We start from the raw sequence: 218,212 nt of genomic DNA, 5'->3' as shown, positions 1-218,212 counted from the left end.
AGACATTGTTACTATGAATTATACAACCTAATACAGTAAGTGTAGACTGTTTGGGCCTTTGGATTATTCTGTTTATGCATTAGCTAATCCCTTTGCTTATCTTTTCTTGTGTTTCTCTTCAACTCCTTAGACTTTGGTTATACCAGAGTCAGCATAAAAAGGAGCTGAAGCACAAGTCTTTGGGTAGATACTTAGAAATTTTGGTAAAGATTTGGTGGTGAGGAGGATAATTTATATTAGATAATTATTCAGTATGATCCCTCTCCCCAGTTATTTTAAAAATTTCTGTACTCTGTATTAAGTTTTGCTGTAATTGACAGTCGATACCCTGAAGGATCAGAAGATCTATTTTTTTTTTCCTAATGAGTGAAATGACCTCAGAAAACAATACTCAGAATGTTCCCAATTATGGGAAAATTATATTCCTAATGTGGATCCTTTTTTCTCTTCCAAAAGTGAGCATTTCCGAAGCTTTAAGGGGTATATATTGCCCTTAATATATATGTATATATTATACATTTTTAAAAAATTTTACTACCTCTTTCTTTCAGGATTTCGATGACAACTAAAGAGATGACATGAGACCACAGTAGCTCATAACATTATCTTTGAACCAGAAAACCCCTGTTTCCTTCACGCTTTTCAATGAATCTGATACCACATAAATTGGGAGCATGTTAAGTCCTGAACCAGGCTGTAGTATTGGTTCCCTGGTCAGATTAAAGAAAAAAACTGTACTTCGTGTTCTTTAATCAACAAGTCACCATGAAGAGACAGCTTCCTTTCTTGTAGTTCTGCTTTTCTACCAGAAAAATCCTCCTTCAAAAACTTATTTTTGGAAAAGAGCATTTTCATCTAAGATATTTGATGTGCATTTCCCCCCCCCCCAGACTGAGTACTTTTATTTCCTAACTCTTATGGTCTCATTGGGCACAATACCTGATGGTGATTCTATTTGACTAAATGTCGCCTACTACACATAAAATGAGCATTCTGCTCACTTTTTCTAGCATCTAATGAAGGCTTAGTTCCCTACATTCTTTTAAAATCATGTTGTTCCAGTTTCACCTATTAGCCTTGATTTCCAACTCGTATCATTTTCATATGAATAAATGATTATTGTGTTAAAAGCACTAAATAATAAATCTTTAAAAATGAAAGAAAAAGAAAATACTTAGTCATTTAAGTAGCTGTGATAGGCAAGATGTTGTTTTGTTTTGTTTTTCTTTTTTCAAGTCTTTTTTGTTTTGTTTTTAGTTTCTTTAACATTTTCTCATTTTTGAGAGAGAAAGCTAGAGTGTGAGTGGGGGAGGGGCAGAGAGAGAGGGAGACACAGAATCCGAAGGAGGCTCCAGGCTCTGAGCTGTCAGCACAGAGCCCAATATGGGGCTCGAACCCATGAGTGGTGAGATCATGCCTGAGCCAAAGTCGGACAGTTAACCAACTGAGCCACCCAGGCGCCCCTTTTTTCAAGTCTTTAAATGAGAAACCCTAGTCCTATGCATTGATTCATCTTGAGCTCTTCAAATTTGGACATGCCTAAAGCAGAAAGTACTTTCCCATTTGGAACTTCGTAGGACTTCTGTATCTAGTAGCTATATGCTAGCAACAACATAACTCGATAGGAAAATATGTTGTAGACATATAGTATTAGATTAATCATGTATATATCTGAAACAGAGATTTTTAAAGAAGCATATAAATTACAAAACAAACCACCTAGCTGGTGGTCATATATATTTTTTTCTTCTACAGTGAATATTTGGCCATTCTGACATGATTCAATTCCATTTCTGGTGGGCCAGAAGAAAAGGAATATGTGCCCAATCAACAATTAAGCCTTCAGGACACATTCTTTTTTTCTTTTTTTTTAATATTTCAGTTAGATAACAATCAGTGTTATGTTGGTTTCAAGTGTACAATACAGTGATTCAACACCTCCATACATCACCCTGTGCTCATCACAAAGGCACTCCGGTAAACCCTGACACCTATTTAACCTTCCACCCACCTCCCTTCTGGTAACCATCAGTTTGTTCTCTGTAATTAAGAGTCTGTTTCTTGATTTGTCTCTCTTTCCTTTTCCCCCCTTTGCTCGTTTGTTTTGTTTCTTAAATTCCACAGATGAATGAAATCATATGGTATTTGTCTTTGTCTGACTGACTAATTTTGGTTAGCATTATACTCTCTAGGTCCATCTATGTTGTTGCAAATGGCAAGATTTCATTTGTTTTTATGGCTGAATAATATTCCTGTGTGTTTGTGTGTGTGTGTGTGTATCTCATATCTTCTTTATCTATTCATTAGTTGATGGACATTTGGTCCACTGCCATAATTTGGCTATTATAAATAATGCCACAATAAACATAGGGGTGCATGCATCCCTTTGAATTAGTGTTTTTGTACTCTTTGGGTAAGTACCCGGTAGTTTGATTGCTGGATCACAGGGTAGTTCTATTTTTAAGTTTTTCAGGAAACTCCATACTATTTCCCAAACTGGCTACACCAGTTCACATTCCCACTAACAGTGCCTGAGGGTTTCTTTTTCTCCACATCCTCACCAATACCTATTGTTTCTTGTGTTGTTGATTTTAGCCATTCTGACAGGTGTGTGGCAATATCTCAGTGTAGTTTGATTTACATTTCCCTAATGATAAGTGATGATGAACATCTTTTCATGGATCTGTTGGCCATCTGTATGTATTCTTTGGAGAAATGTCCGTTCATGTCTTCTACCCTTTATTTATTTATTTATTATTTACTTATTTATTTAAGGTTTATTTATTTTTGAGAGAGAGAGACAGAGTTCTAGTGGGGGAGGGGCAGAGAGAGAGGGAGGTACAGAATCTGAAGCAGGATTTAAGCTCTGAGCTGTCAGCACAGAGCCTGACGTGGGGCTCGAACTCAAGAAACACAAGATCATGACCTGAGCAGAAGTTGGATGCTTAACCGACTGAGCCATCGAGGTGCCCCTCTATGATATTTTTTAAAATAAATATTTGTTTTCTGGGTGTTGAGTTTTATAAGTTCTTTACGTGTTTTGGATATTAACCCTTATTGTATATGTCATTTGCAATTATCTTCTCCCATTCCGGAGTTGCCTTTTAGTTTTGTTGATTGTTTCCTTTGCTGTGCAGAAGAAACTTTTTATTTTTATGTTTTAAAAGTTTTATTTATTTATTTTGAGAGAGAGAGTGTGCATGTGAGCAGGGAATGGGTAGAGAGAAAAGGGGGGAGAGAGAGAGAATTCCAAGCAGGCTATGCACCATAGTGCAGAGCCTGATGGTGAGCTTAAACTCACAAACCATAAGATCATAACGTGAGCCAAAACCATGAGTCAGACTCTTAACACCGCTCAGGTGCCCAGAGCTTTTTATTTTTGATATAGTCCCAATAGTTTATTTATTTTTTATTTCTCTTGCCTCAGGAGACATATCGAGAAAGAAGCTGCTACAACTGATCCCAGAAAAATTACTACCTGTGCCCTCTACTAGGATTTTTATAGTTATGGGTTTCACATTTAGGTCTTTAATGCATTTTGAATTTATCTTTGAGTATGGTGTTAGAAAGTGGTCCACTTTGATCCTTTTGCGTGTTGCTGTCCAGTTTTCCCAGCAGCATTTGTTGAAGAGACTCTGTTTTTGTTATTGGATATACTTTCCTGCTTTGTTGAAGATTAATTGACGATATAGTTGTGGGTTTATTTCTGGGCTGTTCTGTTGATCTATGTGTCTGTTTTTGTGCCAGTACCATACTGTTTTGATTACTATAGGTTTGTAATATAAATTGAATTCTGGAATTGTGATGTCTCTCGTTTTGCTTTTCATTGTCTAGATTGCTTTGGCTATATGCGGTCTTTTGTGATTCCATACAAATTTTAGGATTATCTGTTCTAGCTCTGTGAAAAATGCTGTTGGCATTTTGTTAGGGGTTGCAGTAAATGTGTAGATTGCTTTGGGTATTATAGACATCTTAACAATATTCATTCTCCCCATCCATAAAGATGGAATGTCTTTCACTTCTTTGGGTTACTTATGAGTTCTTTCATTGGTGTTTTATAGTTTTCAGAGTATAGGTCTTCCACCTCTTTGGTGGAAGGTTTATTCCTAACTATCTTATTATTTTTGGTGAGATTGTAAATGGGATTGTTTTCTTAATTTCTCTTTCTGCTACTTCATTATTAGTGTATAAAAATGCAACAGATTTTTGAACATTGATTTTGTATCCTGCAACTTTATTGCATTCAGTTATCTGTTCTAGCAGGTTTTTGGTGGACAGTCTTTCAGGTTTTCTCTGTATAGTAACATGTCATCTGCAAAAAGTGAAAGTTTTACTTCTTCCTTATTGATTTGGATGCCTTTTATTTCTTTTTGTTGTCTTATTACTGTGGTTAGGACTTCCAGTACTATGTTGAATAAAAGTGGTGAGAGTGGACATCCCTGTCTTGTTCCTGACCACAGAGAAAAAGCTTTCAGTTTCTCCCCATTTAGGATAGTATTAGCTGCAGGATTTTCATAGATGGGCTTTTATTTTGTTGATGCATGTTTCTTTTTAAAAAAAATTTTTTAACATTTATTTACTTTTGAGAGACAGAGAGAAACAGAGCATGAGCAGGAAAGGGCAGAGAGAGAGAGGGAGACACAGAATCAGAAGTAGGGTCCAGGCTCCGAGCTGTCAGCACAGAGCCCAACATGGGGCTTGAACTGTGAGATCATGACCCGAGCTGAAGTAAGGTGCCTAACTGACTGAGCCACCCAGATGCCCCAGATACATGTTTCCTCTAAACCTGCTTGTTGAGGATTTTTATCATGAATGGATGTTGTACTTTGTCAAATACTTTTTTTGCATCCATTGAAATGATCGTATGGTTCTTATCCTTTCTCTTATTGACATGATGTGTTGTATTGATTGGTTTGTGAATATTGAGCCACCCTTGCAAACAAGAAATAAATCCCACTTGATTGTGGTGAATGATTTTTTAGATGTATTCTTGGATTCAGTTTGCTAGTATTTTGTTGAGAATTTTTGCATCTATGTTCATCAGGAATATTGACCTGTAGTTCTCTTTTTTAGTGGTTTCTTCATCTGGTTTTGGCATCAGGGTAATGCTGGCCTCTTAGAATAATTTGGAAGTTTTTCTTCCTTTCCTATTTTTTGGCATAGTTTGAGAAGAATAGGTATTAACTCTTCTTTAAATGTTTGGTAGAATTTGCCTGTGAAGCCATCTGGTTCTGGACTTTTGTTTGTTGGGAGTTTTTTGACTACTGCTTCAGTTTCATTGCTGGTAATTGATCTGTTTAAATTTTCTATTTCTTGTTTCTGTCTTGTAATATAAAATTTATATGTTTCTAGGGATTTATCCATTTCTTGTAGGTTTCCAATTTGTTGGCACTTAGTTTTTCATAATAATCTCTTATAATTGTATTTTTGTGGTGTTGGATGTTACTTCTCCTTTCTCATTGTGATTTTATTTATTTGAGCCCTTTCTCTTTTTTCATGATAAGTCTGGCCAGAAGTTTATCAATTTTATTGATGTTTTCAAAGAACCAATTCCTGGTTTCATTGATCTGTTCTATTTTTTTTTTAGTTTATCATTTATTTTGTATTTATTATTTCTTTCCCTCTCTTTGTTTTATGTTTTGTTTATTGTTCTCTTCCTAGCTTCTTTAGATATAAGGCTAGGCTTCTTGCATTTTGAAGTAGGCTTGTGTTGGTATAGATTTCCCTCTTAGAGCTGCTTTGGCTGCATCCCACAGGTTTTGGGCCACTGTATTTTCATTTTCATTTGTTTCCACGTACCTTTTTATTTCTTCTTTTATTTCCTGGTTGACCCATTCATTATTTAGCATGCTATTGAACTTCCATGTATTTGTGGTCTTTCCAGATTTTTCTTGTGGTTGACTTCTAGTTTCATAGTGTTATGGCTGGAAAATATGCATGGTATGACTTTGATCTTCTGAATTAGTTAAGGCTTGTTTTGTGGGCTAATGTGTGATCTATTCTGGAGAATGTTCCATGTGCACTTGAAAAGAATGTGTATTTGCTTCTTTAGGATGGAATGTTCTATATATATCTGTTAAATCCATCTGTTACAGTGAATCATTCAAAGCCATTGTTTCCTTGTTGATTTTCTGTTTAGATAATCTGTCCATTGATGTAACTGTTTAATATACTTGGGAACTTCTGTGTTAGGTGTATAAATATTTACAATTGTTGGGGCACCTGGATGGCTCAGTTGGTTGAGCATCAGACTTCGTCTCAGGTCATGATCTCATGGTTTGTGGGTTCGAGCTCCAAGCTGGGCTCTTTGCTGACAGCCTGGAGCCTGCTTCAGATTCTATCTCTCTCTCTTTCTCTGCCCCTCCTCTGCTCATGGTCTGTCTCTCAAAAATAAACATTAAAAAAATTTTTTTGATTTAAAAAAAGGAAAGAAATATTTACAATTGTTATATCTTCTTATTGGATTGTCCCCTTTATTTTTATATAGTGCCCTTCTTTGTCTCTTGTTTTAGTCTTTGTTTTAAAGTTTACTTTGTGCAATATAAGTATTGCTACTCTGGCTTTCTTTAGATATTTATTTGCATGATAGATGTTTCTCCATTTTTCTGCTTCTTCTAGCCTGCTGTTCATTCTATTGGTCATGTTTCTCATTTTGTTTATTGTGCCCTTTATCTCTGCTATGGCATTCCTTATCTCTGTGTTAATGGTCTCACTCATGTTCTCCACTCTTCTCTTAAGTCCAGTAAGTATCCTTATGATCATTACTTTAAATTCTCTATCAGGCATGCCACTTACATATGTGTCACTTAGATCTCTGGCCATGGCTTTGTCTTATTCTTTCATTTGGGATAAATTTCTCTGTCTTTTCATTTTGTCTAAGTCTCTGCGCCTGTTGCTATGTGTTAGGAAAATCAGCTGTCTCTCCTGTTCTTGAGGGCAATCGCCTTATGCAGATGAAACCCTGTAGTGTCCTGCAATATAGTTCCCCCTGCTTCCCAGGACCTGGTGTTTCCTGGAGTATCTCCAGTGGGTGCTGTGTGTGCTCTGCTATTTTGTCCTGGCTGCTTTATCCTTTAGGCCAGTTGTCTGCAGAGCCCCTCTTTGCCTGTTATGAGCAGTGTTTGGTCCCTGGCCTGAATGTGACACATTTTAACTAAGTGTGGTCTGATCTGTTTGTGAAATGAGACCTGTTGCCACCACCACCAGAACTGAGGCTCTGCAAAATCCCCAGGTCAGGAGGCAGTTTGAACAGGGGCTTGGGGTGGTCTTCTAGGGGAGGGGATCCACTGTCCTGGGACTGTGGCAAGCACAACTGGGAATGGCAATTCTACTGGAGTTGGGGCTTGTCAGTAAGCAAGTTAGGTAGTGACTGTCATTGCTGTGCTGGTTCCCACAAGTAGCTCTGTAGTTATGCTGAGGGGTGGAGGAGACACATAGTAACCTGCCAGTTTCTTTGTTCCTTAGAGGTCTCTCCATGAGTGCTGTCTCTCTGGGATGTGCTTTGAGATGAGTGAATGATATCCCCACTGTGTGCCCCAGGTCCTCTTCAGATCACTGTTTCCATGCTGTATATTGCTGGGAGGTTTGCCTGCCTTTTCTGCAACAGCAGCCTCAGTGCCCTCCAAGCTCTCCCAGAGCTAAGCATGGTGACCTTTAAAACTCTAGGTTTTCAGGTTGCAAGAACCAGCACAAATTCAGCCCCTCTTGCTTTCCAAGCCAGTTGATATGGGGATTCCTTTTCCCTATGTGCTCCCTTGTGTGCTAGTCTGGCTTTCATCCTCCTCCATGACTATGCTCCCCACCTCCTACAGCAGCCGTTATTTGTTTCTCTTCCAAGCCCATCTTTGCACTTCCTACCTTCTTTGCTGTGGCTTCTTCTCTACCTTCAGTTGTGAAGTTTGTTCTACCTGTCTTCAGGCCCACTTCCAGTGTATTTAGGATTATTTCATAGTTATCTAGTTGTATTCGGGGGTGAGTACAGGGTCCTCCTACTCCACCACCGTCTTCCAACCAGTTACTAGCATGCATTCTAAACTAAGAGTTGTAAATCCTAGATTAATGCCTGAGTTATTTGGGTTCTTATTTTTCATTTATATCATTAGTCTTCCAGAATAATGAAAGTATGGTAAAACTGTTACCATTCAGAACATTTAGGGAATAATTTTGCACAATGAGTCAAGTGTTTGCACCTTGGTTTCTCTAGCTCTAAAATGAAGCATCCTTTGTGTGAAAACAACTTAAAGTCACAGCAAATACCAGGAGAAACTAAGATGTTATTATTACCTCTGAGGTATTGAGATGCTCAAAGCCTTCCTGATTTAAACACCAAATGTTCTTTTATTTTATTAGCCCAGAATAACTTTCTCTATCATTGTATAAAACATGTTGAACATAAGTATTTCTATCATTGTATAAAACACATTAAGCAAAAGTATACGTTTTCTTGACAACATAAGAGCTTCATTACACATCAGCCATAATAAAATGCTACGATTTTGTGATGAACAGAGCTTCTTTACTGTATATTAAAGGTTCTCGAGTCCAAACACTTTAACCTATTATTTACATTATTTTTCTGTAGACTTTCAAGCTGTCAACTCTCATGTCTCCCTTGCAAACTCCTCATCACCTTCCTTGTTGCTTCTGTTTTATAAACTTGTGTTCAGATAACCAAGCAAGTTAGCATTGTAACCAAAAGTAAGAATAAATATATATTGAAGGCAAGTTTAGTAATATTTCCTGAGTAAAGTATATAAATTTAGCCCTTAGACTTTTGGCATGTTGCATCCTTTTATTTTTAGCTTACTGTTCTAGGCTATATTCTCAGAATGCAGGTACATCAATTCCACATAGATGAGGTGGTGTCAGTATGTATATAATGATAATACGTAGTGTAGTGGTTAAGATGTCTCTGAAGTCCACAGGACTGGATTTAAATCCCATTGTATCGCTTACTAGCTTTGTTACCTTGTTCAAACCACTTAATCTCTCTAAGCTTCGATTTCCCCATCTCTACAATGGGGAGAATAACATTACTGTTGCCATAGATTGTTGTGCTTTGAGGTGAAATGATGTATGCACATGCTTACCATAAAATTAAGTCATATTGTTATTGTTATTATTTTGCCCCTTTTTGAGACCACTGTTTCAATAGTATTAGCTTACACTATGATAAACTTGTTTGTACTGCTTCTAATCCAGGCAAATTGCACAGGAAGATGGGGCAAAGAGCAGAGCCCTAAACCCCTGGATTAGAATTTCAAGGGGCATTGTACACAAATATCGAGACAGGTTAAACATTCAATTTCACTTTTACATTAAAATGACTACCTTAGACATATATGCTTGGGGTATGCTGGTCATTTATTCATCAAGTTTTATTGCATTGGATAAAGAAAATGAATGAGACCATTAATTAATGACTGTATTAGTATGAAACAACACTGTACAGTTTATCTCTGCCCATGTAGAGTTGGGAAAATTTTTTTTTGTTTTTATCTATTTTTAAAGGCATAATGCTTATAAGCAGAAGATCCTTTTGAGAAACCTCATAAGGCTTCTGAAAATCTTAGTTGACTTTCATAATTCAAATAGTAATTAATACACCATGTGTTATGAGAATAACCCCTTTGTATATTCTAGTGAGATATGCCTCTAATATTTGTTGCCAGCAGTTAAGCCAAATGTGGACATTAGTTTTAAATACATATTAATTTGTTAGAACTGGAGATAGCAGCACAAAAGACACAGGTGGTGGCTTCTAATGATAGGTAAGAGAATATATAATTAGAGTTCTAGAACCACTTTATCTCTGTCAATAGCAACTTTCCAAAATTTTTCACTATCATCACCTGCTTTTATTAGTATTACCACCTGCTGCCTCAATGGTAAGCAAATACCACCTAAAAGAAGTATGGTAATGACTGGGCTGTGATGGGGCTTTTAAACCATTGATATCCAAATCCCATATAAGCCTACTTAGTCTTATATAGATGTGGGTATGTATGATAGTTTGCACTATCAAAAAGTCTTTGAATCTGTGGAATTAAAATATTTTTCTCCAGAATTATATCTTATATTTGCATTATGACTTCTAAAATTTTTATATTCTTTATCTTATTTGACCTCATTCATTCTCACATCCAATCTAAAAAAGTTAGTAGGGAAGGTATTATATTCATTTTACTTGTTCTTAAAGATTATATCCAAAGTTGAAGGGAAGTTGAGGATGAATAATAAAATGCATTATTAGAGATAAGAAATTACTTCATGATGATAAAATGTTGATTTTTCCAGAAATGTATTATAATTCTAAAATCGTATACACATAAAACCTATCCTCAAATATATAAAGCGAAAAACTTTCTAACAACTCATCAGAAGTATTGAAGAAAATAGAATCACAGTAGAGTTTACCATACTACTCTTGGTAATTAATAAATTTGGGAGACAAAAATATTAGTAAGGATACAGAAGACTTTAAAGTATGGTAATTATAATTGGATATATAGTGCACATATAACTTTATGAATTATGTGTTAATTCATAATGTAGTTTCAATAAGTTTCTGGGTACCACACAAATATGGTGATACAAGCCATATTCTCTGACCATAATGAAATTAAGTTACAGTTAATAATAAAGTGATAATTAAAATGTTTGTAAATTACATAAACATTTCTAAATAACTTATGAGCCAAAGGAGAAATCATAATGGAAATTAGAAAATACATAGAACTGAACAATTGTGAAAATTCTACATACTACAATAAATGGTATATAACTAAACTGGCACTGAGTGGAAATTTTATAGCTTTAAATCCTTATAAAGGAAAAAATAGAAAATTAAATGAGCTAAGAAGCACCCAAATGAAGAAGCTAAAAAAAGTGGAATAATTCCAAATACAGTATAAGCAAAGATTTCATAAAGACAAGAAGAGAAGTTAATGAAATAGGAAAAAAATATGAGAGGATTAAAAAGCCAAAAGTTAGTCATTTAAAAAAGTTTAGCAAGTATACAATAATGTTAATCAGAAAAAAGAGAGAGTAAACAACTAATGTTATGAATGAAAAGGGTATAAAACTACAGACACGATAGCAATTTTAAAAATAAGAGAATAGTATGAATAACTTTGTGGCAATAAAATCTCAAATTTAATCCAATGGACAATTGCTTTGAAAAAAAAATCAGCTTACCAAAACTGACTCTCAGAGAAAGAAACAGAAAACCTGAATAGTCCTAAAGTCATTAAAGAAAGTAAAAAAAATTTTTTAATCTTTCCATGAGGAAAATATCAAGCTTTACATATGTGGTAGCCTTTCATTGTGTCAACTTGGTAAACCGGAACTATTTCCCACAATTTTATTCCTACGCGTTTTTGTGATATAGTTGGTCATCATGGTTAGATACAGTGAAAGACAGATGCACAGGTGCTACCTAGTTCTCACTCTTCCCCATGGTGATTGCTGTCAGGTTGCAGATTGTTCTCCCTCTCCATTACTTGCTGCTCATCTCTTTGTCCTGATTATTGGACATAACGCACATCAGTAATCCCAAGCCACCACTTAACACAGATGCAAAACCCTTCCGTTAACCTTCCCACTAGCTCTGCTTTATGCTCCCACTTGAGAAGGTAGGAGCACCTGGCTTTGCAGATTTTTCTACAAACTTTATCTTCTCTGTGCCTCTCATTGCATTAGGGATGCTGATCAGTGACTTTCCTCTGATTCTCCAAATCTCCAGTCTGGACCTTCCTTTCCCTGCACCTCTTAAAATTATGTAAGATATAATCTCTGTAATAAATTCTTTATTTTATAATATCCAGTGATGTGTTTCCTTGATTGAATCCTAACTGATCTAAAACGCAAATTCAACCAAATATTTAAGGTATACCTAATTCTCATATTATACATATTTTTGCATAGAATAAAAAATAAGCTAAACAGATGTCAGATAATAGCATGTGAAAATATGTTCCACACCATCTTTACTTTGCATGTTAAAAATATATGTATTTATTTATTTTTGAGAGAGAAAGTGCAAGTAGGGGAGGGGGAGAGAGGCTCCAAGCTGTCAGTACAGAGCCCGAAGCAGGGCTCAAAACCACAAACCATGAGATCATGACCTGAGCCAAAGTCGGATGCCTAACTGACTGAGTCACGCAGGCGCCCCTAATTTGAATGTTAAAACAACAGTGAAAACCACTACACATCTATAGAATGGCCAAAATCTGGAACACTGACAACATCAAATGCTGGCAAAGATGTGGAGCAATAGGAACTCATTTGTCGCTAGTGGAAATGGAAAATGGTACATCCCGTTTGTAAGACAGTCTGGCATTTCTTATAAAACTTAACATACTCTGACCATATGATCCAGCAATCAACTCCTTGGTATTTACCCAAAGGACTTGAATACGTCCACACAAAAACCTGTACATAAATGTTTATAGCAGCTTTATTCATAACTGTCAGAATTTGGAAGCAATGTCCTTCAGTAGGTGAATGGATAAACTGTGATGCATCCAGACAATGGGATGTTATTCAGTGCTAAAAAGAAAAAAGCTATCAAGCCATGAAAACAGATGGGGGAACCCTAAATACATATCCCTAAGTGAAAGAAGCCATTCTGTAAAAGCTACATACTGTATGATTCCAACTATGTGACATTCTTGAAATGGCAAAATTATGGAGACAATAAAAAATTAGTGGCTTTCAGGAATTAAGAGAGAAGGATAAGTGGGTGGAGCACAGATGTTTCGGGCAGTGAAAATACTCTGTATAATACAGATGATGGATTTATGTCATACCTTTGTCCAAACCCATAGAATGCACAACACCAAGAATTAACTCTCAGGTAAACTATGGACTTGGGGTGATGTGTCACTGTAGGTTCATCAACTGTAACAAATGCACCATTCTGGTGGAGGATGTCAATAATGGGGAAGGCAGTGTGGACCCAAGAGGCTTATAGGAAATCTGTAACTTGCTTTCAATTTTGCTATGAACCTAAAACTGCTCTAGAAAAAGTCTTAAAAATTGTTTTCTAATTTTAAAAGTTTTATGGGATTAATAGAACACTTATTTCTAACGTAGACAAGGATAGCACAAGAGAAGAAAGAAAGATTGCAGGCCAAACTCAATTATGAATATAGATGAAAAAGGCTGAACAAAATTTTAACAAATTAATGTAGCAATATATTAAAAAGGTAACATGACCAAGTGACGATTATATGGTAAGTGAAAAACTGACTGAATATTTAAAGCCAATAAGTATAAAAGTAACAAGAGAGAAAATTAATAGATGCAGGAAAATTTTTCAATATAATTGAACATACACTATGACAAAATCTTAGCAAAATAAGAAAAGAGAAATTCTTTAACTTGATGAAGAAAAATCTATCAGAATTCCACAGCAAACATTATGTTTAAAGTTAAAGGTTGAAGATCAGGATCAAGATAAGGATGGCCCAATATCATCACTTTCTTCTTTTTTAATTTGCATTTTTTATTACTGAGGAGGGTGATTATTTTCTCCATTTTCATTACTTGTGTTTTCCTATGAATTTTTTTTAAAAAAATATTTTTAAAATGTTTATTTTTGAGAGAGTGAGACAGAGCACGAGAAGGGGAGGGGCAGAAAGAGAGGGAGACACAGAATCCGAAGCAAGCAGAATCCGAAGCAGGCTCCAGGCTCCGAGTTGTCAGCACACAGTTCAATGCCGGGCTAGAACCTGAGCTGAAGCTGGACACTCAACCCACCGAGCCACCCAGGTGTTTCCGCTAGTATTATCACTTTCATTCAACATTATGCCAGATGTTGTATGCAGCACAGTAATATTCCCCAAACAATAAGATTAAAGTTTTAAAAATTAAATTTTCAAGTATTGAAAACAAGGAAATTAAACGTTCATTATGTTTAGAAGATATAGCTGTTCATAGAAAACAAAAAAAATCTACAGTTAAATTATAAGAAGTAACACAAAATTATTATATCTTAAAAATTTTTTTTTAATGTTTGTTTATTTTTGAGAGACAGAGACAGAGCACAAGTAGGGGAGGGGCAGAGAGAGAGGGAGACACAGAATCTGAAGCAGGCTCTAGGCTCTGAGCTGTCACACAGAGCCAGACACGTGGCTTGAACTCATGGACTGCAAGATCATGACCTGAGCCAAAGTTGGATGCTTAACTGACTGAGCCACCCAGGCACCCCCAAACTTATTATATAACACTAACCAGAAAATATGGTAGAAAAAAATATATATGCTACAATAGTAATATAAACATGAAGTAACCATCAACATATCTAAGCAGGTCCAGATCCATTATGGAGAAAATAAAAACTTAATTAAAAGACATGAAAGATGACCTAAAAGAAATATATCATGTTCATTTTTAGGAAGTTTTAATATACTAAAGATGTCAGTTCTCACCAAAATAATGTTTCAATTTAATAAAATTTCAATACAAATCTCACACTTAAAAAATAAAACTTGACAAACTAATTCTAAAATTTAAACAGAAAGGTCTGGCTATGAATGTCTAGGATATCAAAAACTTTCTGTGAAGAATTAGATAAAATAAAAACAACAACCCATTTGAAGGCATCAGAGAGCTACTAAGGCAGTGAGGATACGAAGGGTTAAAATCTTATATAGAAGGAATGAGAAATGCAAAGAGATAAACCTGATATTCAGTGTCCCTTGTCTTCTTGAGGCATTCACCAATTTGTAAGCAGCACAATGAAAGGGTAAAAGAGAATCACAATAAAATGAAGAGAAGGTGAGCAGACAGTTTTTATGAGGCTAGGAGACAAAAATCAGAGGTTAGGGCCTGGAGTGGTCCAGACAACCAATCCAACCTTTTACAGCCAATGCAAAAAAAATGATCTAGAAGCAGTCCAGGTCTCACAAAGAAACAGATTCAAATTAGCTCATTCCCAAATAGGATTCAGATGATCTGACCTCATTTTAATTTTGCTACAAACAAAAGTGAATCCTCTCTAGAAGAACATAACTTCATTCAAAACTTCTGAAAATTTTTCCAATTTTTTAATATGTGGTGTTTGGTATTCAGTAAAAAATTAGCAAGTAAACCAGAAATATAAGACAATTGACCAAAAACCAAAAGAAAAGACTAAAACAGGCAAAATAAATAGACCTATAGGAGGTTCACTTATTGAAGTTATCAGACATGGATTTTGAAATAACAGGTTCATGTACTGAAGAATATATCCTGAGAAAAAGAATTTTAGGAAGAATTTGAATCTATTTTAAAAAATCAACTGAAAATGACAATAAAATAAAGAACTCAGTAAATGGGTTTAAAGATTAGACACACCTGAAAAGATAATTAGTAAGCTGGAAAATAAGTCAACGGAAAATAAACATATATTTAATTGTAGAAGGCTAGAAAAGAGAGAGTGGTAAAAGCAAAATCTGAAGAGATAATGTCTGAGAACATTTTAAAATAGATGAAAAGTGGTAAACCTGATGGAAGAAATGCCACAAAACCAAACAGAGAAATATAAAGAAAACCTTGACTACAAAGAAAATGAGAAAATATGAAAAGCATTAAAAAATAAGAGCATACTTTCAAATGAACAAAAATAAGACAAGAGAGATGCTGAAAGCCAGAAGAAAATAGAATAATATATTTAAAGTGTGGAAAGAGAAATGCATTTAAAGTGTAGATTTTGACATCTGGCGAAATATTGTTTAAAAATCGAAGGCAAAATGAAAACTTTAGATAACACAAACCTAGAAAATTGGTCACCGAGAGACATGCACCAATAGAAATACTGAAGGAAATTTTTCAGACAGAAGAAAAATGATCCCAGATGAAACCATGAGGATACAAGAAATGAAGAATAATTGAAAGAGTGAATATGTGGGTAAATTTAAATGAATGTAGACTATGTATGAAAAATCAAATGCTACCAATTAAGAAGAATTGAATAGGAGGACTTGATCTATCAGATATCAGAAATTATTATAAAGTAATAGCAACTAAGAAGTATAGTGTTGTTACAGGAATATACAAACAGGCAAATGGAATATAAAATGACCCACACATGAAAGATGATAGAGTAGACAACACATATTGATGGGATAAGAATAGACTATCAGTGACCATAACTGAGAAAACCGGTTTTTCTACAGAAAATAATGAAACAGATCTCTGCTTTACACATTTACATAAAAATCAATACAAGGTAGAATATGCATTTAACTGTAGAAGGTAAGGGGCGCCTGGGTGGCTCAGTCAGTTAAGACTTCAGCTCAGGTCATGATCTCATGTCTTCTGAGTTTGAGCCCTGCATTGGGCTCTGTGCTGACAGCTCAGAGCCTGGAGCCTGCTTCAGATTCTGTGTCTCCCTCTCTCTCTGTTCCTCCCCTGCTTGTGCTCTGTCTCTGTCTCTCTCTCTTTCAAAAATAAATGAACACAAAAATTTTTTTAATGTAGAAGGCAAAACTACAATCCTTTTATAAGCATTTATAGAAGCACATTTTAATAACCTTGGTTTAAAGAAGAATTTCTCAATCAAGACCCCCAAAATGAAAATATCAATAAATTATCATTAAAATTAAGAACTTCCGTTTTTCAAAATACACCATGAGGAGCCTCAAAAAACAAGCTGTACCTTTAAGAAGAAGTTTGCAACAGATATAACTGACAAAGGATGATATAAATCTAGAATATATAAATATTTCCCAAAGGGAATAAGAAAGAGAAAAAACGCAATAGAAAATAAGCAGAAGAGGAAACACAAATGTGACCCAAAAACCACATGAAACATAGTTACATTAGTATTCAGGGAAATCAAATCACAGTGGGATGTCATTTCACACTCAGCCTCTGACAAACATTTCACTCAGACAAGTCCAAATTTGAGTAAGAGTGTGGAACAACCAGTACTCACACAGCTGGTGGGGCTGTTAATTGGTATAATCATGTTGGCACTACCAAGTTGAACAAGTTTATTTCTACAACCTATCCATTTTAATCTGAGGCACATATCGTAGAGAACCCCTTACACCTGTCTATCTCAAGGCACATAAAAAGGAGTCCATAATAATGATAACCTGAAGACCACATAAATACCCACTAACAGTCACATGAAAAAGAAATTATTGTATAGCTACTGTATAGTAGCTAAAAAATAAATGATTATAGTTACACACATGAAAAGAGGTTAATCTGAAGAAGTGTTTAATCTGAGTTAATCTGGAAAACAGGAAAGAAGAAAATTTCTCAAAGGGAATAATTCCATTATATAAAGTTTCTAAGCAGGTAAAATTAACAATATGTTGTTTGGGAATGCAGGGTTAAGTGATACAATTATGAAGAAAAGTATTCTCACACAGCTGGTGGGGCTGTTAAAAAATTCTGACCCTGACAACAAATTCTGAAGGCTAGTTGTCTTTGGCACCAGGAGAGGATGCCTTCACTGATGGGTATCCAAGACTTCTGAGATATCTCTGTAATGTTCTATCTCTAAGCCTCAGTGATGGGCACTAGGTGTTTTTACTATTATTACATGTCTGTAAACTTCCCACATGTAATACCAAAAAAAAAAAGTGGGAAAAATGTGTATTTCACAGCTCCAAAGCAAAATGGTGAAAACACAAAAGAAAATGTCCCTAAATTCTACTAAGCACTTCATGGATTCCAAAGCAGAATTATTCGCATTCCTTGCATTTATCCAGGCTAGGCTTTCTGAAGTCTGGATCTCTGAAGCCATGGAGCATGCATGCCTCATTAACATGTTCTGAGCTGGGAGTTTTCCTCCACATTTGCAAGAGCCTGAAGAAGGGCAGAAAATACTATTTACTAGATGCTTTGAATACATTTGGTACATAGAAGGATATAAAAGAGGAATGAGATATTGGAGTTTATGAGGAAAGGTGGTGTACAACAAAGGAAGAAATACATAGAAAAAATAAAAACTAGCATTTGAGATTACCTGGTTGGGTATGGTAAAAATGATGTTTGTGATTATGACAAGAAGGGGCATTGGAATTTTGGTGATTTGATTTGCTTCGATCTTCTATTAAGCAAATCTGATCTTTAGCAATCCATTGTTCAGATTTCCTCCTTTGTGTTAAATTCTGCTTTTCAAATCCTTGTGCAGCCTTCCGTATTTGCTAAATTATTCAACAGATTCATATAGCAATGCATATGTTTGCCCCAAGCTGGAAATTATAATGTGACTGTCTGTACTTCTTTCTTTCATGAGATAATGGATAGGGATAACTATAAATAAAGCAGAAAGGAAATCAAGATCACAAATGGAAGAAAGTAGAAGCGAAGGTCCTCTGCCTGTACTGGCTTTTTTAACCCTCCGCCATATTCCAACTCTTGGGACCAGGTTTGTTCCTTTCTCATTCCAAACTCATAGCTTTTTTAGTTTCTTGGACTCCAAAGGACTTTGTATCCTCCCCCATCACAATTGTTACCGTCTTATTAAAAAACTGTCTTGAAACTCAGCTGAGTTCTCAGAGAATAAGGCAAATAAGAAAAATGTGGACTTCAGTGATCACTCAGTACCCTAAAGCAATCACTCTATTTACTCATGGTTGGAAGAGAGAAAAGAGCCTTTTTGTAATCCTGGCCCTGTAACCATATATATCCTAAAGATTGTCTAGCTCCATGTTCAAAGTAGGGTTTTCTCTCCCAAGTATCCAAAGAGGGTCCTTTGGCTTTACTTTGGACTTAACACCTGTAGTCATGGGCAGCTTGGCACTTCAAAGGACAGCTGTTAATTCATTGGAATTGTAAGAACGTTCTTCCTGTAACAGCCATCCACTGGGCTGTCTCTGATAGCTAGAAGACCAATTCTTCATTTAATCCTTTAAATATTAGAAGATACTATCTCCTTTTTCAAGATGTGTCTCCTGAGAATCTTTTCACCCCAGGAGCCAAATATCCCTGCCTTTGTTGCATTTCTCTATAGATTACACTTTTAGACCTTTCAGAATATGTTGATGCTTCTCTTTGGAGGGCGGACTCCAAAATGTCGGTGTCCTTTTAGAAGTGAGATGTCCAAACTGAGCACCATACTACAGATGTGGACTCCAAATTCTGTGGAGTACGAAGTGATTTATTTCTCCTTTTACATTAAACTTCCCAAATTTTGTTAGTTTTCATAGAAACTACATCACACAGGGAACTCCTAGAGAAACAATCAGGGATTAGCATGGGACCCCCACTAGCGCTACGGTGCACTGTAGAATTGTTCAATGTAAAGTTGCCACAGGTCACAGGGCATCCATCCAGGAGGTAAAATGAAATGTCTCCAGGTCCTGGAACTGGGCAAGACCATATTGAGTTGGGGTGACTCAGTCCCTCACCCCCAAGGCCTCACATCTTTGCTTCTCTCTGCAGGTCTGCTCTGCTTTGCTTCATCTCTTGACAACAAAAGGCATTTCAAGCCTTTTATGTCCCTTTGTGACTTTGGCTTGCCTGTGTTCCAGTGTGCCATGAGCAATCTAGCCCAATTTCTAGCCCACCTTTCATTTCAAGTGCTCCCTGCCCAGCATCCAGCTCAGGGCCCATCAAAGTTGAATGTCCACAAAATCACACAGAGATCTTATCGAAAATGCAAATGATGGTTGAGTAGGTCTAGGGAAAGGAGTGTACCTTTCTAACAAGTTCCCAGCTGACATGGATGCTGCCGGCCCACAGATACCACTTTGAGTAGCAAACAAATCAAGATGCAACCGATCCAGTTTCCCATTTCCAAATTCCTGGAAGAAGGAATCTGATTATCTTGATCCAATTTTTGGCTTTGCTTACCCTGGATCACACTGCTCTCACTACTTATTTGCAGGAGAACAGATGGACATAAGACAGACATGCACTTTGGATTTTGGTCAGTCTTTACAGCAGGAGCCATGGGTAGACTGGCTAGCTCAAAATGTTAAAGATCATGTTTCTATCAATGGCTCCTTAAACCAAATTTTGCATAACTTGTACCTGTACACTTTTTTTTTTCTGATGGGAGAGACTGCCATTTTCCAACATCATTGGTACAGTTCAGATTTCCTTTAAACCCTGTTCATACAGTTAAGTTAAACTTGTTTCTGATGTCTGTCGAAGGATTATATCTGTCAAATTAAAATAGTCTAGAGAAGAAAAATGATGAATTATCCTCTTAGACTAGGTTTTCATATCTTAGATTTTATTCTTCAGTCATTTCAGTGAGATTTTGGAAGAAATTACTTGCTTGTTCAGTGAGCCATCCTAAAGCAGCCCCTTTATACTGTATTCTTTATCTTTGTGCCACCCCCGAACTCAGTGCAAATTCGCAGTTATAATGGTCAAATGTCCCTTTGCAATAGCTTCTCCAGGAAGGCCTGTATGGCCTTTCCAGGGTCTCCAAGAGTGATTTCTAAACTGCAAATGATGTCTAGAGGGAAACACTATAGTTCAGAACTAAAACTTACACCCTATACTCCCCCACCTACCCACTATGCAGGATGCTGCCTCTTCCTCTCTGTTAAGGACATTGGAAATGATGTCAGCAGTTTACTTTTACTCCCTAATCTAGATGCTTACTCCTTAGTAGAGATGCTACAGTGCTCTCCCATTCCAATCGGCTCCAATGTTTTTTGTTTTGGTTTGGTTTTGGTTTTGGTTTTGGTTTTTTTAGTTTCAAGTGAAAGGTAGTTCTAAATGATTGAAGTACTTGAAGGAGTGTGCAGTGGAGAAAGGATGATGGGGATGGATGAGACAGGATAATGAGAAGGTTTGCTGGCATGAGACTGGGGAGGGTAAATCATTCCAGCTTGGGGAGCTTCGAAAGAAATCCTGTAGCAATTCATTTCAGTCCTGGATTGTCAGAGTTGGTCTGATTGTTTATTCACCTTTTAAAAACTAGTCCTAGAAAAAAACCCCATATGATCCATTTGGGGTTTGCAAGAGGTCTTCCATAATTCAGAGAACTGGCACATTAATTTAATCAGAAACTTGGCTTCTTTTCCATCTTTTCATTTTGTCAATTAAGAGCCATAGTCACAATGGATAGATTTATTTGGGATGCAAAGAGAATCAAAGTACTCTCAGAGATTTGTTGAGCCAAGGAGACATTCACCTGGGACCACTTTAGAGATCAATTTTCAAGCCCATAAAAAATAAATGGAAGTGTCCTTGTGTGAGTCTGTTAGCATCTGTACCACTGCATTATGCATGATCCTGGCCATGTTCATGGTGTGTCTATTCATCACACTGTTTCAACAAAAGTTTTCCTTTTTTGCCAAATGGTAGATATCAAGACCAAATCCATACTTTCCTCTCTCTGCTTTCTTGGTAGGAGTCTCTTTTGTCCTTTCCAGCTATGTGTGAGTTCCCCTTGGTATATCCACAAAAGTTTGGCCTCTTCCCTTAGGGGGCAGTTTCAAAGGCTTATAGACATTTCCCTAATCTTAATATTTGCTCAATAATTTTTTTTTTGCATCCTGTCATTGCCTAAAAATTTCGGATAAACTCATCATCATTTGTCTAAAGTAGGATACATATCATTTTCACGTGAATGTTATAAAAGAAAACAACAGAGATCTGATTCCTACCCTCTGCTAGTTTACCCACATACTCATAGATACAAAGCAAACTGCATTGTGGGTTTTTAAATTTTTCACTAACAGCAAGTAATTGATTCATTTTAATGCTGGAGTATGTAAAATGGAAGTTTGCATTTGAATTACAGTTTCAATAAACAGCATCATTATAATTGCCTATTAGGATGATTTCTGTGTTTTATAGGCATTGAAGTTTTGGACACCACAGCAAGTAGAAAGCCCATGTGCCATTTTTCTTTTCTTCCACAGATTTAATCTATGCGAATAGCTATTCAAACTCTCCCCATTTCTAACTCTATTCAGACTGCTGAATATTTGTCTTTAGTGCTTTTTCTCCCTTGACCAAGATAGTAATTGGCTTTGTAAAAAAATAAAATCATTTTGTTTATTCTGCCTATACTCCAAATCCCCTGATGTAATTTGTTAGGCATAGCTTGCTCTGCTGTTCTAGCTTTCTCAATTTCTTCTGTTTAAGGCCTATTGTTTAAATCTTATGAATGATTGTCATTCGTTTGTCAGAAAAAATATTTTAGTCCAAATCATTATTGATGTGAGTTGTCATTAGATTTATATACTTGATGACTGCACACCACAATTGAGTTTTTCCTGCTAACCTTCAACAGCGTCTCAGACAATGGTTTTAAGTGGCGGCTCTTAAGAAACTTACCAGGTTCTATAATTGTCAACTTTGATTTTTTTGCCATCACGTCCTTAAATTAGAGACATATTTGTGCAGTGACCAAGACTTTCAGAAGCCAAATCCCTCTTTTTTCCTCAAGAATGACTTTCCTGAAGGAGAATAGAGCTCATTTACAAATTTTAGTCAGTTGTTCCTTTGTTTCAGAAAAGCTTGGAATTGAGACAAATTGGAGGAAATGTGCAATTTTTGACATGAAAAGCAGTGAGATGGATATGAATCTAAGCCATAAATTTTCCTCACTCAGCTGTACAGGCTTAAACGGAGCTGGAATAATGTTCTTTTGCAATTCTAGACATCAAGAAAAGGAAGTTTCTGCTACAGCCGCGTTTACAGGCTATGAACATGTACCACTGGAGGGAGGTGATGTGCTTTCAAGTGGTATCTATGTGATGGTTTATTACAGTGGTTAGGTGTTTACTTTTCATCCAACATTGTATCATGGAAAATTTCAAAATACAGCCAAGTGGAAAGAATTTTATGGTGAACACCCATAAACCTATCACCTTGATTCTGCAATTAACATTTTACTGTACTTGTTTTTCACATACATAACCTTCTAGCCATCCCTTGACCTAGTCATCAATTCCTCTTATTTTTCATGCATTTTACGCATCCTATTTCTAATGCATTGCAGACATCAGTAAGTTTCTTCTAAAACCCTTTAGCATGCAGATGGTTAATGAAAGTTCAGTATTTGTTTTTAGTTTGTTTTTCTGCGTGAGTAAAATTTACTGACTTTAACAAAATGAATACATACACCTGTGTAACCCAAACTCCTATAAAAATATAGAATATTACTATCATTCCAGAAGTCTCCCTGATGACTGTTATTCCTTAATCCCTGTCTCTACTTCTTATCCCTAGACAACCACTGTTTATATATATATATATATATAACCATAGGTACATGTACCTATTTTGGAACTTCAAATAAGTGGAACCAATGGTATGTATACTTTTGCTTAAGGCGTCTTTCACGCAGCCTAATTTTTTATTCATCCCTGTTGTTTTACATATCAGTAGTTCACTCTTTTGTATTACTGAATAACATTCTATTCTTTTTGTATAAAGACATTTTCACATTCCTTGTGTGGAATTGTAGTTGTCAAGTTATAGGATAGGGACATTTTTTTTTCTTTTATAGGAAATGTAGGGAATTTTCTATCTAAATGTTTGTGCCACTTTATCTAACCACCAGTGATGCATGAGTGGTTTGGATGTCTTATCATCAGTCTTTTTATTTTTTTAATTCTTAATTTTTTTAGTGTTTATTTTTGAGAGAGAGAGACAGACTGCGAGGGTGGGGGGAGGGGCAGAGAAAGAGGGAGACACAGAATTCAAAGCAGGCTCCAGGCTCTGAGCTGTCAGCACAGAGCCTGATTCTAGGCTTGAACTTGTGAACTGCGAGACCATGACCTGTGCTGAAGTCGGACACTCAACTGACTGAGCCACCCAGGTGCCTTATCATCAGTCTTTTTAATTTTACCCCTTCTGGTAATACGGGTGGTACTTGTTGTAATTGTAATTTGATATCCCAGGTGTTTATATTTAATATGTTTTAGGAAAAAGACAATTAGAAATGAAGTCTATGATTTCAAGGACATCAGGCTGGAGCCAGGGCCAAATAAAAGATGTGTCAATTTGGGATGAAGTTAAATTAAAATTCCAGGTGAATAATAGTTGAGGTGGCATATGGATATAGCAAAATTTATGAAGTGGTTTCTGAATAAAAGTTTGGAAAATGCCGTTATAGAAAAGGTTATTTTTCAGATTTCTTCTATGTCCATGGCTGTTTTGGATTGAGTCAAAATAGTAAATGTAAAAATCTTTAAATTTAAAAGTGTAAAAATTCAGACATCTTTTTCAAAGAAGATGTACAGACGGCCAACAAGTACACAAAAAGTTGTTCAGCCTCACTAACAATCAGGGAAATGAATATCAAAGCCACAGTGAGACATCACCTTACATCTTTTAGCATAGCTATTATCAAAAAGATAAGAAAAAAGAGAGGCAAACCAAAAAACAGACTCTTAAATACGGAGGGGAGGTTGCCAACCTGTGGTTGTTGGAGGGGAGGTGGATGGAGGGATGGGTGAAACAGACAAAGGAGATTAAAAGTGCACTTGGTAATGTATAGAATTGTTGAATCATTACATAGTACACCTGAAACTAATATAACAATGTGTTAATTACACTTGAATAAAAAATACAGGAAATAATGAGTATTGGTGAGGATACAGAAAAAAGAGAATTCTCAGGCACCATTGGTGAAAATGTAAGCTGGTGCAGCCACTAGGGCAGACAGTATAGAGGTTCCTCAAAAAATTAAAAAAAATAGGGGCGCCTGGGTGGCTTAGTCGGTTAAGCGTCCGACTTTCGCTTAGGTCATGATCTCGCGGTTCGTGGGTTCGAGCCCCGCGTCAGGCTCTGTGCTGACAGCCAGCTCAGAGCCTGGAGCCTGTTTCAGTCTGTGACTCCCTCTCTCTCTGACCCTCCCCTGCTCACGCTGTCTCTCTCTCTCTCCTAGAAATAAATAAAACCATTAAAAAAAATTTTTTTTTTAAAATAAAAAAAAATAGAAATACCTTATGATTCAGCATCTCTGCCTCTGGTATCTATCCAAAGAAAATGACAACACTAACTAAAAAAGATAGCTGCACCCCCAAGTTCACGGCGGCATTATTTACAATAGCCAAGCTGTGGAAACTACCTAAGTGCCCGTCAGCGGATGAACACATAAAGAAGACACGGTATACACAATGGAATATTATTCAGCCACACAAAGAAGGCAATCTAGCCATTTGTGACCACGTGAATGGACCCTGAGGGCATTGTGCTAAGTGAAGTAAGTCAGACAGAGAATGACAAATACTGCATAATTTCACATATATGTGGGATTTAAACAAACAAACAAAAAAACTCATGGATACAGAGAGTGGATGGATCATTGCCAGAGGTGGGGGCTGAGGAGTGGGCAAAATGCATGAAAGGTGTCAAAAGGTAGAAACTTCCAGTCACAGAATAAATAACTTATGGGATTGTAATGTACAACATGGTGACAGTATACATACAACATGATTCATAATCCCATGTTGCATATTTGAAAGTTGCTAAGACAGTAAATCTTAAAAGTTCTCATCACACACAAACACACACACACACACACACACGAGATTTGTAACTGTATGGTGACAGATGTTTACTAGACTTATTGTAGTGATCAGTTCACAATATATAAATACTGAATCATTATGTTGTACACCTGAAACTAATGTTCTATGTCAATAATATTTTAATTTAAAAAAATAGGAAATTCCAATTACCATTATCCACTATAGAGCTGTGGAGCTCTGAAATTAGAATTCTATGTAAGCCTAGGGGGGAAAAGATTTCAGGTGTCATCCCTGCTTTTGAGACCAGGCTTTGAACAAAGGAAAACTGTTACAAAGGCAAAACAGCAAGGTGGTATCAGGACCCATTGGAGTCATCAGGCTGGGTTTGCTTCTTGGTTCCACCACTTAGTTGCTGTGAGACCTTGGCAAATTATCTTCTCTGTGCTTCCGTTTCCTCATTTACAAATGTGGGGAATAATAGTAACAAATTCATATGGAGTTGTGAGGAATATATGAGGAAAAACATGTAAATAGCCCAAAGTAAGTACCATGTAAGGGATGAGCTACTATTACTCTTACAGTTGTAGGAGCATCGATCAGCCCCATGAGGGGAAAGATTCTGCAGGCCAACATCTCTAACTGAGGAACGAGGCAGAAAGTAAGTTCCTCTAGCAAGCAAGAAAGACATGTATCTCATTGTCAGCCTGGTGTTTGTCTTTCCTTCTTCTGGCACAGCAACTTGCTCTTCCTTTGGGCAAGAGCCTTCCCCAGTTCTCAGTGTAGGTGAGGCTGACCTTATTTCTCAACATTCTTATCTCTCAGTTTGCACAGATTGGTCAAGACATGGACACCTGATGTCAGTCAAGATATACTACTTGATTGTGGGGTTTCCACTGGTGCTACTGAGAAAGAGTAACTCCCTTTCTCTCCTGCTGAGCTGCTAAGCTGCTAAGACATAACGATGGTACTGTTGGCTGTCATTTTGCCACCGTCTGGGGAAAGCCTTCGAGAGACTGAGTCCCAAAGAGAGAAATGCAGAGCCGGAGAGTGAAAACGAGACAGACAGAAAGAGGTAGAGACTGAGAGAAAGAGACAGAGACAAAGTGAGAGAGAGTCAGAGACAGAGAAAAACAGAGATAGAGACAGAGAGGGACAGCATTAGAAAGACAGAGAGACAGAGACAGAATGAGTCACAGAGACAGAGAGACACAGAAGAAACAGAGCAACAGAGAGACCAAGAGAGACAGAAACAGAAAGGGACAAAGGGAGACAGGCTGGCAGAGTGACAGAGACACAAAGAGACTCACAGGGAGACACAGAATGAAAGAGAGAGAAAGACAGAAACAGATTGAGAGACAGAGACTCTGAATTGCTGACATCATTTGAACAACTGGCAGCAGCTGTACTGAAACTTCTGTGGGTGGTTTGCATAGATGATGTGGAGACACCGGCAGAGCCAGCTTTATGAAATTCCCCAACAGCCAAGAGACAGGTTTGGAGATAAGTGATGCCAATCAGTTTACTGTGTGGCTGCCATGGTAACAAGGGAGAGACTGGTTAGTTGGCCTGGCCATCTGGGTTCCAGGTGTGTGGGTGGTGGAGTGGAGAGGGCTGGGGGCCTGGGGCCAGGGAGGTGAGATTCTCGGGCAAATCTGTGCTCCCTACGTATCTCCCTAGCACTGCAAATGGAATGGGATATTCTGCTCTACTTCCCTTCTCCTTTCCAGTCTGCCTCTCTCAGTTGTCGCTGCTAAGACTACCAGAACTTCTGCCACCAGGTCTCAATGCTATTTGATAACATCTCTGATAGTAATCTTACCTTATATCTTCAGATGAAGACTCATGTAGTGTGATGTAATCACCCGATTTCAACTGGCTCAGCCATGTGGACAAGGTGACTTTCTATGATTTGGTGGCACTGGAAATAATCTTGAGATTGTATTTACATCTAGTGACTGCCTAATCGCGGTATCAATAAATATGGCTTCTTGTTGCAAAGCTGAATAACTGCCCTTGTCGTTGTTAACATCTCCTGTGCCTCAAAGAGCAATTACAGATAATGAGAAAGTAGGTTCAAAGGACTGTGCATATTATTAAATGGTGACTGGAGGGTGTTTGGATGGTGCCATAGGGGTTAATCATCAAGGCCACACTGCCTGCTGACGCACAGCTGAAGGCCAAGAGGCAGGTGCTTTTCCATGGTGCACACCCATGGTCAATTCCACACGGCCCTCAGTTATGGAACCCTAACTGCTCAGGACAGTGAAGAGGAGGTGGTGCTAAGGAATACGTGGGTTCAAGATGGCAGGGGGGGGGGGGGGGGGGGGGGGGGGTGGAGAGAAGCCCATAAAAGTAACCTGTGATGATTAGCAAGGGTTTTCTGGTGATGGTCCTTTCTCTCGTCACTTCCCTTATTCATTTATTTTTATGTTCCATTCACTCCTTCAAACCATACTGAAACTCTACTAAGGTGACGGGCACATACCAAGTGCTGGGTACAAAATGAGGCTGCCTCACAGAGCGTGTAGTGCAGCTGGGGAGACAGATTTTGAAGGAGGATGGTGATGATTACTGCGGAGCACAGACACAGTGTGACATGGTGGAATCTAACCTACTTTAATATTTATTTCTATTTGAGAGAGATAGAGTGCGATGCAGGGAAGGGGCAGAGAGAGAGGGAGACACAGAATCCCAAGCAGGCTTCAGGCCCTGAGCTGTCAAGCACAGAGCCCGACGTGGGGCTCAAACTCATCAACTGGAAGATCATGACCTGAGCCAAAGTCAGATACCGACTGAGCCACCCAGGTGCCCTGACGCTTAACTGCTCTTAGATATGCATGAGATTCTTTTTATTTTGTAGTTTTAGTTTTAGTCATTTATTCGGTCACTAAATAAAAGTAAGGTGCAGGAATTTATGAGAGGCAAAGAATAATAAGTAGGTCAACAGAACAGAGAAAAGAAAGGATTTGGGGATTTTCTTTGTTCCATTAAACCCTTTTCAAAGCTTTTCCCCCCTCTTCTATTTGAAATCTCTTTTCCCACTAAAATAGATCATGAAAAAAAATCCATGTTTATGGAATGGTAATATATACCATTTTATAAATATATATGTAATGAATAACAGAAAACTAAGTTCGCACACAGAGACCATGAATAATAAAAAAGTTTTAGAAGGCGATCTGAAGAAACAGAAGTTTGGATAATAGTGAACAGGGAGCACCTGCCTGGCTGGCTCAGTCAGTAGAGCATGTGACCTTGATCTCAGGGTTGTGAGTTCAAGCCCCACATTGGGTATGGAGCCTACTTAAAACAAGAATGAATAAGTATGAGATTACTTGAAATTAAACTATGATAGAATCTAAATACGAAAAGACTAACAGCTAACTTTAAATGTATACATAAAAAACAGAGATGTTAAAAGAAAGGCCAAGATGTCATTTCAGAGGGTCCAGAAAGCAATAAAAAGAATTTTAATTGATGCTTGAAAGCAAAGCCACCCGAATGGGTGGCTCAGTCGGTTGAGAGTCCCAACTTTGGCTCAGGTCTGATCTCGCCACTCGTGGATTCAAGGTCCGCGTTGGGCTCTGTGTTGCCAGCTCAGAGCCTGGAGCCTGCTTTGGATTCTGTGTTTCCCTCTATCTGCGCCTCCCAGCCTCATGCTCTGTCTCTCTCTCTCTCAAAAATAAACAAACATTAAGAAAATTTTAAAAAATAAAAAGAAAGCAAAGGGCAGAGAGAAGAGCTGAACAGCGAACAAATACCTTCAAGAGCCATGGAAGTAACGTGAACAATATAAAGCCACTTCATGTCAAGGAGTGGGGAGTCCTGGGGTCTGCATAAAAGCATTCAAATTTAAAACTCTCTGTATAAGAAAAAGCATGCTGACCAAATAATTTGTAACCTTCAGAATAAAATAAGTTCTCCAAATTAACAGAAAGTAGAAATGGAAGCCCTGAACAAATCCTTTCTATGCTGTAAGTCATGTTCTGCACCATTTCCCTCTTTCCTGATCTGCTCTCAGCTATCTGCCCAGGCTCCGGGTGACCCATGGTAGGTTGGCTGTTTGGGAAGATAATCTCCCTCTATCCTTAGCATACCCAGCAGTTACTCAGTTGGGTTTTGCTGGGATTTGACCCTAATTATTATGGGTGTGAGGCTCAGAGGGGATGCAGGGGTCAGATCATGAGAATGGCAAGCATTGCCTTGTCAGGTATTTGAATGAGGTGAACCCTCCTTGGGTGGATGTATGTGGGGGAGCAGAGAGCCCTACTTTCAACAATGGGGAGGGAGCTGCTGTGGCACATCTCAGGAATTCAAGAGAATCTGGGGTACAGGAGTGCCAAGGTTGTCAAATGCATCTACTCCAATATCCCCATCTTCATTTTCAGGGTCCCACTTCTTTCCCATCATGGTGTTGACATTGGCTTTTTTTTTTTTTTTTTAATTTATTTTGAGAGGGAGTGAGCAAGCAAGCACAAATGGGGGAAGGGCAGAGAGGAGAGACAGAGTCCTAAGCAGGCTCTGTGCTAATGGATGCAGGGCTTGACACGAACTGTGAGATCATGGCCTGAGCTGAGATCAAGAGTCAGAGCTTAACTGACCTAGCTACCCAGAGGCTCTAAGGCCCTGATTTTGGCTTTCGATGGGAATCCGATCTATCTCAACTTCTGCTAGTCTTACAATTAAGTCTTCCAGCTGTAGGAGATGAGGGTCACTGTAAAACTGCTAGTTTTCTTTTCTTTTCTTTTTTTTAATTCTTGTGCTTCATTTTAACTTCTTGATTAATTGAACTGCCAGTCATTTTCTCTCTTTATTAACCCTCACAGTCCCCACAGTTACTTTCCCCCACATACCTTCCAGATGCCCATCTCTTGCACCAGTTAGTGCACCTCTTTCCATCGTATTTTATTCCAGTTCTCCTGGTAAAGGTCTCAGCAATCACCAGGGAAGGAATAATACACACCGCCTCCCACCAGTGATGTGGTTGGTCTCCTTTCCAATGAGCAGGTTAGTGATACAGAGTCCTGTCCTCAGTTTTGCTTCCTAGGACCATATGCAATACCAATGCCCTTAGGATGAAGGTTTCTCATTCAGGTTATTTATTGAAAAAGTCCTCTCTGGAGAGGCAGAGTGAGAGAAGTAGTGACAAGAGGGCAAGGAGCAAAAACTAAACTAAACTAGGGATGTGCACTACAGATCAGCTTTCCCTCATGGAAGATCTGGAGCAGGAATTGTGCTGCAGAACTGGCCCCATCTGTTGATACAAAAGACGGGCCTCCCGACCCCAGGTGGGACCAATTCTGCAGGGCCGGTCCCGCCCCAGATCCCAGACTGCACTGTCTGCCCCCGAACCCCAACACACACACATAATAAAGAGTGGGCAGTTCTCCACTGAGTTGTTACCAGCTGTTGAAATAAATGTCTAGGCCCAAGGTGGAGCTTTTCCTGCCCAGGTCTGGTGCCAGGAAACTTGGCCCTGTGAATGCTCCAGTTGACCAGAAGCACAGAATTCTTAGCAAACACCCGAGTGCTAAACCATCTCTGCGCTCTACACTTATTTCATTGTTCTTTCTCATCCAAAAAATGTTGACTATGCAGTCCCAGCCAATCAGATATTTTCTATTTTCTCTTCCTATTCCTTATTCTTTATCCTGTGGGAGTGTTAACTTTAAAAATAAACTGGGAGCTGGAAGTACAGTGGCTTTTCATTGGTTGCGTTGTTACTGTCTCTCATTGGCTAGGCTGTTGCCAGGGAGGAAGAAGTCCTCCTCCATCCAGCTGGCATAGTCCCAGCAGGTCCCCCTCTTCCTATTGGGTCTAACTGATGACAATTAGGACATGAGAGCTCCCTGTGTCATGCCAAAACCTCCTGACTGACTCCACTGCAGTGAGGTTTCCCTACATTAATTTTCACATTTCCCTCTTTGATCCAGATCTTTCTTTGAAAGCACTGCTGATCAATAGTCAGGTTCTTTATTTTTAGTGGTTTTGTCCCTCAGTGCCACAAAGGACCCTTTCTGGTTGTCATGTTCTACGTAGGAGGGAAAATGCACAGCAGTTGGAAATCAGGTAAGACCACATTTGTGTAACAAGAAAGGTTAGGAGGGAGAAACGCAGGTACTTCCCATCCAAAGTCTATATTTTCCAAAGATCCATGTTTGAGTTCCATTAAGGATGACGTGTCAGAAGACAAAACACCTACAACCATATACAGACTCTTTGAAGACAGCGATGAGTGAGATGTCACTGAATCTTTTATGTGTTTATTAAATTCTGTGGAATAAAAGTGTTTCTGTTAGAGGTAAAGATAACTATTTAAAAAACAGAGACAAACTAATCTGTATTAATCCAGAGAAAGTTAGTTGTCTGCAACCAAATGACATGGTGTGAACAGGTCTTCCTATTTGGTGGAATAAGAGGCTTTGCCCATATGTGGATACCCCAGCCACCCTTGAGATGTGTCACTGCTGTCACCTTGACAGACCTTGATGAATTTTATTGCAGGGTTGATCAGAGGTGACCCTTGGGAGACAAAATGTTTAAGTATAGGGAGCTGTGACCTTTGTCTATATGATGCTGTTAGTGCTGCTGCTTAAAAAGTAAAATTATAGTTAATTAATTAAGAAAAGATGAAATCTATATCTTCTCAGGGGAACTTGGATGGCTCAGGTGGTTGAATGTCCAACTCTTGATATCAGGTCAGGTCAAGATATCAAGGGTTGTGGGATCAAGCCACACATCTGGCTCTGCACTGAGCATGGAGTATGCCTGAGATTCTCTCTCTCTCCCTTTCACTCTCTCTCTGCCCCTCCCCTGCTCACATGCTGTCTCTCTCTCTCTCAAAAAATAAAATTAAAAAGGTATTCTTTTATTTTTCTTTTAAGGAGCCATGGCTTTCAAATTTAATTTTGAGTAAAACAAGTTCGTGGAGATCAAACATCCTCCATAATGGCCACTGAAACTCTAAATTACTTTTGGTTAACTCAGTCCACTTAATTTTAAACATGCATGTGAAGGGGCCATAGTTTTTGAACATAAAACTGGTCAGAGACCCAGTACAGGGGGCACCCTCAAAAATTTGAATGACTGGGATCCGATTTCTTAGACGTTCTTCAGGAATGGTCCAGTTCTAGAAGGAATCAGACCAAAGGCCAGCACAGTTGCAGGAGGAACAGTCCTAGCAGGACTTGGACCAAAGACTGACGCAGTACGACTAGGCACAGGTCTTACTGTAAGTCTGATTCCCAAAAGGAGTCAGACCGAAGGCCTCCACATTTGCCACTGGCACAGTTCTGACAGAAACAGCCCAGTCCCCAAAGGGAGTCAGCCCCAAAGCCAGCACGGCTCAGACTGGCACAGTTCAAACAAAACCAGTCTGGGCCCAAAGGGGTCAGACCCACGGCTAGCACAGTTTCAGTAGGAAGGGCCTCGTTCCGAACAGGACTCAAAGTGAAGGTCAAATGGGTCCTCTCAGAGATAACAACAAAAATCAACGCCTTAAAACAGATCCTGACTGCAGCCCAGAGAGCTCAGACACAGAGCACAGAGCTTGAAATTCGGGAGAAAACTTACCATCAAACGCCAGGGTTGTTGAGAAAGCAGGGAACCCAATAAGCTCTGTAGGCCCTGGCACCTATTTGCTCACCAGCCTGAGAGTCAAGTGGGGGGCTGTCCTCTCTGGGTCCTTGTACAGGCCACCAAGTAATGTGAACCTTAAAAATAAAGCTGCTGGTTATTTTCCCAGCAAAAGATGGGTTTATTCGGGAATGGCAGAGAAGCAAGCGAGACAAGCAAGTGACAGCAAAACCGCAGGCAACTCGGGAGAACAAAGGAGAGAAACACTTCTTTTTATAAAGGAAAGTGGGAAGTTGGGAAGGCTGTTATAAACAAAAAGCCCATTGGAGTAAACTGAGAGCTGAAAGTACAGTGGCTTTTCATTGGCTGAGTTGTAATCATGTCATTGGCTGGGCTGTTGCTGGGGCGCGGTTGGGTAGGAGGAGGAAGCCTTCCTTCCTTCCGGGGGTTTAGTGAAATCGTATCTATGTGCAAAGTCCCTCTCTTCCTCTTGGGTCTGCAATTGATGACGCGTCGGAAGGCCCAAGAGCTTTCCCTACCCAACCTCCTGACTCTACTGTAGTGAAGCTTCCGTTGATTAATTTTCACAAAAGCTTCCTGCCTTCCGGGCCATTTTGCAGTTTTCCGAATGGAGACTATCCACTTTATGAAGTGTTTGTAACATTTACGTTGTCTCCTTTGATGATTTTATAACACAGCCAACACACACAGCAGCTGCCGGGGAGGGGTGCGTGCTCCAGGTGGTAAAGAGAGTGGGGCACCAGTAACCTCCCCTGCAGCCAGCATTGTCATTATCATGGTGGATAATATTATGGAGGAGCAGTTGGTGGTTTTCTAACTAGAAAAGATTCCCTTTAATGATTATGAAAGGATGCCATCTTTGTTCCTTCCACAAAGGTCATGGTTTTCCGTAATGTTAAACTGTACCTAAGTGAAAGGCTTTTTAATTTGAAGAGGAAACGCAAGTGAATTTTTTAAATAGATTGTTAATAAAAAGGATCATTGTAGTGATGTCCCACAGGCCTCCTTACACCTCCCGTCCCCCCCACTCTTTTCCTAAGAATATTTGACTGTTGGTTTCTGAGGTAAAAATGCCCCCACATTTTTTTTTAATCAGCTGTAATCCCACAAAGATTTCCAAGTTGGTGAATTAATCCACTGTCTCCTTCTTACAACTAGCTAAAAGAGAATACAGTATCACATTATATGGTCACAAAAATACATGCTGTAATAAGTGAACAAGAATTAATGAATATTTTGTGTAAAAAAACCCATTTTACCTCAATTATTTCATGTAAGCACCTGAGAAATTATTTTTCTGAAAGCTGCTGGGAAGCTTCCAGGGTGATCTATTGAACTATAAATGTGAATCTATTCATAATCTACAAGCAAATAATCCTGAGGCATATTCTTATAGTTTCAAACTACCGGCCAGTCCTCACAGCAGAAAAGAAAAAAAAATTACTTTTCTGACAGTAACTCTAATTTTCTTCCCACATTCCGCATACGTGAAGGAATCTGGGGGAAATTTGCATTTCATGAAACCTCCTTATAAATTTTTTTTCTTATGAAAATATGACCATTGTAGTAATCATAGGGAGAGGAAGTGCTAGATCGATCTTGGTGCAAGTTATTGGCCATGAGTATTGGAAGTGGAAGTTGCTGAGGTCTGTGGTGTAGGAGTGGTGGGCTGAAGTATCTTGTTAAAAGGGAAAAACTTACACATTTCAGTATTCGCAGACATTTCTAAGACTATAAGTAGATATGACCTTTCAGGAAAAAAATGCCTAAGAGGTGGATTGCTTTCTTTGCCAGGAGACAGAATTTGTGAGTAGATCTCAGGAGAGCAATAATGGCCCAGCATGGGTTTGATGGATTTGCAACTGGATAGGTATTAAAGAAAGCGTTCTAGAAATATTTGGAAGTTATGGTTTCCCTGTTGAACTGCCTTGAAAATTTAACTGTCCCTCCAGGTGTTGTATGATCTGTAAAACAATGTAGTGACTTGTGAGCTTTCGGAGGCAGGTGATGAAGGATGATGATGGTATGTTGAAAGAAATCAAAATTCTCTTTTTTGGTCAAGAATGGTAGCTTGGTTTACTGCATACTACCTAACAATTTTTGAGGACTCAGGATGTACCAGACACTATCTAAGAATTTTAATGTACATATTTATGAGGGAGATACTATTACTACCCACCTTTCACAGATAAGGAAATTCAGGCAAAGAGAGGTTAAGTAACTTGCCCAGGGTTACACACCAGTTATTGACAGAGTAAAATTTAAACCTAGATAGTTTGACTCTGGAGTGCATGCTCTTTACTATTTTGCTATACCATCTCCAAGGGTTTAGGTACAACTTAAAGAAGGAACCTATAGACTTACAACATTCAAGTTACTTTGAAGCAATGCTGCATCCCTGCAATAAACTGAGGTAAGGAATTAGATTATTTTCTGATGAATTTAGTCAATTCTATTTGGCAGCCTAGTTTTTGAAAATGTCAAGTTCTTTTTATTTTTTATTTTTTAAAATTTTTTAAAGAGAAGAGCACAAGTGGGGTGGGGAGAGCAGAGAGAGAGAGAGAGAGAGAGAGAGTATCTTAAGCAGGCTACACACTCAGCATGGAGACCAACATGGAGCTCGATCCCATGACCCTGGGATCATGACCAGAGCTGAAATCAAGAGTTGGGTGCTCAACTGACTGAGCTATCCAGGCACCTCAAAATAGTTGTTCTTTCTTTTTTTTAAGTTTATTTATTTATTTTGAGAGAGAGAGAGAGAATGAGAATGAGCAAGGGAAGCACAGAGAGAGAGGGCGAGACAGAGAATTCCAAGCAGGAATTCCAAGCCCAGACTCAGGGCTCCAAGTCACAAACCAGGAGATCATGACCTGAGCTGAAACCAAAAGTCAGATACTTAACTGCCTGAGCCACCCAGGCACCCCTTGCCCCAAAAGTCAAGTTCTTGATGATGGCTTCTAAGTTTTCAAATACTGTTTAGTCAGTTTTCTTAAATTCTTCACTTAATTTTATTGACTGAGTTTGTACCAGCTGAAAAAAACCAAAGCACTGGGCTGTAAACGAAGAAAGTAGCCTGCATCTGACCTTGAGCTTGTTTCCCTTGGCTGATTTGGATTTCTAGGAAGATTTTGGAGACACATACATAATTTTAGTTGGGGAAAAAAGTTGGAGTCATCATGACCCTCACAGATCATCTGGCTGTGAGGAAACTGAGGATCACAGAAGGTCAGTAGCTTGTACAAAATCACACATAATAGTTCAGAGAGGGGCTTATAGGCAGCCTAGAATGTTCACTTCCCAGAACATAGCTCTTTCCACAACGGTGCCCTGTAAACTGAAGCGAACCATCAGACAACACTTGAAAAATAACAGTGAAAAGTAACAGCCCTGGTGACAAGGTGTTTGCTGACAAAGAGGCAAAATCTAATGGAAAATCCCCCTGTTGGGAAATCTCCAGGGCCATTCAGCCATGGAGAGTCCTCTGAGGAAGAATACATTTGGCTCAAGCTTACCCTTTGATACAATGGATGCCTGACAATGAGGTGGCTGGGGCTGGTTGCGTTGGTGATAATGACAAGTTGGCAACCAAAATGAGAATAAGGCAGATTTATGGTTTGAAATTCTAACCCAACCAGTCAAAAACAAAGGACTGTCAGTTGCCAACTGCTGGGGACCTCAGAGGACTTGATATCTTGGGGAATTAGGCCAATTTCTTCCTCATATGCCTAAGTCTTTAAAATATATCACGATACTCTAATCCCACCTTTGGTGGTTACGGGCTACTTTGATCATGATTGGTTTGAAGTCGCAGAAAACTTCTCCTATCTCCAGAAATTAATTTAAAATGTCACAACTACAAGAACTAAATGTTAGTGTTTCATATGTCTAGGCACAGAAATATTTACTGACTAAATAAATAAATGAATATTTGTTCTAGTGAGCACATTACCTCCCTGGTAAATCTTTACCTATTTTTATGTGGAATACGTATTAAAGTTTATGGTCAAAAGACTTCTTTTAAATGACTTCACTAGGGGCGCCTGGGTGGCTTAGTCGGTTAAGCGTCCAACTTTCGCTTAGGTCACGATCTCGCGGTTCGTGGGTTCGAGCCCCGCGTCGGGCTCTGTGCTGACTGCCAGCTCAGAGCCTGGAGCCTATTTCAGTCTGTGACTCCTTCTCTCTCTGACCCTCCCCTGCTCATGCTGTATCTCTCTCTCTCTCCTAGAAATAAATTTAAAAAAAAATTAAAAAAAAATAAATGACTTCACTAGAATTTAATTAAATAACTGCCAGTCTCATTTGCATAGTATTTTTTGGACTCCTTTGTATGTTTCTTTAAAGCCTTGACTAGCTTTCTGTTAATAGTGAGAGAAAGACTGATGCCGTAAGGTTTACATGCATCTCATATTCTGTACAATTAAGTTTCTACTTTTCTATTCAACTCACCTTGTTAGATAGGGATAAAACTGTCTTGTTCCAACTTAATAGGAATATTGCAGAACCAGTGAGGAAATGCCCAAAGTGCTTTGTTAATCTTACTTGTAGGTGCCTGATGATTTTATTAATTAAAATGTCTTTTGTGAGCAGTACATGAGTGGGTTTTTAGTCTCTGAAATAAGTTGATTTTCAACCCAACGATGTAGCTGAATTCAGAGTCGCTGTGAAATATATATATTTTAGAGTAGAAAAATTTGGTAATTTTCCCCACTAAAAGGAATATCCCGTTGTGCTGAAAGAAAAGAAGCTATCAGACTTCTAAGGTCATGACAAAAAGATAAAGCAGCCATTCTAAAGAGCTCCCACTGACCAAAAAAGGGATAGCTTGCACAGCCAGAAAAGAATAATGAGTACAGTTGGTTGAAACATGTTGGATATATAAAACTCTATGAGTTCATCAAGATAATGAGAAAAAAAGGGAATGAAAGATTAAAAAAAAAAAAGTTCAAAACTCATTTGTCACTATTGGAGGTGGCTCATGCACCAAAATGATACTCTGAAAATTGCCATGTAAGGAAAGAATTAAGGACTTATCCTGCCTATCTTTATAGTTCTCTACATAAATGTTATTTTAGGATGCCCAAATGGCCCGAGTTGATGAAGAACGCTTTTTAAATAAGCAAAAGGGTTTTAGTGAATGTAGAAAAGAAATAAAATGATAAAATCTTGATTTTTCATCCCCAATAAAATAAATGATTCAGGCAAGTATTATCAGAATGGATGGCAAAAGGATTAGATGAAAAACGTATAGGGAACTGGACATTTGAAAGATGTCAAAGTATGAGCCTACAGTATACTGCAGGGCAGAGGGTGGGGGTTGACATTACAAAGTGGGGGCAGATTGCCATTTGAGCTGCCTGGATAGTCTGAGACTCTCTAGAAGTGGGGCATCTAGGCATTGTGCACCTCCTTCGAAATACACAGTACCTCCAGAAACGTTCTTGCCAGAAGTCTTGGGCTTGACTATAATGAAGCTTTAAGATCTGATTTCTCAGGGCCCCTGGGTGACTCAGTCGGTTAAGCAACTAACTCCTGGTTTCAGCTCTGATCACGATTTCATGGGTTTGTGAGTTTGAGCCCCACGTCAGGCTTTGCCCTGACAGTGTGGAGCCTCCTTGGGATTCTAACTTTCGTCCTCTCTCTCTGCCCCTCCCCTGCTTTCACTCTCTCTCTCTCTCAAAATAAATAAATAAACGTCAAAAAACAGATATGGATTCTCACTTATAGGCAATACTAGGGACAGAGAAATAAGTTAAATGATACCACAAGCTAACCATCAGAGAATCCAGAATGTGGGACATTTCCAAAAGACCATTGACCCTATTTCTCGAATAAATCGTTTGGCATGGAAAAAAAAAGAGGAGTAGCTCTCTGTAGAAAGTCATTTTGGAGATAAGTAGGGAAATTTGAAAAATGCTAGGGAGAACAGGCAAACTTGATTCCTGTCCTACAGAGCTTGTAATTTATTGAAGAAGACAGACTTTAAACAGTCCACAAAGAACTAATCATTTAACCACGGTGGAGATGAACCTCACGAAGTAGAAAAGTGGAGTGCTGTGAGAAGAGAATACGAGTTCCCTAACCAGTCCCTGTAGTTGGAGGCAGAGGAAATGGCACGGGAAGGCCATGAGTCGGGAAAAAACTGAGCAAGCCTAAGAAATTATCATGACTTTCTGCAGTTTGCCCCTTTAACTGAAAAGCCGATTTTTACTGGAAAAGATTTGTTTTCAATACATTTGCATTTCATTATTTATTTGTGGGGGTGCCAGGGTGAGTTGAATTTAAGTGAGTCACAGAGATGTCCGGACCTATGGTGGCAGCAAGTGATGAGGAGTGTGCAGGAGAGAGGGGCTGGGGTGGGGGCTTCTGGGAAAGGAACTCTACCTGTGTCCTCTGCCAAGGGTAGACACACTTGTTTGGGTAAGTCTGGGGAGCAGGTGCCGTGGTCACAGGGTCTGGTTACAGTGGGGCTATGAGCTCTTCAGGAAGGATGCTTATCCAAGTAGAGAAAGAAATTAGGTCCGTTGAGCTCAACCCAGGAGAAAGCTTTGCTCATGCAGAGGAGGACAGAGACATTCTGACGGCTGTTCCCCCAATTTGTCGCCTGGTCCCCCAGAGGCATGTCTGGCCCCTGAGTAGCGAACCATGCCTGCTTTCTCACACAGCACACGTGAGCAAGGGGAAAGAGGCGTCCTGCCCCACTGGAGAGCAGAGGGCAGTGGTCGCCTGCTGACAACTGCTGACCCTGGTTGTGCAGAACGCCAGGCCTCAGGGCCCAGCAGCGGGATGCAGAAGCAGCTGGGCCTGGTGGAAACAGGAGGGAGGGAAGGAGGGGAGGTGGGGGCGATGGCATAACAGAAATGCCTGGCAGAGGCTGTGAGGAGCCCCCCTCGGCGATTTCCAGAATTAGATACAAGGGACTGGGCAGGAAGGCAGAGGTCCTGCATCTGTGGCAGCTACAAACCCGTAAACAAGTGGTCTCTACAGACTGGGTCCAAGGGACATTCAAGTTGCAGGTAAATGAACAAATGAGTTGGCGTGGCTGCCTGTCTATTTGGAAGCTCAGTATGTCGTATAGATTTGATTATTCTAAGACCAAGTTGAAGTCAGAACTGCTTGGACTTCGGAGACAAAGTGCCCGTTTTGCAAAAATGCTCTGGAATTTTATAGGAATCACATAGACTATGAGCCGTAGTGGATGCAGGAAGAGCGAACACTGCCTTCTCTTTGTAGAGAGATATTGGCTGCCTTAAGAAACACCCATCAGAGTTTTCATAAATAAAACATAGCAGAGCAATGCCCAAGGTGGGGGAGCAGTTTTCCCGCTAGTATGAAAGGAATTAGTGTAGTCGATAGAAAAACGAGGCTGTGTATGAAAGCCCAGAGTGTAGCACAGGGGTTTCACCCTGGAGGCCTGAAAATACCAAAGATAGCAGAATCCAGGAGTGAGGTTGCAGCGGGTGGTGGGGGTGGGGTGTCGGGAGGGGGCTGGCACACGTGTTTAACCCTTAGGCTGCAATGTTGTTTTCGTAGTGTGTATGCGTATGATCTTTTCCACACAAATACACACTCTATAATGCATATATAAATAAAGTGAAATACCAAAGGTTACTTCCTTCTGTTGTTACATAGATGAAGAACAATGAAAAGCAGAAGAAAATGTAAAAGGTGACAGCGTAAAATGGGATAGTGATCTGGACAAATCTCTTTTACCTCAGTAGGATCTGATCTTTTCCTGACCTAGAGCTTCTCACCTTGCCTGGAGTCTTTTATTAGTGACACGATGTTTCAGGACAGCATGGAAGGAGGCAGAGAACACATGCAGAAGCATGTGTGTGACTATCTGGCTGTGTGGGGGCTGGAGGGGGCACTCAGTGTAGCCCATCCCGTCCCCCCACTGTGGACATCCTGCCATCACCATTGCTTCTCAGCAGGGCCCCCTGTGGACTAAGAGGTGTTTGGCACAATTGAGACCCTGTCCCAGATCTACCAGGACTGGAGATTAATCAGCTATAGACTGATTGGCAGGGAGCTCTTTTAATTATTTTAACTGTCTTGACCATTGATTTAAGGTGCTCACGGACTCCAATTAATTTCATTCACTTCGAAACAGCAAAAAACCAACGAAGAGTGCTTACGTTGCTGAAATATTGGTATTCTGATTCAATTCTTATATTTCTGTTTCTAGGAAGTCTGCCGGAATAAATTTCTTGGCTTTGAAATAATGTAAGTGCAGCCCTTTTGTTAGCTAGACAGTGATACCAAATGCTTGTATGTCTTAATGCTCGCCTTATTCATTCCTGGAGCTTGTGTTGCACAACTGATTTTATCAGAAGCTACATGATGGTGCAGTAATTTGTACTGGGTTTGAGACTAGTGTCAAAACCAGAAACACCTCCTATGTTTGCTTCTGCTTTTCTCTTTCTTTCTTTTTTTTTAAGTGAAGTTAGTAAAATAATTTGTGAGTAACATGAAGTTCTCCGCCCCCCTGCCCCATTTTATCCTGAGTTAAGAACATACATTAAAAGGTTATAAAAGAATAGAAAGTTCCCTCTTTCTTGGGGTGCCTGAGTGGCTCAGTCTGTTGAGCATCTGACTTTTGATTTCGGCTCAGGTCATGATCCCAGGGTCTTAGGATTGAGTCCCGTGTCGGACTCCCCACCAAGCATGGAACCTGCTTAAGATTCTCTCTCTCTCCTTCTGCCTCTCTGCCCTGCTTGTGCTTTCTCTCTCTCTAAAAAAAAAGTTCCATCTTTATTCTGGGATGATGTGAAAAGACATGTTCATAGTAATTTGGCTGTGGAAAACATCCCCAAATGACAGGTTCGTGGTTTTAAATATAATTGCTGTTGGGTCATTGCTGTTGTACATTGTATAGATGCCCCCAAATCCACAAAGAACACCATAAGACATTTAACCTAAAAAGTATACACTGGAACATACAAGAACACCAGAAACTGATGGTCAAGTTTTAGGATCAGGGAGATGTGCTACCCTCGCTAATAGCCCACAGGAGTGCAGGTAAAGAGTGTGCTGTGCCTTCCTAGGGAAGAGGTGCTGTGCTCTCAAAACATTTTCCCCCTATACATGCATTTTGCCCTGAAACCCTGTGTCCAATGACATGGCAAATTACTTCCTAGTTCAGTGCCAAGTATTGGAATTTTATTAATTTATACTCTACTTCTTCCAAAGGATTTGAATGGCAACAATGAAACTGAAGTTAAGAAGATGATGTTAAAGTTCCATTCCTTCTACTTCTGTGACATTTGATCGGACAAGAAAATTTTCCTTGTCCGTAAAATGGGTTCTCCAACTGTGACTGTCTGCCCCCTGGGGACTGCTCTCGTGAGTCAATAGTTCTGGAAAGCACGTAAATTGTGAAGGGTTATATCTGTGAAACAACACCGAAGGGCTCTAGACACCTTGTGGGATTTCGATCTGTAGTTATTTGGGGACTACATCATTGTTGAGCTCTACTTGAGACCCAAGTGATTCGCCTACGTTCCATGAGAACATTGGTGTTGAGTGTGGAACGACCTTCCTGAGATTTCTGAGTGGCTTGTAGTGTCCAGGGCGCCCCCTTTGAACTGCCCAGAGCAAAAGATCAAGGAAACCAGGAACACAGTCTGATTTTAAATCAAAAGTTATGACTTTATTTTTAATTTTAGTATACCAAGAAAAAATATTTCTTTGAACGTTGTGAAATAAGCACTTGAAAATAACAACTCCAACATTGCTGTGATTGGCTCTGTGAAGCTACTATGGGTGAGCTTCTATCTGAACATAGGCTCTGGGGCCCTGAAGAGGCTGAATCTCTCAGTGGTTTTCAAGTTAGCAGCAAGCAACCTCCTCCTGAACATGCCCAGACAGTCAGACCTGTCTGAAACCGACATGCCTGGGGAGCACGATTAGGCTACTTCTGAAGAGTTCTTGATTTCTACCCACTGAGAGCGGTCTCACGAGCCAAGTGTTGAGAAATTAACAGTGTTTAAATACTGACGTGAGTCACGACCCCTCAATCCTGGCCTAAGTGGGTTGCAATTATGGCTTGACCCTGATTTACAGGACCAGTTTCTTGAATCTAACGAGTTGCTTCAGAAGTTTACTACAATGTAGTGTTGGGTTTAGATTTCCACTGAAGTGGATCTGACTGCAAGACTTCTGTCTGCCTGACGTAAAATTAAAATGCCCTTATTAAGACCTTCCCAAAACCACAGATGGGTGTGCACTTGTGGCTTCTCTTTTATTTTAGTGTCAGAACAACTTCTGTTTCACTTTTTTCTAAGTGCCATTCAGGAGGAAGGGCAGCCTGGGGGTTACTCTCCCTCCTTGTGTGAGCCCTGAATTTTTAACTTATTTAAGGATGAGGAAAGTTAATGGGATGATTCAACAGGCTTGTGAATATTCTTCGATACTCTGTGCAGGTGTTCTTAGCTATGGGCTCTGCCACGTGGCTGGTGGTTAATAATTGGAGTCTGTCACAACTGGCATTCAAAAAAATGCTGTAATAGCACTGACACTTGTTTTGCTTAAGTATTGGGTACCAGCAGACCAAGGCTGTCCGTTCATTGGAAAACTGCTTCCTAACACTTCATACTGATTGTTGGCACAAAGAGACTATCGTTGCTTTATTAGCTCTCACTTCAGTGTGTATATACTACAGGCCAGACCTTGTAGTGCATTCTCAGCAAAATCTCTTCTTGATGGTAATGGGTCTGAGGCACGAAGAATCAGGTCTCGTGTGTAAGTATGAGACAGAGAACAACTTAAGAAAGCTATAGGAGACAGTGACTCACAGCATGAACTCTCATCTTGAATCAATAGCAAAATATTATTGGAAACAAAAAAAACTAGACTACTGGAAAGTTCTAGACTTTCATTATGGAATTTTCACAAAATTACACTCTTGGAGATAGAAACTTTTTCAGGGAAATAAGTGTCTAGAAGACAGGCATACAACTCAGAGCACTCAACCCTCAACTCTGGGAGGCAAAGTCTACTGAATCTTCTCCACTCCACTACCAGCTCTCTGGAATCAGCACGTGGCCAATCCAACAGCTCTGAGAGACAGAAAAAAAAAAGCACTCAGAATATGCTGGCGCTGGCAGTTGTGTGACACCTGGTCTCTGAGGGGAGGATGCTTTATCAGTATAAAGATGAGAGAGTAGCCTGAGGATGTTGTCTCTCCCAGGAAATGTTGCAGTCTGGGAATGAGGCCAGACTTCTGGAGCATTCTACTCAGTGTAGTTTACTCCAGGCACATTTGTTTCTTTGATGTGCCAAGTTTTATCATAAAGACACCACATCTGATTTTTCTTAAGAAATGTTTTCTGGAAAAAAAAAAGGGGGGGGGTGCGCCTGGGTGGCTCAGCCGGTTAAGCATCCAACTTCGGCTCAGGTCATGATCTTGCCGTTCGTGGGTTCGAGCCCTGTGTGGAGCTCTGTGCTGACAGCTTGGAGCCTGGAACCTGCTTCAGATTCTGTATCTCCCTCTCTCTGCGCCCCTCCCCCGCTCATGCTCTGTGTGTGTGTCTCTCTCTCTCTCAAAAATAAACATTAAAAAAAATAAAATAAATTTCTATAGGTCTCTTTCCCAGAAGTGCTCTACCATTGTGCTCTGCAAAACCCCTACCCAAATGAAGTTTCTGACTCAGCCCAGAAACACATTAGTAGAGAAGCAGGGAAGTGAGAGTGGTATAATCAGTCCATTCTTTCCCCTTAAGCAATATGTATATAATATATATGTATTCTCCCTTCCCTGTAATTTTTATACTGGAGTGTGAATAGGATGGTGAGAGTAAATTATCTGGAATAATAACCTCAATAGAGGATTTTAGTTTGGTACTTTGGCCTGGCAGGAATTTAAATAATATAGTATTTACTCTTTTCTCCATAGCAAAACTAGAAGGCCCAGATAAAACCTCCTGTTCTATGAATAGAGCGTTTTTCACTAGAATATTTTTCTACCGCAAACTCACAGACTTGGGCCGATACTCCGACCTGGGGCATCAAATTGCATGCACTTACATATGACATGAAGGATGTTGGTTTGTTTTTCAATCCAGAAATGTTTTCACCATAGTGAGATTGGAATGCAGTGGAAAATCTCCAATAGAAAGATAATCTACCTGAGCATAGCGGGGCAGTTCTAAAAACTTGCCTGCCCAAGTTTTTCTGGAATGTTAACTGACAGTAGGATTATCTATACGGCAGTCAATTCTCTGGTAGTATTCAGATTTGCCAGGGGCTAGTGGTCCAGCCTCTTATCTTGATGTAATTAATTAATTAATAAAGCCAAGACGTTAAAAATATTGTTTTCGAACTGTAATACCAGAACTTTTTCTTAAAGGTTTTTTTTTTCCTCCCACGATAAATGTCGGAAAAGACTTTAGATATATTTAGCCAATTTAAAAACTATTTATTAGACATTCAACCTGTAAACAAAAATTCTAAATTATCTCACAAGTGAACACAAGTATGAACCTGTATCAAGATCAAAGTGCTTTGGAAGCATCATTTAGAGTCTATTTAAGGTCTATGCTCATTTCCTTATTCTAACCTGCATTCAAGAATCAATGATAAATCAATGGATTCAATAATTAAATCAACCAGATAAGCTCTAACTGGTCCTTCAGTTAAACTCAAGTCAGCTGTTATTTGGCCTTTTCTTCATTTTAATTATTCTGCTCTTTTCCTCTTATAAGAAAAAAAAGCTTATTGCACAGTATCATGGATTTTCAAAGCTCAAAATAACATTATTTGCATCCAAAGAACCTAGTAGCTGTTATAGCAGGTCCCATCTTTTTAGCTCACGCCAGGTTTTGACTTAACAATCACAACACACCCCTCCATCAACTGTCTCTCATCTCTGAACAATGTCAAGACATCATAGACTATTCACAATAGTTTAACACAGATGTAACAGTTTTCCTCCCCTGCAAAGCCCCACCCCCACCCTGGGTCTATCAGTCATGACTTGGTTTGCATGGATTCTTTGTTCATTGTTCAAGCCATTCACACAGAATGGGATAAAACTTTATTCTTTTAAATTCCACACATAAACAAGATGCCAAGAAAGCCCTTGTCATCTCTGACAGAGAAGCAGAGCAGCTCTGTTTCATGAATGACAGCACAATTAAAGCTAAAATAATATAAAAATAATCTGAAAAATCCCTTTTACTGTACACTCTCAAATAAAGCAAGAAAGATAAACAACAGTTTTCTTTTCTGCTAGCCAGAAAACGTGTCTCTATTCATTTGGGCTTTGAAGTTGAGTGTACCCCACATTTGTGTGCATGTGTGTGTGGTTATGCGTGTATAGTCTATGCAGTGTAGCCGCTAATCATTTCATCTAGTTTGTCTAATCGTGAAGCTACTTACCCAATTAGAATACTAGTATATCACATTGAACAATTTTACATAATTGCGTCTCTGAAATACTAGGAATGTTTATACATTTATTTGGCTTGTAAAGGACTGAAATATTACAGATAATATTATATTATCTAGCTTTTTTTTTTTTTTTTTTAGAGAATATGGCTCTTATTAAATTGATTTTCTGAGTTCCAGAGCAAAAGTCCCTTTTAAAAAAATTTCTGAAGCGGACTTGAAGCAGGAGGAATGTCTTCTGACTTGGCCAAAAATATGACGAGTATTTTATATCATTTAAAATTTGAAGGATAGGTCTCTAAGGGGCCCTTTGTTGTCAACTGTTGCAGCCAAACTTGCCATGACGTGTCTGTTGAAGTATCTACACTTGACCAGCAGAGGGCACTTTACACACCTCTGCATTGCTTAGGGAGCAAATGCAGAGGATGCGGAAACACAGTGTTCACCCAATAATCAGGAAGAGCCCTGCAGATTTTTTTTTTTTTTGAAATTCACAAAAATATAGAAAATATGGACTGTACAACAGGGTTTCATTTGGAAAGTTATGAGTGTGTGTGAAGTCAGATAGAGAGGGGTGTTCGTAGTCTGTTGTATTCATCTTGGCCCTCTACCTTCCCCGCTGTCCTTTTCCCCTTTTCCCAGCTCAAGAGTGATACTGGGCTGGATCTTTTTTAACAGGTAGTACAGAATCCATTTTTAAGTCATTTGGTTGAGTTTTCGCTTTTCTATTTTGTATTTACTCTTCTGTTCCAAAGCCCGGGGCAACTGAACCAAGGATGATCCTTTCTAGTTCATTTCAGAGTAGAAATTACGGTTAGACCATCAGAAATGCTCTGAAACAGAGCTGCCCCTTTAGGAACTGGCTGCCATCCTCCCAGGAAGAACCTTGGAGAAATATCATGCCCCTTCTGGTTCTAGCAAACTCACTAGCCTGAGCCTATGCTATGAAGGGAAAGACACCAGCCTTTCTCTGAGCTGAAATACAATTGTTTGCATCCGTTTTCACGAGAGGTGATTAAGACATCTTTTCTTTTGGGGGCTACAGCTACTAACCTTTCTTAAAAAGGCTTTAATTTTTGCAAAAGCATTATTGTTCTAGATATACACCCTGTGTCTCTTCGATTTTGCCTATTCTATTGGCTCCAGTTTAGTGTCAAAAAAGATTAGAAAGGATTGTGTGTGTATGTGCTCGCACAGTTTTTTAAGTAAACTTCTTTCATTCTTAGAGAAATATAACACTTAGTAAATACTTTCTTTTCCATATAATGTTAATAGCCTTTACCTTCTATTTCTCTCTCCCAGTGCCTCTGGCTCACTTTTGTTCTCATTTGTCCTAGAACTGACAGTGAAAGAGGGAATGGATTTTTCCAGCAGCAGTCCTTTGAGATGGAGGTGCACTCAGTGAGTCCTCACCCAAAAAGGATCATAAACTTACTGGGTTAAGTCAACCTAATTATCCCTAAGCTGCCTTGGGTTTTGTGTTTGCTCATGTGTTTTGTTTTGTTTTGTTTTAGCTGCACCATATGTGATTCCTTGTGCCATTTTCTTTTGTCTATTGTTTTTCTTGATGACCCTGAGCTATGGCTTTCTCCTCTGTTCCAACACTATTCAGCCTTCGTTGCTTTCCTCATCTTGCCGATATAGGCCTCAAAGAAGAAGTGGCAGAAGAGCACAAGGTAGCTGAGGTACATGAGTGAGGACCAGAAGATGTTCTGAAAGTGAGAGGGACACTGGTCCTGCTGCATCCAGGAGAAGACCAGGTAGTTAATGACACAGCCCATCAGCATCTGAGTGATCTGGGACAAGGTGATGAACATGGCAAACTTCCGGGAAACTCGGAAACCTGCAGCTCGCAAGGCATAGTAAGAGTACATCACGGCGTGCACGCTATAGTTCATGGTCATGAACCAACCACCCCCGGCTACCATGTCCTTGTAGGAGTACCAGGAGTACAGGAGCACAGTGATGTGGTGGTACCAGTGCAGGAAGATCAGCTTTTGCTTCCTCAGAATAATGAATATTGTATCTCCTGAAAGACAGAGAAGGGGAAAAAATGTGCGTACATGAGCCTCTTGACCATGACATAATGGTAATTCACATGTTTACAAGAAGGTAGATTATCTTGAACTGGTACTTGGGAGGGGGATGGACTGGGTTAGAATCCCGGACTGATACTAGCTCTGTGAGCCTGGGCAAGTTACTTATTCTGTTTTCCAGTTTCTGTAAAATGGAGATGGTGACGGGGATATCAAGAGTAGCTTGGCAATGTCTGAGGACTAAATAAGATATCCAACATATCCTCTTGGCGCATGGAAAACACTCAATAAATGTTACTTTTGGAAACCTGTTTTACACAAAATCTTAATAAGTTTTCACGTAGAAGGGACATCAGCAATCATGCGACCCAATTTCTAACTCATCCATACATTTTAGGAAATATTATCTGGAAGAGTCAAGTGACTTCTCTCAGATCATTTATGAATAGAAACCAACAGATTAGAATTCTAGCAACATGTGCTCAGGCCTCTCTAGAGTAGGAAAACCATTTTTCTTTGGTATATGTCAGAAGCTACTCCTAAAAAACATATCTCTGTAAACTCCCTGGAAAATATGAAGCCTTGGCCATACGGCAGTTGGAAAGGTAAAATTTAAGCAAAGGGCAAAAACAGAAAGAGGAAAGAAAAGTCACCTTCTACCCTATTTGCTGAAGATGGTAATCTGAAAATTTTATATCAACGAATTGAGTGATTAAAAATGACACATTTTTATGGAGGTAACTCTGAGAAAGCTTTCCAGGATCTATTAACAATATCCTTCGGAAGAAAAAGACCGCTGTTTCCAAGGTAGGAAATTTATGTCATAGAAGCTAGAATTCTGCTCAAGTAGGTATATACTATTTATATGTAAGGATTCTCTGAAAAGCCTTAAGGATTCCAAAAAATATACTGAAGAATACTTATGTGAAAATGGATGAAGAGCAAGCATAGTCACAGACATACACAATTCCATTAACAAGTATGAAAGAAGTGGAAAGACCCTGGCATATGGGACAAAAACGGGATTTACGCTCCTTTATCTTTCCTATCTCTCTGGTTCTTTTCAGGTCTAGGAAAACCCAACATCCTTTACGACCTTTGGTGAACTCAAACTTGATTTGCTTTTGCACCACAAGGAGAACTAGGAGGTCCCTCATTTTATTCTGAAATCCAGTTTAGCACAACGGGAATTAGTACTTACCCTTGTCATCCTTCATGGATGCCCTAAAGCATTTGGCACTAGCAAAGGTCAAAGAACATGAGGCCTTGGTTAGATTTTTAAGGTTCTGATGGCCGTGGTTGGAATAGTATAGGTGGTGCCCCATTCCCTTCAGCAGGATGTGGATAATGTGAAACATTATCAATTCATATTGATTTAGAACAGAAAAGGACAGCTACCAGTTGCTGCATTTCTGAACATATCATCAAATTTTCTTTGAAGTCCTTCTTTCTCTTATGAGATGTCTGACCTACCATGCCTTTAAATGTCAGACAGACTGACAATGATTGATGGTGACAGTATCTCTGACTTGTATACTTAAGGGACAAAACTGGTTTCAGGAGACCCAGGGTTTACGTCTTAATGTTAAGCGGTGCTATTTTTGTGTGCCTGTCCAAGATCCACTATTTCTATGTAATTACTACTCTGCCTCCCCTGGCTCGGTAGACTGTAATGCAGACACAATAATTCCAGCTTACTTTTGTTCACAGTGGAAAGAAGGTAGAAGTCCAAGGAATTATATGTTGAAAACAAATTCAGTCATTCATAATTGAGAAGATGTTTTCTATGAGTCTCGAAGCATGAACAGAAATGTATAATCCACAAGGACATCCAAACACATTGTAATAAAAGTTACTTGCTATAAAAAAATAAATAAATACATAAAAGTAAAAAAAGTTATTTGCTATAAAGTAATAAGCATCTCCTCCTGTTTAATTCTTTTGACTTTTAACTCTAGCGTCACTTTTGTGTTAAAACCGTATTGTCTAAATAACAGTTTCAGTGTGAGGAGAGTAATAGGGGACAAAAGACAGACCATATTCGAATGGGCTAACTGGGAACAAAGTGGGACCTACGATTCTGGAATTGAAACTTGATTTGTGTTTTTCTTGTCTGAGTAGGAGTCTCGGATCTCGTGAGTAAGGAGTATGATCTGAGACACATTAGGGATTTCCATTTAAATGGGAGAGCTGGAGGTGAAGGACATGTCATGAGATTTATAAAACCAAATTAATTTGAATTCATTTATGATTTTCTTTTTTTTGGAACAGACAGACAGGATTGCATGTGGAGTAATGAAGATGGGATTTCCCAATAAAGGTCCTGGTCAGCCTCCAATGCCCCATTAGTATCCCCCAAGGAGGCTGCTGACCTGGTAGCCCTGGGGCAAGGGAAAGAGGAATCTGGCGGGGTTCCAGAATGGTTTCCCTAAAACCACCCACTTTTTTTTTTTTTTGGATATTGCAGCTGAGATGCCACGGTTGCACCACCCTAGACGTTATGAATTATTTTTCTTCTGGGGAAACCACATGATGTCACAGTTGACTTGTCATGAGCCGGTCATGCCATGATATGGCATTTACAGGCCTGCCCAAAGCTACAGAGTGACCTAGAAATGCAAACCAAAGATAGGGACAGTATATTTATTTGATGTAGGCTAATCAATCTTTCCTGGTCAAAGGTCTGGTTGGCACCATGGAAAGAACGTTGGCCAACAATCGCCAGTGGGACTTTCAACTTTTAGATGGTTCAGCTACGTCATGAATTTTAGCTACCGGTTGTTCATGTTCTTCCTAGCACCGTGTCTCTAACTACTTTCGATTCAGCTATTTTCAGCCAAGAGCCAGTCTGCAGGCAGGGTGTGCTCTTTTCACGAACTTAACTGTCCCTCCTGAACGTACCTTCAGTCTGTGTGCCTGTTAAGTACAGGTGTCTGTGCAGCCTTGGAGAAGCCCCCCAGCATTTGGAAACCCCCAGGATGCTCACAGTCACCAGGAGACGGAGAGCCCACTGTGCGTGGTTTGTCACAGATGGCTGTACCCCCTCTTCACAGAGTTAACTAGAGCTCTGCTGAGTCAGAGTTTCAAAAACAATGATGAGCTCAACTGAGCAAGGGCCTAGACTCAGAGCAGATATTTCCAAGTTTTCACAAAAGCAAATCTCAGCAGCTTTTTATATAATTCACACAGTAGGCATGCGAAGATTTTGGCACACAAAGCAGATTGGCAGTTCTCTTCTCATTTGTCGTAATGGATCATAACTCTGTAATTCACTGAAATGAGCTCACTCATTTCTGCTGGAACAGAAAGCCCTTCTTGCTATGAAGAGCTGAGTGAAGGAGTAATGGTGATAGGGTTTGATGGGTGGTGGTGGTTGGGGAAGATGATAAAGTGCTAGAGGCAGATGATGGTGATGTTGTGCATAATGCAAGTGTTCTTGATGCCACAGCCCTGTACACTGAGAATGGTGAATTTTACATTATGGGAATTTTGCCCTCTCTAACCCCCACCTCCTCCCGAGTCCCCGAAGAAAAGTATAATGAAAACTGCAGGCATGTAGGTTTTGGTGGGAAACTAGTGTTTCACTATTAAACACAGAAGAACTGTTCCTTCTCACAGGAACCTTTTCTTTCTGCTGCACATAAGGGAGTCCAGAATATTAGGGTATTGAAAAGCAGAGCTTAGGACCTAAAAATAAGAAAAGTTTTAAGTAATCCAAGAGGATAAATCTTCTTTTCTTTCCTTCTTTTTTAAGTTTATTTATTTATTTTGGAGAGAAAGTGAGTGGGGGAGGGGCAGAAAGACAGGGAGAGAGAGCATCCCAAGCAGCCTCCACACTGTCAGCCCAGAGCCTGTGGTGTGCTCAAACCCACGTGATATCAGACCATGACCTGAGCGAAACCAAGAGCTGGACACTTAACCAACTGAGCTACCCAGGTGCTCCGCGGATAAATCTTTCTTAATTAAATGGTAGAAACAATGTTTTCTAAGAATGAAAAAGTTGAAAAGGAGCTTAACTTCCAAAATGAACAAGAAGGCATTCAAAAAACACGTTCACCAAATTAGGGCTAGGGGCTGGTGATCTCTGAGGCCCTCAACCAGCACTGATTTTTGGATCTATTTTGATTCAACAGTTTAATTTGGGAGGGCCATTGCCAATGAGCTCCAGAATATTTGAAAGAAGATAAAGCATATTTTAAAATAGAAAAACAAAGCATTCTGACCATGGAAATATCTACATAATGAACCTGAAATTACATGAAGAATGTTAGTGGCCTCATTAAAAAACCAGATCAAGTTTAGGATTTTTCCCCCCAACTCTTTAGCCCATTGTCAACCCTTCAATTCTATATTTTAACAATGAAGAAATGGAGTGTTTGATATCCAAGCTACAAACCACTAAGGTGAATGAGACTTCTTAGGAAAAGGGATTATCAAAACAATGGCACAGGAGACTACAGTACAGCTCCTTCTGGGTTCAAGAAGGAATAGAATCGTGTTCAATTATAACGTCTACACTGGGGCATTAGGGAGTGGAGTGTCTGGGTCTAGATTAAATAAGACGGCTGATTAATTAGCATCACCTGGACTAACACTCTAACAAGACAGACGGTAAGCACAAATACCTCTAAATGCTTCACTAATAGTTCTGGTCTGGAAATTCTAACTCTGTCTGCCGTCTTAAAACTTTGACGTCAATCTGGAACAGAAGATGGGAGGACAGAGAGTATAGGTTTACTCATGTCTTTGAAGAAAAACGACCACTATAGGTAGGTTGAGGTGGCTCTTCAATAAATTATTCGAAAGGTAGAAGGGACTATTTTGAGTTTCAAGTCCCTCAAATGCAATGGGATAAAATTCAGGACACAGACAAGCAGCGCTTGCAAGGGAAAGCATTTTCTGGAAGCAAAGACTGAGGTTGCTTCTTTGCAACTTAAGGCTTAAGGGCCAGAAGCATAGAGGCACCATTGTTGTTTTAAAAAACAAAAACAAAAACAAAAAACGTTGAGGGCAGTAAGGTAGAAATTGTGAAGAGGGTTTGGTGGTAACATGATGGGGGAGTCACATGCTTCATGCATTTTCTGTACTCATATATTTGTAGTCAGTTCTGTATCAAAAAAGATGGGGGTGTTTCAGAAGGATACTTATTATGCAGCATAAATTAAGCCAAAAGGATATGATATGATATGATATGATATTTCTCAAAGTGAATAGTTCTCAAACATTAATAATGTATGGAAATGTCACAAAACCCCCACATGCTCACATTCTCAGACCAACACCAGTTTGAGAAAAAGTAATCTGACTCAGAAATTCTATGCATCTGAAGAATCACTATGAAAGAAGTGTATCTGGCAAGACAGTATTTCATCTATAGATGCAAACACAAAATTAAAATGTTCCCATAGATTTTTGAAATTCCTAAAAACACATGTGTTTTAAGCACTGTCTGTGGCTCCAAGTTTGGAAAACATTTTTCTAGTCTAAGATTTGAGTTTGTGGTCTCAATTCGAACATGAAAAAAATAGCCTCCTGTGGTCTGGTTCATAAAACTCATATTCTAAATTTCTTTTTAGATGATTAGACATTCTAGTCCAGCCCCCTATTAAACACTCGTTGTAGGTGCTTAACATAAATATGTTAAGTGAATGAATGAACACGTCCATACTAACACATTTTACCCTAAGTCTGCTTTCATAGACTCTGCCCCCACAACGGTGATCTACTTATTTTGCAGAGGACCCGTCTCCATACCCCTGCTCTTCTTAGGAAAGGTTTTCAGAAGAAATTTTCCTCTGCTGCTCTTCCCTTGTTTTGGACTTAGGAAAACAATAGTCAAACCAACAGTTCCAATCAATTGCCAGCTCTCTGTAGGCAGGAGGTGTGTAGCCACCAATTAGAAAGTGGATAGGTTGTTAACATACACATCAGAGAGACCTCATATCCTTTGGGAACAGACACAGGGTATGAACTAGGGACATCTTAAAGAAAGACTCTGGGTAGTTTGTATTGTAACATGGTTTATAATCAAGTGTACAACCTCTAACCCACTTTTTAGGAGAAATAGGAGAGGGAATACAATCCACAAATAAATATTTTTGAACTAAATAATACAACTCTTAATTCCATATAAAAAAGTTTAAAACCCAGAGAATGAATAGGTGTTACCTGAGGATATAAACCAGTTTTTGAGATGATGACCAGTACTGCTCATGGATGAACCCAGAGTTTATGATCACCAGCAGATCACTTTCTCTGGCAGTAAAGATATTTTCCTGGTGAACTACATCCAAGTCAAATCCTTAGCCACAATTTTTTCAGTTTCTGCTAACCTATGCCTCACTTATATCCAAGACCATTAAAGAGTTGAAAAAAACCCCTACATACACTGGGAGTTATTTTGGATTAATTTCTAGAAGTGAACCACTTTCCTCTTCTCCAAGGCCCATTTCTTAGATGATTAAAATCAAACAACACCAGAAACCAATGCTTAGCATTTGGTAATTAGAACATGAGGATACCCAAACGAAAAGCCTAGTTTCCAGGTTTGAATCCTAACAGCAGGATGAAAGTATGCTTCTGTGTGGGACTGGGAAATAGATGCATTGCGAATTTTCCTCCGTAGTTGCATCTTAGCACAGCTAATGTGTTGGACAGAAGGGGCCGTGTAGATTTTAGATGCTCCTGGAAGTGTATTTTCAGTATGTTTGGAAGTCTGCATGTTTACATAAACTATTTTGCTCTCTGTATACACAATGTACAATTATTGAAATGGAAGGAAGGAGGGGAGAGAAAAAGATAGTGGAAGTTAGTTAAGAACTCTCAAATTCGTTAATTATAACTTTCCTGCAACCAACAAAACAGGACTTTCCAATCGTTTCTTTGTTTTGAAATAAATACTGTGGGTGTGTAGCTACCAAGGGGGGAGTGGGTAGGGGTGGAAACGGAAGGAGAGAAGACACTCACCTAGTTCGGGTGCTTTGCTTAGCACAAATGCATAAGCCCAGAATTTGCTGACAGGTCCATTGTAAAAACCCTGGTCACAAACTGACTGCTTCAGGCCTTTGGTCATCAAAATGTACACCATATAAGCACCAGTTCGAAGAGCACCGAATATACTTCATGATGAAAAGAGAAAAGAAACAACATTCAGGAAAATAATTTCATTTCTGACATTACCTATGCTTAGAAGACTGTCTGCCACTGATGGGAAGAAGGTGTAAACGACTCATAATCATCATTTGCATTAACCTGGAAGTATCTTAATATGTTTTGTAAACAAGAGCAACAAAATTTCTCAGTGCTTTATTCTGAAGAGCATACACAGTGCCGCTTATTCTTCATCAACATACCAAAAAGGGTCCATGGAAAAGGGGAATGGATCCAGGGCAGGCTCTCACGAGGAATCCTGGTGACTTTTGTGTTTCAGCTTGAGAACTATCCTTTGGGAATGAGATAGGGTTGGCTGAAAACTCTTGAAATTATCTCAGGTCTGTCCTATTGATGAGGTTTTGGGGTAATGGTGGGGAGGTCTGGTGCTGACGACCAAGAAAGAGTTCTTGAAGCCATCTTTAGTGCAAAAAGGTGATTTTATTAATGTACGAGGACTGGACCCATGGCAGAAAGAGCTGCCTCGGGACCTTGAGGAGAGTCTGGTTATACACTCTGGGGTTGGGGGAGGTAAAGTCCAGGGGAAGTTTCCAATGAGATTTTCATATGCTAAGGAAGACTCACAGGATACTGGAGGCCTAGCTATTGTCAAGCTAAGGTTGTTTTTCCCTCTAGCAAAGCATTAGCATTAAGAGAGTAGGGAGTTCCTGGAGAAACCTTTTATTCTTCCTGCCTCAAGCATTTGTCAATGTGTTGCAGGTTATAAGGACATTTAATTTAATCTGCCATTTCCTTCTGCCTTTGTTTCCCATATCACTATGTCCAATCATTTTCGAAGTCCCCCCCCCCCCATTGCCTGAGTATCTGTTTATTTCTCAGCCAACCCTTTCTTTACACTTGGGCTGGCCTTATCGATGTAGACCTCCTTGGCATCTTTTTGGACCCCAGCAGCAGCTTCTAAACCACCACTATAGGGGCGCTTGGGTGGCTTAGTCGGTTAAGCGTCCGACTTTCGCTTAGGTCATGATCTCGCGGTTCGTGGGTTCGAGCCCCACGTCGGACTCTGTGCTGACTGCCAGCTCAGAGCCTGGAGCCTGTTTCAGAGTCTGTGACTCCCTCTCTCTCTGACCCTCCCCTGCTCATGCTGTCTCTCTCTCTCTCTCCCTCCTAGAAATAAATAAAACATTAAAAAAATTAAGAAAAAAACCACCACCACTATATTTGCTTACCCCCCTTCCACTCTCTAATCTCTCTCCCAGAAGCCGGAAGGAGAAGGCTCAGCTCTATTGTCACCTCATCCAGGAAACCACTCAGGTTCACTCCTCTGAGCTCTCGATAACCACATACTAACACTGTTAGAACCCCGTAATGTGTTTGTCTCCACACAGGCAAAGGTACTCAAAGGCTGTTGAAAAACAAACTGACTCATGACATTTTTATTAAGGAGCCTTTAAGGAAACAGGAGAGCTCTGGAATGTGTTGAACTCAGTGAAGCAACCCGAGGTGTGAAAGATCTTTGCAGCTGGAACAGGCAGCCTCCCTTATGGACTGACCCCCCCGCCCCCCAGATGTACGTACCAGAGCATGCAGACCACATGCACGGCAAAGTAAAGCTGGCGGACCATGTGGGGAGATGTACTTGGCCATCATTTTTCTGGCACTATCCCCTTCTAAGGGTCTAAGTCAGTTAGGAGATTAACCAGTGAACAACTGTTGAAGTGAGTAGCAGCCTCACCAGACTGGGAAATAGGAGCTTTCATTTCTCTTCAGAGGCACTATTGTTTATTCAACAAGACTTAAGAGTTTGCTTCTGAATAAGTCATGACCTGAGCGGAAGACGCTTAACCAACTGAGCCACCTAGGTGCCCCCTGGCGACTGTTTATTGGGACTCAGTAAGTAGCCTCTCTAAGGATATACAGCCTACATTAAATGGAGTTACTCTTTCCAACATATAAAATGATTCTGCCTAGGATCTATCTAATCCTTTAGTGGCTTCCTTCTGCACACAGAATAAAATCCACAAGCTCCTTAACACAATCTACAAGGCTGTGAATGGTCTTTTTGTCCCCCACCTCCACCCTTCCCACCTGCCATTCTCTTCCAGCTGACTGTGATCCAATCATTCCAGCACTTTCTTAGCCTTTCAGTTTTCTGCCTTAGGAACTTCGCGTAAGAAATGTCCTCTTAGGGAGGAGTTTCTTTCTCGGTTCATTCAAGGGTGTTCCTTCTCAAAGGTGTCTCAAGGGTGTTTCTTATCTCAAAGAAAGGTCCCCTCCTAGTGGGATGACCTACGTCTTTATAGTCAATAAACTGTCCTAATTTGGGAGTGGAGATTTGGATTTCATTGTAAACTCAGGTAATGAAACTTTTTCTGTCTTCTTTGAATTGATTTTTTAGGTGTTGTCTTTACCTCAACAGATGAGGGTTAAATTATGAGAAGTTGCCACTATCACCAAGTTAAGGTAATTAGCACATAGGGCCCTTGGGTTTTGCTGCTACGAAGGGAATATGGAAATATGGATGCAACATCTCCACTGAGCATATGCAGCAGACACTGTTGGTTGCCTATTCAGAAGCCAAGCTCCTTCCTCTTTCTCCATATTGAAAGAATCCTGATTTTGTCATTTCTCCCAAGAAAGTGACATTATCTTCAATTTAGGGATAAATCCTAATTACTTAAGCAAGTTTTAGTAATTCCCTTTCCCTTCCCAGTGATTTATTAGGGTGGGCACTGTCCCACTTCCCACGTCAAGCCAGCAGATGTGAAGACAGAGCTGTGTATGGGTGGGGACGGCGGGGGGGGGGGGGGGGGGGGGGAGGTGGGTGGGAAAGGTTTACTTGCTCTTTACTGCGTATTGCCTGCAGTCACAGCAGCTGATTTCCAAACAGGAGGGAGCTGCCGTGGACACAAAGCTGCCTCTGAGAGGATGGCAAAGTATTCCTTCAAGATGTAACGGAGCTGTGGGATTAACCAATCTTTCAATGTCTCTAGTGCAAGGCTTCTGGTTTTTGATAAAGCTTTCTTTCTTAGTGTATAAGTCCTTTGGAGTTTTGTTTTCTATTACGTGCATCCCAGCAGACACAACACACAAGATCTGATTTTTGGTAGACCTTTGAACACCAGTTAACGTTTTCGTGGCTGTTATGATACATCTAAGTCAAGACACTACTTGCTACATCAGTCATCCCCTTTCCATAAACCAGTGGGAGACAAGCCGATGACTTCTGCACAAGCCCAAAGCAGAGAAACACACAAGTGACACACCTTCAACATGTATCAGGTCTCTGCTCTTTGTCCCTGGTCTAAGGCTTTTCCAAACCATCAGCATATTGTCCAGAGCACGTGGCTCCTTGCCAACTCCGGACCACTGAACACAGCAAGCAGAGCTACTCCTCTACTAGGTTCTGCTGCTAGACTCTGTATTTCACACATGATCAGATCAGGTCCAAGGACAAACTTCCGGAATAGTCACTATCTTTTCATTTTCTTAAGTCTCAAAATTCAAGGTAATTTATATCCAATTTCTTAAGTATGGGCACAGTTTGATTTATCCCTTCAACTGTACTGGCAATGCCCTAAGATGCCGAGGTGACATGAATCCATAACTCTGGTTAGTGATGGTGGTGGTCCTGGAAGACTTCAGAGGAAGCAGTATTTGCCTTAGGGATAAATAGGTATTCGAACTTTAAGGGTAAGCGTACAAGGAGGACATCTCAGAGCACTGCAGAATTAAAAGTTTAGGTATCATGATGTTGCCACAGTATTGCTGGCAACAAAGGTACAGCACATATTATTGTCCCATATCTGGACATAAGCCTCCCTCCCTAAGCTCTGAACAATAAGGCTGACTCAGAACAGAGGACAGTGCATTTTTCAGGGAAACGGTCAGTGCCAGCCATCGGGACTATGTGTCTGAGGGCAAAGGCGCTTTGTTGTGATGTGACAATGCTCCTGGTGGGGAGCCCGGGGAGCTGCTTAGCCAATGGGATGATTGTTATTTGTGGGAAGCCTGTAGCTCTGTCCCTGGCACATCTCAGCCACTGTATACTTTGAAACCATGTGGCTTTTTTATTTTAAGTGGGCACTGGACCCTTAGGCTAGGATAGTTTATATCAAAATATACTTTGGAGCAGGAGACATTTTTCCTCCCTAAGTTACATCATCTTGAGAAACATTGTGATATAAAAGATAAATACACCATTCATGTTCTGCTATCCCCGGTCCTTGCTTCTACCAACAGCAGACATTTCTAGTCGATCTTGACACTCTTTCTGCCTAGATATGGCATCAACACTCTCAACCACTCCAACCCATTCCAACAGATGAGAGCTGCAAATTCTAGTCACAGTGCTCTCACTTGCTCGTTTCATGGCTGGGCAAAATAACTTCTCTAAGTTTTTATTATCTGAAATGTTAATAATCTCAAGTGCATACTAGTTCTATGAAGTTTATAGAATGATATAAGTAAGGTATTTAGTTAGCATAGAGCCTCTGATAAAATGGAATAAAACAGTTTTTATTATATTATTGCTACTTTATTACTATTTATTATTGTTCTTAATGCTGCTTTACTTGGTCTGTCCTTTAGTTTGGGAAAGCACTTTTTAACTTCCAACCTCACTGTGTCAGGTAAGAGAGGTTAAAGCTAACTAGCCCTAATTGAAAGTCAAGAAAATACATATACAGAGAATTTGATTTGCACTGATGATTGATCATGTTATTAAGTGTTTTTATACAAAGTGTTTATTGTTAAGTGTTTCATTAGCCAACTTTTCATAAAAGAAGTCACAGGCAGCGAGTTCAAAATCGGATGTGAAATCAGCATTTCGCATAGAACATCTTGACGGAGAGACTGTTGGAACAGAAAAGCATCTGCTTCATGTAAAATGTATCTTTCAATCAGATGATAAAGATTATTCTAAATCTAGGGCCTCAAAGAAGCTGAGAGTCTGGGCCATTGTGTTTAATGAGGGCAGATTAGTGCTCTAGCACATGTCTTTTCCCAGCTGTAAGGTCACGCTGGCATTTTTAAAAGAAATATATAATTCTTTGTGTCAAAGTTCAGTTTTGATCATAACAGTTGAGGGACGAGGAGAGAGCTTAGTGAAAGGGGCAGTGGGCGTGTCTGCTTTCTTTCCATTACTGTTGGGCACAATGCCTTAAGGAGATCTGGGTGAAACCACAGCCCTGATTAGCTTTAGATGATTCTCACACAAATGTTCTAGATTATTCGTACAGAAGAAATCTGTTTCTTTATTGTTAGCCATTTGCCATGGCACGAGGAGGTACCAAGAATGCTTACTGGACTATTAATTATGATACTGTGGGGGTAGAAAAGGGAACCTTCTCTTTTACACTATGTATAATACATTCCTGCATTGTTTTGCTTGCTTGCTTTCTTTCTTTCCATTGACTATTTTAAAGCAAGCATGTATTAGATTGATAATACAAAATTTTTAAAATATAGGTGTTTAGCTATAATTGATATAATGAATAAACAATCACAATTGGACTAGCGTGCAAGGCTTTACATAAACTTTTTAGTGTGAAGTTGAGATATAACATTAATCCCTGATCAGCCAGCCCATGGATGACACACATTGAGCCTGGTGGAAAAAAATGGGAGAGCACATCCATGTATTTGGTTGGGATTCTTCTTTGGATATGTAATATGCTACATTAAATAGATATTGAAACATTTAGAGTAAAAGTTTGGAAAACAAGTTCTCATTTTCAGGTTGATTTAGCTGTTTTCTTTTACAAGTATAAGTATTAGAGTCCTTTTTAAAGAAATGTCAGAGACATGGCAAATTTTCCTTCAAACCCAGGCTCTTACCATGAGGCCTAATCATTTATCAACCTTGAGAAAAGTATGAATAACTCTGAACTCTGGCTTTCCAATTTTCCTGCCATCTGGGAGTCAAAGAGGAATAATCTCAGGAATAACTACAGAATTCCAGAATTCTGCCTCTTGGTAGAATGAGTCTTAGGTATAAATCATCAATAATCCTTTCAATTATTTCACTGTGAACATCAGTGGTAGATAAAAACAAGGTTTCTGAAAGATTTTTATTCTGAAGTGCCAACCACCCAAGCCTGTCTCCCTGCTAGCTCAATAACCAAAGGTGTAATTACTGTTAGGATTGAGCACTGATAGTTGATATACTAGTATCCTATAATAGAGAGATATACTTGTATCCTATAATAAGAAAATGAAAAAAAAAGTGTTAGATTTAGTCAGTTGTCAAAACATGGCAACAGCTGATCCAACAGTAGTAACTATAAACATAGACAAGGTCACTGATTTTCCTGATAATAAAAGTTGGAACTACCATGTGTCATAGACTGATATTTTCGGAGTAGGAAGACTATCCAATGACCCCAGAATGGGTTAAAGTAAATTAACAACAACCAAAAAAATCTATTCTAATGTCTTTAGATTCAGGAGATGGTACACAATTATGGTGCTTGCGGTATGGAAGAATGGCATCTCAATGTTAGTATCATGTTTCTATTGACCAAGTGTAATCCAGCTTCTAAAACCTTTCTACACCAGATGAAAGGAAGGCTACTTAAATAGAGAATGTCTATTTTAGTTTAGTCTAGTATTTAGCCAGGGTTAACAAAGCCTTTTTCAATCATGTAACAGATCATCAAAATGTACATTCCCCCCCCCCAATAAACGGGCAGTTAAATGGGAATATACATTGTAGTTTTTGATAATTTACTTCCCCTACTGCTCCACTAACAAGTCAGAGTACACAATTTCTCATCTTTTACTGAGTGATCATTTCTAGGTTTGATCCATTTATCTTGATTGGAATTTTTAACCAGACATTTCCATTAGAAAGTCTTCCAAACAACTTGTAGACTAAAATACGCAAGGCTAAGACTGCATATTATATATGTCAAAACTGAAAATGCACACATCTTATGTAATACTTCCATTGTTGGAAACAGAACATACCCTTTAGGTATACTTGCAAAATCTAAAAGTCCATTGATATGATGAAAGTTAAATAAAGTACAGTGGATATAATGTAACTATAAAGTATGCCAAGTACATCTGCCTTATTAGGTGTTGACATGGAAAAGCTCCAATATACAGGATGATTAAGTGAAGAATATAAAGAACAGAACATTGCATATGGTATGATCCAACTGCTGTATATTTTTTAAAAAGTTATAAGGTTACATGTACGTGTACTGATAGCTATAATATTTATGGAAAATACTCTTCAGCTGTTAGCAATGACTCCTATTAGAATTCTGTTTTGCAATAGCCATGTATTGCTCTTTGAAAGAGGCTATTAGAAACCTGATTTTTAATGTCCATTTCTAACATTTATCATCTGATGCTAAACACTCCTTGGGGTTATTTTCTTAATAAAAAAAGATACATTAAAAGTCTAAATATTACTTAGATAATGACTATTTTACTTTTCAGATATCAGATGTTAATTTTTAAAGAAGTTTTTATTTATTTATTGAGAGAAAGAGAATGCAAGCAGGGGACGGACAGAAAGAGAGAGAGAGAGGGAGGGAGAGACAGGGAGGGAGGAGAGAGAATTCTAAGCAGGCTCCACTCTGCCAACATGAAGCCTGATGCAGGGCTCAAACCTAGTAATCGTGAGATCATGATCTCAGCTGAGATCAAGAGTCAGCCACTTAGCCAACTGAACCACCCAGGCATCTTGAGATCAGACATGTTAGATGGAGTTTTTAGTCTAGAAGGTAATCACATAGCCAACCATTATCATGAAAAAGACCAGAAGCAAATTATTTCAAATTTAGGAACATGGGAAGACAAAAAGGTACCGAGTAGAAAAGCTGAGCCTAGTTTATTAGAATAGGAAGGGGAGGATAGAAAAGGCCACTTTGGAAAACTATCTTTTAAGCCCTGAACATGGAATAGCTTCTACTGCATTTCTTGTAATGGTGCTAACTGTTCAGCAGTATCACAGATAATGATATTCACGGACTCCTAATTAAACGTTACATATTGCAGTATGGAATCTACTGGAGTTGAAGGCATCATGGAAGAAGCTGTAGATGAGGAAAGCCTTGCAGTACAGGGAAGGTATCTTAGTGGGTAATATGGTTCCCTGACAGACAGAGGGTGAGCATATACTCTGTGATACTCTCTCCAATCACCACAAATCCCCCTGATAAGTAAGAAAACTTCAGTCTCAAACATACGTTCTTATTCAATGTTTGGTAGGGTGGGCTGAGGTCAAGTCACTTTCTGATGTATCAGTTAATTTTTTTAACTTGTAAATCTAAGCCTTAAAAAAGGAAAAAGTCTTATGAGGTCTGAATATTGCTTAGAAAGTAGTGTGGGGTACAGTCCCTGCATCTGGAATATGCAACGCGTATATAATATAACACACTTGCTCCAGAGATCTGACAAGGCAAAGGAATGCTGGCTCAAGTTTTAAAAAATAACCTTAAAATAGCCTGGCAGAGTGGGAGCAAGGATGGGTGGGTAGGTTAAAAGAAATACTAATAATAAAGACAATTGGTACCCTGCTAGATCTCAAGTAGAATTTCCCCAAAGAAATGCAAAACCTAGCCATAGAACTCATAATATTTCACCTTTAATTTGAAAAGTTAAGATTGCACAGTGTTTCCTAAAACGGGCAGGATTGTTTTTCACTTTTATTTGAGCTACTGTTATGCTGTAATCTGAGATAAAGGAATTTCATCTGCTTGGAACAACTAGCAGCCTTAGCCCCATCAGGGCGGGAGTGGAAGGCAGCCACTGCGTACATCACCCCGATTCTCAGACCACAGCTCAATTCTGGCTAAAGTACTTGACTCTGTGCAAGCATTGTGCTAGAGGCTGGCATGATTCTACACATTTGAAGAACTTTATTGAGCTCCTCCATTATGAAATTTGATTTTTACAACTTCTTGAAGCACCATTATCCTGGTTATGGAGACAAAGAGATACGCATGGGGAGGACAGGGAACTGGCCCAAGGTCACCCAGTTACTAAGTACCAGAATCTTCTGACTATATCTCTAGTGCTTTTACCTTTTACCCGGTGCTGATCCCAAACTCTCTACCAGGCTTTCTTAGCATAATGGTTGTTAGCCTGATTGGACATTACAATTACCAAGAAGCGCTAAACAATTCTGATGTCTAGAACTCATCTCCTAAGAACTGATGCAGAATCTTAAATGTGGAAGCATGAAGAACTCTGAGTCAGGGGCATCTGAGACTTCACCCTCCAAGATGCCTTCCTGCCTGTGCCCCTCCCTTCACCGAATTCCTACCTCATGAACCTTTGGATGAAGCAAGTTACCTTTCTATGCATCAATGTTGTGCTAGATGAGAGTCCTTCTCCCTGAATTTTAAGCCTTAGAACGTTGCTAAATTCTACAAAATTAATGTCTTTGATGGGTACACTTTCTGCTTTTGCCTTATCTTCTTTATTCAGCCACTGATGGGATCTTATCTAATGTACTCCAGAGCAAGTGGAGACTGGCCCACAACTTTCAACTATGTTTGGAAAGAACAATGTGCTGGCTTCTGGACTTTTACAATGGGAACAAAGAGATAAAATACCGTCATTAGTGGCCCCAATTAAACACAGCAGGAAATGAAAATAGGGGAGTTGTATGAACTAAAAAGAGCTTAAAAATAACTGTGGGGAGTAGTAAAGATTAATGTTGAAGCCAGAACACTCAGCAGCATCACAGAAATGGTTACTCATCTTGGTTTCTACAAAAATATGTTCCTTTGAGAAAACTCTTAATGAAATTACTAGGACAGTGATGATTCACGTGCTAAGACTAATAGCATTGGCCCACTCACGCCACTGCACAGTCTTCACTAGGTTTCATAGCCACACAAGGAAACCAAACTTCTTTTTTTCTGAGGGCTGATTAAAGAAAATTTCATTGGGAGAGTACTTGAGTCATGATATATAACATTATCTGTTGTGAAAATAATGGAAATCTCTTTAAAAACAAGAGTCCAGAAGCCCTGAAGGGAGAGCTCTCACACACTACACCCTGTGGTAAGAAGCATCCCTTGATATTCCCAACAAGAAGCAGCTTAATTTACATACCCCAGCAGGAATAAGAAGAATTTGTCCCGGTCTAGCAGCAGCCCAGCAGGGAGAAACCACCACCCGCAGTCAATGAGAAGCCATAACAGCCCCTCCCAGCTTCCTCTTTTCTCCTATAAAAGTAAGCCCCTCCCCTCTGCTTTCTGGACTTATCTATAGTTTGCCAGAGTTCACGCATCCTGAATTGCAATTCTATGCTATTCCTAAATAAGCTAATTTTTCTGGTAAAATAGTTGGCTCTTTTATTTAAGGTCAACATTGTAAAAAGTCTCCCCCACTCCAACCCAAACCCCAAACTAAAACAAAATAAAAGGAAGGAAGGGAAGGAGAGAAGAAAGAAAGGAATGAAAGAGAGAGAGACAGAAAGAGAAAGTTATTATGACTCTCCAGTTTTCCACATCCTTAAATTTGGGGATTGGGAATGTCCTTTAGGATTCCAGCCCTAAACTTTTGTGAGCTCAGAAAGGGAGGAAACATATATCGGAAGTTGCTGCTCTTTATATGCCCAATTTATTCCTTTGGGCTTATGGCTCTAAAACCCATTAGATGAATTTAAAAAAATCTTTTTTTAAATGCTTATTTATTATTGAGAAACAGAGAGAGACTGAGCATGAGCATGAGAGGGGCAGAGAAAGGAGGAAACACAGAATCTGAAGCAGGCTCCAGGCTCTGAGCTGTCAGCACAAAGGCCATTGTAAGGGTTGAACTCCTGGAGATCATGACCTGAGCCATTAAGTTGGATGCCTAACAAAATGAAGCACCGAGGCACCCCCATTAGACCAATTTTTATAACCTTCTTAAGCAGCACACAGCTAGTTATTTTTTCTAGAATTTTCATCGTTGTTCACAGTAATGGAATAATCCTAATCACAATACCAAAGAAAGTAAATTTAAGTAATATTCATTTCACAAATATTTATTAAGTATAATTACCTACTTACGTGATAGGCGCCTGAGCCAAGTCTCACTCCTATCAAAAAGAGCTTAGATTTTAAAGAGATCACTCAAATACCACCACTGGAAAGAGATGGTAGAAGAAAAGATATTCCTTTCTAAATCCGCTTTTGTTAATATTTTTTTAAAAGATAGGGTTATACAGACCTCAAGGAAAATTTCTGAGGAATTTTCCAAAGAATTACAGGGCCTGAGACATCTGGTGAGCTCTTTGTCGGGTGAACTTTATGTGATCAGGGCTCTAAGAGTCAGCCTCCCCATCACCCCAGTCCTTTGCATCAGAAATATGGTAGTTCTCAAATGAGATCAATTCACCACCAGCATCAAGAAATTAGAGGGATTGGGGGCACCTGGGTGGCTCAGTTGGTTAAGCGTCCAGCTTTGGCTCAGGTCATGATCTCATGGTTTGAGAGTTCGAGCCCTGTGATGGGCTCTGGGCTCTGTGCTGACAGCTGGGAGCCTGGAGCCTGCTTCCGATTCTGTGTCTCCCTCTCTCTGCCCCTTCCTTGCTCCTGCTCTGACTCTTTCTCTCAAAAATAAGTAAACATAAAAAAAAAAAGAAGTTAGAGGAATTGGACAGATAGGGACTGAAGCTCTTCAACGATAGCTATTGACTTGTGAGAGTGCCTAGTTCTTAGCAGCTGACCAGTGATCTCAGAACATTAACTCTGCTGGCTAAAAAAATGGCAGCTGTAAAAATCTTTTGTACTGTAATTCTTAGGAATCATTGGGAATTTATCATCCGGGTGCAACTCAATTTTAAACTCTTCAACTGCAAGTTGGTGCCCAGATGGGTCACTCTTTAGATGTGTCATCTTGGCAGAGGTTGGCAGTGACTATGTTGCAGAGTTCATGTGCTCCCCTAAAAGAAACCCCAGCAAGAAGCCTTCAGCAGCACTTACCAGTCCCTGAAACTGTGGTCAATTCAGAACCTCCCATCCTAAAATTACCAAGATGCTGGCATGGCTACCCTGACATTTGTGAACATCCAAATGGTCTGTTCTGAGCTCCTCTCACCTCCACCTCACGAACTTAACTTTTGCTCAAAGAAGCCAGATAATTTCCTCTCTCCTGAATCTCAACACCCAAACCAGCCTCCACAGTCCTGCATGAGCAGGCAACAGCAACTCACTGGCCCAATTTAATTGCAAAATGATTTTAAAAACAAAAATCATAGCATAGAGAAGCACATTTTTATATATTTGTGTATGCTAGGTCTAATTAAAGAAGAAAAATTCACTTTGTTCCTTAATTTTTCTACAGATCTTGGTCTGTTTTTCCTATTAATCCAACATTTCCAGTAGAGGACTCAAATGGGACATGTTTGTTATTTACTAGCAGCAAAAAGTGAAAATGACCAAAGTGGCTATTTATTTAATATGCCTATGAAAAGTCTTATACATAAAATTTCACCAACTAAACAAGACCTGAACATCCCTCAGTAAGACTATTTACTTAGTAAGGACCTAATAAAATGTTAATCATTAATAAAATATGAGCTACTGAGATTAATCCACGTGAAAATATTTCTAATAATTATGGCATTGTCTAGAAGTTTAAGGTATTATCAGAAAGACAGCCTGGTGTTTGGGCAAAGAAAATCTGACACCACGTTCCTAATCTCATCTTTTTTCACCTATTGAGTGCTTTAGGGGATGTCTCATAAACCTTCTCCCTTCCCTTATAAAATGGAGGTGACATTCTAATATTCTGTCTATATCACAAATTGTCACGAGGATCACATAGGCTGATGGATGTTAAAATCACTGACAGTAAAACATTATTATTGATACCGCTACTACCTCTCTTTCATCAATGAATCGTTTCCTGACTACGTCATTCTCATTTATAGTCTCTCTAATTTCTGTCTAAGCACATAGACTCATAGTAACTGGGTTCTGTGAACTTTTAAGGGCTAGGAACATGCTTAAACTGCCCTTTCCTATCCTGTTCATTTTTGTGCTTTTCTTTCCTCTTCTCACACAACGACATTTTTTAAGGTCAATCTGTTAGATTTTAATGACAATATTTTGGTAACATTCAAGAAAATACATCCATGTACACATTTGTCTCTTAGTAAGAAATTGTGTCTGACTGCTAACAGATTAACAGTTGAAAACAACAGTGCTACCGAAATCAATACAGAGAGCATTAAAGCTCAGCTCTCTTGCTTTAACACTGGAAAAAATTTCAAGCCCATTCAATTTCTTGGTTGGGACTACAAGGTTATGGAAATATTCCCATCTCTTATGTTTCTATAACACACGTGCCACTGAGCTCATAGGAGCTGACAGTACATTCTGCACGTGGGTTGGCTTGGCATTCAATCACTCCTCTCCTAGGAGTAATCTTCTTTCTTTCCACAGAGGAATTTTATCTTTTAACCCCAAGGCAGAAAAAGCTTAAATGGCATTAAGCATGCTTTCACAAATTATCTTAAAGGTCTCTGGGACCTCAGACAATTGTTACCTGTGAATTACCAATGGCCCTTAAGCACCTATAAACAATAGGAACTCAATGGATGTTTCTGTGTTATGAATTTATGATTGTGAGTAGGACTGGGTAATACAAACACTGGCTTTAAAAAGTTGAGACATCTTGCTTGTTTTCTTTTGTTTCAATAGATCCTTAGGCTACTGAAGTTTCCAAATGGCCTTATCCTGCATATCTGAACTCCTACGACCTTGTAAATCTTCTCAGGGAGAAGATTTCACTTCACTATTACATGTGAGTGTGGAGAAACAAGGGGGAATTCCTTCCAAATCTGTCCCTTGACCTCCCAGCCATCCCAGCAAATAAGATGGGGTCCTTGAGATTTTAGAGGTTTTTCTTTTTTCCGGAGGAAAAGCCTGTTTCCATCTGATACTTCAGAAGGGAAATAAAAGATACAGCCTTCAGCACAAGTGGAAGGTTGTTGGGTTGTGTTGGGCATCTCTGGTCTCACTTGTTGGCATCCTTTCCCAAAGCTGTGGCCCTTCAAAACTTTGAGTTTCAAACTATAGATTCTTTTGATTCTCCTTTTCTATAGGAAATTCACATAATTTCTCAACTAGATGTTAGAAGACAATGTGATTGGAGGAAAGAATGAATGAAACTCCCTTCCTCTTTCTGGGGAGTTAGAGAGATTTTCAATGGATAGAACTGCAGATAGTCCCAGTCTCTGAAGAATTCCAGACAGGGAAGGTGCAGGGACTTTTAATCATTCATTCATTCATTCATTCAACCAATTCTTTCTTGAGTGTTTCGTATGTGCCAGGCACTATTTTGGGTGAGGGAGAGGCCTAAAAGTTTAAGGCCTGGGTAATTTTAAAAAGAATATGGATTAAATCATTAGCTTCTGGGATACAAGAGTAAACTCAACAGATTGATCTTACCTTTCATGGCACTTACATTTTAAAGCAGGGACAGAGACAGTGTGTCAGGAAATAGAGAATATGCCAGGTGACAGGGGGCGCCTGGGTGGCTCAATTGCTTAAGCATCTGACTTTTGATCTCGGCTCAGGTCATGCTCTCAGAGCTCGAGTTGAGCCCAGCATGGGGCTTTGTGGTAATGGAGCAGAACCTGCTTGAGATTCTCCTCTCTCCCCCTCTCTCTACCCCCACCTCCACTTGGGTTTTTTTTTTTTTCCTTCTCTCTCTCAAAACAAATAAACAGACTTAAAAAAAATAATACACCAGGTGATGGTAAAGATTACAGAGGGCTGGGTGGGAATTGGGCTTGATGTTTTATTATTTCAACATATTCCATATTATTTCCATATATATAGATGGTCCCCTCAGTAATATGGTGACATCTAAACAAAGGCCTGAAGGAAGTAATGGAGTGAACCCCATAGTTGTCCTCTACTCCAGGACACTGACCTTAGCCTTCCATTGGATCCCTAGGTCAAGATGTGCCCTATACCTTTGTCTCCTGGAGCTGGATCTGGGACCAGCCCATACATCATCCAAAGCTTTATGCTTATGAGTTCTGTCTTCAGTGGACTAGGGGGGAACCACAGAAGTGAGCTCAAGACAAAACCTCATACTGTCCTATTTTTATGACTCTGGGAGCATATTTACCTAATTCAAGAGTACTGGAAGAGGACTTATATATCTCCTAGTCCAAACTCTTATACTTTGAGCAATCACTTTAACACCAATTAGCTGTATTTTCCAGTTAATGTCTTTTAAAATATTGGAACCAAAGACAAACCAATAAGTCCAAACGGAAGCAATATATGCCTTTGATAAAAACACAAAAATTACTTCCTGAAATAAATTGGTTTCCAACAACAAAGATGAGAGAATCAGCTCTAACCTGATCAAAGTTATTGCAGGTGTAATGGTGTTGCATAGAAGTATTATGACATAGAGATGGTAATAAAGTACAAGCAGATAGGAAACTGAGCAAGAGATAGCAGTCACAACAAGTATCAATATAAACAGAGCTGAAGAAATCGCTTGATAATGACTCAGAACTTAAAGGTACACATTGAATTTGTTTATAAGTAAAAATGAAGAAATAGTGATGAGGACTTAAGAAATGACAGACACATTAGTGCAATATCTTGGGACAAAGATGCAACGAAGTGTGAGGAGATATGGATGAAATCAGAACCATTCTCTGTAATTTATTATATATAACTATATATGATAAACTGTCAAATGTGTTGATTATAGAATCCTAATGGGCTCATTATGGCCATCATCCACAAACCTAATCTTTAGCAGCTCCTTAGAAATATTAAATTCAGAAACCCTTCAGGTATTATTTACATGTAAATATCAGAACCAGTAAACTTTACTTGACCAATGAGACAAGAATCTGGTGCCTAACATGAGCAAAATCAGAGAGACAGATACCTTTTTAGAAAACTGATCTCATCAGATTGTTTCTATCTGGGTTTATTCACTTAAAAAACTTATCTTAGCTCCGGATGCTACTTTATTATTCTTCACAGTGGATCTGTGACAAATGCACAGCAGGAGGAAAAAGTGATGATTTCAGAGACTTAACTCATCCAGACAGCTGGTTTATTGTAAAAGAAGAAACTACGAAGCCACCCACCAGAATTGCTAAAATTAAGAAAAACTGACAATACCAAGTGTTGGTGAGGATAGGGAGGAACTGGAATTTTCATATGCTGGTGGTGTAAATGTATACTGGTACAAATTTACTAAAATAAGCACTATGACCGAGCACACTAAAGACAAGCATAAAAATGTTCATAGTTGAATTACTCATAATATCGCCAAAGTAGAAACAACCCAAATGTGTATCTACAATGGTGAAATAAAATGAACAAATGAAGTACAGTAGTGAGGACAAAGGAACCATTGCTATATGCAAAAACATAAGTAATTCTCACAAATACAGTGCTAAATTAAAGAATCCAGACACAGAAGAGTATATATTATATATTGTTCAAGTGAAGTTCAAGTATAAGTAAAACTAATCTGATAGAAGTCAGATTAGCAATTACTTTTGAGGAGACAAAATTGGGAAGGAACACAGACAGGAGCTTCTGAGGTGCTGATAATGTTCTGTAGCTTTTTTTTTTTTTTTAATGTTTTATTTATTTCTAGGAGAGAGCGAGAGAGAAAGTGTGAGCAGGGGAGGGTCAGAGAGAGAGGGAGATACAGACTCTGAAATAGGCTCCAGGCTCTGAGCTGGCAGTCAGCACAGAGCCCGACGTGGGGCCCGAACCCAGGAACCGCGAGATCATGACCTAAGCGAAAGTCGGACGCTTAACCGACTAAGCCACCCAGGCGCCCGATAATGTTCTATATCTTGAACTGGGTGGAGATTACACAAGTGAGTTAACTTTGTTTAAAAAACGATCATTGTTTTGAATTATTTCCTTGGGATAGATTCTCAGCAGTGGAATGACTGAGTTAAAGGGTTGGTGAGGAACATTTCTATAAAACTCTGTGTCAGATCATGTTGAGTGTGAGGCATGATGGGACATCCAAAGAAGAAAATGCAGACTGCTACGAAACAGGGACTTGAGAAATTTGGCAAATCTTATGTGTATATGAGTGAAGGGATGTGGGATGTGAGAAATTAGAGTCCTAGACATTTCGCTCATAGGAAGTCATAGCACAACTATGGGATCCTATTTTGGGGCCTTCTTTGCTTCTCACAGCTCTGTGGATATGGCATTAGGCTGACCAGGAAGTCGATTGACTAGGAAGCTGATTGACATATGACACCCTCATGGGAAGTTACCAGAACACTGATGTTATTTCAGGTGCAAGCGCCCAGTTAATAGTGCATGGAGCTGGATAAAATGGCTATAGAAAGGTCAGAGACACAATAAGAAATGCATGAGTAAGCATCAGGTATGCCATCATTGGCCACAGTTACCGCTTAATGCTTATCCAGAGGTCATCATGCACTGGACTTCTTAGCTACTAAATACCTACCCCAAAGCTCTATTGTCTAATAGGGATTTTCAGTGTAGGGGATCCCTGGATTTGGAGTGGGGGAGAGCACAATGTCTCAGGGGCATATAAGACCCTTGAAGTCATAAGGAAATTTTAATGACAGTCAACCATGAAGGTTCATAAAAATGCAGATTGCCAGGCTCTAATTTAATAGTTTTGGTGGAAGACCCAGAAATAGAAATTTGTAAAGATATTCCAAGTGTTTTGATGTGAATAGTCCACAGATTACATACAGTTTGAGAAGTTCAGCTAAGTTTTTCCTCCTTCCCTGGCTTATAAAATCGTATTTCCCTTTTATGGAAGTCACTCACAAAGACTGTCTGGAGGTAGCACCTTTAGTTTTGATTTTCCCAGTTAAGTAAGCAGCATGCATTGAGCAAAGAACATAGGGTAATAGGCCAGACCAACTAATTCTGACTCTGCTATCTATAAACTGTGTGTCTATGGATAAAGTTCTTAATCACGAAGCATTAGTTCCTTCATCAGCCAATAGAGACATAGGGGACACAGTTGCATTTTACACGGATTTGGATCACAACATTTTGAAATATTGGTATATACAATATTAATAAAGACACATGTGATATGTAAAATCTAAAGAAATATGAATCTCCTATATCAAAAATGTACTCAAGAATGACATAATTTCAAAGTGGATGGCCAAACTTACATAAACTGTGACATTGCCACACAAGAGTACCACATTAGTGGAAAACAGAAATACAGTCTTCAGTCAGCATCATCTGAACTAGTCTGTTGTTTAGGTTCCTCAGAAGTCCTGAGTGTGAGTTTTGGTGACTATTGAGCTATTATTGATAAATTATAACAATGCACCCAAGTATTTATTAAGTGTGTATGGGAGAGTACTAGTGGTAGAACAGAGAAACATGTGTCAGAAACCAAGAACTTTGGAATGAAGAAACAAAAGTTAGACACAACTGTTGGGTCGGCTGAGAGGTGGGGCAGAGACACCACAGAATGGCAGACCTTCTTAGGATGGCTGACCTTCCCACCACTACATCAGTGACCGTTACTACATCGGCGGGAAACAGAAATTTAAACCTTCCAACCCTGGACTTTCCAGTCAAGAGACTGCCCCTGTTATCTGAACCCCCACTAACAGGCTATAAAACCCCACCACCACCCAACCAGGCCACCACCACCCAACCAGGCCGCAACTTCCCCGACTCCCTTTTCTTGAGTCATGGAATCTTGCCCGAGGCAAGGCATATAATAAAACTCTTTCTGTGGAACATTTTGCCTTGGAGTCTTTTTATTTACCTAAAAAACCTTGCAACAATGAAAAGTTATGATTAGGTATGTATTTATTATTGTGTTTAAAATTATTCTTATGGGAGCACCTGGCTGGCTCAGTGTAGAGCATGTGATTTTTGATGTTGGGGTTGTGAGTTCAGGCCCCACGTTGGGCATAGAGCTTACTTAAAAATATTTTTACAAATTTAAAACTACTTACCAATTTTAAAAAAGAGTAAAAAAATAAAATTATTCCTATGGGAAAAGATTTTGAATTACGAAATTTCTGAACTATTTGGACATTTTGTAATTTTTCAGGAACTCCTCTATCTCAAAAAATATGGCACCTTTCTAATTGTATTTTCTGCATAGATCTGTTGTGAGGATGATTAAGATAGTGTAGATAAAGCACTTAGCACATATCATCTAACCTGGTTATTAGGTCTGGAAATTTAGAGCCAAACCTATCATTTCTTCTCTATTTTCGACTGAGGGGACGTGTTCACTTTAAATCAAGGTAATCCTAAAATTGTTTAGAAAATTTTCAGAATAAAAATTTTCCGTTTAATATTGAGAGCTACTTCCTGTCCCTCTCCTCCCACAAAGGTTTTCAGCAATTACATACAAATCCCAAAGAAGCCTAGTTGAAATCCTCAGCTCTTATATGACTACAAAGCTGAGTGGATAAGAAGTCTCATTTTCTCTTTCCTTTATTTTTTGTGGTTCTGATAAGACGGTTCTTTACTTTGTATTCTGTTAGTTAAAGCAAACAGACCACTTCTGCTCCCTTAGAAATATTTTTTATAAAATTCAGTGGCTATTCTTGCACCCTGGTTCACATTTCTTTCCTACAAGACCAGGGTTATTTGAACAGCCTGAAAACTTGGCAGTTGGAAAGACTAATTATTCTCACTTTTGGACTTGGTCCAGTTCAGGAAACAATAAAAGACTTCCGGTGATTTGCAAGCCCAGCTGTCTCCGACACTCCTCTTCATTCTATAAAAATTCTTGAATGAGTTTCTTAGTGAGCACCTGTCGTTAATGCCACATCAGGGAAACCCACCCTTTCCTTTGTTTGTATAGTTATTTAAACTGCATGAAGAAATAATCATGTAAAATGTATATTGGAATGAAGGAGGAGTCAAGTTTTAGAAAACAGCTCCATATTCTGGATGGTTTTCAATACAAAATATTTCTAATCAAAGTGATTTCTGGTAGCTTTCTTTAGTCAAAAAAATGGTGCATACTGCCTTAACAATGAGTCATTTCTGATCTCTCTTTTCTTTTTCACATTTTTGCCTCTTTGAATAAAGATTACAAATAATAGTTTTATTAATTGTTGGAAGAGTGTTTGAAATTATAAATCTACTTAGGATGTGTAAAGCATCACAGACTGCCTAGAAGTGTTGAAGGCAACAAGAAATAATGGCTTGCCAGGCCAACATGACTCTAGCCCTAGGTTCAGAAGCTTCTAGTTAGTTCAGTCACTCCTACTCAAAGCTTTCAGCGCAACTGTGTGTGGAGTTTATTTTCACCAAAATCAACATTATGGTGGTGTGGCTTGAATATTTTATAGAATTCAAGATGAGAATGCATATTACGGTTTTTTTTTTTTTTTTTTAGGCTTATTTATTTATTTTGAGAGACAGCGAGCACATGATCAAGAGAAGGTCAGAGAGAGAGACGGGGGGGGGGGGGGGGGGGNAGAAAGAGAGTCCCAAGCAGGCTCCATGCTGTCAGCACAGAGCTCACTGCAGGGCTTGATCCAACAAACCTGTCGTTATAAGACCAGGACCTAAGCCAAAACCAAGAGTTAGACATTTAACTGACTGAGCCACCCAGGCACCCTGAGAATGCATATTACTTTCTATCAAAAGTCTGGGTACAGGAATACAAGTAGAAATAGGGTGCCCTTTATTCATAATTCTATCAACCATAACTCTTAAAAAGATTCAATTTGTGCCCACCACCAATAGAATTCTGCACACATGGATACCATATATTGCTTGAAAGATATGTTATCCATCTAGTCATTTATTTGAGACATAATTGTGAATCATACTTTGTGTTCAAGGTGGAGACTCAGAACAGTGACCCAGTTGCTCCCTCACAAGCCACAATCAGTAGTTCTTGAAATAACAAAAAAATTAGACTTTTGTTCATTAGAACTACTTCACATACCATTTTGTTTGTAATCTTAGCTTGTGTTTGTGAATGTGAAGGAAGAATTGTAGAACATATTATAAGAGGATAATAGAAAGAGGAACAATAAAATATTCACAGGTTGCTTCTGCATCTTGGGATTGTAAATAACATGGTAATAAACATAAGTGTGCACTTATCTTTTTGAATTGTTTTCATTTTCTTTGGATAAATATTTTAATAAAAGGAATTGCTAGATCATATGGTAGTTCTATTTTTAATATTTTGAGGAACCTCCACATTGTTTCCCTAGTGGCTGCACCAAATTTACATTGTCATCAACAATGCAAGAGGGGTCCTTTTCTCCACATGCTGACCAACACTTTTCTTTTGGTAATACCTACTCTAACAAGTGTGAGTTGCTGTCTCATTGTGGTTTTGATTTGTATTTCCCAAGGATTGGTGACGTTGAGCATCTTTCCATGTACCTGTTGGCCATCTGCATATCTTTTTCGGAAAAATGTCTATTCTTCCATTCAGTAGTTTGTTGTTTTCATTTTGTTTATGGCTCGTTTGCTATGCAGAAGTTTTTTACTTTTTAGTGTGATGTAGTCCCACTTGTTTAGTTTTTGTCTCTGTTGCCTTTGCTTTTAGTTTCAGATCCAAACAAATCATTGCCAAGACCAATGTCAAAGAGCTTATTGCGTATGTTTTCATCCAGGGGGTTTATGATTTCAGATCTTACATTTAAGTCTTTAATACATTTTGAGTTAATTTTTGTGTATGATGTAAGACAGCAGTCCAGTTTCATTCTTTTGCTTATGGTTGTCCAGTTTTCCCAGGACCATTTATTGAAGAGACTGTCCTTTCCCGATTCCACATTCTTAGCTCCTTTGTGATACATTAATTGGCCAAATATATGAGGGTTTATTTCTGGGCTCTCTATTCTGTTCTACTGATCTGTGTCTGTTTTAATGCTAATATCATATTTAAAATTTTTTTAAATGTTTTATTTATTTCTGAGAGAGAGAGAAGGAGAGAGAAAGAGAGAGACAGAGAGACAGAGAGAGAGAGGTAGCATGAGCAGAGAGAAAGGGAGACACAGAATCTGATGCAGGCTCCAGGCTCTGAGCTAGCTGTCAGCACAGAGCCCAATGTGGGGCTCGAACCCACGAACTGTGAGATCATGACCTGAGTCGAAGTCCGACGCCTAGCTGACTGAGCCACCCAGGCACCCTGAGTACTATAGCTTTCTAATCTAGCTTAAAACCAGGGAGCTTGATACTTCAAATTCAGTCCTCTTTCTCAAGATTCCTTTTGTTACTTGGGGACTTATGAGGTTCCATACAAATTTTAGGATGTTTATTCTATTTCTGTGAAAAATGCCATTAGAACTTTGATAGGGATTGCATTCAATCTGTAGACTGCTTTGGGTATTATGGATACTTCAACAATACTAACAATTTCAGACCATGAGCACAGATTATCTTTCCATTTATTTGCATTTTCTTCAACTTTTTAAAATCACTGTTTTATGGTTTTCAGCATGTAAGTCTTTCTCTTCTTTGGTTAAATATATTCCTAAATATTTTATTCATTTTGATGCAATTGTAAATGGGATTTTTTTTTTAGTTTCTCTTTCTGATAGTTCATTATGTATGTATAAAAATAATAGATTTTTGCATATCAATTTTGTGACTTTTACTGTATTCATTTATTATTGCTAATAGGTTTGTGGTGGGTTCTTTAGGGTTTTCCATATATAATATGCCATCTGCAGAGAGTGACAGTTTTACTTAATCCTTTCTAATCTGGATGTCTTTTATTTCTTTTTCTTGCCTAATTGGTTTGTCTAATACTTCCAATACTATAATGAATAAAAGTGGCAAGAATGGGCATCCTTGTCTTGTTTCTGATATTAGAGGAAACACTTTCAGCTTTTCATCACTGGTAATAATGTTAGCTCTGGGCTTGCCATATATAGTCATAATATTATGTTGAGGTATGTTCCCTTTATACCCACTTTGTTAAGAGTTTTTCATCGTAAATCGATATTGAATTTTGTCAAGTATATTTTCTGCATCTTGAAATAATTAAACGATTTCTATCCTTCATTTGGTTAATGTGATGTATCACATTCATTTGAGGATGTCAAAACGTCTTTGCATCCCTAAAATACATCCCCCTTGATCATGGCTTATGACTTTTTAATGAATTGTGCAATTCAGTTTGCTGAACAGTTTGTTGAGAATTTCAGCATCTATGTTCATCAGGGATATTGGCCTATAATTTTCTTTAATTGTGGCATCCTTGTTTGGTTTTGGTATCGAGGTAATACTGACTTTGTAAAATGAATTTGGAAGCAATCCCTTCTCTTCTATATTTTGTATGAGTTTGAGAGAGATTGGTATTAATTCTTCTGAATGTTTGGTAGAATTCACCAGTGAAGATGCTTCTTGTTTGTTGGGAGTTTTTGATTTAGTGTCCTTACTAGTAATGAATTTGTTCTGATTTTTTATTTCTATAATTTACTTATTTCTTCTAGGGTATCCAAATCTGTGGGCATATAGTTACTCACAGTAGTCTCTTGCAATGGTTTACATTTCTGTGGTATCAGTTGTAAGATCTCCTCTTTCATTTGTGAATTTATTTGAATCCTCTCTCTTTTTTACTAGGTTAGTTTAGATAAAGAATTGTCAATTGTTTCATCTTTTTAAGAACCAGCTGTTAGTTTCATTGGCCTTTTAGAAATTTCTCTTCAGTCTCTATTTCATTTGTTTACGCTCTGATCTTTGTTATATACTTCCTAACTTTGGGCTTTGTTTTTCTCTTCCTAGTTTCATGAAGTATGAAGTTAGGTTGAGATTTTCTTCTTTCTTGAGGTAGGCACTTATTGTTATAAACTTCCCTCTTACTGCCTTTGCTGCATCCTATATGTTTTACTATGTTGTATTTCCATTTTCATTAGTCTCAAGATTTTTTTTTTTAATTTCTTCTTTGACCCATGGCTTATTCAGTAGCATGTTGTTTAATTTCCACAGATTTTACAAATTTCCCAGTTTTCTTTTTGTAATTCATTTCTAGTCATACTACTGGTCTTGATGCTTGATATTATATCAAATCATGTAAGTTTATTAAGACTTGTGTTGTGGCCTATTATATTCTCTCTCCTGGAGAATGCTTTCCCATGTATGCTTGAGAAGAATGTTATTCTATTGCTTTTCGATAGAATGTTCTTTATCTATCTGGTAAGTCCATTTAGCCTAACATATTGTTTAAGGATGATATTTTTTAATTGATTTTCTGTCTGGATGATCTATCCATTGATTTAAGTGGGGTGTCACAGTCCTCTACTATTATTGTTTTGCTGTTCATTTCTTTCTTTAGGTGTCTAGGTGAACTTATGTTAGGTACATAAAAATGTACAAATGCTATATGCTTTTTTCAGAACTCACTCTCATATGTAATGTTCTTCTTTGTCTCTTATCACAGTCTTTTTTTGAAAAAAGACTATTCTTTGTGATATAAATATAGCCATCCCAGCTTTCTTTAGGCTTGCATTTTCATGGAATATCTTTTTCCATTCCTCCCTGTGTGTGTCTTTACATCTGAAGCGACTATCCTGTAGCAGCATATAGAAAGGTCTTGATTTTTGATCCATTCAGCCACTCTATGTCCACTCTATGTCTTTTATTGAAGAACTTAGTTAATTTATATGTAAAGTATTAATAGGTATTGATTTTATCACCATTTTGTTAATTCCTTTGTAGTTTCTCTGTTCCTTTATTCTCTTGATCTCTTCCTTTGAGGCTAAGTGACATTCTTTAGAGGTATGCTTAGATCTCTTTCCCTTTGTCTTTTGGGTATCTGCTAGGTCTTTGCTTCTAGTTAGCATGAGGCTTATATACGCCAACTTCCATTTATAACAGTTTAAGTTGGTAGCAACTTAAGTTTCAATGCATTGTAAAACTCTATGTTTTGGGGCACTAGGGTGACTCAGTCTCAGGCTGAGTTGATTTTCGCTCAGGTCATGATCTCAGAGTCATGGGATTGAGCCCTGCATTGTGCTCCATGCTGGGCATGGAGCCTGCTTAAGATTCTCTCTCTCCTCTGTCTCTGCTCTTCCCTCTGTCTCTCTCTCAAAAACAAACCAAACCGAACAAAAACTCTACATTTTATTTAATTCCCCTCTCCCCATTTTGTTTTGATGTCACATTTTACATCTTTTTATCTTGTGTGTCCCTTATAATTGTGGTTATAATTATTTTTACTATCTTCTTACTACTGTCTTTTAATCTTCATATTAGTTTTATAAATTTTTTAAAAATCTGTTAAAGTTTATATTTAGTTTTGAGACAGAGAGAGACAGAGCATGAGCAGGGGAGGGGCAGAGAGAGAGTGGGAGACACAGAATATGAAGTAGGCTCCAGGCTCTGAGCTGTCAGCACAGAACTGGACATGGGGCTCGACCTGGTCAACCGTGAGATCATCCTGAGCTGAAGCTGGATACTCAACCGACTGAGCCACCCAGGCTCGATTCATATTAGTTTTGTAAGTGATTGAATTTTACTATATATTTACCTTTACCGGTGAGACCTACACTTTCAATGTTTTCTTATTAATATTTAGTGTCCTTTCTTTTCAGCCTAAAGAAATCCCTTTAATGTTTCTTGTAAGGTTGGTTTAGCATTGATGAATTCCTATATTTTTTTATTAAAAAAATATTTTTAAATGTTTTAAATTTAAAAAAAAATTTTTAAATGCAGAGTAGGGGGAGAAAGAGAGTGAGATACAGAATCTGGAACAGGCTCCAGGCTCTGAGCTAGCTGTCAGCAAAGAGCCCGACACGGGGCTTGAACCCATGAACCATGAGATCATGACCTGAGCCGAAGTCAGACGCTTAACTGGCTGAGCCACCCAGGTGCCCTTGATGAACTCCTTTAGATTTTGCTTGTCGGGAAAATTCTTTGTCTCTCCTCAAATTCTGAATGACAACTTTGCCAGGTAAGTATCCTTGTTTGGAAGTTTTTTCTTTCAGCATTTTGACTATGTCATTGCATTCTCTTCTAGCCTGCAAAATTTCTGCTGAAAAATCTGCCAATAGCTTCATGAGGGGTTCCTTTCTACATAAGTAGTTTTTATCTTATTGCTGTCAAAATTCTCTCTTCGTCCTTAACTTTTAGCAGTTTATTCATAATGTGTCTTTGTGTGGGTCTGTTTGTTCACCTTTAGAACTCTCTGGGCTTTCTGGACCTGGATGTCTGCTTCCTTTCCCATGTTAGGGAAGTTTTCAACCATTATTTCTTCAAATAAGTATTCTGCCCCTTTCCCTCTCTCTTCTCATTCTGAGACCCCTAAATGCAAGTGTTGGTCTGCTTCATGTGACTCCATTAACTCTGTAAGGTATCTTCACTTTTTTCAATTCTTTTTTCCTGTTCTGATTGGGTAAGGTCCAATGTCCTGTCATTGAGTTCACTTATCTGTTTTTCTGTTTCATGTAGTGGCTTTAAAACCCCTCTACTGTATTTTTCAGTTCAGTTATTGTATCCTTCAGCTCTGTGACTTGTATTTGGTATTTTCTTATATTTTCTGTTTATTTTTAAAGCTTTTACTGTGTTCATCCATTCTTCTCCAGAGTTTGGTGAGCATCTTTATGACTATTATTTTGAACTCTATCAAGTAAATCACTTACTTCCATTTCATTAGTGATTTTTTTCTGAGATTTTATCTTATTCTTTCACTTGAAACATATTCCTGTTCTTCCTTGACTCTGTGTGTTGGTTTCTATGATTAAATAAAACAGCTACCTCTCCCAGTCTTGAAGGAATGGCCTTGTGTAGGAGATGAAACTTACTGTTCAACCTTGACCTAGTTCTTGATGGTTTCTCAACCTTTGTGATTATCCAAGCAGTCTAATTTATTTTTAATGTCTCCCAGTAGTTGAGGATGTGCCAAGATCTGTCAAGGTCCACACAAGAGGATCTCTCTCAGCAGTTAGATTCAGGTTGATTAGATGATAGGACCTTAGGCAACAGCTTGTAACATATGCAAATATATATACACAGTTCTGTGGGACAGCAACCAAGCCCCACTGGCTACCACAGCAAGGTGATCTGGAGGGGTCTCCTGGCAGCAGCCACAAAACTCACAGCAGCATACAAGGCTATACACTCCTTGCTGGGAGATACCTGCTAGCTGTAGCGAGGCAGAGAGAAGCACAAAGATGGTGCCCACAAGCCTCCGTCCCTGGAGAATACTGCAGCAAGCCCCTACATATGTGTTAAATTAGATGCTTGCCTCCTGGTCTGATGCTTTAAAATAAGCAAATGAGCCTCTTGATTGGCTGCTTCTGCAATGGGCCCTGGAATGGGTGAGTCCACGGACACAAGCCTTTTAAGAGGCACTTCTCACGTTGATAAAGTCGTGTGGGTTTGGTATGCTCAAACCCCACTGATTTCCAAAGTTGGATACTTTGAGGTTTAAGCTCCCAGGCGCATGTCTTTAAAGTTGGGATGTCTTCTGATGTGGGGTTCAAACCCTTCATCCCTCAGGTAAAAGCTCCAGGTTTTCAGTTGACCTCTTGACTGTGGGTCACTGTGTCTAGGGTGGGTTTTATGGTGAGACTGTGTCTCAGTCACTCCTCCTCACTTAAGTGTGGGCTTTTTTCTTATTTGCCTGATGTGTAGGAATCTCTCAACTGTGTGTGTGTGTGTGTGTGTGTGTGTGTGTGTTTGAGAGAGAGAGAGAATGAGAGAATACCAAGCAGGTTCCACGTCCAGTGCAGAGCTCAATGTGGGGCTCAATCTCACAACTGTGAGATCATGGTCTGAGCTGAAATGAAAAGTCAGATGCTCACCTGACGACTGAGCCACCCAGCTGCCCCTCAACTGGTTTTTAGAATTATTTTCAGAGGAAATTGTTCCATATGTAGTTATAGATTTGGCATGTCCATGGAAAGAGGTGAGTTCAGGATCTTCCTATGTTGTTATCTTGATCTGGAATTAACCTTTTCTTTTAATGACTTCAAACTTGAATCTAGTTCTACTCTGTGAATTTAAGGATCAAAGCCTTTAGGAGCACAGAAAATGGCATCCTAAAGATGTCAGTCAGCAGATTAGAGAACACTCTAGTGCAATTCCTTCACGCCTGGGTATGACTAAAAATGGGTTTGGTTTCAGCAAAAATGTATGAGGTGGCAAGAAGCAGTACAAGAAATTAAGATAAACTCTCCTGAGCCTGGCTGTCTGTTCAAGATTGCAAAAGTTCTAGAGTTTGAAATATGTTCTTTTTAAAGGCAAGAATTAGGTTTCTTCTCAGCTTTTCTCTAAGTTCTGCAGTCTTTACCTGGCCCCTTTAATTTTTTTTTTTTTTTTTGGTACCATCCTAGTGTGAACTCCAGCTTAAAGCCAGGCTCTTTTTTTTTTTTTTTAAACTATTCTTTTTTTTTTTTTTTAATGTTTTATTTATTTCTAGGAGAGAGAGAGAGAGACAGTGTGAGCAGGGGAAGGTCAGAGAGAGAGGGAGTCACAGACTGAAACAGGCTCCAGGCTCTGAGCTGGCTGTCAGCACAGAGCCCGACGCGGGGCTCAAACCCACGAACCATGAGATCATGACCTAAGTGAAAGTCGGACGCTTAACCGACTAAGCCACCCAGGCGCCCCTAAAGCCAGACTCTTATAAAGAACCCAAATTACTAACTCCCACATAAGAAAACTCTGAATAGTGAATGATTTATGATTTCAATTTGTAGACAACTATATAAAGCTGTATTGAAGATTTCGGCTCCAGTTCTGGGTGAAAACAAATACTCAGAATCAGTGAGCCATCTCTCTTGGCTACTTTAACTACCCTGCATGTTCTTTCTCAGTCTCTGATGCTTATCCACTGTTCAGAACAAAATAATTTTAAAAAGCCGTCTCTCTGTCCACCCTTTTACCACTAGTAAACCATTACTTTATTCCCTGTTAGGGAAGTGCAGTGTGTGAACAATGAAGTATTTAATGATACAGATTGGATTCTAAATCTTAAGGCTCTGAAAACTCTAAGAACTATCACAGATGAAAATGAACACAGGAGGGAGGGCTTCTTGGGTACCACAGGCTCCTGCAAGTATGACAGTTTATTCCTAAGTGATGATAAGAAGGGAACAAACAACCCCCACTAATTTTCACCTGCAATTATTTTGAAACCAATAGTAGAGAAAGAGTTACAAGGAGACCTCACTACCAGTTTAAACTGCTGGAAGCACTGGCTAAAAGAATTGCTGGTTGCAAGGGAGAGCCTAAGAACTCTTTCCAATGCGAAATCAAGTGAGAGCTAGGCAACCTGTCAGGTCCACAGCATCATCAAAAATACATGAGCAGGTACTATCTCAAGCTCTTGGTTGAAATGTAGCGAAGAAAATCTGATAGCTTTCATGAAAGAACTCTCAATGCTTTTAAGACTGAGCAGAAGAGGCTCAGAATAGTTGTTTTACACGGGAAAGGGATACTTAGGAGGATGACTTGCACTTATCTCTCAGCACTGGCTAATCCGAGTCTAAGTGACCAATGTTTCCGTGTTTGAATTTTTATTTCGAGAGATACACAGAGACAGAGACAGAGTGCAAGCAGGGGAGGGGCAGAGAGAGGGAGACACAGAATCTGAAGCAGGCTCCAGGCTCTGAGGTGTCAGCAGGACTTGAACTCACATACAGCAAGATCATGAACTGAGTCGAAGTCAGACACTTAAACCGACTGAACCACCCAGGTGCCCCATGTAACTAAGGTTTCTGTATTGAACAATCCTGATCTCATGTCTTTTCTACGGTACTCTACTGTCCTTGAGGACATGTGGGCCATGAAGAGAAGGAAAATTCATCTCAATGTTTTCAGTTAATTCTCTGCTCATTAATGGGCCTCTCTAGAAAAAAACTTCTAGTATTTTTGCATGTCATTCATTTTTAGGATTCTTCCTGCCATTCTACCACTGTGGCTAACTTAACTTAATAATGGGGGTGTGTGTGAATAGGTGAAGGGGATTAAGAGGTACAAACCTCCAGTTATAAAATAAATCATTGGGATGTAAAGTACGGCATTGAGAATATAGTCAATGGTATTGTAATTTTGTATGGTGACAGATGGTAACTAGACTTATCAGGGTGAGCAACTGCATTAATGTATAGAATTGTTGAATCACCATGATGTACACCTAAAACTAATATAGCATTGTATGTCAACTATCCTTCAATATTTTAAAATTTAAAAAAAATGGTCAATGTCACCATCATCTGATGCATTCCAGATTAAGCAATTAGGCAATTTCATAAAAACTTAGGTCCAAAGATTTTTTTAAGGATTCACTTCTTCATTCAAAATCTTACAGTTTTTTTTTTTTTTTAGCCTGCTGACAAAAAGGATTATTAAAAAAATTTGTGAGGTACCACTGGAAGTTTAAACGCTGTAATCCTTAATTCAGTCTTAAAAATAATCTTTAACAAATGCTTTAGGGGATATCACACTTACACCCTAAATTACCATGCACTCTCTTCGGGAATGCTCTTATTATTTCTCACACAAGTGTCAGAAAAGTTATCACAGGCCAGTTATTTAAATACTAATTCATTTTTGTGAAATGATGTAAAACGTCTTACACGTCAGCTATTTCAAGTTGTTGTAGCACTGGTAAAAACACACATATTATTGAGGTCATACTTTTGTCCAAACTCAAATATATTAATTGGACTAGAGAATTAAAATTATGTGAAAGAATCTCAAGCTTAACATTAAATTATGGAAAAGGTATGTGCCAAAATACTAACAACAAATATCTGTGTGTAGTAAGATTGAAGGCTTTCTGTGTGTGTTTCCTTCTTTCTAACTAGAAAAAGAAATTATTTAATAAAAAAACCTACTATTGAATAGGTTTCTAATTATAAGTAGGCAAAAGTTGTCAAGTGGACTGCCTTTTTGGCGGAAGGAGAGGCCATTCTCTGCCTGTGCTTACATTAACCTGCAGCCCTTTTCATGCATTACGTTGGTGACAGTCTGACTTTTCTATCAACTTTTTATGTTTATAAGAAGCTGCCATAAATCATAGGCTTTTGTCCTATCTGGACCTAATCATTACATGATGAGTGGATTATTATTTTTTTTTAGCTTGGAAGGAAATAGATAAATCAGACAAGTCTAGCGGCCACGTGCAAAGCAGGATGGCCTGTGTCTTCCTGGCTTCTCTTCAGTAAGCCCTTTTTATAGCAGTTTGGAATTCTCCCTCAGAATGCACGTTTTTATTATTTAAAAAACCAAGCAAAATATCATACATTTACTTAATTTCTATTTTCTTGGAAGTACTACGTGGTAGTTCCTGAATGGAAGGGAAAAGTAGAAAATTTTTCTTATTTCCCCCCTTTGGAAAGAAAGAGTTTCCAAAAACGCAAAGGAGAGTTACTAACAACGGTCTATTTCATTTCCCACTTCTATTTCACTGTCTGTTAATTTCCCTTTTTAGTTACACACACACACACACACACACACACATACACACACACATTTATTTAAGTGCCTATTTGGACAGAGAGCTGTGGCATAAGATCAGACAAAAATTCTTGCCCTTGCGGAGTTTAATCCAGTAGGAGGAGAATGAACGAGATGAGCAAAACAGCTAATGGGCTAGAAGGTAGTAAGTGCCAAGGAGAAAAATATTATCTGGCAAGGGCAGTAAGGAGTGTGTGGTGGAGAACATTGTGACTTTAGAGAGGGAGACTGAGAAAGGCCTCACCCACAAGGTAAAGTTTGAGTGAAGACTTGAAGGAGACGAGGGACAAGTGGTTGGAGTATCTGGGCAAGGAGCTTCCGGGCAGAGGAGGGCAAGCGTGAGGTCCCTGAGGGAGTGGCCTTACCAGCATGTTTAAGGATCAGCAAGAGGCAGGAGAGAAGGAAAGGGGGACATGGGAGGGGGGAGGGGGAGTGGAGGAGGGGAAAGGGAGGTGGGGGAAAGGTCACAGAGTAACAAAGACCAGAGTGTGTAGGGCTTTGCAGGCCTTTGGAAGAGCCCTGCAATTACATGACATTAATCTCAGGTTTCTTTTTTCTTTCTTTTTTTTTTTTACAATTGAGGTGTAATTGATATACAGCATTATATTAGTTTCAGGTGTACAACCTAATAATTCACTATCTGTATATATTACAAAATCATCACCACAATAATTCTAGTTAATATATCCATCAACAGTTATGATTTTTGCTCTTGTGCTGAGAGCTTTTAAAATTTACTCTCTTAGCAACTGTCCAATGCACAATACAGTATTACTGTATTGTCACCATGCTGTACATTACATCCACACGACGTACTCATTTTAGAACTGGCACTTTGTACGGTTTTGGTCCTATTGCCACCTTCTATCCCCTGCCTCTGGCAACCTGTTCTCTATGAGTTTGCAGTTTTCTTGTTTGTTTTAAGATTCCACATATATGTGAGATTATACAGTATTTGTCTTTCTCTGTCTGGCTCATTTTCACTTGGTATAATGCTCTCAAGGCCCATCCACAGTGTCACGAATGACAAGATTTTACTCCTTTTGTAGGAGAGAGAGAGAGAGAGTGATGGAGGGAGGGAGAGAGAATGAGTGGGGGAGGGGCAGAGAGAGAGGAAGAGAGACACAAAATCCAAAGCAGGCTCCAGGCTCTGAGCTGTTAGCACAGAGTCTGACATGGGGCTTGAACCCATGAACTGTGAGATAATGATCTGAGGTGAAGTCAGACGCTTAACCAACTGAGCCACCCTGGCACCACCCCAGTTTTATTCCTTTTTTATAGGCTAATAATATTCCACTATATATATGGTTTTTTTCTTTACTTATTCATCCATCAATGAGCAGTTAAGTTGCTTCCGTGTCTTGTCTATTACAACGCTAAATAACGCTGCAATGAACACAGCGGTGCATGTGGTCTGGTTAAGTGATACATAGTAACAAGTAGAAACTGAGACACCTGCTCAAATGATGTATGCTAAGCCTTTATAGAGATGGCTTTCTAAGCTAAGTCAAAGCGATGGCTGGGGGCACCTGGGTGGCTCAGACTGTTAAGTGTCTGACTTCGGCTCAGGTCATGATGTCATGGTTGTGGGTTCAAGCCCCACGTCGGGGTCGGGCTCTGTGCTGACAGCTAGCTCAGAGCCTGGAGCCTGCTTCAGATTCTGTGTCTCCCTCTCTCTCTCTGACCCTCGCCTGCTCACACTGTCTCTCTCTCAGAAATAAATAAAACATTAAAAAAAAAATTTTAAAAACACGATGGCTAAGGCAAAAAATGGAGGGAGAATGGAGAAAGAGACGAAGAGGTGGTGTATTCAAGGATGTGAAATTAGGATGGGGAAAGTGTTTTGCAGGCAATAAACAAACCTCTGTTGGCTTGGGTGGAAAATTTGTATAGGGAAGTGGTGAAAGGTGGGTCCAGGTAAGATTATAATTGTTTTATGGACAGATTGAAGTGTTAACCTATAGGCAAAGGGGTTTCAGTTAAGGTTTCTACAGGAAAATGGGATTGTAATTAGAGTGGCTTGGATAGAGAAAACCTGTGGGAGGTAGCAATTAATGGTGGCAAATATTTAAGCGAAGGGATAAAGGTCGTGACTGGAGTGTCCAGCATGGGAATGGAGAGGTGTAGACAGCTACTCTAGACATTTAAGAGTAACTGTACAACCTAGTGACTGGTTGAAAGAGATTTGTGTATTTTGAATGACTTAAAGATGTTCGCTAAGAAAACAGTGACAAATTTTGAGATATTTTATGGGGTCAACAAAAGGGATTTGGCTTGAATATTTTATTTTATTTTTTTTAATGTTTTTATTTATTTCTAGGAGGGGGAGAGAGAGAGAGAGAGAGACAGCATGAGCAGGGGAGGGTCAGAGAGAGAGGGAGTCACAGACTCTGAAACAGGCTCCAGGCTCTGAGCTGGCAGTCAGCACAGAGCCCGACGTGGGGCTCGAGCCCACGAACCGCGAGATCATGACCTAAGCGAAAGTCGGACGCTTAACCGACTAAGCCACCCAGACGCCCCTTGGCTTGAATATTTTAAATTGGAGGGATGATATGTCAAACATTTGGACATGTTGCAGACAGGAGAGTTTCAGGTGAGAGGCAATGCTAAAAATAAAAACCTGTTAGGGCTAGGTTGGCAAACGATTATTAGTATTTTTCCTTTTTCTGTTTCACTGAGCCAACACAATTCCTCAGTGGGTTTAAATAGAATAGCCATTTCATTTACCACTCAAATTGGGACATTTTGAGAATGAGAGGGGAGCTATTAATAATTACACTGGGACAATGGGCATAGAGCTACGAATATCCAGAGTGAGCAAGGGTGTATAGCTCTCAGCTCATAAGCTCTATCTTACTGTTCAAGGATGGAGAGTAGCCTTTTCCTTATCTTTATTCTTGCTCTTGGTTTTTTACAAGGAGTCAAGTGATTCAATTACTGTCACTTTATTGTAATTTGAGGCTACAGTCTATTCTGGCGAAGGTTCCAGTTTTAAACATCTAAAGAAAAAACACAATGCTAATGAAATAGCCTATGTCCTGTAACTCCTGTCTGTTTCCCACTATTGATGCTTCTGGCAGAACTAATGAAATGCGGAGGGGAGAATCACAGATAACTCTTTGTCCGCACTGGAACTTGATGGAAGGTCTCAGCTGAAGTAGCATTTTATTTGGGTTGTATCTGAAAAGGGGGGACGGCATAACATTCCCAAGAAGCTGAGAGTGTGCCGAAAAGTGTGTGTGTGTGTGTGTGTGTGTGTGTGTGTGTGTGTGTGTGGTGCACACACATGCTGGAGAGGAGCAGGCAGGAAAAGAGTTCATTTTATCCTGCAATGGTGATTTGCTTGCTAGTTCCGTCGTGACACAAATTGTTTAACAGAGTAACAAAATGGATATTCACACGGAGTGGTACCATGGCCTATTCACAAAGAATAGTACCACGGCAGCTCTTAGGTGGAAAGGGACTCAACATCTCACAATGCTTTAAAGAAAGCCATTATCTTTCAGACCAGACATCGGCACCTTCAGCTACAAAAACGTGGTGCCCTTCATCAGGCAAGGAAGCCAGCTCTGGAAGTAGTGAGTAAATGTAGGGATTCTTTTTCTTACGGCACTGAACTGTTTTGCCTTCATTGTTTTTTAGGCTTCTCATCTTAATAACTTATTGGATTTTTTATTCAGTGTAGATGCTTCACATTTCTCTCGATGCGAAGGGAAACAAAATGTGTTTTGCTGTCATTCTTTGCCCTGACCTTTGAAACAACCATGTCATCTGGTTATTGTGTTACTTCTAGTCTCTGTTGTTTTACGTCTCAATAAACAATTTATTTTTGAGAAAAATCCATTTGATTCTGCAAAGAAAACCTTTATACACCCTGCCTTCAGGAAGTAAGATTTTTTCTATACATCTATTAGAGATAGTTTAAAAAATGAGACAGAAGCTGTAATTTATAAGTACAGCATCAGAAGGCAGAATATTTCTGTGGTGTGATTCTTTGATAAAGTGCCACAAAATCTGGAGACGGAAAAATGCACAAACTATTTACACATACATACATATATATACACATACATATATATGGTTATATTTTATAGTTTCAGATAGACTATATGTAGAAACAAAAATCTTGACAAAATGAAGTGATGAACAAATGTTTAAATGACCAATATCTGACGTCCATCTGTCTACATGTTGTCGATCGGACCATACATGTTTATATAAGATAGAAACGCTAGTCTTCAGGAGTCCAACAACAAATGTTCAGAAAAGAGAGGTCCTAAATTAATTCAGGATTGCTATCAGAGAAGAGAAAGCACACAATATTCTTAATTCTAACTATACACTTGTCATTATGAAGGAGGGGAAGTAGGAGGATCAACAGGCAAAATTTGTATTTTGCTATAACCTTGATTGATCGATTTAATTTTAGAGAGAGAGGGAGAGAGAGAGAGTGCATGAGTGAAAGAGGGGCAGAGGGAAGGAGAATCTTAAGTAGGCCCTGTGCTCAGCAAGGAGCCAGATGTGGGGCTTGATTCCACACCCCTGGGATCATGACCTGAGCGGAAATCCAGTCGAATGCTCAGCCAAAGGAGACACCCAAGCATCCCAACCTTGTTTTATTTAACACACACGAGCATTCATCAGAAACTTCAATGTACAATTGCTAGCTCTTCTATTAAAAAGAACATTTTTTTCCATTATTTGCTTTCTTAAAAAAATTTCCATCCATACTTTGTGTCAAACACAATTATCTTTCTCTTGTTTGACTGATTTGTAATGACATAAAAATCTTACAAAGAAAGAGTTGAATACTCCTTTGGACCCTCTCTAATCTGGTCATTCTCTCTGCTTCCCCCAAAATAGAGATAGCCTGAACCTTCAAATGTTACTTTCATGCTTTCACTGCACATGTGTTAATAAATAAAATGTAGTGTTCATTTATGGGTTATGAAACTTGTCATAAATGATATCACATTCCCATGATTATTCAGCAGCCTGCCTTTCTTCTTTTTTTATGTTTATTTATTTTTGAGAGAGAAAGAAAAGAGTCACAGAATTCGAAGCAGGCTCCAGGCCCTGAGCTGTCAGCACAGAGTACTACGTGGGGATCGAACTCACGAACTGTGAGATCATGACCTGAGCTGAAGTAGGACGCTTAACTGACTGAGCCACCCGGGCGCCCCGGTCTTTTTTTTAATTACTCAGCATATGCTTTTTAGAGGTATCATTTCCTTTGTTACTTTTGCCCCCTCATTTAAAAATGTGAAATTTATAACCTGTTATCAGTGCAAAAGGGATTTCCTCCTATAGCATTTATAGTTCATGTATCAATTTCATTTATGTAATTACTATCAATATAATCATCTCTGTAATGTTCTCCTTGTACATCAAGGGGAACTGCTTTTGGAAACCACAGAACAAAATACTAGACAAGAGGTGTTTGAGACTAAATTGATTAAGTTGCTCTGAAATTTGTCATTTTCATGGTTTCCTCATTTTACAGGTTGATTTTCCCCTTCAACACGTTTTTTATATATTTTTTCTTATTTGTTTTTGAGAGAGAGAGAATGTGTACACACGTGAGTATAAGGCAGGGACAGAGAGAATCTTAAGCAGGCTGCCCACCCAGCTCAGAGCTTGACGTGGTGTTCAATCCCCTGACCCTGAGATCATGACCTGAGCCAAAACCAAGAGTAGGATGCTTAACCGACTGAGCCATCCAGGCGCCCCAACAAGTTTTTATATGCCATATTTTTCTCATCTGAATAGTTTCTGCTGGTTTTATTATATATTTTTTGCCTTAATAATTGCTAATAATTCTCCAGATATTAAATACTGATGCATGTGTGTATGAAAACACAAGTAGATTTAATTAAATATCATTCATCTGCTGCTCTGCTCTGTTCAACATACTTTTCTGAATGTTTCCTGAACTATATTTAAACACTTTGTTCTTGGAAATCTCACTAAAGAAAAGAATAATTTTCTATTAAACTTGAATATATTTTACACTTAAGTCAATGCTGAAATTTAATAAAAATTAAAATAAGGCCAGGAAATAAAAATGAGTTTCAATATAACTTCCAGTTAATAACAAGGCGAGAAGTCAACCTGCATAGTATAGAACATCTGCTTTTGTCAGGAAGCATAAAACAATTGAGGCCAGAGTGAATCACCGGGAAACATGAGTAAGCAAATCTGAAGCAAGTGTGATACTGGCATCTATAAATATGCAGCAGATCTTATTCTGATGTACACTGACTAAACACCTTGCTTTGACCTGTTCTGGGTCAGAGACTTGGAAGGCTCCTTGGAACAAGGCTCCTTGCAACTCCTTATGCCACCAACGAGAAGAAAACACTGCCCGGTAGAGCCTGGTAAAAGCTGCTTGAATCAGAAGCACACACGTCTCCACCCAATCTAGAAAGACTTGAAGTCATTAAACAAATACATAGGAAATCCTTTAGAAATCAACTGTACTAAGGCAGCTGAGATATCATAGCATCGTAATTTAATGACTCAGCAGTGTCAGAGAAGAATGGATCATAAGCACCTTGAAGTGGACTTTTGCCATGAGAAACAATCTCATCCAAAGGATTTACTAATTCAGTGTACCAGAATTTTTCTCAGTATTTACCCTAAGGATATGTTCAAATACCTAGAGCCGAATCCCACATGGAATTTTCTCATTAAAAGAAGGAAGTGCTTGTCCTTTCGCTGGGTGGAATGTAGGCTGGAGTACGGTGTCCTCATCCCAGGCATATTCTGATTGGTACCGGCTCAGGGTTTGAATCTGAACAGGGTAGGCAAGGTGTAGGTAATGGGGAGAAACTGGCCAAGAAAACCTCAGGGACATCATTATCAAATAAAATGAATATATTGCAGGCCTGGTGAAAACTCAGTTGTGATCATATTCTGTCGACTTGATCAAAATGTATGACAGCTTTCAATAAATTAAATACGGGTGTCTGGGTGGCTCAGTTAGTTAAGTGTCAGGCTCTTGATTCCAGCTCAGGCCATGATTTCATGTTCCTGAGACACAGCCCCACATCGGGCTCTGCGCTGACAACATGGAGCCTGCTCTCTCTCTCACAATAAGTAAATATTAAAAAATAAATTATATGGTACATGGCCTGTAAGAAGGCTACTACCGTATATTCAGTCAATATCCCAAAGAAAAGACATAGAGGAAAAATATTCTATAGGTTGGGGCGCCTGGGTGGCTCAGTCAGTTGAGCATCCAACTCTCAATTTTGGCTCAATCATGATCCTAGGGTGGTGGGATTGAGCCCTGCATCAGGCTCCATGATGAGAATGGAGCCTGCTTGAGATTCTCTCTTTCTCCCTCGCTCTGCCCCTCTCCCTGGCTTGCCCTCTCTCTCTCTCATTCTCTCTAAGAAAAACAAAACAGAACAAAAACAAACAACAAAAAACAAATAAAAACAAAACAGAAAGAAAAATATCCTATAGGTAATTCTTGCCAACCTATGGAAAACCCCACACCACTTTCTGAAATAAACTGGTATGAGGACAGGGTTTTTTGCTTGTTCGTTTGTTGCTTTGTTTGTTTCTGCTTAAGTACTCTGCATGTCCAAATTAATTCTCATCTCAATTGTCTCAGTTCATGAGTAAACACAGTGTGTGGCATCTGGAAATTAGTCATAGTTGAATCTCCGGCTACTTTAAAAAGCTAAGGGGCGGGGCGCCTGGGTGGCTTAGTCGGTTAAGCGTCCGACTTTCGCTTAGGTCATGATCTCGCGTTCGTGGGTTCGAGCCCCGCGTCGGGCTCTGTGTTGACTGCCAGCTCAGAGCCTGGAGCCTGTTTCAGTCTGTGACTCCCTCTCTCTCTGACCCTCCTCTGCTCACGCTGTCTCTCTCTCCTAGAAATAAATAAAAATATTTTTAAAAATTAATAAAAAAATAAAAAGCTAAGGGGCAAGCTTGAGAAGTTGGGAAAAAGAAATTATTCTTAAACAGAAAAATACACGAAACAATCACATTTTTAATGATTTTTTTTTTTTTTTAAACTTAGGGCACCTGGGTGGCTCAGTCAGTTAAGCGGCCGACTTGGGCCCAGGTCATGATCTCACGGTTTATGAGTTCTAGCCCCACGTTGGGCAGCTCAGAGGCTGGAGCCTGCTTCGGATTCTGTGTCTCCCTCTCTCTCTGCCCCTCCCCTGCTCACAGTCTGTCTGTCTCTCTCTCTCTCTCTCTCTCTCTCTCAAAAATAAGTAAACATTAAAAAAAATTAATAATTAATTAAAGTCTTACTGTTTCTCCCCTCCCCCCATTTATAATTTCTCTAATTGAAAATTTTGGTTCTCTTTCTTTTTTCCAAATAAATAATATCCTGCAAAGATAGAATGTCTCCTGAGCAAGGAATTTCTAAACTTCTCTATTAGGCTGTATTGACACATAGACTTAAAAATTTGTGAATTATATAGTAAGGTAAAATCCATTCAAAAATGTTCTCTAAAAACATATGCTTATAAAAATAAGGAAGTTATCCTATATGGCCAAAATATAGAAATTCTTATCAACTTTCACCAAAACATCTCTGAGCCAAAACACCCAAAAGCATCTTTTGAAGGTTTATTATCAACTTCATCCCAAATAAAAACCGCAACTATTCTTGAGATTCTTTAGAATTCTGTATGAGATCACGTGCATATATTGAATGTTTTAAATAATGTTTTAAATGCAAAAATGTGAAATGAATAATAAAAATCTGATATCCAGGACTGAGATTTATTAACATTGTTGTATTTGCTTCATTTGTTCTAAACAAGGTAACATATCACAGGAAAAAAACCTTACCTCCTTTATTATTATTATTAGTATTATTTTTTTAATGCTGATTTGTTTTGAGAGAGAAAGGCTGAGTGAGTAGAGGCAGAGAGACAGAGAATCATAAACAGGCTCTGCGTGGTCAGCGCAGGGCCTGACATAGGGCTTGATCTCGCGGATCTTCACGAACCGCGAGATCGTGACCTGAGACAAAATCAAGAGTCAGAAGCTTAACTGACTGAGCCACTATTTCTAAATTGCTGTTCCCCTAGAACTACACTTTACCAGCAAAGAAATCTTTTTGTTTTATTTTCTAGAAATACTAAGCCTTTAATAAAAGCACATCTCCTCTGTTTTTTCACAAATATAAAAATTGACTACATTTTTCTACTACCTCTTTAGATGCTTTTAGAAATACTCAAATGTATTAATAAATGATATATAGGTATTTTGTGTTATATCATTCTGTATTGAATATATTTTCCAATATGTCACTGACCAGAATTCTTTAGGCACAGAGGAACCTCAATATACTCTTTCTAACATGGAACCAGGTTTGGTTAATAGAACAATAAAATTCTATCCTATCAGTGTTTTCCAAATTCATATTAGAATATTATGAACAAATTTTACAAGACCCTCAACTGTCCATGCTTGAGCTCTATGTAGGCTTGCTTTTTAAAATTTTTTTACAAAATATGGCTCCAAAGGAAATAACTAAAATAACTAAGGAAATAAGGTATTGTTAATAGCTATTCCACATGCATTGTAGGATAAAAATAAATAAATAAATACTTGGGAACTTGGATTTTGTCATGAGAGGAAGCAGATAGAAAAATGACTAATTCCATTTCTGGGTAAGAAATATACAATATGCCTGGCCTTGAACATCTTGTCATTCTCCCCCCCCCCTCCCCCGCCAAACAAATCAGCACTACTAAGTGCAAGTGAAAGGATTCAGGGGCCAACTTGACTCACCAACTTGATAATTTAGCATCAAAAAGAATAACAGCAATGAACTAAAATAAAATATACCAAAATCAAATTCATCTAAAAATCCTTGGCACAGAAAGTATAAACCCATGAGTTCATAATTATACTTAAGAAAAAAAATTATTATTTACATGCTAGGGAATCAAATTATTTTTTCAAGTTCATTTATTTATTTTGAGAGAGAGAGAGAGAGAGCGCGCGCGCGTGCATGTGTGAGCTCATGAGCATGGGAGGGGCAGAGAGAGGGAGAGAGAAAATCCCAAGCAGGCTCCATGCTTCAGCGGAACTGTGAGACCATGACCAGAGCTGAATCAAGAGTTGGATATTTAACCAACTGGGCCAACCAGGTGCCTCAAATTATTTTCTTTTGTGAAGCTGCTAAATATGGCCAAAGAATCAAGTCTTACCCTGCGTATGCTGTAATAACTATATATACTTTAGGGTACTGCATAGTTGATAAAGGCAAATTTCTTCTTATAGAAAGTCTTGTCAAATGTTAAGCCTGAATACAATCAAAGTTCTAGATCTAACTACCAACTAATGAGGAATACAGGACACAGAACACCATCAGGAAAATCAGCGAGTCTGGGGGAAACTGAAGGGGCGAATCATGTGCTTTCTTCAAAGGATGGATTGGGAGTTGGGAGTTTGGGGAGGGCTGATGAGAGAGGAAAGTAGAAACCTATAAGTTGAAAGAAAACATCCAAGGGAAATGGATCTTATTTTGATCCAGATTCTTAAAAATAAATTGAAAACAAAAACTTTTTTCAACTGGGGAAATCTGAACCCTGAAGGATAAAGAATTATTAATAATTTAGATGAGATCATGATTCTCTGGTTGGTTACTTAATTTACGAGTACTTAACTTTTAGAAGTGGTACCATTTCATTCAGAAATATTTTAGTTTGTATTATTTCCAGATAATTTTGGGGACAGAGGAAAGTTGGTAGAAATACAGATGAACGAAGACTAACCCATAGGTGATAAACGTTAAAACAAGGTAACTGGTGAGTGTGGTTTCCTTGTACTCTGCTCATATGTGTTCAGATTTTTAAAAAACAAAAGATGAAGGCTTCTGTTGAAAACTCTGTAAAAAAAAAGCTGAAAGTCATCAGTAGGTTAAAGATAGTTTTTGTCTCTGGGCACCTGTATGGCTCAGTTTGTTGAGCGTCTGATTTTGGCTCAGGTCATGGTCTCAGGGCTCGTGAGTTCAAGTCCTACATCAGGCTTGCTGCTGTCAGTGCAGAGTCTGCTTGGGATTCTTGGTCCCCCTCTCTCTGCCCCTCCCCTTTGTGCGCTCTTTTAAGAATAAATAAACATTTGGGGCGTCTGGGTGGCTCAGTTGGTTAAGCATCCGACTTTGGCTCAGGTCATGATCTCGTGGTTTGTGGGTTCAAGTCCTGCACCAGGTTCTGTGCAGACAGCTAAGAGCCTGGAGCCTGTTTCAGATTCTGTGTCTCCTCTCTCTCTGCCCCTCCCCCACTCGTGCTTTGTCTCTCTCTGTCTCAAAAATAAAACTATATATAAAAAATTTTTTAAAAAGAATAAATAAACATTGAAAACAGATAACTTTTTCCTCAAATTATCAACATACTTTAGTAGAGGTATGCTCTGTGAACCTTAGATGTGTAAAAATGAAAATGCTACTTGTATTACAGAGCATCATGTCCTAATACAGATTGAAATGGAAGAATATTTTAGTGACAGATCCTATCATGAGTACTTCAAATCCAGAACATACAAAATACACCAAATTATAGTATAGTCAGTAGTAGCAAGTGAATTAGCGTTTGGCTGCAGAGTTCTGACATAATGGAAATGTACAGATCATCAGAGTTTATGAAAACCCTCTTCCTGTCTGATCATTTTTAATAAGCCTTAAGTGGTTAATGAGGCTTTTAATGATACCATCTATTTCTGTTTAGTGGTAGAACAGCTAATAGGTAGTATGGAAAAGTAAAACTGATCATTCATAAATATTAAAATAGTTTTCTTTTGTAATATATCTACATCGACTCTCTGCACTCCCCCTCCCCCCAAGCCTAGTTATAGACTATAGACCCCCCCCCACACAAAATGGGTGCCTTTGTTAGCACTGTAGGTATTTTCTAGCACTTGTTTGGACACCAGCTGTGTGCTGATTGCTTTTGTGAATGCTTACATCATCAAATATTACAAAACTAGAAAGGCTCCTTCAAGTTTCCAGGAGTGTGTCTGAATGTTGTCTGGCAGGTGCACCTGGAGAGAGAGACTTGGTCCTGACAGCCTCTAGGAGGAGTTCTAGCCAATTCAGAGTGACAACTCGTTAGATAAACATAAGCCAGCTAGTCAGCTCAGGCAATGGGGGGTGAACAGTGTTTTTGGGGGATGCAGGGCAAAAGCAGTCTCTGGTCTAGTAATACTGACATAGACAGGTATCAGGTATCTAGTCATGTGTCTGAGTGCCATTTTTTGATTACATATTAGTTGGGTTTGGGGGGGTGGGGGGCATGACAGCAAAGTCTGTAGGTGGTGTCTGGTGGGCCTCCATCACCGTCTAGAAGCGTCGGGGTTTGCACCCTGCCCCTTCAGGGTCAGCCGCAGTCACGTCCAGGTGGCGGCTGTGTAGCCCCAGTTGCCCACCTTGCCCACTCCTACCCTGTCCAGGTACCTAGAGCATCCCGACCCGGAAGTTTAAAGACCTTTTGTGGTGGGGGGTCGCCCATCAGCCTCAGGTAGGGGCAATCGGCCCGATGGGGGGTCCTGGCATACTCAGCACATCTAAACCCTACTCTGCCGCAGAGCAACAATTTACCGGTGTGGCTTGCACGTAGCCCTTCATCTTTATTTAAGCAACACAAGTGATGGAATTGACACACTGCTTCTAGGCCTAAGAGAGAAACTGGATCAGTGTGTGAGAAGTCTGGACAAGAAAGGAGACGGCCTGAAAAGAAGAGACTGAGTATATTATGGCAAGTGGGTTGCAATGGAGGCCTATTCTGGACACAGCTGTATTTTATCTTCAATGTACTGAACAATCAAAACTATGTGATATAAAATAAAATGCTGAGTCATTGCTTCCTTAGCCAAGTCTGATGAAATGGATGGACTGCACTGGGAAAATGGAAAAAAAAAAAGCAAAAAACCTACCTGAAGACTGCAAGGGTCAGAGACCAGAGCACTAATGGCTTCCTCAGTTCAAACTTCGCCCGTTTGTTCATTACGTGCCGACCACCAAAGATGAAGGCAGCATACAGAGCGGAAAACAGGAAAGATTTCTTCCTACAACAAACAAAACCCCAACATCTTATGAAATGAAACTCTTTAAGCAATTTATTTTTACTTGTCAGAAATTTATATTTAAATTATCTGTTGTTTTTTATACTAGTACCTCTTTGTAAGCACTGAGAGCATATTGTTGGGAATGTGCCCCTTTGCTGAAGAGAGAATGTTTAGTCCTTCTGGCACCATAGCCTTCTGTGGAAAACTCCTTTGACAATTAGGTCATCCAGATTAACCAACATATGTCAGGATAGATCTGTCTGCTTTTCTGGCTCTGTGACTTTAAAAATTTCAACAACATACCATTAAGGTGCAAAAAGAAATTTTTTCACTGAGAGAATTAAAACACTAAACTCAAGCTACATAACTTAGGGCACCCCCAAAATGGATCTCTGAAATCTTCTCCACCAAAGGAGTAGGTGTTAAGCTTCAATAGTATCATTAATAATAAGGATAACTGGCAGACATCATACAATGTATTAGGAAGAACATAGAGGTACCTATAGTATACTTGCCCGAAAGTTTGAAATTGAATCCTATCAAAATCTGATTTTACTACCCAAGCATAAGAAATATAAAGGATAAATACAACGATGGGTCCTTCTCTAGGACAAATGAACTATTTCCTAAATCAGAGGAGTATGGAATCCAAATGTGGGACTCTTCTAGATTAAAAAGTGACTTGAGAGACTACAATCAAAGATACTAGGTAGTTGGAAACCAACTTGACAATAAACTATGAAAGGAAAAAAAAAAAAAACCAAAGGTACTAGGTAGAATTTTGGGGGCCTTTATTTGAGCAAACCAATTGCAAAAAGATGTTTGTAATAAATTCAAAATATAAATTAGAAAGTTATTAGTCATAGTTTTAAAAGTAGTTAATATTTATGGGTGAGATTACATGTTTTGTATTTGCTTCAAAATATCCCAGGAAATAAAGAAAACCAAAACAATCTTGAAGATAAAAAATGGAAACCCTAGATTTTTAAAAAAAATAAGTAGGCTCCACAACTAATGTGGGCTTGAACTCAAGACCCTGAGATCAAGAGGTACATGCTCTACCAATGAGCCAGCCCTGAGATGTAATCACATTAACAAAAAGGATGATGAGATACAGGAGCTCATTATTCTCTCTCTCTTCCGTAGTCAGGCTTGCATGGAACTCTTGGTCAGAAATGTATAAGCGATATGAAATAGAATCTCTAGGTCCTGCCAGTTTATTACTATACAAAGGAGAAGTAAACAGTAATGTTGATAATGCCAATAAGAACAGAAACAAAAAAAAAACAAAACCCAAGACTCTATAGAACTGTGATTCAGCAGAAAGTAACGGAGGCCTTGTAAATAATTTAAACATCTAAACGAACTTCCTAAAAAAGCAGTTATTTTCTTAAAATGGATATTCCCCACTCAATTATATTAAGAGGGAAATCATTGAAAAGTAAGTTACAAGCATAATACAAAAAGCAAAATGAATTAAACTAAGGAGCATTATTTGCAAAATGCCTCATATTCTTCTTCCTAATGGCTGACACCTCTGGTTATGTATTGCTGACTAATGAGGGATCTTACTAATGACACAAAAAACACACCTCCTTCAATGAATGCATGTGACTTACTTGGTGAATACCACACAATAAAGTGCTAATTCCAGAAATCAACCCATAAAGATGGGATAAACCATTTCCAACTGAAGTTTGCAAATACTCTTGGAAACACAGACCTGGCACATAGTAACTACTTGATAAAATGTTCATGAATATATATGAATCTTACAAGAGTACGTCGTTGGATTACTTTGAGTCCTAATCACCATCTATATTTACATGGAGACACTCACTAAAAAACAACTACAGGGGCGCCTGGGTGGCTTAGTCAGTTAAGCGTCCGACTTTCGCTTAGGTCATGATCTCGCGGTTCGTGGGTTCGAGCCCCGCATCGGGCTCTGNTGAACATCTCTATTGCTGTTTATTTTAAAGTTTTTATTGGATAAGTTCTGTTCATTTTCTCTTAAGTAAAATTTTTCAGTTCTCATTGCAAAATTTTATTGCTCTTAACTCATGATTAAAATGACATGGGGAGGGGCGCCTGGGTGGCTTAGTCGGTTAAGCATCCGACTTTCGCTTAGGTCATGATCTTGTGGTTCGTGGGTTCGGGCCCCACGTCGGGCTCTGTGCTGACTGCCAGCTCACAGCCTGGAGCCTGTTTCAGTCTGTGACTCCCTCTCTCTCTGACCCTCCCCTGCTCACGCTGTCTCTCTCTCTCTCTCTCTCCTAGAAATAAATAAAAACATTAAAAAATAATAATAATAAATAAATAAATAAAAAACAACTACAAAATTTTGTCAAGTTAATGTAAGCAATAGTCATATGAAATCGTATATATTCTTTTCTAAATTAAAAAATTCTTATTATTCTCTAAATTGTAAAGGTAATGATGAGTGACAGTTCATAGTATGATTTAGGGAGTGATTCCTGGGGATGGGCATACCTACTGTCAAAAAACTTTCTCTAATCTTCCTAATCGCTCCTAATGTAGGTAAATCATTATCTTCATTTTATGGACAAGGAAACAGGCTCAGAAGTTAAGTAACCTCAGATCTCCCTGTTTTCCTGTGGTAAACTTTCGGGAAGGAAAAGAGTGTACCTGATGTGTTATAGACATAAGCAGTCCTCAAACTCTCTTACTAAATTGCATGCTCATTGTGTAACTGTGTAGTACGTTGTTTAACTATGAACAGACCAAGAGGAATCTCAGTTCCTTCATGTTTCAATGGTCATATTTTGGGGGCTTAGAACATTTTGATCTAAACCCTGTTTACCTTCCAGAGAATACAAATTAAATATATATATATACATACTCCTGAAAACTTTTCCTTATCTATCATTCTTTCTTTTGCTCATTCAACCTAATTCAGATTTTGGTTGTGGTTAGAGTAATTGTATTACTTGCAATTATGAACCAAATTAAATGGATGTCTTTATATGATCCTATCATTCTAGCCATTAAAGGGAACATAAGGTGCCTTGAAGAATCAAGAAAAATATAAAGATCTTCTCTCAGTATTTTCTCCTTTGTGTTTCTGCAGCTATGAAATGAGAATTAGTCCTAACACACTACTAGCTTCCTGGCACAAACCATTCTTTTTTCTACATATTTTCTAACGATATCTCAACAAACCTTTAATTTTATAGCTATGGCAACCAAGTCAATCACTATACACTCAGAGAATTTGAGAGTTGCAAGAGACCTTAGCGATGGGGCCGAATATCCGTATTCTCCAGAAGAGGGAATGGGGGATGGGGTGGGGTGCTGGTGACCTTAGTTTCTCATGGTCACATAGCTACATTCTGTACATTGGCCAAAACTACCAAATATTTGCTCAACCAGGTAGGTAAATATAAATTGTCCAGGCTGTATCTGAGTCACATGGTATAATAAAAATAAGTTGCTTATTGTATACTATATAAATCTTTTACTGTGGTGAAAGCCAAATATGTAATGCTTTAGGTTAAGTCAAAATTAAGCTCAGGCTTCTTCTGTAAGAGGGAGTCATCTAATAAAGCATTAACTCTTACCTCTTCAACTGAGAAATCAAAATGTATCATGTCTAGTTGAATGTATTGTGAATTTTTCCATTTAGTTTAGAATACGGTAACATTTTTCTTTAGCAAACTGGGTAGTTTAAATGGATTCAAACTGCCTCTCAGTTCTGGCATTTCTTTTGTAAAGGTTCCATTATAATCAAGATGAATAATGACTTCCTGCTAGCCCACTTACTATTTAATGGGCACAGATGACTTCCCTAATGCTTCAATGATAATCTAATAATACTTCATATTCTGGCAGGCCTCCATAGCTGGGTATAATGGTAACACTACATTGTTTTGTTACCAGATAATTAGCAATTTCCAGATGATAGGGACTCTTCCTGTTTAACCAATCTTAAATGTATATCATTGAGCACCACCCCTGGCTACAGGTGCTTAATACTTTCCAGAATGGTGCTTCTGTAGCTTTAATTACAAGGTAACCAACTAAGTAAAGATCACCCAGATGAAATGCTGAAGTGCTTTGAGCTTGAGCTTGTGCTTGTATTTACTCTTTCTCCGCCTTCCATTTCTGTCATAGATGTGCATAGAAATTAGCCAGTAACTAATTAAAACAAATAATGGCTTTATCCTTTATCCTTAGAAAGTTGCGGGGCACCTGGGTGGCTTAGTCGGTTGAGCGTCCGACTTTCGCTTAGGTCATGATCTCGCGGTTCGTGGGTTCGAGCCCCGCGTCGGGCTCTGTGCTGACTGCCAGCTCAGAGCCTGGAGCCTGTTTCGGTCTGTGACTTCCTCTCTCTCTGACCCTCCCCTGCTCACGCTGTCTCTCTCTCTCTCCTAGAAATAAATAAAACATTAAAAAATTTCCTTTTATCCTTAGAAAGTTGGATTTCTCTATCATGCTACCCTGGTCCTAAACATTTCTAGATGTTTTTTTCTGTTCTTACCAGAGTAGCTGCTAATGATTTGTGTTTATTGTTCTATCCAGTAACACTTGTCAGAGTCCTTAGACGTTCAAATGCTTTATTTTCCCCAACTCGTGATATTCCACTGAAACCAGGACCTAGCTTGAGTCTCTTTAAGACTCACATCAGGATCTCTGTTGACTTACTTGTGTTCCTCTAAGAGTCAAAGGAGCTCTTTTGAGAATAGTGAAACTTACATGTGGGTAGTGTTTCAACACAGGATCATTGCTAATGAATAACTTGGGGAGATGGCCTGAACTCCTTTGTGCCTTAGAGACCTTGTTTTGGGGGCTACCATGCACGTGTAAGGTACAAGAAGTTGTAAAAATTCAAACAAAGCTTTGAGGGATAAAAGAAAAGAACACTTGAACACATCATCTGCTTTTGGCTGATAGCTACCAAGCACAGAGCTCTGAAACTCAGAAACAAATGCTAATTGGTGAGGCTACATCTCTTTTTAAGACTCCTCCTTTAGTTCAGCTGCTGATTCAAATCAGAAAACAGTCAAGGTTCTGAAAGTAATTTTAAAGTCACAAATTGGAGACCTGGAGACAGAAGGAAATAACACTAAGCTTTTTACCAACAAGGCATTCACTGGATGTCAATGGTGGTCATAATTTGGTAAGAGTATAGAGGAAGGTTGTTTTTTTTGGGTTTTTTTTTTTTTTAATTTTTTTTAATGTTTAGTTTTGAGAGAGAGAGAGAGACAGCGCGAGGAAGGGGCAGAGAGAAAGGGAGACACAGAATCTGAAGCAGGCTCCAGGCTCTGAGCTGTCAGCGCAGAGCCCAACATGGGGCTTGAACTCACCAACCTTATGATCATGATCTGAGCTGAAGTTGAACACTTAACTGACTGAGCCACCTTGGTGCCCCAGGAAAGTTTTCTTGAGAGGGATCCTGAAGTTGTGCTCTTGGGAGTTCTAGCCAGAGCTGGATTCTGTCATATTCTTGAGAACATGACACTTCATACAGGCATTTTTCCACATTAAAAATAATGGGGATTTCCAGCAATTTTTATTCACAAGTAAATTATAACTGGGAATTAATCTGTCCAGAAATTCTGACAAAGAATGGTTTGGAAAATAATAATGGAAATATGTCCATAGTAAATACAGACAAATAGTGGCTTTATAATTGCAAGACAAAGCCATGACTGACTAAAGGAAAGGGTGTTATTTTTTTTTATTATTTAAATGTTATTTGAAAGAGGGAGAGCGCGCGCGCACACATGTGCACGTACTCATGTGCATGCACAAGCATAAGCAGGACAGAGAAGGAGGGAGAGAGAGAATCTCAAGATCATGATCTGAACCTATATTAAGAGTTGGATGCTCAACCGCCTGAGTGCCACCAAGGTGCCCCAGAAAGGGTGTTATCCTTATCAGTTACGTTGGACCCAGGAAACCAAATAATGCATGATTTCTGAGCTTTGAGTTGCAAACACTTCTTTGTTAATCTGCTTTCCTCTCAGATGTGAATTGAAAGATCACAAGTTCTCCTTATTACTAAAGAAAAAAAAGGTGAGAAGGCCACTTTTTGTGATTCTGTTTTTCAGTTGTTGAAGTTGGCCATGATCAAAGTAGAGCTCTATTTAGTATGATGGATTCAATAACTGGATTCAATAAAGTGGCTACATATCTCTCTCTAGGAAGTACACTTCTCTTAAAATAGACCTGTTACAGAAAGTTGCTTGTACACATACGTCAAACATATCAAACTTATCAGTTTTTCCCTTGTCACCTTTTTTTAAAAATTAAAAAAATTTTTTTATTTATTTTTGAGAGTGAGCAGTGGGGGGCAGGGGGGAGCAAAGAGAAAGGGAGGCAGAAGATCCAAAGTAGGTTCTGTGCTGAGACCAGAAAGCCTGATGTGGGACTCAATCTCACAAGCTGTGGGATCATGGTCTGAGTTGAAGTCGGATACCCAACCGACTGAGCCACCCAGGTGCCCCGCCCTTTTCACCTTTTAAAAAATCTTAATGTTCTATTTTCTTGTTGGCTTTCTTTTTACAACTGAAAACAGATTCTTTCTACTTTCAAAATGTTAAAATCACATACACACATTAGAGAGTCGTCTCTCTAATACTTAAACTGGCAAGATACTGATTAATGACCTGTTTTTTAAAGATATTTTAAGTTGCTGATTTAAAAAATGCTGACATCCATCCATCCCCTCACAATTTAAATGAACTGCCATCATTTTCATTTGCAGTGTGATTGGTATGCCACTGAATGAAAATATAATAATAAACCACTCTCTGTGTAAGAATAAATTCTGCTTCCACTAATCTAGTTAGAAAGGGAACCACATTTAATAGATGATAATGTCTGACAAGAATTCTGAGTAAGGAGATAGTGCTGTGTTGAGAAAATGTCTATGGAAGTTTCGACTTTGAGGTGGACCCTGGAAGGTTTTGGATGGTGGACAGAAATAAGTGGGAATCTGGGGTGGGAAGAAAGTGCCTTAGGCACGAGCTAGGCTGGGAATTTAGGAGACCTGATGTTTCTGTGGGGGGTCGGCGGGGGGGGGGGAGGAGGCACATGGAAGAAAGTCAGTTCGGAAGTACAGATTAAAGTCAGGTTGCTAGAGCTCTGGCAATCGCACAGCAGAGTTAAGACAGTAGCTTCACCTCAAGGTGAAGTAAGTGACAGTAAACTGTGGACTGTGTGGTCAGTAATTTGATATTACTGATAGTTAAAATGCAATCCCAGACTGTGGCTTAACTTTCCTTTCCTTTTCTTTTCTTTTTTTTAAATAAATAAGAAGAGGGGCGCCTGGGTGGCTCAGTTGGTTGAGTGTCCAACTCTTGATTTCAGCTCAGATCACAATCCCAGGATCGTGGGATTGAGCCCTGTGTCTGGCTCCATGCAGAGAGCGTGGAGCCTGCTTAAGTTTTTCTCCTTCTCCCTCTGCCCCTGCCCACCCTCAAAAAAAAAAAAATATATATATATATATATAAACAAATAAATAAGTAAGTAAATAAATAAATAAAAATAGATTCACTCATGTGTATACCATTACATACCTGGGGTGAGAGAAGAAGGGGGAAGTGTTAGCATTTGTGGTCCCTGGAAAGATCGATGAAGAAATGCTGGTTCAGGCCATGGAGAGCACTCAAAGTCTCTGAGCTGGTTGAGGGTGGGCAGATGTGGCTTAAGTAGGACTCTACATAGTTAAGTCATTGCCCTCTGGCATGTTCCCTACAGCCCACATTGCTGATGTCTATAGCTGCAGAAGGTCCTGAGGAAGTAGCGTGAACTGAAGGAACTTCTTTAATGAACTGCTATTCTTCACAGGAATTATTGGATGGGACCACCTTTAAGTTTTATCCACTTAAGAAGGAATATTCTCCTAACCTGTGCAAACAATAGCAAATTGCTACGCCAAAAATGGCATTGTTTCAATAAAGCCGATATTTGGTTCAGTGTCCTCAACTGTCCTATAGAGCAAATGTCAATTTCAGTCCTAAAATACGGCATCTGAGACAGATGGAAAAATATTTTTTCTGAGGACAGGTCTCATACAACTGATCAGATTCAGTATCACAGTTAGGAATGAAAGATTTTAGAGGATAAAAACACAAAGGAAGAATTAAGCTCTTTCTTTGACAGAGGTTAAAGTTTCTCATTTCCTCAGAAAGAGTAAAGCTTGCTACCACCTATGAATAGAAATTTTGCCAATGCTCTTGGTAGACAAATCTCCCTTTTCAAAGCAAACTAATAATGAGTTCTGCATTGACAAAGTCATTTATAGTTTCTGTTTTGGTTGAGAGTATGACTCAACTTGATTATCTGGTACTGATTGTCACTTTGAGTTAAAATTGCCAAGTAACCATCTTGTATAGTCTATCAGCCACTGATACTAGTCATGGCAAAACATTAAACGCTGGCCATTAAGAAAACAAAACAAAACAGAACAAAACACTAAGATCTAAATAGGAGGCAGCATGCAGAAATAGAATGCAGAAAAGTGGTCCCATCAGCAATTTGCTTTCATAGTGTTAATTCCCTTAAAGAAATGCCCTTTGTTCTAAGAAAAAAGAAAGCTTTCATCTGAGTTTCCAAAGAAGAAATGCTCACCCATTTAAGATGATAATAACAAATAAAATATAATCATGAATATAGAAAGCATACAAAAATTCTGAAATGACTCCTATTAAGTAAGAGCAGTGAGTGACTCCCTGTTAACCAGATTAAATTCTACATTTTACAGTCTTAAAAGCTATTGGGAAAGAGAAGTGAGGCATTAGGAATTTTTTTTTTTCCTGAAAATACACTTTTCTTGGACCAGCAGTCATACAATGCCTAATTATGAGCTTGTGTCAAGCCTGCAGGGCTTTTGTTTGCTTGTTTAAAATTTTTTTTTAAATATTTATTTGTTTTTGAGATAGAGAGAAAGAGAGAGAGGAGAAACAGAGCACAAGCAGTGAGGGGCAGACAGAGAGGGAGACAAAGTATCTGTAACAGGCTCCAGGCTCTGAGCTGTCAACACTGAGCCCAACATGGAGCTCGAACCCACAAACCGCGAGGTCATGACTTGAGCCAAAGTCGGATGCTTAACCAACTGAGCCACCCAGGTGCCCCTGTTTGCTTGTTTATAAATCTTGTTACTTGTTCTAATGGCCTGCTAGTCATAGAAATTTTAAACTAGAAATTCCATACAATATTAAAAATGTACTTTAAAAAATTAAAGTCAAGTACAGAAATGTGTTTCGTCCTGCTGTCTTCGTCCTAAGGAAGCCCTGAATGTTCTGTAGAAAATAGATTTATCTGAGAGCTGGAGACTAAAACCAGAAGTGCAAACAACACTATAAAAAGCATATACGGTTATTCACAATAGAGTGGAAACCGGATTTCAGGCTTACAAGATTCAGTCCAAGTCAGACACACCATTTTCCCAGACTTAAAATCAAAATGACAGCTGCACAGACGACTCATAACAAGCAGAAACATGTCCAAATTTATGAGTGCTTTATACTCAAGGGCTAATCGTTTCAACTGAAAGATCGTCCATTTCCGCTGCAGTCTATGTGACCACCTTCTATTTATCGAGTTTCAGCGTATACTCATTGCTTCACACAGCTATAAAGAAGCCAAAAAATACTATCGAGGGAAAAAAATCCCAACCCACGTGTTTTCACATTAACTACTGGGTGATTAAATATACTGTTGCATTGACTTTCCCCTGGGTATAAATTCTGAAAGAGGGTTGGGGAAGCAATGAGGAATCACGTCCCAAATGCTATTTCTAGATCAGGGAGAAAATAGCTCAGAAGTGATAAAGAAGATTTCGTGGTATAGCTCACAGATATTTTCTGTCACCAAAATAAGGTTTACATAAGAAATTAAGCCTGAGCAAAAACTGGCAATGACAAGACAAAATATATTATTAGCGAGGTAGTGAAAATGACAGACTTTTTCATCCATGAGATATCTATCACTCAATTACCAAAGAAAGAACTCTCTTTTGCTCTTGAAAATAGTAAGATGGAAAGATCTTTTAAAGATTATTTATCTTGAGGGAGAGCGAGCTCATGTTTGCATGCACAAGCAGAAGAGGGGCAGAGAAAGAGAGAGAGAGAGAGAGAAAGAGAGAGAATCCCAAGCAGGTTCCACACGGTCAGCCACATTGCCAGTGCAGAGTTCTGCTGAAGAAGGGAGGGGGAACTTTCAAACAACCACTCACAGATGTGAGATCTTGACCTAAGCTGAGATCAAGTCAGTTAACTGACTGAGCCACCCAGAAGCCCCTGGCAAGATTTTGTGTAGGGTTTTCTCACTGCTCCTTCAAAATCTGAATGGCCCTTCAATGACATTAAAATAAGGCCTGCAGACAGTAGCTCTGAGAACCCTGGTAATGAGGAATGTTTGCCTTACTAATTGGATTGGATTGCTTTCCTATTGCTGCTGCAATAAATTCCCACAAATTTAATGGCTTCAAACGACATGATTACCTTATAGTTTCAAAGAGGTCAGGAGTCTGGATTGATAATTATGGGGCTAAACTCAAGGTGTACCCAGGTTGTATTCCTTCTGGAGGTTCTAGGGGGCAATCTGTTTCTTGCCTTTTCCAACAACAAGAGGTCACCTGGCTTTCTCCGTACTCAAAATGCATTGCTCCAACCTCTGTTTTCCATGGTCACACCACCTTCTCTGACTCTGCCTTTATCACCCTATCACCTTTTCTGATTCTGATCTTTAAGTCTTAAGGATTCCTGTGATTACTTTGGGTCCAAGGGATAATCCAGGCCCACATCCTGGAAAGAAAGGTTCTCTGGTTTTAAGGACTTCATGTGATTGTATTGGGCCAACCCACATATTCCAGAATAATCTCCTCTCCAATTCCTTAACCTAATCCCATCTGCAGGGTCTCTTTTGCTGAATAAGATAAACATATTCACAAATTCCAGGGATTAAATTAAAACATGGACATCTTCGGGGGACTATTATTCATTTTGCCACAGGGATTAACCTAAATAAATAAGGTCTAAAACCACTTTTCTGCTGTAACTCACAAGGAAAAGCCCTACTAGATAGAGGGCACACCTTTATTCTCTATTCTTGGTTTGTTAGATCCAAAGCCAGCCTCTTCCCTCTACATCAGGAAAGCACTTTAGAACACAAGAGGCTGAGAGTCACACCGTTTTAGATTGACCTGAAGCCACTCCTATGTATATAAACTCACAAATATCAGTCCTTGAACTCTTAGTAGTAACATATGGTTTATTATATACCTTACAATGGAGTAGGCACCAAAGCTTGGAATTTCTAGTAAAATACACAGTTTGTTAGAAATGACTAATTTATTCAATTTATCACTGCTGTGACAAGTTCTAAATTGCCATTTTACACTCTTTTGCGACAACAAAGATTATTCGGCTTGTGACTATCACCTGCATTTTAATCTGAAAATACGTGCTACAGGTTACACCTAGTACATTTTCCTACTTGTGGCAATCCCGTGTTCTATGCTCTGTCACTCTTACTGTTAAGTCTTCATCTCAGGCGGCTAATGAGCAGCAGCATGTGATGCAAACGGTAGCTCCTCTTCTGTAACACTTCCTCCACTTGGTTTTTTCTGGGACACCGTCTTCCCTTATTTCTTCCCCAGCGTCGCTATCTGCTCCTTTTTCATTCTCTTTTGCTAGTTCTCTCTCTACCTCCCCAGTCTTTAAACTTTGAAGGGCTCCCACGGCTCAGTCTATGGACTTCCTTTTTTTTAAATCTATACCAGCGGTTCACAATGGGGACGATGATGTTGCCCCTCAGACGACATTTGGCAATGATGGGAATCATTTGTGGTTTTCACAAGTGGATGGAGTCTGGTAGATGGAGGCCCTGGGTGTGTGAGCAGTTTAGCTCTCCACAACACAGGCTTAGCCAGCACTAAATGTCAATAGCGCAAGGTTGAGGAACTCTCGACAAGAGAAATATAAAGATATTAAGAAAAGAGAAATCGGAAAACTCGAGATGCGATACAGCTTCAAACACCGCATTTACTGGTTGGGATGATGTCACTTATGCTTCAGATACACTCAGGCTGAATTGCTTCAGACTGATTCCAAGCACAGAGTAAACTTCTCATTTCAAGTCAGCAGCTCAACTTAAAATTGAAGACAAGACAAAACAACTAACTTGGGTCAATTTTTCCCTCCCGATTCTGGAATTAGGTTCACTTCTATCTACAGTAGAAACACCAGCCTGGTGAAGGCTTGAATGATCAATTCTTATAAACTCTACATCCGTTGCAATGCTTTCCTTGTCATGAAGGACATCCAGAAGTGTACTTTATAGTATCTCTCTATGTGAAAGGAATAATCTGAAACGAAGGCTGGTCATTGATAAGACAACCTCCTACTCCACACACAGAGTTCAAATTCTTCTTGAATTCCAGTTATTTCCAGTTATTACTCACCAGTCCTACACTATAATTCCGTGATAGCCAATCTTAACCTAGCTCTAGGTGGGACACTGCCATAAAAATACATTAGACTATCAGAACTTACAACTGTTACGTAGATCTCATACATTCTTACCCACTCTCTGCTAAACCATTAAAGTATGACCAGGTGATAACAATAAAGGTTTCTATGACACAAACTTTTTAAAATTAAGAGTGGGAAATAGCTCTATTTTCTCTCAGGATTATATATGGAAAATCGGTACCCTTATATGATAAAGTATGCCAAATGTGATAAACAAAGTCAGTTGCACCATATTCTAAATCTTAGAACAAATTATTAATTATTTTTGTTAGCTACTCTCGGGCCTTTGCTCCCCTACATTTCTGCCACGTTGAGAGACACTGATTCTCCTCTGATGATTATGTACAAAGCTGAACAAGTGAAACAGGAAGCTGATCTCTATAATGTTCATGTTATCTGTTTCCACAGAGGGGACCAGAGTGAAAACTGCCAGATAGTGACCAAAGCTGGTTTAGGAGACTTTTATATTTCCATCTGCTTGCATCATTTCTCACAAAGAATTTCACTTTGCTTCTTCCCCGTGCCCCTCCTTTATTCAGAGATTCAAAGCTGGAAAAATTATAACAAGATTTGGGGGGAAAATGTGTAATACTATGAGAAACTTCAAAAATTAAGAGCATAGCTTCCATTTCTTTAGAGACTGAAAGAGGGATTAGTTTTATTTTTTTCAAGTTTCTTTTTACCACTAGGTTGTGAGACACAAATGATTTCTCTTTTACTTGTTTGTCAGAGGAGTCCTGGGACACAACTAAGGTACAGCTGGGATTTATCAAACATGGCTTCTGACGAAAGAGATTCTAGAGATAACAATGCCCATGGCATCCTTTTCTTCAATCCACTTCAGAAGAAAGGGAAAACGCTTAGGGAGAAAAGAAAGTGCATCTGACTCACAGATTTTTTGAAAGCCTGAAGGTTAATGGGCTTCCCATATTCCCAAGAGCATTCCCTTTTGGATGTGCCATCAGAAGGGAATGTGTCCTTCAGACTCCTCATGGTGGCACGCGTATGCGATGTCAACAGAGAGCAGTCACTCTAAATAGTAAGCCCCAGCCTTCGCTTTTACTACTCTCTTTTCCACTTTTCTTATTTGTCAAGACAGATTTCCTAAGCAACACATTTGAGAATACTTAAAGAATGGTTTTTACTTAGCCATGCTTACCTAGAAAGGTTTCCCACCAAAAGAAAGAAATTAGTTTTAAAAAAAAGATTGACCTGTGTTTACTCAAGATACGTCCTTTAATCAAAAGCATTTTTGAACCAAGTTGAGAAATACTAGGTGCCTCGGGGCTACAGTGACATTTAAAAGTATTTACTGAAACACCCACTGGTCACAGCTATCTATACAAATCTCTGCACAGGAACTTACTGGTCCATAATAGACCCAAAGTTGAAGGCTGCCTTGGAATGCACAACTGTGCACTGCTCCAGACCAGTAAAACAGAATATGTTCCAATTTGGTCACATAACATTTTAAACTGAACACTCACTATATTCCAGGCACTGTTCTTAGTGTTCCGTGCACTTAATATATATGTCTCACATATCATTTAAAAAAGATTTTGAAAGTTTATTTTCAGAGAGAGCGAGAGCGCATGGGTGTGTGCGCACAAGAACACACGTGTAGGGGAAGGGCAGAGAGAGGGAAAGAGGGAGAGAGAGAGAGAGAGAGAGAGAGAGAGAATCCCAAGCAGGCTCCATGCTGTCAGTGCAAAGCCCAATGTGGGCTTGAACTCAGGAACGGTGAAATCATGACCTGAGCCAAGATCAAGAATTGTACGCTTAACTGACTGAGCCCAGGTGCCCCCCTTTTTCCTTTAAAAGCTGAAAGAATCCTACAAATTAATCTGAATTCAATTCTACTGGCTTAAAACAATTTGGAAACATCATTGGGTTTCTATTGAGGCATGCTGCTCTTGGAGAAGTATACTGTAACCGGCACTACTCAGAAATGCTGGGACAGCACACTATCCAATTTCTTTAGTTCTTGCTGGCCAGAGACTGATGTATTGCTTTTTCAATAGAACTGTTTGCATAAAATAAGTAAAAGACAGAATAGACAGGTATGAAAATGAGACTGGCACCAGAATAGCATCACCTTCCACCTGATAACTGTACGCTCGTCTGCCAACAGTATAGTCTGCATTCACTGACACATTTCAGGACAGATTCTGTCTTGAAGGGCCAAGCTTAATCTGAAATCAAAACAATGACCACAAAATATCTATAATTTTACAATTCTAAATAAAACACGTTTGTTTTGGGGTGCCTTGGTGGCTCAGTCAGTTAAACGTCCAACTGGATGTTGGCTCAGGTCATGATCTCACGATCCATGGGTACTTCAAAAAGAAATAAACAAACAGAATTGCACAATCCAAGTTTGTAGGCAAATACGAGCTTTTATGATAACAAGTCATTTTGATATCTCAGCTTGGATATGGAGAGTGGTTAACACTACAAAATGATCATTTAAACACTTTTTTTCTCATAAAAACCTGTAGACAGGATGCAAGACATTAAGTTTCTTAGACGGCCCATGCAGGTAGGTAACTTGAACTGAGCTGAAAATTCCTGGCCTAGCACCTAACAGCAGTCTATTTAGGAACAGTAACCACTAAAAAAGTGGCTATAAATTAGTCTTCTAAATTAGATATTTCTTCAATAAAATGAAAATAAAACAGTTACGGGGTAGATGCCCTTTTTGTCCTCACCTATTTAAGGAAGAAGAAAAAATGGTCCCTTTTATAGTCATTTAATTACTAGGATGGCAGCAAAGAAAGGAATCAAATTTAACCATGTGGCTGATGCATGTGGCACCTAAAAGGTCCAAGGAATGTTATGACATTAATGTTGTACATTGGTCATTCTTTTCACAACTTTCGGTATTTCTACAATAAAAATGTTGATGGCAGCAAGTCTGAGTGAGTTGAGGTTGGCCATGCAACTAGGTGAGTGGAGATGATAGTACTGTGTTGTGAAATCGTTGCGCTGCCTTGGAGGGGAGAGGAGAAAAGCAAACATGGCCACAAGGTGAAGGTTTGATCTAATCCAGATTTGTGAAACTAACATTTTCTGATGTCAGCAGACATTCAAAGGATGCAGACATGGATACGGGATACAGATATGGTGCTTTCTGATTATTGCTGACCAGACACTGGCCAAGAATCTGCCTTCAATTACACACATCTTGCATTGGTGAACCTGACTGATCACGAGCTACTTGACCTGAAGTGCAACTTTCCCTTTGGCTGCCTTAAATAAGCGAACGATCTTGGGTCAATTTCTCATCCTGCTTTTTGCCCAGGATTTTCCTTAGACCTTTACAAGAAAAGTGATTTGCCAAGGGAATTTAAGTAAGTCAAAAAAGGGCTGAGATTATGAAAGTGCTTTGGGAAGTTCCTCTTCTCAATATTGGCAATTGGCTCCTATGGGCTGTTGGGGCCAGTGAGTGGGCAGCAAGAGCTAAACCCAGCTTTTCAGCAGCACTGAACTTCACGCACCTACACAGCCACAGGGAAGAGAGTTCTGTGTGGCGGTTCTCAGTACAAAGTAGCTCCAAAAGGAGAAGTTTTAATCACAAGAGTAGCATGTGATACTAAAAATCTAACCTCTATTTTTAGAGTTAAATCTTTCTCCCAGTTACAAATTCTTTGGCTATGTCCTTTGGAAGTGTTTCAGTGTATAAAACTGTTGTTAAAGATATGGCATAGGGGAAACTATACATAGATGAAGGCAGCCTTATCTGACATGGGCAGCATGTCAAGAATTTTTAGCCATAACTGTATATGATAAAAACAAAAGTATTACCTAAATGACACCAAAATGATGATTCTTTTCTCCTGTTAAATTGATGAATTCTGGGAGTGCCTGGGTGGCTTAGTCAGTTAAGCGTTCGACTTCAGCTCAAGTCATGATCTGGCGGTTCGTGGGTTTGAGCCCCACATCAGGCTCTGTGCTGACAGCTAGCTCAGAGCCTGGAGCCTGTTTCTGATTCTGTGTCTCCCTCTCTCTCTGACCCTTCCATCCTCACACTGTTTGTCTATCTCTCTCTCAAAAAAAATAAATAAATAAAACATTAAAAATTTTAAAAAATGAATTGATGAATTCTGGGGGGTGGGGTGGTAAATTGACTGAATCCAACAATTTATGTCATATAGTCACTGAAATTTATATGGCCTGCGTTCACTGAAAACTCATGTCTCCCTAGTTGCCCCAAATAAGAATACTTGTCTGTTTCGACAACACAAATATCCACATAAAAAAATTAATTTTCAGGGCTCCCGGGTGGCTCAGTTGGTTGAATGTCTGAGTCTTGATTTTGGCCCAGGTCATGATCCCAGGTTGTGGGATTGAGCTCTGTGTTTGGCTCTGTGTTGAGTGTAGAAACTGTTTGGGATTCTCTTGCTCTCCCTCTGGCCCTCTCCCCACTCTTGCACTCTCTCTTTCTGTAAATTAAAAAAACAATGATTAAACAAAAGAAGACAAATTAATTTTCTATATTCTTTCTCAATTCCAGCTGGAACTCCTAATTATTCATTAGGAGGTATTAACTGAGCACCTAATGTATACTAAGTGCAATTGTAGGCTCTGAGAATACATCATTGAGCAAAACAGACATCAAGACCTACTCTCATGGAGCTTACAAGTGTGGAGACAGGCAATAAATGATATGGTGTGTTACAAGATTATAAGCGCTACAGAAAGAGGAAATAGTAAAGCATTGTGAAAGGAAAATGAGGTGGGGAGTAAGGAATCGATCAGAATTCAAAATAGGAGAGTCTGTGTAGGCACACTGAGGTAAACTTGGGCAACAGGCAAGGGAACGAGAGTGAGTGAAACACTCTGGGAAAAGTGAGTGTAAGGCAGAGAGAAGAGGCCAGGACAAGAATTGCCTCCAATGCTTAAATTTACCAGATGGTGCCAATTTTGCTTTTTTCGAAAATTCAGTATCCTAAGATATCCTTTCAGAATGTATCCATAAGTGTGCATCCGAACAATAATCCTGCTGCGTTCAGTGAACTTTCTGTCAGGACAACCGTTCACATATTCATAAATGCCACTCAAGAACAATGAGCATGAAAGTACCTAGACTATGGTTTAAAAAAGTGTAATTTGTAGAAGTACTCTTATTTAAGGGGTAATTATAAGCCTGAGTTACTAAGAAGTTCCAGAACCTCTGAATCTCTGAGAGTACTTCTTGTGAAAGAAGTTAAGACAGTCCATAGATGGAAGATTATAAGGTACCATACCATGGTAGGACCTTGAATTAAGGCAGATCTACAAGTAGCTTGACCCTTGAGGGGTGGCTCAGTTGGTGAAGTGTCCAAATTTGGCTCAAGTCATGATCTCATGATTCGTGAGTTCGAGTCCCACGCTGGGCTCTGTGCTGACAGCTAGCTCAGAGCCTGGAACCTACTTCAGATTCTGTGTCTCCCCCTCTCTCAGCTCCTCCCCTCCTCATGCTCTGTTTCTCTTTCTCTCAAATATAAATAAACATTTAAAAAAATAACGAAAAGTAAAAGTAGCTTGATGGGTATGGGTAAAATAGGTGAAGGGAATCAAGAGTACATTTATCTTGATTAGCACTGAGTAATAGACAGAATTGTACACCTGAAACTAATTTAATACTGTATGTTAACTATACCAAAATTGCATAAAAATATACTTAAAAAAAACCTGGACTTATTTTTTCAAAAAGAATCTCTTTCTACATTTTCTTTGCTTATCTTTTCTGATATCACAAAAAATATCTTCATAACCATATGGATCTCAGAGATCTCTCCATCTATAGAAAAAAGGCCAAAACTTCCTTAATATAAAGGAAGGAATGGATAAAAACTAATTTTCTAAATTAAAAAGATACAGCGAGATGATTAGTTTGTGACAATTTTTATTTTCTACTTGTGTTTATGTGACACATATTTATAAAGAGAATATAGTTATTATTGTTATAATAAAAAGTAAAGACAATGCAAGTTTTAATTTGAGTGAGGAGGCTAGAGAGAGAGAGAGATTGGGAGTAAGAATTAGACTGAGAAAAACTGACCGCAGTGACCAGTCTTAAACAAAAGATGTCAGATCCTAGCTGGAGTTGTGGAGAGGGGGGTTGACATCAAAATGGGAGCAAAGCTTAGAATTCATTAATTGAAAATTAGTAACTCAATTTTGGTGACTTTCTGGAGGCCTGCTAAAGACGTGGTGTGGGTGGTAGTGAAGATTAGATGCCCATTTTCTCCAACCTTCTAACTGCTCCCTCCTGTTATGGAAACAGTTCAAGAGGCTTTGCGGGTACTGGCCCTCTAATATCCATCTGCCAGTTCACATTTCCTTTTTTCTTTTAAGTTATTTTTAATGTTTATTTATTTTTGAAGGAGAGAGAGAGCAAGAGCGGGTGCAGAGGAGGGGCAGAGAACGCAGGAAACAGAATCGTAAGCAGGCTCTGTCGGCACAGGCACAGAGCACCTCTCGAGGCTCGAACTCACGAACCATGAGATTATGGCCTGAGACAAGATCAAGAATCTGACACTTAACCCACTGCGCCACCCAGGCGTCCCCACCAGTTCACATTTTCTAACTGAGCACTTTCACCTGCTAATCCTAAGTGTTTCTCAGTATGATCCATTGAACACCTGCCTTAGAACTGCCTTGGGTGCTTAAGACTACCCTATTGCCTTCTCAGACCTTCTGAATACACCAGAGTGCTATGGCCTGACTGCATCTCCCCCAGAAATCATGTAGAAACCTAACCTCCATACAGTGTTAGGAGTTGGGCCTTTGGGAGGTGAATGGGTCATGAGGACACAGCTCCTTGTACTGGAGTTAGTGTCCTTATAAAAGAGGCTCAAGAAGGCTCCAGGTGAGGTCACAGAGAGAAGGCAGCTGTGTGTTCTATTTTTTTTTAATGTTTGTTTATTTTTGAGAGAGAGAGAGAGAGACAGACAGACAGAGCGTGAGGGAGGGAGGGGCAGAGTGAGAGGGAGACACAGAATCCGAAGCAGGCTCCAGGCTCTGAGCTGTCAGCACAGAGCCTGATGGCGGGGTTCGAACTCAGGAATCACGAGATCATGACCTGAGCCGAAGTCAATGCTCAACAGACTGAGCCACCCAGGCACCCTATGTGTGTTCTTATCAGACAGTGAATCTGCCAGCACCGTGATCTGGAACTTCTCAACCTCCAGAATTGCAGGAAAATTTTTAGTTACTTAAGCAATTCTGTCTCTGGCATTCTGTTAGAACAGCCTGAACAAAGAGTAACTCTGAAAGTCTACTTAAATATGACTCTTTGGAGATTTTTAGACTGAGATTGAACTTCAATATCATGACTATTTAGTTTCATACTGTTAGCCCCCACCAACTCTAATCCCTCTGGATTCCTTGATTTCCTATCTCAGAGGTTACACAGCGTTAGTGCATATCAAAATCAGTTATATCCTACAACCAAATAAAAGCTTCTGGCTAATATCCTATTTACCAAAAAAAGGGGGGGAAAAAAAACCAATCAGTGCATTATAACTAGAGAAGGCTTTGATAAGAGAGGAAAACTAAGAGAATGGAAAAGTGGTAGACAATCTCTAGTACTCAGCATTAACACAAACAGAACATTGAAGTTTAGTTGCCCTAGTACCTTGACGATGAGAAGGTAAGCCTCTGCCTCACGAGGTTGCTGAAGTTTCTCACTTATGTGAGAATTTAACAGAAACATTGAATTTGTCTAAAATTCCTTGGCCTTTTAAACAAAACTGAAACCTAGCAATAACATATTTACTTTTCTCCATAAGTAATGAGCTACTTTGGGTAAAAGATGTAATTTCCCAGGAATTGCTTTAAGGATGATAGCTTAATAACAGAGATCAAAGATATTTACTTACCTCCTAGTTAACAAAAATTTGCAAAGCCTTTTGGCTTTGGGTACAAAATTTTGCTGAATCAGTATTACTGAGAGTTTATCTGGGCTGACAGTAAGGAGAATTCTGATTCTTTCATACCACTATTCAACAAATATTTTCAGCAAATAGTTAAGTGCTAATTATGTGCAAAGTATTGAGAAGAGTTAGAAAAAAAGAAATACTCCAATTCACCCTGGAGACTTTAATGTCTTTTGCAGATAAGAGACAAGTACACGGAAAAGTGGAGAATAGATAATAAGGAAATATTCTAATAATAATAATAAGGATGCACTCTAACTCTGATTAGACAGGATGAGTAAGTAAGTTAAACAGCATGAACAAAGAGCCAGAGGCAAGGATTAAAAAAAAACAAACACAAACACATTCAGAGGTGACTGGATGTCTCAATCTGTTAAGCTTCTGACTTGAACTCAGGTCATGATGACATGGTTCCTGGGTTCAAGCCCCACGTCAGACTCTGTGCTGACAGCTCAGAGCCTGGAGCCTGCTTGGGATTTGTCTCCTTCTCTCTCTGCCCCTCCCTCACGCTCTGTCTGTCTGTCTCTTTCTCTCTCTCAAAACTGAATAAACACATAAAATTATTTTTAAAAAAGCACATTCAAACAATTATATGAAATGTAGTGTGCTTGACCTTAATATCCCGAGTAGGTAGGAGAGTATTAAGCTGAAGATCCAAGAAACAAGGGGAAATAAGATCATGAGGGCTCTTATAGACCATGTTAAAAGGTTTCTTTTTAATCCTAAAAGCAATGGGGAGCCATTGGAGAGTTTAAATGAATGAAGCCAACATGCTTTTATTTTTGATAAAGATTGCTCACTGATTAAAAAAAAAGTCAAGAACTTGAGTAAGTCTTGAGTAAGTGAATAACATAGGATTCAGATAAGGGCAGGCAGGCCCTGGAACTCAGGAAAAGGCAGGCATGAGCAATGCAGTAACAGAAGTTCCCAAATCTACACATTCCCCGGTGGGGAGTCATCTCACTGTAGCCTATCATAGGTCAAATGTTCGGTGCCTGGGTGGATGAAGTTAGTCAGGTGCCTTCTGCAAAAGATTTCATTCAAATGTTTATCTGCTGAGCAGAGGGCTCATAGCAAAGTGTAATATTTCCTCATTGGTTTGGTGTTTATCATCGTTTTAGTTATAAAATTATGCTCCCTCCGATCATGTGTCAGCCATCGGTGTGAAATGTTAGTTTCAGGACTAAGAAAACATTCATCCACGTTCCTAATCAACAAGACAGAACTTGTAAACGAAAGGTCTTAGCTTACCTGGAACACATTTTTGAAGATCTAAGAAAGGTTGCACTGATGAGGCTAAATAAAGCATGTGACTGAGTTACCAAGATTTTATATACATGCTTTAAAGGTAAAAGAAATCTTTTTTTTTTTTTTTAATTTTTTTTAATTTATTTCTAGGAGAGAGAGAGAGACAGCGTGAGCAGGGGAGGGTCAGAGAAAGAGAGGGAGACACGGACTCCAAAATAGGCTCCAGGCTCCGAGGTGGCAGTCAGCACAGAGCCCGACGCGTGGCTCGAACCCACAAACCGTGAGATCATGACCTAAGCGAAAGTCGGATGCTTAACCAACTAAGCCACCCAGGCGCCCCAAAAGAAATCTCTTTAAAGTACAGGTTTATCTTGCTTTATGCAACAGATCGATTCCAGGAAAATTATATATACGCTTTTTAATGAGACTGATGCGCTGCTGGCTGCGCTGAGAGGGCAGCTTATATATACATTTTTTTAAATGAAAGTGTATTTTGAAAGCATTTAGGAAATTTCCCTACTAAAGATATGTTTAATTATTTATAAGATCAAATCTTGTTACTGTGTTCCATATTTTCTCAAGTGAGGCACATCTATACTAGAGTGCTTTTTCTCCTTACCAGCTGACAGGATAGGGTGTCCCCAGAGTCATCTCCTGGGAAGTCCTTGAGTCTCTCAAGAGACGTCACAACACGAGGGCAGACCTTATAGTAAGTGATGTGCTCCACAGATGTCTTTTGGCTGGGACTCTACATTCAGTAGATTAATCATTAGTGGGTCTGTCTGATATGGCGGTTTGATAACTGAACTGCCATCCACAATTCTCTCCCTTGCTCCCTCCCAGCGAATGGCCTACAGATAGCCAGGTGATGGAGTTCCGGCATTGACACGTAAGTGAAAGTAGCCAGCTGGAACCTCTGGGAAAGCCTGACTAACCTGGCTGTCTTGTCCCTTCGGAGTTTTACTCCTTTGTGCTTCTCTTTCCTACCTGGTCACAGAACCGGCTCCTGGTTGCAGCCATCTCTCAGCCGTGAGAAAGAAAGACAGTGGTATAGAAAGTTGAAATCAGCTTGGTTTCCTGATGGCATCACTAAGCCTGCCTCATCGACTCTAGACTGTGTGCTCTGGACTCTTGTTGAATGAAGCAAGAAGACCCCCATACTTGATTAAGGTTCTATTTGTTGATTTTCTGTTCTTTCCAGCCACTGTTAGCATCCTTGACTTCTGTTGAAACATCTCTGAATACAACGTACAAAGTTCTGTTGCTACTGACTATATGTGGAATTCTGTGGTGACTTAATAACGTGGATGAGAACCAGCAAGTCATTACCTCCAAAACCTGTTTTCGTAGTGACATTTGTATTGCCTCCTATGAAGACACCAAGCCACCTGATCTATGGGAGCTGTGTTATTACCAAAAAAATAGCAGAAAACTCTCTACACACTTCCTGGGCCTGTTAGCCACAATTATTCTCATTTACTTAAGCTTGATCGATCAAGTATTAAAAATGACTGAGCCCTGGAAGCGAATGTAGAAACAACACAGTGGTCCAAGGGAAAGTGAATTCCCAGAAAAACAGAAGGAAAACTATTTTGTGGACAATGAAAGTTGCACAATAAGAAGTGCTGCACACACCAGGCAACTATCAGTGTCAGCTATCAGTGTCAGTTCACATTAAGCACACACGCCATGTGGGCTGAAGGTTGCAACAGCTATATTTATTCAGAGGTACAACCAGTTTGACTGGGTCCAGATTTTCAGAGTACTTTATGTGCACATGACTATAAATCATTTTAGGATATTTGTGCATTTTCTATTTGTGCATGAGTATACATTTATGTTGGCATTTAAATGTATATAAACATAAATAAGCACATATTTATTTTTTTAACGTTTATTCTTTTTTTTTGAGAGACAGAGAGAGAGCAAGCAGGGGAAGGGCAGAGAGAGAGGGAGACACAGAATCCAAAGTAGGCTCCAGGATCTGAGCTGTCAGCACAGAGCCCTACGGGGGCTTCGAACCCATGAACTATCAGATCATGACCTGAGCCGAAGTCAGATGCTTAACCAACTGAGCCACCCAGGCGCCCTGAAAGGCACATATTTCTGTTCAAGGAAATGGTATGTGAATTTAACACCATCTAAAGATCATTAGAGACTTTTCACTCCTACTCACCGGTAGGAGCTCTGGTGGTATATTCTTTAGTTTTCTTTTGTATGTAACAGAATCCTATAGTTAAGAAAGCCTCCTAAATAATTCTTATGTGTAGGGTCACATAATTCTAAATACATAGAATTCGTAAGTGTAGGGTCTATACCTTGGACATTAAATTGAAACTAATGAAATACGTAAAAAATATCTGCCATAGTAATTTTCAACTCCCTGCAAAGGACCTGCTGCTATGCATTTATTGATTCAAATTTGCATGGAGACAAATTGAGTTCCAGAGGAGACCACATACATGTTCACCACAAGAACTAGGAGAGTTTAGGCTGCGAATCTAGAGTGGTGTGGATTGTTCTTTTAATCAGAATAATTCAAATTATATTGATTGAAACTGACTACAGAATTTCTAAATCTTTAATTCATTTTAAGCCATATGGGCAATCTTTTCTCTAGAGAATTAAGTTACCTTTTTTAAACATGATGAATATAGAATTATCAGCTACAAATTTGAGTTACTACAGTGTATGTGAATAAAAAAATAAGATCGGGGTACCTGGGTGGCTCAGTCGGTTAAGCGTCTGACTTCAGCTCTGGTCATGATCTCACGGTTCTTGGGTTCGAGCCCTGCATTGGGCTGTGTGCTGACAGCCAGCTCAGAGCTTGGAGCCTGTTTCAGATTCTGTGTCTCCCTCGGTCTCTGACCCTCCCCTGCTCACGCTCTCTCTCTCTCTCTCTCTCGCTCTCTAGCTCTCTCTCAGAAATAAAGAAAACATTTAAAAATTAAAAAAATAAGATCAAATCTTCAGCTGATTTGTTTATTCATTCGTGTAATGCATATTCAATTCATAAAAATTTCCTGAGGAGTCTGTTTAAAAGTCACAAGTTCTAATTCTCTGGGTCCTATGGGGGTGAGGAGAACCCCAAACACTGAATGTTAGCAAGTGCTAAGTGACTCTGATATAGGAGGTTTCTGTGAACACCACTTTGAGGAACACTGGTCTTTACTATTCTGGATGCCAGGGTACAAATTGCAAACAGCTTAGTCTAGTGAGATAGGGAAGTAAACAATTGTACGATGCATCTTAAACATCTGGAGAGGTATGGAGAAGATGGGAGAAGGCATCAAAGGAGGGCAGAGTGAAAATCTCCTTTAGAAATAACTGGTTTTCGAGGGTTAGGAGGACAACTAGAGAATGGGAGGAAGCACGGTGAGGACAAGCCTGAGTAGGGGGAACAAGCATTGGGAGGTTGGAATAATCACAGGATACAGGGGTAGGAAATGAGGTTGTTGGATTAAGATGAGGTAGTATCTTGAATGACCTTTATGCCTGCATGGGGCTAATTTTAACTTTTTGTCCTGAGGTATGGGAGGCCATCGAAGGTTGACACAGGAGAGGCAGAGTTAGATTTAATTTTTAAAAAGGCTGCGAGGCAGCAGGAACATGGAGTGCATGTGGGAAGAATGTAACCTGATGGGGATGAGGCCAGGTAGCTGCCATTCTCCTCAAGAGAAGATGCCTGCACTGGTGAAGATGAACAGGTGAATGCCATCTGGAAGACGGTGACCCGTCTGAGTAATCATTCCCCATATTTACTGGAAAGAATTCAACAAGGAGTGAGAACAGAGGTCTTAACAACTTAACGTGGGAAGAGGCAAAAGGGAGGAACAGATGATGGACCTCGGTTTCTGGTTTGTCTGACTTGGTAGCTTGTGTTACTTTGATGGGTAAGGAGTAAAGAAGTGGCATTTCAGTATTTACTAATAAAAATAGTTACTAGCACTGTAGGACTTACTAGCAGAGATTGAAAGAGGTCTATAGGATGTGGGACATAGAAATGTCTAGGCTAGGGGCACCTGGGTGGCTCAGTCAGTTGAGCATCAGACTTCAGCTCACGTCACGATCTCGGGGTTTGGTAACTGAGACCCAGATCAGGTTCTGTGCTGAGGGGGTGGAGTCCGCATAAGATCCTCTCTCTCTTTGTCTCTTTCTGTCCCTCCCCCACTCTCTGTCCAAATAAATAAAAACAAAGAAAAAAAAAAAGAAATGTCTGGGTTAATTGAAGATATGTTTGGAAGTCATCCGTGTCTGGATTGTGGTTGAAGTCACGCACACGAATGAGGTCACCCAAGGGGAATACTCTGAAGGTCAAGGTGGGGTCTAACTGGGAGGAGGGGCATCGCCATTTAGGGAGGAGGAGGAAAAGAAACAAGCAGGAAAGAATGAGACAAAGGTGAAAAGAAAACCAAGGAGTGTTATGGAAAAAAGGTTAAAGAAGAGGGAGGGTCAAGTGTCACAGAGCAATCAAGTAGGTAAGTACTGATAAGAAGAGGGTTCCATTGTGACCCACAGTGCCTATCAGTGAATGGTTCATTCATTTCTTCAACAAGTATTTACTGAAGTCCCCTGAGTGCCAGGTGCTGTGCAGATAAATCTCAAACCTCAAGGACAGTCTTATCCTACTTTGAAGGCATAGCGAAAGCTTTTCCATTTCCTTACAAATGCTACACTATGTTCAGACGTGAACAGAAATGGATGCAAAGAAGATCCCAGAAGCCTGTGAAGAAAGTGAGGAAGGAAAGCAGAGTCGAGGCAGCTTCACCGAGGCAGCTTCACCGACTCACCTGAGCCCTTGCTTCTGCTTAACCCTTTACTTAACTCCCACATCTGTCTAGGAAGCAAAGTCCAAGGCCAAAAAGAAATAATGATTTCCCAATATGTTCCTTTGGTATTGAAAGAAGAAAATTAGGACAGGAATGGATGTTCAAGTTGCCAAATGAAACTAAAATATCTCTGGGCTCTGACTACATTTTATAGAAATCTTCTCTCATAATTACTTAGCACTAATTAAATGTCCATTTTTTTCTTCCTTTTTTTAAAAGTGAATAAGCCTTTTGATTCTTTTTATTTATTACTCGACAAAGTTTCCGTTTCTTTATTTAGCTTTCTGACTCTGCTGTGCCTTCAACAGTCACAATTTTCGGCTCCCCGATAAGGAAAGCACGTTTGTATCAGTCACAGACATGTTTGGCACACATGGATCTACCATAGCCCTACTGGCATGGTTTTTTTTGTTGAGTCCTTACCGCCATGGACTCAAAGGTGGCCTGGGCACATGCCATAGGGTTCTGCTGCCTTCCAAAACACCCTGGTATAAAGGTAAACAATTAGCAAGGGTTCTATCACGAGGGATTTGAGACAGCCTGGTTTGGGGAGGCTGTATTGTAGGTCAGCCCACAAGGGTGCATGTCAAATGCTGCACCATGACATGAAGGCCCCTAGACACTGTCCCCAGAAGAGCATCCATTCTTAAAATGACTCTAAAACCTTAACCTCTAAAACTCTCACATCACAGCTATTAGAAAGCCTGTTTATACACCTTTAGAAAACTAGATAGAACTGATAATATCCCTAACACTTGAACAGAGTAAATCCTGTGATTATCCATTCAGGTGTTCAGAAAAGTCTTCATGAGTTCTTGCTAAAGATTTTAAGTGTTAAAAAGATGAAGTCTTTGAGGTCATGAAGCAAACATTCCAGTGGGAGACAGAAACTAACAAGTGACCTGAGGCCCCACGACAATGTACTTAAAATATGGCTGACATATAAAAACAAAACCCAAGAGTGACAGGGCTTCCTTGGTATGGTGATCGGGGAAGGCTGCTCCTACTCTGAATAAAAATACATGAAAATCAATGTTTGAAATAACTAGGGAGAATATCTTTGACTTCATGACTGATATCCCGTTCTGATTCGTGCCATATCTTCTCTCTAGCAGTGCTCCATCTACCGGTTGCCAAGCATCATTTTAAGCACAGCGAGGGATAAAAGCATTCCATTTCGTAGTCTACTAACTAGGAGTAACTATAACACGTGGAAGAACATGGTCAGTCTTTTTTTTTTAATGTTTTATTTATTTCTAGGAGAGAGAGAGACAGCATGAGGAGGGGAGGGTCAGAGAGAGAGGGAGTCACAGACTGAAACAGGCTCCAGGCTCTGAGCTGGCTGTCAGCACAGAGCCTGACGCGGGGCTCGAACCCACGAACCGTGAGATCATGACCCAAGCGAAAGTCGGACGCTTAACCGACTAAGCCACCCAGGCGCCCCAGAACATGGTTAGTCTTAATGAGCTGATGCAGAGATCATTTCAGACTGTAAGAGAACAAGACCTTTGGTAGAACTTGCACAATGGCAGGATAGGTAATGGTGGAGATCAGGAATATGACATTCCAGAATAAAAGAATGGTGGGAAGCAAGCTCTAGAGAGTGTTTGTCTAGAGACAGAAAGAAGATTATTTCAGACTGGTTAATGTGTTTCATATTTGAACGTGATGATGTGGGAGGTAAGGCAGCAGTTTGGGGAAGAACAGTGCAGGGTCCTGAATTCCAGGCTAAAAATGTGAGGCCTTTTATTTTATTTATATTCACTAACCTGGAAAATAAAACCCAGGACGCTGCTTTATCATTTGTGGATTTAAGACTGGGTGAAGATGAGAGAATCACTTGAAGACTATCGGCTAAGTCACTGAAAATAATCTGAGGATGCCTAACAAATCAGGTGTTTTTAACTTGCACCAGACTCCAGTGTTGCTTGGGATTTTCTGTGAACCTGATGAGAACTCCTCCTTTACTGTTCACACCAGCTCAGCTAGGTGTGTTTACCAGCCCTGTTTACAGAGGAGGAAGCTTAGTGATGTTACACAACTTGCCCAAGTTTGCACAGCTAGTAAGCAGTGGTATTGCGGGTTCAAACCAGCCTCACTCCAAAGCCAAGGTCAGCACCACAGAGGATGAAAATTGGAATTGACTTAGCAAATTTGAGTAGTCAGAAACACATGTAATGAAGGTCAATAAAGACAGTTTAGAGTAACAGGGTAGTGGTCCAGGGAAGTGAAGCACTATGGATTTAAAAATGGATTAAGCACAGAGGCAGGTAAAGGCCCTAGTAGAAAGAGCCTTCGACCTGAGGGACTGCTCCACAATACTCTCTTTTCCCCCCTGCCTCCTTCCTTCCCTCTCTGGCCTCTTGTAATCACAACCTCAATCAGGGCCTCCTGGAAGAACCCGGAAGTAAATCCCATTATTAGTGGGGTACGTCCACACCGGGCACCAGAGAGAACTTGGTGTTCAGAAAAGATCCTCAAAGATAAACGAAAAGTCAAAATATTAGATCTATCAAGAAATATCAAAGGAAACCAGGAAGAGGAAAGGCTGACCATAATTTAGTAGGAGGTTTTCAAAGAATTGGCCTCTATATACATTAACATCACATGACTTCATTTAGATGTTAAAACTGTGAGAACCAGTTGAAAAATGAATCTTGCTTCTAAACGTGGATGTATAATTAGGATGTTAATTTAACCTGTAGACTGTAAATGATTAAGTCTGGGCTAAAATGAAAGGTATCTGTAGTAGGCTTCTTCAAAGCACGGGTCTTGGAGACTGTACAGTCACAGACGGAGATGGATTTATTCAGAAAATTTACCCTAATACATTCTTGTTTTTTCTATTAATGTTGTTTCATAAGATTCTAGATATTTGGCAGGGGAGGGGAAGAGGATTCTAGATATTTGCAATTCTAAGTGTTATTTTGGTCTCAATTTTCTAAGGAAGTATCTCAAATTTTTCTTTTACTTTTCGATAGATCGTGGATGCCCTCAGATGTTTCCTCTAGGGCTGGGAGACCTGCATTAGGGAAGAGGAACATAAATATAATACTTAAAATTTTCATATTTAAGTTCAATCAACCGTAAAGTTAAAGGCTGTGCTGATAATTCTTCTGAGTAGAATTCCCACAACTATAGGTTTGTCTTTAATAAAATATGCACTATATGTAGAATGCCTTATTGAAGACATTAGAAATGTAAAGTTGTCATAAAGTTTGCCCTGCTATCAAGAAAGCTAAGACTGATCATGTATTCTGTTGACTGACAGATAGTTACCTAAATTAGGAGCAATCAGCACTTCCTCATTAACTAAAGTCAAGTCTAGAGATGTAATCTTTGAATCAGTTTATGAATATTTTCTTATTTACCCAGAATAACTAATTCTTGTAAGATCTGCCGGCAACCTCAAATTATACCAGCTGTACCCAATATTCACATTGAATATTATTTTACCCTCTGAAAGCTGGTTCAAGGTCAGCTGTGTTTTTCTAAATTTCATATCACCTTTGTGTTTCAGGGTAAATTTATTCATAAAGCTGCTGTTTGAGGCTGAATTAACAAAATTAGCAGTTATATGACAGCCACAGTATGTCTAGTATGACCTAATACAGAGCTTAGAATGAAGTTGGGAAAAAAGGTGGAAATGAAGAAATAGAAGCCTGAAAATAAAGTCTTTCACAGAAATATCCAGGCATCTTCAGAACTGTCAGTTAAAGAGCTGTGGAGCTCACATAAATGCAGAACTACTCCCATCCGTCTTGGTTGGAAGGCCAAGGGGGCACCATGGTAGTTAAGTATGCACATCGAAGCTTGTCAGGGAAAGTGACACCTTAGAAAATGTTATAGTTTGGCATTATGTATATTACTTTGGTTTCCTTGTAAGACTGGAAATCAAGAGAACTTTAGGCTAGACATTTGGATTAATAAGGGTAAATTATAGTTCCCTCCAGCACTAGAATTCAGTGCTTCTTTGACTTTGAACCTGGATTACCAGCTAGTTGCCTTTAGTGATTTTCCATTGTATGGCTGCTTCCTCTTAAGAAGTTCAAGACTGTAACTAACTTTCTTTGGGGCAACGTAGAAAAGCAGAGGTCAAAGTCAATCAGAAATGGAGCAAACTCACTTTCCACTCCCTGGTGAGGAGGACATTTTCATCATGTGCATGGTCCAAGGTTCTATGATCCATTTTGACTTTACTGTAGATGCTATTATGTCCATGCCGGTTAAGATTTGTTTCTATTACGTCTATCCAATTTTAAAAGGTCAAGGTGCCTGGCTGGCTCAGTTGGAAGAGTATTCAACTCCATCTCTCAGTCATGAGTTCAAGCCCCACATTGGGTGTAGAGATTACTTAAAAATAAAATCTTTAGAAATAATAATAAATAAATAAATAATTTTAAAAGGTAAAAGCTAAAAGTCACTACAATTTCTTATTTATTAGTAGAATCTTATTGTTTTCAACTAAGAATAGTAATAAGACTATACGGCCCTTTGCAACTCACCCTTTCACTACTATTACAGAAATTTCTCAATGATCCACTTTGAAACAGGAACAAATCTGTAGCAATAACACAACTGGCAATGGGCTCACAGATGCCCCAAATTCCCAAGCAGCTAGCTGCATGGGCTCCCCCTTTCATTAATTTCAAAATAGTAAGACTGTGCATATTCACTTATATATAATTATGTCAGGCTTAACTGTGTCTCATGTATCATATACGTTACTTCCAGGAGACAAAATTATTATCTTTTTTTAATTAAAAGTTTTTATTTATTTATTTTTGCAAGAGACAGAAAGATAGCATGCACACAATCAGGAGAAGGGCAGATAGAGAATCCCAAGCATGGCTCCACACTGTTGGCACACAGCCCTGCATGGGGCTCGATCCCAAGAACCTTGAAGTCATAATCTGAGCTGAAATCAAGAGCCAGATGCTCAACTGACTAAGCCACCCAGGTGCCCTTACCTTTTATAGACAAGAACAATGAGGCTTTTAAGAAAAAAACTTACTAATAAACAGCAGATTTAAGAGAAAGAGAATCTAATTCTTTCTCCCACCCCACAACTTCTGCTCAAATCATTATGGAAATGCATAAAGCAATTTTCCCTATCCCCTATTGCTTAGATTTCTCAAAAACAGTAACCCATTTCAGCCTTACAACATACTCTTGTAATTTACTACAGACAGAACTTCTCCACTATAGATTTCATAGTGCCTTTTAATTTGGTAATGCATGACTACTAAAAACCAATCAAATAGCAGCCTACTCTTTCTTCATGGCCCTCCCAGTATAAATCAAGCTAATATAATGTTTGTGTACTTGCCCTAATGAGCAATAGACAGATGAAATAAATAGATATCACATTAATCCTACAGATTACTTACTGGGAACCTACTATATGCCAGACGTTATGCTTGGTGCTAGACAGTACTGAAAATGAGAGGCACCACTGTAAGCCTCACAGAGCTTATTCTATTGAGTAGGGGAGAGACAACCACTAACAAATAAGAATAACCTATGTTAAAAAGAAAAACCACAAGGCTGCCTGGGTGGCTCAGTCGGTTGAGTTTCTGACCTCAGCTCAGGTCCTGATCTCATGGTTCTTGAGTATGAGCCCTGCATCAGGCTCTCTGTTGTTAGCAGAGGCCGTTTCAGATCCCTTTCCCTTCTCTCTGCCTCTCCCTCGTGCCTGCACACATGGGCACTTTCTCGCTCTCAAAAATAAATAAACATTAAAAAAAAAAAAAGAAAGAAAGAAAGAAAAGATAAACCACAGGTCCTAAATGGTGTTACCAGGGCTAGGCCAAGTCACCAAACCGGTGCTTAATACCTAACGTAATTGCAGTTTCAACCACCACTGGAAACCTGAGTATTAACTTGTTAATCAGGAATTTTCTGATAAGCACCAAGAAGGTGATCTGTCACATGGGCCTCATCCATCCCCCAAAGGAAGATGAGGTAATCTGTATAATGAGACTCCTGCCTTCCTCCTTAAGGGAAGATGATCTTGCCTGGAACATCTTTTCTTTTGTTTATAGCTTTTTGGCCACACCCTCCTTCTTATACAAACCTTCCATTTTGTACAGTTCAGAGCACCCCTCTGTTTACCAAGATGGTGAACTGCCTGGTAGATGAATCACTTATTAAAGCCAACTGGATCTGCAAATCTACTCAGTTGAATTTTGTTTTTTATCACCCACTATGGTGTCATTCTGACAGAAAACTAAGAAGAGTCCTTGGGGAGACAACGTTGGTGGGCAGGGAGGTCTTTTAGTTGGAGGATGACAGCGGATCCCTAAAGGGCTGGCCTTGAGTAGAACAAAAGAACATTCAGGAAAAAGGAACCACCTCCTGGAAAGCCTCAAAACTAGCTTGGTTTGTGTAAGGATGGGAAATGGTCATTGTGTGGGTAAGATGGTTTATGTGGGTGGAGGATGGTTTGAGATGAGAATGAAGATCTAAACCCTCTAAAGTGTGCCCCAGACGCCTGCTTCCCATCTATGTGACTTCCCATCTATGCGACTTGAAAAGGTGTGTTGTAACCCAGAAATTATTACAGGTTAAGCATATAAAACTAAAACATAATATCAATAGATGACCTAAGCCAAGGACACGGTGTTCCATCTTTTTAATGAAGGTTTGTATTAAGTGAAGTCACTGTAATTATAGATACTGATATAGACACATTGATAGATAGACAGGAATATGCATCTCTAATGTTCTAGAAAAACAAGAATCTCTCAAGGCAGGAAGGTAATGAAACTTTTGCTTCTTATACATTTTACAGAAAGCGCTATTACAGGAACTAATTTTTTTGTATATTAAGAAAATAAACCAACTGAAAAAAACCTTTTTGTATTTATGAAAGCCTGATTTTAAGAAAAATTTCAGCTGGTTAAATTTAGGGAGCTAAAAAATAATCAAATCCAAGAATATTCTCTGGAATTGAGTCCAATATATTTTTATTTGACTGAGAATTTGATATACATTTTTATCCCCATGGGGCTCTGGGCTGCAAATATTCTGCTTCTCAGAGACAGGCAGACACGTGTAGAAAGTCACAGTGACCTCAGTAACATGCGTTTTCTTATTCAACTCTATTTTCTTTCTAGTTATTTTTGCAAAGACGATTTTTTGGGGGGCTTACAGATACACTTTTAGAGAATAACTATGCATATAAAAAAATTTCCCCTTGCTGTGCTGGACCCGGACTTTTTCTCTTAACATGTCTACTCTATGTCTCTTTTTAGAAATGATTTGGAAGCAAAAAAGGGGAGGACTATGTAGTCAACCCAACTCTTCCTACAGAGTGTTTTATACTTTTTAAACGGAAATAAGCTTTGTTACAAATGTCTAAGAATAATTTCGGGTTCTTCAACTAACTGTTCCCCCTTCCCAGGTCAACTGTGGCCAGTCCTGTCATTCAGCAGGTAGAGTCTCCAACATAACTGTGACAAACTCTACTGTCGCTAAATTTTCATGGTCAAGACACACAAATTGGATATAAGCGTTTTCTAAAAGTTAAGTTTTGGTTGTGGCTTTGTCCTCCTGTCCCTTCCCCTTCTTGGCAGAACACTTAGTTAACCTGCCTCTTAATTAGTCATTAGGCACCATTGGGGACATTTGTGTCACCCTGTTTGCTTGGTAATTACTCTGCTAACAACAGGTGGTGATGATCTATGAGCTCCCTAGTCCCTGGCTGCCATGGATGGAGCTGGCTCACGTGCTCATTCACTCAACTGAGTACTGGCCAGGCTGTCTCATGTGTGCTTTATGCCCCTGCCCCTAAGAAGATGGACAGGGCTAGCACCTTTCTATAAGCCCCAAACTTGACTTTGTGTTTCACAGGAAGGTAGGACAGTTGGGTGTTTTTCTTTCATTTCCTTTTTTCTCCCACAATATGAAGCCAGAGGAAGCTCGTACTCAGCCCTTAGTTCTGCAACTGTGGCAATGATCAGGTGTTTCCTGCTCCTCACTTCTAATCTTTTGTGCAGTTAAGTTTCAAATTCCAACCCATCTCTATTACTTATCCTGCTAAAAAAGAATGAATATGGTCTGAGGCTCTAGTTCCTTTTCATTTTTTGAGGATGGTTTTCTGCCTTCAATTCTGAGCACTTCTTAATTGCAACCAAGAGATATTTTTAAAATAAGTTCTTAAGGTTATCAACTGACACTCAAAAATCTTAACAATGTCAGATTGAAACTGTGCACGTCCTTATTGCTCAAGTGCCTTCAATGATTACTTGTTAATTGCAACCCAGGGTAATACTTTTTAATGAATAGTAAAGTCTTCAAGATGTACCTAAAATTTAACAAAATATGAATAATACTGTGCATATTCTTTTATTACCCATTAAAGTCACCTCTTGGGCACCATAAAAATACCATAGTAGACTCTTCTGGAATGACTAGTTTTTCTAAATTTTTTAGATAACCTCTTTTATTATGACCCTAGTAGATAACATGTAACTCTGAACTATGAGTACAGTGCCTCAGGCTCTCTTTCTGCAAGCGATTTGCAACCTGTCGAAAAGCTTAGAATTTAGTCTGAACAAAATACTGACCTAACTAAGTTCTGTTATCCCAATTTACAAACTGTTAAAATACAATTTTTAATGGCCCACCACCAGAATTAAAATTGCTCATTCACTCATTCTCATTACTCTTGGTTTCGGAGAAACCCAGTCCACAGGCATGGATTCACCCTGAGGGATCAATGACTGGCAGCTGTCCTTTTTGATCTTTAAAGCTGTATGGTTCTGAGCCCTAGGAACACATTGGAATCACCTGGAAAGTTTTTAAAACTAGATTGAGAGCTGACTTTTAGAGAATCTGATTTGTCTGGAGGAAGGACTGGGATGTTGGTATATTTTTCAAATTGAGGTATAAGTTTCATTAGCTGCAAGTGTACAACATAGTGGGCCGTTAATATTTTTAAAAAGCTGCCCAGGTTGACTTTAAAGTTTAGCCCTGGAACATCTGAAAGATACTCTTAATGCACCTGAAGAATACGGTACAGTGGGTCACTGGGGCCACATACTCAGAAAAGGGTGTATTAGAAACACTGGGGGCTGGGAGAGTGGAAGATCTGAAGAACTACAGATGACTGATAAGTCCCCCTGTCCCCAGGAGGGGGGATGGTCCTCATCTTGAGAATCACTGTAATCCTTACAGAAGTACTTGAACTTTAATAGTATAGTATTAGTGTTTCATTAGCACCTTCTGGTGCTTTGGAATTTTAGGTAATTAAAATTTTTTTTATTTAATTTTATTTTTATTTTAGAGAGAGTGAGAGAACACAAGAGGGGGGAAAGGGCAAAGGGAGAGAGAGAATCTTAAGCAGGCATGGAAACTGATGTGGGGCTTGTGCCATAACCTTGGGATCATGACCTGTGCCAAAATCAAGATGCTCAACAGACTGAGCCACCCAGGCACCTCTTTTTTTAATGTGTATTTATTTTTGAGAGAGACAGAGACAGAGACAGAGAGACAGAGCATGAGTGGGGGAGGAGCAGACAGAGAGGGAGACACAGAACCCAAAGCAGGTACCAGGTTCTGAACTGTCAGGACAGAGCCCAACGTGGGCCTTGAAGCCACGAACGGTGAGATCATGACCTGTGCCGAAGTCAGATGCTTAACCAACTGAGCGACCCAAGAGCCCCAGATAAATTTTTAAATACAAGAAATTCATCTGGTGTAGGAGAATGTACTTCCATATAGATAGTTTAATCCTGCTTTAACAAGGCTTCACTTCACAACTTTTCCATAAATTGATCCTACTTCTTTGATCACCTTCCCTTTGCCCACTTTTGAACCAGCCAATTACCCCCAAAATGCCCACATTTTTCTCAGTGGCTCAAATATCAGCAGTAGCAGCGGTGGCGGCAGGGCTCTGGGAAAATGCTCTATAAGCCATGACTGTCACCCATCCTTGCCTGTCTACTTAGTACTAGTGGCGCTATGGCCTCTCTTCAATTCTTATCAAATATGACCAATGCCCTTTGTACTCCAAAGCCCAGTGGAGTTGGCAGGCTGACAATCAAAAAGGAAACCTGATATGGATTAAAGAAATACTTGGCTTCTTACCCAATTTCTTCCTCATTGGTGGAAATGCCTCCTTTTTCATTCAGATATCATAAAATACCTGATTCTGAAATGAGGAGTTATTCTCTAATAGAAATAGCTAGAATATTTCCTTTTCAAAGGGATATTTCCTGATTAAATCGCCTAAATGGATATTATCATTCCAGTACTAACAGGTCCCCCCCTTCACAAAATAAGTTCTCACATTCCCAGAGTCACCATGTCCACTAAGGCAAGCGGGGGAAGCATTTATCAGTGGGTTCTGACATGGTGCGACAGAGCTGCTTACACACACTACCTGGAGAGCAGCTTACTCATTCTTGAGACTTCCATCCCCAGAAAACAGGTTATTGTGCGCAGTTTAAACTGTGAACATTAGATTGGCAAATTTCTTGTATGTGTATTTTTAAAAACTTGGCACTATTCAAGGTGAACTTGGCACTTACCGTATGGTGCTGTAAAAACACAACAGCCCAGATGTTATGTACCAGTTTCACAGATGAGGAAACAGGCTTGAAGTGTATGCGACTTGCATGGTATATAAATTGCAGGGGATGGTGCTAGGCCTTGTGGTGTGTTTCACTACCGTTATGCTCTTTTACCATTTCCCAGGCCTGTTTTTAATTGCTTGGGACTAGACTTAGAATTCAAAATCAAAAAGGTCTTGGAAAAATAAAAGGTTTTGTTTCCCAGGTATATGTGTTGTTGATTTTTAAAAAACTTTTTTTTCTTTCTTTAAAAAATTTTTTTTCAATGTTTGTTAATTTTTTGAGAGAGAAATAGAGCACAAGTGGGGCAGGGGCAGAGGAGACACAGAATCCAAAGCAAGCTCTGGGCTCTGAGCTGTCAGTACAGAGCTTAACATGGGGCTCAAACTCACTCACACTAAGTGTGAGATCATGACCTGAGCCAAAGTTGGATTCTTAACTGACTGAGCCACCCAGGTGCCCTTTTAATTTTTTTTAATGTTTATGTATTTATTTTTGAGAGAGAGAGAGAGCACAAGCAGGGGAGGGGCAGAGAGAGAGGGAGACACAGAATCCGAAGCAGGCTCCAGGCTCTGAGCTAGCTGTCAGCACAGAGCACTATGTGGGGCTCGAACCCACGAAGTGTATGATCATGACCTGAGCCGTTGGACACTCAATCAACTGAGCCACCCAGGCACCCCTCCAATCCTCAGGTATATGTATTAAGAGTATTTACTGCATTCTGTGATTTTTACCCCAGGCAAAAAATATATATATTTTGGTTTTTGTTTATCATTATTTTTTATAAAGCCCTCTGTCACGCAGATTACTTAGTAAATTCCAGTGGTGACTCTCCCTGTGAGAATCTGCTAATTTAGCAGCACATGATTGACATTCCATTCCCCTCAGGAACTTGAAAGCTTATGGAGACATAGGGTGAAGGGTCTCATGCCTGCCTGCTAGCCGTCTTCCAGCTGCAGCTGGACCAAATGTCATTTAAATGTCATTCATTTCTGGGATCTCAGCAGTCCAAGGAACTTCATCCTGAACATTCTGCTCTTGGCTACCTTTCAATAATGTCCTGAGTTATAGGAATTTGCCTGACCTGTTTGACAGGATTTAAAAGGGTTAATCTTGTTCCCATTCTGACTGGTGATTTACGAACATTGCTTACATTCCCACCTATAGCAGTCTAAACTGTGAATCACTCCCATTTGATGCAATCTGTCAACTCATTCAGTCTTTCTAAAGAATTTTTGGACAACTAGTTAAATGAATTAATGTAATAACCAGGAAGTTCAAATCTTCAACAGTAAAAATGAACTTTTGCTCTCTCACTCTTTCTCCTTCAGGTAGATCATGGCATTTCCTCATTCATTCTGAGTAAGTAAACAACATAATTACTGAGTTTAGTTAATTCTTTCTCATGTCACTTGGCTGGGAGTTTTGTTGGCTGTGTTGCCAGTTTTTCCAGTTACCAATCCTACAACATACCTAATTCTTTAATATAATTCATCTTTAAATTGTAGTTTTTCCTTTTGAAAAAGTTATTAATTATTCCAATGTTAAATATTCTAAAACATATTGTAATGGCTTGCCCATTATCCATCACTCACCCCTCCACCTGAGCATGCTCAAAATGGGTTATCCCTTTGTCAAATTCCATAGACCCTTAAATCTACCAATTAAAAGCAAATAACTTCTCTAGATGTAACTGTCAAGTCAGTAGCTATAGTAGAATGGACCATAATATTATATATTATGTACACTTCTGTATCCAGGATTTGGCGAGGACACATCATTAAAAGGCAATAACAAACAACCTCATGGGACATTGCTAGATGTGGCGTATCTCATCAGTGTCAGCTGAAATAAACAGCAGTGACATTTGCATACAAACTAGACTCCAGTGCTGGTTTTCATTTGTCTTTACAATAAATATTTTTCTATAGACAATCTATAAATATACATAATTTTTCTGCAGATACATATATTATATATACTAAACAATATGTAATACAAGACTTCCAATTACTCCATTAGTTTACTTATTCTTTTTTTTAATTTTTAACTTTTTAATGTTTATTTATTTTTGAGAAAGACAGAGCACGAGCAGGGGAGGGGCAGAGAGAGAGGGAGATACAGAATCTGAAGCAGGCTCCAGGCTCTGAGCTGGCAGCACAGAGCCTAACTGGGGCTCGAACTCACCAACCATGAGATCATGACCTGAGCCAAAGTTGGACCCTTAACCAGCTGAGCCACCCAGGCACCCCTAGTTCATTTACTCTTTAATGGCACTCTTGAATCTGTGGGTAAGGTTAAAAAAAAATTCATGCTCTGAATTCATGGGCTCTGATTCCATGTTTTGCATTTATACAGTAAATGTCTACCAAGTCCAGAAAAAAAGACCTAGATTGTATAGCAATTACCCATTCCAAGAAATGTCAGCCATTTCTTAGGATGCCTAGAACTTTGCTCCTCAAAGGGTGGTAGCAATCAGCATCACTAGCATCATCTAAGAATCTATATTTCTACATAATGATTTTCTGCAAAAGAGTCCACATTTATCAAGATTCCCCAGAGGATCTGGATACATATTAATATTTGAGTAACACTACATTAGAAAGTTTGGCTTTCCATCAGGAAAACAATTAACCATAGGAACAAAAATAAGTCATTTTCATAACAGAGGAAGAGTAGGTCTTGAGAAAATATAAGTCAAGGAACTGGCATAGCGATTTCAAAGCAAAAATACTGACATATGGACCCACTAGGTATTTATAATACACAGTCTGTCAGTTCTTTTACAGATGAAAATTAGGTCGTTTCCTGCATTTTGATTCTACTTCCATCCATAATCCTATGTAGGTACTTTTATAAGAAATGAAGAGACATAGGGAAGAGTTATAAATATTTTAGATACTGGAAAAGCTATCTTTCAATGTAAATCAATAACCTTAGAGTATATTCATACAATGTTATACTATGCCAGCACTCATTCATATTTGTTTATACCTACTTCCAATTTTTTGATGAAGAGCACTACCATTTTATTTAAATACCCCCTTTTCCCTAACAGAACTGGAATAACCAGCCATCAGTGAAGTGATGAGACCCTCAGCATACAGGAGACTCGTGACATCTTCCTCAGCCAATGGTGGTACTCATCTTTCCAACCTTACATTGCTACCTAATCTGCAGAAAGGATCCTAATTCTAATAAGCCGGGATAAATGCAGTTAGTGTCTCCCTGCTTGGGTGTTGAGCAGGAGTGGTGACCATTGCCAATAAAAATATAATTTGTAGCTAACTCTTTAAACAGAGCCTCTTTGCTCTGAACATTGAACTAATTCCAAATGGCACTATAATCACTATGAAGAGAATGTCTGCCAAGAAATACATTATTAAAGATGGAAATTCCAGCACTTCAAAAGATCTAATTTTAGATGCCACGACTGTTGAAATCTTTCTCTCTAGTCTTGTCATCAGGCAGCCACCTCTCTCCTTTTGGTCTGACTTGTACTCTCATTTTCTACATGAGTTCCCGGAAACGTGTTAAAATCCTCATCCAAGAAGGCTGGCATCCAGCATGCTGCAACGCAAGAAGGTCCATGGCAGCTAGAGTTGGAATTCAGGGTGGTTCAAGGTGGCGAGGAATGGCCTAGCTGGCTGGGCAGCAGACCAGGCAGACAGTACAGTTCAACACTGTGGCGGTTAGGGATGCCAGCCCTCTGTTGCAGTTGAAACTTTGTATTAACTTTTGACTTCCCCCAAATTTCACTACTAATAGCCTATTGTGGACTGGAAGCCCTACTGAAAACATAAACAGTCAATTAATACATATTTTGTATGTTATAGGTAATTATATACTCTGTATTCTTACAATAATTTAAGCTAGAGAAAAGAAAATGTTTATTAAGAAAATCATAAGGAACAGAAAATGCATGAAAGTACTGTACTTTTATTTATAAAAAAAAAAATCTGTGTGTAAGTATACCCATGCAGTGCAAACCTGTGTTGTTCAAAGGTCAAGTGCATAGAGAAGAGATAAGAGAGAGGTGATTAGGATGAAAACAGAACCTAGTACCTAGCTCACAAAATTGGCAGAAATAAAGAGAAAAAATAAAACCCCAGCCAGCCTCCTGGGCCCAAGGAAGGATTGATTGTTTTCCAGCCGCACATTCCCAATCCTCATTCTACAGGTGAGAAACCCAAATATAATGGATAAAAAGCAGAAGGAATCCTAGCCAGCAGACCCCTACTCAAGGATGCTGATGGGAAGAATATCACCAAGATCCTTCTCAAACTGAGCAGTTTACCCTAGTATGCGCTTCTGATTTGGTTCTTTTTTTTTTAATGTTTTATTTATTTCTAGGAGAGAGAGAGAGAGAGAGAGAGAGAGACAGCGTGAGCAGGGAAGGATCAGAGAAAGAGGGAGTCACAGACTCTGAAACAGGCTCCAGGCTCTGAGCTGGCAGTCAGCACAGAGCCTGACGCGGGGCTCGAACCCATGAACCGCGAGATCATGACCTAAGCGAAAGTTGGACGCTTAACCGACTAAGCCACCCAGGCTCCCCTGATTTGGTTCTAGAAAAGAGATGAATCAGTCTATCCATTTCTAGATGATCATGAATTGGGACAACAATGAGAAAGAAATAGACAGATATTAGAGACAGGAAAGATTTTGGAATAAAACAAATATGAGTATGAGTACTGTCTGGACCACTTTCTGCTATTTTCTTGTTAAGGAGTCTTCCTAACACTGCCTACGTAGAAAAATTTCCACTTAGAAAAGACTTACATAGAGTATGTTTTAAGCACCTTCAAACGGATAAATGAGTTTATTATTTTTTGAAGGCTAAATCTTATGGATATTCAAGAACTTAATACTTTCCTAATCAAATTCTGAGTTGAGTTTTTATTTTTTCTTTAAAACAAGCACACCATGAAGCCAACGTGAGCAATTATGGTGTTAACGAAAAGTAGAGATTTAAGTGAAAACTCGTCTTTCTTTTCTGCGTTATTCTCTAAAATAACCCTGAAAATTCAGGCACACAAGTTCATACAACAGTCTCATTGCCTGAAATGCCAAATTTGAACATACAGGCAGCAAAAGTTAAACTCATAAATTTCTGACTCTTTGCTTATAGACTGATCTAGATTTGTTTTCTAATAATTTGTTATAGATGGTCATATGTACTGGTCATTTCCATACTATTGCATATTACCACAATTTTGCCTGGCAAAAGGGACTCTCAAACTCATATCGCCTGTCAATAGCCAATTTCAATAACTCAGCCAATTGCTGAGTTGATTTCTCAGCAATTAAGGAAAGATAAGTAAACATTTTCAAAAATCTTCCAGTTTGCATTTTAAAGAGCTAAAAATGTTCAAAACCTTTTTAAGAACAGTATTCTTAAAACATTATTCTTGACTTAAACAGTTTTAGATACTCATCCATTGTATGATCCTTTTATTTCTACACTACTTATTATTTGGTAATAATATATATTGATATCTTTAAAATTAAAATATAACTTAAACTTAAAAATTTTAACTGACTTTCTATACCTCTGAGTTGCAGAAGTTCTACAAAATAAAAGAAATTTTGAGACTTTCTAATAGATTATTATATTCATGAATTACCAATAATATCAGCATTTGGGTGTGACCAAAACGACAGGTGTTTGATGTGTCGGAAGATTTATACCTAATTATTTACAAAAGGTTTCCTACTAATTAGGAAAATTATAAGATTTGATATGCCTATCCGTTCATAAGAAACAGCATTTCTGAGCCACAGGAAGTCTAGCAGGCAATCTAGAGTCACAGTTAAGAGGAAGACTTTGGAATGAGAGATGCTGGATTTATACCTGCTCCTGCCACTTACTAGCCCTATCATTTTTGGCAGCTACTTATCTTTTCCGTTTTCAGTTTCCTCATCAGTAAAAAGGAGATAGTAAGAGTTGTTGCCTAGGACTATTGTAAAGATTAACTTAGTGGATTGTGCAGAATCCGCTTAGTAATCAGCTAATGAATAGAAGTCTTATTAGAGAAGTTGTAGTAGTCAACAAGAAGTCATTACCTGAAAATATGAACATCTTTAAATTCTAAACTGTATAGAAATCCTACTGGTATAAGAGAGACTTCTCCCGGGGCACCTTACTGGCTCAGTTGGTAGAGCATACAGCATATGCAATTCAGTCTTAGGGTATTGTGAATTCGAGCCCCACATCGGGTGTAGAGATGACTTAAAAATAAGATCTTAAAAAAATAATAAAGCAGGGGGCCCTGGGTAGCTCAGCTGGTTGAGTGTGTTCGACTCTTGATTTCAGCTCAGGTCCTGAGTTCGAGCCCCTTGTTGGGCTTTGCACTGACAATGTGGAACCTGCTTGGGATTCTTTCTCTTTCACTCTCTCTCTACCCCTCTCCCACTCTCTCTCTAACGTTTAAAAAAAAAAAAGGAGATTTATCTAATATAGTATAACAGTAAAATGAGTTTTCATAGAAGTATTTGATTCAAAATAGTTGACTCCTCCTGATTTGGCTTTTCACACTCTCACAATCCCCCAAAATGTTTTTAAAGTTTACTGCTGGTTAGATTACATTACAATAAGAAACAGTTTACTTTAGGGACTACTGATAGTTCACACCTTACCTCATCCCAATCCCTATTATGGATACTTCACAGATCATTCACTGTGAAGACACCATCAAAGGATACATTGTTGAGAAAAAACTCATCTGTTGTAATGGAGTCTCATCAGTTATTTCCCTGGCATTATTTTACACATGTTATCATCACATTATTAGGGTTACAACACCTTTAGCTGCCCAGACCTCACCTCTCTATTACCCAGGATCAGGATCTCTCTTGTTTAGAAAGAGTAATGGATTGTCCCAAGCAGAGAAAGTGAATTCTTTCAGTGAAAATACAGACAGTGCCGTGTTTGGCCTTTCTGCCCGGCAGTGAGTGATTCTTGATATCACCTTGTCAAACTCTGAATGTGTCTGAACATAAAAAACACCTGAAGATCTTGTTAAAATGCAGCTTTTGATTCAGTAGGCCCAGGGTGGGGCCTGAGATTCCATGTCTAACAAACTCCCCAGGGCTATTGCACACACAGATCACACTTGTAAATAGTGTGGACTAATTAGGTCATGGGTGTGTGTGTGTGTGTGTGTGTGTGTGTGTGTGTGTGTGTGTTTTAGACAGCTAAAAATATTTCAGAAAATTTTTGATGAAGGAGGAATCAACTTCCTACACTGTCCTAGAAACCTTATTTCAAAATGAACATTTGGTTCTTTCAAAATTTGCTTTTTCAAATTGGCAAAGACAATTTTTTTTGTCTCTCAAAATGCAGATGTTAAATCTGTGTGACCCTTCCATGAATACACATACTGGTCTCACAGAGAGCAAGGACACAGTAGATGACGAAGTACTTTTCTGATATGCTCCTGGTCACTTTTTAATGTCACGGTCAGCCCATGTTAGCTTGTAGGTAGGCAGCCAGAACACTGACCAGTATGAAGAAACGGTCATAAACAGGATATATATTAAAATTTTTTAAATCTTTATTTATTTTGAGAGAGAGAGAGAGAGCGTGAGTGAGGGAGGGTCAGAGAGAGAAGGAGACACAGAATCTGAAGCAGGCTCCAGGCTCTGAGCCAGCAGCACAGAGTCCGCTGCGGGGTTCGAACCCACAAGCGAGATCACGACGTGAGCCGAAGTTGGACGCTCAACTGACTGAGCCACCCAGGCACCTCTAAATAGAATGTATATCAAAGAAAATTTTCTGGTGTCATGGATAAGATTTTTCAAATTTAATAATAATAATAGTAATGGTAATAAGTAACTATAGTTACAGTAGAATTATAGAAATACACCATTCTGTAGAAAGTAGGTGGTAAGTGTCACTGCTGGGGCTTTAGATATTACTTAATTTCCTACACAAAATATTTATCTTTGAACTAGAACGACAGCATTTAATCACCTACAGATCTCTCGTAAATGCTTTAGCTTTGATAGTAGGCTATTAAATAGAAAGTTATTAGATAGCAGGTTTAAACTTAACTGATAGTGGAACAGGATGAGAAACATTATCCTTAAGTGTGACAATTCTTAACAAATTCATTCCTTGATATAAAATCCACAAGGGGGGGGGGGGGCAGAGACAGGTGAAAAGTGCCAGAAAAGAAAGTAAAATGTAATAAATGCTCCTTTAAGATTCATAAACTTGGGGAACCTGGGTTGCTTAGTCGATTTAGTGTCTAAGTTTGGCTCAGGTCATGATCTAGCAGTTTGTGGGTTCATGCCTCACCTTAGGCTCTGTGCGGACAGTTCAGAGCCTGGAGCCTGCTTTGGATTGTGTCTCCCTCTCTCTCTCTGCCCCTCTCTCTTGCTTTCGCTGTCTCTTTCTCTCAAAAATAAACAAACATTAAAACATTTTTTTTTTAAATTCATCAACGTTTGATACATCTTTTTCTCCATGTAAATCTTAATCCTTAAAAAAATAGGCAGTTTTCTTTTTGGTGTTTTTTAAAATTCAAACTTTAAGCCTTTTATGCTCCCACATAAATAAGAAAGTGAAAAGTCCTATAATCGTAACATTTTTTTAAGGGTGGTTTTACAGCTTTAAACAAAGCTAACAAATCTTTGTTTAAGACGGGATGCACTGAACTTTCCAATGCCATTCCTGAAATAACTCTAGAGCTGGAATAATGGGCTGTTTCTTACTTTGTAGTTTCTTAATGCAAAGTAAGCAGCTTTACAGGGCTTAGCGGTCTCCACTGACCAACCCAACAGCATTCTTTACCTCATTTGCAATGAAACACAAATAGTTTTTTTCTCCAACCACAATTCTATTCGGAGGCACAGACTTGTCTACTAAAACGGATTCCTCTTTGACTTAGGAAAGTTAGAAATATAAAAGTGCTAGGCATTCTGTCATCAATATTAATTTTTTCAGTTTAACATCTGATTTGCCTCCCTCCAGTTATTTTTTATCTTCAAACACTAACTCTGTCTGAATTTATTTTTTAATAGTTATTTTACTTATTTTTAAGGAGGCTCCACAGCCAACATGGGGCTTGAAGTCACAATCCTGAGAATCAAGAGTCCTATGCTCCACTGACTGAGCCAGCCAGGTGCCTCTCTGTGTAAATTCCTTAGCAGCTGCCCACTTCTGTCTTCTACTGTCACCACTGGGTAGTTAAGACGGCTCGGTGCTGCACGAAAGAGGAGCAGCAACATAATGAGCAAGATGGAGAACCATGTGTGCCATGCCAGGGTCTAACCATAAAACTCCATCTCTTCTTTGTCATTAACTTGGAGGAGAAAGGTTATTTTGGCTGCTGAAGGGCCAAACATGTGGCAGAAGTAGAAAAGATGTGGGCTTTCCAGAGAGATCTAAGTTGAAATCTAAGTTGAAAGCATCCTTTTGATGCTTACTGATTCTGAGATGGAGCCTCAGCTACCTCATTGGTAAAATGGAGATTGGTAACTGATTTTTAGAATTCACGAAAATATACTTTTGAAGTACATATTGACCATATGTATATAGATGAGAAAACTTTTTTAGAAAATTTTCCTAATATTTATTTTTGAGAAAGACAGAGTGTGAGTGAGGGAGGGGCAGAGAGAGGGAGACAGATTTGGAAGCAGGCTCCAGGCTCCCAGCTGTCAGCACAGGGCCTGATGCAGGGCTCGAACTCATGAACCGTGAGATCATGACCAGAGGTGGAAGTCGGACACTTAACCAACTGAGCCACCCGGGCACCCCTCACAAAATCAAAGTTTAAAAATGTTTACCACAAATGTCAAGATTTAACTATGTTATAGGCATTTGTTAGAATATTTATTTGTTTCTAACACAATTTCATTCTTTCCAAAGAGTAAGAGAGACCCAAGTTGTCGCAGTTCATGTATTGGTACCTGAACCCAGAGATAGCTCAATGTGCCATGACAGAATAGGTACATATTCCAGGTATGGGTTTTTTGGGTTGTTTTTTTTTTTTTTTAAGTTTGCTTATTTATTTTGAGGGGGAAAGGAAGGGCAGAGAGAAAGGAAGCAAATCCCAAGCAGGCTCCGTGTTCCTGGCACAGAGCCTGACACAGCGCTGGAACCCACGAACCGTGATATCATGACATGAGCTGAAATCAAGGGTTGGGCACTTAACCGCCTGAGCCACCCAAGCACTGCTACAGGTATATTTAAGATAACCAGAATCACTTGAGCAGATAAATAGACACCCCCCCCCCAACCCCCCACGCTGTTTCTAATATCTTCCTAAGCTACAGGTTCCCATTACCTCATCTCTTAGGGAAGTTTTTAAACCTCCTGATCCCCAACTCCAGAGATGCTAAGGTGATTATAAAAGCTTCCCAGGTGATTTCTACATGGGAAGTGCAAGTCATGTTAACAACCCCTATCCTCAAATAAAGAGAATTGCTACAATGCAGTATGGGAATAATAAAGCCCACAAGCACTGAAAAAAGACATTGAACAAACATTCTCTCAGGAATAGTGCCTTCCTGGCCATAACTCCAAATACCCAGTTTTCCTTTCAATACCTAACTGAAGAGACAAAGAAAAGGAGAGAAAAAGAAGAGAAAGACAAAAAGAAAACCAGAACGTGCTGAAAAAGTGAGATTCCATATGGGCTACCCTGAAAATTCTTGAGACTGGTAGTTGTTATGGAGCACAACATGGTTGGTAAAATCTAAAGAATCAAGGAGTTAAAATGCTTTCTGAGTGGGAGGCATGTCAGGAAAGAGAATTAGGTAACAAATGACCTTGCCTTAGGATGTGAGTCTCCCTGAAAGACTGTTGCTCAGGAGATAATGAAAGGTGAGGGTTTGTCTAAGCCTTCCATATGTGGCCATGCTCCCTCTACAATTTTACTGATTTACATGAACAGAAAGAAAAGGGTTCCATGTGTGATGAGACACATGCTTCTTTTTCATGAAAGAAGGCACAGGACTGAGTTAGTCTCTTTGAGTAGCTTTGTACTGCCTTGGTTAACTAAATAAACATTTGATTAATAAATGTCTGCCTCGGAACAAAATATATCATGGAACTAAAAACAGCATCCACGTGAAAAGCACAAAATTGTTCCTAAAAATCTTTCGTGGCTGGATATCTGTGACTCAAGGAAGCCATGGCAACACTGGTAAAGGATACCTTTTCCTCACTTACTTAACTGATCTGTAACAACCCGTGCAAACTGGCTAATCCTTATTAGAACCTGGGTTTTGGCAGATGTGGAGAAGAGGGTGATCCAAGAAGAAAGAACAGCACCCCTTCCTCGCCCCGCTCCCTTGGTCTCCTTGTAGCAAAGCCAAAGCCTAGAACTCAGAAGGGAGTAAGAGAAAGGCTCAAACATCTTATTCATCCCTAGTGTCAAATAACCGCCAACATCACCTCTTTCCTCCCCAGGTTATTGCTAACTGAAGCATAAGAGGAAAATAATTTGGCATCTGCAATGTGAAGCCAAAATATCTGGTTCTTCTACTTTGAGCAGATCAGATAGCAAAAATAGTATTACACAGTACTGTATTTGGGGAGGCAGTTCAGGGAAAATGAATGAATAATCTGTAAAGTATTCCTTAAAGATATTTTATCTTGCTTTAAGAAGAAGATCAACAGTAATTCAATAAACATTTACTGAGTGCCAAATACTTCAAGGAGTTATACATCTGCTATGGAGGATAGAAAAGCATCCTTGGAGAGTTAGACATATTGAATTAGCCTGACATTTTGTCTCATTCTGTTGTTTTTTATTTTTAAGGAAGTAGGGGGTGCTCCTGGGTGGCTCAATCCAACACTTAATTTCAGCTCAGGTCCTGATCCCAGGGTCGTGAGATAAAGCCTTGTGTGGAACTCCACACTGAGTGTGGATCCTGCATGGGATTCTCTCTCTCTCTCTGCCCATCTCTCCTGCTCTCATTCTCTCTCTCTCTCTCTCAGTTAAAAAAAAAAAAAAAATTAGTGAATATATATACTCATGAATGTACGAAGTGTACTAGAAGTCAGTGGTTAGTATTTTGACATCTAACCACAAGCCCTTTTTTAGGAACAGGAAGGATTAAACAGATACATTTAAATAGTAATTAAATACTCAATATCTTTATATAGAAACACAAAGTTAAACCAAAGTTCATGGATGTAGTTCACTGAAAACTAAGTTTGCCAAGTCAGTTAATTATGCTTTAATGCATAGTTTAAGAAACTCTTTACACCATTTTCTTCTACTTATTTCCAATTTGGCAAATGTATTAACACATATGTTACTTACAAAAATCCAATCATAGTATACATTCCTATTTTACTTTATATCAGATGAGGGTGCATCTTTCCATGTCAGTACAAGTTCAGCCATGGGAATAAATGGAAGGCTGCATAATGGACCCTTGTATGAATGGACCATAATTTAACCCCATTTTGAATATCACAAAAACACAAGGTAACTTATTTTGTGCCATCTGTGGGATCGACCTCCACATTTCCTCTCATTGTAGTCTCTTTTACTGAGATGGGAACACGGCTTTGATGAAGAAAAACTCCACATTCATTAACGTTTTTCTGTTTCCCAAGAGCACTGTCAAGAACTATCAAGAACGAGGACAAAATTTAACAAATATTCTCAAATTACTGACCCAGGAGTTGAATAATACATTAAGTTAAACAAATAGGACTCATATTTGACTGATTTTTATGACTCACAAAATCTTAGCCTTTGATTCTAATGCGAAACTCACTTTGCACAGGTGTTTAATCGACTCTAATCCCTTTCAGACTTACATTGTGGTTTATAGATTTTTCTTTCCTTTACCCGTAAAACTGAGAGAGTAATGTACCTGACAGAATGATGGTGGTACTGGACACTTCGTTAACATTTTTTTTCCTTTATTGAAATTTTTTCCTTTATTCAGTCAACAAACTTTTATTAAGTGCCTACTATATGCCAAGACACCAGAGCACACCCAAGGGAACAATGCAGATGAAACCTTTTACTATCAAGGAATGTTTAATAGAGGGGACCACCAGCCCATAATATATGTGAGTACAATAAAAATGATTTGATAAAATCATTTGGCTTAACTGTAGGGGGAAAATAAATGTTTTCTCATTTACATTGATGAGATCTAATTTTTACTATAAAAATACATGCACATTGAAAAAAAAAAAAAAGGTCAAGGGGCACCTGGATGGCTTAGTCGGTTAAGCGTCCGACTTTCGCTTAGGTCATGATCTCGCGGTTCGTGGGTTCGAGCCCCTCGTCGGGCTCTGTGCTGACTGCCAGCTCAGAGCCTGGAGCCTATTTCAGAGTCTGTGTCTCCCTCTCTCTCTGACCCTCCCCTGCTCACGCTGTCTCTCTCTCTCTCTCTCCTAAATAAATATTTAAATAAAAATATTTTTTAAAAAAAGGTCAAATGTCAAATAATACAAGAAGAGTACAAAATGAAAGTCACATCTCCTTCCCGTTCCCACAAGCTCCCAATTCCAGATTTTTATGCATATTGGTGTGTATTAGTATACGCGTATATGCTTTTTACAAAAGTCATTATTTATTTATTTTTTAAAGTTCATTTATTTAAGCAATCTTTACACCCAACGTAGGGCTCAAATTCACCACCCAAGATCAAGAGCTGCTTGCTCCACCGACTGAGTCAGACAGGCACTCCTACAAGTCATAATTTAAATACTATTGTGCATCTTGATGTTTTTCACTTACAACAATGTATCTTCGAGATATTTTCACATCAGCACCAGATTGTGCCTTAGTCTTTTTAACAGTTAGTTAATAAAGCATGCAAAATTACCTTCTAAAATGGCTACAAAAGGTACAGGAATTTACACTTCCACCAACATTTTCCCACACTCTAACATTCGGATTGCTCAAAGAATTTAATCTCTCATAATCAAAAAGATAAAAGTGGTACCCCACTGCTGTTTTATTTCTTAATTATGAATTCATGTAAGCATTTTATTCCATTTTTCCTGAAAGACCTTGCTAAAAAAACATTTCCTTAGTTATAAACTTACTATTTATGCTCTTTATCCACCATGTTATTGAGTTATTTCTCTTTGTCTTGTTGATTTGTAAGACCTCTTTTAGGAATGGAGAAATTGGAACCTAAAGAAGACACTTAAAATAAAATTTAATGTCTTTTTTTTTAAAACAACACATGAGGCTTTGTTAACCATTTATAAAATACACGTACAGATGCAATTGAATTGCCTTGATTTTTTCACAATATGTCTTGTGGATCTTTCTATGATAGCACTTAGGGCTTGACCTTATTCTTCTTACAGTTTCATAGCACGCCATGGCTTTAATATGCCATACTTTTATTAAGCCACTTCTGTATTCGAAGGTATTTAGATTGCCCTTAATTATTTGCTCTTACAACCAGTATTGCAAAAGAATATTCTTGCACCTGCACCTTTTGGTGCACATATACAAAGGGAGATCTCAGTCATGGAGAAAACCTATGCACATTTAAAAACCTTGACAAATATTGCCAAAAGTTCACCAAGATTATGGCCACTGATTGTCCTACCAGTAATGCAGAATACTGCCCCTTCTCCCACACTCTCAACCCACCAATACTGACCGAGCTTTTAAATCTAGACCTTCCAACTCTATCTAGAATATTCTCTTATAATAAGTCAGTGCCCTAACTCATCTGTTCTTGCCAAACTGGCCCCTTGTCAGATATGCTCTTGCCAGAGGCGCCTGTGCGGTTCAGTCGGTCAAGCATCTGACTCCTGATTTTGGCTCAGGTCATGATCTCTCGGTTTGTGAGTTTAAGCTCCGTGTTGGCCTCTGCACTAACAGTGCAGAGCCTGCTTGGGATTCTCATTCTCTCTCTCTCTCTCTCTCTTTCTCTGCCCTCCCATCTCAAAATAAATAAGTAAATTAAATATATATATATATATATATATATGTATGTATATATATGATCTTGCCAGATAGGGCTTCTACACAGACCTTTTCCTCAACCTGGCATTTTCAAAGACTACAAAGCTCATCCTCACTATCTTATAGTCTTTGCTTAAATGTTATCTTTCCTAACATCCTTGCAAAACTGAACCTCCCAAATGCTCCCCGATCCACCATCCACACTGGCCTTCCTACTTTGCTTTTCTCCAAGGTACATATCACCATTAGACTTACTATATAAACTATAAATATCTACTCTGTGGTTTACTTGTATGTTTACGGTCTATCTCTTGCTACTAAAATATAAACCTCATGAAGGCAGGGATTGAAAAACAGTATCTTGTTAAATAATCTGTTCAGTGCCATTTTACAAGCTTGAATCCACCCCACTTCATGGTAGTAAAGTTTCAGATACGTTTTATTTACTCAAATTATCCTCTCTAGCCTTGTAACAATAAAATACTGAGAACATGCATGTTTCCCATGTGTTCCTACAATGTGTACTGACATTTAAAACAAATTCTTTTCTTTTAAAAAAAACTTTTCTTTAGCGTTTATTTATTTTTGAGAGACACAGAGAGAGACATAGCATGAGTGGAGGAGGGGCAGAGAGAGAGGGAGACACAGAATCTGAAGGGAACTCCAGGCTCTGAGCTGTCAGTACAGAGACTTATGCGTGGCTGGAAACCACAGACCCTGAGATCATGAGCTGAGCCAAAGTCGGCAGCTTAATCGACTGAGCCATGCAGGTGCCCTGAAGCACATTATTTTCTATAGAAATTTAACTAGAGTGGGAAATGACAAATTGCTCCATGTGAGACACTGAGCATGGTCATATATCAAGTTTACGAAGTCATGTATACGAAGTTTAGGAAATAGGTATACAGAGAGGGAAGGAACAGAGTTATCTCACACATACTCTCTTGAAGTTTTAACCAGTGCTTTTCTCTTTAGTAGATTCCTGTGCCTTCCTGGAAAGTTGAGAAAATGTTTCTTCTAACATAGCAGAGTAGTATTTAGATAGAATTCAAGCCATTAGCCAGTAACACCAGCAAAGGGTGCTGCTTTTGTGAAAGAATCCCATCCTGTCAGGAATGTACAAGGAATATATCGTGGAAACATGCAGTTTGATCCATTTGTGTCCTGCAGATACACATATATACAGCATCTCCAATAATAAATGGTTGGAAACAATACAAATGTCCACATAAAGGAATAATAAGCAGCTTCAGCGACAATATATAATACATAAGGCTCTTCTTACTGAAGTGAAATAGATATGTATGGGTGTATAATATATGTTTAAGATGTAGCGTTCAATGAAGAAATCAGGATACATAATATTATTTATTGATAATACCATTTGTGTCTTTAAAATTAGAAAAAAGTAATAGTCGACCCTCATTTTGCACAGATTCTGTATTTACAAATGGTCCTACTCACTAAAACTTATTTCTAATCCCAAAATCAATACTCACAGTACTTTCATGGTCATTTGTGGAAATGCACAGAGCAGCAAAAAAAATGTGAATTACCTGACACACTCACATGCCCAGCTAAGGTCAAACATGTTAATGTTCTCTCTGCCTCTTGTTTCCACTCTCGTGTTATATAAGTGTGCTTTCTTGTATTACACACTAAACAAGTGTGCTTTCAAGGTCTTACTGCCATGTCTTTTACATTTGGGGACTTTTTCTTAGCGATTTTGCTGTTTAAAATGACCTCTACTTAAACAAAAAGGGGAGGAGGTGCCTGCCTGGCTCAGTTGGTAGAGCATGTGACTCTTAATCTCGGGGTTGTAAGTTCGAGCCCTACATTGCATGTAAACATTACATAAGAATAGAATCTTTAAAAAAAAATAATGTGAAGTAAAATAAAATAAAATAAAATAAAATAACTTCCAATGCTGAAATGCTGTCTAGTGTTTCTAAGCAAAGGCTATTATATGTGTCATGGAGAAACTTCATGTGTTAGATAAGCTTTATTCAGGCATGAGTCTCAGTGCCGTGGGCTGTGGATTCGGTGTTAATGAATAAGCAATATATATTAAATAAGATGTCTTTAAACAGATATACACATAAAACAAGGTTTTAATCAGTTGTCAAAAATGCGGTGACCAGAAGCTCTTGGGAACCTAATCCTGCATGCATAATGGTTCTGCATTTGCTAATTCGGTGTTTGTGGTGACTACAGAACATAACTACCACGAATAATGAAAAGTATCTATATTTGCAATTGCTCTATACACACACAGAACATCTCTGTAAGGGTGTACTGACTTTCCACAGGGAGGGGCGCTGTAGTTTACAAAGGAATATATTCCTTTATACTGAATACCTTTTTCACATCCCTGAAAAGCCTTGCTGTGATACACAATCAAGTCAAGGAACATGAGGGACCCCTGGGTGGCTCAGTTAGTTGAGCACTCAACTCTTGATTTTCGTTTGGGTCATGATCCCAGGGTCATGGGATCAAGGCCTGCATTGGACCCTGTGCTGAGTGTGGAACCTGATTGAGATACTCTCTTTCTCCCTCAGCCTCTATTTCCAGCTCATGCTCTCTCTCTCTTTCTCTATTAAAAAAAAAAAAAAAAAAAAAAAAGACCAGGAACATAGGTCTTCAGTGGGTGAGTAATTTACTTAAGGTCACCCAGGTAGTAAGTGGCAGAGCTAGGATTTAAACTAAATGTTCTGAATGGAATACTACTTGGCAATGAGAAAAAAATGAAATCATGCTGTTTGGAGCAACATTGATGGAACTGGAAGGTATTATGCTGAGTGAAATAAGTCAGTCAGAGAAGGAAAGATACCATGTTTTCACTCATATGTGGATCTTGAGAAACAACAGAAGATCATGGAGGAGGGGAAGGGGGAAAAATAGTTACAGAGAGGGGCGGACGCAAACCGTAAGAGACTCTTAAATACTGAGAACAAACTGAGGGTGGATGAGAATGGATGATGGGCATTGAGGAGGGCACTTGTTGGGATGAGCACTGGGTGTTGTATGTAAGCCAATTTGACAAGCAATTATATTTTTTAAAAAAGGAGAAACTAAAAAAAATTTAAAAAATAAACTAAATGTTCTGTATCCAAGGCTGTGCAACGAAAAACTGGCTTCCTGTGAACAAATATGAACTAAATCATATACAGAAAAATAGTATAGAACCACACTGAGAATATAATGAACTCCAAACTCTCAAATATGACTCAAATGTGCAATCAATATCCGAATGTTGTTCAGAAACAAAACAGAAAGCAGAAGCCTATTCTGGTACAAGCCAAAGTTCTCTGACAAAGGCTTTTTGTACTTATTGTGTCCTGTCTGGGACCCTCCTTTCTCCGACATGTTTCCAGGGCTAGCATGATCTTCTCATTTGCTAACATCTCAGGTGATAACTTTAGAGAAGCCTTCATGACCCCCCCACCCCCAAGCTAAAATGTGGGCTCCTTTGGTCCCATGTCTCCTCCTATCACATTGTTATTTTATTTTCATTGTAGCACTTATCAACAGCTAACATTATTTTGTTTATGTATTTGTTCACATGCTTAATGCCTCTCTGTCCCAGGGGGCACTTATCATCCATGAGAGCAAAGGCCTTGCCCTGAAACAGTAGCGTTTGGTGAGAAAATAAAATTCTGCAAGTAGTTACTGAACTTACTCTATATTTAGCAGGTTTGATTACAAGTTAAGTTTTATCATCAATGAGTATAAAATGCGATAAAGGTAATAATACAAATCACAACTAACTTTATTACAAGAAAATTGGCCAGAGTTTAACCCTAAATAAGAGTTAGGGGCTGCAAATATCAAAATGATTTAGGAAAACTTTACAAGTTTTTTGAAGGTGGTGGTGTCAAGCTGGGCTTTCTGGTAAGTTTTAAAAGTAAGGAAAAGTGGACAGATATTCCAGGTGAGAGAAACAAAGGAAAAGGATGGAATGGAAACACAAGAGAAGTAGGAAGTGGTTCAATCTACCAGGGTTATAGGCCGTTCGTAGGAAAAAGGGAAAAGTAACCATAAGACCAGAAGGGTGAGTCAAGGTCATACTGCAAAGAATCTTGTTTATCAGGGGCACCTGGGTGGCTTAGTTGGTTAAGAGTCTGACTTAGGCTCAGGTCATGATCTCAAGGTTCATGGGTTCGAGCCCCACGTCGGGCTCTGTGCTGACAGCTAGCTCAGAGCCTGGAAACTGTTCAGACTCTGTGACTCCCCCTATCTCTGACCCTCCCCTGCTCACGCTGTCTCTATCTCTCTCTCTCTCTCAGAAATAAATAAAACATTAAAAATTTTTTAAAAAAACAACCTTGTGTATCACAGTGGGAACTGGAGTCCATGTGATAGGCAACTTGGGAGCAATGAAAAGTTTTCTAGGCCGAATTGTAACATGATGTTTCTGAATACTTGGTGAGAGGTTAAAAAAAAATCTTGTTTGGTTAGGAACTCTGTTACGTTGAAGGCAATGCAAAACTCACATAGATGCGCTGGTAGTCAGGCATCAAGAGCTATCTTCTAAGAGGGGCTGATAAGGTGCTGGACATTTTGTAAGCAATTTACACACTGTCTCTAGTTCAATTCTTACCATAGCCCAGTTTGATGATCCCAATTACACACTGAGAAATAGAGGCCCAGGGATGTCAGTGAGTGTGCTCAAGTTCACCAAACCATGAAGTGGCAAGGGTATGTCTGGAACTTGGTGCATCTGAATCTACAGGTATCAGGCTTTCCATACACTGCTTCTCTAATGACAAGTTCAGGGTAAGGGAAGCTGAAGCCATAGCTCAGAAAAGGAAAAAGGGAAATTGCATTTGTTAGCATGAGTATTATGACCCCAGCACTAGGTACACATAAGACAACTATCATAACAAGTCTGTAATCAAGATGCCATGAATATTTGTCAAAAGAAAGAAAACAAGATGGAAGGCAGGAGAGTAGGCTGCTTGTTTCTGATGAAAGGAAGGAGTCCTGAAAAGTAATGTAGCAGGTGGTCTTTCTGTGTGCTCAATCTTTATAATGTCCATCCAAATTGCGGCCAACAAATGAGCTCATGCAGCAGGTTTGATCTTTATTCTGAAAAAGAGAGACCTGGCTTCTAACTAGTCGGACAAGAAATATAGATTGTTTGCTCAAACTCAAAATGGCAACCCTCTCCAGTATTCTCTCAGGTGAAAATATGTGTGAAATAAGAACAAGATGAAAACAATACCGGGGGGGGCACCTGGGTGGCTCAGTCGGTTAAGCGTCCGACTTTGTCTCAGGTCATGAATGGCTTGGTGAGTTCAAGCCCCATGTCGGGACTCTGTGCGGACAGCTCAGAGCCTGGACCCTGCTTCAGATTCAGCGTCTCCCTCTCTTTCTGTCTCCCCCAGCTTGTGCACACACACTCTCTCAAAGATAAAAAAAAAAAAAAAAAAAAAAAAAAAATACCAGGGAAAACTGTTTCAGTTGAACCATATGATATTGCCATTTCATAAGTCAAAATATTTAAGTATTGGCAATTTCATATAGTTCATCCTCAATATTATTTGGCTTTGTGAAAGAAGAGGGCAGTACCATTATGTTTGTCCTGGATTTTCGTGGTTCCTTCCTGCCTTCCAGAGCTACTCCAATTCCTCTGTCTGGCTTCCAAGCTGCCGATCTACCCTCATCTATCCAGCCTCATTCCCCCGCAACAATTCCATGTAAACCTCAGTCAGGCTGGGCTGTATCTCCTCTCAGCTACTAAAGCTAATCAAATCCTGTGTTTTACTAGCACTGCAACAAACAGAGTGGGTACAACTGAGCTCAATTTGCCGTGCTCACAGACGCAGCAGGACTGTGTGTTAACTTGTGGCTCAGTGGTGAGCAAGACAAGCATTGCTTCTGGAGTTGGGCATCCTCGAATTCTAATCCTGAATTAGTCACATACTCACTATTGGGTAGAGATGACTCAGCTTCTTCAACTATAAAATAACAGTTATAATGATTCCTGTCAGGATTATCAAAGAGTTATCAAATAAGGTATGTGGAGGTTGCCAAGAACACCTCTTTTGAAAAACCAAAACACTTACCCATGCATTGCAGAGAATCCAAGAAGAATTCCCAGGGACAATCCTACATCTTCTGCCTCTACCCTTTGGCTCACCAGAAGGGTGGGACAGAAGGGTGGTCTTCTCAAGCAAGAACATTTAGGTTTCTCCATATTCCCAACAAATTATCAGCTGGTGATCCTAGTTTCAATACACGTGGCCACCTCCTCTGTGACGGACACAGAGTCTGGCACCACTGGGACAGCTTATCAGCATAAACCCAGCTCAGAGCTGATCTTCAGAGAAGATAATGACAGCATTATTGATTCCCTGGGTACTGTGACTTCCAACCTGCTATCAGGTAAGATCACTGGAAAGTGACTTTGGCCATGCTCATTTGGCCTCTAGGCTGCAGTGTTTGTTCTCTGACATTACATCGCTGACTTTATCGCAAACGTTGCTGTGAGTCTTTGGTGTAGAAACTTGCTTTGTCCTTTACTGCCAGAAGAAAATCAACCAGCATTCTTGAGCAACGGACACCTGCCTTTCTTTTCAGATAACAACTCCCTTAAGTTCTTGTGTTTCTACTTTTGCCCTGGCTGACAGAAAGCAGCTGACAGCACTGTCTCAACTTCAGCCCCTGTTATCTATTGTGGTCGGCATATTGGACAACACACAGGATTCTACTGTGACCACCTAAAACATCAACTCCCACTACTCCTTCTTGTCAATCCAATTATAAGCTATCAAGGCTCCTCCCTCTTAATGAAATCTTCCTAAACATCTCACTACCTAGTGACTTTCCTTTCTGAGTTACTGTAACTCACTCTGATATTACAGCATTGGGTATTTTCTCGCTGTATGGCAACCTACTTGTATTTTGCAGTAGATTTCCCTTCCTGAGTGGATCACAATTCAAACAGACTTGAGATATTTTCAGAGGGTCTTTACTAATCAGGACATTGCCTTCTTGTCCTCTCGTCTGTCTCCTGCATGTCAGGCACACTCTGATCTTTTAGTAATCACCAGCTGGCTTGACCCAAGAACAGAATGAACAGCCTAGATGCACACAGATGACCAAGGCATCTGAAAGTCTCTCCACTGGCAAAAACAGATTACACGTATTGAGATTCTATCTTCAAAAGGATCACGATTAGAATTTTGATATACACACAGTTAAAACTGTGTACATGTGTACCCCAATCTTCATAGCAGCACTCTCCACAATAGCTAAAACATGGAAAGAGCCTAAGTGTCCATCAACAGTTGAATGGATCAAGAAGATGTGGTTTATCTATACCATGGAATACTACGTGGCAATGAGAAACAATGGAATCTGGCCATGTGTAGCAACATGGATGGACCTTGAGGGTGTTATGCTGAGCGAAATAAGTCAGGCAGAGAAGGACAAATATCCTATGTTTGCACGTATAGGAGGATTAGGAGGAACTTGACGGAGGAACAAGGGGGAGAAGAAGGGCGGAAATGGTGGGGGAAAGGGAGAGAGGCAAACCATGAGAGACTCTTGAATGCTGACAAAAATTGAGGACTGATGGATTTAGGGGGGAGGGGGGTTGGGCATGGAGGAGGACACTTGTGGGAATGAGCACTGAGTGTTGTGTGGAAACTAATTGGACAATAAACTATTTGTAAAAAAACAAACAAACAAAAAAAAAACTGTGTACATGCTTGTATTTGTATATGTATAATGTACAAATTGGTCATGTTGTTTTGTAGGTAGGCATTTTTTTCCTTAGCAAGATATGATGTGCAATTTCTGTCAAGACATATTCTTCAATAATATAATTTTAATGGGTACACAGGGGTCTACTAAAGATTTTTGGAGGGTAAAGGTGTTTTTTTTGCAGGAGACAGAGGGCTTTTCCATAAGAATATTCTTGACTACAATTGATCTCGGTCAAGAATATACAATTAGCTCACATACATCATCTTTTGAAAACTATCTAGAGTTCTTATTTTTTTCAGAGGCATCAGAACAGAATGCCTATGTCAAAATTCAAGGCTGTTCCCATTGTCTGGATATAAAACTCTTTGAGAACTTTAGGTGCTGACACGTGTCAGGGCAATTAAAGAAATCCTTTCTTGTATTTATTTTTTTAATGTTTATTTATTTTTGAGAGAGAGACACACAACCTGAAGTAGGTTCCAGGCTCAGGCTCTGAGCTGTCGGCACAGGTCCCAACACAGGGCTCAAACTCATGAGTTGTGAGATCATGACCTGAGCCAAAGTTGGACGCTCAACCAACTGAGCCACCTGGGTGCCCTCCTTTCTTGTATTTTTGGTACAAATTTTAGATTTAGTGCTTGATTCCAATTGGAAGATCTGATAGGGAGTGTTTTACTAATTAAGACTAATGTTTTTGTAGAAATTTGCCTTTGTATCACTCTGCCAGAATGTAAGTAAACATAAAAGAGATTACTCAAAGAAAAAAAAAGTAAGTTTCCAAGAATGAATCAACATTTTCTGGTTGCATTTTTAACTTGTTATATGAGCACTGTATTGCTATAAATTATTAGACTGAAAGTCCAATTCGGGGTGCCTGGGTGGCTCAACTGGTGGGGTTTCAGCTCAGGTCATGATTACACTGTTTTTGAGTTCAAGCCCCACATCAGGCTCTGCAGTCTCAGCATAGAGCCTGCTTGGAATTCTCTCTCTGCCCCCTCACCCCAAAGTAAATTAACAAATAACCTTAAAAAAAAAAAAAAAAAGAAAGAAAGCAAATCTTTTTTTTTTATGAGTCCAATTTAAAAGATACAATCAGAACTTCTTCAAAAACTACTTCATGTGATATATTTCCATTGATCTGGGCTTCCTTAATAAACAAAACCCACTCTCCCTCCCTTCAAAGACAAATACTGTCTTTGAAAATGGCTTTTACAACCTTTCCAATCAGTGCTGAGATCATTAGCTACAGTGGGAGAGAGGGAGTATACAAAGCTGAGTGGGAAGACCCAGTCTGCCTGGCTTTGAAGCCCACCTCTTCTGATTACTAGCTCTATGTCCTTTAGCAAGTTACTTATCTTCTCTGTGCCTATGGTTCCTCAGTTGCAAAACATGCCCAGTCACAAAGCTTACTCTGTCAAATGGAGGGTCAGTGAGTCAATGTTCAGAAAGTCTTTCATAGGCTCAGGGGAGGCTCTCAATCACTGTTAGCTAATAAATATCCTTATACCACACCTCCAAGGGATCTTTAAATAAACATTACAACTTTCTGCAAACACGTCAGTCACCTTCTGTATCCATAAGCACAATGGCAAAGGCTTCCCTGTGTATAGGTGTGTTTGCAATTTTCCACTCTTTTCCAAAAGTCTCCTGATTCTCCCTTCAGAAACCACAACGATTTTTTTTTTGACCTAATTCTTATCTTCTTTAATAACATGTTAAATCTCCAGTTTTAAAGGCATACTTTGTGATGACAGCTAAAATGCTGGCCTGTGTTCCTAAGGGCAAAAGGCTGTGATGTGCCTTAGGGAGAAAGACGTGTGTTAGATAAGCTTCATGGAGGCATGAGTTACCGGGCTGTTGGATGGAAGTCTCGTGTTAAAAAAATCAACAGTACATATTAAATAAAGTATCTTTAAATTTTTCTTAATGTTTTACTTATTTCTGAGAGAAAGAGAAAGAGAGAGACAGGATGAGCAGGGGAGGGTCAGAGAGAGAGGGAGACACAGAATCTAAAACAGACTCCAGCCTCTGAGCTGGTTGTCAGCACAGAGCCCAACGCGGGGCTCGAACCCACGAACCGTGAGATCATGATCTGAGCCGAAGTCAGACGCTTAACCGACTGAACCACCCAGGCACCCCTAAATAAAGTATCTTTAAACGGAAGCACACATAAAACAACATTATGTACTGGACAGTTGACAAAATTGTTACAACCAAAGGCTTGCTAGCAATGTTTCAGAATTTGCTAATTCAGTGCTCCCAGGGACTTTACAGAGCATTACTACTGTAAGGAATGAGAATCAACTGTACCTCTGACAAGGAACATGAATTAGAGACAGACAGTACTAATTCATCTAGGCAATAAATTAGACCCTGGGAAGGAAGAGATTTCTAGAATATAATACATACTTGATACTAGTTGCTTAGGTGCTTGATTATGTTCTTAAGAAATGTGATCAGACTTTGCTTAGTTTAAAATAAACGCTTGCAAAAATAAACATTTGTTTTATCCCAATGTATTTAAAATTCTCACTGATTTGTTTTTAATACGTGGATTTCTGCCAAGGGGTTTGAGTCCAAATACAGTGAAACAGTGGACATAAGCCCCCTGGACTTATGGGGGTCTTTGTATCGGAGCCTTATGCTCTACAGTGCAATGAGAACCATGAAAACCAACAATACTCCCAGATCTCCCAAACCTGCTTTTCTTCAGGTTCTAAGTACAGAAGAGAAGCAAAATCTGCTGTCACACTGACTTTACACAATGCATATGTTCAACTTTCCAATCAGCCCTGTGCTGAGTAAACCTACAGGTCTGCTTAAAAGATACAAAAAGCACACAATGCATCACCATAACTGCATACCATTTCATCCACTGACTTTATCAGCTTATCTGTGTATTCAAATAGCACCTCTGACCTGCTTCTCCGCCTAGACAACATAAATTGCTGGGTGTGGCTTAGTCAAGGGTGGGAATGAACACAAACAGAGAAATGTAACTCGGGCTGTCAAGGCCCAGGAGCAGGCAGCAATAGAAGCAGGCAGAATGTGGTCCCAGCAGACCAATTTGCTCTCTGAGCATCAGTCCCAGGATGGCAATAACTGCTCCAGGTTATGTTAAAGCCCCTAATGATGTCCCCAACCCCTCTTATTTTCTCATCCTAGAATATCCGTGTCTAAAATGTTTCAAGAGACTCCTGACCATCATTTGAAACTTTATTAGACCTGATGAGAATGAATTCTTTACCTGATTTCTAGATCTGCAGGAAGCCATCCTAATATAATTTGCCCTGTTATTTACTAAGTAGTCCATGTCACTCCACCTATGGGTGCATTCTGCCAAAACAACTGCCCGAACTATAAAAAGAGTAAAGTAAAATGACATTGCCTTCATTGCACAGTAAAACAAACAAACAAACAAAACTCCTCAAATATTGGGATGTAAAGGCATTCAGCCATTTAAAAAATTTTTTAACATTTATTTACTTTTGAGAGACAGAGTGCAAGCAGGGGAGGGACAGAGAGAGAGAGAGACAGAGACAGAATCCGAAGCAGGCTGCTGGCTCCGAGCTGTCAGCACAGAGCCCCACATGGGGCTCACAAAGTGTGAGATCCTGACGGGAGCCTAAGTCAGACACTTAACCAACTGAGCCAGCCAGGGCGCCCCTAAAGCAGCCATTTTAAATACGTATCTTCATAATGAAGAATGCTGTCCCTCTTGAACATGAATCAAAAGAAAAAATTAAGAGTTCAGATGGTATCTCTTTTTGCCTGTGGCCCTACTCAATCAGATCAGACTTAACCAAGAGTTAGGTTTATTCACTGCATTAAATTTTGGGGATTGGGGCGCCTGGGTGGCTTTTCTATCCTTCCTGCACGGAGTTGGTTGTTTCTAGTGTCAACATATGTTCACCAGACTGGGTCTGCTTCCCCTATAATAACCTGTCACAGGTGCAAAACCTACAGGCACAGAATAGATTTAAAGCACCAGATGGGACGCCTGGGCAGCTCATTTGGTTAAGCATCTGACTCTTGGTTTTGGCTCATGATCTCACAGTTCATTAGTTCAATCATCAGGCTCTGAGCTGGCAGCATGCATCCTGCTTGCGATTCTCTCTCTCTCTCCCTCTTTCTCTCTGTCTCTCTCCCTGCCCCTCCCCCACTCAGGCTATCTCTCTCAAAATAAATAAATAAACTAAAAAATTAAAGCACAGGAAATTATCACATAATATATACTATGACCTTTACTTATATTTTTACTCTCACCCTAGAACTGGCATATCTGTGCATTTATGTCAATCCCAAAAATTTAATTTTTTTTTTTTTTTTTTCTAGGAGAGAGAGAGAGAGAGAGAAATAGCGTGAGCAGGGTAGGGTCAGAGAGAGAGGGAGTCACAGACTGAAGCAGGCTCCAGGCTCTGAGCTGGCAATCAGCACAGAGCCTGACGCGGGGCTCGAACCCAAGAACCGCGAGATCATGACCTAAACGAAAGTCGGACACTTAACCGACTAAGCCACCCAGGCGCCCCAATCCCAAAAATTTAATGCAGTGAATAAACATAACTATTTCTACTAAGTGCAATTAACTGCTAGGATACTTGTCATCTATTAGCCTGTCATTCCTTTCTTGTCTCCATACTTTCTAACGGGATCTTATGGACCATACAATCTAAGAATGTGTAAATTCCATTTATTTTTTAATTTCTGCATACACTCTAAGTAAAATTTATAATTAACAAACTAGAAAGAAATAATCATTGTTGGGCTCATACATGATTGGGACACAAAAGTATAATGTTCTCGCATGGGGATAAAGAGGGGGATGAAAATTTCTAGCTCTCGGGGTTGCATTGAGGGGACCATGAGATAATGTGAATGTACTGTGTAAACTGTTAAATACCAACACATTTAACTTTCAATAATAACAGCATAACTAAAACTTATATGCTGTTAGTGAATGCTTTATATACATTAATTCATTTAATCACTGCAACAACTCTATTGGATCAGTATTATTATTTTCCACATTTTAGGTTTCTTTTTAATTTTGACAGAGAGAGAGTGATGGAGAAAATGAATGGGAAGGGGCAACAAGAGAGGGAGAGACAGTCCTAAGCAGACTCCATTGCTGTCAGTACAGAAACTGACATGGGACTTGATCTTAAGAAAAAAATGAGATCATGACCTGAACCTAAATCAAGATTTGGACACTTAACTGCTGAGCCCCACTTTAAAAATAAGGAAACTAAGGTTTAGAGAAGATATACAACCTCTCAACACTACAGAGTGAGAACGTGGCTGAACAAGGAAGGACTCAAACCCAGGCAGTCTGGTACTACAGTCAGTATATCATCACTGTACACAATATTACTATTTCTAGCATATGCTATTTGATCCAACAGAGACAGTTACAATTACTTATTCCCAAGCAGTGCTTTGTTTTGGATGGCTAGGTAAGATATGCATTGAGTTTACGTACTGAGTATCTGAAGACAACTGACACTGATATCCATGATCCCAGTATTTTGTCAATGTTGGGTCAAGTTTTAGGGCTCTCACATGTCAGGTATCATGTAGAACTATTTTTTCATAATCATTTGTTGGTACTTTGGAAATTATTCTTATACTTCCATTAGAAGATTAGAATTTCAATCTCTATCTTTAGGAATCAAGGAGTAATTCACATGATCAATTCACATTTAACATCGCCATGCATAAGTCAGTGTGTCCACTTTTTAATTAAACCATTCTGATTTGTGAGGAGTCATGTAAAAAGTACCAAAATGAGTTTCATCGAAGCCTTAAATCTTTTCTGTCTTCTTAGACTATATGTTCTTGTACTAGCACAGTGGAGGATAATGGAACAGCCAACCCAGCTTCCCCATTTGCTAACAGAAAACTTAAATACATATTGTTTGGAATGCAATGTGCCCAGCCCAGAGGCAAAGCAAAGCTGGTATGAGCATCTTAAGGCAATTAGTTTCTTTGTCAGAAGTCTAAGTGTGGGCAAAACAATGACAGTCCTCTTTGCCAGTGAGCGGTCCAAGTCTGAGGCATGTGACCCAGGCCAGGCTAATGCGATGTTGTCATAGCAAATTCTTATATAAACTTATTGGGAATAAGTTGTCTGGGAGGGAGGCTTCTCCTTAACAAAGAAGAAAACTAAGAGAAGGCACTTTGCTGCCATTTCTTCCCTTCTGCTTGGAAAGTTACAGTAAGGACAGATGCCTTGGGACATGGCAGCCATCTTGTGACCACAAAGAAAACATGGCTGATACATGAAGGATGGCAAGACCAAGCCTCCCACAGGACCCGGAACACTGATGGCACTATTAAACCACTAAGCAACTACAGAAGCTCCCAGTCATACTTATTCTTATATGAAAATATTAAATGTTTTATGTTTGAAGCCACAGTTAATTATGTTCTTATTTGCACTGGAAAGCGTCTCAACATAGTTCCTTGATTGGCAGGTATATACTGCATAGCAAACTGAGGGTTATTACCCAAAGAGGACATAATCCATGGAAGGGAATAATCTGAAATATATTGTATTTTTATTCCACTGATCAAATGTAAAACCATTTTAGTAATATTATTCAGTGTATTCTTTTTACACTTTTAAAGCTACTAGTTTTCTTTTTCCTTCTAAAAATAACAAAAGCTAATACGCTGACTGAAAAGAGTGACATGTGTTCTCTAGCTTTTCACATGGTAAGAGCATCATAATGAAGAAACGTAATTCTCATATCTACAGTTTGGTGAGGGAAATATTTAACAACATGGAAAACTGTCCATTCTATATTAAGAAAAAGTGTCAGGTTACAGAAAAATATGGTATAAATTCTATGATAATGTTTTTTGTTAAGAAGAGACATAGAAAGGGGAGCTGGACAGAAAGTTTTAAAAATATTAGCATCAAAATGTCAGTATTTATCTCAGGATAACCTTTACTTTCTTATATTTGCTTATTTGTGGTTTCCTATATTTTCTATAATGTTACTTAAGCTTACTCCAGGCCTATCCACTGAAAGGAGAAACCACAACTGAATGAAGTTTATTGCTTTTAAAGATATTTCATGTGACAGAATTACCAACATGAATCCTAATATTCTCTACATAAGTAAAATCTTCAGGAAAAAAAAAAAACATTATATGCATGTCTCCATAATTCTTGGCCTCTAGGTGCATATAATTTAATTGACAAAGCAAAACAATATATACATAAATTTTAGAAACTAAGGTAGAAATACTATACCTTTATTTTATTTATTTATTTTTTTGGAAATGCTAAACCTTTAAACTCGGCTGAACTCCTGAGAAAACATGAGTATTAGTTTTCATTTCCACATGAGAAACAAATGAAGCTAACTAGTAAAGACAACTGGCAAGCTATTGATGGTCTGGCCCCAGATCAATGAAAACAAAGTTTATAGGATACTTGGGGAAACTTCTATACTCCAAATGTCCTCGACTCTGCATATGAAAAAGACATTTGGAGCTGTTATGTTGTAGCTACCTAATGAAAACAGCTTAAATCTATTACAGCGCATCTAGATATGACAAACTATAACCAGAGAAAAAGAGCCTGTGCATTCTTTCTGCTAAGTAAAATCTCAATCTGGAAGGGTCGTCCTGCTACACCGTGTTTTGTTATTTTCTGTACTTCACTGTGAGTATAAGTTTCAGAGTCCCTATACCTTCTCCCTCCAGCATTACTGAAAAAAGAAGGAACTTCTGGACACCAAATGCTTTGTGGGGAAGAAGTACTCTCCACAGAAACTTTAGTCTGATGAGGAACTCTCAGATTTCTGAGGCCAAACATGGCTATTCTTCAGCCATGATAGGATTCTCAAAAACATGGTCATCGTTTTCATTGTGGCTCCATGTAGTTTTCCATTGTGAGTATTATTTCATCTATGGAATGTCAGTCCAAAGAGACAACTGTCTGGTGTGCCTGAATTATTCACATGAAATAACGTCTACAATCTGAGGCCAGCCATCAGTTACAGTGCACTGACCACTTCCTGTCATAGCAGAGCTAAAGAAGAGATTAGCGTTAAAAAGGAAAAAAAAAGAGATTAGCATCAACATTTGCTTGATTTAAAAAAAAAAAGCCCAACCTTTACTAGTAGTAAAGGTTTTTTTGGTTTTTTTTAAATGTCAAGAGGACCACCACGGCTTGTTCTTTTTTTTTTTTTTTTTAAGTTTATTTATTTATTTTTGAGAGAGGCAGAGACAGCGTGAGTGAGGGAGGAGCAGAGAGCGAGGGAGACAGAGGATTCCAAGCAGGTAGCTCGCTGTCAGCACTGAACATGATATGGGGCTCGAACCCATGAATAGTGAGATCCTGACCTGGGCCGAAATCAGACACTCAACCGACTGAGCCACCCAGGCGCCCCTATTTTTTAAATCACCATAATATTCATATTATATAGTATTATAATTGAAGCATATTTTCAAAATAAATGTAAATATTTATCAAGGTTTTATAGTATGTGGAAATTTGTCTAAACGTTTTATCAGATGTTTATAATGTGAGAATTTTTGTCTTAATGCTTTAAAAGTCTTTTTGGGGGGGTATTTATTTTTGAGACAGAGAGAGACAGAGCACGAGCGGGGGAGGGGCAGAGAGGGAGACAAAGAATCTGAAGCAGGCTCCAGGCTCGGAGCTGCCAGCACAAACCCCATGCGGGGCTCGTACCCACAGACCGCAAGATCATGACCTGAGCCAAAGTTGGACACTCAGCCAAATGAGCCACCCAGGTGCCCCTGTATTAATGTTTTAAAAACTCAAATACAATCATATAGCCCTTACTCTCTCCTGGCAGAAACTGCATCTACATATCCACCGAGATCATGTAAGTGACAACATTTTAAGCTCAGTATATTGTAATTTTGACATTAAACTGATATAAACATGTTGTTCTAGACTATGAAACTATGTATGTTTTCTTTTGGGGGTGGTTTTCAAAATTAAGAAAAATTAAATTCCTATCATAGGAGAAAGCTTCCTTTAAAAAAAAAGTAATTGAGGGGCACCTGGTGGCTCAGTGAGTGGAGTGTCCGACTTTGGCTCAGGTCATGATCTGAGTTTGTGGGTTTGAGCCCCACGTGAGGCTCTGTGCTGACAGCTCAGAGTGTGGAGACTTTGCATTCTGTGTGTCTCTCTCTGCCCCTCCCCCCACTCACAAAAATAAATACATAAACATTTAAAAAAATTTTTTTAGTTGCCTGAAGAGACAAATATACCTTTTCTTCTCAAGTTACAGAAGAAAGTCACAAATGTTCAGCAGATTAAATTTTTAAATTTACTTCAAGGAGAGATATCTTTTGAGGAAATAACACTCTTAAAAATAATCAACTCTAATATACCTAACACATAGTAAGGATGCAATATTTTCCTTAGTATTTAATATTGCTTTTTGCTCCTGTAGGATATTTCTATCTATCGTTTGTTTTCTTGCATCCGGAAGGAATATTTAAGTTCTCTGTAGTTTGTGAGCATAAGTTTTTCTAAATTTATGGAAATGATCAAATCATTTACGGAGACTTAAAAAACTATAGCCCAGATGATTTGCAACGATCCTCCTCCTACCCCCCTTTCCCCTCTCCTGTGGGCTTTTGTTTGCTAGTTGAGACAATGGAAAGGAAAAGTCTAGAGTGGACCAGCAGATCTTCCTAAATCCATAGGATAACATGGTAACATAAAAACAAAACAAAAGACTACTTTTCCTGTATTCAAATGGCAAGCCCCCCATCTTTTTATAAGAGGAAGTCTAAAAGAAGCAAGAATTCAGAGCCTTGCCCAGGACTGATAAGATCTCCTCTACAAGGTCTTCTCTACAAAGCAGTCCTTTGAAAAAGCTCTGTCACACTCTTCCTAACCTCATCCCTAGAACTCACCAGATAAGACACACCAGGTTCTCTGGACCCACAGAGCCTGGCCTCTGGACTATACTAGCCCTTACAACCTTCATTTCAGAGAGTAACAAAATCCTTCTAGCTCCTCCTCGAAATGAAATGCGATCTTCCAGGCATTCTGCAATTCCGGATATATTTGCTAATGATGTATTCCAGGTACGTGTGCTGCATCTGTTTCCAGGTGCCACAAGGTCCCTAAGCCAATTATCCTATTCATTTTTTTCTCTCTGGGGACAGGTTTATGTTTAATCTTTTATCTCTATTAGATTAGATGACTATTGTCCCTGGGGAACCTTTGCCCTATTAGATACATTCCCGAAACCCATCCATAAAAGTTGTAATCTTAAAGTCAACCTAATGTCTTTTATCACTCCTTCCCCTTACCCCCCACTGCTTAAAGATATATAACTCCCCCTACTAAAAAATAATCAAACAATAATTTACAATTGGAGAAAGAGAATGAAATTTATTTTGACATCAATAGGATGGCTCCTCTCTAGCTTAATCTGAGCAAGTGTATTTATTTGAAGTAAGATCGTGAAGTTCAACGTCCTCACAAATTGTATTTATGTTCAACTATGTTGCTTTTTTGAAATCTTGTTTCAAATGCATTTGTTTTTAAAGAAGTGTTTGTTACCTGATACTAAATACATCACTGTAAAATAAAACTCTTACTATAAAACAGTAAATACACTACAGTTAACACAAAAAGATGGAAAAGTAAGACCATATGCATAATCACACTACCCAGAGGGGCACTGGGGTGGCTCAGTCTGTTAAGGGTCCGACTCTTGGTTAGAGCTCAGGTCATGATCTCACGGTTCATGAATTTGAGCCCTGCTTCTGGCTCTGTGCTGACCGTGTGGAAACTGCTTGGGATTCTTCTCCCCCCAGCCCCCCTTCTCTGCCCTTCCCTGCTTGTACACTGGTGCATGCTCACGCTCTCTCTCTCTGTCCCAAAATAAATAAATAAACTTTAAAAAATTCATACCAGCCTTATGTATTCAGAATATTAAAAAGATTATAGAACACTGGAAGAGCAAAAGGAGAAATAACCATCATTTTACCATCTTTATACAATTAACTTTTACCATTTTGTATTATTTTCTTCCTGATCTTTGTTCCTTGTGCAAACAGTGCCACCACCCCTCATTGTAGGTAAATCTCTGGACTTCTTTCTGATTAGAGTAGATGGTTTGAGTGCCTACTCAAGAACGAATAATCGCCAACAATTAGCACGGTTTCACTAAGAATGGTAGTGTTAAATGAATACATTTTTTTCTTAAAAATAAAACGAGATGAAGAGAGTAAGTATTCTTATTATTGTTTCAATGAGGCACTGGACAGTGTCCCAGAATTCACTTAAGGACAATATTAAGCATCCTGGATAATAATAAATAATAAATCAGATACATTTCAATGTGAATGAACAGGCTTGAATGTCCATACATATATGCATTCATCTATTCAACACACATAGTGCTAATTATATGCCAAATGCTGTGATAGGCACAGATTTCAAAGCTGGAAGAAAAGATACTAATCTATTTATGAGTGAAATGACAGCAAACCACAAAGTAAGACCCAATGGATTCTGATGGGTGGGGAGGACCAATGATTTTTCATTTGCATTTGAATAGACAGGTGTGGGATGAGGGAAGGTGATTTGGACGCAGATTTTAAGTGGTCTTTCAAATCAATCAAAACAACTTGGAGTTGTCATATAGACCATGGGAAACCACTGAAGACTGGAACTGCAGGATTGACAGGATGGGATCTGCACCTTAGTGTTCAAAGATTAGGCAGAGAACAGAGTGAGGGAACCAAAAGGAAGGTGGGCGCCTGAAGAACAGGGACCCTGGCAGTGAACCAAGAGAAACGGAACTGAGAGCCAGATCACACAGGGCACACAGGGCTTGTCTGGAGGGAAACAATGGTGTTGGACAGTGATATCCTATCCCGAGGGAGGTAACAAAGGAAGTAGAGCAGGTTGGAAGAAGTTCAGTTTGTGAAATCAACGATCTGAGAAGACAAAACCAAAGAATGTTGGATGGAATCAGCATCATCCAGCACAGTACTTGCTAAGGCAATTGTAAGAATTACCTGGGGAGGGGCGCCTGGGTGGCTCAGTCGGTTAAGCGTCCTACTTCAGCTCAGGTCATGATCTCATGGTTCAGGGGTTCGAGCCCCGCAACTGTGCTGACAGCTCAGAGCCTGGAGCCTGCTTCAGATTCTGTGTCTCCCTCTCTCTCTGGCCCTCCCCGGCTCACGCTCTGTCTCTATCCTCTCTCTCAGAAATAAATAAAACATTAAAAAAAATTTTTTTTAATTACCTGGGGAGTCTTTTCACAGTACCTGGGCCCCTCCACAGAAGTACTTATTCTGAATCCCTGACATGAAGCCTGCACATGTGTATTCTGAAGAGAAACAACCTCTTCCAAATGAGTCTGGCCCAAATACCTGGTTAAGGATCAAGGACACTGCATGGTTCTCAAGTGTTTTTTACCCCACAATACCCTCTTCAGTAGAAAAAGAACTCAATGACAAAGTATTAGAGAAGAACCAAGTACCAACCAAAATGATGCTATCACGAACAGTAACAGCATTCACAACATACAGGTTCAAATAAGTATTCCTGCAAATGTGAATGTATGGAAAGTAATCAAAAACCATTACAACCCAAGATACCCCGGTGGTTCTGACAAGAGTCCTTAAAATCTCCAGAACACCCTATAGAAAAGAGGAGTCTTGTAATGTTCCAAAAGGCCACACAACAGTCCTTCTACGGGATTAAAATTATAATTTCCTCCTCCCCCAGCATTATTCTCTAATACAGACTTGTTCATTTTAATGTATATGTACCAAGCTTTAATAAATTTATTAGCAGTTTCCTGGTCAGCCACATTTAATTATCCAAACCAAAAGTGTGCAAGTCCTAATTTTTGATTTCTCAGAAGTGTCCGTGTGGATTAGAGTGGACTGCAAATGATGTGAGAATTGGCTTAGAAAAGAAAGCCTAGAGAGGACATAATAGCAATCTTCAAATGCATTCACCATGGTCGTGTGTGGATGTGGTTACTAAATACAGGTAAAGTCAGCACCAGGGCTAATAGGGGCATAATGGAAGGACACAACGTTCAGGTCAATATGTAGAATAGCCTTCAACAATTAGAGCCACTCCAAGTGGAACGGACTGAAGCAGGCTTCTTAACAAAGTCCTCAGGTTCTGACAATAGATGACCAAGTTAAGACATTGCTTTCCCCAGTTAGGAAGCAAGTTTTATTGACTATAACACACGTGGAAATGCTATCCATAACCATCTCTGGAGTCAAAAAAACAGTTTAAAAGATACTTGATAGCCTACCTAGATCTTTCCTTCCAGCTCCCCCCAAAAAGAAAAAATGGACAATGATATGAGGCAGGAAGATAATATCCATTTTTCCCCTTCTGTTTAGAACCTTTACATAACGAACACTGAAATGTTCTGAATTCAGAACAACCAGAAACAATAGCAGTTAGTGCTACTGATTCTTTTTATGTGGAATATGACATGTTTTTGAGCCATCAATTAAATAAAACCATTGAGAAAAAAAGTGTTTATGTGATTTCAGATTCACTGTATGTTATATTCAAAAAAGTAGGTAAACCTCTCAGCACATCAGAAAATACTTATTCTAACTAGCTAATCTTCATCTTATTTATTCTATCTCTATTAAGAACTTAATTCAACTTACAATGAAAATTTTTAAATGTGTCAGGCAGCACATAACTTTTGAAACTTTGTTTGGAAGGATGTGTGCAAAAAGTTTGAAGAATACTCCTTTAACCTAGAAAAGTTCCACACAGCGATCTATCTCTTTTTTTCTGATTAAGCATCATGGTGTTCCTCGACCTCTTACTCTTCTCTTACTTTCATGTCAGTACCAAGTGTTATACTCCTTTGTGGGGTCACTTTTCATGACCACGTAGAGTCTGCTCTTCATGAGAATTCCTACCTACAGGACAGTAAGAGAGCACAGCATAGCCGCTCTGACAAACAAATGCTTCTCAAATTTGAGCTCAGAAAAGTTTTAAAAAATGGTTTCATTTCCTGGCCCTTTGGGTCATTCTCCATGTAAAACTGCTACTGTGAAAACCACACATTCCAAGGATCTACAACACTAGATCTGAAAGAAGAATTTCTCCCAGTTGACAGGGGTCAGGGGGTCAGTCTACTTATAACTTAAGTATTATTAGCTTAGAGGTTAGTTATAAAAGCCCTCTAATAGCACAGGACACTTTACCTGTGCTGCTATCACAAAGAGGGGTGTGTGTGTAAGCTGCCTACTACAATGGGAACTCCAGGACTGGACAGGGGACTGTTGGTTTGTAACCTCAGGAGTTCTCCAGGTGAAATTCAAAATGGGTCCTCTATGCATGGACAATGACAGAGAGAGGCGGATCACTCCAGACTGGTAGGTGGCAGTTTTAAGAAACAAGGGGGTTTGTATATGAGTCTTGTCTTCAGATGCTGCAAAATGAGTAGATCTCTACACCCGCCTGTTAGAAATCTTAAGAGTTTGTATAAAGGCCTTCACAGGGTTCAGTCACAAATATAGTCCAGATGGTCTCAACAACACATTCCTCTCTCAAGGCTGCATCCTTGAAATGGCTTCTAGTATGGGAACAATGGGAAGAACATACATCTCAAAAACAAGGGTTGGGGAGGAGGATCCTCCAAATGCCCAGGCCCAGTTTGAGGGTCAAGAGGCAGTCATGTGCTCTCGATGACCTCCTTCAACTGAAGCTGAGAGAGGAAGGAACAAGCACGTGGAAGTAAAATTCTCCCATCCCCTGGGAACCCCAAATGAACCTGCTTGTCTCAAGAATGAGAAAACTGGGAACCTTAAAGAAAGGATACCACTTAAGTTTCTCCATCACAAGCTTACTACAGTTCAGATATATAAGAGAAAACTGAAGTGTGATGCTCTCTTATTTTACTTTGCTAAGAAACCAAAGAGCCATGCTTCTCTTATTGAAATAAAAAAAAAATCATTGAGCAAGGACCAAAGACTTACTTGAAGCACAAACCGGCAAGCTCATAACGCCAAAATTTTTAGCCACCATCATTTCACTTATTAATACAGAATGTGATTTTACCCTTAGTGTGTAACATAATAAAGACACTATGCCACATTTGCGGAATAAATTATTAAATGAGATAATCTCAAGTGTTTTATAGGAAATAAATTAGTAATCAGGGTCTATTATACAGGACTGCCTGTATTTCACACTGTTACATGTGATTGGAGATAAAGCATAACTTCTAAAAATGTCCCAAACATTTTGGGTAGAGTTGGTAGAGTTGGCCTCCACACTTTTTTTTAAGCCACATACATATTAACAATGTTTTCTCTTGCTGGGATCTGTCAAATTATAGATTCTTGACAGCAAAGTTGATGTCATACTTTTTCTTCTTTTTTCTCCCAATGTCTGTACCTTGGTAGTGGCTCCTGGGTAATGGGCTTTTTTGGTCATATTTGGAGGGCTGATTGCACAGCCATTTTGAGTTACCTCAGTTATACAGGACGTTAATTATGATTCCTTTTTCCTTTTTGATCCCATAGAGTCTATGGTGCAGACAACAATAAAGGTATAATAAAAACCACATACAGTCCTGGACACTGTTTGAAGGGCTTAACGTCTAAATAAATTGTCTGATTCTCACAACCTGCTGCAGTAGATTCCATCATTATCACCCCCAATACTATTATTATCATCTCCCAATTTAGAGATGAGGGCACTGAAGCAGAGGTGCTAATTAATCTGCTAACAAGATGGTCACTCAGCTGCTATGTGGTTCAACTAGGACCCAGACGCCCTGGCTCCAGAGTTGATGTGCTTAACAGCCACACTATCATACCATAGTGAATATTCATCACCACACCTGTGGAAAGCTGAAAAATATAGGCAAATAAGAGGGTCCAAATATTAGCAGGAAGTCTGAGACTACTGCTTCTCTCTCCACATGGAACAGGAGCCCAGTCTCCCAGTCTTCTCTTCTCTCTCCCTTCCTCCCTGGGGCTGTTGGCTTACAGGTTATTTATAAAGAGATAAGCACAGTTGTTTCCCGTAATTCAAAGTGTGATGGAAAATACATTTCTATTTCATATACTAAAGTAGTTACTAGATCTGCTCTCGGCTATAGGAAGTTAGTGTATTAGAGTCACAGAAGTCACTCTGGAGAAGAAATTATTCACAACAAAGCAGTCATGCTGGACAAAAGCTAATATCCTTAATATGTCCCAAGTGTAAGCAAATTATAGCTAACTAGGAAAGGCCTGGTACAGACAATTTACAAAAGCAAATGGAAAGCAAACCCAAATAAAATTTTTGAATCTCATTAGAAATAAAATAAATATAAAACAAAGCAAGAGGACATCACATTTTACATTAACTTATCAAAGATATTTTAAATGTGATCATCTTCAGTGCTAAGATGTGAAAACAGTTCTTCCTTGCTGGACTGTAAATTGATTCAACTTTTCTAGACATCAACCAGGCTGTAGGGATCTTGAACCTTAAAACCAGTAATTCCCCAGGGCAACTGGGTGGCTTAGTCCGTTAAACATCTCTTGATTTTGGCTCAGGTCAAGATCTCATGGTTTGTGAGATCAAGCCCCACAAAAGGCTCTGTGCTGATAGCAAGGAGCCTGCTTAGGGTTCTCTCTCTCCCTCTCTCTGCCACTCCACCACCCATGCTCTCACTCTCCCTCCCTCAAAATAAATTAAAAGATATTAAAAAAAGTAATCCCTCTGGATGCTATAGCTTAGGTTTATACAAAGAAAATTATCAGATAAGTAAAAAAAATTAATATGCAATCAGAGGACTAGTTCTAATAGCAAAATACTAGAAACTTAACATGTTCAACAATAAGACAATGGTTATCTAAGTTAACTGAAGCTCAGGGGCGCCTGGGTGGCTCAGTCGGTAAGGCAGGGCCTTCAGCTCAGGTCATGATCTTGCGGTTCATGGGTTCCAGTCCTGCGTCAGACTCTGTGCTGATAGCTTAGAGCCTGGAGCCTCCTTCAGATTCTGTGTCTCCCTCTCTCTCTGCCCTTCCCCTGTTCACTCTCTGTCTCTCAAAAATAAAATAAACCCCAAAAAAGGTAAATAATTAATTAAAGCTCAAACAATAAAATATTGAGTTGCCACTGGAAAATATACTATGGAGAGGTTTCAGTGAGATATTTATAATGTAAAGAGAAACATAAACAACATAAAAAGTTGTAATGAGATGAGATGATAAAGCACCCAACACAGTCCCTGGCACAAATAAGAAACTCACTCTGTCAATGGTAAGTACTGAATCATTTAAAGTATGTAAAACACTTGGAAACAAGGCCTGAGGAAATGTGGCAAAATAACAGTGGTGCCTCTGGCTAAGAATTAAAGACGTTTTATTTCCTGCATCTTTACATATTCTAATGATTTCTTGCTCCCATAGTTCTCACTTTAGAATGAGATAAAGAATTTTGAACTAATAAATAAAACAAATAAACGTACTCTTAACTTCTTGGTACTCTTCTCCGCACTGCAGGAACTGACCTCAAAGAATACAGACATCCCCGACCCACACATTTTTTTTTCTTCCGTCAACAGTGGGTGGCTCTTTACCAATAGCTTCTAAAACTGGTCTGCAGGCAGGGCCAGGTAGAAACACGGACTCCCAGAGTCTAGAACCAAGCCGAGTGTATGAGGCTCATGGAAGAGAATCAGACAGAAGGCATGCTTTATAAGAAAGGTTCCAAATCTGTGTGTCATAGTTTGAGACAAAATTGGAATATTTTAGGATAGTAGCATCAATAAAGGTGAAATGGCTTTCTCTACTCATCACAGTGTTGATAGATGAACAAGTCATGTTCAGGAAATATTTCTTAATGATTAAATTATGTATTTATCTATATAGTTTAATGTTTGTTACAATGTTTATAGGTGTTTTTCATATTCTGGCCTTATGTGCTCAGGATCCCTTAGGGAACATTTAGCAGATAAGAGGCACTTGGGAGGTCACTGACTTAAAACCACAAGTTCCTTACGTGTTTACAGTGCTGCAAACTGTAATGGTTCAAGTGCATTGTTACGGGGTTCAAATAAGGGGATGATTGGGGCCTCAGTGACACTCTTCATTGGACCTGGAGCCCATTCCTTCCCTACTTGCAAATCCCATCTTGTATAAGCACACTGAGCCTCATTGCCTTTTGTTAAAAAAAAAAAAAAATCAAAAAGATAATACATCAAAGGTGGTTGGGAGGATGTAACAGTTAACATATGTAAAACATTTTAAAAGAATACTTGCGATCAGTAAACAACTATGTATCAACTATTAGTATCATTACTTGAGAATAAAGAAAATCTACCCTACTTCTTAAAGATATTTAAATCAAGTCTGTGAAAAAGTCATAAAATTGAGAGGAAACTATAGACCTGGATATTTACAGGACCTTTACTGAGCTTTCTTCTCTCTTATTGTAATGATAACCACTGCTAGTCCGGCTTTTAAATGCTTAACACACCCAAAAACTTCAATGGAAGCCTCACACATTTAAAAAAAAAAAAAAAAGGTTTCAGGAGTAACCCTTTTCATCTAGCCCTTTTTCCCCCCATCGAGCCTCCTAAAACAAGATCATAAAATTCTCAACTTCAAAGCATTTAGTTCCCCTGAACTCACTATGCCTGAAGACGTCAATTACCCCAGTTAGAGTGGGCCTAGGATCTTAAAATTCTTTTTACATTTTATTAACAACACCTTATGAATAGAAGGAATGACTTGGGCAGAAAACCTTGAAGTTTTTGGCTATCATAAACTATACTGAAGATTTTTAAACATTTATTAATAATCAGGGTAAATCCAAGTACTAAATGTTCCATTTTTGCAGTTTTAAAATGCTTATTAAAATCATATTATTTAACTAGTTTAAAAAAACATTGCCAAAGTCAATTAAATTGGGACCTATTTTGTAGCAAAGTCTAGAAGTAGGTCTAAGTGACCAAGATGCTCTTTGAATTCCAAGAAACAGAAAAGAAACGGTCTATAATGGACTATCAGTTTTTTATATTTCAAAAGTCACTTTAGCATCTTTAGGTATATGTGTGCACTTCTCTAGGTAAATGCCTATATTTTCTTAACAAAGATATATAATAAACATGCATTTCATGGGGCTTTTTAAAAAATTTTTTACATTTATTTATTATTGAGAGACAGAGAGAGACTCAGACAGAGACAGAGCACAAATGGAGGAGGAGCAGAGAGAAGACATAGAATCCAAAGAAAGTTCCAGGCTCTGAGCAAGCTGTCAGCACAGAGTCTGACGCAGGGCCTGAACCGACAAACCGCGAGGTCACGACCTGAGCTGAAGTCGGTCATTCAACCGACTGAGCCACTCAGGCATCCCCATGGGACTTTTCAATAGTCTTCAAAGAAAGAGGTATACTGTCCATTAATAGTTAACAGTCAATTCAAGAATTCAGTGTCAGAACTCAAAGGATCAAGTAAAAAAAACCAAAACATTAGCTCCAAGAATGAGTGTTAGTAAAATTAAGGGTTGAGCTAAAACCTTCGAAATTTATCTTTAAAAAAATAGAGTTACACCTATGTCACTTAAAATATGTGATCCTAAACCTATTTCACTTAAAATATGTGGTCCTAAACCTAAGTAAAAATAATGAGGCCCCCCCTCTCCCAATATACATTCTATCAGTGATATTCCCCTTATCATATTGCAATTAGCTATAAAATCTTTAGAAGGAAAAATACCAATAGGAAATTCTGAAGTAAATAAAAGTATTAGAAAACTATAGGAGTATCCATCCAGCAAAATTGCTTATAATCAGCATGTCTTATTTATCTCAGCCAAGGTAAGTGAAAATATTTTTCACGTGTACATTTTTTTGAGGGGCGTAGCATACAAGCTTAAAGTTAAATTTTAGAAAAATCACTGTGAGTGACTGGTTAAACAGAAGTTTCTCTTAAAAGTATTTCTCATTCCAAATGACCTTTACTAGGATAAAAAACCTTAAAACTAAAAACTGTAGTACAAAAATAAACCAGGATAAACACAGAAGCTTGAACGTAAGAGAACTTACATGGATGGACCCAATGCTTTGGAATGGCTCTTGCTCAGCCAGATTAAAACTACAAATTCATTTTTTTACTTTAGAGCAATCATTTTTTTAAAAGGACAAATCTATTTCTAAAATAAAATTTTTGAAAGTTATATATAATTAGGGAGGCTATTTAAGTTCTATTAGTAACTGACAAAAGTTACACATTTGTACCCGCCTGTCTACACACACAATCAGAATATAGCAAAGGACAAAGTTATGGGCCTTAACATTTCAATCAAGCCATGTTATATTTTTGTTCCGATTTTCTAAGGTTATCAATAGATATAATATCCATGGTATAGGTAGTTATTTTTCTAAGTAAACGACTGTGCTCTTTTAACAAAAGTCAGTGGAAAGTCAATGGGGGCAGACAGATTTGAAGATAGGGACTAGAACATAGAACAGGAATAGGTAAATAGCTAAAGGGAAATTTTGTGGCCTTCTGTCTGGTGCTTAGTAACACAGGGCAGCTCAGCTCACCTATGTCCATAACACGAACAATTAAGTGGATCACTGAGATAAGTTTACATCATTCATTTTAGAAAACACTGAGACCTAAAATATGCAGATCATCGAAGCCAAGATGAATTCTTGAACTAACTGAATAGTACCACACTCCATTTTGCTTTGTTGGCTAACGACTGACTGGATGGTTATTTTATGCAGTTCTAAGTATTCACCTGCCCTTCCCCCCACCTTTCCACCAGCTTCTTCACTGTCTAACTTGAAAGAATCTTCTTTCAAGGAGTATGCAAAGGAACTCTTAGATCTGGAGTGGGTTGATTCTGGAGTTAAATGATGATGGGATCCTGATACCTTTGGAATCATCATCATCTAACATTAAAAGCAACAAGCAGCAAGCCTTCTTCACAACATTCAACAAAAGGCCTTATGTAAAAATTTTACATCATATGCTATTTATAACTAATGCTAATATAGAGATGGATAATATGTGGTCATAAAATAATTTCCAGTATCCCTGGGAATCCTAAAACACTTTGGCGTTTGGGACTGCATGAAGATACATCATTTTTAAAAAGATACATGAAAGTTCAGATCACAGTTCCCACACACTTCATTACTTTCTATCACCGTAAAGTAGGTCACATTTCTCTTCTTTGTGCATTTCCTCAGTCTTCTCATTCTTTTTTTTTTTTTTTAATTTTTAATGTTTGTTTATTTTTGGGAGAGAGAGAGACAGAGCGTGAGCAGGAAAGGGGCAGAGAAGAGGGAGACACAGAATCTGATGCAGGCTCCAGGCTCTGAGCTGTCAGCACAGAGCCTAACGCAGGCTCAAACCCTATGGACTATGAGATCGTGACCTGAGCCAAAGTTGGTCACTTAACCAACTGAGCCACACAGGCGGCCCTCAGTCTTCTTATTCTTAAACTAGTGCATATTAGGCCAATATCCCAGTACTTCTAAAGTTTATTGAATGACACACTAAATTCCTCACACTTAGGACTTTTCAATCCTAAGGCTAATATGAGCTGTGATTCCCTAAAGTGGAAGGAAACAGGAGTATTATGTGGATATAGTATTTTCCTAGATAGCTGACCAGATTTATATTTGCTGTAGTGGCAGATTAAATGAGACTCTGGTTTTTCCTCTTTCATGAGAGCAGACTGCACTATTCCCCAGCCATTTTTCTTATAAATGAATAAAGCAGATATTAAGGATTCTAGGGATTGATGCAGAACAGTTGTCACTACAGAAAAAAACAACAGCTTTAATACTATGCCTGCGTTTTTAATGATGCTGTATTGAGTAATATACTCACACAGACTTAACAATGTTTTTATGTTCTTTAATACGGAAATTGTACATCATGTCACCTTCTAAAATGCACATAAAAAGGTATAGATATGCAATTCCTTTCAAACAGTTTTTCTTCTCATTTTTTCCCTTAGTGAAAACAAATGTGTAGGTAAGAAGGTTTTCTTAGATAATAGTTAATCCTAAAATTTCCTACACCATCTTATAGACCCTAAAATACAGAGCACAAAATACAAACAATAAAACCCTTATATCCAACACCACCGTGGGGGGAGAGGAAAGGAGAAAGTCAGAAAAATATACAAAGCAGTGTGAAAGGCTGGATATGTGAAGGATGCCAGAGGGGAGCGGGGGAGGGTTTCATGAGGTTCTAGGCAAGGCCTGTGATGACGTCACCTCACATCCATAATGTTACAGCAGTCAGCACAGGCCTCCTGCTTTCCTATTGGTGAACACGGTGTCAGCCGACATCAGAAGATAATCATCATTGGCCAGACAATTACAACTGGAGCAACTAGCATCCACCGCTGTTAGCACAAACCTGGCAGGCTGCTGAAAGAGAAGGCAGAGCCCAGCTGCCCTTCTCACTCAATGAATTTTTATGTCGCCTTGCCTTACCAGTCACTACGTGATTTCGCTTCCTTGCAAGCAGCACTTATAAATTAAATCAGCTATTAGTGAAAATAACAGGTAAAGGCCAGGCATCTCATTAAGGAACAAAATGCCTTTCTTTTCAATGTTGTAAAATCACGGGGCTTTTCAGTGTAAAATTGGGAGTCAAAAATGCTATTGAGGCTAAAGGCATGCATTTTGCTCTATCTCTACTTAGTCTAATAAAATATCATATACTGGATAATATTACTCAAGGCATTTTTAACTTGATATGTAGCTTCAAGATGAGGTTTCAGGGTGATTCTTCAAGGGAATATATTTATTACTTTGCATTTCAATTGCTTCTCTAATTTATTATACATGAAACTATTTGCTAGAAAATTAAAAAGGTCTATAGTATTTGTCCTGTGTTTAGGATAAATATAGGGTTAATAATTTCTTAAAGCAACAATAAACTTGGTAAACTTGCCACAATTGAACACTTTGGTGTTTGTACAAGCACTATTCCAAAAATAAGGGGATCATAACACTAATATGTAATAAGAATGAATAGGGATTATAGGACATGTTTAATAAACGACACTTATTTAAGCTTCTCTTAAATAATACTAAGTAGTACAGACAGCGTACTGACAAAACAGCACTCCTGGCCTTTCTCATAATACTTCGAAAGACCATGTAGCTCATTTTTGAGAGGTAATTCTAAATCTCCAAATTAATAAGGTTTGTTTGAGGCTATGTCTAAGACATTTTTAAGGACCAGTGCAAATGACTGCTCAAGAGACAGAGCAGATGTTTCACAACATTGTGTTTTTCCTCTAGAAACTAGTTCAAACCATGTTTAAATCCTGGAAAAGGTAAGGCTTTGGTTTCCTAAACTTCCTCTGCCCCCAAGAGGGTCTAAGCCTTGGTCATGGAGCTTCCTTCTCCCATTAACAAGGGAAATGAAAAAAAAACTCATTTTCTTAACACCTTGCTCAAGACTTTTTTGCTGCTGGGATTCTGGCTGAGGAGGGTTTTATAAAATTGGGCCCCATAATAATGGGAGAAAGGCACATCCTCTGGGGTAAAAGGAGAAAGCACGACAATCAAGGTCAGGTAGACCTGCAAGGAAAGAGTAACAGCTAACAGGGCTTTCTGACTGCAGTATGCAAGCTAAGAACATAGGGTCAACAAAGAAAAAGTCAGGAAGGGAAAAATCCCAATATATAACTACTAGGTAGTATTCAAATGTAGAGGGAAGGCCAAACCTGTTAAGCTTCAGGTATTAACAGGTAGTGCTGGCAATAAAATGGGCACCAATCATCATTTTTAACTCATGGATAGGCATTTTCTCCAGCATCTGCCACGTACCAAGCACTCTCCCACGTGCTCCGTATAATCACGAGTGGAATGAGACAAGAACCATGCCCTAAAGAGCTGACGGTCTGGTAGGAGGCACAGACATACACGCAAATATTCATGTATATAAACAAAAGCCAGGAAAGACGTTGCCATTAGAAAGGTCTGTTAAGAGCTAGTAGGAAGCCCTGGTCAGAGCTCAACAGGAGAAAACAGCTTAGCGCATTTTTGCCGTTTTCAGCTCTGGTGAGGGCCAGGCCCTGTCTGGTTCAGTGTGTACTTGTTGAGTGAATGGAGAAAAGAGGCGGGAAATGGTTACCTGGAGAAGCACCAGAAAGTGGCCTCAGAGAAAAGGCAACCAGTAAATAAAAGGCAATGTCCACCGCTTTGGTGCAAGGGAGGGTTGGCCCACGGAGCATGGGGGCAGCCACCGGAAGGGGACGCCAGCTCCCGAAAGGCAGGTTCAATAAAGGTGCAGCAAGTTGGAGACAAGGCAGAGTGGAAAACACAGAGCACACAGCTCTGACCGGGGGAAGAAGATGGGCTGAACGGTGGAGCAAGAGAACACGACGAACAGCTGCAGAGAAGACCCGACCCCTGGGCTGGCCCGCCGCGCAGCTTCCAGAGCCTGCGGCCTGGGGCCACCGCCCCCACCCCGCCTTCAGCGCCACCCTCAACGCCGGAGGAGGAAGTGCCTCCGCAGATAGGTCCCCAGGCCGCCGGGGCGGAGCGGGGTCGGCTTCCCCAAGCGCCGAGCCCCTTCAGTGTGCGCCCTCCGCCAGACTCGAGCCTCTCCGCTGTTCATCCGTCTCCCGGACCCACACTCGGCCCCCTCCGGCCTCGCCCGGCCAGGAAGGGCGCCACCCCGCGCCCCATGTGCCTGCCGCACTCCCTGAGCTTCAGAGAAGATCGTGTCCCCCAGCTGGCTTCCGGGTCTGGCCGGCCGCGGCCCTCAGACCCCCGCAAGCCCCTCATCCTGTGCGGTGCCCCGCCAAGCCGCAGCGGGTGCGGGTGCGCCGGGCCCAGCCCGCGTGTAGGGCGCAGGGGGCGGGCCCGGCCGCGAAGCAGCCTCAAATGGCCAGTGGGCCTCGGGTGGGCCAACCACCCGGACGGGAGGAGGCGGGCGCGGCGGCCCAGCCTCCCAGGGCCAGTAACAACTCCTGGGGACCGGAGTAAAGGAAGTTGAACCTCCCTCCACCAGCTCCGGCCCGCGGCACGCCCTCCGGCTGCAGCAGCCAGCCCCGACCCCCGGCGCGCCGGCGTCTCCGGTTTCCCATTGATGAGATGGGGGAGGGCAGGCGGGTCGTGACGGCGCAGGGCACGCGCGCTAGAGCACGCGGCGGCCGGCGGGATCCCTTGGCGCCGGAGCGCCTCTGCCGGACCCTCCCATCGAGCACCCAGGAGGCTGCAGGCCACTGCCCCGCTCCCGGGTGCGTTGAGCTTGCACTTTACGGATCGACAGACCCGGGCTGAAAGGGAGGAAGGGAATGTCTGCCACAGTAGCTGTCTACAAGGAAGAGGCAGATGAGCACACACACGAGCACGCACACACACACACACACACACACACACACACACACACACATCCCTGTTAAATATTGCAAGGTGACATAGGATCGCCTCCCACACTGGGATTTTCAAAAGGACTGGCGGAAGGAACACAGTAAACAAGAAAGACTCTTTCCCTACTGGAAGTTTGTCCGGGGAAGAGCCCCCAAGGACTCTGCGGACCGAGGGGTTTTTAATCTGTGTCTCAGCTCCAATCAACAGCTTCCTACTGAATTAGAACGGAGCGTGTCCAAAAGGCGTCTCCGTGAAACAGAAACTTAATAATGGCGTGGCTCTACTCGCTCGGTTCATTCATTTTTAGTACCGTTTTCATTGTCCCCTCCCCCACGTCGCCTCCGCCTCTTCATGAAACCGGAAAGGGATCCGCGCGGGGAAAGGGGTCCAGGAAAGGAGAAATCCGGCCAGGGAGCGGCAGAGAGTAGGGCAGGGAAGTGGGAGGGCTGCAAGGAGAAAGGAAGGACACGAGGGATGGGCAGAGGGCGAGGACCAGGGAGCGCAGGCGAGAGAGGGTTAAACGCAGCAGGGGATCGGGTCCTTCCTCCACTGCCTTTCGCTCAGCTCGCCGGAGGCCGAGGGAGAAAACCCGAATCTAGATGAAAACTAGAAGGTTGCACAGGTAGGGAATCAGGACCGTGGCATCTCTCCCGCCTTCCCTGTCGCGCAGACATCTACTCTATAGACACACGTATGTTCTATGTTATATAATCTGTTGAAGATGTATGTGTGGCCTCGGTTCACACAGGGGCACTCACAGACCCACGCGCTTCGTGCAGCCCCCGTGGCTCCCGCACCCGGGAGACCCGAGGGCTCGGCCACCCGCTCTCCGCTGCCCGCGATTCGGCGCTCCGTTCACGCCCCAGACAGAAAATACCGACATGAAGGCGCACCGCGGAGACGCGCAGGGCTCCCGGGAAGAGAATCACGCGAAAGCATCACCTACCAGTTTTCCTGCATCCACTGGATGGCTTCATTCCCGTTGAACTGCTTTTCGAATTCATATTCTTGTAAAGTCAACACTGACATGTTCATTGGGGCTGATCTTCGGAGTCGCTACGTGTTCTCTACACAAAATAAAATGATCTGTAAAGCGCTTGATTTCGAGTGCTCTCCTGTCTGTGTTCCCCACCCACCCCCCCCAGGTCTTCCCCTCGCCGCTGGGTCTCCGGCGGCCGGCCTCTCCCAGCCTCTCTCAGCTACATACAGGGTTGAGCATTGCCTGTGCCACGGCTCCCAGCTCCTCTCTCTGGGGCTCTCCTCCTCCCGGCGTCCGCAACCACCGTCGGAGGAAACGAATGCCTTGCGGTCTTAGTGCCCGCACGTTTGTCCATCACCCTTTTTACTTGTCTACAGGGAAATCTCCTCCCCCTCGTGCGATCGGAAAATTAACCCTTAGCTAGAGAAAGCGAGACCTCTAGCCCTGAGGGGCTGTTTTGCAGACGCAAAGGTGACTAGGGGAGGGGAGGAAGGGCGCCAAGGAGGAAGTCGCCCCGAGGTCACCCCCAGTCCCCAATCCCAACCTCGTGGGCAGCCTAGCCTGGCCTTTGAATGTAGTTTCGGCGTGCGGGGCGCAGCGCCTAGGCGCGCGGACCCGCGAGCCTGGCTACCGGACGAGAAAGAAATAGTCAAACCTGCCAGCTCTCTCTCCAGGCAGATTTGCTCTGAGATCGCACGTGAAAGGAATGCGCTTCCCACCTCCTTGCCCCTGCCCTACCCCGGGGGTCCCCCACCCGCGGCTTTGACTCACGTAAACCCGCGGCGCGGCAGCCGGCGGAGCTGTGCTCAGGCACCAGCGGACTGGGGATGCGGAGGATGAAGAGGTGGAAAGTGGAGACTGACTAGTAGCCGGGAAAGGGAGAGAAGATAGGTGGAAGATTTGGGTGCGAGGAGAGGTAGAGTTAATGAACTGAGACAAAGTGGGGAAGGAAGTTAGCAGATAGAAGAACTGGACCAACTGGTCCAATGCAAAAACTTTATTTATACGCATAAGAAATTTTTGTTTTACAATGAGATCAGGCCATGTGTAGCGACACGGAGGGTGTTATGCTGAGCGAAATAAGTCAGGCAGAGAAGGACAAATATCATATGTTTGCACGTATAGGAGGATTAGGAGGAACTTAACTGAGGACCAAGGGGGAGAAGAAGGGGGGAAATGGTGGGGGAAAGGGAGAGAGGCAAACCATGAGAGACTCTTGAATGCTGACAAAAACTGAGGACTGATGGATGTGGGGGGGCGGGGGGGATGGGCATGGAGGAGGGCACTTGTGGGGATGAGCACTGAGTGTTATGTGGAAACTAATTTGACAATAAACTATTTGTAAAAAAAAAAAAAAGAAATTTTTGTTTTATATATCTCACGAGTAGGTGCAACAGAATCGTGTTGAGGGGAAGGCTGAGTGTAATTACGACACCCTACTGAACCCCCAGTATCTCAGCAATGTCCTAAACTCAGTGTCTACCTACACCCCCTCTTCTCAGAAGGAAAAGGATTTTCTACTCCATTTGTTCCTCCACTTACTCTCCACAAGTTTAGAAAAATGAGATATATGACATGGAGATATCTAATAATTAATCTATGGATGTAATTGTAAGCTTAAAATATAATAAGGAACCTATGCTTTAAAAATTAGGTGGACATTAGGACCAAGAAGAAAATTCCCTTTTTTGGGTGCACATTTCCCCACCACACCTCTAGTCCAAGGAGAGGGTATTTTCAAAGTCAGGGTGCTTGGAATCACTGAAAAGGGGTAACTGGGAGAAATATCTCTAAAAGAGTAATAAGAAATAACAAGAAATTAAGGAAAGCTTGGAAAAATCCAGTACAACTGAGGCACCTGGGTGGCTCAGTTAGTTAAGCCTCCAACTTCAGCTCAGGTCATGATCTCACAGTTCCCAGACTTCGAGTCCTATGTTAGGCTCTGAGCTGTCAGCTGCTTCAGATTCTGTGCCTCCTTCTCTCTGGCTCTGCCCCTCCCCCCGCTCATCCTCGGACTCTCCCTCAAAAATAAATACAACATTTTTTTAAAAGGATCAAAGTCCAGTAAAATATTACATAAATCCAAGAGCTAACCTGGTTGATTAGTAAATTAATCTCCCAGTTGACCTTGGGACTTGGGCTCAGGTTGTGATCTTCCTGAGTTTGAGTGCCACAACAGGTTACCTGTCAGCCCAGAGCCTGGCTTGGGATCCTCTGTCCCCCTCTCAGAGCCCCTCCTCCACTTATGCTCTCTAAAACACAAATAAAACGTCGAAAATAAATAAATAAATAAAAATAAAACCCAGGCCAAAATGCTTGGCCTAGAATATGGGTGAGAGATAAAGATTTTACTAGTGCCTGGGACTGTAAGCAATCAATAAATATTTGTAAGGTGAATGAATGGTTGATTAAATCCATGAAAAAAGGGAGGGAAGTGAAAAAAGAATAAAATTCCAGCAAACATTTTACTGTATATTATAAGGATAAGTCTTTTTTTGTCTTAAAAAGATTGATGTTCAAATTCCATACTCTTACCGGTCATCACATCAATTTTTAAACCAGTATGAAAAATTCACACTATGTTTCTTACTTAAATAACAGTTTTAATTGCCTGTTTATTTTTCTAAGATGGATGTGAGGTTATGTTAGAAACAAATATCTGATTTGTTCTTAACAGTGTCTAAAGAAAAATTACTCCAAAAAAGGAGATAGGTCTCCATTTTTTACCTTTAAAGTGGACTATTACAAGGGAAATGCAAATCAAAGCCACACAGACATACCACCTCACACCTGTCAGAGTGGCCAAAATGAACAAATCAGGAGACTATAGATGCTGGTGAGGATGTGGAGAAATGGGAACCCTCTTGCACTGTTGGTGGGAATGCAAACTGGTGCAGCCGCTCTGAAAAACGGTGTGGAGGGTCCTCACTGCTAGGAATTTACCCAAGGGATACAGGAATACTGATGTACTTGGTTTATAGCAGTGCTATTTCAACAATAGCCAAATTATGAAAAGAGGCTAAATGTCCATCAGCTGCTGAATGGATAAAGATGTGGTTTATATATCTAATGGAATACTACTCGGCAATGAGAAAGAATGAAATTTTGCCATCTGCAGCAATGTGGATGGAACCGGAGGGTATTATGTTAAGTGAAATAAGTCAGGCAGAGAAAGACAGATACCGTATGTTTTCACTCATATGTGGGTCTTGAGAAACTTAACAGAAGACCATGGGGGAGAGGGAGGGGGAAAAATGGCTACAGAGAGGGGAGGAGGCAAACCACAAGAGACTCTTAAATACTGAGAACAAACTGAGAGCGGATGGGGGGTGGGAGAGAGAGGAAAGTGGGTGATCAGCATTGAGGAGGGCACTTGTTGGGATGAGCACTGGGTGTTGTATGGAAGCCAATTTGATAATACATTACATTATTTATTTATTTTAATGTTTTATTTATTTATTTATTTATTTATTTTGAAAGAGAGATAGAGACAGCGTGAGCAGGGGAGGGTCAGAGAGAGAGAGGGAGTTACCAAATCTGAAGACAGGCTCCAGGCTCTGAGCTAGCCGTCAGCACAGAGCCCAATGCAGAGTTCGAACCCACAAACCGTGAGATCATGACCTGAGCCAAAGTCAGACGCTTAACCGACTGAGCCACCCAGGTGCCCCAGTGAATTACATTTTTTAAAAAAAGGAGAAAAAATGAATGTTGAGAAACTTTAAAAAATGATAAAATAAAATAAAATGGACTATTAGAAAAAATGGTAAATGCTTCATAGGGCTAAGCACTTTCCAGGGTACTCAGGCACTGTCAGTGGCAGTAAAAACTGGCAACCCTTTCTGGAAAGCAATTTGGCCACCTTTCTGATCATTTTAAACCCGTTTATCCTCTGACCATTTATTCACCAGAGATTCCTTGAGCCTGTGCTCTTCTGAGCTGTTGAGACTCAGTGGAGAAGAAGAGATAGGGCTCTTGCTCTTTTGGAGCTCATATTTCAGAGGGGAAGACAGAACAATTTCATGTAGAGTGAAGTGCTAAGATGAAAATAAATCAGTATGAAGCGAAGGAGGTGAAGGGCTCATTTAAGCTCCTTAGGCCTCACAGAGGAGAAATCTTTGATTTGAAACCAAAATGACAGAGGCAGCCACCTCTCACAGCAGGTTATAAGAAGCAAGAGCAAGTACAAAGGCCCTGGGGTAAGAAATGAGTTTGAAGGACTAACGGGTGGTGTTTCTCCAGGTTATAAATTAAGAGTAACTGCCAGGCTAAAGAGACAGACAGTCCATGTCTGGATACCCTGGTAAATCAAGATAAGATATTTGGCTTAGATCCTACCTGCAGTGGAGAGAGGGAGTATTAAAGGGTTGTTAGGTGGGGAATCTTGCATGATAATTCCCAGATAATTTCTATAACTAGGTACTTACTCTGAAGATACACTTGGAAAAACATTCTAGTTGTATGCTTGAGATATTATTCAACACTGTAATAACAAAACACTGGAAATAATGGGAGCTGCTTAACTAAATGATGGCATATCCTTAAAATGGTATATTATAAAGCTTTTTTAAAAGGAATAGTTCTGTAAGTTGTAATATTGAAAGATTCCAGATTATCTTTAAGAAAAAATAAAAAAGCAAGGAAGCACATTATGTATAGTGTTACACGGAGAAAAACATCTACAACTGCACATTTGTTGTTTGTTTGTTCAGTTGTTTGTTTTGTTTTGTTTTCTGGAAACACAAAGAAGAATTTGTTGGTGATGTATATTTGGAGAAAGACCTGGCAGCAAAATAAGGAGAGTTCGAAGGGGCGCCTGGGTGGCTGAGTTGGGGAGTCCAACTTCGGCTCTTGTCATGATCTCACAGTTGGTTCATGAGTTCGAGCCTCTTATCAGGCTCTATGCTAACAACTCGGAGCCTGGAGCCTGCTTCGGATTCTGTATCTCCCTCTGTCTTTGCTCTCCCGTGCTTCTCTCTCTCTAAAAAATAAATAAACATTAAAAAAATAAGGAGAGTTTCCACTTACTATTTATACTGTTTATTTTTCTGAGGTATCTGAGTTTTTTTTAATGGTGTTGTTTGTATTTCATGGGAAAAAAAAGCCAATAGGAATTAGCAGAGTAGTGAGATAATGGGTCACTTTCCTTTTTTCATTTCCTATATTGAAATTTTTAATATGTACCATAATATTAGAAATTAAACATTTTAAATGCTTACTTTTTTATGCTTTTTTAGGGGCTGTTGAAGTTTGGGAAAGATGGAAGGGAAGGTTGGGAGGGTGCCCGGGAACACCACTAGGAATTTTTATGAAAAGATTTATTGTGTGTGTTCTAACCCATACCCAGATAGGTAATTAATATTGAATGTAAACAACTGGGGCTCAAAATGTAGCCGTTAATTGATATTTAGTAGTAAAAGTTTTAAAAATTAGGCCAGAAAGTGAGGAATATTTGAAAGACAGAAAATTATTGCAAAGACAACTTAATTACTAAACAAAAGATCTGGATTTTAGTGCTGACTTTATTGCAAACCTAGCTATCCGATCTTGGGAAAGTAAAGCCATCCTTTAATTTCCTTTTCTCTATACAAAATAGCAGTACTAGGCTGAATAATCTTGATACCAGCTCAAAATTTCTCTGGCACTGAAATATGTTAAAATATACACATTGTTTCTGGGGTTTTCTAATAATACTAAGCTGCTTTTCCAGAACTCTATCCCATAGGTGGAATTTACTCAACCTGAACCATTTGGGATCCTCTGAGCATCTTAAGTTTGGGCTCTTCTTGTCCCATAATTCCCTCTGCTCGGAATACCTTTCCATCACAACTCCCCATTTCTACCTGTCAACTCTTCGAACACTCACAAACTACTCCATACTTGAGGCCTTTCTTGTTCACAGAGATTATCTCTCACTCCCTTTCTTCTTATGCTTTTGAAAAGCTCTTGTTAGCACAGGTCTTAAGGTCCTGCTTGGTCCATCCACTTCCATGTGGGGGATTCTAAATTTCCTTCAGGACAGGAGTGGTGTTTTTTAATTGTATTAGTTTCCTAGAACTGCTCTAACAAATGACCGCAAACCACCACATCACCCTAGAGGTGCATAGCTCTTGTTGGAGATATTTTTCCAAAAGATGGATGGCACATGATTATGTAAAAGAGAAATGTCTTTTTGGGTTCTTAATATTGCAAATTAAAAACTCATCTGTAAACTGATAACTGCCATAGAGGAGAAAAATTGTTATTTGGTTTCTGAACATTTTCACTTTAGACCTCTCTGAAAATTCTAAATTCTAGGATGAATTTTTTTTTGCAAAGGCATAATTTATTTACAAACTAAAGAGGCCAAGGAGCTTTTATTTTATTTTTTATTTGCATTGTTTTTAAAAAAGCCATCTTTTTAATATTAAAAAAAGTTTTTTAACGTTTATTTATTTTTGAGAGACAGAGAGACAGAGTGCAAGCAGAGGAGGTATAGAGAGAGGAGACACAGAATCGGGCACAGAGCCCGATGCGGGGCTCCAACTCACAAACTGCGAGATCATGACCTGAGCCGAACTCGGCTGCTTAACCAACTGAGCCAGCCAGGTGCCCCCCAAGGAGCTTTTAAACACTCAACCCCTTCCTGAGCAAAAACTGACAGAACAAAGATGGCTGTCCACCTCCTCACAAGGTTTTTGGTTGGAACAATGATGTTGAGACTCAGGGTTTCCTTTATGACTCTGGCAAGACTAAGCCCTTTCCCAGGCAGGGAGAGGGACAGGCTCAACCAGGCACCTACTTTCTCATCCTGTCACCCACTGCTCTCCGTTGGTAAATACAGGACACCCAAGGTTGTATCCCCAATCTTCCTCTCAGAATTCTGAATCTCTCCATCCCTTGACCTTGCATTTTAGGGTGAACCTAGGTTACCTTAGACCTTTTACCAAATGGATATGTTTTGTTTTGTTTTGTTTTTTAATTTGAGAGAGAGAGAGAGAGAGAGAGAGCGCAAATAGACCTGTCTTAAAAGATCTCATCATACTGACAAATGTTCCTTATGGATCTTGGAGGGAATTGAGGTAAATATAAAAGATATCAAGTATCCCATGTAAATAAGAGAAGTGCAGATGATTGGGTAGAAATAGAGTCACACTCCAAAATGAATACCTACAAAAATTTGATTAAAACAGCAATCAGCACAGCAGTTCAAGAGGAATAAATCTGACTTACGGAAATGTAAGAAGAGAATGTGATGGGTGCTCAAAAGTCCAGTTTTGTCCCTGGGGTTTGCACAACACTGTGAGCATGTGCCTTCCACATTGAAGACTGTTTCTGTCTGGAACCGTCTGAGTTTGCAAGTCAAGACGCTTCACATTGGTAGTGAGTAGCAGAGGGCAATGAGGTCCAGGGAAGGAGTTTGTCTTGGAGTTTGTAGACTCAGGGCCTTTCCTCTCTGGAAAAGATCAGTGAGGTGATGGACTTCTACCTCTCTTGTGCTCTCTTTATTTCAGATGTATTCTGATACACTTCCCCTGTACACATTCAATACACAGAACTATTCTCTAGTATAAAAAATTATTTAAGATATAAATCAAAACCTAAAGAATACTATTTGATCATGAAAGCCGATTTCTCATTATTGCTATCAAGGCCATAGCGCCCCTGGAGGAAAAGTGGGCAACTTGCATGTGAAGGGAAACCCAGAGAGTTAACTTTTACAATATTATTATGATGATCTTTCCTTCTCTCTCTCTCTTTAAAATTTATTTCCTTATTTTGAGAAAGAGAGAGAGAAGCAGGGAAAGAGGGAGCGACAGAATTCCAAGCAGATTCCGTGTCATCAGCACAGGGCTGGATGCAGGGCTTCAACCTCTGAACTGTGAGATCATGACCTGAGCGGAAATCAAGAGTTGGACACTCGACCAACTGAGCCACCTAGGCACCCCGATCTTTCTCTCTATATATATGGATTTATGTATTAATGACCTGGCTGTTAGGAATTTGAACTTACTCCTCATTATCTGTGTTAATAGAAAGAGAGAAGATGCATGAAAAGCATCTCATGATGAATAAACTTCTTTGAATTACTAAGAAATACCCAGACCCTTTCCTACTATCTGTCTGATGTGTCCTGGTTCAAACTATACAGGAAATCTCAAGAAAGGTGAGGGTCTCAGTGGGTGTCTTTCTCACCATGATCCAATCTTCACCTGTTGGGCACATCGCAGCAGGGCAGTAGTAGACAGTGCCTGGGCCTCTGGACAAGCAGGGATGTTACGTTCATGTAAGTTTTAGGATGACCTTTTACCACCTTTGTGATTTGGGCTAAGACTTATAAAAGTGAGTATCAGTCAAACTTCTAAAGGCTTATCTTTTCAGCCTGTTCCAGGCCAGATAATCTAAAGGGGGAAAAACACCCCAGTGTTTTTCTTATGTGGAACCTCTGAAGAATATTTCCATCTGGTGTCAGTATGAAGAATAACCATGTCACCTTAAGTAATTGATCTATTAAAAGGAATCCTGTGTATCATATCTTCACCATTAGAACACTTGGAGGCAAATTGGGGACTTGCCCCTGTAGCAAGTATTTTAGCTTAATATAATACACACTTTCAAGCTCATTCCTCTCTTTTTATAATTTTACCCTTATTTTTTCTTTTCCTTGTTTTTATGACCTTGAGGTATCTTATGCATCCTTTTGCTGTGTTTTATGGAAATGGAAAAATGTAAGAAAAGATAGCAGGGAGAAAGAGAGGCTAGGAGGGAGGTTGAGAGGGAGAGACACCCACGAGCCCCAGATGAAGGCAGACGAGACTTGAAAGGAGAAGTCATTTCAGCTGCTTGTCAGAGGATGGACACCTTGAAAGGGGAAAAATGTGGCATGGTGGAAAGAGCCTTCCTCTTCCTGGGCCTCAGTTTCTTCCTTCGTGAAATGAGGATATTGGGTGATGGGATCAGTAAGGTCCCCTCCAGTTCTAATGTGTTGTGGTTCTTAGCAGGTAAAGGAGGAAACGGGGAGATGACTTCGCAAATTGGCCGCCCCTCAGACTGCTCTGCTATCCCTCCCCTGACCGTCTGTGGTTCCTGTTCTGTGAGTCTGGCAGGCAGTCAGAGCGGCAGATTTCTCTCAGCCAGGTCAACTCCAACCCAGACTCTTTCTCAATTAGACTATGTAGAAAACTCTTGTACTTACTCAACCAATGTGAGAGAAATTTTTTAAAGAGATTAATTTGGAAAATAAGATGACCTTAAAATAAAGGGCCAACCAGAAAATAATAGCATTTCCAAATTGTCAACTGAGTAAGGTAGTTTCCCAAATGTAGGTTTTCCAAGATCACACTGATTTATTCATGTCTGACTCTTTGTTCAAAGTCTTATACTTTTGGGTTTTGAAGCTGTGAACCGTATTTTTTAAATTAATAATATAGAATTCCAGTTATAAAGTCTAATGACTTATGGGGTGTCGTGAATTTGTGTGCACTTTCTAATCATTCTGAGTTTTTTTTTTTTTTTTTACAAATAGTTTATTGTCAAGTTGGTTTCCATATAACACCCAGTGCTCATCCCCATAAGTGCCCTCCTCCATGCCCATCTCCCCCCTCCCCCCCCCATCAGTCCTCAGTTTGTTCTCAGCATTCAAGAGTCTCTCATGGTTTGCCTCTCTCTCTCTCCCCCACTATTTCCCCCTTTCTTCTCCCCCATGGTCCTCCGTTAAGTTCCTCCTAATCCTCCTATACGTGCAAACATATGGTATTTGTCCTTCTCTGCCTGACTTATTTTGCTCAGCATAACACCCTCAAGGTCCATCCATGTTGCTACACATGGCCAGATTTCATTCTTTCTCATCGGCATGTAGTACTCCATCGTATAGATAAACCACATCTTCTTGATCCATTCGTCCGTTGATGGACACTTAGGCTCTTTCCATGTTTTGGCTATTGTTGAGAGTGCTGCTATGAACATTGGGGTACATGTGCTCCTATGCATCAGCACTCCTATATCCCTTGGGTAAATTCCTAGCAGTGCTATTGCTGGGTCATATGGGAGTTCTATTGTCAATTTTTTGAGGAACCTCCACACTGTTTTCCAGAGGGGCTGCACCAGTTTACATTCCCACCAACAGTGTAGGAGGGTGTCCGTTTCTCCACATCCTCGCCAGCATCTAGAATTCTCTGATTTGCTCATTTGAGCCACTCTGACTGGTGTGAGGTGGTATCTCAGTGTGGTTTTGATTTGTGTTTCCCTGATGAGGAGGGATGCTGAGCATCGTTTCATGTGTCTGTGGGCCATCTGGATGTCCTCTTTGGAGAAGTGTCTGTTCATATCTTCTGCCCATTTCTTCACTGGGTTGTTTGTGTTTTGGGTGTGGAGTTTGGTGAGTTCCTTATATATTTTAGATATTAACCTTTTATCTGATATGTCATTTGCAACTATCTTTTTCCATTCCGTTGGTTGCCTATTAGTTTTGTGGATTGTTTCCTTTGCCGTGTAGAAGCTTTTAATCTTGATGAGGTCCCAATAGTTTATTTTTGCTCTTGATTCCCTTGCTTTTGGGGATGTGTCAAGTAAGAAGTTGCTGTGGTGGAGGTTCATTTTGAGTTTTCAAAATTGAGATTATTTGTGATAATATAAGGAAGATTGGACATGATTAACAGATGCAACAGTGGCTTAAAAAGGGATTTGGAAGTAAGCAACACTGAAAGAAAAGCCTTCCAAAGCCAAAGAAAGATTTGGGGAGATTGAGATTGAGATTGTATATCTCAGTCCCATGGAGAACTGTGAGACACGGTGCAAGCCAGCCACCCCCATGCTATGAATGAGGAGGTATTAAGGCCTGGAGAGGTCGTGTGGCTTTTGCAAAAGCATTTGTTCTCAGGGCCTGTTCATCTAAAAACATTGGAAGTTCATACTTGGAAATCCCTGCTGCTGGCCGCTCAGCAAAGTCTCCACCAAGAGAACAGTAAACTGAGTCTCGCTTAACCCTAGTTTACCTCACTTAATCTCAACTGTATCCTACTTAACCTTACCAACATCTCTGCAATACAGATTTCAGGATTTCATATTATAGTTAAAGAAGCTAAGGGTCATATAAAATGGTGAGAGCAAGAAGTAGGCACGCAATTTCAAGTCTGACTAGAGAGTTTGCCCGTGATTGGGAAATTTCAGTTTACCTGAAGTCTTGGATGTAGGAGTCAGAGTGGTGGGAGGTAACCAGAAAGTTGGTCAAAAGTCAAATCTTAAAATCCTGTGCATCATTTTGACTTTAAAGGTTTGGATCTCATTCTTTATATAATGAGGCGTTACTGAGGAATTTGTTCACCAAAAGGCAAGATAATTGTGCATTTTTTCAACAGTTACAGAATCAGGAACACATTGTAAAGGGTGGATGTTTAAAGCAATAGACCAGAGGGCTCCCGGGTGGATTAGTCGGCTGAGAGGCTGCCTTTGGCTCTGGTCATGATCTCATGGTTGGTGGGTCCCCATGTCAGGCTCTGTGCTGACAGCTCCAAGCCTGGAGCCTGCTTCGGATTCTGTGTCTCCCTCTCTCTCTCTCTACCGCTCCCCTGCTTGTGCTCTGTCTCTCTCTCTCAAAAATAAGTAAACATTAAAAAAAATTAAAAAAAAAAAAAAGAAAAGAACTCAAAGGTTGAAACAACCCAGTTGTCTATCAACTGATGAATGGGTAAGCAAAATATGGTACATCCACACAGAGGAATATCATTTGGTCAGAAAAAGTAATGAAGTACCAATCCATGCTTACATCATAGATGAATCTTGAAAACAGTGTGTTAAGTGTAAGAAGCTAGTCACAAAAGATCTTGCATTATGTGATTCTATCTATTGTCCAGGATAGGCAGATATATACAGACAGAAATTAGTTTGGTAATTGCCTAGTGCTGGGAAGCATAAATGTCAGAATGATAGCTAAAAGATATGGGGTTTCTTTTGGAGGTGATGGAAATATTCTATTGATTGTAATGATGGCTATCCAACTCTGTGAATATACTAAAAACCATTGAAATGTACACTTTAAATGGGTGAGTTGTCTGGTATGTGAATTATATCTCAACAAAACTATTGCAAAAGGAAAAAAATAGATGAGCTGGAAACTAGCATTCAGAAAGGAGTGTTAAAGAGCAAGAAATACATATTTTAGATGGACTTACCAAACGACATGCAGAGAATAAAGCTTTTCACATAGACTACCTTACTTAGTTTAATTCCTACAACATTAGCATACAATAGGATTTTTTTTTTTTTTTTTTTACATCCTCAATTCATGGGGTACCTGTATGGCTTAGTCGGTTGAGCATTTGACTTTGGTTCAGGTTATAATCTCACGGTTCATGGCTTCCAGTTCTGTGCTGGGCTCTGTGCTGACATTTTGCTCAGAGCCTGGAGCCTCTTCAGATTCTGTCTCCTTCTCTCTCTGCCCCTCCCCTGCTCGCACTCTGTTTCTCTCTGTCTCTCAAATATAAATAAATGTAAAAAAAAAAAAAATTTAATCCTCAATTTACAAAAGTGCAAAAGTAGGCTCAGCGTGTTTTCAAAATCTTTGCCTTTGGCATTTTCTAAAGCATAATGCCTCCATGTGGATCCCTCCAACATCAGCTTATTTATTTTGTCCTCACTTGGGTCCCTACTTTATTGTTCTTTTCTTTCTCTGTTCTAGTGGGTAGATATTTTCAACAATCACTGCAAGTTCTTTTCTCGAGCATTACTCTATTCAAAGAATTTCAATATTCATTCAGACTTTAGTGTTCAAATCTAGCTGAAACCTCCGATACGCTGTTAAAAAGGAATTTTTAGGTTTGTTCATTTTCTTACAGTTTTCAAAGTAAAATTCATTGTCCCACATATGATGGGTTCAGCGTTCTTCGGTCACACTTGTCTCCTTCCAGATTATGAGTGCCTTCAGAGGTAAAATAATTCCAAATGATCACAATGTAGTGTAACTGTGTAGTAGGGGCTAATATAGATTGCTTTTTCACTTACTATGTGCCAGGCAGATAAACTCTTTACACATATTATGCTTGATAGGAACTCAATAAATATGTATTTATTGGAATGAATGATGTATCTGAAGAAATGATTTTATGTAGCAGAGAATATTTAAGTGGAATCACTAAGAATTGGTAAAAATTTCATGTAGCTGGTAACAGAGAAGTGCGTTACAGACCAAGGAACGCTTTTGAGGAGGAGCTGAGGTCAAGATCATTGGTATAAGATAGACCTGAATTCAATTCCTGCCTGAGCCTTTCAATAACCATGTCATCTCTGGAATTCCTAAACTCCTCTAAGATTCCATGTCCTCAGCTACGATATGGGATGACAGAACTTATCTCTTAGGGGTATTGTATAAAGAACTTAGAACAGTACCAGGCACAAAATTCTAAGTGTACTAAATTATGAGTGTATTCTAAAGCCTTGATTTAGATTTTCTAGATTTGTTGTCTTGCTTGTGAAAGACTTTAGTGGTTAGGGGAACAAATAACCTTGGGAAATAGACCCATCTTTACACCTGTCTCTTTTTAAGAGATAGAAAAGACTCAGTAGTGGTTGCTCTTATTATGCCTATGCATAGCAATTGTCTGGGAAGAATGAATTAAGAATATCAGTCATGGGGTAGAGATGGGGCAAGACAAAACAAGAGGTGGTAAGGTGAGAGGCCCTGTGTGTCATGTTAAGAGGTTATGGCTCCATCCTTGAAGACAGAGTCAAAAACACAAATCCTAGGAGAACTAGGATTAAGTAACAAATGAATGAAGTAAACAGGTTATTATGAAGTAAATGGCATTATTGGAGCGCCTGGGTGGCTCAGTCAGTTAACCGTCCAACTTGGGCTCAGGTCATGATCTCACGGTTTGTGAGTTTGAGCCCCTGTCAGGCTCTGTGCTGACAGCCTGGAGCCTGAAGCCTGTTTCAGATTCTGTGTTTCTGGCACACTCTCTGCCCCTGTCCCATTTGTGCTCTGTCTCTCAAAAATAAATAAATGTAAAAAAAATTTTAAAAAGAAGAAAATGGAATTATGTTGACTCAGACACATTGTATTTCTGTATGCATTCACTTCTGACAGAAATTTATGTTTTCTCCTGTTTTTCCAATTTCATTGCCATTTCAAGTGTATCTTTTGCTTTCCCAACTTTAACATGAACATGGATATATGAATATTTCACTTTCTCTTAACTCTAAGGAAAGAACACAACAAAAGTAAGGACAAATGGCAGCTAACACTTGTTCTCAGTGTGGATAGACAATAAGACACGGTGAGGATTGTGTTGAACTTGAGAATTAGGTCCCATCTAAAGAAGGCAGCAGCTGTGGCCAACTGTGGCCTTGTTTGAATGAAGGTCCAGGGTTGCCAGATCTTTAATTTCTTTTTTTCTTTTATATTTTATTTAATTAAAAAATTTTTTTAAATATTTATTTTTGAGAGAGAGACACAGAACGTGAGTGAGAGAGGGGCAGAGAGAGGGAGAAACAGAACTTGAAGTGGGCTCCAGGCTCTGAGCTGTTAGCACAGAACCTGACGTGGGGCTCGAAATCACCGACTGTGAGGTCGTGACCTGGGCCAAAGTCGATCACTTAACCAACTGAGCCACTGAGGCACCCCTGGAGCTTGGATTTCTTAAGAAAAATTAAATATGTTCATATATGTAAGTGTGTGACATGTTAAGATTTTTAAACATAGGAGAGAAATTAATTTTCTTTTCAAACAAATCATTGTTGAGGCAAAACAAAACCTGTTGTGGTCCAGATCTGACCCAAGGGGCCACCAGTTTGCAATAGTTATGTAGAGGTGGGAAGTCATTCGAGCAGCTTGAGAGGTGGGTCACAGGACCAGCATTCCCAAAAAAAACCCTGTGAGAGCAAATTAGAGACTGGACCAGAGACTAGAAAAATAATTTTACATTTGGGGAGAAAAATGTTGAAGGCTATGTAAGGTTATGACAATGTGGAGAAGAGATCACAGACTTGGGGGAAAAATCTGAAGTCAAATGGTTAAGACGTGACTCTTTGGAAGGAAAGAGAACCGGAAATCTCCAGTGACCCCCAGGTTTCTAAACTGAATAGTGCCATTAACTAAACCGCAGTTATGAATAGGCTGACCAGCCTTTTCCATGCCCGGTGTGGTGTTGGAGTGTGGGCTTTGGGAAAGGCACATTTGGGAAGCAGACCCCAAACGGTACCTCCATGGAGATGGCAAACGTTCAGAACTCAAGCTTCCCTGTACTGGAGGATCAAGAAGGACTTCCCAGAGGAGAAGCTACTAACCCAGGAATGGAAGGGTGAGGTGGGGCCCTGAGGCCGGTTGGTATGGCTGACCTGACCTACTCTCTGTCTTTCCTTCACATCCCTACTAGGACTCAGTGGCTGAACATCTAGTACCTGTACTGGAACGTGTCATAATCCCTTTAAGAAGCCTTGTGCAAGGACAGCCCCAGACTCCTGCCATACAACTTTCAGCCCATCTCTGGGGGCCTGGAAAATTTAACCCTATGGGAACCTCATAGGTTGGCACTTTATTAAACAGCCCTCCTATTCCACCCCAATTCTCTCTTCTCACTCAGGATTTAACAGCCTAACTAATCTCTCTCTCCATGCCTCTTCTCTCTGAGATTGTAAAGTTCCTTTGGATCTCGCTGTGTTTCACAGGTCACAGAAGACGATGATCTTCTGCTTATGGAGACTTGCTTTCCTTGGCTAATAAAAAAGGCTTATCCCTTTCCCACCTGCAAGTGGGAGCAATAACACTCTTCAACCCAGGTAGCTCAGAGAGCACAAAGGTCTATCCCTGAAAAAATAACTTCAATTAGGAAACATCTTTTGCAGTGTGGCAAAGGGAGGGCAGTCATGAATGACCTTGGCTTTATAAGATTCTCCCCTGGCTTTAAAATTACTGTATTTCAGCATGTAATACATTCACGTCTAAGCGGATAAGTCTTTCCTTGGGTGACTGTAAGGCAAAGTAATTTTGGTAGAAGTAAGGGTGGACTTACAAGGTAAAAGGGGCTTCTGTTGGGCTACCTTGCACACAAAGCTGCAGACACTGCTTCAAGTAGTAAGTTCTCTTTAAAAAAATTTTTTTAAGAAGTTTTTTAAATTATTTGAGAGAGAGAGAAAGAGAGAGACAGCATGAGTGGGGGAGGGACAGAGAGCAAGGGAGAGAGAATCACAAGCAGGCTCCTCTCTGCCAGTGCAGAGCCCAATGCGAGGCTTGAACTCACGAAACCATGAGATTATGACCTGCACTGAAACGAAGAGTCTGAGGCTTAACTTACTGAGCCATCCAGGCACCCTTGAAATATATTTTTTAAGTTTATTTATTAATTTTGAGAGAGACAGAGACAGCGTGAGTGAAGGAGGGGCCGAGAGAGAGAGAGAGAGAGAGAAAGAGAGAATCCCAACACAGAGCCCAGTTCAGGGCTCAAACTCACGAAATTGATCATGACCTGAACCGGAACCAAGAGTCGGATGCATAACAGACTAAGCCACCCAGGCACCCTGAGTACTGAGTATGGCCTTATGCTAAGCAGCTTACGTTCATTATACCTTTCAATTCTTGCAAGTGCCTTGCTGTATTATCTTTATTTTACAGATGAGAATACTGATGTTCAAAATGATGAGTGACTTACCAAAAGACACAAAATTATAAAGTGTGAAATTCAGGATTCTAACTCAAGACCATTAAGAGCAAAAGACTGCACTTTATTTCTACATGACAACATGCATGCTAAGAACGTATTCCTCATGTACTTGTATTCACTCGTTTAACAATTATAGAGTATCTGCCAAGTGTGGAGAGGCTGGTTTTTAGGAAATAAAGAAATCATCTGCTGGATCTGGATGACTTATTAAACCCCCTCAAATAGGCAGGACCAGTGGTTGCCAAACATTTTATTGTGTTTTTCTATCGGTTAAAAACCATTAGTCATCATACCCCCCCATATCTATTTCTTTTTTAAAGTTATATACATGTGCTACTGATACATACTATGTATATTTTATAAAACATTAGATAAATCAAAATGGAGACAATTATAAGGTAAAACTTTAAATTGAAGTTTTAATATTTTCTTCATGCATACCAGGTATTGTACGCCCTAGCTTGGAGATCACTGGACCAGAATATAAAGTCCATAATATTTCTATACTACTCTTGAGGAATTTGTGATCCAGTTGGCGTATGCACTGTGGTACATGTTATTTGAGAAAGCATCGAGGGTTGCCTGGAAGAGTCGGGAAAGGCTTTTAAAGACAGGTGACATTTTCACTGAATTGTGAAAAATGAGTAAGAGTGACAGCTAGTAGAAAAGAGGAAGTTCATTTCACGCAGAAGGAATAACAGGGAAAGTCATGCATCTGTGAAAGCCTTGTGTATGGGAGAGGGATAAAAACTTCAGTGTGGGGGCGCCTGGGTGGCTCAGTCGGTTAAGCGCCCGGTCATGATCTCATGTTCATGGGTTTGAGCTGCATGTTGGGCTCTGTGCTGACACCTCAGAGCCTGGAGCCTGCTTCGGATTCTGTGTCTCCCTCTCTCTCTGACCCTCCCCTGCTCATGCTGTCTCTCTCTGTCTCTCTCTCTCTCTCAGAAGTAAATGAAAAAACATTAAAAACATAAAAAACAAAAAAAACTTCAGCGTGTAACTAGAACACTGGGTGTGGGGGAGAAACAAAGCTGGGGCAGAAGTTGGAACCAGATCATGGAGGTTGTTTGTGCCATGTTAAGGTCTTGGACCTTATACCCTAGGTAACAGTGAACCATTGAGAAAGTACACAGAATTGAGAAACTATTGCCATGATTTGGAACAAAGATAGAGGCATGAACTAATGGAGTGGCAATGGCATGGGAAGAGGAGGTAGATTCAAGAACTGTATGTGAGGTTGGATAGAATTTCACTGCTGAACGGGTGTGGGCATGAGGAGGAGGGAGACATGGAGGAAGAAACCAATGTCTTTGTCAGGAGTGGCGTGGAAAATGACTCCAGTGGCTGAGACCAGGAGCCTTCATCCCAGTTTTCAGGGGTCAGTGTAGCTGAGTGCACAGCCTCTGGTATCAGAAGAACCCAAACTGAAAACCTTGCTGCATCACTGTCTACCTTGTGTGACCTTGATCACTGTATTATCTCTCTGACCCACACTGTTTATATAACTGGCACACTCTGGTGTTTTGTGGCAACGTGGCAAAGGAGAAGATTGCTTTAAGCAACTGAGCTAGTATGCTCTGATATTTCAGTCATTGTAAATACTTGTGTTATGACTGCTGAAGCAAATTACCATAAGCTTGGTAATCTTATGCGTCTATATGAGAATAATCTATTCTCTCATGCGTCTAGAGGCCATGTATCACTGGGCAACAATCAAGGTGTCCACAGTGTCATGCTCTCTTGGAGGATACAGGAAAAGAGTTTGTTCCTTGGTTTCTCCAGCTTTTGATGGCTGCAAGCATTTCTTGGCTCATAGTAGCAACACTCCACTTTTCAAAACCATTATCTTCAAATCTCTATCTGCTCTGTCATCATAGCACATCTCTTCTGTGTATCTACGTTAAATGTCCCTGTGTTTTCCTCTTATAATTTTTAATGTGATTACATTTTGGGCCCACTTGGGTATACCAGGACCATCTCTCCACCTCAATACCTTTAATTTAATCACATCTAAAAAGACTCTTCTGCCATATAAGGGAATATTTACAGAGTCTAGGGATCAGGGTTTGATGCTATCTTTGGGTGGCCATAATTCAGTCTATAATAGCACTTTACTTAGTATTTTAGAATTTCCAGATTTTACATGATGTAATCCAGAGGTCATTTTTTCCTGGATTGATACCCACCCCCATGGGAAAGAATGAATAAAGTTAGGGGGGGTACAGGTTTTGATACACTTTCTTTCATAATCAAATGCACCCTATATCCATCAGATCTTTTGATTTCCTTCCTTGTAGTATCAAACAGTTGGAAATCTGGCCTTGTGTCGCAGTGGCTCATGAATAAATGGAAACTATGTGATTAATCATTTCATTGATATTCAAAGTTGCCAGATAACACTACTTGCATTTCCTCTGCTTTCAGTAGAATAGATTTACTTAAAATAATTTATTTCCCAAAGGGACTAACTCCCATCACATTTTTATGGCACTGTATAGTTTCAGAATGTATAAATACAGTATATTAGGATTGTGACACAGTGACTGTGATAGATACTGAAGAATGGCCTGCTCAGTCACAGTTTACTTTCCTTTTAGAACACTTTTATGTAAACTGGAGGTTGGGAAGCTGAAAACCACATTGACCACTCTCCTTTGCGTTTACAGTCTGGATGCAAATTGTGTTTTGCCTATTAGATGCAGTCATGATACACTCGGAAGGAAGAAGTTTGTACAGAAAAACTGTTTCTCCCTGCTCTACACTTTACTTTCAATATGTCTCATACCACATGTGTGGGCGTTCCCACAATAAATAAGTTTTCCATTCTGTGTAGACATCAACTGCATGTCTTACAATTTAACTCCATTCTGACACTATCCCCCTCCTCATAGTGTTAGACCCCACAGATGAAGGAAGGGTTAAGTCACAGAAGACTCTGCACCTCCCCTCCCACCCCAGTTTTGGTGCCAATCTTAAATCCAGGTTATTACCTGTGAGTCCAGCCTACCAGCTGCAAATCGGAGGCTCCCACAACCCCCTCCTTAAGTTCAATAATATGCCGCAATGGCTCATAGAACTGAGGAAAGTAGTTTACTTACTAGATTACTAGTTTGTTATAAAGGAATCAACTCAAGAACTCTTCCAGATGGAAGAAATGGAAGTGGGGAAGGTATGAGGGAAGGGTGTGGAGCTTCTCAGAGGGGGTGTGTGTGTGTGTGTGTGTGTGTGTGAAAATTCCAACAGTCTAATCACTTGATTGGTTCCCCTGGCAACCAACACTTGTCCGGAGGCTATCCAAAAGTCACCTCATTAATATAAACTCAGGTGTGATTGAAAGGGGTTTCTTATGAATAATAAATGATAACTTTATCATCTTTATCACTAAGGAAAAGCAGGGGTTTTAGGAGCTCTGTGCCAGGAATGAGAATAAAACCCATATATTTCTTAGTATAATTTTTTTTTTTGAATCACATGATTGCAGAAGTAGCTGGTGGCTATGTTCTTGTCCTTTTCAGCTTTCTTCTCATAGTTAGCAGATTTTTCTGCAACATTTTTCCAGTGTCGATTCTTCTGCTTCCTGGGTATATATGCCTTTGTGGCAGAGGCAGTAACAGTAATGGCAGTAACTTGGTTCCTGTGTCTCCATTCCTGGATCACAGCCGTGGTGTGCCCTTGACCCCGTGATTCCTGTGGTGGCCTCAGGGACAGTAGCTCCTCCAGCAGTTCCACTCTGTTATGTTCTAGCTCATTCCAAGCTCATTCTTGGAAGCAGCCTGGAACCTCTGCATGAGGCTCTCCAAAAATTTTGTCAGTGTCTAATTTCCTGTATTCAATTCCTTTCTGCTTAAAATACCCATAGTCATTTGAGTGTGGGTTTCACTAAATACTCACTTTCACAGTCGTCAAGGAACACAGAAGTGGACAGAGATCAACCCTGTTTCACGATTCTGCAACCTTAGCCCTCATTTTTAGGAGACATGTTAGCCTTCCCTCCAATCATACACCTACTATTTTCTTTTCATTTTCAAAGTTTCAAATAAAATATAAATATATGATATATAATTTCTAATTCCCAAGAGTAAAATCCTTGGCATTTCCTTTCCAAAACACGTAGGAAAAGAATTCTCAAGAAAAAAAAAGAAAACCACATAATAAGGAAGAAAAAACATATTATGGTTATTATGTATTATGTGTAGGATTATGTGTTAGTTAAAGCCAGGCCAAATGTTAACTTTATCAGAGCTGAGATAGCTTGTTCATGAATTTGATTTATTAGCTGATACTTAAAATAGTAATTGTTGGCTTTAGTTGTATGCATTTACTGATAAACATATTGAAGTTTTCTGGCTATTCTAGGATACAGTAAACCAATTCACTAAATATTAAAAATATTCTGTAGTCTAATAAACAGAAGCAGTGTTTCAAATCTGGTCTTAATCAGCATTGGCTTTGAAGTATGCAAAGTAATTTGAGAGTCTCCAGGAAATTTTCTCTACCGCAACTGATCTTCCTTAACATTTTCAGAAGTGTTATCTTTAATAGTTAATTACTTTATACTAAGTTTTATGCTTCAGGCAATATGCTGGAGTATGGGGACCAGATGAGGGGAGGGGTCAACTCTATATAGATTTATACTGAGATACTAGTTCAGTTCAGTTAAGACGGGCTCTTCTTATTCCATAATGAGTAACATGGAGTTTGTATCTAGTTGAACCTAAAGTTGGATATGAAAGCTAATCATCAATGCAGAGCAGAGTTCTAGAGGCAGATGGGCATTTTAAATAACGGTGTGTACAAAAACTAAGATTTCAATTCAGAGAGTGGATTTCTAAAGCAGTGAGGGTTTCAAAATATAGTGTTAAAGGCCATAGTTGCAGGATTAAGGGACATATTTTAGGTCAATGGAAGAAAACCATGCCCAGCATTCTTCTTTCCCATATACATGGCAGATTTTGCATATTGATCAGTTTTCAATTCTTCTAAATTGAGTCTTCAGTTCTTATAAAGGTAGCACTTTTAGCAGCCACTACCAATAAATAGATGTAAGAGGGAATGGCAGGAGCTATTGATTTCCTACCCAGCAGCGATTTTTCTTCCTTATCTCCTTACCAAAGAGCCTGCCTCCCCATAATAGAGGATGCAAATACACTGCCAGATATTTTCTTAGGATTCTTAATTCAAAGGCATACACATGGGTCTTGGAAAGTATTGAGTGAAACACTCTTTTTCTTCAGCTGAATCTTGCTATGTCTACAAAGGAGGATTCCTCATATTTGCCAGCTATGGTGTGTGTATGAAGGGACGAGTCTGTGTCCAAACCAATCTCATGTGAATGCATGATAGAAGAATGAAAACAGAAACTCTAGTCTTTGATGACTTTCTTGGGCCATTGAACCAACTCTGGTACTACTAGTTTCTTCCAGATCTCTGTTTTATGAGAAAATGCATAAATCATAAATATCTGAGTAAACATACAACATTTCCCCCTCAATTTCTTAAAATATATATTAATACTTAAATAAAAAATTTTAACATTGTCATGTATGGTTTATAATGCATGCAGATGTTATACATATGACAACTGTGGAATAAAGGCTAGTGAACAGTAAATGGATCTCCAGTGCTGTAAGGTCTCTACATTTTACATCAAATGGTACAATTTTAACTCTAGACCAACTGCAAAAATGTTAAGGATGTATAGTGTAATCCTTACCATAATCACTAAAAACTGACACACACAGATACAGTTTACAAGTGCATAGATAGTTTAAAATATTCTTAAAAAATTTTTTTTAAATAATCATTTATTTTTGAGAGAGAGCATGAGCAGGGGAGAGAAAAAGGGACACACAGAATCCAGGTTCCAGGCTCTGAGTTGTTAGCACAGAGCCTGAAGCAGGGCTCAAACCCACAAACTGTGAGATCACGGCCTGAGATGAAGTCAGACGCTTAACTGCGCCACCCAGGCACTCCTAAAATATTCTTAAAAAATCAAATAATTCAATAGAAGGCAGGAAAAACGAAACAGAAAAATAAACCAACAAATGAAAACTAGATGGGAAAAATAGAAAACAGTAAAATGGTTTATCTAAACTTAACCATGTTGATAATTATATTAAATGCTTATAATCAAACCACTCCAAATAAGGGTGCCTGGGTGGCTCATTTGGTGGAGTCTCTGACTCTTGGTTTTGGCTCAGGTTGTGATATCAGGGTTCGTGGGTTTGAGATCCGCATTGGGCTCTGCAAGTTCTGTTAGCCCAAAGCCTGGTAGGGTTTTCTCTTCTCTCTCTTTCTCTGCCCTTTACCCCTTCAAAATAAATAAGTAAACTTTTTTTTTTTAAAAAGTGAAAAACACTCCCACTCCAATTACAAAGCAGAGATTTTCCAAATAAATTACAAAGCAGGGGAGCCTGGGGGGCTCAGTCAGTTAAGCATCTGACTCTTGGTTTCGACACAGGTCATGATTTCAGTTTGTGAATTTGAACCCTGCCTCCTGGGGTGCAGTGCAGTTCAGTGCATGGAACCTGGCGTGACATTTCATTTCACAAACCAGGAGATGATGACCTGAGCAGAAGTCAAAGGTCGTTTGCTCAGCTAACTGAGCCACTCGAGCACCCCAAGATAGGCATACTTCTGTGGTTTGATAGTCACAGGTTCCCAGGGATGTATATGCGACAACAATAGCATTCCATAATGATAAAAACCTCAATTCATTAGGAAGGTATAGCAATAAATTCATAGAACTTAATAACGGGTTGGATCACAAAATCAAATCCAGCTGAATGCTATGTACAATGCATATACCCATAACAAAATAATTTAGGAAGTTTAAAAAATGAAAAATGCACACAATTCTAACAGACTAATGTGAACAAAAGAATAGAGGCTATGACCAAAATATAATTGAAATTAAGAGATAAGTAAGGTACTTTATAATGTTAATGAGTTGAATGAAGATATACAAATTGTGACTATCTAGGCATATAATGAGATAACCATAATGTTCATTTAAGCCAAGTTCATGAGAAAGAAAGGGAACTAGACAGAAATATGTTAATGGTAATAGACATTAGTAACCCATGTCAGTTCAAAATATAACAACCAAAAAAAAGTAAGGATTTAAATACCTAAATACTATTTAAGTAAAGTATATTTGATTGATAGATATTAAAATTAGAGAAGACAAGTGTTCATAGTAAAGACACAAAACATGATTATTGTTGGTTTGTCAGCTTCTTGGTTTTGGGTGTATTCTGAAACTGGCCCTCAAATTCAGAGGGCAGAGAGAGACTGAAGAAAGAGGCAAGCCACTCATATAAGAGGGTTATCTTGGGCATAGCAAAATGAATAGATCTCCACACACCACCCCCCAACCACTAAATCTTAAAAATTCATAAACAGCCTTTAACAGTATACTGTCCAGGTGGTTTCAATGACCACATGCCTATCTCAAAGCTATGTCCTTGGAGAAGTTTCTGGGAGTGGGAAAGACAAATAATATGCACGTTCCAAGGATTGAAGAGGGAGTGAGGTGCCTGATTGCCAGGGTCCAGCTCACTGGATAACTGGTAGTCAAGTCTTCTCAATGACCTCCCCCAACAATTATATACTAGGCTTCCAAAGAATACTCAATAAACATACTTTCATGAGAACAAGACAAAGAAGAATATGTTCAAGGAAAAAGGACAATATTGACCAAATAATTTTTAAAAATGATGTGGATGAAATCTAAAAGAAATAAAAAGACTCTTAACTATGGAGAACAAACTGAGGGTTACCACAGGGGAGGTGGCTGGGGGGATTGTGAAATAGGTGATGGAGATTAAGGAGTGCACTTGTGGTGATGAGCACCAAGTGTTTTATGCAAGTGTTAAATCACTACATCGTACACCTGAAACCAATATTGCATACTGTATATTAACTAACTGTAATTTAAATAAAAACTTTTTTAAAAAGGGGGTACCTGGGTGACTTAGTCAGTTAAGCATCCAACTTTGGCTCAGGTCATGATCTTATGGCTCTTGAGTCTGAGCCCCGTGTTGGGCTCTGTGCTGACAACTGAGAGCCTGGAGCCTGTTTTGGATAATCTCTCTCCTTCTCTGTCTGCCCCTCCCTGACTCACACTCCATCTCTCTCTTTCTCCCAAAAATAAATAAGCATTAAAAAATTTAAAAAAAGAATAAAAAGATAAATTTTATTGGAAAATGTGACATTCAATGTGAGGTAGACAATAAGTAAACAAGATTCTTGTTCTGAAGAAATTTACAATCTAAAACAGAAGAGAGATAAGAACCTTTAAAATATAACAACAAATGAAATGTGCAATGATAACAATAGAAATAAGTACTATGAGAACACAGTTGGGAGGGCAATTCCGCATTTGTGGAGAACAAGTTTAAGTTAGACTTTTTCTTAAACTGGGTTCTCCTAGAAGCTGACTCTGAGAAAAGGAGCTGACAAGTAATTTTAGGAAGCACTGGTAGGGGAATGGAAAAGAGTTAGGGAATGGAAGGAAGCCGATGTATATAAGGAGCAGTCAGGATTCAATCCCACAGGTGACCACTGGGGAAACAGTGAGCTGTGTACCTCCCAGCTATCCCTTCTAGGGAATGAGCACTTCGTCTTCAATTGTTCACCTTTGATTAAGGGTTGCTTCCAGAGGTATTAACTCATCAGTACTTCTGGCCTTCCCCTCAAGATGGGCATAATTCTATTGAAAACTTGTGTGTGTGTGTGTGTGTGTGTGTTTTTTTATATATATATATATATACCATATATATTAACCATATGTATATGTATTATATCTTATATATTTATGAGAGAGAGAGAGAGCACAAGGTGGAAAAGGGCAGAGACAGCAGGAGAGAGAGAATCCCAAGCATGCTCCATGCTCAGCATGGAGCCTGACATGACACTTCATCTCACTAACCATGAGATGATGACCTGAGCAGAAATCAAGGGTCGTTCACTCCGCTGACTGAGCCACTAGGGCACCCCAAGATAGGCATACTTCTGTGGTCTGATAGTCACAGGTTCCAAGGGATGTATATGCAACAACAATGGCATCGCCTACCATATTGAAGTTTATATAGGGATTCTACAGATGAAGATTATTTGTTGAATAAAATACATGGACAGATGGATGAATGAATGGTTGGATGAATGGGATAGTGGGAGGTATGGAAAGGAACACTTATGTGAGATTTAAAAAATGAAACAACTGAAATGGAAACAGTATTGTAGACTTTTGAACTTACATATTTTTTTCTTTTTTATAGAGGAGATCATTATGTATTGAGTATTAACCATTTTTTTGGTCATATATACTATAAACATTTTTTCCTATTTATCATTATCTTAACTTTCACTAAGCTGGTTTTAGGCATTATAGGCTACTTTATTATATTTTATTTTAATTAATAACTTTTAATGATTACATATCAAAATATTCTAGTTGTATTAGGCTAAGTAAAATATATTCTTAAAATCATTTATGGGGTGCCTAAGTGACTCAGTTGATTGGACATCTGGACCTGGACTTTGGCTCAGGTCATGATCTCACGGTTTATGAGTTTGAGCCCTGTGGCAGGCTCTGTACTGACAGCTTGGAGCCTGGAGCCATCGGATTCTGTGTCCCATTCTCTCTCTGCCCCTACCCCACTTGTGCTCTGCTTCACTCTATCTCTCAAAAATAAGTAAATGTAAAGATAAAATAATAAAATAAAAAATGAAATCATTTTCACCTGCTTCTTTTTACTCTTTTAAATGTGGCTATTAGAAAGGCTTAAATTACATATGTGGCTGATACCACATTTCTATTGGACACTGAATTTCTAGTGGAACACAATACGCAAATCTTTTCCTTTTAAATCCAAGTTAGTTAATATATAGTCTAATAATGATTTCAAGAATAGAAATTAGTGATTCATCACTTACAATAACACCCAGTGCCATCCCAAGAAATGTCCTCCTTAATGCCCATATCCTATTTATTTCCCATCTCTACACCCAACATCCAGCCAGCAAGACTCAACAATACTCAAATCTTAAAGTAGTCTTCAGCCCTTCATTTTCAATATAACAGATAAGTCAAAATTAACAATAAAGCAAAAAAAAAAAAAAAGATGATATCTGTGGCACAGTCTGAGAGCCACCTCTCTATCTAGCTATTGCATTTGTCGGGTAGTCATGAGACTGATATAATTGGAAATGTGTGTGTGTGACTTCCAAGAAGTCTCCTAAATCAGAGGTGGCTTGAAAGTTTTTCTCCCACTCCCTCCTCCATCCTATTACCTGGAATGTGGATACGATGGCTGATACTCTAATGGTCATCTTGGACAATGAGTTCAAAGGTCACAATTTAGACATGGCAGGGAGGTGAACTAGAACCATTCCTGACCTACCTCCAAATTTCTTCTACTTGAGAAATAATTTTCTATGGTGTTTAAGTTAGTGTTATTTTGGAATTTTCCATTATATGTCCAAATTGGAAACTGACCTTTGAGTTACTCTATTTTTTTTAGATATGCATTTCACATTTATTTATTTTTCTAATATAATCTATTGTCAAATTGGTTAACATACAGTGTGTACAGTGTGCTCTTGGGTTTGGAGGTAGATTCCATGGTTCATCGTGACCTTTGAGTTATTCTAGATGGACTCCGTTAACAAAGATAGCTTCCTCTGCAGCTCCTAAAAGTCCTTGGGGGTACATAGGGGGTCCTCTTCCGCCATCTTGAAACTCATTTCAGTCTCTTTAGAGATTAATCTTTCTACCAATAAGCTGTCCAGTGTAGGGAACAGTAGAATCTCTCATGTTGCCCTGTCTCTTGCTGTCATGCTCCTGGTGGCCATGCTGGTCTGCAAAAGAAGTGGAGGGAGGCAGAAGTGGAGGGAGGCAGGAGAGAGGGAGAAGGGAGGACATTACTGGTTACTTTAAATTAAATGCAAGAGTTGCTATCCATAAAAAAGAAAAGACATTCAAAAGCAATGAAGAAATACACAGGAGGCTGTTTCATTTTGGGGGCTAACATGAAAGATCCATTTCTATGAATATACTTGGTTTGGTAATACGTTTTTATCAATTCAGACTGTATGCAATGATATGTATATAATTCAGAAGGATTTCTGTACCTGGAGAACTGTAACCACCTGAAATGAATACTATTCTGCCTTTTCATCTCTCAGTGTAAATAAAATGCTTATTAACTTATTTTTAATATTTTATTTATTTTTGAGAGACAGAGAGAAACAGAGCATGAGTAGGAAAGGAGCAGAGAGAGAGAGAGGGAGACACAGAATCTGAAGCAGGCTCCAGGCAGAAATAAGTCAGGCAGAGAAGGACAAATACCATATGTTTGCAGGTATAGGAGGATTAGGAGGAACTTAACGGAGGACCATGGGGGAGAAGAAGGGGGGAAACGGGGGGGGGGGAGAGGGAGGGAGCCAAACCATGAGAGACTCTTGAATGCTGAGAACAAACTGAGGACTGATGGGTGTGGGGGGGAGGGAGAGATGGGCATGGAGGACGGCACTTGTGGGGATGAGCACTGGCTGTTATATTGAAACCAACATGACAACAACTTGTAAAAAAAAAAAAAAAGATCAGACAAGTATGTAAAGATTAATGGTTGATAATGAGAGGTAATTGTTTCATATGCTTTATGGAAAAAAAAATTACATAAAACATGTCTAGGTTTGTTCCCAGGGAATTTAATTCAAGCTTCAGTGGATTATAACTCACTTTGTAACCCTGTGCCTGGGTAGTGAAGAATAAATCAGGTTTGTGAAAGAAAAAAAAAAAAAAGAAGAAGAAGCAGGCTCCAGGCTCTGAGCTGTCAGCACAGAACCTGATGCAGGGTTCGAACTCATGAACCATGAGATCATGGCCTGAGCTGAAGTAGGATGCTTAACCGACTGAGCCACCCAGGCACCCCTGTAAAGCACCTATTTAACATAACCTAATGTTCAAAAGTACTTTTCCAATTCCTTTCTACCTGCATATCATTCTTGTACTGTGAATGGATAAACTATGGTGTATCTCTCTACATGATTTAAAAATATGACACTTGATTTCACACCTGGTCTGTTGATAATCTTGAATTCAGTAGAATTCCAAGCAGAAATTCTATACTATAAAAACACTGTTCTAGCAGGTAATACCAGTAAAGCAGTAATGGATATCTTCTCATGGCTTGCAGCTGGTCATATAGAAAGTCTTTTAAACAGTCAAAGAACAAGATTAATTAAGCCTTTTATAATCTAAGCATTCTGGCCTCCCCACTATCTTATTAATGAACAATTTTACCCACATTTCCAGTGATTTGATTACTTGTTTTTCTTTATGATTATTTTGTCCTTTCACTAGGGGTTGCCTTTTGGTCACTAATTATGAATTCATAAATCTATTTACTCTTTTGTAAAACAGGAATAATACGTCCCCTAAAGATTTGATGAGAAAGAAACTAAAAGTCATGTTGCTTGAATATTTTTAAAAATCCAAGTATGATTATACTTTTTCTCCCAGGCCTGTCTCACCTTGTATATTGAACATAGAGATGGGAGCAGGTAACTGGTCTCTTTAGTACACAGATCTTTGAGTAAAGAGGAGCTGAACTCAAAGAGCTGTGCTCAGGACACTAAAACGGAATTTCCACGATGAGAGTCTAGACTTTCGGTTGGCGTTATAATGGGATGAGACTTTTGAAAGCCTTCGAAAGGAATGAAGTGTGTCTTAAATGTAAGGGGAACATATAGAACGAAATCTATGGTGATTTTTAAATATGTTTACAAAGTCTTAGCTACTCTTTTTTTTTAAGAGATGGAGCTTAATTTTCCTCTTCCTGGCTCTCCTAATGAATATAGTAAAGCGAATGTGACAGTATACAGTTTTGGAGACAAGGTTAGAGGGCATTGTGGCTTCCTTTGTGTTTTCTCTCACAGAGAGAACTTAAGTACCATGCCTTGTGGATACTCAGGCGGCCTATGTAAAGGGTCTACATGGCCACTGACTGAGGCATCTTATCAAAAGCATGTGAGGAACTGAGGCACCTTGTCAAAAGCTTTGTGAGTGTACCATCTTGGGAGCATGTCTTCTAGCCCCAGTTAAGCTTTTTATTATTTTCTTTTTACTATAGGCCCTGCCAACATCTTGACTACAACCACATGAAGCACTCTGAGTCAGAACCACCTCGCTAAGACTCTTCAAATTCCTGATCACAGAAATTATTAGATAATAACTGTCATTGTTTATTTATTTATTTAAATGTTTTATTTATTTCTGAGAGAGAGAGAGAGAGAGAGAGAGAGAGAGAAGCATGAGCAGGGGAGGGTAGGAGAAAGAGGGAGATACAGAATCTGAAACAGGCTCCAGGCTCTGAGCTGGCTGTCAGCAGAGCCCGACACAGGGCTCAAACCCATGAACCGTGAGATCATGACCTGAGCCGAAGTCGATAGCTTAACTGACTGAGCCACCCAGGAGCCCCAACAACTGTCATTTTAAATTAATAAGTTGGGGGATAATTTGTTACACAGCAATAGGTAAGTAATACAATGAAAGGGTGATATATCAGTTAAATACGGCTACAATTACACTGTGTAACTGACTGTTACAAAATCTAAGTGGCATATAACAGTAAACTTTTATTATGGGCCAGCTGGGGTCAGATGATCTGGCCTGGGTTCAAGTAGGTGGTTCTGTTGAGCCTTGGCTGGGCTTGCTCTTGCATCTGGGGTGAGTTGGGAGTCATCCTTGTGACTTTCTCTTTCTCTCCCTACACCACTAGGCTATTCCAGGCATCTTCCTCTTTGAAGTGTAAGAGAGCAACCCTAATCATTCATATGGCTTTTATGCCTTTGGACATGTCCCATCCACTATCATTGCATAAGCTTAAGCAAGTCACATGCTGGTCCAAAACATTGGGGTTGGGGGAGAAATATACTTTGCCATAGAAAAGAGGGGAGTTGCCAGATTCCATGACAAAGGGTGTGGATATAAAGAAGGATGAGAACTTGAGGCCTATAAGGCCATCTACTGCAAGTGAGATGAAGGGAGCAAATTTTATAGCAAGTTGGAAATGGTTTGAAAGGAATAAGAACCCGACAAGACTGCAAGACTGCATGGTATGAAGAGGAGGGCTGATGTTGCTTTCACTGACAGTGAAATCGTCTTCTCCGGTGGATCAGGGAAAGCCATTGGTGAAGGCAGTCATACTGCGAACAATTTTCAATCCTGCTGAAACAGATACTGTCTTGTACATTCATTTCACAGATGAGAAAAAAGAAAGACACATAACTTCCTGAGATAAGCTAACACATTTAGGTAGGCATTATAAACATGATGTTGAGCTTAAATTTATGCTGGTGAACCCCTTTACAAATCTGGACCCCCAGAAGTGTGAATTACTATGAGCTGCATCATTTTAAGAAAAGGGAATGAAAACTTACCCATTTTGAGTTTTGTTGGCACTAGATGTGTCTTAATTTTTTTTTTTTAATGTTTGGAGTTTCATGCTCAAATATTTTTCTATTAAACATAAATATCTGTTATGTTTATTTTGATGAAATATTTGTTACTTGGAACAGTGTAGTATACTCAAGTATATGCATATATATGACTAAGCAGTCCTTGGGATTTTAAAGAGGTATAGTTTATGAACCAAACAATTTAGGGAAGATTATGTATTTGTGTGTCCAAATTTAGCCTTTTTTCTTAATTCAGGTGAAATCTAAACAAATCCTTTCTGGCTTGTGGCCATCAGTGTAAACATAGGTACTTGGTCCTTTGTGTGGAGCAAACAAAAAGTGTGTCATAATTTAAAAAATAAAACATAAAAAAATAAAGGAAGGGACAGGAGAATTCTCAGGGTAAATTCTGAACTTGTCCATTTATTTCCATTTTACTCTTTCCATTTCAGTTCCCTGATCTGAAAATTGGACACCGTGCTATACCTACTGTTGGTTTTTTATTGTTGTATGAGGTATGCTTGGACAATGAATTTCACAAGAGTTATTCACAGACATAAGTATTTCTCCTTTCCTCAGAAGGTCTCCATGCACTCAGAAGGCCTCCATGCTCAGATATGAAATAGGTAATGTTTCTTAAACTTGAGACTTGCAAAGTTGGACCAGATTATTTTCCCGTTGCCTTCCAATGATAAAATATCATCAAGTATATTGGTCCAGTCCGCTGTAACTGGGAAGCTTGAGATTGGGACTCATTCCAAATCTCATTAATAAGAATCTGTTTTCTCTCTCAATACTGAGGGCTGTTTTTAAAAATTTCCTCCTGCTTTATTTTCTCATTTGTACTAAAATGAGATGAAGGAATTTACTTTTTCTTTAAAAATTTTTTTTAATCTTTATTTTTGAGAGAGAAAGAGAGCCAGAGTGTGAGCAGGGAACAGGCAGAAAGAGAGGGAGACACAGACTCTGAAGCAGGCTCCAGGCTCTGAGCTCTCAGCACAGAGTCCAACGCGGGGCTCAAATTCATGAACCATGAGATCATGAGCTGAGCTGAAGTCAGATGCTTAACCGACTGAGCCACCCCGGCGCCCAAGAGATGAAGGAATTTAAAGAGATAGTGAGTTTTACAACAGCCAGTTATATCTATCAA

The 218,212-nt window shown here is 39.5% G+C and overlaps 1 protein-coding gene and 1 long non-coding RNA gene across 4 annotated transcripts; both read right to left on the bottom strand.

The window, feature by feature from the left end:
* Positions 1-17,298: 17,298 nt before the first annotated feature.
* Positions 17,299-22,349, bottom strand: LOC120236161. The gene is made up of 3 exons (XR_005529586.1): positions 22,246-22,349; positions 17,966-18,255; positions 17,299-17,805 (listed from the first exon to the last, which is right to left on the bottom strand). It is a non-coding gene; the product is annotated as an uncharacterized LOC120236161 (long non-coding RNA).
* Positions 22,350-45,997: 23,648 nt separating this feature from the next.
* Positions 45,998-186,810, bottom strand: ELOVL6 (ELOVL fatty acid elongase 6). Of its 3 annotated transcripts, none has more exons than XM_039238792.1 (5): positions 186,740-186,810; positions 185,936-186,056; positions 99,799-99,930; positions 55,376-55,527; positions 45,998-48,402 (listed from the first exon to the last, which is right to left on the bottom strand). In XM_039238792.1, the coding sequence occupies exons 2-5, from the start codon at positions 186,022-186,024 to the stop codon at positions 47,978-47,980; spliced, it is 798 nt and encodes a 265-aa protein (XP_039094723.1). In that variant the 5' UTR covers positions 186,025-186,056; positions 186,740-186,810; the 3' UTR covers positions 45,998-47,977. The 3 variants fall into 3 exon arrangements, with proteins under 3 accessions (XP_039094723.1, XP_039094722.1, XP_039094721.1); XM_039238791.1 differs by lacking the exon at positions 186,740-186,810 and adding an exon at positions 186,197-186,496; XM_039238790.1 differs by lacking the exons at positions 185,936-186,056; positions 186,740-186,810 and adding an exon at positions 157,981-158,147.
* Between the last annotated feature and the right edge of the window lie 31,402 nt (positions 186,811-218,212).

This window comes from Hyaena hyaena, unplaced genomic scaffold (assembly GCF_003009895.1).
Source record: "Hyaena hyaena isolate Hyena2069 unplaced genomic scaffold, ASM300989v1 scaffold_146, whole genome shotgun sequence".
Lineage (NCBI taxonomy): Eukaryota > Metazoa > Chordata > Mammalia > Carnivora > Hyaenidae > Hyaena > Hyaena hyaena.
The sequence above is the reverse complement of the archived record's forward strand: the minus strand, read 5'-3'. Positions and strand labels throughout refer to the sequence as shown.

What these genes read in the sequence shown, in the direction of transcription:
- ELOVL6 (XM_039238790.1), bottom strand. Translation starts at nt 158,111, where the DNA reads ATGGAGAAACCTAAATGTTCTTGCTTGAGAAGACCACCCTTCTGTCCC. An exon ending in GGATTCTCTGCAATGCATGG is followed by an intron (nt 99,931 to 157,980) that starts GTAAGTGTTTTG and finishes TGTTTGTTGTAG; the next exon opens with GAAGAAATCTTTCCTGTTTT. An exon ending in CTGACCCTTGCAGTCTTCAG is followed by an intron (nt 55,528 to 99,798) that starts GTAGGTTTTTTG and finishes TTCATCATGAAG; the next exon opens with TATATTCGGTGCTCTTCGAA.